At 47.5% G+C, this 288358-nt stretch overlaps 3 protein-coding genes and 1 non-coding gene across 5 annotated transcripts in view; all 4 read left to right on the forward strand.

The window, feature by feature from the left end:
- Positions 20046–190017, forward strand: VAT1L (vesicle amine transport 1 like). The gene is made up of 9 exons (XM_018061742.1): positions 20046–20406; positions 49944–50073; positions 54349–54564; positions 97877–98019; positions 107472–107575; positions 109794–109849; positions 113979–114173; positions 184713–184796; positions 187438–190017. Exons 1-9 carry the CDS (start codon positions 20174–20176, stop codon positions 187534–187536), a joined length of 1260 nt encoding a protein of 419 aa, XP_017917231.1. The 5' UTR covers positions 20046–20173; the 3' UTR covers positions 187537–190017.
- Positions 143748–143819, forward strand: TRNAW-CCA. Its single transcript has one exon. It is a non-coding gene; the product is annotated as a tRNA-Trp (tRNA).
- CLEC3A (C-type lectin domain family 3 member A) lies at positions 222767–231762 on the forward strand. The gene is made up of 3 exons (XM_005691819.3): positions 222767–223108; positions 228349–228432; positions 230825–231762. Exons 1-3 carry the CDS (start codon positions 222994–222996, stop codon positions 231217–231219), a joined length of 594 nt encoding a protein of 197 aa, XP_005691876.3. The 5' UTR covers positions 222767–222993; the 3' UTR covers positions 231220–231762.
- The window catches only part of WWOX (WW domain containing oxidoreductase), a 919972-nt gene continuing 892383 nt past the window's right edge, over positions 260770–288358 (forward strand). For both annotated transcript variants that reach the window (XM_018061743.1, XM_018061744.1), the window contains exons 1-4: positions 260770–261113; positions 267712–267776; positions 269187–269244; positions 271712–271890. In XM_018061743.1, the coding sequence (XP_017917232.1) occupies positions 261007–261113; positions 267712–267776; positions 269187–269244; positions 271712–271890 (409 nt within the window). In that variant the 5' untranslated portion in view covers positions 260770–261006. The remainder of the gene's footprint in view (positions 261114–267711; positions 267777–269186; positions 269245–271711; positions 271891–288358) is intronic.

Raw genomic sequence — 288358 nt, forward strand, 5'->3', positions numbered from 1 at the left:
AAACGGAATAGAAATTCAGATTCAGCTGGTGATTGCGATGGGGAGGGCCATTCTAAGCAGAGGGAACAGCATCTAAACAGGCTTGGAGACATGAAACAACAAAACCTATTCAAGGAGCTGCCACTGTTAGGGGAACTAGAGTCTAAGTCTGAAAGCAGTTGATGAGGATTGCATCAGGAAGGGTTTTGAGTATCTCACCAAGAAAATGGGTGTCCATCCTGTAGAGTGCAGGCAATTGTTAAAGGGTTAAAAATCGAGACTGAGAAGATCAGAGCATCATTGAGGAAATGCCATTCTGGCAACAGTGTTGAGGCTATTTTGCAAAAGCTCAAAACAATTAAATTAACTTCTCAGTTCATTGCAGGTGTTTCAATATATTTCCGCTCATCATCCCTCTTGTGCAGCTTCACACTTGAACAGCTGGAGAAAAAGGGACCCAGAAAAACAAGGTGTTTTTTTCCAATCAGATGCCACTCTGGTCTGAGCTGGGGCACAGCTGTTCAGTGATCATCAACACACCAGCTGCTGTTTCAATCCTTTGTAACCAGGGAGGGGACGCCAGGTATGAAATGGCAAAGAGAGCTCTGGGCACAGCATGCCTGGAAGGCTTGACTCCTTCAAGACAAGCCTGGTGTGTCTCAGGTTCAGAAGGTTCATGCAGATCTTAGTCATCCGCCTTTGGAATGGGCCTCTCCAGGCAGTTCTGACAGTCAGCAGGATTAAGGAGCACGGCCTTAGCCGCCTGAGCTGTCCTCTGGTACTCTGAGATCAATGGACTATTGGTTCAATGTAGATGGACAGCCCATGGACTTTCCTGGCTTCCCTGGACACGGAGGGGACAAAGAGGCAGCTGGTCACAACGATCATTTGCCCTATCTTAACTATGTCTAATCTTTACAACGGAGTTTTTGAGACTACTGAATTTCACCCACAGTAAGAAATTCATTTTATGTTGCAGTGCGTGGCCGTCCCATCACAGTACACATGAGTGTAGAGCGCCAACTCGTTTTCTGTTCCGTTCTGCTCTGCTTTATTTCATTTTTAAAATGTTGGTCATCACGCTCTAAGTCGATTTAGTGATCTGCAGTTTAAGACTAAATGGAGAGTCTTGTTGTCCCATCATTCTAGCAAAAGAATCAAGGGTGAAGTGACTTAAGCAACAAACCCAAGGCAACATGAACCCCAGTCAGCTGCAAACTCCACATCCTTCCATCGTGTCATCCTGCATCCCAAGTCACAGAGCCTCTGCCACTGGGCCAGCTGCCCGAGTGCAGCAGAGAAGTGATGGCAGCCGCAGCAATGACTTAAGAAATTATATAGCCAGCATCTTTCTTGCTTTTTAAAAGATGTTTTTCATGTGGATCACTTTTGAAGTCTTAATTGAATTTGTTATAATATTGCTTCTGCTTTATGTTTTGGTCTTTTGGCCTCGAGCCCTGCAGTCAGGATCAAACCCACACCCCCTGCACTGGAAGTCAGTCTTAACCACTACACCCCCAGGGAAGCCGCTAGCCAGCATCACTAGCCAGCATCGCTAGCCAGCATCGCTAGCCAGCATCACTAGCCAGCATCGCTAGCCAATACCTTTTAAGCCCCAAAGACATGGTCACCATTGCACCAAGTGGAAGGGTTATGTGCTTTCTAATTTAATACCTTGGCCCCTGATGCGACAAGCCAACTCACTGGAAAAGATCCTGCTGCTGGGAAAGATTGAGGGCAAGAGGAGAAGGGGGTGACAGGGGATGAGATGGTTGGATGGCATCACCGACTCAATGGGCATGAGTTTGCGCGAGCTCGCAGAGACTGTGAAGAGCAAAGAGTCAGACCCAACTTAGCGACTGAACAACAATTTAAGTGAGGGAGAAATAGCACCAGAGACAACAGGATAGAATGGGACATGTGATGACTCAAACACAGGAAGTTTTGCATTTGTTCAACCCTCATCCCCGACTCCTTCCAACCAACTCCAGCCTCAGCTCACTCAGCTGTACCCAGGGCTCAGTGACTCGCTTGATGCCAGTGAACATCTGTCCCTCCAAATAGTTACATGAAGGATCAAAAGTGCTAAGTCCCTTTGTAAACTGTGCAAATATTACTTCTTATTTCCCAGTTTTGAAAGGCCCATGCTGCAAAGAAGATGGAAAAATGCAAAGCTTATAGCTTTGTCCTTTTATCAATGAAGGCAAATAGGAAAATCAGGATGCTCCTAGCTTCAAAAAAGAGGGTCTGATACAACAGATTCTTGCCAAAAAAAGAATTTTGTTTCTTTCCAATAAAGGAAATAGAACTGTCTGGTTACCTGGCTGACCTGTGCCCTGCAAGGAGGGGCTTGTCCCTTCCAGGGTCACAGGGGATGTCCATGCTGGGCCCTGGACATCCATTCCCATCACCACTCACCAGGAAAGATAGAATGAATATTAGATACAAGGTGTTTCCTGGCTGGGAGTTTTTGGTCCCTCTATTCACGTGACTTCTACCTGCTCTTAGCTCCCCCAGTGAGCTCTGTGTCTTGCAAACTGGAGGACTGAGGGGGAGAAGACGTGTGTGGCAGGTGGCTGTGAATTGAGAAATATCACAGTCCAGTACCAGAAGGGAGATCTCTGCAGAGAAGATTCTTGTGCCCCAGATGGACACACACCAGAAAGTCTGCCAGCAGGGCCGGGTGAGAATGGCGTGCAGAGGGCGCACCAGACACGACCGTGTCCCGCGCTGTCCCCTCACCGCCAGCCTTGTCCCCTGAGACGTCCTTCCCCTGCAACGTCGGCTCCACACAACTGCCCCGCCCCACCCCTGGCCGGCCTTCAGGGCTGCCTTAGCTCCGGAGAGCTTTCTGTCTTTCTCTCTTTCTCTCTCATTCTCCCCCTTTCTCTCTCTTTTGTTCCCATAGCACTTTTCAGGTGCTTTAACTCAGTGCAACAGAAACACAGGTGCCCTCATTTTAACACCCTACATTCCTTAGGAAATGTAATTGTATAATTATAATTGTATAATTAAGAAACGAAATGTGGATTCAAATCTCACTCTGCCTCTTTACGGCTTTATGAGCAAATCCCTTTACCACCATTCCACAGGGCTCCGATGGGATACAACCTGCGGTCTGGGTTTTAATCCTGATTTGAGGAAGTCACAGCACATAGCCTGTGGCACATGTGGGCAAGACACCAACTAAGTCTCAGCCTCCAGAGCTGGGCGTGAAGGCAACACTAGCTGCCAGCCGTGCGGGTGGGGGCTTTCCCAGTACACGCATGAGGACGCCAGCGCCATTGGAGGCTTTTCCAGCATCTTAGGGCTCGGAAGATGGTGAGGGTGGAAGGAGAGGAGGTGTGGAGCCCCTAGCGCTGCCAGGTACGAGCAGTGGCTTATAGCTGCTCTCCCTGTCCGGGGCTGGGGAACAGGGAAACCCTCATTATTTCCTGTCCATTCTTGGGGGCTCAGTTTCTGCCTTACGATGCGCTTTGCGCCTAGTAGGCTCCTGGCTGGTATTTGTGCTGTGCTGCGCTTAGTCACTCAGTTGTGTCCAACTCCGTGCAACACCATGGCCTGCAGCTTGCCAGGCTCCTCTGTCCATGGGATTCTCCAGGCAAGAACGCTGGAGTGGGCTGCCATGCCCTCCTCCAGGGGATCTCTCCAACCCAGGGATTGAACCCAGGTCTCCCATATGGCAGGCAGATTCTTTACCATCTGAGCCACCAGGGAAGCCCAGGCAACCAAGATCTGGCCAGATCTAGCCTCCTAATGTAGGTTCCGGGAGGGGAGAAGACGCCACAGTTTCAGCTAAAGCTGGTTGGGGAGTGTTCAGGAGATGGGAGGACAGGGCACTGCAAACAGCTTGGCAGGTTGACACTCCCCTCTCATTTCTGTGAATCCATCCATCCATCCACTCATTCATTCATTCACTAGTGAGTGAGGTCATGCTCTCCTTCTCTAAACCCAAGGGGGAAAAACGGGTCTTCAGCGTCTCCCTCTGAAATAGCAACTTGGCCAGACTTAAAGGCCTTCACTCCAGCAATCCAAAAACCCAGAGTCATGAAGTCAGAGTGCTCTCACCAGACAGACTGCAGATGGTGAGCAGGTCAAAGCTGACGCGGCGCTTCCTCCGCATACAGCGCAGCCGGGCCGCTGGTCCTCTGGTCACACTGGGCAGGGGGCCAGGGGCCTGCCCTCTGCTCTCTGCTCTCAGATGTCCCCCCGCTTGCTCTGTGCCCATGGGTGAGCCGCTTGACGTCTCTGGGAGGCTGACGGCGTGCACCTTCCTGGTATGTGAATACGGCACTGCTGTGAACAGGGGCTCCCACACCCAGCCCAGGCCTTTGCAGTCCTGGTCTCATCTCATCTTCTCAACAACCCCGTGTTGCTGCAATTCCAGCTAGAGTTGGTCTGAGTCCAGACGCCAGGCTTTTCAGCGCTGAGTGTTTTCTCTAAAGCCAGCCAGCTTGTGTACCAGCTCTGTGTTGTTTTTTGTCCTTGCTGTGTCCCATTTGCAAACTGAAATACGCTTATCTTAAAGGGAAAATATATTTCCCTGCCATGAAAGGAATACCAATGTCACTTGCTGCCGAGAGAAGGTAAAGTCAAAGCAAGAGACAGAACAGTGGTATAAAATTCCAGCCAGAGAGCAGTGTTTACCAGGCTGAGCCCAGGGCCCATCAGAAAACAGACGACACCTTCCAATGGGGACACTGAGGAGCGTTTACTGGAGAAACTACTAACAAAGCTGTGGGCAGGGTTATGGGAAACTAACAAGGGGCTGCAAGAGTAGAGAGCAAGGACCCTCTAGGCTAGGGTTAGTATATTTAGCCAATGAAAGTACAGAATGTCCAGTAAAAACAACAAATAAGTCGATGACAAAGGTCTGTAAGGTCAAAGCTATGGTTTTTCCAGTAGTCATGTATGGACATGAGAGTTGGACTATAAAGAAAGCTGAGTGCCAAAGAATTGATGCTTTCAAATTATGGTGCTGGAGAAGACTCTTGAGAGTCCCTTGGACTGCAAGGAGATCAAACCAGTCAATCTAAAGGAAATCAACCTTGAATACTCATTGAAAGGACTACTGCTGAAGCTGAAGCTCCGATACTTTGCCCACCTGATGCAAAGAGCCGAATCATTGGAAAAGATCCTGATGCTGGGAAAGACTGAGGGCAGGAGGAGAAGGGGATGACAGAGGATAAGATGGTTGGATGGCATCACCGACTCAATGGACATGAATTTGAGCAAACTCTGGTAGATAGTGAAGGACAAGGAAGCCTGGCATGCTGCAGTCCATGGGGTCACAAAGAGTTGACACAATTTAACAACTGAACAACAGCAATTTTCAGAAAATAGCAAATAATTTTTAATATAACTCTGCCTAAGGCAATACTTGGTATCTACTTGCACTGAAATTGTTTGTTGCTGTCTGAAATTCAAATTACCTGGACATCCTGTATTTTTCTAGCAACCCTCCCATTGGGAGGGAAAGAGGAGGAGACACGGTTGCTGAAACACACAGGCAGAGTGAGGTCTGCAGAAGGAAGGCTGCCTGGATAGAGCTGTGGCTTCTGTGCGTGGTGGACGGGGCAGTGGAGGGGCTGGGGAGCAAGGACCCGGAGCGTCTCTCCTCCAGGCTTTCCATCACCTGCTGGCGTTTCCCATTATTAGAAACTAACAATCAAGTAAGCCTCTTATGTCTTCCAATGGTTTCCATGAAGATCAGCCTCCCAGGGCACAGAGCTTTGGTAGAAAGAAAAGGAGAGTGGACACGCAGGGCAGATAGAAGATACTAGCACACCTCCAGTTATTTGAGCCCAAAGTCTAATCGCTTACTGTTAAAAGATTAGCAAGTGTTAGAAAAGTATCAAATTCTTGCTGGCACCTGACCTTTCACTTTCCACTTAACTTGGTCAAAAGGTTTGGGGAAAAATGAGAAAAGGAAAAAAAAAAATCCCTTTCTCATGAAAGGTTAGTGTTATTTAATGTCATGGCAGTGGACCACCTAAAATGACAATGTGTGAGACCTACATAAACCTTGGGAAACGCTGTAGGTAAGCTACCGCTAGGGTCAAGGGAGGGAGGCACCCACCTCAGATACAAGATTTCAGGAGATGGCAAAGTAATCAAGGGAAAGAATATTCTAATACATTATCTCTAGACATCACAATGAGCACAAACTTCCATAATAACTGAAATGTTGATATCTTGGTAAAGACCAGATCCATCCCTGCCTTTGCAAAGCTCAGCCCCGCTCGCCCCACCCTAACCCAGGGCCTGCCGGTGGTGTCTGCACTTGGTGTGTGGGTTAGTCATGGTCCTTATCACGTCTAGAGGGTCCTCTTATTCCCAAGGCACGCTGGCTTGTGTAGCATTCAAAGACACACACACAGAAACACACTTTTCAAGTTTACTGGCCAAAGAAAGGATGTCAGCATTTAAATTGGTATTTAAAATTAAATGCTTCTGGCTTACCAATTGGAATAATCTTAAATAAATCACTGCCCTGTCCAGATTGTCTGTCTTGGGCCTTTTCCATGAGTAGGGATGGTCTTCTCATGTGAGCTGTGTTTATCTGAAAACGACTTTCATTTCTGAGCATATGCCTTTCCATGAAATCCCAAGTGACTGCCCAGATGCCTAAAAACACAGATGGAAAAATCTTGGATAGATTATGCAGCCCATCTGTTTCCAGTTCTCTTGTCATGGGAATAATTTTATTTTTACATAATTAGAGAAAGTTGGTAAAGTAAATTTACCCGGGACTCTAGGATGTTTTATAAAAAATAACAAAACTTCATCCCTGCTACCCTGCTGAAGCTCTAAGGTGTTAGCCGAAGTTATCCAAAGCTACTTCTCAAGGGGTCTTGAGGAGGAGATTTCCTTTGAGTTTCGTTTCCAGGGCAAAGACTGTGGAGAGCCAAGTTACCCTTGAGTGTTGCCTTCAGCATGTTCTTCCCTAGAATATTTGGGATTCTTATAAGTACTTTGGTTTCACACTCATGGATCTTTCTTCAAACCATAGCTGAGCTTCAGAATACCTTTTCTTAGTCCCTCTTCCCACATCAAGTGGGATTCTCTTCTATTCTGTCCTAGAAACTGCACTTCTCAAAGGAGAAAGAGCCAAATGGTGCCTTCTAACCCAATGCCCCAATCTACTCATGTTTAAGAGCTTAACACCTAATGCAGGCTGTTTGCTTACGCTTTTCCTTGCCGCCTCCTTTCCCTCTTTTAGCCAATGCCTGTTCTTTTGTGTGTGTGCGTGTGATTGCAGAGAAGAAAGCATTTAAATGCGAAATTAATATCAAAGATACTTTTTAAAAATCCCATGTATTTGGAAATTGAATGTCCACTTTTAAATGATGAGTGTATCTAAGGAGGCATAACAAGGAAAATGAGAAAATATTTGTAATAGAATAAAAATGAAAAGAGAATTTACCAGAAATTGTCGCATGCAGCAAATTCGTTGCATACCAGAATTTGAAGCTGCTTAACCCAATTAAATACAATGTGGAGTCTTGAGCAAGGTGTGAAAACAAATAATGGACACCAGCATAAAATTTTTTGAAATTTAAATGGAATATCTAATTTAGGTAGTAATGCTGTATCACATGTTAATTGCCTGTTTTTTTCTTTTTACAACAGAGTATTTATTTATATTCTCAGAATTGGATTAGAAGTTTCATGCCTAATTCAAAACATTTTTTTAAATCACTAAGATAATAAACTTCTTAAACTTTTAGCAGTAATAGTAGATACCAAAATACATGGAACTATATCTAGGTTTTAAGTGAATATAGCCAATGTCTATCCTTATCCACAGAGAAAAAATAAGACATAACCCTTTCCTTCTAGAATGGTATATAGTAACAGGTGCAGAGTTGAGACTATATTGCCCTGATGTACTGAGCACTTTGCATTTCTCTATTTTGGGAATGTTAAAACAGTTTTTAACAGTTTGACCACTTAGATAATCTTTTGGAATACTTTCAGTGGACTGTGACCAGCTCACCAAGCTTTTCTTCAGCCTCTCTAATAGTGACATGTTAATTTTAAGACTGACAGGTTTGATCTCCTTGCTGTCAAGTCAGTCTATCTTAAGAGAAATCAACCCTGAGTTCTCGCTGGAAGGACTGATGTTGAAGCTGAAACTCCAGTATTTTGGTCGCCTGATGCAAACAGACGACTCATTGGAAAAGTCCCTGATGCTGGGAAAGGTTGAGGGCAGAAGAAGAAGAGGGCATCAGAAGATGAGATGGCTGGATGGCATCACCAGTGCAATGAACGTGAACTTGGGCAGACTTCGGGAGATGGTGAGGGACACAGAGGCCTGGTGTGCTGCAGTCCACGAGCTGCAAAGAGTTGGACACGACTGGGCAACTCAATAACAAGTCAGAAAAGGAAGAGAAAAAACTGTAGTGCATGCTGCTCGGGGGCTCAGTCATGTCCGACTCTGTGCAACCCCATGGGCTGCAGCCCGCCAGGCTCCTCTGTCCATGGCGTTTTCCCAGCAAGAATACTGGAGTAGGTTGCCATTTCCTGTTCCAGAAGACCTTCCCCACCTAGGGATCCAAGCGGCATCTCCTGTGTCTCCCGCGTTGGCAGGCGGGTTCTTTGCCACTGAGCCCCACGCTAGTCACACTTTTTTGGCTGCCTAGCGCCTGAACTTTCTTCCTGTGTCTGGGGTATACCCCCACCTTGAACCTGGAAGTGGGCAAACCTTGAGTCCCACTCTAGAACCTGATGATGCAATATGTTTGCTTTGCCAGCTCCCTTCCCAGTGAGGGTGCACGCTCATGGTCCACGCCACCAGTCAGACTCACGCCCCACCTGGGCTCTGAAGCAAGGTAGCGGAGATTTGATTCAGGTGATGGCTGGCTGGAGCAGCGCAGCAAGGTCAAGATTTTAGTGGCAGCAGCGTGATGGAGTGTCAGTGGTGCCCAACCCCTGTTGGTGGTAATGTTTACAACAAGCAAAGGGGTCCCACATTTAGCAGAAATGGCCAGAGCAGTGCCCTCACCAGACAGATTCTGTGACATGGTGTCGGCTGGGGTCCTGGCTGCTTACCATCCTGCATGGTTCTACAGCCTCCCCAGGGACCCTGTGAGCTTCCCAACACCCTCCAAATAATCCCTTTCCTTTCTAGGTTAAATCAGTTTCAAGTTTTGACAACATAAAATAATGCACTCATGTCCTGTGGAGGCCAGATGACCTCATCGCTGCAGGGCTGACTTTTTGTAGCAACTAGAATTTAGAAAAGCTGGAGGGAATCTCTAGTCATTGCAAGACGTAACTGGAGTTTAGAGTCCCTTGGACTGCAAGGAGATCAATCCAGTCAATCCTAGAGGAAATCAGTTCTGAATATTCACTGGAAAGACTGATACTGAAGCTGAAGCTCCAATACTTTGGCCACCTGATGTGAAGAACTGGAAAAGACCCTGATGCTGGGAAAGGTGGAAGGCAGGAGGAGAAGGGGATGCCAGAGGATGAGATGGTTGGAGGGCATCACCGACTTGATGGACATGAGTCTGAGCAAGCTCCGGGAGTGGGTGATGGACAGGGAGGCCTGGCGTGCTGCAGTCCATGGGGTCGCAAAGAGTTGGACACGACTGAGCGACTGAACTGCACTGAACTGGAATTCTGGATTCAAAACAGCCCGCTGCTTTGGCAGTCAGAATCACATTTGTATTGCAAAGCTTGACTTTAGTTGACCAAACACCACCACCCATCACGCGGAGTTACTGTCGTCATTTTGATTTATATTGCTTTTTACTGCTTAAAGATATAATATGCAAGCATATTTGGCTTTTATGGAGTTGTTTATAAGAGCTGTAGGCATAAGGATATTACAGCTGGCTTGCATTCATGTAAGTGGTAGGATGATAATAATAATTTAAATCAATATGCTATAGCAGCTGCCAGCCCTGCCCACCCTCTGCCCTCGACACTTAGCTCTGCACTCCTAAAGCTGCTGGCAGTGAACACCTGCTGCTCTCTGCCCGAGGGCTTTTGCTCTGGGAGCCTGACTGGTCTGAAAGCAGAGCAGGCCAGCCGTTCTGAAAAGTCGGTGCTTCTGAAAGCGGCTCGCAAGAAATTCTTGGTGGATAGATGCCCCAGCCTCCTCAGTGCCCTTTTGGAACAATTCAAAAGCATGTTCTACACTGCTTTCTGTAGTTCCTCCTTGGGGATGAGTCCCAGGTGTCACTTGATTGAAAATGCACCCATCTTTCTGTTTGTTCTCAGTCCCTAACCCTCCCAACTCCATTGCCAGGGTTTCCTGGGTTCTTCCCCCAAACAAACTGCTTGGGTCAAATCCTAGGGTCAAGAGTCTGTGTTAGGGGAAAGCATAACCGAGACGCCTGCACAGCAGTCAGCACTGTGCCTTGACCTGCACATCAAGCGTGTTAGGGACGGGCCAGGGTTCTGTGTATTCACTCTTATGCCTGCCATACAATCAGATTGATTTCCTATAGGAAATAGGCTAAGGAGACAGGAAGTCATTGGAAGAGTGATTGACACCCAGAGAAGGGTTAGAGGGAGCACGTTTGGTGCAGTTCCTCTGCCCCCCTGAGCCCCTAACAGGGGCAGGGCTGCAGATGACACCATCCATCACAGCGAGGGGTTGGGGGGGTTGGGTCGGCCACTGCTCTTGTATCCTCAAGCTCATATCATCCTTCCAGAAGAACCTACTCTAACAATCTCCATGCATTGCTGTTAAAGAAAATGTTGCAAACACTTGGCTCTCCTGGTTTCTGAAGTTCAGCAACATCAAAGGTCACAACTTCCTCTCTCAGGATCACGGGAAACAGGGTCAGGGTCCAGGAGGCCCTAAACAATATCCCAGCCTCTACCTCTCCAGGGACGCAGAAAGCCCTTTTTCCTTAGTAATTTATCTCTTTGAGAAACCCTGCAGTGCCTTGTGGGAAGGAGGGATGATGTCACACAGTGGCTGACTCAGAGTCTGGAGATAGGGTCAGAGCAGACTTTAGCATTAATGTGCTGAGTGTATTGTTGGAGACTCCAGCCTTCATTACCTTCATTGACTCTGTCCCATCCCCCATCCGTCACTGCTTATCCTGGTCAAAACATCCAAATCCCGTGCCCAGAACCTCATCCTGCAGCCTGCCTCAATTCCACTGCAGGCTTGATTGAATTAAACCCTCAAGATAAAAACAAAAGAACCAAAAAACTTTGCTCTTGATAACCAACTGGATAAGCAGGCTCACGCAATGCCAAAACCCCAAATCAATATCCACTGGACTATCTTTATTTGGAAAGGCAGTGGTATATTAAATTAAACTGTGTCCTTTGATTTTTTTTCCTTCAATAAAATATGAGCGGTCTCTACAACAAAATTGCCCAGGATGATTTAGCAGCCTTCTAAAATCAGCTTCCAATTTACTCAAGTGTCTGGAGTGAGACCTGCAGGAAATGGGTTTCTGAACTCATCAAAAGGACAAACAGTATTCCAGGCTGGGAACAGTCCCCCAGTGTGTGTCATTTCGGGAGCTATCATTTCTGATCAATGTCGTCTCTGCAGAGAGAGCCCGTGTGCCAGGCCACTGCCAACACTGATGACTGATGCGACCTCGGTCCCCTGGGCTGGAAAGTCCCTTGAGCATCAATTAATCCAAGTATCTTCTTTTACCAACAGGAACAAGGACATTTCCAAAGTCACGCAGGCAGCAAGTCAAAACCATGGGCTGCCTCGCTCGCGGGGTCTAAGGATTCATGACTTAGAGCAAGCGTTATCAACTTTCACATGATTGACCATGGGTGGGGCTGAATAATTCTTTATTTGGGGGGCAGTTCTATGCCTTGTACGATGTTTAGCAGCATACTTACCCTCTGCTCCTTAGACAACTGTTCATGACAACCAACAACGTCTCTAGACATTGTGAAGTTGTTCCTAATGGGGCCAAAATCACCCCTGGCTAAGAACTCAGAGCTTAGAGCAAAAATTACAAATTGGTGCGGCATGGGCTAAATTTGGTCCACAGGTATGCTTTGTTCATCCTATGTAATGTTTGACAGGATTTTAAAAATTGGGGCAATTTCACATAAAAACCCGGACTTCTGGCTTCTTTTGAACATTTAGAAGACCTGCCAACATGGAGCACGTCCCCCCACAAGGCAATGCAAGACTGAAGTTGAGCTGATGGCCTTTAGAACAACCACCTGTGTCCCCCTTTGCCACAGTCCCCACCGCTCCCTATTGTTGCTCTCGGCAGACCCCCTGTATTGGTTTCGTAATCTTTCTGGACCCCGGCTGAGTGTTTCAAGTCTTCTCCCTCAAGTACGGCTCTCAGCTCATTGAGGGCAGATCCTGCTATTTTCTGCTATCCCTGAATAGACACTCAAAAATAGTTATCCATTGATTTGTCTAGAGAATCTTTTCCCAAAAGACATCTGGCAGAATGCTAGTCTGCAAGGTAAAAAGGCTGGAAGTCAAGAAATTTCGGGTGAAGCTGCATTCTGTATCTCCATTTAAAGAGAACCTAAAAGGCCCTGTATTGAAGAAAGCTGCTGAACTGCACTGGACCTAGAGTGACTCAAGACAATTTGGTCACCACAGAACTCTCCTTTACCTGGCACCAATCAGTATCCCAAGAAACTACTGTTCTATAGAATATACTTCGACAAAGCCTGTATTGGAACTTTATGAATTAAACGCAGTCATTGAAATTCGAGCCCAGTCCATGGGATCTCGAAGAGTCGGACACGATGTAGTGCGTGAATAACAGCAAATGACAAAGGCAGCTACAAAGCACTAACATATAAAGAGTTATTTTTCTAAGCACAGACATGTATTTGGATTGCTTTTTTGAGACTTCCCCTACAAATATGTAGAACAGGTGTGATTTCTACACATACCTTACAGAATAGACAATAAGGCAACAGAAAAGGAGTTAGCCGTGGTTACCCAGCTGGGAAGCGTTCACGCCAGGATTGGGGTACAGCCCATCCAGCCGCCTATTCTCCACCTACACTGTCCTGCCTCCCGGGACATCGGACCATGTTGTTTGTGCGTCTGCTTCCCTCTCAGGATAAGTACCAGGCCTCACCCGTGAAGGAAGCAGAGAGGAAATTACTATCCATTCATCAAGCGCTTCAGATAATGCCTGGAAGACTTTGACATAGAATGGCATGCAGTTCTTCACATCGTGCCTGAAAATTAGGTCTTCTGACGCTCATCCAATTTGGGCAATTCTCTCAACCTCTTGAAGCCTAGAAGCCAAATAGTTAGTGAACGGAAAACTGGGATATGAACAAGTCCTGGAAACAAGGTATGTGTTCCTTCCACTTTGCTTATTGTATAGTAAGAATATAGGAGCTGGATAGATGATGGTGGATGGATGGATGAATGGATGGGTGATTGACGGATGATGGGTAATTGATGGATAGATGGGTGGATGTATATGTGAATGATGGATGGGCGATGGAAGGCTGGCTGGGTGATGCATGGATATGATTTCTTGCCCACTTACTTTATGTAAGGCACTGTACTAAATTTTGTGGAGAGGCATACTAAAAGGAACAGGGTAGGATGCTTGCTCCTAGAGAGCTTTCCCTATTTCCTGGGGTTTGATCCTTCTAATCTCAGAAGAGAAAAGGCAAATTGTGCCCTTCTCACACTGCGTATTTCCAGTTTACATGGAGATCCTGTAGTTTCACACAGTCATTGCTCTGAGAAAGCTCCAACCAACTGGATATGGGCCAATCCAACAACAATGGAAACAAATTCTCAGGAAAATCAGCTCTTAGCCCAAACCAGAGACATTAGGGAAACGGAGACTGAGTTGGCTGGAGGGTGATTTCATACCCGATTTGCAGTATGATGCTTTCAGCTTGTAAGCAGAGAAATGGTGAGGCTGGAGCAGGGGAGGGAATACTCCCTCTTCTGCATTTCTCTTGGACTCCATCTGAGGAGTTAATGCTTTGTTTACTTCTGAATCTAAATTTTACATCTCCGTCCCATTACCATTATTCACAATGATCTATAGCAAAGTACTTCAGGGAAAACACAGCTCTCCGCAGCACTTGAAAGAAGCGGACCACATCATTTTGGTCATACAAGGAATCATAAAGTCTCACACTAGGGGGAAAGCCCTCGATAAAATTCAGGGGGAGGGGTAGATGAAACCACTCAGAAATGTTTTAGGGTGAACAAGGCTTCAGAAACATAAGCTACTTGATTGAGATTCCTTACTCATGATGGGTAGCATACTCAGCCTCGTGCAGCGTATTGTTCCCCTCACTTAGCTGACTGTGCTTGCCAAATAATACTAAACGATCGATAAGATCATGTCTCCGTGGATAGCAGCGACTTATGGATAAATGAGTAAGAGCAGGTGAAACACTTCTAATTGTATTCATACGTGATTGGGCTCATAAAGAGCTAAAATGCTCTCCGGAGCAGCATCTTTTGGTTATGGGAAGAGAATTGAGTGTTCTATTAACTTTCATTATAAAATTACAGACAAGTCCCTTTGAAGAGAAACATCCTAGAGGGTGAAAACCTCTCTAAAAGGAGTTGTTGGGAGAGCAAGATTGAGTCACACAATTGGGATCCTTGGGTAATGTTGCCCTTTCAGAAGTTATGAGGATTAACCTGTATTCTTATCATTCATTTCTTGAAGGCCCCTCAGTGGCATCTCTATACACCCCTGCTATACCTCCCAATAGAATCTCTCCTCTTCCCTATCAATGATAGAACTTTGGCTGTTACCTCCAGGGTTGTCACTTAATTAAGAAAAAAGCCTGCATCTCCCGGTTTCCTTTGCGGCAGGATATAGCCATGTGACTAGGCTCTGGTTAATAAGAGGTAAGGCTTCCCCGGTAGCTCAGCTGGTAAAGAATCCGCCTGCAATGCAGGAGACCCTGGTTCAATTCCTGGGTTGGGAAAATCCCCCGGAGAAGGGACAGGCTACCCACTCCAGTATTCTTGGGCTTCCCTGGTGGCTCAGACGGTAAGGAATCTGCCTGCAATGTGGGAGACCTGGGTTCCATCCCTGGGTTGAGAAGATCCCTTGGAGAAGGGAATGGCTACCCACTCCAGTTTTCTGGCCTGGAGAATCCCATGGACAGAGGAACCTGGCGGGCTACAGTCCATTGGGTCGCAAAGGGTTGGACACGACTGAGCGACTTTTACTTTCAGAGGTATTTTGGCTGCCTCCTCCTTTCTTTAAGAAGAAGCGTGTGGGTCTTTCTCCCTCCTCCCGCATGCCTTGCTCCCACTGCCTGGAACATGGATGTGAGGGGTGTATTTTGATGAGGATGAGGTCAGTCCCTCATCTGAGTGGGGTACAGAACTGGAAGGGACCCTGATCCTGATGGCTCTGGGGAGGCTCCATACCGTCCTTATGGGCATTCTGTCTTCTTTAAGCCACTCTTTATCTTGAGGCTTTTATTATTCATAGCTCAATATTACAGCCTTCCCTGACCTTCCAGAGAGAACATTCTATTTCTTCTTTACAGTGCTTATACTAGTAAATGATTAATTATCTGTGTGATTTTTTTGAGGGGAGTCATATCAATAGGAGAGATTGCTTTGTTCCACATATACCCTCTTAGAACTCACCACTGCCACAAACAGTGATCCAATGGGTTTAAACCAAAACACCTGCAACTCTTTCAGAATAGCTTGGTTAGCTGCCAATTCCAAAACAGTCCATGTCCAGGGCAGACCAGAAAAGGATAGATGGTTAGTGCCCCAGAGAAATAGCCCTTGGCCAAAGACTGACAGGGGTTGAGAGTCCATTTACCTTACCTCTCGATTGTGATGCCTTTGAGGTGTGTTCTCTAGTGTCACGCAGAGTTCTCCAGCACGATTTAACCTGAGTCAATGACAGAGGTAACCTGCTAGATGGCGTACCTTGTACTGACTTCTTTCCATTCCCTATATCAATTCCACAGACACCTACTTCCCAGAATCACCACTCAAATAAGCCATTTACACTCAAATATTTAAATTATAAAAGGTTTTCTTCTGGGGAACTCAACCTAGATCAATATATGTGTCCTCTGTTTGTTCCATTGGTGCTGAGAATGCGTGCATGCTAAGTAGCTTTGGGCGTGTCTGACTCTTTGCGACCGTATAGACTGTAGCCCACCTGGCTCCTCTGTCCATGGAATTCTCCAGGCAAGAGTACTGGAGTGGGTTGCCATTTCCTCCTCAAGGGGATCTTCTCGACCCAGGGATCAAACCTGGCTCTCCTGAGTCTCCTGCTTTGCAGGCGGCGTTCTTTACCACTAGCGACACCTGGGAATCCCAGTACTGAGAATATGTTTGTCTTATTCCCCATTCTATCTCCAGTACTTAGTAATAGTACAAGGTCAGCACTCAAGAAGTGATGAAGAATATCAGTTCACTTTTTCCCTCTGACATGCCTAGAGTTAACCCTCTATGACTAGTTCTATGAGATATAAACAGGAAGTTTATTCTACCTCTTTTGGGATGGGCTGCACACTTATTCAGTACTTCTCTGAAGATAATGCTGTACTTGTGGCAATCACGCTTCATCGGCTTTTAAATTACATCAATACAAACTATAAGAAATTATAGCACACATCCTTTAATATGAGCTCTTGGATATTACTAAGATCTTTCAACGGCCATCAAACCATTAACTGTTCTTCATTACTGACCTTCTAAATTTGTCTTCTTCCTCGATCTATTCTATGGCATTTTTGAAACCCATAACAGCTTATAAAATCATAAATATTATGCAGGGAAGTTAAGCATCCACACTTCAGAGTCTAATGCCTTGCACTTCAAATCCCAGCTCTGCCAGACTAAGTAGGTGACCTTGGGAAAGTTACTCAGTTTCTATTAAATTTTTTCCTGGGTAAAATGTGGATAATAGTACCTGTCTGTGGGTCGAGAAGATCCTTGAAGTAGGGAATACTGTAACCCACTCCAGTATTCTTGCCTGGAAAATTCCATGGGCAGAGGAGTCTGGCAGGCTACAGCCTATGGGGCCACAAAAAGTCAGATATGACTGAGCGGCTGAGTACACACACATATACACACTGTACCTATGGCACAGGATAATTTTTTAGATTAAACAATGTATTATAATAAATGAGTCTAATTGTATTGAGGAAAATACAATAGAAGAAATCTTATTAAAGGATACAGTTGAAGACACTGACTATTCGCCTCAGGTGACGTATCTCTCTGGAAGGTTACTGAACCTTTTCAAGTTACTTAGAAAACCATTCAGAAATCGTACTAAGATTGTTATATTATTTCCCAAAGATCTCACTTCTTTTGTGTGGCACTCCCCTAAGATGGCTTATATTGTGAGGGGTTCCTATTTAGACCCCCTACACCCCTCCCGTTCCTACCTCATATACAAGTTAATAGAGCTGAGTTGTAATACTGAATTTCACCAGCAGTGGCCGCTGTGGTGACATTGCCCTACAAAGTAAGGTATTTTGCAACTGAAGTTCTAAAGCCAATGCCCAAGGAATCAATTTTATAAATTGAAAACAGACTTATTGTGTTTATTTGGACAGATGCCTTGCCGCAGGGCTTTTGCCACATTCCACCAGAGAGGAGAAGATTTGAGAATACTTGACCATCCAGGTTAGGCACAGGACTCAGAAGGTATTCCTCCAACAACAGCAGACTGGTGTGTTTCCTCTTAGCTGTTGTTACAATCAGCTGCAAACCAATTATAATCTGGTGTTTATAAACAACCAGAAGATTCCCTTGGAGGAAGTAATTATATTCCTTTTAACATATTATAAGGCAAACACTTCTCTTAAACATGCTGTGTGCTGAGTGCAAAGTAGATTAACTTTCTGTTCTTAAAGGAAAGCCCTCAGAATCAAGGCAAGGGGTCCTAATGGGACAGAAATATTAGGAGGCCAACAAAGGGCCAGAGGACATAAAATGTCATGGAGTATTACCCATCCAAATATGCATGCATGGTGAGAAGCTAAGAGCATCCATTGGGAGCTGGTTATGTATCCCACCACAGTCCCTGTGTTCCTTTAAGCAGGATAATTCACCATGGTAAGACTCACTTTTCTCTTCTGTAAAGTGGGAACAATGATGCTTACCTAATAAGGTTTATTCTGAGAATTAAATTACAAAAGATACATAAAGGGTCTAGAATAGTGGATACCCACAAATCAAGACCACACCTTGAAGATGTTATCAGTGCCAGTCCCATAGCTCCTCTGAACTCACCATTCCCTGTCTAAGATAACGGCTTTCTATGGAGAGCATCCTGCCTGGAGCATCTCGGCACAGGTACGAGGGGCAGGCTGAAAGCACCGGGGAGTTAACACTTCCAGGACAGCCCTTAGCAGATCAGCAGAAAGCTTAGTTTAAAGCACCCATGCTCTTACTCCTTGGATGAGACGGCGCTGAGCGTGTCCCACACTGTCTCTGGACCTGGGCCCCCCGTCCCTGTGGTCACGCTCCTTGTGTTGGCTTCAATTGCTTCCCTGCTCACTTCCTGACTTCCTGACGGAAGCTTCCTGGGAACACCTCCCAAATAAAGCGCTGGCACTCCAATTCTTGTTTCAGGATACAACCCAGCCTGAACACTATCCCGCACAATGTCAACAGACTTAACAATTCAGGCAATTTGGTTTACAATCAAATGTTCAATCCAGTAGCCAAGTCTTGTCTATTCAGCCTCCTCTAATCTCCTCTCTTCTACCCTACAGTCATTGCCTCAGCTGAGGCTCTTATTTACTGACTGATTTGTCGATTGATTGATTTTTGTCTGCACTCGAGTTTCTAATGGATCTCCATGCTTCCAGTAACTCTATCGTCCAAACCATCACCCCTTTACCTCCAAACTTGTTATCCTGAAATGCAATCTGGTGATGCCAAGCACCCCTCTTTTTTTAAGATTCCAGTGGTGCCCACTGCCTTCTGTTGAGTCAGGGCTGATTATGTCTTAACTTTTATAACACAATATGTAAAAATCCTCAAAAGCTGGTTCCAACCAACTTTTCAAGCCTAGTCTCCAGCAACTGTCAAACACAGCCAGTGATTAGCTCACACAGAACAAACCAGTGTCTTCCCAATAGTCCTTTCACCTGCCACCTTGCCATGTGTTTGAAGGTGCTTGAGATCACCTATCTGAGGAACCTGGTTCAACTTCAAGGTCTGGCTCAAGGCCCCTGCTCCCTGAGGTCTTCTTCAAAGACCTCGGCTTTTTGGCTCATAACCAGAATATACACCTATCACTCCTCAATTGCATCTTTCTTTAAACTGCTGCAAGGGAATACCCCATCCTTTTTCCTTAAAAAAAAAAAAAAAAAAATCTAAGTGCTTTTATGAGCTCTTTTCAAAAGGGCTTGCTAACAGAAGACAAGAAGCCAGGTATTGCTCTGCGTGTTTGTGTGTGTGTACACGCCTGCGTTGCAGGTGTGTGTGTGTGTGTGTGTGTGTGTGTGTGTGTGTGTGTACAGTGATCTGATCTTCCGTGGAGTCAGATCAAGAACAGAACCCCTTTCTGGTACTGAACTCTATGTTGGAGCCACTTCAAAGGCCCCAAATGGGTCGGGTGGTGAGAGTTAGCCATCATGAGATGCTCCTCGCGATCCAGGGTAATCGCTGGAGGTCCCAAGTGCAAAGACCTGGATCTGGACTCCTCAGGGCAGCCAATGAGGTTTCCAGTTTCCAGTTTCCCGAACCTCTCGGTCCTTCTAACCCGGACCGGTGGTTTGGGAAACAGCCGCGTTTCCCGTCAGTTCCCCGGCCCCCGCACGTCGGTGGGAGAGGAGGCCACCTTGGGGCAGGGAGGCGTCCTCCAGGCCCAGACATTCATCTCTGTCCATTTCAAGGCGCCCAGCCCGCGCCGTATATAATGAAGTATTGCGTCCACGGCGGAGGACAAGGCGTCCTCTCTCTGTGTGTTTTATTCACGAGGTTTTTTTTTTTTTTTTTTTGGCAGATCTGGGCTCTGAGTTCTGCGATCAAGAGCTTGGTGTGAAACTGCCTGAGAAGCGGGAGCTGAGGCTTTGCTCGGGCAGGACAGAAAGGAGGGCAGCGAGGCGGGGCGCGCGGCTCTTGGGAGGATTACGGCGGAGGCCGTGGACCGCGGCGCCGCTCGCAGAGGCTGCAGCCATTGCGCCGCCGAGCATCCCGCATTCAACAGGAGGAACCTGCGAGCAAGGGTCCCCGAGCCCCCCAGCGCCGCAGCCGCCGCAGCCCGTGCGCCCCGCGCCCCCGCGCGCCATGGCCAAGGAAGGCGTGGAGAAGGCGGAGGAGACGGAGCAGATGATCGAAAAGGAGGCAGGCAAGGAGCCGGCCGAGGGCGGCGGCGGCGGCGGCTCTCACCGCCTCGGGGACGCCCAGGAGATGCGCGCCGTGGTGCTGGCCGGCTTCGGGGGGCTCAACAAGCTGCGGGTCACCCGAAAGGCCATGCCCGAGCCGCAGGACGGCGAGCTCAAGATCCGCGTCAAAGCCTGGTCCAGTATCCGCGCCTTTCTCGCTTTCTTTCTCTCTCTCTTTGCGCGCTCAGAGCTCCGGGGGAGCGGCTGGCAGAGCCTCGGCGGGCACGCTGCCCGAGGGGAAGAGCCTCCCTGGGCGGCCCCCCGCGCGCCCTCACCGGCTCTCCGAGCCTTTCCCGCCGCCCCTTGGCCCGCCGATGCTGGGAAGGAGGCTGGCAGGCAAGCCCTCGGAGCTCTCCCCAAGCCAGATCTGGGGGTGACCGGAGGAGACGGTGAGCTCCGAGAGGGGAAGGGTGGCCGGTGGCGCCCAGCGCTCAGGGTCTGGCTGATCGCGCCACGGGAGCTCTCCGTGGAGCAGGACAGCTCAGGGGCCAGGAGAGGAAGGTTTGATGGTAACATGGTTAGAAAACCATAACCGTCGGCTCACTGCGTACCTGCCGTCGGTTCTTAAAAGAGTTTTACGTGTGCGATCTTATTTAATAGTTCCTGGGACCCAGAGTTAGGCATCATCGTTGTCCGCTTGTCAGAGGTGCGGCAGCCGGGGCTCAGAGAGTGGTTTGCCCAAGATCAGCCCGCTGCCGCTAAGCGGCATGGCCAGGATTTGATATGGCATTTTTTTTCAACCTCTAGGCAGTTTTCCCTTTGGGGCTGGGGTCGGAGAGCAGGGCTGGGGAAATGCGTCCTTCCTCATGGCTGTACACTCCCTCCTTGTGGTCTCACACCAGGAAAGGAACTGGGAAGGAAGCATTTTAGGTACCCAGCATTTAAGCCTGGGGAGAGGTAAGGCCAGCACTGCTACTTAATTCCCCTCTTGCCCACCAGCGTCTTCCGTGTTTCTCTGAAGAGGAAAAGCACAAGCAAGGAAAACAGCTGAATCTTGTAACTCCTGCTTCCAACTCCTTAGTACCCTTCCTGTCCCCACCCCTCCCCGGGGACGGCAGACCCTCCCCGGGCTGGGATTCCTCCTGGAGTGTTTAAACATCGCTTGTGCTATCACTGCATGGTCGTTTCCCTGGAGTCCCAGGGAGAGGGCTCACCCCGGAGGGCTCACTGGGCCAGCGCTCTGAGTTGTGTGCGGCAGCGTGGAAAGCTTTCCCGGGGAACTTGCTGTTAGCACAGTGAGATGGGCCCATCCCTTCCCATCACCGTTCTTTAAAGCCCCCAACAGACCCAGCTCCCTAAAAGCAGCAGCCAGCTCCCTGGTTAGGCCCCCAGACTCAGCATCTGGGAACAGTCTAGAGGCAGAAAAAGTGCAGAGGAGCTTCCCCTCCGCTTTGCCACTTTGAGAGCAGGTGTGGGTTTCATTCTTCAGACTGGAAGGTGGCTGGAGAGAGGCAGGCACTGGTCTCTGGCCCACTTCTCACAGAGGGGGCTGGGCGCGTTTGACTCTAAACACAGGGGCCTCTCCCAAGGGAATTCAGGGTGGCAGAGGCGGCTTTGGCCAACTGGGGGAGCCTATACAGTTCCATCTTGTTAACTCTTGCTGAACCAAGCTGGCTGATCCAGAAGGCAGAGCGTGCCTCTGATATACTGCTCACTGATAAATTCCCAATGCCCAACACAAAGCTTGGCACCCAGTGTGTCTTGAATATGCTATTGCTGAATGACTCAGTTATTGCTGGATGGAAGGTTGGGGGAAAGGTGCCTGGAGGGAGATTGTTGAGTCATTCTTTTTCTTCACTTGCTGGTGGAAGTATGTCTACCTAGTAAAATTAAACCTGTGTATTGATTCATTCTCCTTCCTCAACCACCAATCAAAAATATTACGTGTGTGTGTGTGTGTGTGTGTGTGTGATTTATGACCCTCCATTCAAATTGAGGACTGGGTTCTAGGACTCTTTATCAGAGTGTATATACAGAGAGTAAAAATGTTGAAGCTACTTTTTTGTTAAAAGATCGTCATCTGCAGGACAAATAGACCTGGGTTCTCCAGCCTTTTGGCATTTACTGCATAAATGCCAAGAGGACCTGAAGGGTTTGGAAATAATAAATGTCAGGATGAAGGCTGGGAGATTGATTTTCAAGGCCAGACACAGAAGCCTGTTTTTCGTTGGAGCTGCACACATACACACAGACACAGACACACACACACACACACACACACACACACACACACACAGAGACACACACACTGAGTTGAATCACCGCAGATCCCCCCGCCCCAGTTGTTTAGAAAGCCAACAAGCCACGAGGGGTGGGAGATGATGCTGGATGGGGGAGGGAAGACAGTGCTGCAAAGGGCCCAGGTTGATTTTCATTTCACCCAAGCTGGAGGCAGAGTTAATCAGTTTTGCAGGGAGGGATTGGAATAGGTTTGTGAGGATTGCCCCCTGGGCCCTTCTTTCTCCACTGGGCTAGGACTGGCTGGCCGGAGATGCCCATTGATTGTAAGATTAGCCTTGGGAGCCAGGATGGCTCATTCTGTGGTTTTATGAATCAGCTGATGGCCTCTTGGATGAAGGTTCCCCTCTTATCCGTTCTCTCTCGGTTCTCTATTTTTAATGGAAACCTTTTATCATCAAATAGGATTTGCTTTTTGCTGGAAAATAAAGCATAGTCCATCTGAACTAGTATCATTCAGACTTGGAATGAGGGTCCAAGTTGATTACCATATAAATTTTGTGGAAATGGAAGAGAGAAGGCAGGGGGAGATACATATTTTATCTCATTTCCCCTCTCTCATCTGTGGTCTAACACAGTAGGTATTGTGGTAAAGCAAACTGAGGCTTGGAGATGTTGAGTAACTTGCTGAAAACACCACACAGGTAATAAAGCTAGGGTGTGAATCCTAGTTTATTTCTCCTTAAAGCGCTGCTCGTCTCCTCTTATTTTGTGTCCCTCTGTTGAAAAGCCAGAAGAGATGTAGTTTGCGCCTCTGGCCTTTGACACATAGCCTTGTTTTCTTCCCTTTCTTCGGGGAGTGTGGCTTTGATCTGTTTGCACCGGTGCTGTCGCTTCAGTTGTGTCTGACTCTTTGCAACCCCATGGACTGTAGCCCACACTGAGGCCCCTCAGTCCATGGGATTCTCCAGGCGAGAATACTGGAGCGGGTTGCCACGCCCTCCTCCAGGGGACCTTCCTGACCCAGGGATGGAGCCCGCATCTCTTATGTCTCCTGCATCGGCAGGCAGGTTCTTTATGTGCCGCCTGGGAAGCCCTTTTAATCTGTTTATGTCTGGCTTAAGGAAACGTTCTCTGGCTGTCCCCAGGGTAATCCAGCTTTCTCCCTAAAGTGAAAGCCTGATGGTTAAACACGGCTCGGAAAGAGCCACTGCGGGCTGTACAGGGTGGGAAGGGTACCCCAGTCTTCCATCTGAATTGTTACCAGAACATCATTGTTTATGGGGAACCCATTTCACCAGCCATTCAGTGAACATTTGCACCGCAAGTGATTTAACTGGCCACGTGGAAAAAGCGTGTGGCCTTTGGAGAAAGATAGATCTGTGTAACCTTGGTGAGCATCTCTCTTAACTTCTCCTGCCTCGACTGCAAAATGGAGTTAATAAGATGAACACTATAGTGTTCAGAGGTTCAGATGCAAGAAAGAGATGGCCTCAAGGTTAGCAGCAAGAACTGTGGTGTTGGAGATGACTCTTGAGAGTCCCTTGAACACCAAGGAGATCAGACCAGTCAATCCTAAAGGAAATCAACCCTGAATATTCATTGGAAGGACTGATGCTAAAGCTGAAGCTCCAGTCCTTTGGACACCTGATGCATTGAGCCAACTCATCGGTAAAGATCCTGATGCTGGGAAGTATTGAGGGCAAGGGGAGAAAGGGGGCGACAGAGGATGAGGTGGTTAAATCGCATCACTGACTCAACGGACATGAGTTTGAGCGTACTCCGGGAGATGGTGAAGGACAGGGAAGCCTGGCGTGCTGCAGTCCATGGGGTCGCAAAGAGTCCGACACGACTCAGCAACTGAACGACAACAAACAGTGGTGGTTGTTCCTGTTGTCACACTGATGCCTGATCTGCTGGCAGCTTGATGGCCTGGAGGCCATCCTTCTAATCATGCGTGTCGTAATACAGGCAGTGTTGCATCTCATCTGCTTAGTGATGCAGAGTGAGCCCTTCCTAGACGTGAGCCTAGCTCAGCCCCCTGCTAACCGGCTATCCTAGGACTGGTCCCCTGGAGGCACAGCCTGGGATAGGAATGCTGTTTGAAGAGGTTGATGGTGTGTGTGGGGGGGTGTCCTTTCAGGAGAAGGGGAGCAGGATAGGGCAGGGGAAGGAGTGAAGCCAGGGTTGGTCTCAGCTGGATCCCTCCAGGAGTTCTAGAGCACAAGTTGTACCACAGAGTCAATCTGACCTTGTAGCAGTTGGGGGAGCCCTCTGGACCCCACACCCTGTCATCGGTCGGTGATGGGCTCTGGGCTGCTTCCTGAGTGGGGGTGTGGAGCCTCTGTAACTCATGGAAGGAGGAACAGGGCTGCTCTGAGCTCCGACAGCCAGCTGGGGGACGGGTGCGCTGCCTGGTGAAAGAGATCTGCGTGAGGCGTGAACAGTGTCCTCTGCACTGGCTGACCTTGACCCTGTCGCTTACCACTCTAAACGTGGGCTTCCCAGTCTATAGAATGGAAATAATAATAGCACCACCCTTCAGAGCCAAGCCAGTCATTCCTCAAGATAAACCCTGAAGGACTTCATTGGAAGGACTGGTACTGAAGCTCCAGTACTTCGGCCACCTGATGCCAAGAGCTGACTCATTGGCAAAAACCCTGATGCTGGGAAAGACTGAAGGCAAAAGGAGAGGAGGGTGGCAAAGGATGAGACGGTTAGACAGCATCACTGAGTCAATGGACATGAATTTGAGCTAACTTGGGAGACAGTGAAGGACAGGGGAGCCTGGTGTGCTGTAGTCCACGGGGTTGCGAAGAGTCAGATGCAACTTAACAACTGAACAACAAGTGTAGGGTGTTGTAGGGGGTTTCAATGACACGGTGCATTCGGACCTTTGTGGTGATGCCTGACACAGAGCAAGAGGCCAACAAATGCTAGATGCTATTGTTCAAACTGCTTTCTTGGTTTCCACAGGTTCCCCTTATAGGTTATCATACCAGCACTCTTTGGAGAATGAAAGGGACACTGTTAATAACTGCTCTGGGACAGCAGGGACAAACTGGGACTTTTCTAGACAAACCAGGGTTTGTGGTCTCTCCTCCCCCAGTCCCCAGCAATTGCTCAGGGTCCTGTGTATGCCTTTGCTCCCAGGGGTCTTGCCACAGTGGTGCTTCTCTTGGACAGGATCTGGGAGGATTTGAGGCTGAGGGTCCCCACACTGGGCTGCAGGAAACTACTTAAGTGGCCATTAACAAGCCTGTCTGTTTTGCGGCCCAGATTGGCTTGTGGTGGAAAGGCTCTAATGGACTGGGGACGTTTATTTTCCCAGACTGATTTACAGCAAGAGGCCACGTGAAGCTGCTGGAATGAGACCAACTGGAGGAAAAATAGTTGCAGCCAGTCATGGCTCCATTGGCTGATCTGCAAATGGGCCGAGGGCGGGCTGCGCTAGAGGAAAGCCAAGAGATTGGTGGGATCCTGATACATCATGAAGGTCAGGTGCACTGGAGATGGGCTGGGAGCCCATCCATTGGCCGCTGGTGATGAGGCAGCCACTGAGTTGCCTGCTGTATACTTTGCTTTGTTTTATCCTAGTGACCACTCAACAGCATCAACAACATCAGTGTTACAGTCTCCATTTTAAAGATGGGGGACCTTGCATTCAGAGATATGTTAAGATTGCAAATTTTAGGTGGACAAGCAACATGAAAATCCAAGTCTGCCTTGCTCTGGACTCTGTGATCCGAGGGACATAGTGACAAACACACAGAGTAGAGAGAGAGAACAGACAGAGGCAGAGAAAGACCAAGAGACTCAGAGAGGCGGACAGACCCAAAGACTGGCGTTGGAAACACAGAGAAATGAGAGGCACTGGACTGACTTGAAGCATAGACGATCACACTCAGAACCGCCTGATGGGGCTTCCCTGGTGGTCCAGCGGTTGAGACTCCATGTTGCAGTGCAGGGAACACCAGTGCAGTCTCTGCTCCGGGAGGATCCTACATGCGGTGGAGCAGCTACGTCCATGCCCCGCAGTGGGGAACCTGTTTTCTGGAGCCTGTGCTCTGCAACCAGAGAAGCTACTGCAATGAGCAGCCGGGAGCCAGGACGAGAGAAGGCCCGTGAGCGGCCACAAAGCCCCAGCGGGCCAAGAATGATCAGAAGTAAACAAGTGTATATATGTATATTTTAAGCTGCATGCTGTCATCTTGCCTCCCAAAGCGGCCATCGTGGTTCTGGGCCACATCCACTTCCTCGCCATTTCTGGGGTCTGGAGTGCTTTTGGGATCCACTTAGAATCACATTACTACGGTTGACCCAGAATACCCATGCTGATTAAACGTGATCACCACTCAAGACATTTAAGTTCCTGCCTCTGCCGCATTTCCTCCACTGGTCCGTGGCTACGCCAGCAACTTGAGCGCAGGGTATGTCAAACAACACAGCATGAAAGGTCAAGCCAGTGAAATATGGCCAATATGCTCTTCCCTGTGTCTATTCGAATAAATAAGTGGAGGGTATGAGGTCAAGTTGCAAAGGGCCAACTCACTGCAAAAGACCCTGGTGCTGGGAAAGATTGAAGGCAGGAGAAGGAGGGGGGCGACAGAGGATGAGATGGTTGGATGGCATCACCCACTGAATGCAATGAGTTTGAGCAAGCTCTGGGAGATAGTGGAGGACAGGGAATCCTTGCGTGCTGCAGTCAATGGGGTCATAAAGAGTCGGACACGACTGAGCAATTGAACAGCAACAATGCTCTTTCTTCTCTGTGTTTATTGAAATAAATAAGTGGACTGTGTGAGGTTAAGCACCGCCGATGTTTGTAAAACCGAGAAATTGTTTGGAGGGCCCCAGTCCCCGAGCTGGGAGCCACTCTGTGCCAGAGACTGGAATAAAGTGCTCTGTGTTGGACCGGCCATCAGGATTTGACAGGAAAGGATGACTCTCCAGAGTCACACTGAGCCCCATTTGGGGATGAGAAGGTGGAGGCGCTGCCTGAGGGGTCTTTCTTGTCCATCCGAGTTTGCATTCTTCCGTTAACTGTGTCCTCCCCGGGGAGGGCTGGTGATGGTGACAATGTCTGCTCTGACCCGATAACAGAATGGACTTCCCGTCTCCCCAGCACTTTGAGGAAGAAAGGAAGCCCAGGATCGGAGTTTCTTCTACTTCATAGAAAGAGGAGACACAGAACATCTTATTGGCCGTCTGACATAGAGCAGGTTCCCATAAACAGCAGCCTGATCTTCATTAGATGGAAGCCAAAGGCAGGGGACTCACAGTGGGCAATGGGAGTGAGGACTCAAGTTCACCCTCCCCTCCACCGGCAGCATCTTTGCAGCAACAAAGCCTATCATCCTTGTCATTTCCCATCCGACCCTCACCCATGAGGCTGTCATCCTTAATTTCTAGGTAAGGAAAAAGGGACTCAGAGATGAAATGGGAAGAGTAAGGACCTACAACAGATCTGAGTTCAGACTCTAATCCTGCCTCACCACGGCTGGGTGATGGTGAGCAGACAATACCGACACCTTGCCTGTAGCCTCCCCTTGGTAAGAAGAACACCCTCTCTTTGGTGTTACCGTGAAGACTGGCTGAGGGTCTCTGACCGTCCTCACTGCTCCTTGCACATAGTGAGTCAGTTATTTCCCTTCCTTTGTTGCTGGACTTGACCCCCACCCTCCGGTGCCCTGTCCTGATCACCTCCCATCCAAGAGCGTGCACAGCTGGAGTAGGGTGCTGGCTTTTGAGTCCTATGCCCAGGGCTGGGAACGGGCTAGGGTGAATGTGTGCTACCCCGACACCAACTCTCTGCACACCCATCATGGGTGACAACACAGATTTCTCCGATAGCTGGGCGTGCAGAACGGCCCAGCATCCGGAGTCTGGTTTGCACCCATCCAGTGGAACCAAAATCCCATGACCTTTGGGCAGATCACTGACATTCATGCCAACAACAAAGCTCACCCAGGCATGGGGAAGAACGCCCTCACGACCCCAAGTTCCTGCCACTTCTTCTTCTTCGTCCAGGCCTTTCTTGGCATCTTGGCATTTGTCATAGAAGAAAAAGTTTAATTAGAAACAAGAAGAGGCTCTTCCTAGGAAAGGGCAGCAGGCACATAATCTCGAATTAGTCTGATTCCTCAGTATGTGATCTCACACAGAACATCAGTTGCAGCCACGGTATTAAAATGAGTAAATTTAATGTTTAATGTTTGGAGGCCCAAGAGACAAAATAGATGCTCCAGTGAGAGGAGCTGTTTCCTCTTTGAACGTGATGTTTTTCTAAATGAGAGCCTGTGGGGGGAATTCTGTTCCCCAGCTTCTTGACCCCTCAGCCTTAGCCCCTTCCTTAGCACTGTCCAGGGGGCAGAAACATGTGAGCCACTGCCTTCTCTGCAGATTACAGCACTGAGTCCTCTTAATCCTGACTTCTCCCCTCCTCCAGAGTCCCTTGTAGGATAATTCTCTTCTGCGAAAAGACTGATAATGATTCATTTCTTGGGCTGGCACTGACTAAACATCCAAACTGGATGCGAGGCAGGATGCTTTGGGGTTATAAAAGGGTTAATGTTTGGAGTGAAACAGACATGGTCAAGTCCTTGAAGTGGATCATTTGAGCAACCTCTATCACCTTGGGAAAATGACTTCCTCTTTTGAAATCTCAGTTTGCTAAGCTGTAATATGGGTATAATTATAGTCCTTATGGGGTAATTTTAGATCGCGTCTAAAGTATTTAGCAATGATGTTGGCACATTTCACATCTGTTGAATGAATGGAGTCCTTGTATAGTGTATGTTTAATATATATTAATGGTGGGAAGGAGATGAAAAAAAATAGGACATTAGAAAGTCCCTCCTTAAGTCATGAAGTTTTCTGAACGGAGTCCCTATTCAGACGCCACGTGTCTCCGCTAAAGGGTATAAGACCCTAAAATCAAAAGTAGCTGAGGGACTTCCCTGGAGGTCCAGGTGGCCAAGACTCTGAGCTTCCAACGCAGGCAGCCTGGGTTTGATCCCTGGTCGGGGAACTAGATCGCAAAGTAACTTGAGATCCACATGTCATAACTAGGAGAACCCACCGCAACTGAGACCAAATGCCGTCAGATTTTAAAAAAAAAAACATAGCCCGGATAGGCTGTGCCACCACGGCATGACATAAACACGGATATCCAGGTGCATTCCCGAGGCAACAGGAGTGTGAGCGGGGCCACAGTGTGTGGTGCTCCGGCAGCGCTGCAGGGGCCGGGCCAAGCTCAGGGACCTTCGGAAGGGAGGCCAGCCGCTTCTGCTCCGACCTCTCTGTCCTTCCTGTCAGCCACGCTGAAGGAATTTCACGCTGGTGAACTGGTCCCTGGACTCCTAGGCGCTCCGCTTCCCTTCCCCTCCCCTCTCTTGTCTTCCCTCTCCTCGTGGGTTACTGCGATCAGCTGCCTTCCCGAGACCTGGAAAGAGGGAGGCCTTTCACCCCAGCCGCCTCCTGAGAGTTTAGCAAGCCCTGATGCAAAAAGGACTTTCTTCTCCCAGTTTTCATACGTCAGGGAAGGGATCTAATTGGCCCCTCATAAATCACATACCAGCCCTTGGGTCTCTCTCTGTCTGGCACGAGGGAGTAAGGCGTAATGACTGGCCACATTGGTGTCTCACGCCCGCCTGTTCTGACCTAAAGGAAGGAAGCACTGTGATCAACAGCCGGGCCAGGAACTCATGAAGCTTGCGTGTGTGTGTGTGTGTGTGTGTGTGTGGTGAATGTGGGGTAGATGCTGTAAGTGGAATGGAGGGCAGTTGTCAGATGACGCAAGTAGGTAAGAAACACTGGACTGATCAGAATGGTAGCCATCATGGTGGATAGGAGATGCTTCTTTGTCCAGAAAAAAGTGAAGAATCAGAGGGGGCACTGGGGAAGGAAGGCAGCTCCATGCCCTCTCTTGGGACTTGACATCCCTCAGCACCGAGTCATTGAATCATATTAAATAACATATATAATGTTGTCAACTTTGAAGCCCATTGTCTTTTGAATCTCTGGTCATCGTGGACATTCCAGAAGCTTTCTCTGTTCTCCTCTAACTGATGAACACCATGCCTGGTGCTTGTGCTAACAGTAGACACGCAGTGTTTGGGGGAGTGAGTGAGTGTGTTAACCAGAGTGTTGGGTGTACATTCGGCAGCAGCGGCTGTGTTGTCACTTGTAAATGTGACTTTCCTAATACAAACAGTGGCCCGTCCGAGCCCGTGTTCCTTTGTGCTCTCCTCTGTCATCTTAGCTTTCTCTGAGTCTCCCTCCCTCCAGCATGCAGGTCTTTGAATGGGGATTTGAAAGAATACCAAAGGAGCTGTGTTTTGGGGGGAGTTTTACTTCTCCTTGACACAGTTTGTTCTCTTGAAGCCAGAAGATCGCTCATAACCACTCCGCAGAGGCGGGGAGATGTGGGTCTCTAGCTTCTCAAGGTGCTCTGTGGCTTCCTCCTCACTGTCAGGCGGCTGCACTGGCGGCTGCAGCCGGGGCTCTCTCCAAGAGCCCAGTGTGCTGCTTCTGGCGAGGGTTGCTCCAAGAGCACTAACTCAAGTGTTCCTGCGACGCTTGCACACCTGGGGACCTGAGGCTCCACCAGCCTGGCTGTTTAAACGTTTCCCTAAAGTAAACAGTGTTGTGATAATCCTTGCGTATGATATGCACACATCAAATCATTATGCTGTATACCTTAAATTAATACAGTGTGTCAAATACAGCTCAGTACAACTGGAAAATAAGTGAATAAATATTTCAAATTACTAGGGGGAAGATAACCTTTTAGAACAAGTGGTATGTCCTTGACTCTGTTCTGACCTTCCTTAGTAGGATCAGGACCCCCACCTTCAATGCCTCCCACATCGTTGCCAGGGTATCTTAGCTGCTGTGGCCTGGACTCTCAGAACACAGTTCTGGTTCCCCTTGATTGTAACCATCTCCCGTTGCCCTGCTCTGCTCCTCCCAGCACACTGAAGCCACCCAGTGTGTTTCCCATTTCTTCTCCATCCCGGGTGGAGCCTGGCCTTCTGCTGAGAATGCGGCCCCCTTTCTCCCCAGTACAGGTCCTAAAGCAGCATGTGCCACCCTCCTTATCAATGTTTCTGCTGTTTGGAGCTAATAATAATGACACTCGTCATTCATTATTTATCATCGTTATTATCACTAAGACCTTTACGGAGTGATTTCTCACAGCACCATGTTAAAGTTTTTATAGAAATTTCCCAGGTGGTGCTGGTAGTAAAGAACCCGCCTGCCAAAGCAGGAGACGCAAGAGATGTTGGTTCAATCCCCAGGTCAGGAAGATCCCTTGGAGGAGGGCATGGCAACCCACTCCAGTATTCTTGCCTGGAGAATCCCACGGACAGAGGAGCCTCCATGGGGTCGCAAAGAGTCTGACACAAGTGAAGCGACTTAGCATGCACGCGTGCACTTAGCGTGATACCAAACATTTTCTGATGAAGGGAAAGGATCAGAGAAATAAAGAACTTGCTAAAGATGACGAAACTCATGAGACAAAGAGCTGGGATTTGAGCCAGGGTTTTCTTCACTTACTTTATACCCACTCGTCACAAGCCCTTGAAGTTGAAGGGCAATCTGAGTTGTACCGAAGCCCACATTCAGAGTCAAGCTTCCCGCTTGCATTACCATAGGCTTCTTCATTTGGCTCCTATTCTCCAACTCGCATTTCCCTTAGCAAGAGTGTTTCTCTTCTTTCCCAGGCTTATCTGCTCTTCATGCAAATAGATACATAGTGGGACAACCCCAGTGGCTCCGTCTAAATTCTACAGTAAGCTCTGATGAAGCTTGCAAACTGCAAAGCCCTCTCCCCGCCCTCCCGATGCAGACACATCTTCTTAAAACAGACTATCCATCAAGAAACAGACTTAAAAAAAAAAATCCCTAAGATCAGAAAGAATTGCTTTTCATTTATCTATGCTATCCCTAGTTCAATCAGCTAATGGGGAGCTATTAAATCCATCGTTCCTACGACTGGTCTCAATGATTTCGTAATTGGATTCTCTTTATCCTCCAGCTAAACTGACTAAAATTGTTCCGACTGGGGACCTTGTAATAAGCTGTGACTCAGTGTTTCTGCAGCCAGAACCCAGGATGTGTAATACAGCTAAAAACGTGCCCCCCCCCCCCACCCTTCCCAAAACATTCTGTTCAGGTTTATCTGCTTTCAGATCCTGGAGAACCGTTCTCTCTGATCACAGAGGAGCTGGTCCATGCCTGGGACTGCTCCTTCCTAGGAAATAAATGCAGAGGCAAATTTGCCTCTCTCCAGCTTGAAGCCCGTCTCTGCCCTCAGCCTATGGCGCTTACAGGACACCTTTCCTTTTGCTCTTTTAACAGTTTTATTCTTGTTCCTATTCTGTTTTCCCTTTTGTAGCCCACATCTAGCTGGGATGATTCACTCTTGAATAGAAACCCAATTTTTCAATATAATTGAGACGCACTGTCAAATTCTATCAAGTCCTTTAGAAAATGCCAAAGCTGGAACTATTCGTGCTGCAGAGGAAACATCTAGAAAATTTCTCTTCCCATTTAGACATCCTCCGCCTCCCCCAATGCCTCCTCTCCCTCCAAACTCTCTCCCCGTGCTCTTCAAACTCTCCCAGACTCTCCAACCCTGCCCTCACTCGCTCTTGTCTTTTGCATCTATCTTTGCTCACCTTTCACTTCTCTTCTTTTATCTTCCAGGATAAATATTTGCTCTTCCCAAAGCACATCAATCAAGCAGGTCTTTGATCTTCTCAGTTTTACCCTGACTACTGACAAGGCTGCCAACCAGTAACTGCCTTTAGCAGGAGGAAGGAAAGAGCTTGAATCACTCCTCGGTATTTTCCTACTTAACACCTTCAGCGGAGGAATCTTTGTTGGCAAGGCTAGACTGTGCCCTGGGCTAAGTTGTGAACATCGAAAGATGGATTTTAAGGGAGACTCCCCCTTCGAGTTGTGTGTAGTCCACCAGGAAGACAGCAGGGTGGTGATGTTGCTACTGTCTCTTTCTTAAGCTAATTAAATTTTTTACTGAAGTTTAGTTGATTTACAATGTTATTAGTTTCTGATATACAGCAACACAGTTCAGTTTTGCATATATAAATATATATGTTCTTTTTCATATTTTTTCCATTATGGTTCTAGATGTTATTTTATTTTTGGCTGCACTGGGTCTTCGTTGCTGCGTGCAGACTTTCTCTAGTTGCAGCGAGGGGGGCTCCTCTCTGCTTGTGGAGCTCAGGCCTCTCACTGCAGAGGCTTCTCTTGCTGTGGAGCACGGGCTTTAGGTACACGGGCTTTGGGAGTTGCTGCACGTGGGCTCAGTGGCCGCAGTTCCCTGGCTCCAGAGCACAGGCTCAGGATTTGTGGCACACAGGCTGAGCTGCCCTGGAGCACATGGAATCTTCCCGGACCAGGGACTGGACCCATGTTCCCTGAATTGGCAGGTGGATTCCTAGCTACTGAACTACCAGAGAAATCCTTCCGTTTTGGTTTATTACAGAATATTGAATACAGTTCCCTTGCTCTCGAGTAGGATCGTGTCACTTATCTAGTTCGTAAACAGTCGTTTGTATCTGCTAATTCCAAACTCCGGACCTGTCCCTCCCTCACCCCCTTCCCCTTTGGCACCCAGCAGTTTGTTTTCTGTCTGTGGGTCTACTTCTGTTTCGTTAGTAAGTTTATTTGTGTCGTATTTTAGAGTCCACATATGAGTGATCTTGTGGTATCGGTCTTTCTCTGTCTGACTTAGTTCACTTGGCTGGTAATCTCTAAGCCCATTGCGTTGCTGCAAACGCCATTATTTCATTCTTTTCTGTGGCTGAGTGATATTCCATCGTATATCTGTCCCGCATCCTCTTTGTCCGTTCATCTGCTGGTGGACACTTGCATTGCTTCCAAAGCTTTGCTGTTGTGAATCTCAGGGAACACTATGGTACATGCATCTTCTTAAATTAGAATTTTCCTCTTTTCCATGTATATGCCCAGGAGTGGGATTGCTGGATCATATGGTAGTTCTATTTTTAGATTTTTAAGGAACTTCCAGACTACTTTCCATAGGGGCTGCACCAATTTACATTCCCAGCAAACAGCGTAAGAGGGTTCCCTTCTCAATCCCCTCTCCGGTGCTTGTTGCTTTTTAATGGTGGCCACTCTGACAGGCTTGACAGTTTTGATTTGCATGTCTCTAATAAAGGTTGATTAAACTTAAATACTGATTAAAATTAAAAATCCAGTTCCTCACCCACACGACCCACATTTCAAGCATTCGGTAATCACACATGGCTAGTGGCTGCCACATTGAACAGAACACACACAGAATATTTTCGCCATTGTAGAATGTTCTATTGGACTGTGTTGTTCTAGTCTTACCCTACTTGTTTTCCTACTGACATAACTGTTTCATGGAGCAAAGCTTTTATCAGCATCAGTGACAGGAGATAACCGTCACGTCGAGGCAAAAATGGAGTGTTTCTCGGGGGAGCCCTCCTTCCAGCGCCTCTGGGGCTCCAGTGAGAGGTCAGGCAGGAAGCAGTCTGCACTGGCCGGTGATGCCGTCTCGCTTCCATGGAGAGGTGGGATGGCGCTGGAGAGCTCGGGAGAACGGGAGCCGAGGGCGCAGCCACGCCTGCTGCACGGCTGCTGCGTGGTGGCCATAGCTGCCCGGCCTTGCTAGCCGTGCCCCGCGTCCCACGGCCCGCAGGGGAACTGCCATGCTGTGAAGGCACTTAATTTGTTGGTCTCCGAACTCTTGGGAAGCAGAGGTGCCACCGTCTCTGTAGTCACATTAGTCCCGAGCCAAGCCCCAAATCGTGAAAGGTCTGTTGAATTTAAATTAAATTCATTTGAATGCTCTGCACAGCCAGGCGGCCAGGCACCTGTTTGAAGTCAGTGACTCCATCAACATCTAACCCAGGCCGCAGAGATCTTAACCTTTCTGGGAATCTCCTTGGGAATAAACACCTGCTCTGTTCCCAGGACAGGCTGAGAGTAAAGAAATTCCTCCAGGTCGAGGAATCAAGGGGTCCGTCTCGGCATCAGGGAGAATTTTTCCTGGACACACTCATGCCGCGCTTTTTGGTTTCTGCGGAGAATGGCTGTTCATATTTAGATTCTCCGTGTGTCTCCTTGGCCATTTTGTTCTGTGCTTGAAATATTAAACCGACATGTGTTTCGAATACTAATGTGGACCTGTGATGGGGACATGTTTCCTGTCTCTGAGGAACAACAGACCAATACAACTACAGCTCAAGCTGCGTCAGCTCACCATCAGTCCCTGTGTTAGAGATACAGGCATCTGGGCTGGGCAAAAGCAGCATCGTTCACTTAGTAAGCGGTCGATCTCAAAACACATCAGATGTGTCTAAAAACTTCAGGTCTCACATCTAAACATAATGGTTAAACAAGGTAGGGAGGAATACATGGACCCAGACATGGAGGAGAGCGCTGTCAGTAGCTGTGGCCAGGGGATGGGAAGAAGGTAGCCTAAGGATCCATAACACACTAAAAAAAAAATCTTTATATTTATTTTCTATGCGGACAGAAAAACCATGGTGGAGTCGTAACTGAAAAGTTTTCCGGTTCTGTGGGTTTCGTTGCATTGTTGTGTTTAAGTAGAGGAGTCAGATTTTTAAGCCAGGAAGTTCATTTTAGAATTTGGACTCTTAACACTATCCCATGCTATGTTTTAGCATCAAAGATGACAGTCTGTTTAGAAAATATGATAGAATTGAATATTTTTGTAGTTGAAAATTTCCCTTCTGTCTCTTTTGCTTACATCTCACTTGAAAATATTTAGTCAATGCAAATGTCGTATCTTAGTTGTTTATTCTTGGTTGAAGGATTTGAAGAGTAGTCTGCGTGCTAACTGATGAAGATCTTAGCATAAGCAAAGCTATTTGTTTGGAGGTTACTCCCTCTTTTCTGTAATTTTTTATTTTTGCCTTCCTTTCTTATTTAGGTATAGCTGATGTACAGTATCATGTAAGTTTCAGGTATATAGCATAGGGATTCACCGTTTTAAAGTGTCCTCCATGTATAGCTACTGTAAACTATTGGCTGTATTCCATGTGTTGTACAATATGTAGTTGTAGCTCATTTATTTTATCTGCTGTGTGTGCTAAGTTAGTTCAGTCGTTCCAAACTCTTTGCGACCCTGTGGACCATAGCCTGACAGGCTCCTCTGTCCATGGGACTCTGCAGGCAAGAATATTGGAGTGGGTTGCCATGCCCTCCTCCAGGGAACCTTCCTAACCCAGGGATCGAACTCATGTCTCCTATGTTTCCTTCACTGGAAGATGGGTTCTTCCCCACTAGCACCACCTGGGAAGCCCATTTGTTTGCACATGGTAGTTTCTCCTCTTCGTTCTCTGCCCCTTTCTTGCCATTCCCCCTCTCTCCCCACTGGTCACCACTAGATTGTTATCTGCATCTGTCCTCACACACTCCTTCCAACCTCAGATGGAGCTCAGGGGGTTTCTCTCTCCTGAGGTTCACCCAGGACAGTTCTATCTGTTCTCCAGTAAACGGTGCCATTTCAGATGTGCGTGAAAGTTTTCCTTGCTTTAGACAAGAGTTTTTCCTTCCGTAGCAGATTTGTGTCAATCTCTTTCATAGTCTTGAGATCATAAAATGGGTGCTTCAGTTCAGTTGCTCAGTGGCATCCGACTCTGCAAACCCATGAACCGCAGCACACCAGGCCTCCCTGTCCATCACCGACTCTCGGAGTCCACCCAAACTCATGTCCATCGAGTCAGTGATGCCATCCAACCATATCATCCTCTATCCTCCCCTCTCCTCCTGCCCTCAATCTTTCCCAGCATCAGGGTCTTTTCCAATGAGTCAGCTCTTCGCATCAGATGGCCAAAGTATTGGAGTTTCAGCTTCAACATCAGTCCTTCCAATAAACACCCAGGACTTATCTCCTTTAGAATGGACTGGTTGGATCTCCTTGCAGTCCTAGGCACTCTCAAGAGTCTTCTCAAACACCATAGTTTAAAAGCATCAATTCTTCTGTGATCAGCTTTCTTTATAGTCCAACTCTCACATCCATACATGACCATTGGAAAAACCATAGCCTTGACTAGATGAACCATTGTTGGGAAAGTAACGTCTCTGCTTTTTAATATGCTGTCTAGGTTGGTCATAACTTTCCTTCCAAAGAGTAAGCATCTTTTAATTTCATGGCTGCAGTCACCATGTGCAGTGATTTTGTAGCCCAGAAAATTAAAGTCTGACACTGTTTCCCCATCTATTTGCCATGAAGTGATGGGACCAGATGCCATGTTCTTAGTTTTTCGAATGTTGAACTTTAAGCCAACTTTTTCACTCTCCTCTTTCACTTTCATCAAGAGGCTCTTTAGTTCCTCTTCACTTTCTGCCAGAAGAGTGGTGTCATCTGCATATCTGAGGTTATTGATATTTCTCCTGGCAATCTTGATTCCAGCTTGTGCTTCTTCCAGCCCAGTGTTTCTCATGATGTACTCTCATAGAAGTTAAGTAAGCTGGGTGACAATATACAGCCTTGACGTACTCCTTTTCCTATTTGGAACCAGTCTGTTGTTCCTTGTCCAGTTCTAAATGTTGCTTCCTGACCTGCATACAGATTTCTCAAGAGGCAGGTCAGGTGGTCTGGTATTCCCATCTCTTGAAGAATTTTCCACAGTTTATTGTGATCCACACAGTCAAAGGCTTTGGCATAGTCAGTAGAGCAGAAATAGATGTTTTTCTGGAACTGTCTTGCTTTGTCGATGATCCAGCGGATATTGGCAATTTGATCTCTGGTTCCTCTGCCTTTTCTAAATCCAGCTTGAACATCTGGAAGTTCACAGTTCATGTATTGCTGAAACCTCGCTTGGAGAATTTTGATCGTTACTTTACTAGCGTTATGAGATGAGGGCAACTGTGTGGTAGTTTGAGCATTCATTGGCATTGCCTTTCTTTGGGATTGGAATGAAAACTGACCTTTTCCAGTCCTGTGACCACTGCTGAGTTTTCCAAATTTGCTGACATATTGAGTGCAGCACTTTCATAGCATCATCTTTCAGGATTTGAAAGAGCTCATCTGGAATTCCATCACCTCCACTAGCTTTGTTTGTAGTGATGCTTCCTAAGGCCCACTTGATTTCACATTCCAGGATGTCTGGCTCTAGGTGAGTGATCATGCCATTGTGATTATCTGGGTCGTGAAGATCTTTTTTGTATAGTTCTTCTGTATTCTTGCCACCTCTTCTGAATATCTTCTGCTTCTGTTAGGTCCATATCATTTCTGTCCTTTATTGAGCCCATCTTTGCATGAAATGTTCCCTTGGTATCTCCAATTTTCTTGAAGAGATCTCAAGTCTTTCCCATTCTATTGTTTTCCTCTATTTCTTTACACTGATCACTGAGGAAGGCTTTTCTTATCTCTCCTTGCTATTCTTTGGAACTCTGCATTCAAATGGGTATATCTTTCCTTTTCTCCTTTGCTTTTCACTTCTCTTCTTTTCACAGATATTTGTAAGGCCTCTTCAGACAGCCGTTTTGCTTAAACAAAGCCAAAAAAATAGGGGTGAAAAAAGAAAAAGAAGAAGAATTGGGAGCAAGATTTTCTGCTGATTATAGTCCTAGATGTTTTTAAGCTATCAGCTGTGATTAAGAAACAAAACCAAAATCTTCAGCTCTGGGGAAACGAGGGAATGACTCAAACCTGTGTTTCTTTGGCCCCACCCCCTTGGGTTCGGAATTCAGTGCTTTGATGAACGTCGCAGCAGCCAGACAAGAGGTGAGGGAAGGGCAAAGCAGTTTGAGGTAATCACCAAATAAATAACAATTAAAAATGTTAAAAAATAAAATAAAAGCAAGGGCACAGCTTCCGGGCTGCTGTGGCTCAGCGCAAAGCCACACATTGGGAGCCTCCGCACCAGGCTGCGATGGCTGCTGGGCAGTGAGTTCACCAAGCAGAGGGAATTTCAGACTCCCCGTGTGGCGTCTGACCGTGTTCCCTCTGGTGTCTGGGTCTCTACCAGTATCCTGTGATCCCCGCCTTCCCGTAGACACAGAGAAAGCCCCGAGCTACTATTTTTCATGGATTTCCCCAAGCAGTTTAGTAACCCTGCATGTATATTTTTCATAGCTGAAAATTATGTATTAAACCCTGTAAAAGACTTTTTTTTCCTTTCCCCCAGCATTACTGAGATATGACTGATGTATAACATTGTGTAAGTTTAAAGTGTTGATTTGATACAGTTGTAAATTGTCAAATGATTACCACCGTCCCATTAGCCGCCTCCATGCTATCAGAAAGTCACCGTTTCTTTTCTATAGTGAGAACATTTAAGATCAACTCCTGCGTGTGTTTTGATAGTTCGTCCGCCTTTCCTTTTCTCTTTTTTTCTTAGTTTGTCGTGTCCTTGACACTTTGATCTCTTCACGTCCTCCCTTTCCCTTGCCTCTTTGTCTCTCATCCTTCAGATCCCAGTTTAAAGATAACATCCTTTTCTTCCTTCCCAGCGTTGGTCATAAGAACCCTAGACTTATCCTTCTCAGAAACCACCACGCAAAGGACACCTCTGTAAATTCTCACCATTGGTGACTGCTGCTCTGGGCCAGCAGAGGAATAAAAGCCTGCAAAGGAAGACCACAACACCCCTCTCACGGTGGATGCTGGGGTACACCACCCACAGCCCCCTTTTGGGGCTGAAAAGCTCCTTCCCCCAGCTACAGCGAGTGCTGGCTGCTGGGGGCTCGCAGCTTCGTCCCTGCCGAGGCGTTGTCCTCAGCAGAAGGGAATGCCCTTGCCTGAGATCAGAGCTCCTCCCAGGGACAGCTCCCATCCAATGAGCAGTTGACATGAGGTCAAAAGGTCCAGGCCCCTTGCCTGGATTCATCATGACGAGGTCCCATCCTAGCTCCAGAACTTCCGCAGATAAATTGTGTCCTTTTTTACTACCACGTCAGCGTTTCAACCTCTCCATCAACTCCGTCCAGCTTCCCTCACCGCTGGGTAGGTGCTGTTCTCCGGGGTACCTCCGATCGGCCCTCCTGCATGCAAAGCTGAGTCTCAGAGTCTGCTTCCCAGGGAGCCTGACCCATGACACCTTGTCTGTGTGCTGATGACAACGACTGCAGCTCACACTTACTGAGCACTGCGGCGTGTGAGGCTCCCTGCTTCACAAGGGCCTGTCACGCGCGATCCACACCAACCCCGAAAGCGTGAGGCTGCGACTATCGCATGTTTGAGATGAGAGAACCAAGGTTCAGGGAGGTGCAGCAACCCCCTTGTGGAGAAGCCAGAGAGCAATAGCCAAGGGTTTAAATTTAGCTCTGACTGTAGAACTTCCCTGGTAGCTCAGACGGTAAAGAATCCGCCTGCAATGCAGGAGACCGCCGTTTGATTCCTGGATTGGGAAGATCCGCTGGAGAAGGGCCAGGCTACCCACCCTAGTATTCTTGGGCTTCCTTTGTGGCTCAGATGGTAAAGAATCCACCAACAGTGTGGGAGACCTGGGGTCAATTCCTGGGTTGGGAAGATCCCCTGGAGAAGAGAAAGGCTACCCCCTCCAGTATTCTGCCCTGGAGAATTCCATGGACTATACAGTTCACGGGATCACAAAGAGCCGGACATGACTGAGCGACTTTCACTTTCTTGTGGAAGTTGCTAATTCTTGTCTGACTCTTTGTGATCCCGTGTCCGAGTCTATACAGACCATTGAATTCTCCAGGCCAGAATACTGCAGTGGGTAGCCTATCCCTTCTCCAGAGGATCTTCCCGACCCAGGAATCGAACTAGGGTCTCCTGCTTTGCAGGCGGATTCTTTACCAACTGAGCCATAAGGGGAGCCGTCACTTTCACAGAGGGTGTCACCAAAGCTAAGAGTTCTTTGAGAAAACTTTGTTGAGGGGTCCTTGTTTTGACTCCACGGTTATCTTGTCTGTGAGTCTGTCTCCTGGTGGCCAGGTGAGCTCTCTGGCTACACTTCTGTGGAACCACTCATCCCACTGTGTTCTGATCAGCTTTCACGATTCTGTCTCCCCGTGAGAAACCGAGCCCCCTGTGAACTGTAGACATCCAGTACTAAGTATCTGCTCAGGGCATAGTAAGTGCTCAGTGTGACATGTGAGTTGAGAAGTCCCCTCCCTGTAACTGGAACCACTGAGTGATGAAAGGACAGCAAAGGGCAGTAGCCTCTGGAGACATCACTTGCTTTCACCTCTTGGCTTTATAAACCTTGATGTGTCTCCGTATTGTTCTCTGTAAAATGTGGGTGATGTGTATGTCTCAGCCTTGTTATGGTTGCTCTAAAAATTAAGTATCACACCTACAGACATTTAACACCATGCCCAATACATAGTATGCACCCCATAAATGTTATCTATTACAATGACTTAGCCGCAAATAATTCCTTTTCTCCTCATCCCTATCATCTGAGGAATTAGAATGGGGGTTTCTAGAGATCTACTAGTTTCTTGGGGGCCCCTCCAACCATTGCAAAGCCCTACATGAGAACCCATCACAGAAAGGACCCATCTCTTCTTTAAAAGGTCTTCTTTGTGAGAACAGCTGATTTGAGGCTGCTTAGAGCAACTTTTCTGGAGAAGGCAATGGCACTCCACTCCAGTGTTCTTGCCTGGAAAATTGCATGGACGGAGGAGCCTGGTGGGCTGCCGTCTATGGGGTCACACAGAGTTGGACACGACTGAAGTGACTTAGCAGCAGCAGCAGCAGCAGCAGCAGCAGCAGCAGCAGAGCAATTTTCCTCAGTGCTGATCGCACATGAGAATGTGTGCCTGGGTAAAGCACTCTCAGAGTTAGGACCAGAGTGTGCGCATTTGGGGATTTGCGGGTTGGGGGGGCAGATATCTATATCTATACCTATAGTGTGGGGGGTGAGGGGGAGCTATGACGGTCGTGACATGCATCCAGAAAACTGCTGTGCCTGGCACTTGCTCAGACTGCACCCACGTGGTCAGCAACTTCTGCTGTGGGGGGAGGGGGGTTGACTGCCTTTGCTCACAAGGAGTGGGGCTCACTAACTTACACAGATCTTGTTAAACGTGAATTCAAAGCATTGTGTTGGCCAAGAAGTTCGCTCTGGAAAACCCTGGAAGAACTTTTTGGCCATGCCAGTATCCTGGAGACGTTTCAGAGAATCAAAGAGTTCATGAATTGAAGAAACTTAAAACATGTCAACTGGTTCCTCCATGACATCTCCTTGTGGTCTTCACAACTACTCTTAGTAACCAGGAACGTGACAGCCAACCAATCCAAAATTTTTATCAGCAATTTGGACAGAAAACTCAATGGCTTGATAACTGCATTCTCACAGGCCACATATCCAAAAGGAAGAGCCAATTTTTTGGATGAAAGAATTAGGATCCAGGAAAGAGCCAGACAAATCAGAATGATGAACCTAATCTAATAAGACCGCATTTAACAAGAGAAATATAATTCTTTGGACTAGGATCAAAAAATTCAGCTGCCTTAGAGGACGATGAGAGAGCTTTTCATCTTCTTATCTACTTAGTCATCATCTGTTAATTTTTACCTTGTCTCATCCCAAAGACAACTTGAGACAGCTTTAAAAGAAGTGGAACAGCAGTGGCTCTCTAAGTGTGTCTCTCAGAGCGTCGGCGGCAGCAGCGAGGGAAGCTTGTTAGAAATGCAGACTCTTGACCCTCGCCCTAGACCAGCTTAGTCAACCGTGCAGGAGTGGGACCCAGCCATCTGTGTTTTAATAAGAACTCCTCAGAATTCTGGTGTACAATCAAGTTTGAGATCCAAGACAATAGAGCCTAAGATATTTAAAAATGGAAACCCCAAAGTATTTAGAAAGTTAACATGATGGTGAGTGTTAGAACGACATAGGGGATGAATTCCAGAAAGCTCTGCTGTTTTCAGGGAGGGGTGCTACAAATTTGGCCTGGAGCTTCCCAGTAGCCAATGCAAAGAAGCAAGTATGATCAGTTTCTACACTGTACTGGGCCTGTGAGACCCATGTAAACTAAACCTCTGTGTTGAAATTTGAGGCAAAATCCCCAGTCTTCATAAAGAAGAGAACGTCTGTTGTAACAAATGATATGTTCAACAGCATCCCTCAGAAAGTAAAACTGGGGGTTTCTAAAGGTGGTTTCTGTGGCCATGTATCTCTCAACTGAACCAAAGATGGGGCAAGATTAGGGATTCCTATTGAGAGCGAGATCAAAATATATGATTGGGCTGCACTAGTAGAGAAGTGGGCTTCTGGAAGATTTTCAAGATTTTCGTCTCACTGTCCTCTGTCTAGTGATCTGTGTGTTTGGACTCCTGTGGTCAGTGCTGATGCTGATGGCCTCTGGGAAGAACAAGACGGCAGGAGGTCCAAAACCCTTTCCCATGAGCAACCTTCACCTTACCTTCACCTGGAAAATAAAAGGGGACTTTCTCCACATCTGCTTGCTCTTCTTTGCTAAATCCCTCTTTGGGCCAATTTTCTCTCAAACTGGAAAATTAGTAAACTATAGCTGGGCTGATTTTTCAGTCATCCACTTACTGGTGTCCTTTAAGAAATAACTCAGAAGCTTTTTGCACGGCAAAGGAAACCATAAACAAAATGAAAAGACAACCTACAGGCTTGGAAAAAAATATTTGCAAATGGTGCAACGGACAAGTAACAGATTTCCAAATTGTACAAACAGCTCATACAACCCAATATCAAAAACCAAGTCATCCAATCAAAACGTGGGCAGAAGGCCTAAACAGGCATTTCTCCAGAGAAGACACGCAAAGGAGCAACAGGCACACGAAAAGATGCCCAGCATTGCTAATTAGCGAGCCCACAATGAAGTATCAGAGTGGCGTCACTGAAAACCTACAAATAATAAATGCTGAGGAGGGTATGCAGAAAAGGGAGCCCTCCTACATTGTTGGTGGGAATGTAAGTGGGTACAGCCACTATGGAGAACATTAGGGAGATTCCTTAAAAATCTGAAAATAGAGTTGCCATTTGGTCCTGCAATGCCAGTCCTGGGCATAGAACCATAATTTGAGAAGATATGCACCCCTGAGTTCACTGCAGTGCTGTTTACGATAGTCAAGACGTGGGGACAACCTAAATGTCCATCGGCAGATGGATGGATAAGGAAGATGTGGCGTGTACATGGGCTTCCCGGGCGGTGCTAGTGGTAAAGAACCCGCCTGCCAGCTCAGGAGACATAGGAAACACGGGTTCAGTCCCTGGGTCGGGAAGGTGCCCTGGAGGAGGACATGGCAACCCACTCCAGTATTCTTGCCTGGAGAGTCCCAGGGACAGAGGAGCCTGGCGGGCTGCAGTCCACGGGGTTGCACAGAGTCAGACATGACTGAGCACACACACACGCCTGACGCATGCATACATATGATGGAAGACCACTCAGCCATAAAAAAGAACGAGATGAGGCCGTTTGCAACAGCATGGATGAGCTCGCAGACCATCATAGTAAGGGACGCAAGCAAGACAGAGAAAGACAAGCATCGTACAGTGTCATTCATATGTGCGCTCTGAAAAGTGACGCATTTGAGCTTATTTGAAAAACAAAAATAGACTCACAAAGAAAACAAACATATGGTTACCAAAGGGGAGGAGGGTGGAGGGGTAAATTCAGGAATTTAGGATTAGCAGATATACACTACTGTCTATCAAATAGATTGAAAAAGGGACCTACTATAGCGAAGGAGCTATGTTTAATATATTTTAATAATCTATAATGGGAAAGAATCTGAAATGACTCTTTGCGACCCCATGGACTGTAGCCCACCAGGCTCCTCCATCCACGGAATTTTCTAGGCAAGAGTACTAGAGTGGGTTGCCATTTCCTTCTCCAGGGGATCTTCTTGACCCGGGGATAGTGAACCCAGGTCTCGCGCATTGCAGGCAGACGCTTTTACCGTCTGAGCCACCAGGGAATCCCATATGTATATATACATATACAAAAAAATAAATCACTTTGCTGTTATGTCTGAGACACTGTAAATCTCAGTAATAACACTTTAAGCCTCTTATTTGACTAATCATTTAATGTGGGAGGGAAGAAGAGCCTTACTTTTATGACTATATCAGTCTTGGAGAAACACAGGATTGCGTTTTGCATCAAGCAGCTTGCAGCACTAATTCTTTTTGGAGTGCTCTCTGACATTTAAGAGAGCCACATAAAAAGCCAGCAAGAAAGACATCTGACAGGTACCCCTGGTGTGGGCCTGAATCATCAGACATACTCATTGCCCCCTCCCTCCACTCAGAATTTCCAAAAGTGAAAGTGAAGTCGCTCAGTCGTGCCCGACTCGTTGTGACCCCATGGACAGTAGCCTGCACCAAGCTCCTCCGTCCATGGGATTTTCTAGGCAAGAGTACTGGAGTGGGTTGCCATTTCCTTCTCCAGGGAATCTTCCCGACCTAGGGATCGAACCCAGGTCTCCTGCATTGTCGACAGGCACTTTACCGTCTGAGCCACCAGGGAATCTTAGAGAAAACTGGAAACTATTATAATGACGATGCGTGGCTTGATATGCCCCTGTGTTTTTTCCTGAGGGAGTGGAAAGAAAAATGTGTTTGACAGACCCAAGTTTAAGTCCATGCCTTTACCATTCACTGTCTGTGGTCTTGGGCAAGAGCTTATTATCTCTAAACAATGTTACTTGTTTTGCTTGAAAAAAAAAAAAATGAGGTCATTAATGGTTGTCCAGTGAGTGATTTATGGATATTGATTATGGTATTTGTTTTCGTTTGTATTTGGGGTTCATGAGGCAGAAACCACATACATAACCCAACGAAGAGCTCTGTTATAAACACGTATGGGAAGTATGCAAGGACCCCTTAGATGTCTGACGGCAGCGGGCACCTGGGGCTAGGTGGCACCACAGGTGGAGAGTGGACTCTTCCACCCTTGATAATCCAGCAGTGAGGTGTGTATAGCTGGCCCTGGTGGAAGCTGTTGGGCTGGCTCTGCGAGCCAGCTCGGTCCTGTCTTTTGACATCCTCTCTGGTTACCAAGGTGCTCTCTTGATGCATGTTTCCCAGTTCATAGGTTCTGAGATCCAGTTCTTGGACCAGCTCGTTTACTTTATGCTGAATGGGCTCCTGCTCAAACTAGGAATGGCGACTCCTCCAACACTGGGTCCAACCGCTGGTACAGTCAGCTGGCCAAGAGACAGGAAGTTATAAATGTGGCCCCCGGATGCAACCCCTTCATCAAGGGCAGTGGATGAAGTCCCTTAAAGAGGGAATAGGATGTCATCTGTGAGGTCCTGGGTTCTGGACTTGGCTTGGATTTGGGTCCTGACTTTGACAGTTTCCAAAGATGGGACTTTACGCAAATAACTTGTTGAGCCGAAGTTTCCTCATCTGAAAAGTGGGTATGATAGTTCATACTTTGTAGGAGTGTTGTTGAGTCTTAAATAACAAAAGGAAAATGTTTATCCCAGTTTCTGCCCCAAATGAAGCCCTCAGTAAATGCTGGCTGGGTCCATTTTAGGAGGAGGTGCATGGGCAGGCACCATGAAACAGGTCTGATGTAGCATAAAGGTGCTTCGTTACCACCTCGTCACCTCCTCTCTGTGCTGAGATAAGCAGTGCTGACCCATCCCCCCTTGCGTGGGACACCCCTCCTTCATGTTTCCATCCTGAAGGTGGTTGGCTTCCTCCACGATCCTGACTGCATGCCTCCCTGAGAAAATGGGGTGCTCTGGCTCTATAATGTCTTGGCCCTTCTCTCTGGCACTGAGTAGCTGCCTCCTCATTTACAATCACTGCACCCGCTTCGTGCTGGATGGAAACTGAAGGCTGCCCTACGGAGCAGTGCGACAGGCCTCCGGCTGAAGCCTTGTCAGGGGCTGGCGCGTTTACAGAACTGCCAAGTCATCTCTTCTGCCATTTCTCCATCAGGGTCTTGGGAAATCATAAGTTTTCACATGGAGGATATAACACGGTGAGCTGAAATATGTATGAAATGAGATGGAGTGTTTGATTTGGCACGTAGAAATTCCTTTTATTGTTATACAGTGATGCTTTATTTATTTGATTGTGTCGGAAAATGGGCTATTTCACAGAAGCGAAGCTTACGGATAGCTCAAGTTTTCCCATTTCAGCTCTGAAACGATTTTTCACTCTCATTTAATGGGAATCTTCCCAAAATATATCTCACACTTCAGCCTTCTTAATAGAAGACACAGATATTATTGTTATTGAATGCGTACTTTTTACTTGGCGCAATGCTTGACTCTCATCAGTTTTCCCAGCAACTTGGTGATATGGGTGCTCTCATAACCCCCACTTCACAGATGAGGAAACTGAGGCTTAGAGAGGTTGAATAACCGACCCAAGGTTACCCAGGGAGAAGTCGTGGAATTGAGACTTTATTCAGCCACATTATTGGAGAACATTTTGGTTAATAAGTGGCCCTGCTGCTGCTGCTGCGTCGCCTCAGTCGTGTCTGACTCTGTGCGACCCCATAGACGGCAGTCCGTCCCCTGGGATTCTCCAGGCAAGAACACTGGAGTGGGTTGCCATTTCCTTCTTCAGTGCATGAAAGTGAAAAGTGAAAACTGAAAGGGAAGTCTCTTAGTCGTGCCCGACTCTTAGTGACCCCATGGACTACAGCCTACCAGCCTCCTCGGTCCATGGGATTTTCCATGCAAGAGTACTGGAGTGGGGTGCCATCGCCTTCTCTGATAAGTGGCCCTACGGACTATTAAACATCAAAACAGGGTCTTTGGAAGTCTACACACACATTTCAGAAGGGTGTCCACGACTCTGAGCATCCCTTGGCTGTTTTCCAAAAGGCGTTAGTACTCAACCTGGCAGCACATGTGTTTGAATATTCATGAATATTCCTTCATTCAGTGTATGTTGCTTGAGTACCTACTATGTTGCTGTGGGTATGAGGCATGCCAGGAATTCTGGGAGCCAAGAAGTGTGAGGCATGCAGCTGTCTTCAGAAAGGGCACACATCAGAGATACTTCGGTGGGGGGAATATGTGAATCTTGCCTCATTTGTGGCTAGAAAACCCTTGAGAAAGGTCCACCTTTCAAGGAAGTCACCTCCTTGCCCCTATCCATTGCTTATGGGTGAGACTGACAAGCAGAGACCAGAGGTGGTAGGTGGACATCCATGTGTCCTTGGCTCCAGAGAGGCCGAGGAAGAAACGGACAAGCTGTGTTTAAGAAAGAGTTCAGGGCTTCTGCTTGGGAGAGAAGCTGTGGTCAGAGGCTAACAGGCCTTGTGCCACACCGAGGAGTTTGGTTTCTCCAACCCATGTCTTCCTTAGATGGCAGCTTGTGAAAACAGGAAGTACGTTAGAGCCACATTTGGTGCAAAAAAAATAAACGTTCATGTATTTCACACACATGCTTTCTCACTTCATTCTTTCATGGGCATTAAATGCAATTCTCAATTGTAGCTCTTAAAAAAAAATAGTTTGGAAGATTAGTAGCATCATTAGAATTAAGTATGTGGGTTTCCAAGGCAATGACTTTGATATAGTTTAATGATAACTTTCTTATTTCAAAAGTAATATGTCTATAGAGAATACCAAAAGATTTCTCTTGGCCAGAGACAACTCAGGTTTGGAAACAGACCTCTCAGGCTCCCCACACCCACTGGCCTTTGGCCTATCTCTTTCGAGCCACCGCCCTGCAGGCGCACCCAGCCTGCTCTCGTGAGGGCTCGCAGTCACCATTATGGTCACAGCGCTGGTGTAAGTCTATGAGCTGGTTGAAAGTGAAAGTTGCCCAATCATGTCTGACTCTGTGACACTGGAGTTCTCCAGGCCAGAATACTGGAGTGGGTAGCCGTTCCCTTCCCTAGGGGATCTTCCCAACCCAGGGATCAAACCCAGGTCTCCCACATTGCAGGCAGATTCTTTACCAGCTGAGCCACAAAGGAAACCCAAGAATACTGGAGTGGGTAGCCTGTCCCTTCTCCAGAGGATCTTCCCAACCCAGGAATGGAACCAGGGTCTCCTGCATTGCAGGCGGATTCTGTACCAGCTGAGCTACTTGGAACAGTCTTTTTGAGACCTTTTAAGTTAGATCTTTTTTTCTCTTTCTTTTTCATAGATTGGTGGGTGCCCATTATGTCTGGCTGCTTTCTGTGCTTCTTCTTATAAGCTCTTCCTAGTATTTTTTTACCCTCAATTAAGTGCTAGAATGGCTAGTGACCAGGCTGGTCAATACATTTTTAGAGTTAGAGTAAGGAGGCTGTGAGTGGGGACAACGAGGCTCTCTCTTGAATTAGAGCGTGAATGCTGCAGACGCCATTTGAAGGGCTGAGAAAGCATAAGTTGTCTAGAGAGATCATTGTTTTGCTTTCTTGGTGACATCTAGCTAAGTAACATTACTATTAGACACATTTTTCCAGAAAGTTAAAACAGAAAGAAGAGAGGAACTGGGGAAGGAAAGGGAGGGAGGGGATGGGAAGGAAAGAAGAGTCCAGCCAGTGCTTTCTTTCCATCTCATTGTGAATTTCTCTCTTTTCACGTTTGCTGTTTACAGTGGTTTAAACTTCATTGACTTGATGGTGCGCCAGGGGAATATCGACAACCCTCCGAAGACCCCCCTGGTGCCAGGATTTGAGTGTTCTGGGATTGTTGAAGCCCTAGGGGACAGCGTTAAAGGATTTGAGGTAATGTTTTGACTTCTGACTGGAAGGGTGATATTTATCTGGAATCTATTGAAATAATACAAGATTAAACAAAATCTTATGCAAAATGCGTTTGAAATCATCTATGTGTCTTCTTCTTTGCTTTTTAAAATTTATTCCAATTGAAGGATAATTGCCTTATAGTCGTGTGTTGATTTCTGCCATACGAGTGAGTCAGCCATAGGCACACACATGTCCCCTAACTCTTGCACCGCCCCCAGCCCCGGCCGCCCCACCCCTCGCAGAGCATGGCCTGGAGCTCCCCGTGCTGCCAGCAGCGCCCATCAGCTCTCTATTTCACACACGATGCTTATAAGTGGTAGGACTTTCCCAATGTCTCATGCCTTTCTCAGGGACCATCTTGTTGCAACTCCTGGCAACAGTCTGGTGAAGTGGCCAGGGGAAAGCTTAGCATCCCCTTTATTCACTTTATAACTATTAAAAAGATTTTGAAAAGAAAAAAAAATTTTTTAAAGATTAAAATGAATACAACTATGGATTTGGCCGTGGGTTAACCAAGCGTACACCCCTCCTCTCTCTACCTGAGGCTCCCATTTCGCCATCACATCAGGCTCAGAAGTTAATTACAAAATGCAAAGGTTGGTGAGAAATAGCCTCTGTGTTGCATAATTTGGTGCCTTTAAATATCTATTTAACCAATGCATTTAAGTGATCACTTATAAGTCATTATTTCAGACATGGAGAAAGGGGATTTTTGGATGAAAAATTTAAAGACAAAGGGTAGAGGTATCTGACAATGAGACAGAATTGGCTATGGGTTGGTGGCTTGGGGAATAAGACAATCTACAAAGGGTTATTATATAATTCTGTTTTTGTACATGTACATAACTCCCAATATCAAAATTTTTAATCACTGAAAAGATACTTTTTACCATGCAAATCAAATAGGATCTGGTCTATAAAAACTGAAAACCTATGGGGAAATCAAGTACACAAAACTGTGGTAGTTGAGAGCAAGAAATACCATTGGAAATCAGGCATAAGAGCTCTCACTCGACTTTAGTGTTTCCTCATGGAGAGACGAAGAGACCTCACACCTGAGAATCCACCATACCCGGAAACATGGGCAAGTTACTGTTTTTTCAGCCCCATCACAACCCTGCAAGGTAAAGATTATTATCCCTTCAGAGATGAAGTTCAAAAGGGTTTGGTAGTTTTCCATGAGGTCAGAATGAGAGCAAGTAGAAGGTGAACCTGAATTCAAACCACTAGAGAATTTTGACTCTTCCCACAGTCCCACAATCTTTACCCATCCTCCCCACCTGCAAATGCGGCATTGGATGGTTAATACAGGAAGAAAAATCCTGTAAAAGGCAATGCCAAAATCCCCTTGAAATCGATTTTGAGCCTGCTGCTTGGTCTCAGTGCCTCGGAGCCTCAGTATACTTTGAAAATATCAATATGCTCCAAATTCGTTATGATGAATGTCTGGATACCTCAGCCAGCCCATCTGTCTTTTTGTCAGTGGTTTCCAGATAACACGGCAGAAAAATGTTCAGAGAGAAGTAATTGCGCTTTTTCTTTTCTTCTCTATGACTTTACATTTTCTGTCCCCAGGTAGGCAATATAACCAGAGGCAGCACCGTCTCTCCCTGAAAATGCTGCGTATAAGAAATACAATCTGTTCTTCATTCCTCCACGTGGTCCCAAAGGAAAAGATCATACCATTTGCTCTATCAATCCTGAGCACTGGATAAACAACCCACCATTTTAGGGATAGGTTGACCTTGGTTTATAGGGAGGAATCACTGTGCTTGATTATATATATTTTCCCTTATGTATGATCTTTCTTTTGCTAGTTAGCCCTGGCTTGCTTATTGTCGGATTGATCCATCATATCTCCTCCACCCCTCCTCCAGTACTTTCAGCTGCACAAACGAATAAAAGAAGCCACCTACAGGTTTCCAATCAGGGCGTGACTGGGGAGAAAAACCAATACTAATATGCCCTCTATAAGTCTGACTTAAGATTTTCAATCATGTTGGAGATAGAATTCCAGCACACACAGCAACATATGAACAGCTAGCTCTCTTGGCTTGATCGATTACAAGGAAGCCTTGAAAAATTATTGCCGGGGGCACTGCAGAAAAGGAATCATTTGGGCTTTGTTGCCAAAAAATAATTTCTTTTCCCTAACAGAATCAAATAATGAGGTGAATTAGATATTTTTAAAAAAGTTTCCCACCTCTGGACTCTGAGATTAGGGTTTATCTGATGGCTGACCCCCTTTTTGACATTTTGATAATGAAATGAGAGGCCTGGGGCGGTCAACCCTGCTGGGATGGCATGACCATTACTGTCAGGGTGGTCTAGGTGGTATGACCATCACTGTCAAGGTGGTTGAGATGCTCTTTGCCCACACTCTGTTTGCACTGCAGGTCATCAGCTACTCTGTGGTGTTATGATAGAGCTTTAGGTTCGCATGGCTCTGAAACAGGAGGATGCCAGTATTAGAGCTGTGCCATCCTCTGGTCCAAGCCATGATGTTCCTGACATCATCTTTTGATTCTCAATGCTTCCAAGGGTTGGCACTCACTGCCCGTGAGACAGCCTCTCCCACCCATCAGTTTCCTCATTAGACAGCTCTTCCTCTGCTTCATGAAACTCAGTGGGTCGATAATTAGCTTTTGATCATTAAACTGTGAATTCCATGGGAGGTCACTGATTGCTCTTCGCTCAGTTTACATGCACCATGCCACGCAGGTTGCTTGCCTATTATATTATTTAATCTCATAAGGACCCGTTCCTAATATTAAACCCGTGTAAGAGCCGAGGAAACGGAAACTTAAAGACCTTAGACTAATACTCCCAGACTTGGTAGGTTTCTCGTTGCACACCCGTATATAACTCGGTGTCTTCTTTGAGCACTTAGGTGTAATGAACTAACTATTCTATCTGGAGGCAGCCTCGCTGTGTTCACATCCAGGTCCAGCTGCTCTCAGCCTCGCTATGTTCACATCCAGGTCCAGCTGCTCTCAGCCTCACTGTGTTCACATCCAGGTCCAGCTGCTCTCAGCCTCCATGACTTTTGGGTCAGATCAGTGATGTGACCTTCTCTTTGCTTCACTTTAAGTGTCTGCAAAAACCTCTCATTGTTCATCTGTAATATGGAGCTATTAAAAAAAAAAACAGTCTCACGGGAGGCTTTTGTTGTTGTTTATTGAACAGGGGTAAAAGAGAAAGGCTAAACTAGAAGAAAACAGTACAATCAATTACTTTAAAAAAAAGTAAACTAAAACACAGATATATGAAAGCCGTTAGTTTACTGAGAAATCACTATGACTGCAACAGTTTGAATATTGCACTGAAGAGTCACAGTACGAGCCTAACATCGGATAGCAGAATGGTTCCATTGGACTAGCACTTGGCAGCTCTTATAAGCTGTTCGTGATGGTTTACTGTGTATTTCCCTTAAATAATGATATGTTATGGGGGGGGTGGGGGGAAACTTGGCACACAATTATAACCACTTTAACATGAAGACCACTCTTTTCTTTTCTGCCTGGTGTCTGGCTATGTAAACCACTGATTAAAAAAAGAAAACCACAGTCTTCAGCCCTGCCTCCTCTGATTAGGAGGTAAAACACATGACAGCCTTAGGGTGATGTCTGCCGTGTAATACGTGTGCAATAAAGGTTGGTGGTCACTCCTCACACCCGCTAGCATTCTCCTCTTTCTCTCTGAGCCTGGTTGCTTTTATTCAATTCCCTGCCCTCAGATTTACATGACTTTTCTGACACACCACGTTTCACATCTAATGCCATTGGTAATCCGGTGCTAACCTTTGATGCAAATACTGCAGTGAACTGGCCTGGTAGGGAATCAGTACGGGCTGGGAGAGAACCAAAGAGAGGAGACTGACTCCAAGCCCTGCCCCTTTGACCCTCCACATCCTGAAACAGGGAGATTAGATGAGAGGTCGGATCATTAATGTGACCTTCTGACACTCACATTCCAAGGCGCGCAATGTGGTGCACGCCATGTATTTATGCTCCGGAAGAGGGATGGAGACCCTGGCTTCCATGGCCTCTGGGAAGCTTGCAGAGATTGGTTCAGAGCATCCACAAATGCCTCAAAAGGCAGGTGAGGGGAAGGTGTGCGTATTTTAGGGTTTGAGGTTTCTTTTTTTCCCCCCTGGGAAGGACTGTATAGTTTTTGCTAGATCGTTAAGTGTATCTGAGAAACCTCTCAGGAGAGACTAAGAACCTCACTAACCCCGTGCTTCCCTCTCGCCAGATCGGGGACCGTGTCATGGCATTTGTTAATTACAACGCCTGGGCAGAGGTGGTGTGCACACCTGTGGAGTTTGTCTACAAGGTCCCCGAGGACATGAGCTTCTCTGAGGCCGCTGCCTTCCCCATGAACTTCGTCACCGCCTACATGATGCTCTTCGAAGTCGCCAACCTCCGAGAAGGGATGTCTGTGCTCATACACTCGGCTGGCGGCGGCGTGGTGAGTGGGCTGCTGCGCGTTCTCCTCCCCGAGGTCAGGGTGGAGAGAGTGGAGTGACACGCGGTTGATGATGTTTCTTTGTGAGCTGTGTCCATTCATAGAGATGATCTCTGTGGTTCTCCGGAATCTCCGATGCATGGCAGAGTTCGTATAGACGAATGTGTTGGGGTTAATGGGAGCCTCAGAGATGGTTTCTCTGGAGTTTGGAAAGATCCCCTAGATGGTGTGTCTCAGTGGTGGCCTCTGTAGAGAAGCGCTCACTCTCAGTCTTGGCATCCCGGTGAACTTTCATATCAATCACTGTACGATGCTCCGTAGGTCATGTACAACTAACATTATCTGAAATACCAAAACGGTGGATGATTTACTCTTTATAAGTTGCCACAAATCCGTGATACTTCCCAAATTAATGGTGTCCTTGTTCATTTGTGTTCTGAAATATTTTCTTGAGTGGCAGGGAGGTAGACGGAGATTGTACCAGCACAGCGGGAATGACACTTTAACCTAAGTCTACCCAGGAGAGTGGTTTCTTGTAGGAATGTCATCTGTAAGGTGTGTTTTGACAAGGGAGGAAATAAAGGAAATTAAAATTGCTGCCCTGGAGCTCAGGCATGGCAGAGATTTCTTTCATGGTTTGGCTGGATCTCAGTACCAGTCACATCATATGTACTGCCTGCCTGCCCCAGGGCAGGCACTGTGTTCCCCTGGGTGTCTTGGGGTTGGAGGAGAACTCTCACCTTTGAGAATGAGAGGTGCTTGTGCGGAGTCACTAAGTCATGTCTTGACTGGGAAATTCCATCGACGGAGAGTGAGAGATGTCACTCGTTGGTTCAGCGACTGTGCATTGAATACATACTACGTCTTGGGCTCTATGGGGATAGAGATTAAAAAGAGAAGGTCTGGATATACTATCTAGTAGGGTGTGAGAGGTTCTTGGTATTGAGGATTCTGTCGTTTCATGAACTCAGAGATGAACTCTAAGGTTGTGTATAGCTTAAAGATTTTTTCATTGGTGGTTCTACTAAGGTTTTTGTTTGTTTGTTTGTTTGTTTTTAATCTTGGCTTTCTACAACTACCAAAACCTTATATACTGTAAAACTCATTTCTGGTTTTCCTTTCCAAGAAGACAAGCTCACATACAAAGATATGAAGGCAAAACTTCAGGAATACCTTTAAGAAGAGTATCTTCAATCACTTTAGCAAATTTGCCGATGTCTTTTGACCATGAGTAAAGATACAGTAAAAGTTAAATATCCCCCAGAAAAGAAATGGATCTCAGTGCCAGTGAATCTATTAACAGCAAGCAGGCCATTTAGAACGCTAGCATTTATGAGCTCGGTGTGCTCGGCATGTGAAGTGTGGGAGACCTGTTTTCCCTTTTATCAACCTCAGTACCAGGCTTTTCAGTGGAGCTGGATTCAGTTCTGCTGAGAGTCTGTGTTGAAACATCGGCATTGACATTGTTTGGCTATATGTTTTGATTTTTTGTTTTTCATTTGACTTTGTTCTTCTTGGAACCAAGAGAAATTTATCAGGGACCTGGGTCTCACAAAAGAGAAAAAAATGTCTTGGGATATAACAGAAGTTCTTACCATGCCTTATTCTGGGCTCACAGACACGAAAGGACTAAACTCTGAACTAAACTAAAGGACGGTAAGAACTAAAATGTGAAACAGGAAGGAACTGGGGAAAAGGGACAACGAGGGAAGATAGCTAATGGTGCATATAACGCAGGCTTTGGCGTCTTATAGCTTTGCTGAAGGTTCTTGGCTTCCTAATAGTAGGTTGTGCAAAGCGGGAAAAATGATCAGCCGTGTGCACTCGTGTTCATTTGATGGAAAGAAACCAGTCACTAGGGAAACCATAACCAGTACTGGGGTGTTGTTTGTTAGTTACTTTGTTTTTGGCCGGGCCCTGCAGGTTGTGGAATCTCACTTCCTCCACCAGGTATCAAACCCATGCCCCTGCAGTGAAAGCCCAGAGTCTTAGCCACCGAGCCACCAGGGAAATCCCAGTGCTGGGTTTTAAGACCAGGGAAAATTATCTGTCATTTCTCGTAAGAAATGTATGCTGACATGTGATGAACATCCACTCACAAAACAGTTACAATAAATGCAACTTCTTCTGTGATGCTGTTTCTTATGATGTGCTTGTTATGTAGTCTAATAGCACTAAGTAAAGCAAAGTTTAGTGAAAGTGAATAGCCTGGGGCCAAAAGGATGTGGTCTGGCTAAACCCAAAGACACTTGAAGGGTGGGGTTGGACTGCCCAGCTCTCAGGTGCTTGGGTCTCTAAATAGCATTTTTCCCAATCAAGATTTGATGGGTGGTATGTGGCATGGGGGCTTCCCAGGAGGCACTAGTGATAAAGAACCTGCCTCCCCATGCAGGAGACAAGAGACACGGGTTCAATCCCTAGGTTGGGAAGATGCCCTGCAGGAGGGCATGGCAACCCACTCCAGTGTTCTTGCCTGGAGAATCCCTTGGACAGAGGAGCTTGGTGGGCTATGGTCCATAGGGTCGCAAAGAGTCAAACACAACTGAAATGGCTTAGCATGCACGAATACGCATACAGCATGGAGTTCAAGGTTACCATGAGAGGAAAGTCTTTTTGCCAAGTGTACATCCACGTATGTGAACACTCAAACGTGATGGGGTGGACTTGACACAGTCTTATAAAAACCAACAGGTTCTGAAGGGAGCCTAAACCATGTCACCACCCCACGGTGGAAAGACCAGCAGGCCGCCCCCAGAGCAGACCTAGATTCCTCCTGAGAAGACAGCCAGCCACTGCTCTCAGGATGGGGAGGGCTCCCTGGGGAGTACTTTTCGTGCATGATCTGTGATGCTCTGGAGAGGTTCAGGGTGTTGCCCATCACCGTTGGATAAATTTGGCCCAGCTGCTGTGGGGAGACAAGAGACATGGGTCCAACCCCTGGGTTGGGAAGATCCCCTAGAAGAGGAAATGGCAGCCCACTCCAGTATTCTTCCCTGGAGAACCCCATGGACAGAGGAGCCTGGTGGGCTATGGTCCATAGGGTCACAAAGAGTCAGACGTGACTGAAGCAGCTTGGTGCACAGCACAGCTGTGGTAGGCAGGGTGATTCTCTCTCCATCCCTGACTCCCCCCACCCCACCCCAGACATCCACATCCTAATCCCTTATATAGCAAAAGGGATTGTACAGATGGATTAAGGAAAGGACCTTGAGATGGAGAGTCCCTTCTGGATTATCCAGGTGGGTCTGTAAAAAGAGTCAGAAGGAGATTCAGAGATGTTACACTGCTGGCCTCAAGGATGGGGGAAGAGACCATACGCCAAGGGATGTGGGCACCCCCTCGATGCTGAAAGAGACAGAGAAAGGGACTCCCCTGGAGCTTCCAGAAGGAGCACAACCCTGCTAAAACCTTGATTTTAGCCTCAGGCAACCCATTTTGGATTTCTGATCTCCAGAACTGCAATATAAAACCTCTGTATATAATGTAATACAGACTGCATTGTTATATATCCTATTACAATATAAAACTGGCAGAATAAATTGGTTTTATTTGTTTTTAGCCATGGAACTAGGTGGTAATTTTTTGTAGCAACAATAGGAAATGAGTTCCTAGAGCCACTTTCTCTGGGTTGCTTCCCTTTTCATGGTGAAAAGCCAGTAATAAGTCACAAAACTAGGACTCACACCCTCCTCTGGCTGATTCAGACACGCTTCTCTTTCCACTCAGCAACTCAGTCATTCATTCCTCCATTTATTCATTCATCCAACACGTGTTTGTCCGTCTTCTACTTTAGTGCCGGCTGCAGACATTTCTAAGAGCCAAGAAGGCTGTGGCCTGGGCATATGGTTTCCAACTTGGTGATGATCAGATGACAAAGCAGATTCACCCTAATCAGGATAAAGCCTCCTAAACTTACTTCATATAACGTGTGCAGCCCTCATGGTACCAAGACTTCTTCTGTCTGACTTTATCAGAGGCTGTGAAGCAGAATTTGCAGACAGGAAGTGAGAAATGCCAACCTAAACGCGATTTGGAAAGACACCTCAATATCGTTTAGGGACATTATTCAATCCAGAGCCAGTCACTTTCTCATCGAAATTGCCCAAGAGTCTCCCCTGCTCTGTCCGATCTCTGAAGATGCTGTTGACTTCCTCTGACAGTAGCAGAGTCAGATGGTCTGAGAAGATGGCACACCTAATCAGATCTCTGTGTGCACTCAGTCACTCAGTCATGTCCAATTCTTTGCAGCCCCTTGGACTCTAGCCCGCCGGGCCCCTCTGTCCATGGAATTTTTCAGACACGAATACTGGGTTGCCCACTTCCTACTCCAGGCGATCTTCCTGACTCAGGGACTGGACCACTGTCTCTTGCATCTCCTGCGCTGGATTCTTTACCGCAACTGCCACCTGGGAAGCCCCAATCAAGTCTTTGTTAGTCGCCCAGTCGTGTCCGACTCTTTGTGACCCCACGGACTGTAGCCCGCCAGGCTCCTCTGTCCACGGGATTTCCCAGGCAAGAATCCTGGAGTGGTTGCCATCTCCTTCTCCAGGGGATCTCCCTAATGCAGGGCTCAAACCTGTCTCTCCTGCATCGGCAGGTGTATTCTTTGCCACTGATCTGTTACTGCTACATCGTAAATGTAAACACTTGTGAACCAAAACGCTGTTGCAAGCCATTTTTTATGGCCTAGAAAACATATTTGCTGAGCTAAGGAGAGTCCCATCCTTGATTTAATCTCAGAAAAAAAACAATCACTCCTAGGGAATCTTGTAAATTTCAGCCTAGTAAGCCATATTTGGCGGTCTAGCTCATGCCGTCCCACATTTTGACTATTGTTCCGAGTTTCCTCTCTGCATCTGATGTGCATTGTTAGTTGAATGAGGGCCCCTCTTCAAGGCCCTGTGGCCGTTTCACCCTTACCCTGCTCCATCATCCCACAGTCCAGCTATGCCCAGTCTGTACTCTTCGGCACCCAACTAGAGGGCACGTGCATGAGATCTCAGAGCCAGAAGGAGACAAAGACACCCAGTTGTGTCCCACACCAGCTGTGTACCAGGGTCATTGTAAACAGAATTCATGTAGCCCTCGTAACAACCATCCCCGAGGGAGAATACGTAGCAGTGAAGACTTCTAGAGCCAGATTCCCTGGGCTTAGTCCCAGCTCCATCTTCCAACCCCTAGGAGAGTCGACTTTCTCATTTGTAAAGCAGGGTGACACTATGGCCAGCCTCAGGCGGTACCTCTGAACTTGAAGCAGTCTACTTGCACATAATAAATACCCAGTAAAAATGAACTATTGTAATTTCCCAGATCCAGAGTTTCAGAGTTGTTTCCAAGCCCACAACCGTTCTTTAGATGGAAGGATCAAATATGAACTCAGAATTCCGGGGCCAGGAACTCCCCCATCCATCGCCCTTGAGATTGCCCCACAGAGGCGGCCTCAGAACTCTCTGCACCGCCCCTGTCTTCTGTCTGCCCCCTACCCTATGCCCTGGATAAGAGGGTCTACACCATAGCCAGACCTCTGAGTCCCCAGGGGCCTGCAATACTTGGAAACGGAATCTCTGAAAATTTTAAGAGGATAAAGTGCCTCTGTCATATCCTTGAATATCCGTGTCATATCCATGAATAATAGAAGAGATAATGATTAACTGTATCTCAGCCATCAGCAGGAAGGGCTGTGGCCTGGGGTATCCCCTGGGATGCGTAAGACCCACATTCTATAACCGCTGACCCCGAGAAACAGGCCCTCAGACGTGTCGTGGCACCAGGCCCCACCTCCCTGCTTCTGAAAAACTCTGATGCTGGCTGCCACTGCCTGACTTTCACAAGTCAGCAATACACCTTAGGTTAAGAAAAACATGTCTAAAAACATTTCTTCCAAGCTAGCTCTATGTCTGGATAAGCCTCACTTCATCTTTGTTTTTAGTTGCTTTTAACTCCTTTACAGTAAGTCATGAGTGAGCCAAAGAAACTAGCTTTATTATAAACATTATAAAGGTTAAATTTGGCCTCTGAGACAGAGGCTTCATTCACTCAATATTTGCTGAACATAGATATCAGATCAGGAGGGGATAAGAGCTGAAACAGAGTTCAGTAATTTCCATACAGTGGCTGTGAGGTAGATACTGTTTCATCCCTGTTATACTGAGACACAGAGAGGTTCAGGTACCTCTTTCAGGTCACCCAGCTGTAGAGAGGAGGGGCCTGCATGCGTACTTGGGTCTTTGAATATAGAGCTCGTGTTTTTTTAAGAACTGGGAGGCCACGTGCAGAGAAACCCAGCTTCTGCTTAGAATGAAGTGGAATGGATTCCTCTCTGTGGGTTTTGCTGTTGGGCTTCCCCGCCACCCCAGGAGCTGAAGACAGCCTGGGGGGATACTCAGGAGAGTTGAGCTATCTTCAGGAGGAGGAGGGAACCATCTGTTGATACAACCAGCCTTCCAAGAGGCAGGCGGATTTAGTGCTGGAGCTTCTCCTCTTGTTAATTTCCCAGCTGGAAATAAGCTCTAGGCTGCTGTGTCCCTGAAGGCAGGGATAGTGCGAACTCCTCAACACCATATCCTGAGCACACAGCCCAGTGCCCAGTACACTGGGGTTACTTGCTGAGTATTTGTAGGGGGAATGAAGGAAGAAAGGGGCAGAAAGAATGAAGGGGGAAAGGGAGCATTTACGTCAGTTATAGAGACAGTTCAGTTCAGCTCAGTTCAGTCACTCATTCATGTTCGACTCTTTACGACCCCATGAATCACAGCACGCCAGACCTCCCTGTCCATCACCAACTCCTGGAGTTAACTCAAACTCATGTCCTTCGAGTCGGTGACGCCATCCAGCCATCTCATCCTCTGTTGTCCCCTTCTCCTCCTGCCCCCAATCCCTCCCAGCATCAGAGTCTTTTCCAATGAGTCAACTCTTCACATGAGGTGGCCAAAGTGTTGGAGTTTCAGCTTTAGCATCAGTCCTTCCAATGAATACCCAGGACTGATCTCCTTTAGAATGGACTGGTTGGATCTCCTTGCAGTCCAAGGGACTCTCAAGAGTCTTCTCCAACACCACAGTTCAAAAGCATCAATTCATTGCCTCTCAGCTTTCTTCACAGTCCAACTCTCACATCCATACATGACCACAGGAAAAACCATAGCCTTGACTAGATGGACCTTTGTTGGCAAAGTAATGTCTCTGCTTTTCAATATGCTGCCTAGGTTGGTCATAACTTTCCTTCCAAGGAGTAAGTCTCTTTTGATTTCATGGCTGCAGTCACCATCTGCCGTGATTTTGGAGCCCCAAAAAATAAAGTCTGACACTGTTTCCACTGTTTCTCCATCTATTTGCCATGAAGTGATGAGACCAGATGCCATAATCTTCGTTTTCTGAATGTTGAGCTTTAAGCCAACTTTTTCACTCTCATCAAGAAGCTTTTTAGTTCCTCTTCACTTTCCGCCATAAGGATGGTGTCATCTGCATATCTGAGGTTATTGATATTTCTCCCGGCAATCTTGATTCCAGCTTGTGCTTCTTCCAGCCCAGAGTTTCTCATGATGTGCTCTGCATAGAAGTTACATAAGCAGGGTGACAATATACAGCCTTGACGTACTCCTTTTCCTATTTGGAACCAGTCTGTTGTTCCTTGTCCAGTTCTAAATGTTGCTTCCTGGCCTGCATATAGGTTTCTCAAGAGGCAGGTCAGGTGGTCTGGTATTCCCATCTCTTGAAGAATTTTCCCCAGTTTATTGTGATCCAGACAGTCAAAGGCTTTGGCATAGTCAATAAAGCAGAAATAGATGTTTTTCTGGAACTCTCTTGCTTTTTCCATGATCCAGCGGATGTTGGCAATTTGATCTCTGGTTCCTCTGCCTTTTCTAAAACCAGCTTGAACATCTGGAAGTTCACGGTTCATGTATTGGTGAAGCCTGGCTTGGAGAATTTTGAGCATTACTTTACTAGTATGTGAGATGAGTGCAATTGTGCGGTAGTTTGAGCATTCTTTGGCATTGCCTTTCTTTGGAATTGGAATGAAAACTGACCTTTTCTAGTCCTGTGACCACTGCTGAGTTTTCCAAATTTGCTGGCATATTGAATGCAGCACTTTCATAGCATCATCTTTCAGGATTTGAAATAGCTCAACTAAAATTCCATCACCTCTACTAGCTTTGTTCGTAATGATGCTTCCTAAGGCCCACTTGACTTCACATTCCAGGATGTCTGGCTCTAGGTGAGTGATCACACCATTGTGATTATCTGGGTCATGAAGATCTTTTTTGTACAGTTCTTCCGTATATTCTTGCCACCTCTTCTTAATATCTTCTGCTTCTGTTAGGGCCATACCATTTCTGTCCTTTATTGAGCCCATCTTTGCATGAAATGTTTCCTTGGTATCCCTAATTTTCTTGAAGAAATCCCTAGTCTTTCCCATTCTGTTATTTTCCTCTATTTCTTTGCATTGATCGCTGAGAAAGGCTTTCTTATCTCTCCTTGCTATTCTTTGGAACTCTGCATTCAGATGCTTATATCTTTCCTTTTCTCCTTTGCGGTTCACTTCTCTTCTTTTCACAGCTATTTGTAAGGCCTCCCCAGACAGCTATTTTGCTTTTTTGCATTTCTTTTCCACGGGGATGGTCTTGATCCCTGTCTCCTGTACAATGTCATGAACCACTGTCCATAGTTCATCAGGCACTCTATCTATCAGATCTAGTCCCTTAAATCTATTTCTCACTTCCACTGTATAATCATAAGGGATTTGATTTAGGTCATACCTGAATGGTCTAGTGGTTTTCCCTACCTTCTTCAATTTAAGTCTGAATTTGGCAATAAGGAGTTATGATCTGAGCCACAGTCAGCTCCTGGTGTTTTTATTGCCTGTATAGAGCTTCTCCATCTTTGGCTGCAAAGAATATAATGAATCTTATTTTGTGTTGACCATCTGGTGATGTCCATGTGTAGAGTCTTCTCTTGTGTTGTTGGAAGAGGGCGTTTGCTATGACCAGTGTGTTCTCTTGGCAAAACTCTATTAGCCTTTGCCCTGCTTCATTCCACATTCCAAGGCCAAATTTGCCTGTTACTCCAGATATTTCTTGACTTCCTACTTTTGCATTCCAGTCCCCTATAATGAAAAGGACATCTTTTTTGGGTGTTAGTTCTAAAAGGTCTTGTAGGTCTTCATAGAACCATTCAACTTCAGCTTCTTCAGCGTTACTGGTTGGGGCATAGACTTGGATCACTGTGATATTGAATGGTTTGCCTTGGAGATGAACAGAGATCATTCTGTCATTTTTGAGATTGCATCCCAGTACTACATTTCAGAGTCTTTTGTTGACCATGATGGCTACTCCATTTCTTCTGAGGGATTCCTGCCCGCAGTAGTAGATATAATGTTAATCTGAGTTAAATTCACCCACTCCAGTCCATTTTAGTTCGCTGATTCCTAGAATGTCAGTGTTCACCCTTGCCATCTCTTGTTTGACCACTTCCAATTTGCCTTGATTCATGGATCTAACATTCCAGGTTCCTATGCAATATTGCTCTTTACAGCATCGGATCTTACTTCTATCACCAGTCACATCCACAACTGGGTATTGTTTTTGCTTTGGCTCCATCCCTTCATTCTTTCTGGAGTTATTTCTCCACTAATCTCCAGTAGCATATTGGGCACCAATTGACCTGGGGAGTTCCTCTTTCAGTATTCTATCATTTTCCCTTCTCATACTGTTCATGGGGTTCTCAAGGCAAGAATACTGAAGTGGTTTGCCATCCCCTTCTCCAGTGGACCACATTCTGTCAGGCCTCTCCACCATGACCCGCCTGTCTTGGGTGGCCCAACACGGCATGGCTTAGTTTCACTGAGTTAGACAGGGCTGTGGTCCATGTGATCAGATTGACTAGTTTTCTGTGATTATGGTTTCAGTGTGTCTGCCCTCTGATGCCCTCTTGCAACACCTACCATCTTACTTGGGTTTCTCTAACCTTGGATCTAACCTTGTCTCTCAGAGACAGTACAGAACTTCAAGTGCTCAGATTCCAAAGTCTGAGCTGGTTTTCATCCTAGCTTCTCTGTTTTCCATGTGAGAGACCTTGAATAAGTGCTTTAACTCCCTTGGATCTCATTTCTTCATCTGTAAAAATGGATATAATATCGATCTCAGTTTTTGTACAGCATTTTAAAAGAGGTTTATGGAGTGGGCTTTGCAAGCTAACTGACATACAGGAAACTCCAGTGTCAGCTGCTATTATTACTGTTATCATCATGTATTATTATCACTCTTTGGTTAGAAAATATTACTCAGTGCCACTGTGGCATTTAACAGCCAGAAGCAAGAGAGCAACAAATCAGTCAGCGGGTGGCTGGTTGTTGGAACCTGGAGCAAGGGGCAGGTAAAGCCGATCTCAGCATCCTTTGTTCACCCTCCCAGACAGGTGTCTGCACAATGATGTCATGAATTAGCGGGGCTGTCACACGAGCCCCTTTTCAAGTATCACTTTCCTCAAACACATAAGACATAATTAGACTTGAAGAAAAATATACCTCTGTAGTTCCAGCCCTTGGACACACGCTAAGAACTCCAAACACACAGACTAATCTTGCTGAGTTTATATAACCCCAGGGACCCATCCACTTCCCCAGCAACACACTTGAAAGGCCACACTTGCTTTTCAGAATATTATTGCCCATATTAAGATGGAAATAAAAAACAACTGTTCAGCTGGTAAAGGGTGCAGTGTACAGCAAGAAGCAGCCTCGCCTGTTCTCATGGGCAGCCACCAGGCTGTCAGCCGTGGTCCCCGCCCTCTACCCATCCCCGGCTGGCCACTGGTCCCTCTGACGGTGTCCTTCCTGCAGCTCACTCCATGAGAAACTCCAGAGAATCCCCCACGCAGCCCCTGTTCAAACCGCACTTGGGCTCCTCAACCGTGTGACTGGATAGAGAGAAGAACTCTCAGCCTCACCTTTGCTCACACAAGCCCGAGGCCCTCTCGCCCCCCGCCCCCCATGCTTCCCACCCCCCACCCCACACTTGCTTGTAATTCCTGCCCTCCCCGCCGCCAGCCCCTGTCTCTCTCATCTCTCTCTGCCTGGCTGTCTCTCTCTGCATCTGCCTCTCTCTGCATCTCCATCTCTGGCTTTTTCTTTCTCTGTATCTTTCTGTCTCTGTTCTTCCCTCTCCGTTTCTCTCCTTCCTCGCTTGCTTTATCTGTTTCTCGTTGCTTCCTTTTTTCTTCTTTCCTCTGTCTGTTTCTCTCTCCCCTTCCGTTCTCCCTTCTTTCCGTCCTTCCTTCCATCTGTCCTCCCTTCTCTCTCTTTCTCTTTTCCTCCCTCCCCCCTCTCTCTTTCTTTCTTCATCTATCTAGTACAAGCCCTGAAGATAGGTGACTGTGTCAGTCTCTGCGTGTTATAGAGTGAGCAACATAAAGCCGATGCCCCCATCCTGAAGCCTGCAGTCTCATGGATATAATACATCTTTACCAGGGACACATCAATCATCGATGGCGGTGGTGATAGGCACTAAGCGGGGAGTAAATGGTGCTGTGGCTATAGAATACGAGGTCTAAGCACCTGGTCTAGGGGATCAGAGATGACTGTACTTAGGAGCCAAGCTTAGGACTGCTATTTAAGGATGACAAGGAGCTGGGGAGGTGTAAACAGTGAAGGGAGGAGGTTAGGAGGTTACAAGAATAATCAACAGTGTGGAATCTGCATATGTTCCGGAAACCGAGCAGAGTGTGGCAAGAGAGGAGAAGAAGAGAGAAGGAGGGGACAGTGAGTGACTGGCAGGTGGGTGACCACATGGCAGCAGGATGACCGTTTTGTCCTCATCCTAAAAGCCACGGGGGTCATGGAGGGTTTTGAGCAGAAATTTAGCCTGTGGTTGACAGTTTTGTAAGATTCTGTATTGCTGAAGGGTGAATGGATTTGAGTGGGTCAGGGTGGAAGCTGGGTGGTTGAGGGATGGCCAGAGTGTCCTTCAGCTTCTCTTTAGAGCAATTAGAGCTCTGGATACCAGAGAGTCAGGCGTCCAGCACTGTATCCTTTGGTCTGACGGCATCACGGTGTATGTAGCCCCAGGTAAGCCTTTCCCATCTGGTGCCTTAGGTTCTCCTGTAAAATGAGGTGATGCAATGTTGCTTCTGTACAGTAAGGCAGACCAGATGTTTCTCCTGTAAACTGAGATAGACCCAGTGGTTTCTAAGAACCTGTCCACCTTCACTGGAGACGCCATGCTTTCTTGTGATGTGCCCAATCTTCACCTCCTAGATGAAGACCTCCCGACCTATCACTCTTACCAGCCCCAGCTCCCCTCCCTGTTCATCCACCCCCACCATGATTCCCTTCTCTAAATTCATAAGAGTCAGAGAAACAGTTAACCGTTGTTAAACGTTCAGTCTTTGGAACAGACTTCCTGGGTTTGAATCCCGGTTTCTATGACTTACCACTTAGCTGTTTGCTAGTTTCCTTGTGTATAGTAGAGTTATTATACTTATCTCATAGTGTCGAGAGGCTTGAATAAATTAATAGATGTAAAACCTGTAAACAGTGCCCAAACCTAGTAAGTACTCAAACGTTCCCTAATGAAACCGTAGGGGATGCTGTGCTGTGCCATCTCGAACACCATTTAGAACTGAGGTACACATTTTCCCAAGCTGCTGGAAGCTGTGGCTACTGATGACTCACGGCTGTGTCCCCTCCCCAGTAATAGCTGTCAGGGGGAGGGAGCTGCCTTGCTCAAGGTTTCTGTCCCTTGCTGGGGCAGCCCCTATCTAATCACTGTTGGATGCAGGGCTACAGAAACCTGGCCCCCTTGCGTCCATGGAGACAGCTCTGAAGGACCAGCGACAGCTCTGAAGGGCTCAACCATCTTTGAAACAGTTATGGGACTGGCATGATCATCTTGGCTCAGAGGTTAAAGTGTCTGCCTCCAATGTGGGAGACCTGGGTTCAATCCCTGGGTCGGGAAGATCCCCTGGAGAAGGAAATGGCAACCCACTCCAGTATTCTTGCCTGGAGAATCCCATGGACGGAGGAGCCTGGTAGGCTACAGTCCACAGGACCGCAAAGAGTCGGACACGACTGAGCGACTTCACCTTTCACCTGCCCATCTTGTGCAGGTGCGCCACAGCTCAGCTCCTCTCCCTGCCCAGTTCTGCTTCCCTCACTGCTTTGCAGATGCTGTCCCCAAGAGTACTTCCCAGTAAGCACTCTGCACGCAGGTCTGCTCTCAGAGTCCTTTTTCAGAGAACCTGGTTCTCAGCAGTTACTGTGATGACCATTATGAGTTATTGTCATCATAGCATCATACCCCTGCTTGCCTGCTTGCTTCCTTGGTTGAATTCCCAGCCATGATCATCCTTTAGACCTTGCTTCTCCGCCCTGTGCTTAGTTCTGGAAGCTTATCTTCTCTCCTTTGTGAGAACACTTCCTGTTGTCTAGAGCGCTGCTGAGTGCCCAGAAGAAGCTCATAAGTGCTGGCGGGCTGAATAAGTGTGTACACAGTGGGGCTGGTGCATACTTTCTTTCTCCTAAGCCATTTGGGCTCCACTTGATATTACTAAACCCAGGATATACACCAGACAACACATCAGAATAACTTCGCAGTATGGCCCCGAGCTGGGTAAACTGGGCCCTGGGCTTTCAGCTCTTATGGTGGGGTTTGCTTTTAGTATCAAGAAGAGAGAAATAAAGCTACTCTGGGCTCGGCTCAAAGAAGAGAAGCTCAGGCTAAAGGCATATTTCTCTTTATTTGGGCAAGCTAATTAACCCTCAGGACCTTGCTTTCTTCATCTTCACAATGAGGATGAAACTGGAGATGTGGGTAGTCAGTGAGTAAATGCATATAGAGCTGTGGTTTTCCACAGCATGGTTCCTGGACCATTGGCATCACCTGGAAGTTGTTAGAAACGCAAGTCCTTGGGTCTCACCCCAGACCAGCTATGGAGTCTGAAACTCTGGCATGGAAGCCAGCAACCTGCGTTTTAACAAGCCCACCAGGGGATTCTGATGCAAGGTCAAGTTTGAGAATCAGTGATACAGGGAACTTCTAATAGAGCCTGACACTCAGAAGAATTCACTAGGAATTAGATATCACTGTCATTTGGGTGGTAGTACATTGTAGTGTGTAATGCACATGAAATGTCAGGCATTGAAGAACGAATTAGGATTCATTTCTGTGTTAGCGTATGCTAGTTTAGGTGCCTGGAGAATCCCAGGGACGGGGGAGCCTGGTGGGCTGCCGTCTAAGGGGTCGCACAGAGTCGGACACGACTGAAGCGACTTAGCAGCAGCAGCAGCAGCAGGGCACAGAGGTTTAAACTCAGTTAACCTGTATTTGCATGCCAGCTTCGACAATTTACTGGATGATCTTAACCAAGGTACTTAATCTAAGTCTCAATTTTCCCGTGTGTAAAATTCACATCATAGCACAACCTTCCTCAGATTGTTACGCAGTTAACAAGAGAATGGAGTCCTTAATACAATGCCAACGTCAAGAGAGAGTACAGTAAATGGTGACTGTGATCCTATCCAAGTCATGCCCTACGTCAGAGAGAAGACGTAACGGCATAATTATCCTGTAACATTTCCATGTTTGCTCATAAAAGCAGATGTAGGACCCAGCTTGCTGTGTGTGCAGGAGGGAAGTCCTCATGAAATGGTAGCCATCTGTGTCACACTGGAATGAATGGTTATTTTCAAAATCTCAAGGCTGTGAGCTCTTCCACTTTCGGGCTTTTTTCAATCCCATGTTGCTGGGCCGCGTGCCCGCCTGGTGGAAGGACTGACTTCCCGATAGGGGAGGGAGTCTGTGGGCTGAGAGCAAGGGACGCACTTTAGTGCGAAATGGCAAGAGAAAGAGCCCGCAAGGAATATTTGGGCGCTAAGGATGCTTTTCATCCTCCTCGGCTTCATTGCTGTCTTTGTATCCATAACATCTGTCTGGCACTCACGTCCTGTTCCTCTGCCTGGAGCAGGCATTCATTTTCGTGAGCTGGCAGAAGAGGGGCAGACCAAACAGCGGTTCCAACCAAATACTCAGCCGCTAAGGAAAGAACATGTCTACTAACGAGGTTAGGGCTCTGTCCTTGGCACCTGGGTGGGGGTTCAGACCCCAGCCCTGCTACTTGCGGATTATGTGATGTGTGCCTTGCTGCTTGCTGATTATGTATCACCTCTTTTACAAGTCCCGTTTCTCCCATTTATAAAATGAGAAAACTCACTCAGTATTTATACAAGCAGTCAACACAGCACAAGACGCCCGCTTAGCTATTTTTAACTGTACTGTTGGAAATGATGTTAGACTGTCCAGCATGGATTTAAGGAGACACATATTCAAATTACATAAGTGTGCTTGTTTTTGTACTTTTTTTTTTTTCTGCCTTGTTATTCTCAGGCTAAATCGGGGTTACGATAACTCACTTCAAACCGGGAGTGAGCTACATGGATTCACGTTGATGTATGGCAGAAATCAACACAATACTGTAAAGCAATTATCCTTCAATTAAACATACTTTTTTTTTAAGTTAACCATCAACTCAAAGCCCTCTTGCATGATGATGACACGTTTCCCCAAGCATCTCTAATTGCTCACGTGCAGCTCTGACATCAGTTGGTGGTGGCCCCTTTATTCCCTCCTTGCTGACCATGGACCATCACCCCCACCAACAGTGGTGGTCCTGGGGGCAGTGGAGGGCCACCTAAGGGCCCCCTGTGCTCTGCTATAAACGTCGAGCCTTGGTCAGGCTGAGTCAGGGGTGTGGGGACGCCAGGCATGTCAGCGAGCTGACAGAAAGTTCCATTAGGCTGTCAGCCTGTCTCCTGAACACCCTGCCTTTCTGAGCTGTGCTTCATTGTTCTGACAAGAAGGTAGAGGCAGGGGACCTTGGTGATGGGAGGAGCCTGGAGGCTTCTTCCTTGGGAGGTGACAGTGCTGGGCTCAGCCTGGGGCTGGGATGTGGTGTCAAAGTAAGAGTCCAGCTAATGCAAGGTCAGGTCTGGACTTGGCTTTTGTGGAAAGCAGGAGTGGTACCTTGAGTCTCTTGGACTGCAAGGAGGTCAAACCAGTCCATCCTAAAGGAAATCAGTCCTGAATATCCATTGGAAGGACTGATGCTGAAGCTGAAGCTCCAATACTTTGGCCACCTGATGCGAAGAGCCGACTCAGTGGAAAAGACTCTGACGCTGGGAAAGATTGAGAGCAGGAGGAGAAGGGGATGACAGAGAATGAGATAGTTGGATGGCATCACCAACTCAGTGGACGTAAACTTGAGCAAACTCCAGGAGATAGTGGAGAATGCTGCAGTCTATGTGGTCACAAAGAGTCGGACACAACTTAGCAACTAAACAAAAACAACAGCAATAAAAAGTGACACCCAAGACTGTCCATCAGGGGATGCTATCAAGGACTTTCAAAATCAGGCTAGTCACACTATTCCAAGGAAAGAGTTCTCTCTGAATAAACCTGGGGTCCATTGAAATAGAGTGATATATACAGGTGCCCGGCCTGTGCTTGGTCCGGGAGAGGCCTCTGCAGAGACAAAGATGCATGAGGCAGTTCCTGCCTTGTGAGAACTCCCAGCTCTCAGGAGAAGATGGATAAGCAACTACATATGTGAACTAGAGTGTGGAGTCTGTACTAATGGAAGCACTTGGGAAAAAGAAGGGTTAATTCTCTATGCAGGAGGGATGCTATGTCAGCAGAATTCTTACAGAGAAAGGTGAGTTTTCCAGGCTGCCAGGAAACATGGCACAGAAGGCCAGGGAAAGCGTGGAGCTGCAAGTAGTGAGTGGGCAGTGATGAGTGAGGAAGGAGGGCTCCATCACAGGGGCCCTGAGCTGCCTGTCATGCTGGCTTCACAAGACCCTCCCCCACTCCGTACTCTCAGCACCACTATTTGAGTTTTATTCATAACTCTTTGAATAGACAAACTGATGAATAAATGAGATCCAAGATAATACCTAATAGCAGTTTTTAAATTTAATTATAAAATTTCAATTTTTCAAATTTTGTGAATTATAATGGCAACCCACTCTGGTATTCTTGCCTGGAAAATCCCATGGATAGAGGAGCCCCGCAAGCAAAGAGTCAGACACAACTGAGCAAGTTCATTTTCACACACAAATTTAACACAGGAAGGTATGTGGTGCTTAATTGTTTAAAACACATACTGCCAAATACCTCGCACTCATTATTTTATGTGTACTGACAACCACCCTATGTGGTGTTTACTGTTATCATCAACCCGTTTTGTGGTTCAGGATACTGAGGCTTGTGGAAGTGAAGTTCCTTAGCCAAAGCCACATGGTTGGCAAAGACGGAAACAGGATTCACACTCAGAAGGGTCTTTCTCAAAGCCTGTGTTTAAACCCCTAAGGCAGGTCCAAAAATGAGGAAGGAGACAGCAGGTAAGGTCTACCCATCTGCTCAGGATTTCTGCCTACCTGCTTATTTTTGGCATACTGAAGGGACCTTGCTACAAGCTGTCTCTTTTGATGGTGTATGGGGTCACACTGGCCTCTGAGAAGCCAGGTGGGCAGTAGGGGCAGGAGTGATGTCTGTTGGGGTAGAGGGGAGGGGGCGTGGTACGCACCAAGCCAGCCTGGAGGGATGGCCACTTTCCCCCCCAACTCTCCGGGGCCCCAGCAGAAGGTCAATCCCAGTAGGGTTGCCAGATTTAGCAAAATTCAGATTTGATCTGGCAATCCTTCCTTCCCAGGGGCCCCCAAGCTCTCAGACAAAAACTCCTAAACCTTCCAAGGAGCTAATTACATCAGTGAGGCTGAAATCCTGGATTTGAGGCGATTAAGGGATGCATCTAGGCAGGAATGCATTAAGGAGGGCAAATATTTTAAGCCCCAAGAGATGCAACTGAAAGGAGCCCTGTTCTCTAGAGCCCATCCCCACGATGAGAAAGTGGCTCCGTGCAGTGCCAAGACCTGGACTTCCCTTCCCAGGGCCAAGCAGAGGCTAGTCTGCCCACCCACCTACCACCCCCCACCCCAACCCCCCAAAACCCGCCACCACTCAGGGCTCTTCCCCATCCCCCCAGCCCCAGGACAATGGAGAAGACTTCCTCTTCCAGAAAGTGCAAGAGGCAGGTTGTTGACCCAATTCCTTTACCCAGCAGACTTCACTGAGCACTTGCTATGTGCCAGGCAACGTGTTGGGTGTCTAGAATGCAATGGCAAATAATGGAGATAGGCACACAGACAAAGATGAAATAAATCTATGCACACGTGGACATACGCTCTATATACACAAGCACACATGTGCATATACATATGCATATATGCATACATGCATGCATACTACATGATATACCCCTGGAAAGGATCAAGATGCTGTTATAGAATAATCACGGAGGAAGACGCTCTGCAGATTGAATCATCAAACATGACCTCACTGAGTGGGTGACATTTAAGCAGAGACAGGTTGCAATTACATGAAGAGCAAGAAAGAAGTCCATTGCAGGCTTTAGGAAACAGTGAACACCCAAGGCAGGAATTACTGATGGTATTAAGTCGCTGGAAAAAGATTATTCTTGTCTGATCATGATTGTTGGGAGAAATATCAATAACCTCAGATATGCAGATGACACCATCCTTATGGTGGAAAGTGAAGAACTAAAGAGCCCCTTGATGAAAGTGAAAGAGGAGAGTGGAAAAGTTGGCTTAAAACTCAACATTCAGAAAACTAAGATCATGGCATCTGGTCCCATCACTTCATGGCAAATAGATGGGGAAACAATGGAAACAGTGACAGACTTTATTTTCTTGGGCTCCAAAATCACTGCAGATGGTGACTGCATCCATGAAGTTAAGAGATGCTTGCTCCTTGGAAGAAAAGCTATGATCAACCTAGACAGCATATTAAAAAGCAGAGACATTACTTTGCCAACAAAGGTCCATCTAGTCAAGGCTATGGTTTTTCCAGTAGTCATGTATGGATGTGAGAGTTGGACTATAAAGAAAGCTAAGCACCAAAGATTTGATGCTTTTGAACTATGGTGTTGAAGAAGACTCTTGAGAGTCTCTTGGACTGCAAGGAGGTAAACCAGTCTATCCTAAAGGAGATCAGTCCTGAATATTCATTGGAAGGACTGATGCTGAAGTGGAAACCAATACTTTGGCCACTTGATGCGAAGAACTGATTTATTGGAAAAGACCCTGATGCTGGGAAAGATTGAAGGTGAGAGGAGAAGGGGAAGACTGAGGATTAGATGGTTGGATGGCATCACTGATGGACATGAGTGTGAGTAAGCTCTGGGAGTTGGTGATAGACAGCGAGGCTGGAGTGCTGCAGTCCATGGGGTCGCAAAGAGTCGGACACGACTGAGTGACTGAACTGAACTGAACTGAATCACAGCGTTGTCTTGCCAAGATCCAGCTTGTTACCCACTAGGCTTTGTCATAGACGCCCCACTTGCCCAGCCAACCCCTCCCAGCTCATGCCATCAGATTCCTGCAGTTCTCAGCCTGAGGTCATTTGCTGGTTTACAACTTGGCCCTGGCTTGATGCAATGTGGAAGTGCTAGGAGTTAATGCCCCAGGAGTGTCCTCAAGTGCATGATGGGAGCTGGCAGATAAATACCTGAACTGGGAGAATTACCAGGTCTGTCCTGCATGGTTTAGAAGATCCCCACTAGAAGTGTGCTCCATCACTGGGGTAAGCCGTTTTATAGGTTGATAGGTTTTCCTCTCTCCTGCCTCACTGCCATACTGCTTCATCTTACTTCCCGGATCAATTGCCAAAGAAACCATGTGCACACATATCTTCTTCCCTGGTGGCTCAGAGGTTAAAGCGTCTGCCTGCAATGTGGGAGACCCGGGTTCGATCCGTGGATCGGGAAGATCCCCTGGAGAAGGAAATGGCAACCCGCTCCAGTATTCTTGCCTGGAGAATCCCATGGACGGAGGAGCCCGGTAGGCCACAGTCCATGGGGTCACAAAGAGTCGGACACGACTGAGCGACTTCACTTAGGGGGAAACCCAAAACCTTTGAACAAGTCATGATCAGCCAAAGATGAACTCAAGCACCTCTCTCCATCATCTGCCGCCAACTTCATCCCCAGCCATGCTCACCTGCTCATCTTCCCCTTGCAACCATGCATTTTCACTCCCGACAGCCTTTCCCAGCTCCCCTTATTTCTCTGACAGATTCCTGTTCATCATTTAAAAATCACTTCCCCATGGAAGCCTTCCCTGCTCTTCCATTTCTACAGACTCAACAGTTTGAATATTCCCAACCATTCAAAATAATGATGTTAAAGAATGTTTCACAATTGTGTTACGGATAATGCCTTCATCAGACCTCATCCGTCCATTTATCCGTCCCTCCGCCCGTCAGCTGCCTCCACATATCAGGTGCTGCGATTGTTCTCCGGCCTTCTCATCTAGATCTCGAGGTTCACAGTGAGTCTTAGGCAACTCTCTGCTTCTAGCACGCAGTGCAGGGTCCAGTTGGAGCGAGTGGGTGCTTGGCCATTTTTAATTGTTTGATCTAATTAAACTGATGAACTTCACCTGTTCCAGGCAGACAGCATCTGTGCAATGATAATGAGATTCCTAATTACACGAGAAGGATACGTTTATTAAGTATGTGGAATTAACAAATGACTGTGTTGTCAAAGTGTGAACCACACGTAGACACTGTTTCATTACATAAACTAGCTTGTCAGCTATTAAGTCAGGAACCACGTTGGATTTCCCAGTCCCCAGATGTTATTATTCAAAGCAGAGACGGCCGTCGGCTTGCTCTGCTTTATCAGTCCATCGACTCTCTCTGCTTTATCAGTTTGTGGACTCCCGAGTTTGGAATTCCTGCTTTGCCTCCCACATCTCTTTAGAACTATACTAAGCTGGTGGACCTCATAATTTATACTGGTAGGGTTCCATATCAACTATAGGATGGAACCCTATCTACTGGCAATGTCTAATAAGGAAATAACCAAGGAGTTACTCAAACGAGTGGCAAGTCTATATTCAAACATTGACTGTCTACAGTCTATACAACATTGGGCTGAACACAAAGCACGCAGTGGCAGGCAAAACAGATACAGACCCTGCCATCTGAAACTTACCCTCAAAGATCTACATTCCAAGATGGTCACTGAAATACGGCAATATAATTTCCTCTAAGATATGGATTGGTTACAAGGAATTATAGTGTATCACACAATAGAATATTCCCCCACCATTCAACATAATGATGTTAAAGAATGTTTCATGACCCACGAATGTGCTCATGATGTAAGCTTAGAAAAAAATAATCAGGGTACACAGTGGTATATTCAGTGTGATTTCAATTCTGTAGACAACCAGCTACTAATCTATACATGTCAGACAACTCCCGGAACAAAAGGAGTCAATTTATGTAGCATAAAGTTTTTTTATGTAGCATATTTATTTCTGAGACTGGCATGATGGTTGGCATTTTTATTGTTTTCTGTATTTTCCCACTTTCATTCTTTATGAGGAACACAAACATGTGTGGCTTTCAAATAATATGTTTTTTAAAGAGCTTAGTAGAGATCAGCATAGATCCTGCCAAACGTGCCACTGCGTCCTCTCACCTACCTGGAGAATTGACTAATGCCATCAGTTTGTGCTGTGCTTGGGGAAATACTAGCTTCAATCTTACCCAGAGCTTTCAGAGAATGAGGAAGCACTTAGGAAACTCTGGACCTGTGAGAGCTGTGTACCTTTGTAAGCGTGTTCATTGAGTGCAGCCTATAAATGTTTGGTGGCCGAAAGCAGTAGGTGTGGGGAGGAGGGAGGGAGACAGAAACCACTCTGTCCCTGCTCCGTTGGTCCCCCAGGCTTCTCACAGGTCAACCTGCAGCCCTGGAGTGCCGCTTCGTGGCCTGGGCATAGATCTTGCTAGGGAAACAGGTTTTGAAATCCTTAGCCATCATGCTACCTGGTGCTAGGCCAGATGCCCAGCCCTCCGTGGGGTCATATGCTTCCTTCCTCACACTCACCTTAAGCAGGGCAGTTACCATCCATGTGTGAGAGGTTAGGGTTCGGAGGACTCCCAGGACTTCTCCATTTCCAGATGGCTGGTGAGTGTGGCCAGGGGCACCCCAAAGGTCAGAACCTCCCACTAAGGATTCCTAGAACCCAGCGCAGCATGCGGCACAGAGGAAATGTGTACAAACCAGCTTGATTTCTGTGCACAACATTGATTTATGTCCATAGCACATGCATTTTCACTGAATAGAACAATAAACAAGCAAAATGTATGCGACAGTGAAAAGGATGCCAGGAAAGAAACAAGGCATTTCCTTACTAAGATGTGGCAGTTCAGCTCAGTTCAGTCGCTCAGCTTTGTGACCCCATGAACTGCAGCACCCCAAGCCTCCCTGTCCATCACCAGCTCCCGGAGTTTACCCAAACTCACGTCCATCAAGTCGGTGATGCCGTCCAACCATCTCATCCTCTGTCATCCCCTTCTCTTCCTGCCCTCAATCTTTCCCAGCATCAGGGTCTTTTCCAATGAGTCAACTCTTCGCATGAGGTGGCCAAAGTACTGGAGTTTCAGCTTCAGCATCAGTCCTTCCAATGAACACCCAGGACTGATCTCCTTTAGAATGGACTGGTTGGATCTCCTTCCAGTCCTAGGGACTATCAAGAGTCTTCTCCAACACCACAGTTCAAAAGCATCAATTCTTCAGCACTCAGCTTTCTTCACAGTCCAACTCTCACATCCATACATGACTACAGGAAAAACCATAGCCTTGACTAGGCGGACCTTTGTTGGCAAAGTAATGTCTCTGCTTTTTAATATGCTGTCTAGGTTGATCATAGCTTTTCTTCCAAGGAGCAAGTGTCTTTTAATTTCATGGCTGCAGTCACCATCTGCAGTGATTTGGGAGCCCAAGAAAATAAAGTCTGCCACTGTTTCCATCTATTTGCCATGAAGTGATGGGACCAGATGCCATGATCTTCGTTTTCTGAATGTTGAGTTTTAAGCCAACTTTTCCACTCTCCTCCTTCACCTTCATCAAGAGGCCGTTTAGTTCTTCACTTTCTCCCATAAGGGTGGTGTCATATGCATATCTGAGGTTGCTGATATTTCTCCTGGCAATCTTGATTCCAGCTTGTGTTTCATCCAGCCCTGCGTTTCACATAATGTACTATGCATGTAAGTTAAATAAGCAGGGTGACAATATATAGCCTTGACATTGTCCTTTCCTGATTTGGAACCAGTCTGTTGTTCCATGTCCAGTTCTAACTGTTGCTTCTTGACCTGCTTACAGATTTCTCAGGAGGCAGATCAGGTGGTCTGGTGGCCATCTCTTTAAGAATTTTCCACAGTTTGTTGCAATCCACACAGTCAAAGGCTTTGGCATAGTCAGTAAAGCAGAAGTAGATGTTTTTCTGGAACTCTCTTGCTTTTTCGATGATCCAATGGATGTTGGCAAATTGATCTCAAGATGTGTCAGAGAAGGAAAAAATGCAAAGAGATTTTCGTTCATTCATTCAGTCCCACGTTTTATGAACGCCTTTTACGTGCCTATTGCTGTGCCGGGGGCTCCAGATAAAGAGGTGACTCAAGACATGACGTAGAAACTGGTGGTGGTAACGTTTACTCAAGGGAGATGGCTTGATAAACAATATTAAGAGTTAAGTAGCTGTACATTCATTGCATTTACGAAGGAAGTCAGTGGACTTTGAAAGTCAGCTGTTCGTATGGAACAGCAGGATGAAGCTTTGGGAAGTGAGCTGCTCTTTAAAGAGAACAGGTCATGAGAGGATGGAGAGGAAGAAAAGGTGGATCGGACAGGGCTAAACACCCCAGCAGGAATTCCTCTCTGGAGATGGCGCTTCTCTTCCCTGTGGGACTGAGCCTGAAACACACTCTCACCTGGAAGCATCCGATGCCACCTTCCAGGTGTCACAGGCTCCACACCCACACCAGTTTCGGAACCTCAGTTGAGGGATTGGCAGTCGCAGAAAGAGCTCAGACGTCTGATCCAGGACAGCTGGCGGTGGGGAGCAGGGGTTTGAGGGTCTGAGTATTTCATGCCCGGGACAGGGGCTTTCCTGTGAACTTGCCTGACTAATGAGGTGTCTTCAACAAAAGGGACACTCAGAAAAAGGCACAAAGCCAGATCACTGAGTCATGAAAACCGTCGTCCTGAGCAGGGGCTCTTACTGCCTCCCAGGCACTGCCACGAGTTGGTTTCACAAGTCCCCGGGGTTAGGGTGCAGACAGTGTAGTCGTCGGGCGGGGAAGTGAGCTGTTACTGCCTAAGCCCCCACTTTGTACTTGAACTCAGCGCTTCTCTCTGTCTATTTAGCACATGCATGTGTGCAAAGTGGCTTCAGTCGTGTTCGACTCTTTGCGACCCCGTGGACTGTAGCCCTCCAGGCTCCTCTGTCCATGGGATTCTCCAGGCAAGAACACTGGAGTGGGCTGCCATGCCCTCTTCCAGGGGATCTTCCCAACTCAGGGATCAAACCCTTGTCTCCAGCATCTCCTGCACTGGCACGTGGGTTCTTTACCACTAGTACCACCTGGGAATCCCTATTTAGCACATAGAGGTAGGTATTATCATCCCAACTCTAGAGACCAAGCTGTCAGTTGAGAATCATTGGGCCACAGCCCCCGGGTGGTAAGTGGTCAATCAAGGGTCAAAGTCCAAGTGTAAATGTATGCCTACACCTTTGCCCTTCGCTCCCGGCCACGCTGCTCCTTCCAGTCCTTGACTTGATTTTAGGGCACTCACACAATAGGTGTGTGTGTGTGTGTGTGTGTGTGTGTTTTAGTCGCTAAGTCGTGTCCAACTCTTGTGACCCCATGGACTGTAGCCTAGGAGGCTCCTCTGTCCATGGCGTTTTCCAGGTAAGAATACTAGAATGGGATCTTCCCGACCCAGGGATAGAACCCCAGTCTCCCGCATTGCAGGCAGATGCTTTCCCATCTGAGCCGCTAGGGAAGCCCAGTAATAGGTGTGGCCACCCAGTGTACCTAGGGCACTTCTACTTTCTGCCTGTTGAGTGAGCCAAGTTAGTAACAGCATCCCACTCATCCCCTGATCTCAAAGAGTATCCCATTTTGGATGATGCATTCACCCTACCTAACAAGTTTTGGGTTGAAATAGACACATTTATCAAAACCACAGCTCTGAAATGTGAGTACAAACTATAATTTGGCTAGGAACCGTGAATCCGGCATCCCACTGTGCAACAATAATCATCCAGGAAATGTATCCAGATGCACCGCGTGGAAGGCAGCCAGCCTGGAAGTGGCTCTGACCCACCACGATTTAGAGCCCTATGAAGGGGACTTTGCCATCTGGCAGCCTGGACTGGCTCCCTGGCCAGGATTCCAGCCACATGGTTCCCAGAGTCCAGTTCTCAGACAGTGTGGGCTCTGGAGTGTCCTATGGGTACCCGGTTGTCTATGGGAAAATAGTCCCAGTGAAAGATACGGATCCCCAGAAGGGCTGGTTGGCAGAGTTACCACGTGCAGTTGGGCAGGCTGTACGCTGCACAGAAACACTCAACCCCTGGGGCAACCGTGAGGAATGTTGTCTTATATTGTTTTATGAGATGGTCAGTCCGATGCAAGCCCAGGTGGAGACAGAGGAAGGCTCAGGAAAATGAAGGTTATGATTCTCTCTAGTCCTAGAGACAGGAGCACACCACATGCACAAGGAGAAGGAAAGACACCAGGGTGCTCAGGAGGCAGGAGGAAGGAGCGGGGCACACACTGGCTCTGACTTGTACTGGGATTTCTGTGGGAGAGGCCAGGCTGGGCTGGGTGGACAGTCAAGGACTGGCTATTTTGAATCATCTCAGTGGGGATTGGGCTACAGGGCCAGTCACTAATCAACCCTGAATATTCTTCAGAAGGACTAATGCTGAAGCTGAAACTCCCAGTACTTTGGCCACCTGATGCAGAGTGGACTCAATGGAAAAGACCTTGATGCTGGGAAAGATTGAGGGAAGAAGGGGGCAACAGAGGATGAGATGGTTGGATGGCATCATCAACTCAGTGGACATGAGTTTGAGGAAACTCTGGGAGATAGTGAAGGACAGGGAAGCCTGGCATGCTGCAGTCCATGGGGGCCCAAATAGTGGGACACACCTAGCTAATGAACAACAACAATTACAGCCCTCCTATCTGGCCGAATGTTGTCCACGTTCAAGGTCAGGAGGGGCGGCAGTGAGGAGATACCCCTCATCCAAGGTAAGGAGCAGCGGCTACGCTTTGCTGGAGCAGCTATGAAGAGATACCCCACGTCCAAGGAAGGGAAAGCCAAGTAGATGGTAGGTGTTGCAAGAGGGCATCAGAGGGCAGACACACTGAAACCATAATCACAGAAAACTAGTCAATCTAATCACACTAGGACCACAGCTTTGTCTAACTCAATGAAACTAAGCCATGCCCATGGGGCCACCCAAGACGGGCAGGTCATGGTGGAGAGGTCTGACAGAATGTGGTCCACTGGAGAAGAGAATGGCAAACCACTTCAGTATTCTTGCCTTGAGAACCCCATGAACGGTATGAAAAGGCAAAATGATAGGATACTGAAAGAGGAATTCCGCAGGTCAGTAGGTGCCCAATATGCTACTGGAGATCAGTGGAAAAATAACTCCAGAAAGAATGAAGGGATGGAGCCAAAGCAAAAGCAATACCCAGTTGTGGATGTGACTGGTGATAGACCCAAGATCTGATGCTGTAAAGAGCAATATTGCATAGGAACCTGGAATGTCAGGTCCATGAATCAAGGCAAATTGGAAGTGGTCAAACAAGAGATGGCAAGGGTGAACATTGACATTCTAGGAATCAGCGAACTAAAATGGACTGGAATGGGTGAATTTAACTCAGATGACCATTATATCTACTACTGCGGGCAGGAATCCCTCAGAAGAAATGGAGTAGCCATCATGGTCAACAAAAGAGTCTGAAATGCAGTACTTGGATGCAATCTCAAAAATGACAGAATGATCTCTGTTCATTTCCAAGGCAAACCATTCAATATCACAGTTATCCAAGTCTATGCCCCAACCAGTAATGCTGAAGAACCTGAAGTTGAATGGTTCTATGAAGACCTACAAGACCTTTTAGAACTAACACCCCAAAAAGATGTCCTTTTCATTATAGGGGACTGGAATGCAAAAGTAGGAAGTCAAGAAACACCTGGAGCAACAGGCAAATATGGCCTTGGAATGTGGAATGAAGCAGGGCAAAGGCAAATAGAGTTTTGCCAAGAAAATGCACTGGCCATAGTAAACACCCTCTTCCAACAACACAAGAGAAGACTCTACACATGGACATCACCAGATGGTCAACACTGAAATCAGATTGATTATATTCTTTGCAGCCAAAGATGGAGAAGCTCTATACAGTCAACAAAAACAAGACCAGGAGCTGACTGTGGCTCAGATCATGAACTCCTTATTACCAAATTCAGACTTAAATTGAAGAAAGTAGGGAAAACCGCTAGACCATTCAGGTATGACCTAAATCAAATCCCTTATGATTATACAGTGGAAGTGAGAAATAGATTTAAGGGACTAGATCTGATAGATAGAGTGCCTGATGAACTATGGACGGTGGTTCATGACATTGTACAGGAGACAGGGATCAAGACCATCCCCATGGAAAAGAAATGCAAAAAAGCAAAATGGTTGTCTGAAGAGGCCTTAGAAATAGCTGTGAAAAGAAGCGAAGCAAAAAGCAAAGGAGAAAAGGAAAGATATAAGCATCTAAATGCAGAGTTCCAAAGACTAGTAAGGAGGGATAAGAAAGCCTTCCTCAGCGATCAATGCAAAGAAATAGAGGAAAATAACAGAATGGGAAAGACTAGAGATCTCTTCAAGAAAATTAGAGATACCAAGGGAACATTTCATGCAAAGATGGGCTCGATAAAGGACAGGAATGGTATGGACCTAACAGAAGCAGAAGATATTAAGAAGAGGTGGCAAGAATACAGAAGAACTATACAAAAAAGATCTTCACGACCCAGATAATCACAATGGTGTGATCACTCACCTAGAGCCAGACATGCTGGAATGTGAAGTCAAGTGGGCCTTAGAAAGCATCACTACAAACAAAGCTAGTGGAGGTGATGGAATTCCAGTTGAGCTCTTTCAAATCCTGAAAGATGATGCTGTGAAAGTGCTGCACTCAATATGCCAGCAAATTTGGAAAACTCAGCAGTGGCCACACGACTGGAAAAGGTCAGTTTTCATTCCAATCCCAAAGAAAGGCAATGCCAAAGAATGCTCAAACTACCACACAACTGCACTCATCTCACACGCTAGTAAAGTAATGCTCAAAATTCTCCAAGCCAGGCTTCAGCAATACGTGAACCGTGAACTTCCAGATGTTCAAGCTAGTTTTAGAAAAGGCAGAGGAACCAGAGATCAAATTGCCAACATCCACTGGATCATGGAAAAAGCAAGAGAGTTCCAGAAAAACATCTATTTCTGCTTTATTGACTATGCCCAAGCCTTTGACTCTGTGGATCACAATAAACTGGAAAATTCTTCAAGAGATGGGAATACCAGACCACCTGACCTGCCTCTTGAGAAACCTATATGCAGGTCAGGAAGCAACAGTTAGAACTGGACATGAAACAACAGACTGGTTCCAAATAGGAAAAGGAGTACGTCAAGGCTGTATATTGTCACCCTGCTCATTTAGCTTCTATGCAGAGTACATCATGAGAAATGCTGGTCTGGAAGAAGCACAAGCTGGATTCAAGATTGCTGGGAGAAATATCAATAACCTCAGATATGCAGATGACGCCATCCTTATGGCAGAAAGTGAAGAGGAGCTAAAAAGCCTCTTGATAAAAGTGAAAATGGAGAGTGAAAAAGTTGGCTTAAAGCTCAACATTCAGAAAACGAAGATCATGGCATCTGGTCTCATCACTTCATGGGAAATAGATCGGGAAACAGTGTCAGACTTAATTTTGGGGGGCTCCAAAATCGCTGCAGATGGTGATTGCAGCCATGAAATTAAGAGACGCTTACTCCTTGGAAGGAAAGTTATGACCAACCTAGATAGCATATTGAAAAGCAGAGACATTATTTTGCCAACAAAGGTCCATCTAGTCAAGGCTATGGTTTTTCCAGTAGTCATGTATGGATGTGAGAGTTGGACTGTGAAGAAGGCTGAGCGCCGAAGAATTGATGCTTCTGAACTGTGGTGCTGGAGAAGACTCTTGAGAGTCCCTTGGACTGCAAGGAGATCCAACCAGTCCATTCTGAAGGAGATCAGCCCTGGGATTTCTTTGGAAGGAATGATGTTAAAGCTGAAGCTCCAGTACTTTGGCCACCTCATGCGAAGAGTTGACTCATTGGAAAAGACTCTGATGCTGGGAGGGATTGGGGGCAGGAGGAGAAGGGGATGACAGAGGATGAGATGGCTGGATGGCATCACTGACTCGATGGGCGTGAGTCTGAGTGAACTCCGGGAGTTGGTTATGGACAGGGAGGCCTGGCGTGCTGCAATTCAGGGGGTCGCACAGAGTCAGACACGACTGAACTGAACTGAACTGAAGCTATGTGGCTGAGGGATAGATAAGGCAGAAGAGAGCTGCCTTGGGGTGTATGAAGCAGCTACACACACTGAGGAAGAGAGGGTCTCTGGATTGGTTAGTTTGCATATCAAAGCGTGCCCTTGGCTCCCTTGGGAGCCTTTTTTATTGAATTGGAGAGCCCAGGAGGGGCCTGCCTCTCCCCAGCCTGTGAGGTTCTTAACATGTCAAAACATCACATGATATACAGAAAAGTTTAAACACTTACAATACAGATGCCCACACTCTGGTTGCCAAGGCCCACAGCTGTGCCTGCTGGGAGGTAGAGAAGGGGACAGTGGTGGCCCTAAACTAAACCCTTCCAACTCAGCTCCCTGCCTTGCAGTCCACGTGCGGCTTAACCGGAGACGGAAGATAACAGCATGCAGTGCGGATTGCACAAGGGCATTGAACACATACTGGGCTTCCACTCTCTGCCTGGCACTGGGCGGAGTGCTCGTCTGTGTGTGTGTGAACCTCAGACCAACATTTGGAGTCGACAGTCCTTTCTCTGTTTTATAGATGAGGCCATGGAGGTGCCAAGAAATGAAATATCTTTCCACAGTCACACAGCCCATCCGTAGAGTGAGCACATATATTTCCAGCCCATTTCCCATCATTGATGTAAAGTCAGAACTGCCCAAGGCATGTGGGGCAGATCAGCATCTAAGCAAGGGAGGAAGCAAGGAAGCCTATTGGGCAGCAGCTGGGACCATCCTTCCAAGCCTCCTCTTCTAGAAAGGGCACAGGTGTGAAGTCCCAGCCTCAGTTGCCCTCTGACATCGTGGGTCCTCTGTGACCACCCTGCTTTTTGCCACCAAACTTCCATCTCTTCTGCACTTTATCCATTCAACATGAAGCTACTGAGACCTGTGCAGTGAGACTCACTGCTGTGGATAAAGGTAAACAAGACATGGTCCTCCCCTATAGGAGCTGATAGGCTAGGGGGAGATCCAAGAGAAAGAGATTTTTCAAAAGAAAGAGACAGGAACAGGAGGGAGGAGGAGGGAAGGAGAATCACAGCAGAGTGGAAGATGGTTGAAATGTGTGTGAGTTTTAGGGCAAAGCAAGAGATTTGATGCTTTCAAACTGTGGTGCTGGAGAAGACTCTTGTGAGCTGCTTGTACAGCAAGGAGATAAACCAGTCAATCCTAAAGGAAATCAACCCTGAGTATTCATCAGAAGGACTGATGCTAAAGCTGAAGCTCCAGTACTCTAGCCACCTGATGCAAAGAGCTGAGTCATTGGAAAAGACCCAGATGCTGGGAAAGATTGAAGGCAGAAAGAGAAGAGGGTAACAGAAGATGAGATGGTTGGATGGCATCACTGTCTCAATGGACATGAATTTGAGCAAACTCCAGGAGATAGTGAAGGACAGGGAAGCCTGGCATGCTGCAGTTCATGGGGTCACAAAGAGCGGACACAACTGAGCAATGAGGAGATATTAACTCCACTAGGAATCTCCAGGATGGCTTCCTGGAAGAGGCAGCTTTGGAAGCCTGGTTATCGAGCACCTGCCCTGAGTCTTCTGTGGTGAATCACATCACACATATTGCCTCAGTTGACCCACAGTTGACCTCATTGAGTAAATGTTATCATCCCTGAATTAGAGAAGAGGAATCTAGGGGTCAAGCAGCTTATACAGTAGCTCCAGGACAGAAGTGAGTCTGGGCTCCAAGAGCTCTAGCTTGCTCTGCAGCCATGGATGGGTCTCGTTTCTATGCAATTGTTTTGGTGTCAGAACAAAGAACTTGAGCTTTAGTGACAGGAGGTTTGGGTTTAGATCCCATCACTTCCTGCCTCTAGTATTAGCCTCTCTGAGCCTCAGTTTCCAGCAACTAGCAGGATAACCTTGATCCTTCTGAGTCTGTCTTCATGCTGGGAGTATTTTGCTGGGAGGGTGAAATGAGATGTGTGTGGAAGGTCCTGGCACAGTGCTTGGCAAAGAGCACCCAGCCAGTGAGAGATGCTTCCCCTTCCTTCTCTCCTCGTAGCCCCCAGACCCCCTACTGTCCTGCAGCGCAGGGCAGAGGTTAAGTCTGTGGACGCTGGAGCCAGGCGACGTGGGTTCAGATCTAGTCTCTGTTGTTGCTGTGTGCCTTTGGGTGGTTACATCACTCCTCTGCGCCTCAGTTCTTTCTTCTGGAAGATGAGGATGAAGTGGTACCCTTCTCATGGAGGACGGGATGAGGATGGAATGAGCTGGTGTTTGCGGAGCGCAGAGAACCCTGCCCGGTACACAGGAAGCTCTGCGCAGATGACACTGGATGAACAAATCCAGACTTTTCACCACCTTGCCCCACTGCTTCTCACCTGAGAGTCTGTTCCGTGAGCTCAGTGCAGCCTGAGCAGAGAAAAAATGTAAATATTCACCTTGCCATCAGTGGGTGGGCAGAGCTGTGGGTGGCCGGGAAGTGCCTCTTACTTCCAATCAGTGAAATTGACTTGGGTGTTCAGCAGCCTCATCGAGGCCCCAGGAGCAGAGAGGCTAAACGTCTCCAGGCCTGCAGAGCCTCAGACCGTGCTGATGGAGGGGCGACCATTTTCTCTTCCTGCCTCTCTGACTTACAGAAGACTGTTAGTCACATCCTCACCTACGGGATCTCCCACGCTAAACCCATGGGCTCCAATGCCAACCTCGTCTCAGAAGGGAGGAAGTGGATTGAAGGGAAGGCTGTGCTGTGCTCAGCCATCAGTCGTGTCTGACTCTGTATGTCCCCGTGGACTGTAGCCCACCAGGCTCCTCTGTCCACAGGATTCTCCAGGCAAGGATACTGGAGTGGGTTGCCATTTCCTCCTCTGGGGGATCTTCCCGACCCAGGAATCGAACCTGGGTCTCCTGTGCCTCCTGCATTGCAGGTGGATTCTTTACACCCTGAGCCATTGGGGAGGTGCATAGTCAAGGCTGTAACTGACCAGATTAGAAGAAGGAAGCTTTATAGAGCACTGGATCTCAGCAGACTCTGCACATTAGAATTGCCCTCTGGAACTTATAAAATACAGACAAATAACTAGGCGCCATCCTGGCTTGAAATAAAACATGTGCTATTAAGGTATTCAGAGCATCCCGGGGGCCTTAGCCTCTGAATCACACCAAGTGGAATGGCGCCATGAATGATGAGTGGCATCGGGATCTCCTGGGAGGCTTGTTAGACCTCGATGCCAGGCTCCGCCCCCTGGGGACTCTGATTCTGCAGGTCTGGGGTAGGGGCCTGAGAACCTGCATTTCTAGCAAGTCTCCAGATGAAGTGATGTGCTACTAGCCCCTCACAAGGAGAGGCACTGAGCTGCATAATAGACAAAGCCGACCATCAACCGCAGGCATCATCTACCAGGTCTTCCCAGAGAAATGCATCTACTGCTTTTGGGGATTTAAAAAAAAAAAAATCCATATTTAGACCTTCAGTTCAGTTCAGTCGTTCAGTCATGTCCGACTCTTGGCGACTCCGTGGACTGCAGCACGCCAGGCCTCCCCGTCCATCACCAGCTCCCGGAACTGGATCAAACTCATGTCCATCAAGTCTGTGATGCTGTCCACCGTCTCATCCTCTGTCGTCTCTCCAGTGCCGTGAGACCTTGAGCAATTGAAAAAGGTCTGTCTCCATTGATCTTCACTTTTTTGCTCCTTCTCTGTCTTCTCCCTCAGCCACCGTCCCCTGGAACTTCTCACTGTAGAGATGCTCGGCACATACATGTTACAGGGAGTGTCGTGTGTAGTTCTCGAGTTTTGCAGTGATGAACAAGATAAAGAGGAGCTGATTCTGAAAACGTACTAGGGGAAAACATAGACTGTTCTTTGCTGCCTTTGATGGCGGGTCACATGGATCAGCCCACGCTGTGGGATGTGAATGTGCTCTTCTTACAACAAGTGAGTCAAGTGGATTGTTGAGCAGGTAAATGACAGCACTGATCTGGGGGAAAAGAAGAGTTTCTAAACCTGTGTCTGAATCCCAGTGTGGGAGTCAGTATTGTCATATGAAAAGCATAAGGAGGGCTCAGGTCTCCAATGTACTAAATTTTGTGATAACAGTCATTTATTTCTCCTGGTCCAAATGCCTTTCTGCCTTGACGAAGATGAAAAAGTAAATTGTCGGTTCTGGGAACAGAACAATCCACCCTCACTGTTTCCTCCAGGTGTCTCCTCTATATACCCCCAAGCTCATTCTTTTCCATTCTTTGACCACAAGAATGATTGGTAGTTTCCAGGAACTGTTTAAAATCAAAAACAACTCGTGGAAGAGAGAACCTTAATTCTCTTTTATAAGTGATCTCGGAAATGTCAAGTTAGCAGTAGAAAATTCCATTTTTCACTAAATGTAGGATACTGTGTAAAGTATCATTCTCTTTGGGAGGCTTTTCAAATAGATTTTTTTATAGACCAGCTAAGAACCAGTCCATGTGACCTAGAAATCATGGTGCTGGAGAGACCACAGGGATCAAGTTCAAGTTCCTGTTTTGTCTAGTCTTTCCCTCCACATGTCCGCATGCACTGGAGTGCGTGCCCCTTACTTGCCACACATTTGCAAGAGTGCAGGGTGCCCACATGGTCTTATCCCAGTGGTTCTGTGGTTGGAACTGGCATTCTCACTCCACTGTTTAAGTGTATGACTGGACTTTTAGTAGTCCAGTGACTACTTTATTTTATTATTAATTAATTTATTTTATTAATATCTGTTGCCTCTTTATTTTATTTTATTAATATCTGTTGCCTCTAGAGGAATGCAAGCTCCAAAGTGGTAGGGACCGTTTATAACTTGTTCACCTTTATATCTCCAGGAACTCCCATAGGGTTAGGGTTAGGGTCTAACCTATTAGAGGCAGTCATGAAATAGCCCTCTGATGATGGAATGAGCAACAAAGAAGTGACAAAGAGGCTGAGGTTCAAAGGGTGACTGGGAATCAGCCAAGAGAAAAGACAGGGGAGAGGCTACAGGCAGTGGGCCTGCATGTGCAAAGGTCCTGTGGCGAGAGGGTGTGGTGCTTAGGGAAGACTTGGCACCTTCCCATATGCTCAGCCTGTCCAAAGCTGGAGCTGTGGCATATGAGGAGGAGGCAGAGAACCTCTGTATCAGAGGGGCCCTTTGAAGCCACCTTTCCATCGTCTCCTGCTTACTTGAGAATCTGGTGCTGCACCCTGAATCTCAGTGCCCTGATAGGAGCGCCTATTCCATAATCAGAGTTTTCTTTTCTTTTTCTTAGTTAGAGGATATTACTTTACAATATTGTCATGGTTTTTGCCGTACATCAACATGAATTGGCCCTAGGGATACATATGTCCCCTCCCTCTTGAACCACCCCCCCATCCCACCCCTCTCAGTTGTCACAGAGCACCAGCTTTGGGTTCCCTGCGTCATACAGCAAACTCACGCTGGCTATCTATCTCACATATGGTAATGCATATGTTTCAATGCTTTTCTCTCAAATCATCCCACCCTCTCCTTCCCCTACTGTGTCCAAAAGTCTGTTAATATTTTTTAGATTTTTTTTAATTGAACTTTTAATTTTGTACTGGAATGTGACCAAGTAACAGTGTTGTGATGGTTCCAGGTGGACGGCATAGGGACTCAGCCATGTTTCCATTCTCCCCCAAGCCCGCCTCCCATCCAGGCTGCCACATAACACTGAGCAGAGTCCCCTGTGGTATACAGTAGGTCCTTGTTGGTGATCCATTTTAAATACAGCAGTCTGTACATGTCCATCCCGAACTCCCTCTCTCTCCCCTCATTCCCGCTCCTCCGCAGCAACCGTAAGCTCCTCTCTAAGTCTGTGACTCTGCTTCTGTTTTGTAAACAAGTTCATCTGTAGCATGTCTTTTTAGATTCTACACATAAGGGCATCCATTCTAAATTCTGGTTGAGTGGGTAACCAGAACTTCAGCCAAGCTCGGTCCTAATTCCAGGACAGCTGTGTTAAAAATCGTCATTTAACAAGCTGAACATGTCTCAGGCGTGTGCTAAGCCTGCTACACAGATGCGCCTGCTCCTCCGACCTTCCCAGGTGGCACAGTGGTAAGGAACCTGCCTGCCAAGCAGGAGCTGGAGGTTTGAACCGTGGGTTGGGAAGATCCCCTTGAGAAGGAAACGTCAACCCACTCCAGCCTTCTCGCCTAGAGAATCCCATGGACAGAGGAGCCTGGAGGGCTACAGTCCACGGGGCTGCAAAGAGCTGGACACAAATGAGCAACTAAAACAGCAACTGGCTCCTCAAATTGTTCATCTACTGCGCCCAAATTTTCTGGAAAAAGATCTTGCTTTGAACTGCCAGTCCATTGATAAGAGTGGAATTGCCGAACCGCCCCCTGCAAACAACTTCCTCACAATTATTGGCCCAGGATTTCCCACTGTCTGTGCTCTGCTTGAGGAGACCTCAGCAGCCCTGGGATTTCAACCAAGCTGGTTGAAATCTGTTCACCTATCTTAACCTGAGACAGAGCTATCCAGTGTGGATCAATGAAGCCTTCCAGACTGATGTCAAGGACCCATGGCTTTCTCTAAGATTTCCATGTCAGCAACTTGAGTGCTCAGTGGGATGGACAAAAAGACTGATGGCAGAGTGGTCATGGAGTCAGGGACAGCTGAGTCTGACCCCAGCCTTATCACGTACAAGCGCCATAACCCTGGACAGGTTCCTTTTCCTCTCTGAATCCCCATTTTCAGGTATAAAAGAGAAACAAAGTGTCCTACAAGTGATTTAAGGATTTAAGGCAGCTCTTTAGCCCGGTACCTGGCACAAGGTGGGAGGCAGGAACCACGCCGCTGTTACTGCTCACTGTTAGCTGCAGGGAAGGGAGGCAGAGGCTTGCTGCGAACTCTTACATCCTGCAAGGGAAGGGGAATCAATTGGAAACAAGTACATGCAAATCTCCATTCACTGCTGTTGCTGGGAGACTAGATTGTCTTGTTCACTTTATGTTCTGGGTCTGCAGGTAAATTGCAAAATCCTTTTTATTGAAAATTCACTCCGTCTTCCGCAAATGTTTATTGAGTCCATGCTGTTTGCCAGGCACGTGGGAGAAACTGAGGATAAATTAGATGCTGATCTTGCATTCACCTTGGGAGTTGGAGAAGGGAGGGTACAGATTTTCTATAAATGTGAGGGAGAGCACTTTTCTGCTTAAGTACAGAAGAGTGAGCATTATTTATTTTAGAAAATCACTGAGGATCTTGCAAGGGCCTCTCATTGCCTGAGTGAATTAATTAAGAGTTAGAAGAGGGGTGGGAGTGCTGCAAATAGAGGTGCACTGAACTTGTGTTTCCTACTCATCATTATTCATATAATAATAGAGATTGTAACATGACATATGCTACTTGTACACTGTGCTAATGATATGTGCATTTATATTATATATATGCATGCATGCATGCTCTTTGCAACCCCCGGGACTGTAGCCCACAAGGCTCCTCAGTGCATGGGATTCTCCAGGCAAGAATCCTGGAGTGGGTTGCCATGCCCTCCTCCAGGGTATGGTCCCAACCCAGGGGTCGAACTGGAATCTCTCCTGTCTCCTGCATTGTCAGGCAGATTTTTTACCACTAGCGGCATCTGGGAAGCCCATACGTATGTACATATAATACTAGTTATAGATTGTATAACATAATTATATATACAAAGTTGTCCCTTGGTATCCACAGGACCACACCCCTCCCCCAACAGAAACCAAAATCCAAGGATGCTCAAGTCTTTTATATAAAATGGGATAGTGTTTGCATATAACCTATGCACATCCTCCCCGTACTTTAAATCATCTCAAGATTACTTATAAGCCCTAATACAAGATAAATTCTATGTAAATAGTTGCCAGCATGTGGTACATTCAAGTTTTATTTTCTGGAACCTTCAGGAATTTATTTTTCCAGAATATTTTCAAATCACCAATTGTTGCCTCCACAGATGCAGAATCAGTATTACAGTTAGCGCTGACTGTAATTATATTATATAATATATTTATGTATTATATATTACATTTAGTGCTCACATATATTACATAATAATAGAAATATGTAGGTAACCCAGTTACTTCTGTCACTTCATTTTATTACCACATGTATCTTTCTCTTTAAAATGGAAATGGTAAATTTCTGCTTGGGCCAGAGACTAGAAATGCTGAATGTTAAATCTGTGCTTTATTCCTGCTCTGCAAAGCTGAAAAACAAAGAAATCTGCTAAGTGACAAGGGGCTTCCCCATTACGTCAAACCCCTGTTATTTCTTGTGCATCGATTCAACACATTTTACCAAACACCTGCTCCGTGCCAGGCTCTGCCCTGGGCCCTGGGGTGTGGAGCCCACGAGGCACCGTCTCTGACCCCTTGAGGCGCATGGACGGGGCAGCAAGCAGCCACAGAAGGCAGTGGTGGCTGCTGTCCTGGAGGACGTTCAGTGGTGGCCCTGAAGAGGGGAGAGGTTCTGCCTGGGTTGCTGGAGGACGAGCAGCCTCACAGCAAGCACTGTGAGCTGCAGGAGGGAGTGGACAGCCAGGTCGTGACAGGAGAGGGGAAGCCTTTGGGAAACCGGCACTGTTGCAAGCAGCATGTGGGGCTGCGGAGTAGTCGTAGACTGCGGATCTGCTCCCACAGCCCGTACGACCTAATAATACGCAGAAAAATGGCAATAGGCGTCTTAGAGGTAATGAGCACAAATGCTTATTGAGTGCCCCCTGTGCTAAGCCTGTGGATGCTTTCTGTCCTACAACCCCGCGGCAGCCTTAGAATTTATATAGTATGCCACATGACGCATATACTATAAAATGCAGAGGAGCGGACGGTTACTCAGGTCGCTCAGCCGGGGAGCACAGCACGTCACGTTCTGCCGCATCGTACCCTGGCGGCCTTGGCCCAGGCCCCGACCTCCGTGAACCTCAGCTCCTTCCTCAGTAAGAGAAGGTTGAAGGCTTATTCTGAGAATGCCTTGGGATGAGGGTCAGGGCCACTGTCAGTGATGGCGCAAGGGTGTGTAGCCAGGGAGTGGATATTGGCAAGGCGGAGGCCGTCTCTTAGCGAGGTGACTGGGTCAGATCCCGGGGGCTGGCCTTGGGCGGTCAGGTAAAGGGTGTGCATTTCATCCGGAAGGTGGGACAAGTGTTGGGAAGCCTTGCAGCACACGAGGAAACGTTCAGTGGTGTGCTTGAGGAAAATCGCCCTTCACAGTGCAAAGTCCACGTGGAAACAGCCAGGCCGGTGAGAAGGGTGTTGTCATAGTCCAGGGGAGGGAGTGGCAGTCCCCAGAGACGGTGAGCGGAAGCGACATCTGTGCCAGTCGGAAGAGGAGTTCAGCACGACTCCTAGATTTCTGTCTTTAGCAACGCGTGGATGCTGCAGCTCCATCCACTGAGGCAGGAAATGCAGTGGGAGGAGTGTTTGGGGTTGAATCGTGTCCCCCTGCCCTCGTCCAGTTCATAAATTAAAGTCCTAAACCCCAGCACCTCAAAATGTGCCCTTGTTTGGAGGCAGGATCTTCACAGAGGTCATCGAGTTACAATGAGGTCATGAGGGTAAGCCTTATACTCACAAGACTGCTGTCCTTACAAGAAGGGGGTCTGTGGACACAGATCGGCACAGGGAGAGACCAGTGTGAGGAGACCCAGGGAGAAGACCACCATCTGCAAGCCAGGGAGGAAGGCCGGGTCTGCTCCCTTGCTCACAGTCATGAGAAAGAGCCAACCCTGCTGACGCTGGGAGTTCAGACCTCCAGCCTCAGAACCGTGAAACAGCAAAGTCCTGTTGCTTACACCACCCAGCCTGTGGCATTTCGTGACAGCAGCCCTCGCAAGCTCATACAAGGAGTGACTCTTTTGGAGAGAGCCATGAGTTATGGTTTGGATTGCCTGAGTCGGACGTGTGGTTTCCGGAGAGCCAGGTGAAGCTGGTGAGATGTAGTTCAATACACAACCGTGGGGCTTGGTGGGCCTAGAGAGATGAAGGCGTATCAGGAGTCTGCCGCTCCAGACTCTCTTACACAGTGTGAGGAGGCAGTGTATAATAGGAATCTGAAAAGGAGTTGAGTGGATAAATGGCAGGTTTGCTTAAGGCTTCCCTGGTGGCTCAGATGGTAAAGAATCCGCCTGCAATGCAGGAGACCCGGGTTCGATCCCTGGGTTGGGAAGATCCCCTGGAGAAGGGAACGGCTACCCACCCCAGTATTCTGGCCTGGAGAATTCCGTGGACAGAGGAGCCTAGCGGGCTACGGTCCACAGGGCTACAAAGAGTCGGACACTTTCACTCACTTGCTTAAGGACAGAAGGCACCAGCTCTAAGCTCTCGCCCCAGCAGTACTAACAGTACCTGTCGAATTTTCAAGGATCGTCACATTGGTTGCTGACATTTACACTCTGGCGGGCTATAGCCTACAGGGTCACACAGTCAGACGTGACTGAAGCAACTCAGGACGCATGCACAGGAAGGATGATACCTTTTTTGTTCTCTCAAATCAGGAGATAAAGAAATGAACCAGACTTCCTTGGTAGTTCAATAATTAAGAATCCTCCTGCCAAGAAAAGAATCTGCCTGCCAATGCAGGGGACACGGCTTGGGTCCCTTGTTGGGGCAACTACGGGGAAACTAAGTGGCCCCGGGGCTACTGAGGCCGCGTGCCACGGCTACTGAGCCCGCACCCCAGAGCCTACGTGTGCAGCTACTGGGTGCTGCCCGCCCGGGAGCCCATGCTCTGCACCCAGAGAGGCCGCCTCAACGAGAAGCCCCTCGCTGCAGCTGGAGAGTAGCCCCCACTTGCCACAACTAGAAAAAGCCCAAACGCAGCCAAAAGTAAATAAATAGAATGTTTTTAAAAAGAAATTAACCAAAATACCAAAGCTATTCTTAGAGCAGAGAACTACAGCCCGTCCAGAGTCTCAGGTTCACGGCCATGTTCTGAAATGTTGACCTCCAAGCGAGCATGTCAGTAATGTGTCTATTTTAGACAGCAACTTAAAAGTCCACTTAGCGCGAAATGTCAAAATAAGTAGACAGAGTGGCATAATAGAAAATGGCAGTAGCTGGAAGTCAAGAGACTTTGCTTTGCATCTCAGGTCTGCCTCGGAAGAACTGGGTCACCTTAACCTTTCGGAGTCCCCTGTCCCTGCTCTATAAAACAATGAGGAGGAGGGGGTAACTGGATGAGCTTATAAATCTGACATTTTCTGATGCTCTCAATGTTGCCTTTCATTGCAAATGTTGGGAAGAATCATATTTCCACAAATTGACCTGCCAGCCTGATTAAGTCCACCAACATGAAAATGTAAATAAAATGAGAGGCAGAAATTCATATCACAGATGCCTTTGGTGGAATAAATTCCCTCCTTAATACTTTCTCCCTCATGAAGATGGTTGATGGAACACTGGAAAAAGATAGTATTTGGTTTTAGGATGCATCTTAATTAGCAAATTGGGTTTTACCGGAAGGTTTGTGAATGCATGTGATCACAGTATTTTGTCCACTGACTCAAACTTCTGGCCATACTGAAAAAGGACATGGCAAGACTACCCATTTCTAACTACTTTTGTGATCTCTCTTGAGCCATTTGGTATTTAAACCTCACGTACTGGCTTTTTCTTCATATGGTTGGACATCTCAGCTCTGGGTGTAATAAGCCACTGTGGAGTGCGGATGATTAGCGGTGACTGAGCCCCACGTTTTGTGCCAGGCGCTGACCTGCGTCACACGTCACCTCATTCCACAGCCCGGAGCAGAGGCTGTCAGCCACACCACACCTTCTCTGCACTCGGTGGGGTACAGTTTGCTCACTTAGGGCTCCTAACTGGCTGTGGAAGCACGTTTGGTCTCTAAGGACAAGCCAGACATGCCTAAGGGTCACTGCTGCAGAAGCAACCCTGAACCCATATCAGATGGATATTTGGTGGATAAATACTCCAGCTTCCTCACCACTTGGTTGGGCTAATCCAAGGTGTAATCTGCATTTGCTCCTGGAGTTCCTCAAGGGGACCCAGTTCCAGGTGCCACGGTGGCTGCTGACTTGCTAACACACCCTTTACTGACTGCCTCCATCTCTGTCCTGATATCCTGGGGTTTCCTGCAATCCTAGTCCAGATAAAGGCTGTTGCTTGTTGTTCAGTCTGTAAGTCATGTCAGACTCTTTGTGACCCCACGGACTGCAGCACACCCGGCTCCCCTGTCCTTCACTATCTTCCGGAGTTTGCTCAAACCCATGTCCACTGAGTCAGTGATGCCATCCAACCATCTCATCCTCTGTCGCCCCCTTCCTCCTTCCCTCAATATTTCCCAGCATCAGGGTCTTTTCCAGTGAGTCAACTCTGTGCATCAAGTGGCCGAAGTATTAAAGCTTCAGTAACAGTCCTTCCAGTGAATAGTCAGGGTTGATTTGTTTACTGACTGCCTTCTATCTCTGTCTTAATACCCTGGTATTTCCTGTGATCCTCTTTCAGATAAAGGACTTGCTCTCAAAATCCTTGCCTCAGGGTCTGCTTCTGGGGAATCCAAACTAGGACATCCTCCAAGATCCCTGGGGTGTAGGTAATATTAGTGTTGATTTATAGATGGAGAACCTGAAGTCCAGATGGTTAAATGATCATTGTTATGTCTTGGTACCAGGGTTTTGCTGGCTCTATACCAGTGGTTCTTAACGGGGGGAGATCGTGTTTCCCAGGGGACATTTTTGAAATGTCTGGAGATATTTTTTTAATTCATTTATTCTTTAACTGAAAGGTAATTGCTCCACAGTATTGGTTTCTGCCATCCATACACCAACATGAACCAGCCATAGATATACATATGTCCCCTCCCTCTGAACCTCTGCCCCACCTCCCACCCCCTCCCAACCTTCCCGGTTGTTACAGAGCCCCAGTCTGAGCTCCCCAAGTCATGCGGCAGATTCCCGCGGGCTGTCTGTTTCACATGTGGTAGTGCACACGTGTCCATGTGTCCCGCCTTCTCCTTCCTCCCTACCCCTGCGTCCATAGGTCTGTTCTCTGTGTCCACATCTCCACTGCTGTCCTGCAAATAGGTTCATCAGTGCCTCTTTCTAGATTCCATATATGTGTGTTAATATACAATATTTGCTTTTCTCTTTCTGACTTACTTTGCTTTGTATAACAGGCCCTAGGTTCTTCCACCTCATTAGAACTGACTCAAATGTGCTCCTTCTTATGGCTGAGTAATGTTTCATTGTATATATGTACCACAGCTTCTTTATCCACTCATATGCTGATAGACATTTAGGGTGCTTCCATGTCCTAGCTATTGTAAATAGTGCTGCAGTGAACACTGCGGTACCTGTATCTTTTTCAGTTTGGTTTCCTCGGGGTATATGCCCAGTAGTGGGAATTGCTGGGTCCTATGGCAAAGAGTCGGACACGACTGAGCGACTGAACTGAACTGAACTGATGGTAGTTTTATTCCTAGTATTTTTAAGGAATCTCCATAGTGGCTGTGTCAATTTACATTCCCACCAACAGTGCAAGAGGGTTCCCTTTTCTCCACACCTTCTCTAGCATTTATTATTTGTGGATTTTTTGGTGATGGGCATTCTGACCAGTGTGAGGTGGTATCTCGCTGTAGCTTTGATTTGCATCTAATAATGAGTGATGTTGACTGGAGATACTTGTGGCTGTCACAGCTGAGGGCATACTGCTGGTACCGTGTAGGTGGAGGCCAGGGATCCTGCTAGACATCTCACAATGCACCGTTCAGCCCCCTGCAACGAAGACCAATCCAGCCAAAACAAGGTCAATAGCACCAAGGCCGAGAAATCCTGCTTTTCTCCCAGCAAGACTAGGTGTCGGGCGGTAGCGCTCCTGTGTGACTTGTCTGTTACATTTCACTTCTAGGGCCAAGCTGTGGCTCAGCTGTGCTCCACTGTCCCCAACGTGACTGTCTTTGGAACAGCTTCTACTTTCAAGCACGAAGCTATCAAGGACTCCGTGACCCACCTCTTCGACAGGAATGCAGACTATGTGCAGGAAGTGAAGAGGTAAGATGCTTGTTCCAAAGAGCACCAGGATGGTCCTTGCACTTCTCTCTTACAGAGTTTCTCTCAGTCGTGTCTGACTCTTTGCGACCGCGTGGACTGTATAGGCCCAGGCCTCCCACATTGCAGGAGGATTCTTTACCAGCTGAGCCACCAGGGAACCCCAAGAATACTGGAGTTGAGTAGCTATCCCTCCTCCAGGGGATCTTCCCAACCCAGGAGTCAGACCAGGGTCTCCAGCATTGCAGGCGGATTCTTTACCAACTGAGCTATCAGGGAAGCCCCTTCTTAAAGAACAGGAGCATTCATTTAGAGGAGCACTAATAATAGTCATCAGCTCAGTGGTGAAGAATCTGCCTGCCAACGCAGGAGACCCGGGTTCCATCCCTAGGTCGGGAAGATCCTCTGGAGAAGGGAACAGCAACCTATTCCAGTATTCTTGCCTGGGAAATCCCATGGACAGAGGAGCCTGGCGGGCTCCAGTCCATGGAACTGCAGAGTCAGACACAACTTAGCAACTGAGCACGCACGCGTTCTCAGTGTCATAAGGCCATAATGGTGAACATGCATGTTACTAGCTCTGGGCTATTGCACGTGTAATTCGCTCATCTAACCCTCTCAACCACCTTATCATTATCCCCATTTTGGAGATAAACCCAAGGAACTGAGAAGTTAAGTAACTCAGCAAGCTGAATTGTGATAGCTGCTACAACACTGACCTCAACACAGAGAAGTTTATTTCTCATTCATTCACATAACAGCCCCAGGGGATGTGGACTCCAACCTGGGTGTGACTGAGAGCCACCAAAGGACCACGGTGGTGACAAATGGGATGCGGGTTTGGCACAGTCACTGGTGCTGCAGGTAGAATGAATGGGAGACGGGGGGAGTCTGAAGGCAGAGGCGTCAGTCTGCGGGCTGTTGCCGTCTCCACGGGGGAGACTTTGGTTTATGACGGGATCCGTATTCTGCCTATGATCCTGAAGCCGTTGATCACGGCCATGTGCACGCCAACACAGGGAATCAGATGGCACACTCAGCTGCTGCCACACTTGCCGATCATCTGTGGGCCTCCCCCTGCTGATTCTCAGCATTCAAGGCTGATTCCCAGGCTCTGCTCCACTCGCAGCCCCTGGGAGGATGCAGCCAGGTCCCAGAGCCACTGTTTATGTATTTTCAGTCTCCAGCACAAAACTGTAAGCTACAAAAGATTAGGTTGTCTAGCTAGCATCATAACAAAGAAACCACTTTCTCCACATCCCTGATTAAGATGAAAAATTGCAGCACTTCAAGACAGGAGATCTGGTTGCTTGAAGTGGTAGATTTGGACCAGATTAGGTGAAACCTGGTAAGTTTCTTGGAAAGGAAAGCCTTCTGATGGTCTGAATTCCCCTATCTGTTTTTAGATTTTGAATGGGGAGATCTACATGCTATTCAAGGTTGCCCCAGTATTTCCCATGAGGTGTGAAAAGAGAGCTTAAAAGCTAGATACTAGAACTTCACCATCCATTTCTCAGATGTCCAGCGATCGCAGGCATTTTATAAAAAATTTAAGTATAGATGATTATATTTTCCAGCATAGGTTATTACAGAATACTGAATAGGGTTCCCTGTGTTCTACAGTAAATCCTCGTTGCTTATTATTTTATGTATAGTACTCTGAAAGACTTTCAGAGTATGTTCTTGCCTGCTCTTATACCCCTCGGGTGGTTCTTTATCCCTTTTTTTTTTTTTCTTTGGCTTGCCGGGTCTTCGATGCTGCCGCTCGCAGGCTTTGTCTAGCTGCAGCGAGAGGGAGTTGCTCTCTCTGGTTGTGGCTCTCGGGCGTCTCGTTGTGGTGGCCTCTCTTGTGGAGCACAGGCTTTGGGTCAAAGCACAGGCTTCAGGAGTTGCAGCCCTCAGGTGCAGTGGTTGTGGCACATGGGCTTAGCTGCTCTGTGGAATCTAGGATCTTCTCGGACCAGGAATTGAACCCGAGTCTCCTGCTTCGGCAGGTAGATTCTTTACTGAGTAGCCACCATGGAAGTTCCTTCCTTTCTTTGACTTGCATCTTTCAAGCTGTGATCGGATCCCTTCCGTCCTCTTTTCTTTCATCCTCTGAAGTGATGTTTTTGCAAGCATCCTTTTCTCTGTTCCTGCCCTGACCAACTTGACTTAGTAAGTACCAAGTATCTGTGGTGGGCCAGGTACTCGGCTAGGGCAGCAGATCCAGCAGAAACCACCCTGAGAACTGCTGTCTTCAAGGGGCTTAGAGTCTCAGTGGGGAAGACAGGACAAAAGGTATTGAGAGGTTCACTGCTTCACACTTCTGGTGTGCACTCTGGCGGAGAAGTGCACGGTGCTAGTGAAATAAGCGCAGGCACAGGGGGAAATCCGAGGCGTCATCCACCAAAGGGTGAGATGTGGGCTGAGAGCTGAGGGATGCAGGTCAGGCCAAAGCAAGAGCATCTGTGACCAAGGGGAGTGGCGTGTGCTAAGGCCCAGGGTCAGGAAAGACGTGGTCAGTTCCAGGATCTGCAAGGAGACCAGTGTGGCTGGAGAATGTGGTCAGGGGATTTGGGAGGTAGGAGCAGAGGAGAAGCAGGGGATGGCAGCTCTTCTGAAGAGGTGACAGTCCATACCAGGGAGCCTCTGTGGCCCCCACACCCCAGGAGCTGCACCATCCCCTCATCCCCTCCCTGCACGTGACCTGCTCCCATTAGCCCCAAATTGACGATTTCTGCTGATGTCAGAAAAGGGGAAGATAACAGCATCTGAGAGTATCTCCTCCGACCACCATCCTGCAAACATGACCTCCAACACGTCCTTGAGTTTTTAAATAGAGATCCTAGGATTAGCCTAAAAATGACTTGAGAAGTCACAGGTACATTTAAACTCTCTGTCCCACGAATCCTACCCTCAGGAAATAATCCTGAAGAAGATCAAAGCCACAGGTCCATATCGCCTGTTGCAGAGCCAAGCGCTGCTTCTGCCTCGCTGTAGGCGCCCAGGATGGACCGCCAGGGTGACTTACAGCATCGTCTGTAATAGTGAAAATTCAGAACCAGCCCCCATCAACAACAGAAGGGAAATGGCTCGGTAGATTACACTACACCCACACACTTGAGTATTATGCAGCCCCTAAAAAAAAAATGCTAGTTATGAAGACTCTGTCAGAAAATGAAAAAAATATCCCTAGTAGCATATTGAGTGAAAAAAGCAGTATGCCAAATTCCAGCTACACTGTGATCACAGCTTTGTATAAATCCTTGGCGTGTAAGGACATAAAATGAAAGGGGAAAGAAATCCACCCACTAAGATGCGACAGGAGTGGAATGCAGAGTGACTTTGCCTTCTTTTCTGATCCATGGATATTGTTTTTTATACAATGTTGTGTATAGTCAACTAGAAAAAATAATAGCGTAAAATTTCTTGGGACGGAAGTTCTTTTATCAACCAGTCCGTCAGTCTGCTTCTTTTGAACATGTCTACAGCCTAGAACCAGACATTTTAAAGGGAATAGAGGGAAAATACTTATAACACAGACCTAGCCTTTATGTCTCTCCTCCTTCTCTTATCAGGAGAGAGATGAGTATGCTCTTTGTTTCAGGAGATGAAACAAAGTGGAAGAGTTCGAAGCTTTGAATTATGTGCATCTGACTGTAAGGGCTTTAAAAATAAAGAGGAGAGAAAAAAAGACCAGAGGGAGCACAGAGGTGGACAGCCCCCACGTGGGAGCTCGAAGACTGGGAAGTCTCTTAGTCCGTAGAGAGAGGTGGGGAGTGAGTCCCACACCAGGTCTGCATCAGTCCTCTCGCTCTTTTGAGCATCTTAGTGAGACCACTTGATGTGTATCCAGCAAGACGGAAATTCCACATCTTACAGATAAAGAAACTGAGGCCAAGTGGAAATTAACAAAAGCCTAGCCAGCAGGAAAGAGCAGAGAGAAAACAATAGAGAAAGGATTCCTTCCTAGACGTGGTTTTGCTAAGTGCAGGTGGGAGGCATCGGCAGTGAACTTTTACTAAGCAGCCTACTGTGTGCCAGGCACGCTGAAATCGCCTCACGCCTGTGTCATGAGTTCAGAGGTGATGGTTAAAGCCGTGGCACGGATGAGTTCTCAGAGAAAAGGGGATTCTGAACGAGAAGATGTGCAGGAGAGCCAAGGACCCAGCTGGAAATGGAAGTTACGATGATAAAGGGGAATTGATCTCTTGATTGACAAAGTCGAAGGGCCGCTTACCAGTAATGACTCAATGGCAAAGGCCACCATTCAGGAGAAATCCCCCACTGATCCGAGTGGGCAAGAAGCAAAGAGGCGTCACTTTCAGGAAAGGAGCAAGGGACTGCGGACCAAGGACAGACAGACAGGAAAATCTCGGATCAGCAATCCCAAAATATCTTGCTGCTGAATTTGGCACAGAGAATCTCTGAGCTGGGGCTATTTCTGTTTGCTTCTTAAGTCTGCAGAGACTTATGACAGCAGGAGAAAGCAGAGGAGGAAGTGCTGCCTTTAACTCTCTGCCCTCTCTGTGTTTATGTAATTATGCAGGCAGGGTGGACATTCCCAGAAACTGGGGCCCTGGGGGCGGCTCAGAAATGAGGGTGGTCTCTGTGCCTCTGACGGGCTGCGTAGCTCTGCTTCTGATATTCATGATTGTTCCATTTAAAGATGCTGCTAAGGTGCTTGTCAATGGAAGGATGAGCAAGGGAGGACCTGACTTAAGCCTCCCTGTGGAAAGAAAGTTGTTCAGTGTTAGTTGCTCAGTCATATCCAACGCTTTGTGACCCCCGTGGACTGCAGGCTGCCAGGCTCCTCTGTCCGAGGGATTCTCCAGGCAAGAATGCTGGAGTGGGTTGCCATTCCCTTCTCCAGGGGATCTTCCCAACCCAGGAGGCGAACCTGGGTCTCCTGCATTGCAGGCAGATTCTTTACCGTTTGAGCCACCAGGCAAGTCCCTACTTGCAGGGCCTGAGCGTTTTAACTAGCCCCAGTGTTCAGTCTGATCCACTGACTGGGCTTCTCATGGCTAAACAAGGGGAGGGAGCGCTTTTCCATTTTGCAGCTCTCACCTGAAGGAACACTGCTGGCCCTTAAAGGAGCAATGTCTGCTTGCAGGTTTGACTTCTATAACCAAACTGGGTCAGGGCCCCCAGGAATGACACCAGCCTGTACCCAGCTTCTCATCCGCAGAATCCATCTCCTCCCTTCCCTTCACCCCGCTGCACCACTGACCTTCGAAAGGATGTGATGACAGCAATGTGCAGCTAATTTGTGGCTTATTTCAACCTCTGTGCATTGCCCGACTCTCTGCTCAGCCTCCACTGGGAACTAGAAGGGGCAGTGGTAGTCACCCCGGGCTGGCCACAACCACCTGACGAAACCTACTCCATCTCTGAGGCTCTCACTTGGCGTCCGGTTCAAACCAGGCCCTCCTATTTCCCACACAGTCAACTGACTCCACTGGGCCTCAGTTTCCTCATCCATCAAATGGGTATAACAGTGGCCCTGAGTCTCAGGATTGACACGAGGCCTCATGAGATGAGACTTAGTGCTGTGCCTGGCACACAGTAGGTGCTCTTGAATGTGGGGCTTCAGGAATAGCTAGAAAGTCAGGGTGTCTAGGGTGGCGAGTCGGAGGTGAGGATGGGGAAGTGGGCAGAGCATATGGTCACGTGTTTCTGTGGGTGTTCCCTGCACTTCTGCAGAACCGCAGTCCAGAGGCTAGAGCTGCAGGCCGAGGCCAGGCAGCCAGTGCAAGGAGCTGGGATGGGCAGAGGGGAGGCTGTGGGCCCACGAGCAGAACGTGGATGTGAGGAGCCCGGACAGGGAGTGGGGAGCAGAGGACAGGCAGGGCCCGCGGGGATGCCCCGGAAGGTGTGAACAGCCTTGTGTCGGGGAGGCCTCTCCTGCACCTGGGTGGCACCCTGCAGGCCGAGGGAAGGGTCTTAGGGAAGTGAAGCTCACGGGGAGGACTTGGTCCAGGAGGGCGGGCTAGGAGAGGCAGGGCAGGCTCTCACTTCCACGGGAGGGAGCAAAACTGGCCGGTGGACGTGGGAAAGGGAGGTGCGCAGCTCCCCAGCAGGCGGCTCCGCCCGGCCTCGGCAGCGTCTGTGCCGCCTCCCCGGCCTCTCCAGCCCCGCTGTGCAGCAGGCCCCCTCCCCTTTTTTTATTTTTTAACATTCTAAACAGCCTTATTTCAATTAGTGTACAAACCAGAAGAAAAGAACATTTACCAAGGAAAGTTTGTAACCACTTTTTTCTATTATTACACACCATGAAAAATTCATCTTATAGTGGTTCAGACTTTGTACTTTTTTACATACACATTTGTTTCATGCACATATGCTTCTGCATGTTTATGTAAACTCACACACCCTCACTCACATATTTTAAAAATATGTAAATGGAAATAAAAGTTTGATGAAATGAAATGCCCTTACTACAACTTGTTATTTTTTTTCATCCCAGTCTCCTCTTTTATTCCTCCCCACCCTTTCCCCTTTGATGGCCGTAGTTTGTTTAATAAGTCAGTGAGTTTGTTTCTGTTTGTAAATAAATCCATTTGCACCATTTTTTAAAATTCCACATGTAAGTGATATCATATGATACTTGTCTTTCTCTTTCTGGCTTACTTCAGCTGGTATGATGATTCCTAGGTCCGTCCATGTTGCTGCAAATGGTGTTATTTCATTCTTTTTCATGACTGAGCAACATTGCCTTGTGTCTGTTTGTGTATACAACATCCTCTTTATCCGTTCCTCTGTCAGTGGACATTTAGGTGGCTTCCATGTCTTGGCTATTGTAAATAGCACTGCGATGAACATTGGGATGCATGTATCTTTTTGAATTGTGTTTTTTCCAGACACATGCTCAGGAGTGGAATTGCTGATCCTATGGTAGTTCTATTTTTAGTTTTTTAAGAAACCTCCATATTGTTTTGCCACAGTGGCTGCCTAATGTTCAATGCCACCAAAAGTATAGGAAGGCTCCCTTTTTTCCACACCCTCTGCGGAGTTTATTGTTTGTAGACTTTTTGATGATGACCATCCTGACTGCTCTGAGGTGATACCTCATTGTAGTTTTGATTTGCATTTCTCTAATAATTAGCAACATTGAGCATTTTTTTTCACATGAAGCAATCAGTTTTGATCATTATGGAGAGTTAATTTTTTTTAAGATTTTAAAAAATGAATCTATTTATTTTAATTGGAGGCTAAATACTCTACAATATTGTGGTGGTTTTTGCCATACATTGACATGAATCAGCCATGGGTGCACGTGTGTCCCTCATCCTGAACGCCCCTTCCACCCCCCTCCCCCTCCCATCCTCAGGGTCATCCCAGGGCACCGTCCCTGCACGCCCTGTCTCATGCTGTTCCCTCTGCCTGGGACCCTGTTACCGCCTCTCTTCACCCACATATCCGCTCCACTTGCCACTTGTCACTTCCCCAGGGACGTCTTCTCTGGCAGGCAGACCCTCAGTGTAGACGGTCTCATGGCACCTTTGCGGCACTGGACCCCATTCGATTTCAATTTAATTTTTATTTGTATAGTTATTGATTCATATCTGCCTAAAGTAAGCTCCAAAAAAGGGGGAGAAATCGAATCTGTTCGGGTTCACCACGACATCCCCCATGCCTAGGGCAGTACCAGTGCTCAGTATTCAATGAACAAATTAATTACTAATTAAACAGTAAACCAGGGGCTTCCACAGTGTGGAACTGAAATCAGCAGCAGCAGCTGGGAACTTCTTAGAAATGCAAATACTTGGGCCCCACCTCAGACCAAGTGAATCCTAGAGCTGGGGCGGTGGGAGAGGAGGGGGATCGCAATCTGTGTCTTAAAGAGCCCCCAGGGAGATTCTGACACACAGGTTTGAGATCCACTGGCCTAATTTTCTCGATTCAGTTCAGTAGTTCAGTTGTGTCTGACTCTTTGCAACGCCATGGACTGCAGCACGCCAGGCCTCCCTGTCCATTGCCAACTCCTGGAGTTTGCTCAAACTCATGTCCGAGTCAGTGATGACATCCAACCATCTCATCCTCTGTCGTCCCGTTCTCCTCCCACCTTCAATCTTTCCCAGCATGAGTCAGCTCTTCGCATCAGGTGGCTAAAGTATTGGAGTTTCAGCTTCAACATCAGTCCTTCCAGTGAACACTCAGGACTGATCTCCTTTAGGATGGACTGGTTGGATCTCCTTGCAGTCCAAGGGACTCTCAAGAGTCTTCTCCAACACCACAGTTCAAAAGCATCAATGGCTAATTTACAGATGGAACTTGAACGGACACACCCATGAGATCAGCCCTCTACTGTGTAGAAAGCAAAGCTGATCACCTTGGAAGGGCCTCTAATGGGCTGGGGTTTGGACAAGGCCTGAGGGCTTTTAAAGGGTGCACTCTTGTTAAGACTCAGCTCTTGCGGGCATAAGGTCACCTTCGCGTCTGAACCCTGAAGGTGCCTGTGTAATTTCCTAGTTGGTGACCCTGTGGACATAGCTGGTGACATCAGCTAGTGGGGGTGGGGGTAGAAAAACTGAGTGACGTGCTAAGACAAGATAGCCCCTGCAAACTCACAAACCTGAGGAGATGCCTTTCCTGCCATGACTGGTAACTCCTTGGGCAAGAATATTTTCCCTACACATCTCCAGAGAGTTCCAGTCCTACAGCCCCTCCTGCATAACCTCTTTTCACCCAGGAAGCCCAGTGTTTATTAAGCGCACGAGGAAGTGAATTGCTAAATGTTAAATAAATAAACAGATGAAGGAATCTTCCTAATAGAGGACAGATGTGGATTCCCTCTATGCTGGAACCCTCCATCACTGTAGGAAGATCCCCTCTATTTCACTCTCTTCCTCTGAGAGTGTATTTATACGTTGAACCTGGAGATTGGACAAGCAGAAGTTTGCAAGTTAAATTAGTGTGCCTTTATAGATTCACTGAAGAGGGAGGCGCAGAAGGAAAAAGGCAAACCCTGCTAGACTGGGAAGCCCATGAGGACAGGGGACTTGCTGGTTGTACCACTCTGTCTTCAGCACCTTGGACAGAGTCGGGCACGCGACCCAAGCTCCACAAATATGAGTTGTTGATTGACTTCCAGAGTGACTGTTGTGGCTGGCAATGGGCCAAGCATCACGTTTGCCATCTCACTTCATTCCTAGCACAGAAAGACATGCTAGGTCCACTTTCCAAAGGAGAAAGCTGAGGCTCAGAGACGTTGAGTGAGGTGGCTAGACAGACTGTGACCTTCCACGCTGGCACCACCAGCTGGGTTCTTAGCATCCTCCAGCTTGGTGAAATTCTTCGAGATGGACTCAGGAGGACACCTCTGCCTCCAAGGCTTCTGCTGTACGTTCTGATGCCCACAGAGCTCTCTGTGTTCCTGAGAGTCAACAGTATGACATGGGAGGGGAGAGGGACTGACAGTTTGTTCCCTGACAGGTTACAATATTTTACTTTGTCGTCTCGCAACTTAGAATCTCTGCGGAAGGAGTGGACATTGTTTTGGATTGCCTCTGTGGGGACAACACCGGGAAAGGCCTCAGCCTTCTCAAGCCACTGGGGACCTACATTTTATACGGTGAGTGCTCAACAGAAGCGGGGGGCAGGGAGTGCTTGCAAAAGCTCTGAAAGATGAGATGTGCTGATCTGTTGGCAGAATAAGACGGGGGTGCTCTCAACTTTTTCATGTTTTCTGTAATATTGCTATCGCCGTTCACTGTTTTCTATTATAAAAGTGCCCACTGCACTATTATCCTATGAACATGTCTCATTCTAGAAAAATAAAGCAAGGCCAAGCCAAGGTAGTGACGAGATGGAACCTGACCACAGTAGGTGGCACAGGAGGGAGATACTAATAGCGTCAAAGAAATTTCCAAAAATGAAGCAATAAGGGACCCACAGGAGGATGGAGAGGAGTGGATAGGATGCAGGTGGGGGTGGGGATAAATGGGAAGATCTTCATTACTGACAATGAAGTTGCAAAGTACAGAATTCCCTCCTCTAAACTACTCCTGTACATGCCAATCAAGACAGAAGCTCCGAAGTGATGAAGTCCACGTCTGCCTCTGCATTCACGTATATGCTCTTGGGTCTGGGGGGATTTATGAAGGACATCTGGGAGAGGTTTCCTCCAGCAGAATGAGACCCCAGAGCCTCCTCGTTCTCTTTTCTCCCTCTTCTTCCTCGCCTCCTTGTCTTCCTCCTCCAACACCACCTCCTCTTTCTCCTCCTTCCCCTTCCCCTTCTTCTCTTTGTTATAGGCATAGAAAACAATTTAAATATTAGTCTCCACAAAGGAAAAAAAAACAACATATCTGAAGCCAGATGTCACATTCCAAAGCCAGATGATCTTAGGGTTCTCCAGTGTGTGAGATTTTTGGCACTCTGTCCCATGGGAATAGAGTAGAAAATTGAGCCTTAGTTCTGTATAACTCAGGAAAAAAATACTGAATTCTGTACTATTTGCTGAGAAGTTTATAAAAGAGATCTGTGAGAGGCATAAGTGGTCAAGCATCACTTTGTCATCATCAGATCATTGTGACAGAAAGAGAAGGAAGAAGCCTTCATTGCTGGGGTATTCTGGCATTATTAGTAGTGGCCATGCATTAAGAGCTGAAAGTTTTCGGAGGCGGATGCGTAACTTTTAAATTATTGCTACTGATAAGAGAAGCTAAGAATGTCAACATACACTCTATGGATACTGGCTATGACTGACGTGTGAGTCAAATGCAGATGAACGCTTTATCCATCCTTGCTCACGTCCTAGTTCTGTTTTCTCGCCTTAGTTTCACGATGTCATTCTGGTGAAATACAGCTTGATCGTATCACAAGTATCTAATTCGTTATATCAGTTACTTGACTACTAAGTAATCAAAGCCTGGTTCTGTGATGTTTGTATCCCATCAAAGCCCTGCCATAAAAGTAGAAGCAAATTCACCAATGCCAAAGAAGTGAGTTTAAGGTAGACATTGTTTTTTTTCATTTACCGGTCCTCTGAGAAGATCTTAGTCCCAAATCTATGGGGACAAAGCAGAGGAGTTGTTGAAAAGGCACCAATATTGTACAGTATCCTCACCCTCCACCCAACCCAGAACCCAGGAGGGGCTCTTTTCTTTCTGCGCGAGCATCTTAGGGAAGCTTCCCTAACTCAGCTTCCTGTCTTCCCTCTGAATATCACTTGTTCTCACTAGCAAAGCTCGGTTACCTACACCTTTGGTCTCAAATGGTTTTCTCCTTTCTGCCCAGACCTCTTTGGAGGTAACATATGAGTCACACCATTTCCTTGGCTTCTGAGCCTGTTTCACCCTCACCTGTTGCTCTGTACCCTATATTTCCATCCATCTAAATTCTACTAGCCTGCCTCTCCCCACCACTTACATGCCCAGTCAATGTCATCTCCCCAAGCCTCTCACTCACCAAGGAATCAAATTAAAACCATAAAGGAAGCTCACAAATGAGTTCATTTTTCAGTCTCCAAGAACAGAGCCAGCAAGACATTTTGGCGGCCCATCACTTTATTAGCATGTTGGCTTAAATCACATTTTTGCCACATGACCAATTTTCCCAAGTGATGAAACGGTCTCCTTGAGAAATGTTACTTCCTCTTTGATCCAGTGATACTTAGCTAAAATTGTCAACTTGATACCACCCACCCCCTCCATTTCCCTCACTTTTCCAAGGCTGAATTAAATTTCTTTTCAAGCTCTTGACAGTTCAGGGCCAAACAACTGCCATTCTTCCATGTGAACCAAGAGATTGATTTTCATGAGCTTGACTTAGGAGTCTTCCCTCTGCAGGTTCATCCAACATGGTGACTGGAGAGACCAAGAGCTTCTTCAGCTTCGCAAAATCAGTAAGTATCCGTGCGTCTAACGTACGAGGGTGGTGCGGTGCTTGGCATGCTGTACGCTCTTCTAAGGACATGGACCTGATAGCTAGCTCTTGTTCATCTTTCGTCTGCATCATTCATTTGCAAGACAGCCTGTGTTCCCACCCTGCTCGTTACACACGGTCAGGACTGACTTGGGGCGCTTTTGTTCAAATGAAGCAGAGAGGTGAGAGAGTCAGAGAAACTCCAGAAAGCTTTGTTTTTTATTTCAACATAGATTGTTGGTGTTCTTAATCACTGGTCAAGAATAAACCTAGCATTAGTGAAGTTTGTTTTGGTCCATGGAGACACCAGCCTTTCAGTTTGGCTTCTTTCTAATTGGGTCTCCAGGACTGCCTGACATCTCTCCATATCCTTATTCTACTGGCCTGGATATACAGTGGGACCTCAAATTTTCGCAAGCTCCTGGGGCAGTATTTTAATAGGGGCAAGTGCTTGAACCACTAGCTTAGATGCTCATGTTCTGAATACAGTGGATACTGTGTCTGCAATTGAGAAGCCACGTTCCGGGCACATTCACTGCTTCTCGAACCTGCTCAGGTCTGCATTCCCACCTAGGGCTACAGTTGCTAGAATTAAACTAACTTGGACTTGAACCTGCATTTTTACCCCCACACCCACAACAAGGAGTCACAGCGCCTCATCAGAGCTTGCCTTCATCCTCTCTCCTCTGCCCTCCCCAGCAGCCAGTGAGGTGCTGATGGACTCACTCACTTTGTGAGCATCTTCTGAGCACCTACTGTTTGTGGCACTGTGCCACGCACTGGGTACCGCAGTGAATTAGGCTGGTGCACTTGATGTCCTTGGGAGGGAGGGAGACAAGCTGAAATAAGTAACACATATTAATAAGATGCTTGTCAGAACATCTCTGAAAGGGGTGAAGATAGGGTGTTGCAACAGAAAAGAGCAGGATGGGGTGGAGGCATTATGAATAGGGCAGTCAGACAAAGCCGGAGCAAGGGGTTTAGAATTTACTCTCAGCACGACACTGTGGAGGTATCCAGATGCCCTCAAAGTGCCAACTCTGATTGCCAAAAGCTTTATCCACAAATGCCCCCTGATTCTGGAGTGATCAATACTTCCTGCCCGGAGGGTGGAATGAAAGGGCCTCTGCTTGCATTTGAACTTCAAAGTTCAGGTCAAGGATTACGCAGCCACGGGATAAACAGGGGAGCAAGAATGGAGCCTAATGAAGGATGCTGTCTGGATCATGTCCCCTGAAGACAGGCTTTGTGTCCCTGGCAGCTGTTTCATTGCTGTGGCTGTAATTAATGTGATGCTGACGGCCTGCTGTGGGGAACCAAATTGCTCGGAAATTACATACGATTGTAAGAAGTGTTTTCCCTTTCTCCCCTACATGCACAATCACAACACACAGTTTTAATGAAATAATTGCAGTGTGCCAGGTTCAGTGAAGGCGCTTGTAAAAACAGCCAGGATGGAGGGTAAGATTCTCCTGCCCAGAACAAGGCTTCTGATTACCAGAAGACTTTATAGTTGGAGGCCAAGAACAAAGTTTGTTCCCTTTCAGAGGCCGGGTTCAATATTAGTTGGTCGGTTAGAAGCAAATTGAAGGTAGGGCATGCTGAGGCAGTGAAATGATGGCTTTGTTCTAGAAGGTTCTAGAAAGGCATTTTCTTTTGTACATTGGAGAAAAGCTTAGAAATTGAAAGCATAGTTGGACTCATACAGGAATTTCTCACGCAGCTATCCTACTGATGTTCCCACTTAAAACTCTTACAGAGTTTGTGTTCACATGCCATTTGTCTTTCAGTCATAAGGGTATTGATAATAACAACTGAAGTCAACATTTCAAGAGCAGTCTGACTCCAGATCCAAAACTCTTACTCACTCAGTCCAAAATATCTCTCCAACTTCTGATGATAAAAAGATTTCATACTTATAGACCACATCCTACGTGCCAGATGCTGAGCTAAGTCGTTTGTGTGTATTAACACACTTATTCCATGACAACCCTGTGAGGTGTGGTAGGGACACTGAACAGAGACAGGTTGAGCAATTTGCTTACAGTTGCACACCTAGTAAGTGACAGAACTGGGATTCAAAACCAGGCGTTCGACTCTGGAACTCATTTAACCACGACTGGGCAGCAATTATAGGTTCAGTGAGCTTTCATTTCACAAACACTGCTGGAAGCACTAAGTGTACACCATGAATCAAGTTATTAATCATTTCTCTGCCTCCGCCTCTGTGGCAAGCAGCCCAGGCCAAATACACGACTCTTCTAGAGCCGGCCCTGGGGCCCCTGGGGACTGGATTTTGGTGAAAATGTTGGGCATGAACCTTACCCCTGTTGACAACTTTCTTAGACTTATTTTCCAACCATCTCATGTCCCCACTTTTAAAAGCCAAGGTATTATACTTTTTTGAGCTTCCTCAATCCTGGAAGGAGGCAGGATGTAAAGGAAACAAACCATAACATAAATGTTAAATTATAAATGTTCCTAAGTGTCCATCACATGACTCTTTGCCTTCTGTATTAAACTAGTAACCATTGTAATCTCGAATCCTCTGGAAACTGGAACTTCAAATTTCTAAAGTCTAACAAGAACCAAAAGGGACATAATCAAGACAGAGAAAAGCAATTGGATAAATATTTCTGTGGTTTGTTAAGGGGTTATCTACTTATTTTTCCTACTTATGGCTTCCCTGATAGCTCAGCTGGTAAAGAATCCACGTGCAATGCGAGAGACCCTGGTTAGATCCCTGGGTCGGGAAGAGCTGCTGGGGAAGGGACAGGCCACCCACTCCAGTATTCTTGGGGTTCCCTTGGGGCTCAGCTGGTAAAGAATCCGCCTGCAATGCGGGAGACCTGGGTTCAACCCCTGGGTTGGGAAGATCCCCTGGAGAAGGGAAAGGCTACCCACTCCAGTACTCTGGCCTGGAGAATTCCCTGGACTGTATAGTTCACGGGTTTGCAAAGAGTCAGACACGACTGAGTAACTTTCACTCACTCACTTATTTTTCATGTCTACAGTGGAAGACGGGAGACAGGAAATAAGGCAGCCGTGCTTGTCAGGTGTGGGTTTCCCACTTAGGACCTTAGTGCTAGTGACATTTGCGGATGGATAGTTTTGTCTCAAGGGCCTGTGCTGTGTGTTGCAGGATTTTAGCAACATCCCTGGCTTTCTCCCAATTCCCAGGTGGTGCAACGGGAAAGAGTCCACCTGCCAATGCAGGAGATGCAAGAGATGGGTTTTACCGCTGGGTTAGGAAGATCCCTGGACTAGGAAGTACTCCAGTAATCCACTCCAGAATTCTTGCCTAGAAACTTCCATGGACAGAGGAGGCTGGCAGGCTATAGTCCAAGGAGTAGTAAAGCGTTGGACCCGAGTGAGCACACACACACTGGCTTCTTCCCAGTAGATGCCAGTTCATTCCCTGCCTTGAGTCATCACAACAAAAAACATCCCCAGACATTTACCAAATGTCCTTTGGAGGGGGGAGAGGGAAGCTGCCCTTAGCTGAGAACCACCAATTTAGTCCCAGCACTCTGGCTTCATCGCTCCAGCATGCTGTTCCTTCTTCCTCGGTTACGCTTCTCCTCTCTTCTTTATCTGGTGTTTTCCACACCCACCCCCAGCCTTGCTGCTGTCCTCGCAAGGAAAGCTGCTTCTACAGGCACCCCACCGCACCCCCACCTCGCTTGGACTTCTCTGCCACCCTGCTCCCTTCAACACCACCACCACCACCATCCACTAAGCCAAGTGCTTTAGGCTAAATTCTCCCAGGAAACCTCAGAGGCAGTATCCTGCCACGGTCCGTCACTGAGAAAAATGAAGCCTGGAGAGTAACTGGGAGCAGATTGTCAGACAGGATCCAGCTCCAGGTCACGATTCCAACCGCGTGACTCAGCATTCTGGTCACGTGTGGCCTAGGAGCTATCTTCGTAAAGGGCTCTCCCCCGCCTAGACCCTGAGCATCTTAGAAGCATCGTTGTGCACTCATGGCAGTGCCCAGCCTAGGAGACACTTACGAAAATACACCAGCCAGGGGTACCTCCTGGCCAGCTGGAATCCCCCCGGCCTGCCCAGCACTGACTCCTTGTCACCCACACCTTCTCTCTTTCCAGTGGTGGCAAGTCGAGAAGGTGAACCCCATCAAGCTATATGAAGAGAACAAAGTCATCGCTGGGTTTTCCCTTCTAAACCTGCTCTTCAAACAGGGCCGTGCTGGCCTCATTCGGGGTGTGGTGGACAAGCTCATTGCACTCTACAACCAGAAGAAGATCAAGCCCGTGGTGGACTCTCTGTGGGCCCTGGAGGAGGTAAGGGTGATGTTTCCCAGCAGGTAGTCCCTTCCTTTTGATTCTGGCAGATTTGGGTAGCCAGACCCAGTCTTTTATTAAGGGATTCTTGCCCCCACCCCCAGGTTCGTTTGTTTTAAATGAGGATTCTAAACGTCATTGTCCTCGAGTATGGAGTGTTATGGATGTGAGATATACTTTAAGTTTTCGTAGTGGTTCTTAATGTGTCAGTATGCCTCTTGTGCCATGAACCTTTCCCAGCAGGTCAAATTTTGATGGGTATGTACCATTCGTCTTGACTCCAAGAGAGCGTGTACAATGTTGCAACATCAATTACATCCTCACTTGCGGGTTTATGAGACAGAGGTCAGAGCAGACAATGACTCAGAGCTGGAATAATTTGTGTGCCAAGCCCAGGTGCTTGGATCCCCTTCCAGACGCTGTTAGCTTCACCCTGGGCACTGTAATTATTCATGAATTGCTAGATCTAGTGTTCGAGTCTTCTTATTAACTGATCTGCCAAAGTTCTAGTATTTGAAAGCATTCCTTGATCACGCAAAACAAGAACTCCTCAAATACTGAAGTGTGAACTGGCTGCAGTGGTTCAGGAGAGATGGGCTAGGAGGAGGGAGTATCTAGAAAATTCTTCAGGACAGGAGTGGTTTTGGATATTTGGGAAATCAGTCATGGGAGCTACCCATGAGGAAGAAATGGAGAAATGTGGTCTAGGCTTCAAGAGACATTTCATTAAGAAATCTTCCTTGGTCCGGATGTCATGAGCTTGGCTTCAGGCAGCCAAGAAGCCCTTGGGAAATACTGTGAAAGATATGGGCTTGTGTTCTTTTGTTTGTTTGGTTGGTTTTTGCATATAGCACGAACGAATGTCTTGTATTTTGGGGAGTCATGGACACTTATGAAAAATCTAACAAATGTAAAATATTCTGTGGGACAAATAGTAGCTGTCATCCTGGCAAGAAACTTGGTGCTGTTTGCCTAATGGACTAGGTTGGACAAAATCCAATGGCTTTCCTGAGCACAGAAACCCCTCCCACCCAAAATATTTTTGTGGGAATCACCATGTAATCAAATAGGGCCAGTCCTGGATCCGTGGATCAAGCCTATATATGCCTACTTGACACAGCACTATCATAAACGGTGCTTTAGAAACCCAGCCACCAAAACCCCTTCTCTTTTATGGTAGAAGAAATGCGTGCTTAGTATAAGAAACACCTAAATCATCCAAAAACATAGGAAAAAATAAACTGAAAATCCACATTCCAGAGATGGGTAACACTGTTAATATTTTGGTTTACTTCCTTCCGGTCTTTTCCCTTCTGCCCATGTTCATTGTAATTTCATTGATTGCTAAGTCAAATCAGATAATCATACATTTCCTCTGCTGTAAAATTTCCAAGATGGTTAGCCTATGGTTATATTTTTCTTGAAAATGTTTTAATTTAATGGGTCAGACATCTGTATGGTATTCACTGTGGTCTCTCATTAGAGGATAAAAGGGTTAGACTGTAGAATGACTGGTCTCAGAGGTCGGGGAGAAGAGTAAACTTGGGCTAGTTGAGACCAGGTAAAAGAGATTAACTTGACCGTGGAGCAAAGAAGGGGACTTCAGCTTAGTTTCCAAATGGGATTCAACAGATCTGGTAGCCTTGAAGTGAGGCTTAAAATTGAAGAGGGGTCTGGTTGATCCAGTGGGTCCTTGGTACAATGCTCTTGAATCACCAAATGTGAACTGAATACCAACCGTATGCCCAACACTGCATTGTTGGGGGTCACAGTGGCAAGCAGATGGCCAAGGGCCCTCAGTTTCAAGCTCACTTTCAGAGGGGAGGGGCAGGAAAAACTCAAGTGACACCTTTAGACATGACGTGTTTGCAGCTTGTTTTACGTCCCTGGATGTTTATAGTCCTAGTTTATAGTCTATGGGAACTTGAATAGAATTTGTATCCTGCTGTTGTGTGAAAATTGTATCAATCTGAATTATGTTGAATTGGTTCACAGTGCTTTTCAGGTCTACTCTATCCTTCCACTTTTCTATATATTCATTCTATTAATTTTTGAGAGTTTGATATTGAAACACCAACTAAAAATATTAATTTATCTACTTAAAAATAATTGTAATGTATAGTAGAACTATATGTAGCCTTGCTCCATATTTGCCAAGTCTCCTGTGAATGTGTTATCACACTTTCATAATTTAAAAAATAACCACCACCACCCCCCCCCAAAAAAAAAAAACAAAAAACTCAAGTGAACAAAAGTAAGTAGGGTATTCTCCAACTGCAAGTTCTGGAAGGAATAAATTAGGGTATATGTTGGCAAGTAAGTGAAGGTGGGGGAGAAGTGTCTACAAAGCAGTCTTTTCAACCTTTTAAAATTATTGTCCCATACGGAGTTTTTTTAAAAAATACTTTTTTCTTAATTAACCTCCTCTGTGAAACTTTCAGTTCAGTTCAGTCGGTCAGTCATGTCCGACTCTTTGCGACCCCATGAATCGCAGCACGCCAGGCCTCCCTGTCCATCACCAACTCCTGGAGTTCACTCAAACTCACATCCATCGAGTCAGTGATGCCATCCAGCCATCTCATCCTTGGTCGTCCCCTTCTCCTCCTGCCCCCAATCCCTCCCAGCATCAGAGTCTTTTCCAGTGAGTCAACTCTTCGCATGAGGTGGCCAAAGTACTGGAGTTTCAGCTTTAGCATCAGTCCTTCCAAAGAAATCCCAGGGCTGATCTCCTTCTGAATGGACTGGTTGGATCTCCTTGCAGTCCAAGGGACTCTCAAGAGTCTTCTCCAGCACCACAGTTCAGAAGCATCAGTTCCTCGTGAAACTTTAGCCCCACAGACACACCATCTTCCCACCTACCCACCCATCATCTATCTGTCTCCTGTATGTTTGTTTGTGTTTTACACACATTACAAGTGTGTGACTTAAAAAAAAATCCTCCAAGAACCAATTTTCCCCCCTTTGGGGATAGTTTTGCTCCCACTAAACCAATAGGACCCCGCCCCCACTGCCAACTATGACAATGAAAACTGCTCCCAGCCATCGTCAAATGTTCCCCAAGAGGGATGCAGAGAAGGCAAACCCTTCCCTATTGAGGACCTCCACTTTATATGAAGCTGTATTGAGGCTTCCCTGGCGGCTCAGTGGTAAAGAAGTCACCTGTCCGTGCAGGAAACTCAGGTTCGAACCCTGCTCAAAGATCCCATATGCCTCAGAGCAAACAGGCCATTGCGCCACAGCTACTGAGCCTGTGCTCTAGAGTCCAGGAGCTGCAGCCAGTGAAGGCTGTGTGCCCTGAAGTCTGTGCTCCACAACAAGGGAAGCCACTGTGATGAGAAGCCGAGGACCACAGCTAGAGAAAAGCCCACGCAACAGTGAAGAGCCAGCATAGCCAAAAATAACTAATTAATTTGATTTGATTTAAAAAAATCAAAGACGTCATGTTGGTTAAGACAGTCACCAGGAAAACAAAGAAATTATCGTCCCTGTAGCAGGCGAGTCATTCACAGAGTGGAAAGAGATGGCTGCTGCCTGTTTGCTAACAAAAGCACCCACAGTCACTCATCAGCAACACCCACCAACTTTTATGGCACTGTCTCTTCAGCAGTATTTACAGACAGCATTTTAGAAGCTGCACTTGGGCCAAGCTTGGCTATTTATCAAGCCCACACAGCTCTTCTGGGCTTGAAGAGAACAGAGCATGCTTATTACTTGCAAACCTCTGAAGGATGACTACAATGAGTCTCCCCATCCCCTTTGGTAAATGAGTTCACAAAATTACTTCTCAGGCCAGCTCTATAACTTCATCTATGGAATAGAAAGCCCACAGAGATTAAAAGAAAATTTTCTTGGGCTCTCTGAGAACTCAAACTAGAGGATTTAATAATATCAGAGATGATTAGGGTTCCTTTTTAGCCATCTATCTTCAACTTTGTGCTGCAGCCTCAGGTTTGGCTCTAGATCCTAAATGTGCAGTTGTACATAAAACTGGAAAAACAGTTCAGAGATGGGAAAGGGAGAAAAAAATACATCTGTCAATCAAGCAGCAGAGACATTATTGGGCACCTACTATGTGCTCACACTGTATTAAGATGTCACATCTACGAAGGGATAGGTCACTTGTTCCCTGACCCTTACATTTATGATTTCATTCCTGAGGCAATCCCTAAGACCCCAAACAGAACTGCATTTTCAATTCTGGGATGTCAGTTTCAAGAGTGACTGGATTTGTAAACAGAGGAGAATGGTGTTAAGGAAGAATGAATGTTCAGAGATAGTTTTGAGAATGAGTTAGGTCTTGGTTGAGATTAGCAGAATATAGATTCTTAGGATGATGTTGGGGTTAATAAAAACAAAATATTGCCAGCAGGAGGGACCGTGTGAAGAAAATCAGAGAAGTGGGAATGAGTATGGGGTACCTGGGGTAGAGAAGTCTGAACAAAGCAGAGGAACAGGAAAAAGGATGAGAGGAAATAAGGCTGATCTGCTCAATGGAGTTCAAATCTTGCATTTGAACCGGCCTTGCCTTTGCTGCCAGGCTCAGACGGTAAAGCGTCTGCCTACAATGAGGGAGATCCGGGTTCAATCCCTGGGTCGGGAAGATCTCCTGGAGAAGGAAATGGCAACCCACTCCAGTATTCTTGCCTGGAAAATCCCATGGATGGAGGAGCCTGGTTGGCTACAGTCCAGGGGGTCACAAAGAGTTGGACACGACTGAGACACTTCACTTTAAAAGAGAATGAGTTGACATTCTGGATGAGAAGATTGCTATTTAGAGACTGTGGCCTAAGGAATATGACATCATTTCATCTCTCAATTCCCGGAAGCACATCTTGGCCCCAAGTGTGGCACTAGAAAGATACACACCTGGAGTATACAGCTATGGCTTCTGATCACGAATGCCTTTACCTGTCTGCTATTTAATAGCACACAGAGGCAACTGTTATGAGCTGAATTGTGTACTCCCTGAAATTCACATGTTAAAGCCCCCAATCCCGGTACCACAGACTATGACTGTATTTAGAGATAGGCCTTTAAAGAGATAATTAAAATAAGACCTTTGAGTAACCCTAATACAATCCAACTGGTATCCTTATCAGAAGAGAGATTAGGTTGAAGAGAGACATGGGGGATGTTTGCATAAAGACTAAGTGAGGACGTGGTCTCATGAAAAGATGGCCAACTGCAAGCCCAGGAAAGAGGCCCAGAATGCATCCAACCCCACCGACACCTTGATCTTGGACTTCCAGCCTCCAGGATTTGAGAAAATACATTTCTGTGATTTAATACCACCTCCAAGTCTGCAATATTTTGTTATGGCAGCCCTAGCAAACAGATACAGGGTTGCAGGAGGGTCTTGACAATTTTATAATATTCCATTAAAGATATTTTATAACATTATTTACATATAAGTCTGCGATTGCACTCTAATTATGGTACCATTAGCCCCAGGTAGCTATCCAAATTTAATTTAATTAAGTCAAATGAAAAATTCAGTTCCTTGGCCGCATTTCAAGTGGTCAGTAATTGCATGTGGCTAGTGGCTACCTTATTGGACCATGCAGAGATGGAAGGACGTTCCCATCCATCACTGCAGAAATTCTCCTGGAGCTGGTCTGTGAGATGATGTCATCCTCCTGTTTGAAGGTAGGAAAGGAATTTGTTTCCCTAGCAGTCTGGTATGATTACCCTTAGTAAATTATGTTAATTATGCCCTTCCTTGTATCTCTCTCTTTGCCTTGGCTATAGTGAAGTTCACAGCCCAAATGCAGTCATTGATTTGATCTAAGTGCTCCAATCTCTCATTGTGGGTCCCCGGCATTTTTCCCTTCATGTTATTAACTGTGGCTTAATTATACATGTGTCTTTCATTCTGTGACATCATGAAACCTACAAAGATAGAGGTCTGCCTAAAAGAATAAATGAAGGGAAAATAATGTGATGCTGAGTTTGACTAGGGACGCTTGTCTGACACAGAGCAAGAGGTTGACATGATAAAAGGGAGATTACTGTTGAACCAGTGAGAGGGAGGGTGGAATGGCTCAAGAGACAAGGATGGGTGCGGGTGTGGTTGAACTCCCAGACTTCAACTCCAATACCAGACTGGGAAGGTAAAAAAGGATGAAGCCAGTTATCTGAAACAGATGCCCAAGTCAAAACCAAGAGGCAAAGGCTGCAGAAGAAACCACGAAAAGTCCCAGTTAATTATGGCAGATGGCAGTTGGCTGGTGCAGACCTCTTTTAAAGATTTGTAAGCTCCTGGGACTTCCTGGTTGTCCAGTAGTTAAGAATCCGCCTGTCGATGCAGGGGACATGGGTTCGATCTCTGGTCTTGGAAGTCCCACGTGTGTAAGGCAACTGAGCCCGGGCACCACAACTGCTGAGCCCGTGCGCCCAAACTCCTAAAGCCCGAGCGCCCTAGAGCCTGTGCCCCGAAACGAGAGAAGCCCTCGCTCCACTCCAGAGTAGGCCCCACTCGCTGCAACTAGAGAAAGCCTGCGTGCAGCAGCGAAGACTGCGCGCAGCCAAAAATAAGTGAATAAAAAGATTTAGGAGCTCCTTCAGAGGCCCAGCTGGGTGTAGGGAGAGTGCTTAGAAGCGGCCTCTTGAAGCATAATGTATGCATGTATGCCATGTACACATTTGTTTGGAGGATGGACTGGGGCAGGCAGGAGGTAACTGCAGATTTTTACGCCTGGGTGGACAAGCCGCAGACAGAAGTGGAAGCTGTGGAATGGGAGAGGATGAGCGAATCTGGGTCACTGGGAAGGATGGAGAGCCGATATAAAGGACAAAGGGGCAGCAAATGACCGATGGCCCGTCAGTCTGGGAAGCCAGGGCTGAGCTTGCTAGCAGTGTGATTCGAGTTAGTAGTGATGGAAGCTGCCATGAGAAAATTAACGCGCTCAGATGTGGGTTCGGTTTAAAGTGATGGTAGAACAGCAAGTGAGGTCCACGGGCAAATGAAACGCACCTGAACTCGAGAGAAGGCTGGATAATTACAACTACCACTACTGCTGACATTTCTGGAGGATTTACTACATTCCAGGCATTGCTCTGGGGCTTCCTTGGCGGCTCAGCTGGTAAAGAATCCGCCTGCAATGCAGGAGACTTGAGTTCAATCCCTGGGTTGGGAAGATCCCCTGGAGAAGGGATAGGCTAATGCCAGTATTCTGGCCTGGGGAATTCCATGGACTGTATACTCCTTGGGGGTTTGGCATGGATTAATTTATTTAAATTCTCCAAAATCCCTAAGGCTTCCCAGGTGGCACAGTGGTAACGAATCCTCCTACCAATGCATGAGACATGTCCCTGGATCCCTGGATAGGGAATATCCCCTGGAGAAAGAAATGGCAACTCACGCCACTATGCTTGCCTGGAAAACTCTCACAGAGGAGCCTGGTGAGCTACAGTCCGTGGGGTTGCAGAAGAGTCAGACACCGCTAAGCCAGACAGCGAGCATGCAGCAAGCCTAAGACCCAGCTACTATGATCCTCAGCCTACAGGCTGCAACAGTGAGGCTTTGGGGGAGTTATCCATGCCCAAAGTCCTTGCTTACAATTGAATGTAATGGAAATTTGAACCCCAGGGAAGTCCAATGCATAGAAGTTATTGCAAAAAAAAAATATGACTATGAATAAACTCATTGAATAAAAGGAGCAAAATAATATTAGCAAACACTTATCCTAGCATGTTTGTATGTGCCCAGTGGCCTGGGAAATCCCGTGGACAGCCAGGAGCCCAGTGGGCTATAGTCCAGGGGGTCGGTCACAAAGAGTCGGACACGACTGAGCGACTGAACAGGAACGAATGTCCCCAGGAGTTCTCCAAGCAAGCACTTTCCATGAATTAACCCACTTAATCCTCACGACAACCCCAAGGGGTAGGTACTGTTACTCTTCCTGAAACACCAATAAAGAAAGAGGGCTGAGATGAAGCCAGCTGCCCAGGCTCACATGGCTGGTGTGCGGTGAAGCTGGCATTCAGATCACAGGCATTAGCTTCTACTGAAAAGGAAGAGGGTAAGGCCAGAACCCCATCCCCACCCTTCACACTGCCCATAAAAGACGAGGCGTCCCGGGCAGGGGAGGGCGTGGGGGCCAGTAAAGGGACCTCCATGGCCATTGGCAGGTCCTTAGTGTCCAGACTGCTGGCCAGTCAGGAGGTGCAGAGGAAAAGCCTTTGAATCTGGCCCGGGGGTCACTGTCGACCTTTCGGAAAGCCTTTCAGTAGAATGATGTGGGCAGAAGTCTGAAGGCAGAGGGTCAGGAAGTGAACGCGTGGGTAGGACAGGCTGACAGCCAGCATTTAAGCCTCCCATTTGGCAGCGAGCAGAGTAAAGGACTGGCAGAAGCCAGGAAGAGCAGGGCCCACAGAAGGGCTGCTTAGAAAGTAGGTCATGGGTTCCATGCGCTGGGGGGCATTTCTGTTTAGCGAGATAAACATGTTCTAAAGTTAATGACAGTTGTACAACCCTGTGAAGATACTAAAAACCATTGCTCTGCACCCTCTGAATGAATCATGTGGTATGTAAAGTGTATCTCCATACAGACGCACACAGGAGGACGGAGAGAGAGCAGGGCTATTTAAGGATGGGGTAAGAGGGCAGGAGAGAAGGGAAGGAGCTATGGTTTGGGCAGTCAGATCCCTGGCCTTACTAACATCCTAGCTGCATGGGCTGACGGAACCAGACATTCAGCCTAGCCCATCCTCCCAGTTTTCAGACAAGGAAACCAAGGCCACAGAAGTAACCAGTCGGTTTGCTTTACGCCCCTTACTTTTTTTTTTTTTTTTTTTTTGCAGCATGTCCCCCTTTCTTGCAAGTGAAACCCTAGACTGTTCAGTTTAACATAATCAGTCCCCCATGCACAGCTTTCCAGTTTCCACACGCATTCTCTCGGCATGTCCTGCTCACAGGTGTGAAAGTGAAAGTGAAGTCTCTCAGTCATGTCCGACTCTTTGCAATACCATGGATGGAGGAGCCTACTTCCATCCATGGGATTTTCCAGGCAAGAACACTGGAGGGGGTTGCCATTTCCTTCTCCAGGAGATCTTCCCGACCCAGGGCTTGAACCCGGGTCTCCCGCATTGTAGGCAGACGCTTTACCCTCTGAGCACCAGGGAAGTCCTACCTCACAGGTTTTCTGCACCTCAAACATGTCAGCACCATCATGCCCCCCAGCGCTGCCATGCACCTGCTCTCACCCCACTATAGTTGGAGTGAGATCAAGCCCCCTGAGTTAGCATCCTCATCCGTGGCAAGATGAATAACAGCCCCTTCAAGATGTCCACCTCCTAATCCCTGAAGTCTTTGAGTATGCTCCCTTATGTAGCAAAGGGACCCTACTCAGGTGATGAAATTAAGGGTTTTGCAATGAGGAGACTTCCCTGGACTGTTTGGGAGAGACTGATCCCATCCCGAGTCCTCATGAGGAGTCAGGGGGGTTGGAGGAGACGTGAGCAAGGAAGCGGGGCAGGGAAAGGCCATGTGATGTGGGGACCCAAGCCAGGGAGGGCAGGTGGTCTCCGGAAACCGGAAAGGACAGGGAAGCCCTGGCCTCCAGAAGAAAGCAGTCCCGCGGACGCCTTGGTCTCTGTGCATTTGGCCGATTTCAAGCTTCTGACCCGCAGAACTATAGAAGAGTACGTTTGCATTGTGTAAACTGTGAGTCTGTGGCGATGTGCCATAGCAACAACTGGAAATCAGCACGCCATCCGTTCAACAGATACTTAACAGAGGCCAGGCTCTGAAAGCTGAGAGGAGCAGTCAGATAATTATACGAGTGGGAAGTGAGCCCTCGAGGGGTAGAGCTGGATGGGAGTGTGACCAGGTGCGCACCTTGGCCCAGAGAAGGCCCTGGAAGCTAGAGAGAGATGGAGGTGGGAGCATCCAAGCCTTGAAAAGCATGCATTGGGCGGAACGCAGAGATGGGGAGGCCAGGAAGGCCGGCCTCGGGAGAAGGCGGGGTAGGGAGAAATCCCCACCAACCGCCCAGCTCCCCCATCACTCCAGCCTCCGGGACCATGGTGCTTCTTCAGAGACCCAAGTCTCTGTTGCCTCCTTGCTTTTATCCCTCCTCTTCTCTCCACCTGCCATGCCCTCCCCTCTTCTTTGTCCTGCAAAACTCCTGCTCACCTGTCGAGACTCAGGGGCACTGTTGACTCCTCTGCAAAAACACCCCCAACATCCCATAACGTTGCCCTGACCCCAGCCCCCATTTAGCAATCCCTGCTTTCAGGTCCCAGGGGTTAGCCGCCCTCACTGACATGCTCACAGACAGTCACCTGTGATGATAACGGTACCTTCCGTCCCAAAAAGGCGCTGCACCCAAATCTGGATGGAGAGTAAGAGCTGGGAAGCTGTTATTACAGCACCGTCACAAATGTGTTCCCCGTGGGGTCGCGGTCTTTGCAGTCAGGGGCTCTCAGACAAGGTATCAAGCAAGGATGGAGTGCAGAAGGTGCCTGGGGGCTCAGGGCAGGTTGGCATCCACCAGTGGGGCAACCCCTGCCACTCAGGCCCTAGCCGCACAAGCTTATCTCCGCCAGAGTCCCCGCTGTGTTGCAGGATTAGGTTTATTTGCAGTCCAGGGCTCCCTGTTAAGAGGTCTGGGAGCCCAGCTCCGAAGACACGTCTGTTATGAAGAAAATGATTGTTCTCACCTTCACGCCCGTTGTCTAGCTGAAAACAAGTCACAAAACTGGATTTCCTCACGAGCCGGGGATGGAGTCAGTGTAGGCTGCTCTTTGCTGTGTTCTTCCAAGACCTGGGTGAGATTCTGCTGCTTTCAGAGGCTGGACAGGAACACGTCCGTTTGCTTCTGCTTGTCTTCCTAGGAGGTGGGGGAATCGGGGTACATGTCTTACTTGCAAGGGGGCATCAAAGGACTGTTTTCAAATATTTTTCAAGGTGTCTGTCCTGATGTGTTCAGCACAGATTCTGGCCTATTCGCTAGACCAGAGAAGAGGGATAAATGGCTGTTCTTCAGACCAGGATCGTGTGAGCAGAACAGACATTTAAATCAGGGAATGCGGGAATGAAGGCCACACCGCAGCAGGGGAACGTACTGTGGATGTTGATTTCAGTCTCACCTTCTGAAATCCATCCTCCTCCCTAAGCACCCTTTTCCTCCACTGGAAGTGGAGCTGCTACCACGTTCCCTGTAATTGCAAAGGATTCTGTGGTTCTTGTGCCATCGACAGATATATGTTGAATCCTGGCAAACTGTAAAGCTCTCTGCCAATATGTTGCTCAGCCACTCAGTCATGTCCCACTCTTTGCGATCCCATGGACTGACTGCAGCACACCAGGCTTCCCTGTCCCTCACCATCTCCCAGAGCTTGCTCAAACTCATGTCCATGGAGTCAGTGATGGATGGACTCATCCAACCATCTCATCCTCTGTCGTCCCCTTCTCCTCCTGCCTTCAATCTTTCCCAGCATCAGTGTCTTTTCTTATGAGTCAGTTCTTCACGTCAGGTTCCCAAAGTATTGGAGCTTCAGCTTCACCATCAGTCCTTCCAAAGAATATTCAGGACTGATTTCCTTTAGGATTGACTGGTTTGATCTCCTTGCAGTCCAAGGGACTCTCAAGAGTCTTCTCCAACACCACGGTTCAAAAGCATCAATTCTTTCACGCTCAGCTTTCTTTATAGTCCAACTCTCACAGCCATACATGACTACTGGAAAAACCATAGCTTTGACTAGATGGACCTTCGTCAGCAAAGTAATGTCTCTGCTTTTTAATACTAGGTTTGTCTAGGTTGGTCATAGCTTTGCTTCCAAGGAGCAAGCGCCTTTTAATTTCGTATTGTAATATGCAAGAGCAGCACCAATCAGATGCAATAAGCTTTGGGACAGTAAACAAACGCATTGGGTTTCCTGACCCTTGCACTCTGGCTGTTTGGCCTCTAACACTTCTTTTCTCTGAGTCTCCTTTTCCTCACCTATAAAATAGGAACAACTGGGGGCTTCCCTGGTGGTCCAGTGGTTAAGACGCCCTGCTTTCACTGCATGGAGTACAGGCTTGGATACCTGGCCAAGGAACTAAGATCCTTCATGCTGCAGGGTATAGCCAAAATATTTTAAATAAAAAAAGTTTTTAATAAAATAAAATAGGAACTACTGACCCTATTTCTCAGAAGAGTTTTATATTTGTTTCCTAGAGCTGGCATAACAAAGTATCCCAAACTGAATAACAACAGACATTTACTGTCTCCCAGGTCTGGGGGCCAAAAGTTGGAAATCCATGTGTCAACAGAATTAGTTTCCCCTGAGGGTTGTTAGGGAGGCTGTTCCGGGCCTCTCACCCCATGTCTGGTGGTTTGCTAGCCGTCTTTGGTATTTCTTAGCTCGTAGAAGCATCCTCGTCCCTCTCCGCCTTCCTTTTCACATGGGGTTCTGTGTGTGTGTGTGTGGGTGTGGGTGTGGGTGTGGGTGGGTCCACGTTTCCCCTTCTTCTAAGGACATCGGTCGTATTGGATGCAGGCCCACCCTGCTCCAGGGTGAACCCTACTGATTTCATTTTCAGCGACCCTGTTTTCAAGCAAGGTCACATTGCGAGGTCCTAGGGGGTTAGGACTTTGAGGCTTCCCAGTTGGCGTTGATGGTAAAGAACCCATTTGCTAATTGCAGGAATGTACAAGATGCGGGTTTGATCCCTGGGCCAGGCAGATCCAGTGCAGGAGGTCTTCACTCCAGTGTTCTTGCCTGAGGACCCTGTGGACAGAGGAGCCTGCTGGGCTACAAGTCCACGGGTTGCCAAGAGTCGGACACGACTAAAGCGACTTAGCACGCATGTGAACTTGCAGGGGGTGGGAGAGGATGGGGCACAATTCAATCCATAACAAATGGTGAGTCAGATAAGATCAAACAGAAAAATATTTTGTGAACTATGAAGGGCTGAAGATGCAAAATTCCGCATTCGGTTTAAAAGGGCAGGCTCCTGAACCATTCAGGTCCTCCAGTGATAACTGTGAGTTCTCGAGAAAGGTATTTCACTTCCTGAGGCCTCGCTTTCTCCATCTGTGAGATGGGGTTAATAGCAGTGCCTCCTCTGTGGGGTCATTGTCAGGGCAACGCGGGGGGGCAGTACCCAGCCCTGAGTCAGCCTCTGTCACCATATCCAAGGGCTGGGATGGGGGGCTCCCATCTTTCTGTCCCTCAGCAGGTGAGCCCGCGGGCTGATTCCCCCTCCGTTTGCCACGACATGACACAGACTGGCTAACTGGGGCCCTAGCCTCACGCTTTCCCTTCATTCCCACGGGCGCCGCTTCGTGGCACAGAAGATCAGAGCAGCACAAACGATAAACACATGCTGCTGTTCGGATCCTCGGCGCCTCCGCCCGTCTCCTCTCGGGTTTCTAACTGTCAGCTTGCTAGGGTAGGTTCTGCCAGGGAAGTGCCGTGCTCTGGTTAGTCATTCAATAAAATCTAAACGTGCAGCTGCAAGTCCTGGACAAGGGACAAAGTAGCGGCGGTGGCTGCAGGGGGCTGTCTGCACTGAGCTCTTCACTCGCCTAGACTCCCGACTGTCCTGGAAGGAGATGTGATGTCGCCGGTTTTACAGATGGGGAGACCGAGGCTCGGAGAGAGGGCTACATGGCCCAGATGAGGTCACACGGCGGAGAAGCAGTGGAGCCGAACCTCGCTGCCCAGGCTGGCTCTGTCCTTTGTCTGATCTCACAGCCAAGGCTCAGCCCCTCCTGGAAGGGGGTGGCTACCGCAGCCCTACGTCCTGCTTGCCCCGACTCCCCAATTGGATGCTTCCCGAGTCAGGGGTGAGACTGGCTTTCAAAGCCCTTGTGCATCCATGCCGAGCTTCTGTGAGTGCAGACAGTTGACTCTGGACTGCAAGCCTTGGTTTCCTTCCTCTGTAAGATGGGGCCGACGGCCCTCACGCTTCCTGCCCATGTGAAGTCTGGGGCGGCCACGCAGCAGCGGTGAACGAGGTGCCGTGTACAGATGCCTCGGGTGGGGGCTTCCTCTAACTTCTCCTTCACTGCTTCCTGTCCCTGTCTCTTCCCAAACGTGTCATTTACATCACCTCACACGCATTGGCAAACAGCTCTTGGGTGAGGATGGGGTGGTGGTGAACCGGCTTCAGGCACCTGATGCCCTCCTTGGCCTTCTGGGGTGGGTGTTGCTCTGCCCACGTCTCAGATGAGAAGACTCAGGGGAGGGGCGCTGACCCTCCTCCGAGACGTGAGGCTTGAGTGATGGCACAAACTCCCGTGACTCCCAGGCCAGTGCCTGGGTCTCACCAGCTTGGGTCTCTCTGCCTTGCCCCAGTGGCCGTGAATTATGAGCTAGTCGGGCTGATCACTGCACTTCTATTCTTGGCAAGTGGACATGTTCCAAATGACCCTCTTTACCATCCCAGTCACTGTGTCCAAGGGTGTGGTGGGAAGTAAAGGTGGCGATTCACAGAGGCTTACCCACCATACCCCTTCTATCTACACAGCATTTTACTTGCCTTGTGGGCACTGAGCCCCACAGTTATCCCACAGAGATAGGAAGGTCAGGAGTTGTGCCCATTATACAGATTTTTATAAAGAGGGACTGAGGAAGATAAATGGTACAAAGTAGCAGAACCAGGAATCCAAGCAAGGTTTCTTACTTTGGAGTTCATGTGTCTTTGTGTGTTCATGAGTATGTGTTTGTTTATACGTGTGTCTGTGTGTGATGTGTGTGTCTTTGTGTGTTTGTATGTGTATGTGTGTGTGTTTGTGAATATGTGTGTCCTTGTGTGTCAGGTGTATGTTTGTGTATTTGTATGTGTGCTGTGATTATTTGTGTTTTGCCTACTTTGCCAGCATAATTTTTTCTTGCAATCAAAAGATTAAATGATATAAATATCATATGACCACAACACCCATTTAGGAAACAGAAGAAAGAGAAAGGTCACCCATAATTGTGCTACCTAAGGCTTCCCTGGTGGCTCAGCGGTAAGGAATCCACCTGCCCAGGCAGGAGATGCAGGTTTGATCTCTGGGTTGGGAAGATCCCCTGGAGAAGGTAATGGCACCCCACTCCAGTATTTTTACCTGGGAAATCCCATGGACAGAAGAGCCTGGCAGGCGAAAGCCCATGGGGTCACAAAAGAGCTGGGCACGACTGAGCAACTAAGCAACAACCAACAGAACCGTTGCTGTTGTCCCAACGTGCTCCCTTCTCGGCTTTATCCCTATACATCTCCTCCCCTCCACCCTGACAGCTGTAAGCGGTCCAGGTGCCCTCCTGAGCCTGTGTGAGCACGTTAGGAGAATAGCATGATGCTTGTCTGAGGGACGTGAAACCACAACAAAATGGAGGAGGTCTTTGCTTTGGGCCATTGAAGGGTTAGGGCGTCAACACAGGAATTTTGCAGGGACACAAGCATTCAGTTCATAACACTCCCTGATTTCCCCAAAGAGGCTTAGTTTAATCCTTCTTTTCTTTCTAATATAAAAATGGGGTAAAAAATGTGCCTCCAATACTGTTTATGTGCCTTTGGATTCCTTCCTTGACTTGTTTTTCATTAAAGGTGTTTTTTTTTTCAATATCCATATAGTTGCACATGATAGTTTTTCAAACCAGCTTGCATTTACTGAGCACTTGCTATTTACCAAAGCCCAGAGTTAGGCCCTGAGGAGACAGAAAAGCAAGGTACCCTTAAGGAGCAAACACCAGCTGGTGGTAGATACGTAAATAGACAATTACAATGTTTCACTGCAAGCTCACCGGTGAGAACATTCATGAGAAATACTGGTGGCAGACGGCAGGAATTCAGCTCTGCTTGAGTGGTCTGGTGGTGGTGAGACCCTTTATAAACCACACCCTCCCTGACAGGATTGCAGGCTTTATTTATCCACCCCTTGTTGGCAACTTGTTAGGCAGCTGAAGGTTTAGGTGCCCTCAATCTTGAAATAATTTTCCAGTGTTTTAAAAGAAGAAAAAGGTGCATTCAGTATGTTGGTAGATCATCATTGTCTTTAAAGAAGAAGAAGAAATTACGCCATCTCTCTTTTTTTTTTTTTTTTTTGGTCAAGGTGCTTATTTTTTGGTTTAAAAATGTGACGAGAAGATTTCTTCAGCTCCTCCTTGGAGGATGCTTCTAAGGGCAAGCACTGAGTAGCCTCTGCTACCCCTGCTGCGATGGTTTTCCTGTTTGGACCCATTTTAAGTTGTTTTCCTGCCCCTGGCTTCCACATGGCTGCCATTTTTTCAGTGTCCTCTGCTGCCTTATTGTTTACCCATCAGTTGACTCTCTTTCTTCTCGTTCCTAGGCTGGCAGGCTTCCCCACATCATTACTCTCTGTTTATATCATTAGCTGCAGTTTAGGTTTGGGGTGTGATGGGAATCATCCTCAAAGCTCTGCAAATAGGACTCCCTCGCTGTAGCTTTCATCACCTATGTTTGTACTTCCCCCCCCCCCAGAGTGATTATAATTTATCACACACCTGCAGTGTTGAGAAACATGCCTTTAAAAAGAGAGCGATCGGTCTCCCCTGGTGGCTCAGCGGTAAAGAATCCCCCTGCCAGTGGAGGAGGCACAGGTTCAGCCCCTGGTCCGGGAAGATCCCACCTGCCTTAGAGGAACTAAGTTCCTGTGCCACAGCCACTGAGGCTGCGCCCCGGAGCCCAGGGACCGCAAGAGAAGCCAGTGCAATGAGAAGCGCACGCACCACAGAGAGAGAGGAGCCCCCGGTCTCTGCAACCAAGACGAGCCCGCACAGCAGTGAAGACCCAAGGCAGCGATACACGTAAAAAAATACTTATGCAAACTAGGCGATGGCTGCTTCTCCCGCTGACATTCCACGCGTTTTATTGGCTCTAGGACGTGCTGGCTGAGTATTTTCTTGTTTGCTGCAGGTTTAATTTTGTACCTTTCCTTGCTGGTAGTTTGAGTTTCTGCTCACCATCGCTCTGTGGTGTTTGGATGGCCTTGGCTCACACCAGGAATGCCCTTCCCCACTTTCTACCAACAATGAGTGTCAAATGAATGACTTTCCCTAGTTGTGCTCAACAGTAAACATTTTTTTTTTTTTTTGGTTGGGGGGGATGCTCTCTGCATTCATTCTTCAAAAAGTTTATTTATTTTTAAACATTTATTTGGCAGAGCGAGGTCTTCGCTGCGGCACGTGAAATCTTCCCCTTCGTTGCAGCATGCAGGATTTCTGTTGTGTCACCCAAACTCTCAGTTGCAGCTTGTGGGATCTAGTTCCCCGACGGGGGACTGAACCCAAGCGCCGAGTTTTACCCCCTGGACCACCAGGGACATCCCCCAAACGTTTATTGATACCTACTCTGTGCTAGGGGATGTTGTAAGATGAAAATAATGGAAAATGTTTCATTTTCCAGAGTCTCTAGGGAGAGAGGTCTGATGTGTAAATTGATCCATTCCAGTGCAGTGTGGTTCCCATGGGAACAGAGTGTGACCAGGTCTTGGGGGGAAGCAGGTAAGACTTCCCTCAAAGAGGAGGTCGGTCATCTTGACCTGGTTCTCCATCACCAGGCCACTTCCTGCTTATAACTGCTGTCACAAGGGGAGAGTCCCGTGAGTGACGGACAGGTGTCAACAGACTCAGATGACGTCTTAGGCTGAGATCCCTTCAATGCAGAGCCTGGGGTACAGGCTTGGGTGCAAGAATTTATGTGAGAAACGATGGCAAGGAGGAAAAGTGAAAGCGATGCAGAGCGTTCAGGACATGAAGGAAAGCCTGTTATCAGAGGCAGCTATTGCTATAGTGGTTTCCAACCGCATAATTCCTAGAGCCTGGGGTGTTCCCCTAGGAGCCACTCTCAGGAGGGAGAAAGGGAGGGTGAGCTGGCAAGACTGACTTGACAGGCAGAGGCAATGTGCAGGTGTGGAGAGACACACTGTCCCCGGGAAGCGGGTTCAAATCCCACCTCCTCCACCACCGAGATGGTGATCTTAGACAAGTCCCTGACTCTCTGAGCCTTCATCTCCTTACCTGCCTTAGTCAGACTGGCTGCGATGGGTGGATGGCATGAGAAGACGCAGGAAGACGGCCGGGTTCTTGGGGAGACTTAGGAAGTGCATCTCAGAACCGTCTCCCTGGGAAACCACAGGGTGCACGTTGACTGTCACTCCCCCTCAGTCGGGTGGCCCCACAGGCACCACGCCCCCAGCACTGTGCGTGTCTGAGGGTGGCTTCCCCTGCTCGCACGTCGGGGACACTGCGGGTGAAGGCCAGGTACGGGCAGGGCCCAGAGCACTGTCAGCTGCGCCTGCGTAAAGCTGGTCAGCATCGCGTGGGACGGGTCCCAGCAGCAGTAGCTGGAGAATGAAGGGGACCCGGAAGATTTCAAGTGCTGTGCGAAAGGGGTCCAATCCAACGGATGGACAGTTTCTTTAGCAGAATAAGATCTGGAGACCTGGAAAGCAGTAGCCTTGCTAGAGGCAGCACTCGAGGGCAAGGTGCTCAGAGTGGTGCACTGGAAGCTGTTTAACAGCTAGCCTTGGAAAAGAACTCCCTGACGGGGAGAATTTGCCAGTTTCCCTGTTGCAAATGCTCCCTATCAGGACCGGGATCGAGTTACCATCAAGAGTGCACAGCTGGGGAGAAATGCACACACCATCAGCAGTCAGAGCTGACTCCCCCGAGACACGTCTCCAGGTACCAAGGTCCGCGGGTTGGCCAATGATAGGACAGCGCTTGGAGGGTGGGGTCCCTCAAGCACTGTCAGGCAGAGACCTCGCTTCTGCTGGTCTTCTGTGTGGAGGAACCCTGGCTCCACGCCGGCTCACCCACCTCATGCAGTGCAACTAGGGAAATCATCTCAGAACATTCCAGAATGTTTACTAGAAGCCTGTATAAAAAAATTGACATTCGACCAACAAGAACCTGCTGGATAGAGCAGGGACGTATACTCGATATTTTGTCATACCCTGCAAGGGGGAGGAACTTGAAAAAGGAGATATGTGTTGCTGTTGTTCAGTTGTTAAGTCGTGCACGCGACCCCGTGGACTGTAGCCTGCCAGGCTCCTCTGCCCATGGGATTTCCCAGGCAAGAGTACTGGAGCGAGGTAAAGAGTCCGCCTGCGATGTGGGAGACCTGGGTTCCGCCCCTGGGTTGGGAAGATCCCCTGGAGAAGGGAGCAACTACCCCTCCAGTATTCTGGCCTGGAGGATTCCATGGGCTGGATAGTCCGTGGGGTCGCAGAGAGTCAGACTCGACTGGGCGACTTTCACTTCACGTGCGCTTCGTACATGTGTTTAGTGTAACTGAATCTCTGTGCTGTATACCTGAAACCAACAAATACTGGAAATCAAATGAATATTTTAGAAATCAATATCCAGGCAGAAGCTCCCTCCCTCAGCAGTGCCAGGCCTCAGGTCCGTTTCTGACTTCTTCTTCGGGCCTCTGTTAAGCTCTCCTTACGCCGACTCCCACCTCCAGCTCCTGTACACACCCTGTGCTTCCAGATACACTGTCTTCTTATCTTCCGGTTTCCCCACCAAACCCTAAGCTTCCTAAAGACAGGGGCAGACACTGTGTTGAATAGATGTTCCGGCATTGGATTTACTGGCACAGGGCCTCAAACGTCCTTAATCTTTGCTTAGTTCAGTTCAGTTCAGTCGCTGAGTCACAGCAGGCTTCTCTCTCCATCACCAACTCCCAGAGCTTACTCAAACTCTTGTCCGTTGAGTCAGTGACGCCATCCAACCACCTCATCCTCTGTCGTCCCCTTCTCCTCCTGCCCTCAATCTTTCCCAGCACCAGGGGCTTTTCCAATGAGTCAGTTTGTCGCATCAGGTGGCCAAAATATTGGAGTTTCAGCTTTAGCATCAGTCCTTCCAATGATTATTCAGGACTGGTCTCCTTTAGGATGGACTGGTTTGATTTCCTTGCAGTCCAAGGGACTCTCAAGAGTCTTCTCCAACACCACACTTCAAAAGCATCAATTCTTCAGTGCTCAGCTTTCTTTATAGTCCAACTCTCACATCCATACATGACCACTGGAAAAACCATAGCCTTGACTAGACGGACCTTTGTTGGCAAAGTGATGTCTCTGCTTTTCAATATGCTGTCTAGGTTGGTCATAGCTTTCCTTCCAAGGAGCAAGTGTCTTTTAATTTCACGGCTGCAGTCACCATCTTCAATGATTTTGAAGCCCAAGAAAATAAAGTCTCTCACTGTTTCCATTGTTTCCCCATCTTTTTGCCATGAAGTGATGGGACCAGATGCCATGATCTTCATTTTCTGAATGTTGAGTTTTAAGTACACTTTTTCACTCTAGTCTTTCGTCAAGAGGCTCATTAGTCCTTCTTTGTTTTCCGCCATAAGGGTGGTGTCATCTGCATATCTGAGGTTATTGATATTTCTGCCGGCAATCTTGATTCCAGCTTGTGCTTCTTCCAGCCCAGCATTTCTCATGATATACTCTGCATATAAGTGAAATAAGCAGGGTGACAATATACAGCCTTGACGTACTCCTTTCCTGATTTGGAACCTGTCTGTCTCTTTCCTCTCCTCTCGTCTCCCTCGAGGAAAAGTGCTGAGGAGAGTACGTGCTCTTTGCCCCTGAGCTGGGCAGTTTAGGTCTGTGGAAAGCTGTTTCTCACCATTGATGATTAAAGACAGGGCCTGGACTCATTGCTTAGTGCTTGTGTAGAGAGAATGGTAATAAAAGCACAGAGTTGCAATGAATGACTGGGATGACAGCTCAGACAACAACAGAGGAGCCATCAGAAGGCTCTCTGTGATTAATTGCCAAGTGAAAGCCCAGATAACAGGAGCTGTCAGAGCTTGGAGAAAGTCAAGAACGCTTGCGGAACCTGCAGGAGGATGGGTGTTCATCTTCTGACAGTGATGCTCTGTTAATGGCTTAACCGATGAAAAGGAAAGTAGAGCTGAGGGAGAAGAAAGGGCAGACAAGAGGAGCCGGGCAAAGGATGCTGATGATAGTCATAGTGATGATGACGGTGGAGAACACACTGTGAGCATTTGCTGGAAACTGGGCACCATCCTAACCCCTTTGTGTGCTCCGTACCTCATTTCATCCTACCAATAACCACAGGAAGTAGATGGTATTATCTATCGATATTCAACCAGATAGAAAATGAGACTCAGAGGAGGTCAGTAACTTGCCCACGGTCACACAATAAGACATGAAAGGTAAGACAAATCACTTCTTTTTAGAGAGGTTTTTTTTTTAAATTAGGTGGTGACAGTTCTTTATGAAATTGCCTGTTTCCTCCAATCCGCGCCTCCTTCTGCATGCCTTTTCAAAAAGTATCCATGTATTTGTTTTTGGCTGCACTGGGCCTCGGTTAGTACACACGGGCTCTTCTAGTTGTGGTGAGCGGGGGCTACTCTTCGTTGCAGAACGCAGGCTCCAGGGCATGCGAGTTCAGTAGCTGTGGAGCTTGGGCTTAGCTGTCCTGCGGCAGGTAGAATCCTCCCTGAGTGGGGACTGAACCCGTGACCCCTGCACTGGCAGGTGAATTCTTAACCACTAGACCACCAGGGACATCCCCTTCTGCACTTCTTTTCCTTACTTCTCTGCGGTAAGACTTGTGAAGCCTTGTGAGCTACCAAGTGTTGAGCACTCTACCTGTATTTTCTTGTGCAGTCTGCTCACAACCAGTCCGGCTGTGGCAGTTCAGGAGATGAGGGCTTAGAAAGAGTCAGCCTCTGGAGTAAGACTACCCATCTGCTTGGCGGAGGAGGTAGGTGTGAACCCAACCATAGGACTCTGAGTCCATGCATGCATGCTACTTCTGACTGTCAGCCCAACCTCCAGAGCTCACTCTCCCCTCCTTCATCCTGAGTGCCGTCCTACGGGAACGTCTCAGGCTTCTGGAAGAAAACAAATGGAAGCCACATCAAGATTATGTCAACAACCCAGCTGCTAGAGAGGGCAGTCTTAAGAGATTCCTCTTCTGATGTCTTTTGGAAGCCAAGAAGGACCAACAAGGTGAAATTCAGTCTGAGTTGGAAGAGTCTTTGCAGACATGTGAATTCTTTCAATAGGAAAAATGAGGGTCCCTATAACTCTACTTGACTCTCTGCATCTGAGGTGTAGGGATCGACAAGAATTCTGCCTCGAGGGAGAGAAAATGAAAAGCTGGGGAACAGCAGCCCCGCTTTTCTCCTGAAGGGAAATTTCAACAAATGCTAAAAACGGACATCTCAGGGAGTGTTTCAGAAATGCCAGCCAATATTAGTGGTTTGGGAAGCGGAGCCTGCAGTATTGCTTCTTGGTATGACAGTAGGCATTCTGAGAGCTTACAGACTCTTTGGAGTCCTATATTAAAGAAAGCTCATTAATAGTAGTTGAACTACCATTTTCCAAAACTGTTAGGATACGACTATAGTACTGTTATTTTCATCATTTTACATCATTTGAGCTCATACCATCGGCACGGCACTGTGCAAAGAGCTCTAATGTGCAATTTCATGTTGAATCTTTCCAAGAGTATAAGGTGCAGTGACTACCCCACGTTATACATGATGAGGCAGAGCCTCAGAGAAAGTGAATAACTTTCCTGGGGGCACACGGCTAGCCACTGGCATCTGAACGCAAGCAGTCTGCCTCTGAAGCCTTGCTGGTAGCAGTTATCTGCGCACATTTGCTGTCATGCAATAGGACAGAACCCCCGAGCTAGTTTGCAATGGCCAGCCAGTGCCTAACTCAGGCTGCGCCACCCAATAAGACCAGTGTCCAAACCAGAATGCCAGTGTGTTAACTGACCGTGAGAAACATAACCTCGGTCTCAGACACACAGTAGCTCTGGTTGGCCCGTGTCTCTGCTGAGGAGAAAACAGGGGAATCCAGCTGCTAATCAGCCAAGATCCTTGGTTATATACAACAAGGAGGGAACCAAGAGGCGACGGGCAGCTTCCATGACTTGACTCATGTCTCCACTATTAGCCCAGGGACCATCCCTTCCCCTCATCCGGCTTGGTGCCTGGAGCAGTTCAGTGAGAAAATGTCTGATGGTGGCCTTATTTTCTCAAGCCCTTTGGTCACCGGCCCTTTTGAAAGCTAAAAAGCCACTCACACAGCAAGCACTGAGAACTCTGACGGCTGCCCAGACCAAGCTCAGCACTCGAAATTACAACACCAATGGCGTGGTGTGCCAAGGCTGGCTTCTACCTGCTCACAAGAGCCTATTGTCAGATGTTCAGGAACTTTGTGAGCCGGTCAATCAACACAACTGTTATATGAAATACTGAAGTGTATAAACTTACAATTAAAAATTCTATTGCAGACAAAGGTCACAAAAACTTAGAACTCATCACTTCTTCATTATTGTACTATGTTTGACTCTGTATGTGCTTGGGGTTCCTTCATGTGTGTTTCATCTGTGCGGGGAACGTATTGCACAGTGGCCGGCTGTGTGTGTTGCTCCCTACTTGCCTGCAGTGACATCACTTGGGAAAGCTTGTAACACAGCCTGGTTGGGAGAATTTACATCACAGAAATCGGGGCTTGATTTATCATTTATCATTTTGTTGACTGTCCAAACTTGGGAAAGGAATGGAGAAAATGTGAATAGTGCAGGTTAAAGTTTGAAAGTGTGTCACGTCTAGGGCGGACTAGGAAAGAGGGTACAGGGGATTGAGTACAGATTTATAGGCAGGTAAGAAATAGTTCAGCAGCAGATCAGAGATCAATCACATATCAGGATCAACAACAACAAATCTATCGGGTAGTGAGTAATTGGATTATGGTAGGGCAAAAATCAGTTTGTCAAATCATGATTGAATTGCGGCCGCAGGTTGGTTACAGATGGGCCACCATGGGTGGGCAAAAATCAATGAGAGCATTCTATGGGGTTCAATTCATTCTATAGATTTCATAAAGAGTACATTACATATTTTATGATCACTTAAAATTGGGGACTATACATATTTCATGTCAGTAATGTTTCTAGTAAGCATATGTATGTAAATATAGGAGGTTTCCCAGGCTGCACTAGGGATAAAGAACTTGCCTGTCAATGCAAGAGACATAAGGAATGCGGGCTCAGTCCCTGGGTCTGGAAGATGCCCTAGAGGAGGGCATGGCAACCCACCCCAATATTCTTGCCTAGAGAATCCCATGGACAGAGGAGCCTGGCAGGCTATACTCCATGGACTCGCAAAGAGTTGGATACAACTGAAGCGACTCCGTACTCATGCATGTATACTTGCGGCTGTGGCAGAAACCAACACAACATTGCAAAGCAATTATCCTCCAATTACATTTTTTAAAAATGATTTAAAAATACTGCAAGAGTTTCCTCTAAATAATATTTTTGTCGTTTGGGCCCCAAATGTCCATGAATAAGGTGATTTAAATAAGTGAAAAGAACTCATGTGAGGGGAGATTTATAAACTGGCATTTTGATAGTTATCACTTGTCAAAATTTCAAAGAAGAAAGAATGAGGTGTGCAAAAGACTCTATAGCAGAGGTTTTCCTTTTTTAAAACCTATGCCTAAGAGGATCCTTCTTAGGACATATTGAATTTTGTTCCTTTTTTTCTTTCTTTTAAGGCAGGCATATGTTCAAACTGACCCCACCCTTCCCTCCACTTTGTTGTGGGCATCCTGTGCGGAGAGTGACCTCTGATTCATGATGATGGCACTCTGGTGACATTAATCATTCTCACTGTTACAGCCAGGCGAGCAGTGGCTCTAACAGATGCTGCTTTGATTAAACTAAAAAAAAAGTCTCTGTGTATTACTCCAGTGAATCACAGTTTATTATTCACCCACCAGCAGTTGAAGGATTTAGACAAGAGATACTCAGGAGTGACCATCTCCTTGGCCTAACGAAGCCTCTGAAAAATAACCTGATTCTCAGAGTCATCTTGGAAGACTCACTTCATTAATTGAGGGCCAATTTGGAAAGAGGATGAGAGGAAAATAAAGGAGGAGATTGGAGGAAATCTAGGCTCATCTGCTAAGAAGTATTAAGATGGGAGGTAGAATCAGAAGGGGAGGAGAGTCAAATAAGATGAAAAAGGGAGGGGTGATCTATCTTGAGCGCTAAGATACAGCTATTACAGGGGAAAGACATATCTGTGCTTTATAATTTCAGTGATATTACCTTTTATTAAAGTACTTCCTTTAACTGTATCACCTTTAATATTGGGTAATAAAAATTGCTAAAGGGACTCGGCTGGATCCCATTCCAGATTTAACAGAGATAATGAAATTCATCCCAAAGCAATCCCAAAGACCCGCCCTGTTCAACTTCAAATCATTGCATTAAAGAAGGCAATTTTCAGTGCAGCTCAGAGACTTAACCACATTTTCTTTATGTTTTGTTTGTAGTTTCTATTAATAGGCAGTTTACAAGGCTGGATTGGACAAAACTGAGGCTCTAAAAGACTGAGATGGCGTGCAGGGGGATTCAGGTCCTTTCTGTCTAATCTGCAGGTCTTTCTACTCTGCTGCCTTGCTTTTTGGTTCCAGTGAATTTCTTGGAATGGGCTTCCCAGGTGGCACAATGGTTAAGAATCTGCTTGGCAGTATTGGAGACGCAAGGGATGAGGGTTTGAACCCTGGGTCAGGAAGATCCTATGGAGGAGGAAACAGCAACCCACTCCAGTATTCTTGCCTGGGAAATCCCACGGACAGAGGAGCCTGGCGGGCTGCAGTCCATGGAGTTGCACAGTCAGACACGATTGAGCACACATGAGACATTATTATTCTAGAAGTACACTAAGGAGTGACGAGGAAGGCGTGTGACTTGCTCTGCCTTGCAGCGGGAGACTTGCGGGCTGCAAGGACTCTGAATTTCCAGTCTCCCCATCTTCATACATAAGGGAGCCTTGGGAATGGAGAAATCGGCTGATTTGACCCTCTAGAACCTAGGCAGACCCCTGCCATCATCCTAGGAAATGATCAGTTGTTTGTCCCCCAATGAGGCAGGGAAATAAAGGGCAGAGACAGAAGCCCAAATCTTTTCTATCCAAAGACGCACTCTGCAGAATTTCACGGCCCAATAAGCATGTGAACAGGGAAGTTATGGGAATGCAAAGTGGAAGCATTGAGGAATTTGCTAATTGGCTGAAGAAGCTGGAAGGTTCTCTCGCTGACCCCACAGCAGCTGGCCCAGCAAGCTGTTTTATTCTGTGTCATCTCAGAGTTCAGGAAAAGGTGATGCAGTGAGTCCCAGAAGCTTGGAAATGTTTTTCCCATTACATCCCTCTTAATGGTACTACCGTCCACACAAGCGGCCATGGGAGAAATGTCTCTGCCACCGCACACACCTATGCAAACACTGTTTGGTCCATTCCTCCCTCTACATTTCTCTTGAATCCAGTACTTTCTCTTCACTCCTACAGCCACGGCTATCATCCCCCCTGTCATTTTCCCTTCGTCAGATGCTTTCACTGGCCGTCTCTCTCCCTGCCTCTGCTCCTGGACCCCCCGTCTGCCCTGGCCAACCTGAGAACATCAGGGCCAGATGCATGCTGGGAGTCTAGGTGCTACCCATGGTGCACTTGGGCAACCAGAGCTGTGGGGAGGATGGGAAGCCTCCTCGTCCGATTATTCCTCAACATCCAGCTCCATCCCTGAAAATACAGGCTTAAAAGGGGAAGGAAGTGTATCTGTGCTCTATCCTCCCCCTTACCCCCAAGCTGACCATGAGCGTGCCTCCCGCAGGACAGCAAACAAGGCGCCTTGAGTTAGCAGTCCATAAATGGTCTAGTCAAAGCTATGGTTTTTCCAGTAGTCATGTATGGATGTGAGAGTCAGACCATAAGGAAGGCTGAGTGCTGAAGAATTGATGCTCTTGAACTGTGGTGCTGGAGAAGACTCTTGAGAGTCCCCCGGACTGCAAGGAGATCCAACCAGTCCATCCTAAAGGAGATCAGTCCTGAATATTCATTGAAAGAACTGATGCTGAAGCTGAAGCTCCAGTACTTTGGCCACCTCATGAAAAGAACTGACTCACTGGAAAAGACCCTGATGCTGGGAAAGATTGAGGGCAGGAGGAGAAGGGGACGACAGAGGATGAGATGGTTGGATGGTATCACTGACTTGATGGACATGAGTTTGAGCAAGCTCCAGGAGTTAGTGATGGACAGGGAAGCCTGGCGTGCTGCAGTCCATGGGATCACAAAGAGTTGGACAACATGACTGAGTGACTGAACTGAGATGGTCTAGTAGGTATGAGCTCCAGGGCTTCCTCATCTTCTGTCCACCCCACCGTCCCCTGGGTCATTCTCCTCCCCTGACACCCTGCAGGGCCCTGGCTCCATCCTGGAGTAGCACTGCTGTGTATCACTCCAGTCTTCAGCCTGCTGTGTAACCAGAGAGGCATGTTGCCTTGCGTGCACTACAAAATAGCACCCACATTTGCCCTTACTGACGTTGGTGCCTGCTATAGAATACAACTTCAGTATGTCACTGTTCTACTAAGGCGCCTGTTGCTTGCTAGTCTCTTACCCAGAGGCTAGCCCCTCACACCACACACACACACACACACACACACACACACACACACACACACACACACACCATGGATGAGAAGGGTAGGGAGGAAGGGCACAAGGAGAGAAAGAAAATCTTGTTTTACCAGGAATTCTTTCAGACTCAAACATCACCTCCTCCAGGGAGCCTTCCTTGTTTACTCCCCAAGAGTCAACCATTCTTCCACCATGTTTCTGGGACCCCTGATTTACTTTGTCGTACCTCTTACCACAGTCGACATAGTTCCTACTTTGCCTTCAATGTTGAGCTCCTTGGAGGGGGAAGCTTCCTTTAATCATTTCTGGGTTCAGAATGCATAACAGAATATTTGGCCAGGACAGGGTCCGAGTAAATGTTTGGAATATGTGTGTTTCTCTCTCTATATATATATATTCTTGTTTATTTAAGAGAGCCTTGGCTACCTAAGCGATGCTCAGGCATCTGTATCTTCTTTCACAGTAGAGGCTGTGCCAATGGGGAAGGAAAGGAGCATTGAAACCAACCAGCCACCAGTGAAGAGCCCTCTCAGAGCTCTAGATGAGCATGTGTGTGTGTGCCTGTGTGTGTCCAGACGCTTTGCTGACAACCTGGGTACCCAGAGAGAAACACAAAGCTGCTTGTGCTTCCTGATGGTAAACCCAATGAGGCCCCTCGGTGATGGGTGTTGGACCCAGACCAGAATTCTGTTTTGATTGGAAAGGATGCTGGGCTGATAAGTGGAAACAAAACACTCTCTAATTAACAGAAATAAGAGTCTGGAGCTGGGATGGGAACAGCAACAGTGTTGCCAGGCAAAGGGTTTAAAATGAATTTGAGATGCAAATATGTGGCCCCCAGAACACCCCATCCCCTGCTTCTCAGGGCTGGGATTTGGGAAACAGGCTGTGGGGCTATGTGAGGGTTCCTGGGGGAGTCTGAGCCGCCTTCTGAGATCCCATTTCTTCAAGTGATGGCTCTTAGGTAGCATGAGCTAAAGCGAATCTCTCTGCAGGAAAGAGGAAAGGCCCCTGTGACAGGGAAAGGGAGAAGCATTATAAGATATCCCTTACTAGCTAAATCTCCTTGGCTCTTGGGTGTGCAGAGCAGACATTCAGAAAGAAGAAATACCTGGAACTATTAAGACAGGCTCAATATATGTCATTTATCTAAAAAGTAAACTGTATCTGAATAATGCAGCCAGAAGTCCAGGTGGGATGGCAAAGTGACTGCTGTTGGGACCACAGAGAGGGGCCAAAAGCATCCGCCTAGTCAGGCGAGGCCTAGCTCAGCTCCTGGGGACGTGTACTTTTCACCCAGTTCTCACTGCTGCACATCTGGGTCTGTTATGCTATCTGAAGTTTCAGAAGGTAGAGGAAACTGATGGAGTCAGGTCCAGAGAGATAGCCAGCAGCCCAGCAACAGGGGAGGGAAGAGCAGAGTAGACCTCCAAAAAGCTGCCCAAAGCCCTCCCCCAAACACAGCCGCTGTTTATAGGGAGAGCAAAGTAACTCCATAGAGCTTCCCTGGGGGCTCAGACGGTGAAGCATCTGCCTGCAATGCAGGAGACCTGGGTTCGATCCCTGGGTCAGGGAGATCCCCTGGAGAAGGAAATGGCTTCTCACTCCAGTATTCTTGCCTGAAGAATCTCATGGATAGAGGAGCCTGGCAAGCTATAGTCCATGGAGTCGCAAAGAGTCGGACACGACTGAGTGATTTACACTAATTCCATGTACCTAATTAGTGCTCGGAAAATCCCCACTAACTTATTAGAGTTGAAGACATTACCTGACAATCAATGATGACCTTGTGTTGTATCTTCTCAGAAGACTGAATGCTGTATCCAAATGTATCCAGATTCGCTTCTCAGAAGACTGAGTGTCTAACTATATGTGTGTATATCTAATATGTCTGGCTAGGTATTGTTGTTGTCCTTTAGCTACTAAGTTGTGTCCAACTCTTTTGCAACTCTTTTTGCAAGCCCACCAGGCTCCTCTGTCCATGGGATTTTCCAGGCAAGAATGCTGGACTGGGTTGCCATTTCCTTCTCCAGGGGATCTTCCCAGCCCAGGGATCAAACTTGAATCTCCTACTTGGTAGGCAGATTCTTTCCCACTGAGCCACCTGGAAAGCCTGTTTATGTATTATACATATATAATATGTGTATATATGGGCTTCCCTGGTAGCTCAGAGGTTAAAGCGTCTGCCTCCAATGCAGGAAACCCAGGTTCGATCCCTGGGTCGGGAAGATCCTCTGGAGAAGGAAATGGCAACCCACTCCAGGATGGATGTACATAAATATAATGTGTGTACACACACACACGAAGTGAATCTATCAGAAGGTAACACAAATATCCATCCTTCTAGACCAGCAGTAACCAATAAATTTTATCTCATATACCAATGTCAGTAGGTTGCCAGTAGCTACCTGAAAATCTGCTAGGAAGGATTCTGAGGCCAAAACTTACCTTAGAAGAAAAAAAGGCTCCTTCTTAGAGGTGATAACGTGTGTCACGGGACCTGGGAGGGAAGCAAGTGGTGACAGTCTTTCTACTCTTTTCTGGTGAGCACGTCAGAGCCCAAGAACACTGTTATAAATCAAAACCCTATTGCTCCAAGCCCTCGTGGAGCTGCTTTTACTCAGCTGTGCTGACATTTTTCCCGTTTTGTAGCCAGAGGTATAGCAATAAGAAGAAATTCCGTTGTGTATCTCCTAGGGATGTTAAGGACTTATCCATTCTAGAGATTCCCAGTTATGAGGACATATGGGAGAAAACCATTCAGCGGGAGATGGAACTGTGTTTCTCTTAAGAGGCTGGTTGGCGCCGGTCATCGGGGGATCCCCGAGTCCTGTGATGAACTGTGTCCCCCTCTCACAGTGCTGGTGAGACCTGGATGTAGGCTGCCCTGTAAGCCTGCACAGGGCCTGTTCTGTGGTTTTACCTGCCCATCCGACCCCGGACTTAATTTTATCTCTCTATTAATATCGCTCCTTTGTCCTAATGTGATCACTTTGAGACTTTTGAGCATATGCATTTTTCTCAGCCCGCGCCAAATCCTAATGAAATCAAAAACAATTAGGGAATTGTGGACACTTTAGAGAAACTGTTTTCAGGTTAGCATCTATTGAGACAAGTTGTGACTACCTGGAAAATTCAAGCATGTGGAACATTGCATTTGCTAAAAAGAATAACTGTGTGTGTGTGTGTGTGTGTGTGTGTGTGTGTGTGTGTAAAATTCAAGCATGTGGAACATTGCATTTGCTAAAAATAACAACTCTGTATGTGTGTGTGTGTGAAATATATGTGGCTCTTAAAATGTCTAGGGATTAAAAGGCATCGTCTTCAAGCTCAGATACTCAGAGCCACAGAATTACAGTAATTACCAAGGCCAGTTCCTTCAAGGCAGCTGAGCTAAGACAGGTTTCAACTGAATAAAGAGAGCCTGGACCATTGTTAGGAACGCACTGCCTACTGATGGCTGCAAGTGAACGTTCTTCCGCCTTGGCCTCAGAAGGGGAAGCAATTCTTTCCTTAGGATGAAAAGACAGGCGGCTGCTGGCGGCTCATCACGGCTGGGACGCCATGGAAAGAGCAGTGATGTGGCCTTTGCTGGCAGGGAAGGGTCATAGGTGGGAGAAGCAGGAAAGGATTCAGCTCTCAAATAGGGGCCAAAAAAGAGAAGGGTCTGTGTGTTTCCAAGTTCCTCCCTACTGTGTGCCAGGCCCTATTGGGCACTTTTCCTAAAGTCTCATTCAACTTCCTAACACACTTCCCGTGTGATGAGAGAGGAAGCTTAAGCGCAATCAGCAGCCTTTTATTCTATGCTTTGTAGTAGAAATTCTGTTAATGAATTTTGGACTTCCAGTTGGATCATAAAGGTGGAGGAGAAGGAGAGGAACAGGAAGAGGAGGGAGAGAGGAGGAAAAAGAGGAGGAAGACGCAGCAGCAGCCGCAGGAGATGCTTCACTGAGCACAGAGGGGGACCAGCCCCTTCCCCACAGCCACGCAGCCACGCAGCTCCCAGCCCATCCAGCTTGCCCTGTACCAGTGCCCTTCCAGGTGTGGCCTGTGAATCGCTCAAGGGGGAATTTCCAGGAGCTTTGTAATGCAGATTCAGGGGCCCCGCCCAGACCTGTTCAACTCAGAATCTTGGGCAGTCTCTACACGCACTCCACCTTGAGAACCCCGCACCAGCCCTGGTGGCCTCTCAGGGGCAGCACTGTCCTGCCACAGAGGGAGGCTTTGGAAAGTTCCCCGAGCTCATCATGCCCTCCGCCATGGCAGGGCCTGAAGACCCCCAGGTCTTCAGCTTCCAGAGGGCAGCTCCATGGCCAGGGGGCTGTAGGGGCGGTTCTCAGGCAGCAGTATGGAGCAACAGTTGGGGACCTGCAGGGCAGCCAAGAGCACCCACCCAAAGGAGCACCCACCCAAAGGAGCACTCCCCCAAAGGAGTACCCACCCAAAGGAGCACCCACTGAAAGGAGCACTCCCCCAAAGGAGCACTCACCCAAAGGAGCACTCCCCCAAAGGAGGACCCACCCAAAGGAGCACTCCCCCAAAGGAGCACCCCCCCAAAGGAATGACTCCAGGGGCCTGGAATCAGGTCTTCAAATCCCTGTCCCTGGGGGGTTAATTTTATCAGGTTAAACAGACTTCCTCACTCGCTGGGCTTTTTCTTCTCTGTTCTGTAGAATCCCTTTGGAACTTTTCAGAAGCCAGCCTCCCACCTGGGCACAGGGCTTCCTGCTCTGGGCCTCGATTTCTCGATATGTAAAACAAAGCAGATGGGCCAGGGCACCCTTTTGGCCCGAAGATTCTACCCAAGTTGGGGTCGCAGCTTCTGAAAACACACGGTCTTCACTTACAAAAAAAAGTGACCATGGAGAAAGCTGTCCATGGGGCAGCTGCTGTGGGCTTCCCAAGCACACGCTGGCCCACGCTGGGCTTGTGTGTCAGGCTGGCCTCTTGCTGCCAGCCCTGCCGTCCCCCTCCAGGTTTGGGGCCCAGCCCCGCTTGCCCTTTGCCCATCGTGGGTGATGATGCCCATCTCTGCAGCTGTGAAACGGGCACGCCCGAGACTGCAGCCCACCTCCGACTTGCTCTGGGGTATCAAGCACTTGACTCAGCCTCTCTGAACCTCGCTGTCTGCATCTCTACGTAATTCAGATGTCTGTCAAGGGCGCCCACTTCCCCTCAAAGAGCTGTATTGACTCAGCCTGAAATTCTTCCTCCACATTTGCTATTGCCTGGGGCTTAGGATCTGGTGGTCTTCCCTGTGTCTATGGGCAGGGTCTCTGTTTCACCTGGGATCACACAGGCACCAACACAGCACCTTCGCTGAGGCCTGCCACCCCGCCCCCACTGCACACATACACACACATTTTGAACCTTAGTAAATGTGCTGGCAATTCAGGAGCATTTGACAATGGGGGTAGGGGTCACATCAAGGGGCAAGAACCCCCAGTCTTTGAGCTGCCACCCAATCCCTCTTCTGTCTCCTCTCAGCCTGCCTCCCAGACTATCACATTCATTTCCCTCTGGCTGGCAGAGTAATTTCTTTTTTTCCCTTTGGACTTGGTCTTAGCAAATACCCAAGCTCTGGACCAAGGAGAAGGCCAGCTCATTCTCTGTCCTGTTTCTTTTAATTAAAGGATTTCTTTACAAATATACGGCCATCTTGCTGGAAGAGGCATTCTGGTGCATACAATTGCTTCTACCTAAGCATGCTTCCCAGGTGGCTCAGACGGTAAAGAATCCACCTACAATGCAGGAGACCCGGGTTCAACCCCTGGTTCAGGAAGATTCCCCTGGAGAAGGGAACGGCTACCCATTCCAGGATTCTTGCCTGGAGAATCCCATGGACGGAGGAGCCTGGTGGGCTACAGTCCACGGGGTCACACAGAGTCAGATGCAACTGAGCGACTAACTTGCACTTTTTCACAAGCAGGTGTACATTGCAGGTAAGGTGTGTAAGAGAGTGGGCGGTCCTTTGTGTGCATAAAGCCCCCAGCAATGTGCTGCTCACAGGAGGCTCATTTGCCCTCCCCGCCCCCCACCATCAATCAGTGCTGACAGCTGGGTGGATGCGTGAGCAGGGTGGATGGATGGACTGGGTTGGTGCTGTGAAGCACACTGGGAGCAAAAGTTAAGGAGATGCTTACTTTCTCCTGGGTTCAGGTACAGCCTTGAGCCTCTGAGAGCCTCCTTACATCTTGCCTCATCCTGGTTCTAGCCCTGGTTACAGCACTCTCTGTCCCTTATGTTGATTTGAGTCTGATCTCAGCTTAACCAAATAGTTATTATTTGAACTCGATCAAGTTGCTTGAACTCTTTAGAGAATCAGGCTCAGACCCCCTTAAGGTAAAGGCTTGTTGAGGGGATGAAAGGGGTCCATAAATGCAGAATTCTACATTCAGTAAATGCTGCTCGTCTCTGCCCAGAACTAATCTAAGAAAAAGGGACCATTTCAGCTTCCCAGGCTCTGGTATTTTTTCTGCTTCGTTTAATAAAATGAACTCAGCAGGAGATGAGACTAACCCATACCATTTTTCACAGTTTCCCTTCCTGAAATCAATTTTGCTTTTTCCCCAGCATTGCAAATGATGTAAAGTCTAGAGGGGAGACTAAAGGAAATTGAAAGAATAAAACAGATCGTGGACTTAGGGAGTCATTGCTAGAGCACAAGATGGGTGCCCTTTGAGAAATCTTTCAAACAACACTAAACGCCGGAAGCATCATCTTTCTTTAATTCCCTCCCCCACCTCTTGCTTTGAAAGTCCTTGACCATGAAATTGACTAGATGCTTTATTTGGTCCTTTGATGATCAATGGTACGTGTTCATTTGATCCTTTCCTGCCAATGATTCATCATTAAAAAATAATGGGAAAAAAAAATAGAACCCTCAGAGATGCGGTGGTTGATTAAGTGCATGGAAATGCGGCCAGATTTTTTCTTATGTATCTCAGAATAGAAATAAAGTTAGCTCCACAGCTCTCCCCAGCCCCTCCTCCTCCCACGCCCTGTGGCTTTTCTGACTGAGCAATTTCCCAACCTACAGCTCTGACTGAGCCTTTGCTTTCGGCCCAGAGACTCGACCCTGTCTCATTCTTCCTGCGTCTCTCGTGCAGGGGTACCCCTCCCACTACATGTAACCTGGAAAGGGACTCTGTCTCCGTAGGTCACTCCACCCTGGCTGCCCCTGAAGTTAGAGATCAAGCAGCCGCTTCCTCTGGAGCTTTAAAGCCCTCTACACGTCTACGTGTTTCAGCTGCCTGCCTAGCTCACGAGTATTCAGTTGCTAAGTCGTGTCTGAGTTTTTTGCAACTCCGTGGACTGTAGCCTGCCAGGCTCCTCTGTTCATGAAAGTTCCCAGGCAAGAACACTGGAGTGGGTTGCCATTTCCTTCTCCAGGGGATCTTCCCAACTTTACCACAGAGCCACCAGGGAAACCCTGTGTGCTTAGTTAGGAATGTCTTATTTATTTATTGAGAGCAGAACTTAGTACCCATTACATGGTTTAGTGGGCTTTGCATATAGTGAGTTTTGCTATTTGCCTGTTTTACAGCTAGAGAAACTGAGGCTCAGCAAGTTTCAGTAATACGATGGAGGTTGAACAGCTAGTAAGAGGTAGAACCAGGATCAAAACCAGTGAGTCCATCTCCAGAGGCTGCACTCTTAGCCACAAACCTGTGCTGTCTCCCTCTGGTTGCCCATTAATTGGCATCAGGCCAGCTGTCCTGATCTGCAGTTTAGAAAATAAAATTGCCATAGCCATCAAGTTTTCAAAATTCTTTTCAAATTCTTGGCATTTCTGACCCCTGGTTCTGATCCTTTTTGTTCATGAAAATCAAGTCCTTTGACCTCCAGTTCAATCCTTCCCTTTACAATGAGATGCCTCCTCTTTACACTGTCAGAATAATAGAGCAAAATTTCATATCTTTGGTGTCTGTTTGGCTCAAGCAGAACATTGTCACAGCAGGACTTACTGGCAAAGCCATTTTAATGTTGAGCCCAATCAAAGACCCCAGAGTTGGTTTCCCTCTGTGAAGGCGTGAGGACAGGGAGACCTGACTGTGGACCATTTGTTACCTTTAAGATGCCAGGGAAATCATCATTTGTGTGATCACCAGCCTCCTTTCTGACAAATGAGCGTCAGATAATTTCCAGTGAGAAAAGCTACATAACCACCTAGCACAGTGCCGCGCGCTTATGAAAACTCATTCATTGCTCACTCATTCCACTCTTGCTACTGCTAGTATTTCTCTTTTACTATTATTTGAACTCATTGGAAAAGACCCTGATGCTGGGGAAAATGGAGGGCAAAAGGAGAAGGGGGCGACAGAGGATGAGATGGTTGCATGGCGTCACTAGCTCAATGGACATGAATTTGAGCAAACTCCAGGAGATAGTGAAGGACAGAGGAGGCTGCATGCTGCAGTCCACGGGGTCACAAAGAGACACAATTTTGTGACCGAACAACAACAGTTATTCCAACGTGGATGGGGCAGGACTCAGAAATGGAGGGAGGTTGTCCCTCGGCTTCTAAAAGTTCATCCATCAAGTGTTGAGCCTCTCTATAACACCACGTTATATATGAAACAAAAGTCATGTACAAATGTTCCGTCGCTGACATCTCGGAAACCTGGAAAATCTTGGGTTTTACATCCGACCTTTTCCCCTTAAATCATCTGTCCCTTACTCTCTCCACATAAAAAAAAAAAAGAAACCAGTTATGGTCAAGGAAATAAGATGTGAAAGCAAGTGCTCCTTGAATGACTTGTTTGATATTACTCACCAAAACCAGTTATAAAACCAGTTGCACAAAACATCTTATCTTCATTAAGAGGAGTTGATTAATAGTGGAGTCAGAAGTGTAAGTTTGTTTTTCTTTTAAAATGAGTGACTGCAACGTCCCGGTTGTTGTGCCAGGATACCCTTGTTACTTTTAAGCTTCACGGTACTGACATACTCTGCTCCTTATTTGAGCTCTGACTTCTCTGGATGGATGGAATATGACATCCTTCTGTTTCCAGAAATCCTCCTCCCTCTCCATCAATAATCATTTGCTAGATTCAGGGCCACCTCAGCAGTGGGGCGTTGTCTTCCAGATGGGGGTCATTAGTGAGGGAAGGATCAGCAACATTTTTTTCTGCTTTGATAGAAACCGGAGTTATACAATCGCTCCATGCGTGTGTTTTTAAGGCCATCTATTTGTATTATTCCCTAAGGAGTTTCAAGGCATGCTGAATTTCTTTCAGTGTTTAATACTTCATAAATAAAGCCTTGGCAGCAATTCTCAGCTCTAGCAGATCGTGGATGTGTTCCAGAGAATATTTAAAATATAAAAGTAAATTTCAAATGGAAGAGAAGAGCCCCATTTTCCCAAGCAGTCGGCGTTATCTCAAACCACTGACGTCTGCAGAGCAGGGAGGGTGGCAGATAGGGGATCAGAAGAGAACTGTTTGGTGGGATGGAGACCCCTAACAGAATGACGCCAAGGCCACCCTCATCCCTCCCAAACGCTTTAGTCCTCATAAGATGACGTAGTGTAGGGGACTGTAATTACCACAGTATAGTTGAGGACATACTTAGAGGTTATGCAAATTATCTGTGAAGGCTCAGCTGGTAAGTGATAGGATTGGGACTTGAAGCCATCAGAATGAATCCAAAACCTGCCCTCCAAGCCGCTGTCCCACCCAGCACAATGCACTCTGCTTCCTGCATGTCCTTCCAGAAAAAAAGCCCCATATTTCCAAATGAACCTCCAAGCCACATCCAGAGCCCAAGCTCTTTACCCTTTCCGGAATGCACCACCAACCCAGCCCCTCCTCCAACCCACACCCCTTATCCTTCTTGGCAGGGGCCACCGACACCTCCCCCCACAAGCCCAATTTCTGATCGTGCTTGGCGTGGATCACCAGTACCCCTGGCCTGTATTCCTCATACTTCCTGGGGTGAATCACTCAGCCACCCCCATGCACATACTCATCATTCTTGGGATGAACCCCCAAATTCGACCCCTAGCCTATATTCTTTCTGTTTCCTGTTCAGTGCCAGCCACTAGATATCCCCCACTATTACCACTACTGGCGTTCTTAGGGTTGTTGGGGTCAGCACTTCCCTGCACAAGGGCCTCCTCCTCTTGTCTCATCACAGCGAGGAGGACCAGCAGGACTTGCGTCTGACCTTGTCCTTTGAATGACTCTCTGCCATGGCCCATGAGACAGATTCGGGGTTGGGGGCGTCATACGGATGACACCTTGATGAATCATGTCCAGTTGTTGTTCAGCCGCTAAGTTGTGTCCAACTCCTTGCGACCCCATGGACTCTACCCACCAGGCTCCTCTGTCCATGGAAGTTCCCAGGCAAGAATACTGGAGTGGGTTGCCATTTCCTTCTCCAGGGGATCCTCTCGAGCCAGGGATCGAACCAGCATCTCCTGCGTTGGCAGGCGGGTTCTTTACCACTGAGCCACCAGGGAGGCCTCCATTCAGCAGCTTAGCTGCCTACAAAATGACACTGTTGCACGCCGATGAGAGCATGCTGGAAGATTCTGGGCTTTAACTATTTCAGTAGCTTCCTTTTTTACAGAGAAGCTAACTGAGGCCCAGAGGTAGGAAGTAATTCTGCCAAAGTCACACATTTTCTGTCTGTGAAACAGCTGACAACAGTTTACATAGAGTTAACTTTTACATCAGATTTTCTGAGGTGCGTTCCATGCAAGAGTACGGCCTGGGAAATGTTAGAAAGTAACTCAGTGGAGGGAAAGAAAAGGGTTCTGGGGTCAAATACTACATTTGCTGTTGTGCAAAATTCACCAGTTAGTTCTATGAGACCTATGAAATACCATTTTCATACTGTTCATGGGGTTCTCAAGGCAAGAATACCGAAGCGGTTTGCCATTCCCTTCTCCAGTGGACCATGTTTTGTCAGAACTCTCCACCACTCTGGGGTGGCCCATGGTTTCATTGAGTTAGACAAGGCTGTGGTCCATGTGGTCAGTTTGATTAGTTTTCTGTGGCTGTGATTTTCATTCTGTCTACCCTCTGATGGAGAAGGATAAGGGGCTTATGGAAGCTTCCTGATGGGAGAGACTGACTGAATGGAAAATTGTGTCTTGGGCAGGGCCATGCTCAGTAAATGTTTAACCCAGTTTTCTGTTGATGGGCGGGACTGTGTTTCCTCCCTGTGGTTTAACCTGAGACCAAACTATGGTGGAGGTAATGAAGATCACGGTGACCTCCTTCAGAAGGTCCTGTGCACACATTGCCACACTCAGTGCCCCCAGCCCTGCAGCAGACCACCACCGACCCACGCCTCCGCCTGAGACTCCAAAGTCAAAGCTATGGTTTTTCCAACAGTCACATGTGGATGTGAGAGTTGGACCATAAAGAAAGCTGAGCACCGAAGAATTGATGCTTTTGAACTGTGGTGTTGGAGAAGGCTCTTGAGAGTCCCTTGGACTGCAAGGAGATCCAACCAGTCCATCCTAAAGGAAATCAGTCCTGAATATTCTTTGGAAGGACTGATAATGAAGCTAAAGTTTCGATACTTTGGCCACCTGATGGGAAGAGCCAGCTCATTGGAAAAGACCCTGATGCTGGGAAAGATTGAGGGAAGGAGGAGAAGGGGACGACTGAGGATGAGATGGTTGGATGGCATCACCGAATCAACGGACAGGAGTTTGAACAAGCTCTGGGAGTTGGTGATGGACAGGGAGGCCTGGTCTGGTGTCCACAGGGATGCAAAGAGTCAGACACATCTGAGCAACTGAATTGCTATGCAGTGCCATAAATTTTGTGCAAAATCACAGTTTTAACTATACTTTTTAGAAAGTGACTTCACAGAGGGATAACAATTATACATGCAAAAAAACTCTACATTCCACTATTTGCAGACTGTAATCCTAGTTGGAAATTGCAAAGTCTAGCTATGTAGTTACACCTTACAAAGCCCTGAGGGGCATGGAAATCACAACTATGTGAATGCTGGCACCTGGCAGGCTTAGTAGTCATACGTTTAAATTTAAAATATAGGGAGAAAACCCAGCTTCTACACTTAAGGAGCTATGTTGATTTTAACTTGGTATTTTTGATAAGAAAATTTCTGATTGAATGTGGTGGCGGGGGGATAGGGTGCAGAATGTATCGTGACTTTCATGTTTTAGGCTGCCTGTTTCACCACTAATGGAGTTACCAATATATTATTTTGCCTTGGGTTCTCATTATTCATCCATACCTGAACATAGAGTGCAAGGCAATTTTGGGATTCTTTTTCTTTTGTTGCAAGGTAGTGAACTCCGGGAGTTGGTGATGGACAGGGAGGCCCGGCGTGCTGCGATTCATGGGGTCACAAAGAGTCGGACACCACTGAGCGACTGAATTGAACTGAACTGAAGGGAGGAGAAATCAGGGAATGTATCCTGTGAGTTTGAAACAGTTTGAGAAAGTTTAAGAAATGCTAGGTGAAAGAAAGTTCAACAGATTTCTTTCCTGCAGGACTCCTTGATCAGAGAATGTACTGCACTGTCCTTGTTTGACTGTGGAAGCCTTTTTCTTTGTAGCTCACTTAATGCAATTTCCAGGTGTTCCCTGGAACACAGCTTGGAAAACTAATTTCTTTACAAGCAGATAGGTATCTCTGCCACCAGACTGTCAGATCCTAGCGATGCAATGATTCCAACGAGGGGAAGAACACGACGGTGCTTCATCGTTTGGGACCCACAGTAGAAACAGAGAGTGTCAGGGAGGAGGACATAGCCTCCTATCAGTGAAGCAACGGCTGAGACGTCATGGCTCACGGCTTGTGAACCCCCAGGCTCATCTCTTTGCTCTGCCCACAAACCTGCATTCTTATTTGCCTCCATGAATTCGCAGAAATCCAAAGGGGAAAGACAAAGGGGGCCTTTCTTAACCAGGAATGCTGAGCTGGCACACAGGAGAAGGAATGTTAGGGTGGTGCATGCTAAGTCTCCACGTGGCTGATGAGGCAGTGAGGCTCCGAGGACTTGCGGCATTCCTCCCATGCAGATCCCATTGGCTAAACCTGGCCATGTGGTCCCCCTCACTGCAAGGAGGCTGGGAAATGTAGTTTTCCTGGGCATCCAGGAAGGAGAGGGGAACCAGATGTGGGCAGCACAAGCGTCCCCACCTCAAGCCCCTAAATTCTTGCCAGTTTCAGTAGGCAGAGGAAGAAATGGAAATTCACTTGATAGCTTACTTCAGGTATCACCGCCTGTGGTTTCACGACTCTGTCTCACCTGAAGCTGTAACAAACCTGCAATATATCTTGGTTCCTCTTTTAGTGGGGAAACTGTAGCTCAGGGGCCGAACCCGCATCTTCTGCGTCTCCTGTATCCCAGGTGGAGTCTTTACCACTGAGCCCCGTAGGTAGAATAATGCCCCCAAATATGCCCACGTCCTAACCCCTGGAACTCGTGAGTATGTTATGTGACAAGAGGGAGTTTATAGAGGTGACTCAGGTATAAGTCTTCAGACGGGGAGATTTTCCTGGATTGTCCAGGGCGGTCTGTTGTAACCACAAGGGTACTTGGAAGACGGAGCATGAGGGTCAGAGAGGCTTGAAGATGCTGCTGGCTTTGAAGATACAGGAAGGGGCTGCAAGCCAAGGGATGCAGGCGGAATCCAAAGAAACAGACCGTCCTAGACCATCCGGAAGGAACACAGCCCTGCCGACACCGTGATTTCACCCCAGTGAAAGCCGTTATGGACTTCCGATCTCCAGAACCGTAAGATATTCTGAACTGACTTCGGCCACTAAGTTTGTGGTGATTGGTTACAGCAGCAGAAGGAACTGCGGATGGTATAGAACAGTCTTTTGAAAAACACTGAACAATAAGCACCATGAAAACTAAGAATGACATTAGAGACAGGCTGGTTTATGGCTCAACTGTGAGATTAACAGTCCTCAGTTGGGTGCCATCTTAGAGCTTCAAAGTCAAGCAGGAGGTGCCAATTATGGCACGTCCTGCATAAGGCGATGGAAGTGTAAGGAAGCAGGGCCAGGTCTCATGGAGAAACACAGGCTGGGGAACAATTTCATGGAAGCTTAATGGACCTGCCTCTCACACTACCAGCAAAAGGGACTCTGATCTAGTCCTCATTTCGGAGTGAGAGAGAAATGCATCAAGATGCTCTGTTTCCTTGTGGTCCCAAAGAACATTTCTTCAGGCAATTTTTGTTTTCTCTCTTACTTTTGCCTCACCAAAAGTAGTTTATTTCACTTGGTTCTTCCTTGTAATTGAAACCAGCCGACTGATTCTAGAGTGTAGGGCATCTCTGAAAAAAAGAATCAAAGTTTCATTTGAAGAGTGAAATTTCTTTCTGGTTGTGGGAGATGTCGCTTCATCTAATCTGATGTAATTCTAAAGTGGTAATTGAGATTTTTGTGGAATGCAATTAAGAAATGTCATTACTGCTTATTACAGATAATGAAATGAATTGGCAGTGCAGGTAACAGAACTGATATTCTACAGAATTACAACTCTTTGGGAAATCAGGGGAAAGCTACCTCTTCAGGGCATCAAGACTGTTTTAACCCTTCCCAATCAGAAGAGACCTCGTCCCCTGTCCTTCTTCACTGACCTTTCAGTAATGTTTAAGAGAAAACCTTCACCTTACCCCAAATTTCAGAGAGAGAATGAGAAGGGGTGGGGGGGAGAATGAAGATCAGAAAGGGAAGTGGGAAATCATACAAATGAACTTATTTACAAAACAGAAATAGACCCACAGACATAGAAAACACGCTCCTGGTTACCAAAGAGGGCTGGGGGAGGGGTAAATTAGAAGTGTGAGATTAACATATATACTTTACAGTATGTAAACTAAACAGCAAGGACCTACTATGTAGCACAAGAGAACTATACCCAACTATGCTCAGTAATAACCTGTAAGGGAAAAGAATCTGAAAAACACAATATGTGTGTGTGTGTGCACCACTGTGCTGCCCACCTGAAACTAACTCAACACTGTAAACCAACTACACTTCAATTTAAAAGTTAATAAACAAAATGAAATTAGTAAATAATATGAAAAAGAAAAGGGCTTCCCTGGTGGCTCGGTGGTAAAGAGTTTCCCTTCCAATGCAGAAGACGTGGGTTCGATGCCTGGTCTGGGAGGATCCCACATGCCCCAGGGCTACTAAACCATGTGCCACAGCTGCTGAGCCTGCACTCTACAGCTCGGGAGCCGCAGCTGTGGAATCCTGAGTGCCCTCGAGAAGCCCCTGCAATGAGAAGCCCATGCACCGTGACCAGAGAGGAGCCCCCCACTCGCCGCAACGAGAGAAGAGCCCAAGCAGGAGCAACGGGGACCCAGCACAGCCAAGAGAAAGAAAGCAATACAATTATTTAAAAGAAAAGTGGGAAGCGTGAGAAAGAGGTTTAGACTTCCTGGGTTGTGTCTCCAGCCATTATGGCCAGAGACGGACTTGCTCAGTAAAATCCATACTTGGGTGTAAAGTTAAGCTGAGCAGAATTTGAAGCCCACCTCTGGCATAAACTACCTGGGGGACCCTGGATAAGATGTCCACTCCCTCTGAGCTTCAGCGCTTCCATCCATGAGTGAAGTGATAACATCTGTTTGCAGGGCTGTTAGACTTGTGGTGTGATGTGTATCTAGAGGGCTCTGCACTGTCTAAAGCGTACTAGTCACTTAATGAATAATCATTTCATTCTCCAGAGCATCCTGCCTCCCTCCCTTATTGACACCTCGCGACTTCCTCCTCCAAATGTCAGTGACATATGTCTGACGGGTGGGGAGAGGCAGGTAGGAAGAAGGTGGGAGGCAAGATAAGGTTGTAAAGAGATCATAGCACCAGTGACTTATCTTACAAATTCCCTAGACTGATGGGGGAAAGACCTCATGGTACAGTAGGTGCTTCCAAACTCTGGATCCTCCTGGTTATTGTAATATCCTGAGACTTAAGGTTAAAGAACACTTGTACTTCTGTAACCAAATTCCCTCCGTACCTCTGAAGCAATATACTGCCCATGTTCAAGCTGAAGAAACAGAGGCTCAGAGTGGCTTCTTGATATGCCCAGGATTACAAAGTCCGGTGAGAGGAGCCTGAATCTTCCCAAATCACCACACAAGCAGCTCTTTATGCCACGTCACACCTGCCCCCTCGCTCCACCTTGCCACCTTTGGGTACAAGCCAACAGCAAAAGGAAGGGCCAAGTTCTGACACCAGGAGAAAGCCTCTCGGACCAGGAGAGGTGGGTCTCTGGATGCACACAAATTGAGAGACAAGCCGATGCCGCTACCAGGTGAAAATTCAAAAGAGGCTATTAAGCCCATGGTATAGCGTCGACAGTCACCTGAGAAAATGTGCCCAGAGATGTGAGACAGAAGGACAGTCTTATGAAGGAAGATGCTAAGTCACTGAAAGCTTAGGGACTGGGGAAACATGCAGTTCCAGACATCAGCAGGAATTGCAGGTGGGCTGGGTGCTGATTTCATCACCAAGCCTACTGGATGCTGAAGCCAGGCACTGGAAAAACGCCGATACTGAAGTGGGTCTGAAACCACCCAGAGAGACCACACATCTCGGCTCCTTCCCCTCTGCCCAGGCACCTACTGGTGCACCCACCTGGCTTGGAGCCACCGCCTGGGAAGGGTGACTCTGAAATGACGGCCAGAAGCCTTTCTCCTATAAGCAACGGCCACAGTTGCTCCCTTGGACAGGCAGGGTTTTTCAAGGTGTGCACTCCTTGGGCCGATTTCTGAGCCCTGCCTCCAACCCAGTGAGTTAGAGGAGACTAGAGATAGGTCTGGGGTCTTCCATTTTATTATGCTTCCCAGTGAGCCTAAAGCCCACTGCAAGTTGGGAAGCTGCTCTAAGCTCTGTCTTATGTCTTGGCCTACTGGATATTAATTTGACAGATATTTATTGAAATGCCATTTATTTGTCAGGCTGTTTGAGGCACTTTGGCTACATGTAAACAAAATGGACCCCCACACCCCTGCAAAAAACCTTCAGTGCTCACATTCTACTGCGTGTGGGGGAGCTGGGAGGTGAGTGAGTGAGTGGAGAGAAAAATAATGAACAATAAACCCTGGACAGTGGAGTAATCTCTCCGTTGCTGGCTGGCATTTGCCATCACCTTTCCAAGCTTATAAATGGCGAACTACCCTTTGTGAAAATGAAGGAAAACTCATTTTAAATGGAGTCAGAAAGCCCTGAAGGGGACTTTCCCACGTGAGTGCCACTCAGCCAGCCTCACCAGCAGGCAAAGGGAAAATTGGAATTCTTTTGACAAGGAAGGACATTTCTTACCTGTGGAATTTTATCCCCTGCTTGTAAGAAAAAGGAAGTTCCCTCCCTGCCCCCAGCAGCAACGCTCTAATAACCACTTGGAGCCAATGAGAAACTGCCACAGCCTCCAACCCTTCTTCTCCAGTGAACGTTTCCTTCAAAACTCTCCCCAGTTTCCTCCTAAAGCCAGAGAAAAGCCGACCTTCTCTCTGTCTCTCCCAGCTTGCCTGCAAATTTCACTGTAGCTCACCTGTCCCTGCTATTCCCAAATAAACACATTCTGCTGATGAAGCAACTGGCTGGCTTATTTCCGAGGTCAACGTCGTCCACAGCTCTCTGCAGGAAAGAGCACCTACCTACCAGGTCTCCGAAATGTTGGAAGGACTGGAGATTTCTCGGAGCTGCTCTCAGCAGCGGTGAGTGCTGAAGCCTGTGTGCGCCAGCTCCTGAAGGCTTCCAGCTCTGCCCCCGTGATGGTACCTAGTAGATTCAAATCAGCTGTGTTGGGAGCAGTTCCACCAGAAATCAGCAGGGCACCCACTCCCCACCTGTGAGATCCATAACAAAAGCATGGCTGCACATTCACCATCAGTAATACTACAAAGGGGATAGAGTCACATAGAAGCTAAATGCCAGAGCCCAACCACTTCTCCCAACACCAAGTGACCAGGGTGTGTCTCCCTTTTGCTTCCTGGGTAAATAAAGATCAGGGCTTCCCAGGTGGCACAGTGGTAAAGAACCCGCCTGCCAATGCGGACTCAAGAGACTCAAGAGATCTCTAGATCTCAAGGACTCGAGAGATCCCCAGGTCAGGAAGATCCTCCGGAGTAGGAAATGGCAACCCAGTCCAGTATCGTTGCCTGGGAAATCCCATGGTAAGAGGAAGCTGGCGGGCTTCAGTCCACAGCGTTGCAAAGAATCAGACATGGCTGAGCACACACACACACGCACACATACACACAAGTAAAGACCAGAGGAGCCGAGGTTCTGGGCCGAAACATACGCAGAAAGGCTTGGAATGAAACCCACTGTGGTGACAGGAGCGATTACCAAGGGTGAAAGCTTTCTGCACTCAGTTTATCGTCTTGTATCTTACATGTTTGTTGTTGGAGTTTTCCCCTAATAGTCAGTCATTGATTGCACCCTTAGAAATTGATGAGTTTCCAGGGCATTATAAATTCCAAGCATTTAGCAGAACCAGCACTAAAACAGCTCATTAAAGAGTGTGGGTTGGAAAGGAGGATTGTCAGTGTACTTTACATACGATAATCAATTATGGCAATTTCTGAGCAGTGGTTTCCATCACTCTTCTTTAAGATGCTATAATGGAAATGAGCTCATCAGACTTTACGGATGTTTGTTACTCTGTGTATCTCAAGTTGTTGCACACAAAGTCTGAGGTAAGAGAAGAAATGGATGTTCCTGGCTGTCTAAGGCCATAGCCTAAAGGGGTGTGTGTGTGTGTGTGTGTGTGTCCCTGTGTTAGTCACTCAGTTGTGCCCGCCTCTTTGAGACCCTATGGACATGGCCCGCCAGGCTTGTCTGTCCACGGGATTCTCCAGGCAAGAACACTGCAGTGGGTTAGTGGGTTGCCATGCCCTCCTCCAGGGGGATCTTCCCAACCCAGGGATTGAGCCCATGTCTCCTGCATTGTAGACGGTCTTCTGCATTGCAGGCAGATTCTTTACTGTCTGAGCCACAGGGAAGCCTTAAAGAGGTTTAAACAAGTTCAAAATAGCATGGAAAGCATTAGCGAGTAGCACACTTGTGAATGTTTTCATAATCAGATCTTGGGGTTGTGGGAAGCTCTGATTTGTAGTGTTTGTTAATTTCCGTCATGTTAAAGCTCCCCCCTGGCCAATTTCAAGCAACGGATGCGCTGTCAACTGATTAAAGCCCTGAAAATTTAACCGCTGAGCCCCACAAGCCAGTAGAAGCTGGCTTCAACGTGCCACTGATGTTAGCTTTAAAGTTAATATGAATTTTGCATTTGGCTCAATGATGCTTCATTTTTTAAAAATGATCATTTTTTTTCTGTCTTCTAATCTTCTAGCATCATCTAACACCGTGTTTCCCCAAGAAAGCTCTCCTTTCACCAGTGGAGTAGGGCTTTGATGTAGACTAGCCTCACATTCTCCAGTACTCTTGCCTGGAAAATCCTATGAACGAAGAAGCCTGGTGGGCTGCAGTCCATGGGGTTGCTAAGAGTCGGATACGACTAAGCGACTTCCCTTTCACTTTTCACTTTCATGCATTGGAGAAGGAAATGGCAACCCACTCCAGTGTTCTTGCCTGGAGAATCCTAGGGACAGGAGGCTGGTGGGCTGCCGTCTATGGGGTCGCACAGAGTCGGACACGACTGAAGTGACTTAGCAGCAGCAGCAGCAGCAGCAGCAGCCTCACACTGAATCTTGTAATGAGAAGACGACAACCTTTCCTCTCTCAATCCTCTGATTACATCAGGAGAACAGTCAGCAGGGAGCCTGTGTGCTTCCACAACTCTAGGACACGTGTCCTTTCCTCTTTGAACCAAGAGAGAACAGAGCCTGGGTTCTCGTCTTCAGGGAGGCAAGGGCATCAAGCTAGAGCGTGACAAACATGTTTCCTTTTGTCTTTCTCGTAATATTTGGCTTTCCTGAGGGTGTGCATGTGTGCTCAGCCACTCAGTTGTGTCCGAGTTTTGGGGGACCCCATGGACTGCAGACCGCCAACCAGGCTCCTCTGTCCATGGAATTCTCCAGGCATGGAACACTGGAGCGGGTGGCCATTTTCTTCTCCAGGGGCTCTTCCCAACCCAGGCATCGAACCTGCGTCTCTTGTGTCTCCTGCATTGGCAGGTGGCTTCCTTAACGCTTTCCATGCTATTTCGAGCTTGTTTAAACCTCTTTAGGGATTCACTGGTGGCTCAGACAGTAAAGAATCTGTGCCACCTGTTTGGCTTTTAATGGCAAACAATGCCGATCTTCCCCGCCCCCCACCCCCGCATTTATGGAAGTAGCACGGAGTTTTCTTTTCAATGTGTTATTAAATATGCTCCCTGTACTTAGGAGGAGGTACCTGGATGAAGCAAAAGTCACTGGCTGTTGAGCACCTTGAAATGAGACCCGGCCTTTCACGGGGTCGGCTTGCTGGGCCCTCTGGAGGCAGAATGGGCCAGAGGCAGCTTGGGTGCCTCAGCAGTACTCTCTCTGTGGGAGCGCCGGCCCCGCTTCGTCTAAATCACACACACTGAGGCTCAAGCCGTGTGCGCTATCACGTTGATTTGTCGCTGTTTGCCTGTTTCTCTGGTGTAAATATTCCCACCGTGGCTGATTTCAAGCCACCGACATCACTTCCCTGAACTGAGATTGGGGAAGAAATGTGCGCAGTCGACTTCCCTGGACCAGTAAGAGTGCCTCCAGCGCACGCTGGATGTGGCCACCACTTACGGTCGCTATGGGATTATGTGGAAGGCACCAGGCAAGATGGCCTTCCTGCTGGCTCAGACAGTAAAGAAGACTCCGCCTGCACTGTGGGAGACCTGGGTTCAGTGCCTGGCTTGGGAAGATCCCCTGGAGGAGGGCATGGTAACCCACTCCAGTATTCTGGCCTGGAGAATTCCCCGGACAGAGCAGCCTGGTGGGCTACAGTCCCTGGGGTCGCAAAGATGCTTTCCAGGCAAGATGCCTTCTCATGCCAGCTCATGCTGGCCCCCAGGGCTATAGTTGCTGGTAACTGTTATTATCACTGTTCTGCAGATAAGCAGCTTTGGGGCAGAGAGATTACAGAACACACCCAAAGTTATAAAGCTGGTGAGTGATGGAGCTGGGATTTAGACCCAGGTCTCAGTCAGCACTCGGATTGCAGCCATGAAATTAAAAGGCGCTTGCTCCTTGGAAGGACAACTATGACCAGCCTCGTGTGGGTGTGCCTGTGCACGCAGTTGCTTCGGATGTGTCCAGCTCTTTGCAGCCCCTTGGACTGTAGCCCTCCAGGCTCTTCAGTCCATGGGATTCTCCAAGCAGGATTACTGCAGTGGGTTGCCATGCCCTCCTCCAGGGGATCTTCCCGATCCAGGGATCGAATGAGAGTCTCTTGCGTCTCCTGAATTACACGCCGGTTCTTTACCATGAGCCACCGGGGAAGCACTGACCAGCCTAGACAGCATATTAAAAAGCAGAGACATTCCTTTGCCGACAAAGGTCCGTCTAGTCAAAGCTATGGTTTTTCCAGTGGTCAGGTATGAATGTGAGAGTTGAACCATAAAGAAAGCTGAGCACCGAAGAACTGATGCTTTTGAACTGTCGTGTTGGAGAAGACTCTTGAGAGTCCCTTGGACTGCAAGGAGATCCAACCAGTCCATCCTAAAGGAAATCAACCCTGAATATTCTTTGGAAGGACTGATGTTGAAGCTGAAACTCCAATACTTTGGCCACCCGATGCGAAGAGCTGACTCATTGGAAAAGACCCTGATGCTGGGAAAGATTGAGGGCAGGAGGAGAAGGGGGTGACAGACGATGAGGTGGTCGGATGGCATCACCGACTCCACTGACATGAGTTTGAATAAGCTCCAGAAGATAGTGGAGGACAGGGAAGCCTGGAGGGCTGCAGTCCATGGTGTCGCAAAGAGCCGGTCACGACTGAGCGTCTGAAGTGAACTGAGCTGAACTGAACAGCGCCAGGTTTGCGGCAGACAGTGAAGGACATCGGCGCCCTCTAGAGGTCAGAGTGGCAATGACAGCGGTGACCTATGAAATCTGTGTGTGCTTAGTCAGTCACTTCGATCGTGTCCAACTCTTTGTGACCCCATGGACTGTCGGCCACCAGGCTCCTCTGTCCATGAGATTCTCCAGGCAAGAATATTGGAGTTGGTTGCCATTTCCTTCTCCAGAGGATCTTCCCAACCGAGGAACTGAACCCTTGCCTTCTGAATCACCTACGTGGGCAGGTGGATTCTTTACCACTGAGCCATCTGGGAGCTTGAAACCTTTGAAGGAGAGATAATTCCTTGGGGGAAGAGAAGCCTTGCATCCACAGCCCTCTCCCTCCCCTTCTCCACCTAGTGACCTCCTGGCTTAGAAGAATCAAGTTAAAGGGGGGAGGGGGCCAGGATGACTGAAAGGCTCCCCTCCAGCTTCTAGTTTCTAACGCCTACTTGCAAGGCAGCGGTTCCCATCTGGGAGAGATTCTGTCCTCCAGGGACTACTGGCAGGGTCTGGAGGCACTCTGGGTCCTCATGCCTGGGAGGACACTGCTGGTGTCTGGTGAGCAGAGGGCAGGAACGGTGCTAAACACCTGCAATAGGCAGGACAGCCCCACATGCAACAGAGTCATGCAGCCCCGAATGTCACCAGTGTCGAGGTTGAAAACCCCCCTGTAAGGAGTTAGGGAGCTGGGCCGCTCAGGAGGCTGAATTTAGTCTACTGTCATCCTAGAGACGTCCCTTCAGCTTCCATCCTGAGAAGGAATGCCCAGCACAGCCTCCGGGCGTTGGAAATAAATCTCAGGCTCCCTCGGGAGGGTTGGGGACCATCTACTTGGGATCGCAAGGGGGCTTCCTTCATCTCTCCACTGTATCTCCCGCCTCACTTTCTCCTACCTGGTGACTGCTTCCTATCTGATATTCAGACACCTCCCAGCAAGGCAACCCCATGGAGCAGAGCACCCAGTTTGTGGAAGAGCAAAACCGATCACTCAGGGGGCGACATATTTCTTTAGATCTCTGCAGTCAGGTGCGGAAGGACACTCCCTCAATAGTGATCCCAAGATGCGTGGTTGCCAGTTGATTGTGTGGTTTGAGATGGATCGAGGCGCCTTGCCTGGCTTTCAGTGTCTCGACACTTACCTGTCCGTTATTCATCCTTTCCACAAATCTTTCTAAGCATCTGCTCTGCACTACGTCTGATGGTAAGTGTTAGAAGTGAAATATTGGCCTGACCTTCCTTGTCATGCTAGGTGCCAGGGCCACAATGCAGTCGCAGTGGGGAGGGAAGCCGTCTGCGGAGGCACTGGCTGGGCGCGAATCCCAGCTGCGCCGCCTTCTAGCTGTGCGATGCTGGGAAAGCTGCTCACCCTCTCTTAGCTTCGGATTTCTCACCCTTTAAAACGGCAGTGCTGCATCACGTCCAGACTTGCTAGAAGCTAGATGACGGAATGGTCACGACGGAACAGGTTGTAAGTCCTCTAGTTCCCATCTTTATATCCTGGCTCTTCTTTTTTTTTTTTTTTAGCTGTGTCACCCTAAGCATATTAAGTTCTAGGGTTCTCAGTTTTGTCCTCTGTAAAGTAGAAATAATGCCCCGCCATGTACAGAGTCGATGAAGAGATTAAGGGAGATGATGCCTGCAAGCCAGTTAGCGTGTTACTGCTGGCATGTTGTAAGCACTCAATAGACATAACCATTATAATCATGACTATCTTTTACTATTATATTGCCTGCAATAATCAGAGTTGAAGTAGCTATTTTCATCCACATTATTTTAGGTCTGTTTCAGTGTTTTAAACAGCCGCGGGTGGCTGAGAGGCGCGTGTGCCTACCTCTTCTTTGTGCCAAGGCTGTACCCTGATGAGTAGCAGGAGGGGAAAGCAACCCAGGCTGATGGGTCCTCCACAGGGCAGGTTGCTCAGTCCCACCTGCACACACGCAGTCATGAGCTGAACCCTCTCCCAAGCTCTCTTCCTCCATGCGATGATTTCCTTAACACCTGTGACGAATCCCAAGCAATGAAAACCGACAAGCCTGATTATATAGACTCCACGTTGGACACAGGCCTGTCTGCCCTGGTTTGTACAGGTGATCTGGGTTGAGTGAGGGTCTGTTCAGAGTGCTCAATTCCAGAGCATCAGGAAGTGACTAGACCTACTCTGTCAAGTCCATGGGGGCCAAAATACTGTATCGTTTGGTTTTGCAGCAATGCCTAGGATTGTGCTGACAATAGAAGCGTCTAAAAAATAGTGTAATAAGTGGCTTCTGGGATCTGTACTCGGTGAGACTATATTCACTTGGAAGCATGACCAATTCCAGACTGCAGAACTTTTTTAAAAAGTTATTTTCTTCCACATACAGATGGCCAATGGGCACATGAAAAGATGCTTTACATCACTAATTATTAGAGAAGTGCAAATCAAAGCTACAAAGACCACACATCAGTCAGAATGGCCATTACTAAAAAGCCTACAAAAGTAACAAATGTCGCTGAGGGTGTGGAGAAAAGTGAACCCTCCTACTCTGTTGGTTGGGATGTAAATTGCTACAGCTGCTATGGGGAACAGTGTGGATGTTCCTTAAAAACTCTAAGAAGTGAAGTGAAGTCGCTCAGTCGTGTCCGACTCTGTGCGACCCCATGGACAGCAGCCTACCAGGCTCCTCCATCCATGGGATTTTCCAGGCAAGAGTACTAGAGTGGGGTGCCATTTCCTTCTCCAGGGGATCTTCCCAACCCAGGGATCAAACCTGGGTCTCCTGCATTGTAGGCAGACGCTTTACCATCTGAGCCACCAGGGAAGTCTTTTAAAAAAAACCAAAAAGCTAAAAGCTCCAGCAATCCCCTCCCCCAGGAATATATCTAGACAAAACTGAAGAAATGCATGCACCCCAAAGTTCTCAGCAGCACTATTTACCGCAGCCAAGTCACGGGGACAACCCAAGAGCTCACTGACAGCGGAGTGGATGGAAGGCACGCCACCTATGCACAACAGGCTACTGCTCAGCCAGAGAGCGGCACGGTGCCATCTGCAGCCACACGGGTGCACCCAGAGGCGCTCCTACTAAGTGAGGTACGCCAGAAAGAGAAAGGCAAGTCCCACATATCACTTAAGCATGGAGTCCGACATAAATGAACTTATCTATGAAACAGAAACAGACTGACAGGCTTAGAGGACAGACTGTGGCTGTGAGGGGAGAGGAGGGAGGAATAACTCAGGAGTTTGGGATTCACAGCCATATGCTGTAATATATAGAAGAGAGAAACAGTAGGGACCCACGGAGAGCACAGGGCATGCTGATACCCTGCAATGAACTCTCTCTCTCTCTACCTGAATCACATTGCTCTACACCAGAAACCAACACAACATGGCAAATCACCTATACTTCAGCAAAAAATAAGGTAAAAAAGAAAAGCGCTAAAGCCGCTGAAGAACTGTTTTCCCCCAGTAGGAAAAATGTCATACTCAATGGAGACATTTAAAAATATACCCCTTCAAAGAAAAGAAAAGAAAAGCTGACAAAACTAATTCCCATCATCCAAAATAACCTTTTTTTTTCTTCTAATATTTTTCTTTTGTGCATTTGGAGGTTTGTTTTGATTTTCTTTTGTTCAGGGGGGTTGACATTTTTTTAGAAATGATAATCACACTGTAAAAGTTTTTACAGACTGCTTTTTTCCCGCCCTAATAGACCCTTTCAGCATTTTTAACCTTTATTGTTGTTCAGTTGCTAAATCATGTCTGGCTCTTTGCAACCTTATAAAGTTTTTTTTTTTTTTCTCTTCTTGTTATTCCAAATGTAGGACTCCTTCCTTAAGACATATCCTCAAAGTGGAATTGTTAGGTCACAGAATTTTAAATACTTTACAAGGTGCTTTGAAGACTGTGTAAAGACTCTGCAAGCATTCTCTACGCTGCTTGGTGTGGGTATGACTTCAGTTTTGTATAAATGTGGGTGAACTGGCACCCAGCTGCCCAGCCTCTACCCAGCTCCCAGCTGTGGGCACCTCCCAGATCCACCCTCATCCCATGACTCCCGAGGGTCTGACTGCTGCCCTAAAGCTGTCCCCTGGGTTTCAGTCCCTGTGACCACCTGTGAATTCAGAGTGGCCTGGTCACCCCGGCCCAAGGCATGGCTCTGTCAGCTGAGACAGTGGGCCCCTGAGCGGGAAAGGACCATGTCTGGAAGACAGAACCTCCCTCATCCCTTGACTCCCCACCCCACCCCCACCCCCGTGTTGCCATAACAACACAACCTCAGGCTAATAGGTACTCCTTGGTGCTTAGAGGAAAAAAACTCAGCTGACAGACAAGCCAGAACAATGCAGGAGAGAACAGGTTAGCCCCAGATGCCCCTCCACGCCTTGGCGAAGCAGCAGAGATAATTAAAAATTCGACTTTAGGGTCACACAGACTCCAACAGAAGGAAGGTTCCAGGCCTTAGCAGAGTCATCTGTTTCCAATGCTGATTAAAATGGACAAAGATAAATCACAGATGACCTCAGCTCTCCTCTCTGCTTTGATGGAGAACCTTTCCAAGCATAAGTCTTTATAGAGGCTCTTTCTTCCCTTTGGGGAATTAGATGACTTCCAAAGAGCCTGAAATGATCACACAAGTTCAGTGGGATGGACAGCTATCCACCTCACAGCCGCCCTGACTCCCAGGTCCCACTGGTCTCCCCCTCTCTCCTCGTCCCCTGCCTCACCTGCGGGCATCCCTCCCGGGCCGTCTTCTCAAGACTCACCGCCAGTCAGGTCCAAGCCCCCCAGCCCTGACCGAAGACAGCCCTGCCGACACAGCTCGTCACTGACTCTCGGGTCCCTGCACGAGCCGTCTTCCCCTTTCAGGACTCTGTGCATGAATTTTCTCTTCCAGGAAAAATGCCTCCCACCCTTACAAGCCCCGGGAAAATGCCACTTGTGTCTAAGTGGCATCATTTCCCACCCTCTGGGCTCTTCATTCAGGCCCAGAATGTAGCTCTCCCCACGCTGTCCTGGATGGACTGTGTAGGTGGAGTCCCCACCGTGGCAGCCGGTGGGCGGGGGGCGTTGTCTAGGGAAGGGGTTGCCTGTGTGTGTTCATCTCGCTGAGTGCTGCCTGGCGCGAAGTAGGTATCCAATACTGTAATCTGTTACCCTCACAAAGCTGGGTTATTTGCTGCAAAGAATAACATTATTCTCTCTGGGGAAATGGGCGAAGACCTCCACCTTCTCCAGCCCAAACCCCTCACTCATAACATCAGCATCCAACGCACACAGTTGAGCGTTTGGGTGCCAAATCTGTTGATAGAGTTGTTGTTTGGGGAAAAGAACTCAAGTTCATATTTTAGAAGCTTTCTTGGAAAATTTCAAACAAGTAGCAAATCCTGACCCACTTCCACCCCACCAGCCAGGTACCCATGGAGGCAGCTCCAAGTGAGGAATACCTGGTCAGCTTGTCTCCTTTGCTGCCTCCCCTCCCCCACAGCTTTTCTGGAGTATATCCCAGACATGATGTCATTTCATCTAACAATATTTCATCAGCCGTCTAGGTGAAAATCCTACCCCTTCTGCCTACGCTGCCTGTGACCTTGGGCAGATTAATTAACCTCCCTGATCCTCCTGTTCTGTGTCATGAGAATAATCACGGCACGTCCATCATAGGGTTACAATGAGGAGCAAATGGACAATTCTGCAAAACACACTCGATGCTTGTGGCATTTGCCCAGCTAGTGTGCTAAGTGGTTGGTGTTAGCCATTAAAATCACCATCATACCATCATTACCATCATCTTTACTGATGTTAGCCATTAAAATCACCATCATTACCATTATCCTTACTGAATCTACGGCCCGAGTCCCAAGCATTTGAGACACAAGAGACATAAAATGTATCCACCGCTAATCGTAGCGCTGGCAGTTGAAGGAGAACAGACTGGAACGTGGAGACACTGGAGCCCCAGAGACCAAAGAGGAGGCTGGAAAAGTCATCCCTGAGGGAGGTGATGGGGCCTTGACCTAGACAGCGACGGAGGTGGAGAGAACACACAGGGAGAGGAGAGCAGAGACCTCCGGGCGGCGCTTGCTGCAACTAAGGTCGAGTTTAGGTATCGGCTAAGGGAGGGGAGAAGGGGTGAGACAGTGAAGTTTCCTCTGAGAGCTTTTGTCTTTGCTGCACTGGTTGATGGGCATCCTGGAAAAGGCGCGCAGCATGTGAGGCTGCTGTGTATGGCAGCACATGGCTTTCCTTGTGCAGCTGGTGGTTCGTTTCACTTTGGAGCCACTTTCACATCTCTGTGAAAGGCTCCAGACTCCCATGAGCTTCCTTCCCCCTCCCCTCTGCAACCTCCCTTCACCTGATAATCAAAGTGGAGGTGGTGCTTTACCCACCATCACTTTTAAAACTTATTCTCCATGAATACATGCTCACCGTGGACCCTTTAAAAAAGACAGACACAAAAATATGATCTCGCTTGTATGTGGAATCTAAACTGGCAAAATCACAGAAGCAGAGAGCAGAAGGGTGTGTACCAGGGGTTTGGGTGCGGGGGAGAAGGAGAGGTGGTCGTCAAAGGGAACAAAGTTTTATGCAGGATATGTAAGTTTTGGAGATCTGCTAATGTGGCATAGTGCCCGTAGCTAACAATACTATATAATGTACTTAACATCTGCTACGAGGGTAGAGCTTATATTAATTGTTCTTGTGTCTGCGTGCTCAGTTGCCCAGGCGTGTCTGACTCCTTGTGATCCCGTTGACTGCAGTCCACCAGGCTCCTCTGTCCATGGGATTTCCCAGGCAAGAATCCTGGACTGGGTTGCCATTTCCTTCTCCAAGGGATCGTCGCAACTCAGGGATCGAACCCGCATCCTCGGCATCTCCTAATTGTTCTTACCCCCAAATAATACCTGTGATTAAAAAGGGTGAGAGAAAACGGTGAGGGGTGATGGATATGTTTATGGCTATGAGGGTGGTGATGGTTTCACAGGTGTACACTTATCCTCAAGTTCATTGAGTTGTAACCGTTAACTATGTATAGCTTTTTATATGGCACTTATACTTTAATAGCGTGGCTTAAAAAATAAAGATAAACAGACAGACCGAGATGTGCTCTGGGCCCCAGCACTCGGATCTGCATGATCTTTGAGAGACCCGCTTCTTGGGGTCCAGAGGGGAAGAGGCGTTTAAGATTCCTGCTTTTGCAAACCGGGAGGAGTGCACAGAGCCATGGACAGCAGCCATGCTCCAAACCACCTGGCCTCAGGAGCCAGTGGCCTCTGAGAACGTGGCTGTGTGTTTCACTCAGAACCAGTGGGCCAGTCTGGACTCTGCACGGAGGGCCTTGTGCAGGAAGGTGACGCGGGAGAATTATACAGATGTGGCTTCCCTGGTGTCTCCATCCCCCAGACCGGATCTGGTCTCCCAGCTGGAGAGAGGGGAAGCTCCAGGGGACCCCAATCCCTGGGAAGCAGAGGTTTTGAGAGGCATCTGCCCAGGTGGCAAGTCCCGCGTCAAGACAGAGGAGCTGGCGGTAGGACCCTACGAATGTAAGGAGCCTGGCGAAGGTCTGCGTTCCACCACCCTGACCCAGCATCAGACGATCGGCATGGGGGAGAAGCCCTGTGCGTGTAAGGGGTGTGGCAGGCTTTCCGTCGGAGCGCCACCTGCCTGCAGCACCGAGGCTACGCACGGGGGAGAAACTAAATGGGAGGAGTGCTGGAAAGCTTTCGGGGGGTAGGTCTCTTTTTTATTGTCCAGCGGCGCATCCACGCCCGGGAGAACCCCCGGGAATTTTTCTTGCGTATGATACAGTCGTGAAAGTGAAGTGAAGTCGCTCAGTCGTGTCTGACTCTTTCCGATCCCGTGGACTGTAGCCCACCAGGCTCCTCTGTCCATGGGGATTCTCCAGGCAAGGGTACTGCAGTGGGGTGCCATTTCCTCCTCCAGGGGCTCTTCCCAACCTGGGGACTGAACCCGGGTCTCCTGCATTGAAGGCAGGTTCTTTACCGTCTGAGCCACCAGGGAAGGCCGATACAGGCGTAGCTGGACTCGAAAGCTTTGCCGAGCTCCCTACACTTGAAGGGCTTCTCCCGTGTGGCTCCTCCGGTGCCGAAAGAGCTTTGAGTTACATCGGAGGATCTTCCCACATTCTTTCCATTTGTGGAACTTCATGCCGCCTAGAAATAGCAGATGGGGATTCAGACTGGAAGCCTGACACACGGCCTTACTTTCAAAGCCGCAGTGCCGAGGCGGGTCTGAGGGACGCCCTCCGCAGGCCTGCCGCCGCCTCTGTGCCCTCGGAGGCTTGCTGCTCTGCTGCCTGCTGCATGGACGTACGGTGCGTGGGCAAGCCTGCAAGTGCCGCGGCAGCCTGTCCGGCGTCAGCAAGCGCAGCCAGGCTCCTGCGGCCCCGCCGCGTCCCCGGGGCCCCTGCACCCGCAGCTCGCGGCGTCTCTAGGCCCCGGCGCTGCTCCGGCGGGGCGGGGCCGCGCCTCACACCGGCTTCATTGCTAGTTCCCCGGCCGTGTTCACGCTGCTGCCTCTGGGGTTCTTTCTTCCCTCGTCCCAGTAGTACGTGTCTTCCGGAGTCTTCCTCCCGCTGCGAAGCCTTCCCCAGCTACTCTGACCCCTTCTCTTCACCACTGCCCCCCTCACCGAGGCCTCTCTCTTAGCATTTCTCTGGTGGTTACAGCAAATCTCTAACCTACCTTCAGCTTGATCTGTAGCCTTAACACTGCATCTGCGTTCTTACTATTTCAGCATAAACTCCATTGTAATTGAAAAAAAAAAAAGATATAAAACAGGAAAAGTATAATGGAGGAAATAAAAACTAGCCATAATCCTACTACAGATATGCCCAGGGTAGTTGGGTTGATATAAGCTCTCATTTATTCTTTATATTAATATGTATTCGATGAAGGTATGACCACATTGAATATATAATTACTCTTTCTCCTCAGCATGTCAATAAGAAATGGGATGAGGTGACCTTTCAGGGTTATCCTGTAATTCCCTTAACCATCCTGATAGACATTGATAGACATGTTTTGCTTCCAATTTTTTCCTTTTAAATATAAAAAAAAATTTATTAATATTCAGTTAGTGAATGCTAAAGCTGAAACTCCAGTACTTTGGCCACCTCATGCAAAGAGTCGACTCACTGGAAAAGACTCTGATGCTGGGAGGGAATGGGGGCAGGAGGAGAAGGGGACGACAGAGGATGAGATGGCTGGATGGCGTCACCGACTCGATGGACGTGAGTCTGAGTGAACTCCGAGAGTTGGTGATGGACAGGGAGGCCTGGCGTGCTGTGGTTCACAGGGTCGCAAAGAGTCAGACACGACTGAGCAACTGGACTGAGTGGATGTTTTATGCATAAAGCTTTACTCAAGTTCCTTAATTTTGCTTCTTTGAAAAGGCTGCTGCTCCCAGTAAACCCAAGGGAAGAATCAAGTATTTATCCTCCCACTCCTATAGGAGCTGTTCCCCAGTCATAATCAGCTAATAGATGAAGGGGCATGGCTCCTTATAAAATGAAGGCAGGTGATAAGTGACCACAGAGTCTTGGAATCAGAATTTCATAGCCCCCACTAAATTAACGGGTCTGGGCACTGAACATCAGGAAGAGGGGGCCAACCAGCCACGTGCGTCTCCCAGAGGACACAACGGCGCCCACGGTCCCAGTCTGATCAGACCTCCTACCAACCTGAAGGAAATACAGAGCACAGAGGGCCCCGCTGGACAGTCCTGGTTGCCTGCAGTCCACAGAGTCCAGACCGTGGGAAGGAAACCACCGCCAAGCAACCCAGACTTTTCGACTTGCAAGGAACAACAGCAGCAGAAACGAAACAGGAGAGCCGGCAGATGTAAAGGACCTGAAGGTATATGTTTCTTCAAATGGCGCAAAACAAACCGCTGGTGCCTAGGGATGCACAGTTAGGTGAAAACCGAAAGAAATATGAGGAAGCGATGGCTCTAAAAGTCGGGATGCAGCGGTGACATCTGGAGAACGGAGGGAGTTGGGGCTGTGACGGAGCAGGCGAGACTGGGCTCTGTGACGGAGAGGCTTTGGGGACGCCCAGCAAAGTTCTGTTTCTTCACCTGCGTGCTTACAAACTGTACATGTGTGGTTGTCTGTGCATGTGTTTTATTTTATAATTTTTTAAAAAAGTGTAAAAAGAAAAACAGGGGTGTTACTACCTGTCTCAGCTTGGGTAGGTGTGTCCTCCAATTCATGTCCTTCCCTGAACCTTAGAACATGAGTGTGGAGCTAGGCTCACTGCAGATGTATTTCAACACAGCTGAGCTGCAGAGGGTTGAGTTCAGATGAGGTCATCCTGGAATAGGGCAAGCCCTTAATCTAATATGAGCTGTCCTTATAAGAAGAGGAGAGACACAGAAACACAGAAAGGAAGGGCACGTGATGACGGAGGCAGAGATTGGAATGCTGTGGCTGCAAGCCAAGGACAGCAAGCATTGTCAGCAACCCCCAGAAGCTAGGAGAGAAGCTGGAAAAAGATTCTTCCTCGGAGCCTTTGCTAGGAAGCCACCTTCTGACACCTTGATTTCAGGCCTTTAGCTTTCCTGAAGCTTTCTTCACACGCTGAGCAGAAAGCAAGTTGTTTGATGTCCACACAGGTGTGCAGAATCAAAGCTGAGATACTTCATTCTCAGTTGCCCTAGAATGAAAAGGGCTGTAACTGTGACTCTCTGCTACTTTTCTACATTCAAGCCAAGTGCCAAACAGGTCCTATCCAGATGTTAAAGCATGGTACACCAGACCCCACCCCTCACAGAGAGATCTTAGCCCTCCTGGGGAGGGTCTGGTCTTTCTTATTTCTCGCTGTCAGTCAAGCCCAGAGCCTCAGCTGTGGTGGGCAGTGGATATTTGTTACATGAAGCACCATTTAGGTCAAGGGTCTAAAACATCAGAGCCCCAGGATCGCCCAGAGTGGCGTGCCTCTGCGTTCTCAACAAACAAGTCTAAGCTGAAGCCAACACGCTTTTCTAAAAATGTATTTAACTGGAGGATAATTGCTTTACAATAGCGTGTTGGTTTCTGCCATGCATCAACATGAGTCAGCCACAGGTATACACATGTCCCCTCCTCCCTCTGGAACCTCCCTCGCACCTCCCTCCCCACCCCACCCCTCTAGGTTGTCACAGAGCACACAGTTTGTGTCATAACAGCAAATTCCCACTGGCTCTCTTTTCTGCACGTGGTAAAGTGCGTGTTTCCATGCTACTCCTCCAGTCCGGCCCCCGCTGCTGCCCCCGCTGTGTCCACAAGCCTGTTCTCTGTGTCTGCCTCTCCTTTGCTGCCCTGCAAATAGGCTCAGCAGTGGTGACCCCACTGATACAGGTTGTCTTCCGTCCACATTTTACGAACACCTGACCTAACCAATGAGTCTTCTGAGGTCAGAGACGACGCAGCACCCGCCGTGTGCCACATTCTCTTCCTGGTCCTGAGGATGGAGCAGAAACCAGTCTCTGGCGGCAAGTCCCTGGCCACGGTGTCCTGTGCGTACTGTGCAGAGGCAGGCGTCTGCCCTTGAATGGGAGGCGTGGAGAGTGGACTGAGACCTCACACCGGCTCAGCTAGAGCTGATTCTTTCCCTCCAGGGGACATTTGGCAAGTGCCTGGGGACATTGTCCTTTGTCACACTGGGCATGCTACCGGCATCTAGTGAGTAGAGCTCAGAGACACTGCTAAATGTTCTGTGATGCACAGGACAGCCCCCGCAACCAAGAATTCTCTGACTCCAAAAGTCGGTGCTTCCTAGGCTGAAAAACTCTTCAAGAGAGAATGGAATTAAGTGTTACAACCCAGGGGCAATAGGGTGCATGTGGAGGTGCAGAGGAAATACCACACCCTACAGGGGGCCCCATGGCCCCTCCTCTCCACCTCCTGCCTCTTCCCAGCTCCACACACTCGGCAACAGTGCACCAAGCCCTGGGGGTTCACAGGGCTCGGTCTGAAGCTGACATCGTCACAACCTACAGCTTGGCTTGGGACAAGCCTCGTCACCTTGCCAAACCTGTGTGATCTCAGCTCTCCTCCGCAAGCAACAGGGGCTCCAGGAGAAAAGAGAGGCTATTTGTACATACCCTTGATTGACAGTCTGACAAGCTCCCGCTCACCTCGCAGAGATCAGGCGTAGAAAGTGCTCTGCTTGGTGAAGCGCCTGCTGAGCGTTTGTCACGTGCCTGCTGCTGTGATGAGAGCGAGCATCCTCCCCCACAGCCCCAGGGGGATGCACCGCCACTGCCTTGCTGTTGACAGTTACCTGAGTTTTAGATTTGGCTCTTGCCCTGAGACTTTCACCTTCTCCTAGGGCAACTTGAGGGCAGGTTATATTACTGCAGTCCAGAGCCTGAAACCTTCTCTGCCTTCCTCTTACTGGAGGATCCACAAGATCCCCTTCAAAGTAGTGGAGGATCAGCTTTCCACTGGAGTGCTTTGCTTGCAAATGCCTCTTATACAAACACAATTACTGTTTTTTTTCTACTCCTTGAATCCTACAGTGCCCAGACAAGTTGTCCCAGGCATATCTGCCCCTGTTGGCCACCGCTCATTTTGCACCCTGGACATCCTAACCCTTATCTAAATGACAGCCATGTCTAGATGACACAGTCAATGTTATCTCAGTTCCCTTAGGTACAAAAATGCTCCCCAAACAGCCTGCAAACAAGCCCTTTCTCTGGAAGTCTAAGGAAAGGTCACCTCTGCCTTCTAAACTGTAGTTTCCTAAATGTCAGCAGCTCTGGCCGTCATCCCTTTGGAAAGATGAGAACTTTCAAGATTTTGAAGGGTCTTTGGCCTCTTTTTAGTTCTAACCCTTTTCCATAACTTCCACGTTACACTGTTCCAGGGGAAATCCTTCAGGTGTCGTGGAACGGAAAACCTTCAGGTGTCATTATCCATCAGGGAATGAATAAAACTAGTATCATCTGGAGGCAAGGGGATGACATTATTAGTGAGGAACTAGAGTCCTCCACGGAGAAGGCAATGGCACCCCACTCCAGCACTCTTGCCTGGAAAATCCCATGGACGGAGGAGCCTGGTGGGCCGCAGTCCATGGGGTCGCTAAGAATTGGACATGACTGAGCGATTTCACTTTCACTTTTCACTTTCATGCATTGGAGAAGGGAATGGCAACCCACTCCAGTGTTCTTGCCTGGAGAATCCCAGGGACGGGGGAGCCTGGTGGGCTGCCGTCTCTGGGGTCTCACAGAGTCAGACATGACTGAAGCAACTTAGCAGCAGCAGCATCAGAGTCCTCCAGGCAGGAATAAGAGTTTCTCTCCCTGGCTGGAGGATTTTGCTAAAGGATTTGAAGCACGAATCCGTTGACACGATATTCTATAAGTTCTACCACTGTTGTGTGGGATTTCAGGAGTGGCGGGAGCTCAAGCGATGATGTAACCCATTTGCAGCAGACTTGAGAATCTTAATTCAAGAGGATTTTCAAAGCATCATCACCAGCATCGCCCTCAGAGTTCTGGTGGCTGTCAATGACTCATCCTCGGAGTAGAACAATATTTCCTTACACTCTTAATATTTCTATGTCCTTCTCCTTGGCTGAGTGACAAACTTCTACCTGACCTTCAAGTCTCAGTCTGTAAGTTCATTCCTGCCAAGAGTTTCCCCCTGATTCTTCTCCTTCTCCTAACCCCAATTGCTTCCTCTTCTGTGCCTGTCACACTTCAAACATCTCTCTTACAGATTGTACAGCAGATATTTTTTTCTGCAGGGAACAAGAATCATTTTACGTGTTTTTTTTTTAATCCTCCCCCCAGACCTCACTTATATGTTGGAATAAGCATCCTTGAAGTGTCCAGCTTAATTCTGCTCCACCATCCAAATTTGACACTGGGGAGCATTGTTAAAGAAAATCAAAGAAACGTTGGAGGCAATTCACTAGATTTTTTTTTTTTTTCATCTTTTGCTTTAGTTCAAAATACAACAGGACTAGAATATACAGTGCGGCTTGATTGTGGGTTGTAGATTTCTGCAGACCAGTTCTGGCTTTCAGCTCAATGTTTACTTCATTTGAACTCCTCATGACCGCAATGCATACTTGATCGTCAGTGTCAATGTCATCTAGGTTCCCCAGGAAAAAAGGACCAGTTGCTTCATCTGATTCTACTGTCTTGCTGTTTTTTCTTCCTTCTTCCTCACTCTCCAAATATCCTGTCCCTCTTCTAAGCTGGTGCTCCTACCAATGGCCCTTTAAAAATCTTCTTGGACCAGCCACACTATTTTGTGGCCAAGCAGACACTTCTTTTAAAATGACAACTTGCTGTCTCCTTCTTTTAACAGTATTTGGCTTCCGTGCAGTGCCAGAACTAGAATGGGGCAAGGTAGGTGACCAGGGTGCAAAATTTAAGGAAGCACTCACTCTTGGGTGCTAAACCACCACTCAAATGACCTTGGGAGTGAGCACACCCTTAAATGCCCCGCCCTAACCCACGCCTTGCATCATTGCACAGATCCATTTGCATCTAATCCCAACATGAACTGTGTTTTTTTCTCAGCCTTCCCAGTGGGTCAGTCCATGATTCTGGACATTGTACTTTTTCAGTCACTCTTCCACATAGGTCAAAACCTCAGGGCTCACTCACTTCAGATCCTCACAGCTTCTCGACAGAACATAAGCCCCAGATTTCAAGTCTACCTGCAATGAATGTGTTGCTTTTCCACACCCACTTTGGATTTTAAGCAATCATCCATTCCCCCCAAAGATGAATGTCATTAATAGGAGTCATCTTCCAAATACGAATTAGGTAGATGTGCTTCTTAATTAGGGTATTACTCATTTCTTCTTTTTCAAAGCTTTTAATTTATCATTGAATAGACACAGTGATCCATGGAATAATCCATCTTAATTTTTTTCCTCTTTTAGATGGCTAGGCTTATTACTATTCATAGCACAAGCCAAATGCTTTGGTTATTAAGTGGTATCATTTGTACTCTAATGAATTTGTGCCTTTCACAACATTGAAAAGGAAATGAAATATTGTGAAACATTAAATGAGACCCCAAACAAAGATGGAGCATCATTAACCCTCATTGCTCAAGCATGAAGGAACTGACCGCTCTGAAAATGACCGGAGGGTGCAGGTCTGTCTGAGCTGCACTGGGCGACTGCACCCGGGCAGGTTCTGGAGCGGGGTGCCAACACCCCCAGCCAGCTTCCCCAGCATCTTGCCCCATGTTCACTTGTGTTCTCTGTCCTCATGTCCCTGGCCTCTTTGCAGTCTCTCCTTTCATACTTGGCCCCCTCTTCTTGCAATGGTCCTCTCTCCCTCCTTTTCCTAGTCATGTTCTCCTCATCCTTTAAAACCCAGCTCAACTGTCCCTTCTTCTTCAGAGTTTTCCATGATCTTCCTAACCAGGTCAGTTCCCCTATCCACGTTCTCTTAACACCATCTCAGAATTACCCAGTGGCAAGCCTACACTTATTTGATTCATTTTGGTTAAGTCTGTGTCTCTGTAAGACCACGAGCTTCATGCTGGGATCTTGTGGGTTTGCTCATCATCATTTCCCACAACTTCCAGAAAACCACTTCTCCGAGATCCGTTGCAGGAGGAAATAAGAGTGACCAGAGCTAATCTTCCTCTGTGAACAGAGTCTGAGCCAATCACATGTCCCCCGGGGGTCATGCGTGAACACCAGCTTGAAGGCTGCAGGACTTGGTTGAAAGGCAAACTGGGGGCACGCGATCAACTCTGACGGGTTGTCACCCAGTGGGGTGAAATAAACGATTTTTAGATCATGAAACTCTTCTTATGACGATTAGCCTGCTTAGTAAGTGACACTGTGATTCCTTCTGGACAGAGAGAGTGCGTCTGTTTCGACCACTGCTCTGCACACAGCTCCCGGAAAAGGGCTTTGGTGCTGTTGCGTGAGTGACAGACCGAATGGACAGGTGGACGGAATAACACATCAAGAGTACGGGGAGCAAAGAGGTGCTGGAATGATGCTGCTCAGCCAAAGCGGAGCCTGGGAGTGGGGATATCACCCCTGCCTCCTGCCACCATCCACGTGGGCTGGAGAATCCAGCTGCTGAGACCAGCTCTGGCCAGCCCCACAGCTGGGATCCTGGCTGCAGTCAGTCCATCTCTCCCACAGCTGGCAGGGGTGTGTCAGACTGGGCGCGGGGACCACGCCCTGACTGTGAGCAGACTGCACTGGGCCACCCCGGCAGCCACCAAGCAGGCCACCTGGGCCGGGGGCTCTGGGATGTGGCACGGACCAGACAGGAACCTCCGGGCCGGCTCAGCCACGCGATGTCTTACTCTCCCCACAAGTCGACTCCCTTGCTCGTTCACTCATTCGCTCTGGAAGCTGTCATATGCCAGATGCTCCTTGGCACTGGGATCCCTGAGGTCGGTGCCGCTATCCTGCCATCCAGGCGCACTCTTCAATACAGCAGATGTGAGCAACTGGAGCGTAGCTGGTCTGAACTGAGACATGCTCCAAGAGTAAAATACTCCCTGGATTCCAAACACTTAATATTTCATCCATAGCTTTTATTATATTAGCATACATTGAAATGATAATATTTCAGATAGATAATAGATAATAAGGTTATAGATATAAGGTATATAATATAATAGATAATAATCTGGTTACAGAAAATATATTATTAAAATGAATCTCAGCAGCTTCTTTTTACACTTCTAACTGGGTCTAACCGGGGCTTCCTAGGTGGTGCTAGTGGTAAACAACCCAACAAAACCCAAAAAAACCTCCTGCCAGAGAAAAGCAGGAGACATGAGATGTGGGCTCAATCCCTGGGTCAGGAAGATCCCCTGGAGGGCACAGCAGTCCACTCCAGTATTCCTACCTGGAGAATCCCACGGACAGAGGAGCCTGGCAGGCTACAGTCCATAGGGTCACAAAGAGTTAGACACGACTGAGCAACTAACATTTTCACTTTCACAGGCAGAAACGTAGAAATAGGTGAAATTAATGTTAATCATGTTTTCCTTTACCCAAGATATTTAAAAGGCTATTGTTTCGATATTTTTAAATTAAGGATTTTAATTGGAGGCTCATTGCTTTACAATATTGTGGTGGTTTTTGCCATACGTCGACACGAATCAGCCATGGCCACACATGTGTCCCCCATCCTGAGCCCCCCACCGCCCTCCCCACCCATCCCTCTGTGCTGTCCCAGAGCACTGGCTTCCGTGCCCTGCTCCATGCACTGAACGGGCCCGGCCGTCTCCTGACATGAAGCAGAGCCTGCACCCCTTTTCATTACGATGGAATCACTGAAGTGCGCTATGCGTGTCACAGCCCAGCACATCACAGCTGGGACGGCTATGGTTCAGGTGCTCAGTGTCGCGGGCAGCTAGTGGTCACTGTGACAGGCTGTGCCGCACCGGCTGGCTGTTCCTCCCGAATGCAGTGGAGAGAGGTCCAAGCAGAGGCGTGCTTTAGAAAAAGCTCCCTGGCAGCCACAGGGAGATCAGCAGCTTTCTGAATGTTGCCACTTCCATCTTCTGGGCACTGTCACCCATGCAGGTGCTTCAGTTCATAAACTGGCAACTTGGGAGCAACATCGCTCTTTGCAGATTTTATCTTTTGATGATGTCTTTGGAGGAAAGTTTTGAGGTGCACACAGCAGAGACCCATGTGCTCTGGTTTTCCCAGAGTCCTAGAAAGGGCAAGCTGCACTCTCAATTCCCATGTGGTTCCCACACCATTCAGATGATGACTTGCCACAGACCCCTTCGATTTTTCATCTTTGGGTTTCTCCTCTGTTGAAACTCTGATGCCTGCCTATGGTCACCTAAGAGGCTTGAGGTGCAGATAAAATGAAGCAACATGTGTAAAATGCCTCAGGCTGTGCTTCATAAAGAATTGATCAAAAAACAGTATTGAGTTTCTTTCCCTCTGAGAGCTGTCATAAAAGATTCTTCCCACCCCCAAGAGCAGCCCAGGAGGACTGTAAACTCAAACAGCATGACTGGGGATCAGATTCCTAATCCTTTCTCCATCCCCCATGTACGGAACTTCAAGGCATCAGTTCATTTCAGAAAGAAACGTACAAACAATATGCAGATTAGAGCCAGCCCGGCAGGGAGCTCTTTTCCTAGCACCACCTGACTTCAGGAGGAGCTTTTCTGCCTCCCTGGGCTCCACCTTATTGGAGAAGCAGTTTAAAACCCGTTCCTAATCTCCAAGGAGTTTCCAGGTGTTTAATAACTTGCCTGGGTAATAAACAGCTGAATTCTGGGAAACCATTATGTGAGCATCAAAGGAAGCAGCATGTTCTGGGCAGAACTGGGAAAAGCATTGGTTTTTGAAGTCTGACAAATCTGAGTTGGAAACACGATTCTGTCACCCATAGCCATGTAACCTTTGGACAGATTGCTTATGTCTTTGAGCACCAAGGTAGTGATCTGTAGAATGGGATAATATGTGTCTTGCAAGGGAATAATTACACATTCGAGGTAACAATGTATTAATTATCTGTGGCTGCATGACAAATTATCCCTAAGACTTGCTGCTGCTGCTGCTAAGTCGCTTCAGTCGTGTCCGACTCTGTGCGACCCCATAGACGGCAGCCCACCAGGCTCCCTCGTCCCTGGGATTCTCCAAGCAAGAACACTGGAGTGGGCTGCCATTTCCTTCTCCAATGTATGAAAGTGAAAAGTGAAAGTGAAGTCGCTCAGTCGTGTCCAACTCTTGGCGACCCCATGGACTGCAGCCTACCAGGCTCCTCCGTCCATGGGATTTTCCAGGCAAGAGTACTGGAGTGGGGTGCCATTGCCTTCTCCAATCCCTAAGACTTACTGACTTAAAATAACTTCATGATCTCCGCTCCTGTGGGTGAGGACTCTGGGCAGGGCTTAGCTGGGTCCTCCAGCTGCAGTCAAGTTGTCAGCCAAGGCTGTGGCCTCATTTCAAGGCTGGACTGAGGGAGGACCTGCTTCCAAGCCCTCTCATTGGCTGTCGGCAGGATCCAGAGCCTGGGGGCTTTTGGATGGAGCGTATCAGCTTCTCATTGGCTGTTGGCTGGAGTTCTCCCTCCGTTCCTTGCCACGGTGAGGGGCAGGGGCGGGGGTCGGGGGGTCCTCTCCATAGAGCAGCTCACATGACAGTTTGTATCATCAGAACAAGAAAACGAGAAGAGTCAGAGAAAGAGACAGACTGCAAGACAGAAGTCAGTCTTTTATAACCTAATCAGGAAGGGACATCCCATCACTTTTGCTATATTCAGTTTGTTAGAAGCTGGTTGCTGGGTCCAGCTCACATTTAATGGTGAGGGTGAAGGGGTTGTGGGGATACACACGAAGGTGAGTCCCAGGCGGGGGCTGGGAGCAGTTTTAGAAGCTGCCTGCCACTATACTTAAAGATTCTTAGTAAACAGTAGCTGTCAGCACCAAAATATGAAAGCACTTGGAAAGCAATGTTCATCACAGAAATAGGAGAAACCTCCTGGATTATGTATCAGGGACAGGAAACTCAACAGTCACATGATGCTATCAGTCTGCAAAAGAGGATGCTTCTAACCAGCGCTTCCTTGTCCAAAGAACGCAGTTAAAGATACATTGAATTTATAATGAACACTGGTTTGACAACAGGTTACCAGATAACAGGGTTTGGACATTAGAAATGAAAGGCGCCTATTTCCCCTACATAATGTTTTATATTTAAATCTCTTTCTAATTATTGTAGGGTGCCCATATTTTTATGGAGATGTAAAGTCATGCACCTGGATTTTCTCATTTAACCGTATTATAAAGGCATTTAATCCTACTGCACAATCTTTATAACTAGCACTTTAACAGCCACAAACATTTCCAATCAGTAGATGTATGTCAGAGCTTCGATTTACTTGACCACTCCCTTATTCTGTGACATATAAGTTGCTCCAATGTTTTGCCATTGAAAGCAATTGAGTATCTTTTCTGTGGTAATTTTTTCCCCATAATTTGAATTGTGTCTTTAGGGCAAAAGTCTCAGAAAAGCAATTAGAATATGCACCTTTTAATGGCTCTGTCAAGTTTTCATTCAAACGGGAAGCTGGCTTTGGTTTTTCTATAAGCAAACACTGCTCCATAAACCCCAGATTGAGTTGCTCAAAGGCAGAGAGACACCCTAATTTATTTTTTAAAAAATTAAGATATGGCACCTAGCCTATAAGACACAATTAGTGAATATTTGTGGATTGAATGAATGCATAAACAAATTTGTTTAAAACTGAAACTTCAGGAAAAATATTTTAACTAGATCTGTTTCTTTAAAAAAAAAAAAAAAGTCAAGAGATGTTGCATTCCCAGTTAGATTTTACTAAGAGATGTGGAGGATTTATCCACACCAAGCTTGGCGTTGTTGCAATTTCCTTCTTTTATCTCATCCTCACAGCACCCCCGAGTATTCATTTTCCATACAGCAACAATGAAATGCGGGAAGCCTCCATCACACTCCGTCCACACCTGCCTTTGCAAAGGGGGCCCCCGGAGGCGTCTGTGTGCTTGTCTGACAAGCCCTCATCATTTGAGGAGAAACAGGAAGCCCCCTCACTGGGGAAAATGCTAGTTCTGGAGAAGTCTCCCCTTGGGTGGGAAAAATGTTCCTGAATGTAGTTCAACCTGGGTCATGGGCCATTTTAGCCAAACTGCGAATCAGATTATGTAACATTTGAGTAAGCTGGGGACAAATGACCCTAGAAAAATAATCTTACAATTTTATCGGTCAAAATTTGCTCTGGCTAATGGGCCCTGACACTTTCTGCAGCATGTAACTCTTGTTAATGGGCCCTGACACTTTCTGCAGCATGTAACTCCACACGCCTTTCCTCCGCAAGTTCTTTTTTTTTTTTTTTTAAAGAAATGTTCCTCTTTTCATTTCTGGAGCTAGCACTCTCATTTTTTAAGACCGAGGAAACCAAACTGCTTGCATAACAGCGAAGAGTGTGAGTGACAAGCGGAATTTAGGTTGGGAACCATCACCGGTTGAGCTGCTAAGCCTGGCCTGCAGCTCCCCCTGGTGGACAGCGAGTGGTTTGGCTTGTCCAGGCCCTCTTGTCACCTGGATGGCGTCGCCAACTCGATGGGCATGAGTCTGAGTAAACCCCGGGAGTTGGTGATGGACAGGGAGGCCTGGCGTGCTGCAGTCCACGGGGTCGCAGAGTCGGACACGTCACGTCTCACCTCACCAGCGCTTTGTCTCCCTGTCTCCCAGGTAAAGGAGGCTATGCAGCGGATCCACGACCGAGGCAACATCGGCAAGTTAATTCTGGACGTAGAAAAGACCCCGACTCCGCTGGTGAGTCAAAGGAGAGGCGTCTGTTCGCCGCGGCAGGAGAGGGCTTTCAGAGGCAGGCACACGTGGGGTGGGGGAGAGCTCTCTGCTCTCAGCTTTCAGCGCGCTCAGCTCTCTGCTGGGGCTGGTGGGGGAGACCCCAGGTAACCGAGTGAGGGGTTAGTCACAGATGGGATGAACGCCAATAAGGAAAGGAAAAGGCTTCGGCGAGAACATTTCCAGAGCCATCCGAGGGCAGACGGGAGAGGACAGAAACCACAGCCCGTGCCTGTTACCCGAGCTCATTCTTGGCTACAGGTGGGAGGAATTCCTGGTAAAGGTTCATAAACTCACATTCAGACCCCCAACAGAGTGATGCCACCTGCCTCCGAGCAGCCTCCTGCTGGCCCCAGGGCTTTTGTTTTCTCTTACCAGGACCACACCCTTACATGTGGGGACCCCACACACAAACCCTGTCCCTCAGGAGTGAAGCATGTCACACACACATCCCAGACCCTCATGCAAGGGTCCCTTGAGGGGCTCTGCAGTGTGGCGGTCAACACACAAACTGCCCCCAGGCTGCATGGACCCTGAGCCCTGCTCTGAACCCCTGCATGACCTGGGCGGTCGTTGTCACCCTGGCTTCAGCTCCACTGTCTGTAAACTGGATCTGAATATGCCCTCATAAGTCAGTTACGATGACATGCATAAAACTTTGTCTCATGCAAACTAAATTCTAGGGAAGACTTAACCAAGAACATACTTGGGAAGGTTTTTGGTTTGTTTTCTCACATGTTTAGCTTTGGAGCTGCATCAGTGGTTGATAAAAGAAGAAGTAAAATCCTGGCATGTTTAGTCCAATGTGTATGCTTTAAAAACGATGTCCTTGCTTTTGTAACCAGAATGTGGTTTGGGTATGATGGCCATTTCACACAATGAAGGACAGTTTTGTGAGAGGATATTTTACAACATGGAAGTGACTGATAACAACCTGGATATAACTTTTAAAATGCTTTCTAGGTCCCAGGACTGGGCCAGCAAGTGTTTGGAGGCAGATAAGGGGTCACGGTTAGGCTAGAATCGCAGGTCTTCTGTGCACCTGTGTTGTTTTTTAAACCCGTGACCCAGTCTATCTCAGTCCCATCAGAGGAGGGCGTCTAGCGCCTGGCTGGACCGCTTATTGCTCTCAAGCGCCGGGGTTGTTCCTGGCTTCCTGCCTGTCCATTATACCTGAGGTCCTGCTGGGTGGTGGGGCTGGGAGGAAAGCCTGCTTGACCACAGGCAGATTCTCAACAGGACAGGAGCTGCAAAGCCACCTTTCCGAGCGAAAGCCCAGGCTGGCGGTGGCAGGTGTCGCTGTCCTCCTTGCTGGAGCTCAGGGGGGCTTTCACCCCTGGGGCCTGAGCTGATGGCAGATGGGCACCTCAGACCTGCGGCCCGGGGAGCATCTCTTGGCGGGAGGGGCCTGTCCCTCCTGGATGGAGAGGAGGCTTGAAGGAGAGGCAGCCAGCGGTGAGGGTATTTCTAGGGAGAGCAAACGGCACAGGGTCTGGGCTCTGTGGGGCCGCATCACCGCCCCACAGTGTGTGTGTGTGTGTGTGTGTGTGTGTGTGTGTGTGTGTGTGTGTGTGTGTGTTGGGGGGTGGGTGCAGTGAAGGGCTCCCAGGGGTACGCTCTCCTGGTGGAACGGCCACCGTCAGAGCTCAGGGGGCGTCAAGGGCCCTGAGTCTGCCCCACTGAACCCACTGCAGGGCGCACACCCGCCACTCAAAACCATCTGGGCTACAAGGCGTGGGGGCAGCAGGCGGGCCGAAGGTGTGGAAGCGGACGTGCCTGCAAGCACCGGGAGCATCTGTTCTGTGGGGGCCTTCTGATGTGGACGGGCAAGCACTGCGGGGCTCCATCTCAGCAGCCTAGACGGAGCTGCTGCCCGCACACCCCGCGGCATCAGACGGCGCCCCCGTCCCGGGCCTGGCGTCTGCCCCGGCCCTAGAGAGGGCTGGCGACCTTCTCTGCAGCCTGCTGACCTCCGCTGCCTCACGCTTCCCGCTTACACATCACCTGAGTCTCCCTTTGGACCGCTGCAAAACCGCCAGCAGTGGCTATTGCTACGGCTACTGCTCCATGGCTGTTGAGAAGAGAGAAGGCGGGGTGATGGACGTGAGGCACCTGGCACTGGTGAATGTGGAGCACGTGCTAATAAGGGAGAACTCTCACCACTGTGTGCTTGCTGCTCTGAAATGTGCACTGCCTTCCTGCGTGTGCCAGGCTCTGTGCTAGCTGCAGAAGAGAAAACAGAAGAAAGCAGGAGCCTGGGTCATCGGCCCTGTCGCCTGCAGTCCCCACAGCGGGGCAGGGTGTCATCTGTCCACAAGCCAGGTGTATGAATGGGACACGGTAGCCGTGGATCCGGGCCACAGAGGAGCCGTCCCTACAGGGGGACGGTTCCCATTCGAGAAGTCTGGGGAGGCTTCCTTGAGGAGGCGGGCTGCGTGCTAAAGGAGAAGCGGGCATTGCGCGGGCAGGAGAGTGGAGTGGTGGAGCTCAGGGAGAAGGCCCTGCATTTGTCAGTGGCCGAGAGGGAAAGTCCAGCTCCAGGTTAGACCATGAGGGAGGGGGTGGTGCTGAGAGTCAGAGGCCGATCCCTGTTTCTGTTGGATTACAGATGGCCAACGACAGCACAGAGACCAGCGAGGCGGGCGAAGAGGAGGAGGACCACGAGGGAGATGGCGAGAACAAGGAGAGGATGCCCTTCATCCAGTAGCCCGCGGCCCAGGCAGGAGGATGGAGGGGTGCTTTGGGAGAAGAGGATCCAGCTGAGAACACCCTCCTGTGCCCCAGTGAACCAGTGCTGTAGTCCAGCGCGTGTTGTGTTTGTCTGCTGTCAGCCGAGCTAAACAAAAAGCTGTTGATCACTGTTGTTTTTGAAATTAAGTGCCAAGCCCATATCACACAGTATTATGTCCCTCCCCCATCTGTGTATTTTACACTCTGCCCTCTTCTCTGTTTCAAAACCATCCATCTTTGGGTCCTTCTCGACAGTTCTAGAACAGCCTTGCAAATCGATACGAGCCCACAGGTCCGTCGCTTAGGAGGCCAGACGTGGGCAAAGACGAGTTTGGGTTGAAAGGTGTTATCACAGAGCACCGTCCAGATCCGAGAATTCTTCGGGCCAGTGATCCTTTTTGCTGCCAGCCGCCCATGCTTCCAAGAGGAGCACTTGCCAGTTTGGCCGGCAGAAAGAGGGTAGGCCGGGAGATGTTTTCACGAGCCCATTAACTGTAGGATCTCCCCAAGTCGTACTCTCCTTCCTCCCACTGAAGAGGCAACCTCTTCACCTTCATTCAGGTGTTTCATGGTCAAAAGGTTGGAAGACCCTCCTCCTACCCTCTGATGCTCGATCCCTTCACCTGTTCTTAACCACAAACACGGGGAAAGAGATGTGCATTTTTCAGGACAGAAGATAGGTCAACAGCAATGTGTGAGGATCAGCCACAGGGATTCCTCCTCCGAAACCCCATCACGAGAGCAAGACCCTCTCCCTGCTGTCTAGATTCCATCTGAAGAAAGTGCCCCAGGCGCAGGACTGTTTCAGGGGCACTCCTGAGACCTGCCTCTCTTTGCACACTTGCCATGGCGTTACCCTTCTTGTTATTTTCATTTCCAGGGACTGGATAACCACCGTTACCGTAGATTTCCCTTCTTCCCCAGGGAAGACCCCCTTCTTGAGTCCTATTTGGAGGGAAAAATCAATGGGTATCTTTTTTTCTTGCCAAAGCATGTTCCTACATGTAACAAACTCTAGTGATACAAAAGGTTGATGTTTATTATCTGATGCCAAATGTGCGTTCCTCTCCTCTGAAATAAAAAATCATGGTGCAGACTCTTTGCAAGACCCTGCTTTTCAGAAATCAGGGGCCAAACTACTTGATCGCACAGCCTTGATGAACCTTCCAGCTCCCAAATTCCTAAGGAGCCCACCCCTAGCCCCACCCCACTTGACATGGCTTGAGGTGAACAATTCCTCTGGAGGAAGAGAAAGAGAATCAGTGAATCCACGGAGATGGGGGGTGGGGTGGGGGGTCCTCATCACCTTCTTGCAGTCCTGTGGCCCTAAGGGGTAGATTCCATCACTAGCAAACCAAGCTGAGGACACAGGAGCCCACACGGTTAGCACCCCAACTCACCTGCATTCTGCAAGACACCAGAGGGCTCCCACATGGCCCAATCTCTCCACCACTGAGCCTTAGGGTAGAACCCACTCTTTCCTCAAGTGATGGCATTGAATGCATCTCAGCAATTACCTGTTTTATTCTCTAAGTCCCTTTGTAACAAATGTCACCTCCCTGAACATGTGCTTTTTTCCCCCTATCTTAAGCTTCTGATGATGACTTATTTATGCCAAATATTTATCTGAAAGAAGTGTCTCATTGTATGTACATATAAGCTATGAAGATGAGAAAGGGTGATGCCACCTGATGAGCAAAGGGACACGTGTCTCTCAAAAGAAGACGCCAACATCAGCTTCTCTCCCTACCCCAGGACACGCCAGTAGTCCAGGTCTTGGCCACTTCAGAAAGATAACATAGAGGTTGTATTCCCCCCTCTCCCAACACTTCTGCTAAATGCTGTGCTCCTGGTCATGTTTCTGCCACAGCCAAGTGTTCCATGAGGTCTTAAGAAGAGCAGCTACCCAAGTGACATTCCTGGCGAGCTAGACAGAATCTTTCCCCAGGCAGCTCTTCTCTGGCTGGGGAAACAGAACTGTCCCTTCAGAAGCCAAATGCCCTTTGTTATGTCCAGCAGATTAGCATGAAAAGACCTTCTTCCCCAAGTCTGTGTTTTCAACTTTAATCACAAATTGTGCTGGTGAGTTAAAGAAAACCCTTTTGTCTCCGTGAAATACAGAAGGAGAAGAGGAAACTAGTGTTTGACCAATAAGATCAACTATGCCGTGAAGACTGGGGCGGGGTGGGGGGCGGAAATTCAAGTATCAAAATTAACTGTTTAACACTCTTGTTAGAAGCATCTTTGCCGCCACGTGGTGGTTTTCCTGAAGGAAGTGTACAGAATGTCTCAGGTTGCCTTAAAGGAACTGTGCAGGCTTCTCCGTAATGTCAGCTTGATACGAGGGAACTGAAGCATTGTCTAACGTATCTGTGGCTTTAGAGCTTTCGTTATATTGTGCCTACAAAGCAAATCATGTTTACATTAAGAAACACAAATAAAAGTATTCAGCATAGCATAACCTTGCCTGGCATCGGTTATTCTACATACATAGTTGTTGCAAAAACAGTCCTGCTATTAAAACACAAGGCACCAGTGGCTAAAAGAGAAAATACATATATATAAAAAAAAAATGTCCGAGAAGACTCCTCTGATGAGGGAACTAAAGGCTACATAGAAAAAATAGGAGTTGCGATGAGACAAGCCTTTAAAGGGGCTTCTCTGGTGGCTCAGATGGTAGAGAATCCGCCTGCAATGCAGGAGACTGGGGTTCAAACCCTGGGTCAGAAAGACCCCCTGGGGAAGGGAATGGCAACCCACTCCAGTATTCTTTCCTGGAGAATCCAGTCCACGGAGTTGCAAAAAGTCAGACACGACTGAGCAACTGAGCGACTAAGCACAAGCTTTGAAAAAAGGCATTTAGCTTCCCTCATGCTGAGTATATATACACGCACACACACGCACGCGCACACACACAACTTGTATATATATATGTATATATAAATACACTCTCTTGCCCTCCCAACAACCTAAGAAGTGCAGTCCATCGCTATACCCATTTTACAGGTGAAAAAACTGAAGACAAGTTTTGTACCAAGATCACACAGCTAGGAAGTGGTGGAGCCAGGATTTAAAGCCACAGTAGAATGCTTGACCTTACCTGCCCCATATGCTTCCTGGCTTAAATAAGCAGTAACATACAATGCCAGAGAAGGCGATGGCACCCCACTCCAGTACTCTTGCCTGGAAAATCCCATGGGCAGAGGAGGGTCCATGGGGTCGCTAAGAGTCGGACATGACTGAGCAACTTCGCTTTCACTTTTCACTTTCATGCATTGGAGAAGGAAATGGCAACCCACTCCAGTGTTCTTGTCTGGAGAATCCCAGGGACGGGGGAGCCTGGTGGGCTGTCATCTCTGGGGTCGCACAGAGTCGGACACGACTGAAGCGACTTAGCAGCAGCAGCAGCAGCAACATACAATGCACTTCAAGTTACCGTCCCTTCTCACTAGAAACTCTTCAGGGATTCCCTTTCCTCTGACTTCAAGGATACATTTGGCAATTTGTTTTGTTTTGCAGCAAATAATCTGCACATCGAGAAGCATTTTTTTGGTCCAGCCTATGATCCAAGTGTACAGTGAAGTGCTATTTTAAACCTCACACATCTCAACCAGTTTCATTTTCATGATCAAATCAATATCCTCAAGGTTATCAAAGAGATGCACAGAAGTGAATCTCCAAGGGCAAAAGTTTGTGAAGGAAGAATTCATGATTAGGGAGGCTTCTTCCTTTCTTCTTGGTAGGAAGCCCAAAATATTGGAGCTAGGTCGCATGTTAATAAAATGCCACATACATAAACTTGAGTTAACAAGGCAGAAAAGTTAGTCACATTGTGCATGGAAATCTTACAAGATCAGTGTGCAAAGGACTTTCTCATTCTGTTCTCACTTAACGCACCTGTACTCCGTGTAAGGCTCATGGCCTCGCATAGCCAGCGTTGGTGTGCCGTCACAGGGAAACCCAGTTCAGCAAAAAACTGCAACATAAATGAGAACCGAGTCTTCACTTGCAAGTCTGAGAGTGGGGAGCAGGACCTGCAGCTGGGAACAAAACTCTTTTCAGCCACGTGGATGAAGGTAGACCAGAAGCGGAGGCAAAACTTTCACATGCCATGTGGGGCAGAGGAAACATCGGTGCAAAAGCAAGGAGGTGGGATCACTGCAGGGCATTTTGGCAGGACGGGGAATGGAACCCTGCAGCTGAAATACACGCTTCCCTGTGTGGGGCTGGAGTGTGGCTGGAGAAAGGCATGAGGCAAAGTCCAAACAGGGCACGGAGGTCTTTGAATGCCAGATGAATAATCCTGGATTTCCAGGGGAGGGAACAAGGGTGTGCAGTGGGGTGACATGAAATCCTGGGGGTGTGGGTAAAAGCAAAAAGTAAAAAGTTGCTCAGTCGTGTCCAACCCTTCACGACCCCGTGGACTATAGCCTACCAGGCTCCTCCATCCTTGGGATTCTCCAGGCAAGGATACTGGAGTGGGGTGCCATTTCCTTCTCCAGGAGAGAAGCTACTAGCAGTCTGTTAATGAAAGAGAGGAATGTTTCAAAAATCAGAGAATGGCACCAGGCCGCTCACCCACAAGATGTGTTTTGAGACAATCTTTGCACCAGGCGAGTCATCCTGGGCCCTAAAACGATTGATTTGAATCTTATAGAAAGGCAGGTTCAGTTCAGTTCAGTCATTCAGTCGTGTCCAATTCTTTGCAACCCCATGAACCGCAACACACCAGGCCTCCCTGTCCATCACCAACTCCCGGAGTTTACACAAACTCACGTCCATCAAGTCAGTGATGCTATCCAACCATCTCATCCCCTGTCATCCCCTTCTCCTCCTGCCCTCAATCTTCCCCAGCATCAGGGTCTTTTCCAAGGAGTCAGTTCTTCACATCAGGTGGCCAAAGTATTGGAGTTTCAGCTTCCACATCTGTCCTTCCAATGACACCCAGGACTGATTTCCTTTACAATGGACTGGTGGGACCTCCTTGCAGTCCAAGGGACTCTCAAGAGTCTTCTCCAACACCACAGTTCAAAAGCATCAATTCTTCGGTGCTCAGCTTTCTTTATAGTCCAACTCTCACATCCATGCATGACTACCCAAGCTGTTCCCTCTGAGCTGCCCACCTCAGCAGGACTCTCCGCCGTGCCCCAAGCACATGACCGTGGCCTTTCTGAAGACACACAAGACTGTGGGCACGATGGTGCAGAACATCCTGTTCCGTTTCGCCGAGCGCCACAACCTGACGGTGGCCCTGCCACACCCCAGCTGCGAGCATCAGTTCTGCTACCCGCGTAACTTCTCGGCGCACTTTGTGCACCCGGCCACGGGGGTGTGGGAGGTGATTACAAAGGGCAAACGTGGGGCTCAGTGGGAGGAGGGATAGGAGATGAGCCTAAAGGTAATCCAGAGGTGGATAGCAAGCCCCTTGATTTCTTTGCCCTGGTTTGGGTCCTCCAGAATCAGACGCTGAAACAAGGATTTGAAAGTCAGCAGACGTTCTGGGAAGTGACCCCAAGAAGCACAGATGGGGGGAAGGGATATAAGACTGGAAGAGGAGAAGCCACTTCGGGTGCATCTGTGAGCAAGTGACTACTGGAGGAGACCTACAGCTAACTCACCTGGGGAAGAGGATGTATTTCTCCATTAACTTCCAAGTATCACTGGATGAGAGCAGCTCCTAACAAGTGTGTTGATTCCCTGATGCTCTTCCATCTTGGACAACAGGTCTAGAGGAAGGGCAGAAATGGACACCAAGGGATTTCCCTGGCAACCCGGTGCCTAAGACTCCATCCTCCCAATGCAGAGGACCTGCATTCAACCCTTGGTCAGGGAACCAGATCCCACAGCCGGCAACTGAAGATCCCACGTGCCACGACTAAGACCCAGTGCAACCAAGTAAATAATATTTAAAAATAAAAAGAAATGCAATGTTTTTTAGAAAAGAAATGTTACACCAAGATATGTAACACAGATTTAAAGAGGCAATGTCAGGGGGCAGAGGGTGGGGCAAAGCAGAGGGTCCGACTCTGATGGAAGACAATGCTGAGGAAAGTGCACATGGGGGAGGTGATGGCTGAGTGCAGTCTCTCTCTCTTTTTCTGACAGTACCAGGGAGCATGAGGTCTCAGTTCCTTGATCTGGGATCAGACCCATGCCCTCTGCGTTGACAGTATAAAGTCTTAACCACTGGACCGCCAGGGAAGCCCTAGTGCAGTATTTTAAGCTGACTTAGTGTGGTTCATGAGTATAAAAGTACACGGCATAGACCTTGGTACCTTAGGTTCAGCTCAGTTCAGTCGCTCAGTCATGTCCAACTCTTCGCGACCCCACGAACCATAGCGCACTAGGCCTCCCTGTCCATCACCAACTCCTGGAGTCCACCCAAACTCATGTCCATGATGTCAGTGATGCCATCCAACCATCTCATCTTCTGTTGTCCCCTTCTCCTCCCATCTTCAATCTTTCCCAGCATCAGGGTCTTTTTAAATGAATCAGATCTTCGCATGAGGTGGCCAAAGTACTGGAGTTTCAGCTTCAGCATCAGTCCTTCCAATGAACACTTAGGACTGATCTCCTTTAGGATGGACTGGTTGGATCGCCTTGCAGTGCAAGGGACTCTCAAGAGTCTTCTCCAACACCACAGTTCAAAAGCATCAATTCTTCGGCACTCAGCTTTCTTTATAGTCCAACTCTCACATCCATACATGGCTACTGGAAAAACCATATCCTTGACTAAACAGACCTTTGTTGGCAAATTAATGTCTCTGCTTTTTAATATGCTGTCTAGTTTGGTCACGACTTTCCTTCCAAGGAGTAAGCGTACCTAGTGAGCATGACAAGGGCTGGGAAAATGGGGTGATTAGGAAATATTCAGTAGCTTCCTTTTCTTAAACAACAGATAATACATAGATCTCACTATTTCACTTCCAGATTTGCTTGTGGGAATAGAAAGAAGTTGTTATAGGCTCAGTATGTCCCTCCAAAATTCACAGTTTGAAATCCTTCCCTTTCCCCATGTGATAGTATTAGGAGGTGGGCTTTGGGGCGGTAATCAGGATTAGGTGAGGTCTTGAGGGTGGACCTCATGAATGGGATTAGTGTCCTTATAAGGGTCATGAGGGGTTTCCCTGGTGGCTCAGACAGTGAAGAATCTGCCTGCAATGCAGGAGAGAAGGATTCAGTCCCTGGGTTGGGAAGATCCCCTGGAGAAGAGAATAGCTACTCACTCCAGTATTCTTTGCTGGAGAATTCCATGGACAGAGGAGCCTGGCAGGCCCCAGTCCATGGGGTTGCAAAGAAGCAGACAAGACTGAAAACTAACACAGATAAAAGAGTCATGAGAAAACTGGTTCCCCAGCTCCCTCAGTTACTGGCAGTGCTCAACCCAGAAGGGCACTCACTCTCAAAAACTTGACCATGCTGGCACCCTGAAAAATACAGTTTTGTTGTTTAGCGGCTACCAGTCTATGGTATTTTGCTATAGCAGCTTGAATTCTCTAAAGCGTAAATGTTTTACCTTCTCTGTCTTGAGCAGAATGAGCAAAGCTCTTATTATGAGCCAATCAAATATGCCGGGAAATGTGTCCTATGAGTTATTCAAATTGGCTCCCAAACACCCAAACAAAGGAGCGACTCAGATGGGAGCAAGAGAAACCCAAACACACCACACGCATATGCTCCCACATGTGCGGTGGCCAAGAGCATGCGCCCCGGCATCTTGCAAACCAAGAATCAAATTTGGGTAAAATGCTTGGTTTCTGAGCTTTCCCCTACTGAAATGAAGACAATCACATGGTCTGTGTCCTGGAATTGTTATGAAGGTGAAATGTAAAGTGTTTGTATAACCAGATTGAAACTATGACCCACATGTTCCAATCTGGAAATCAGATGGCAGATGCTTTCAAAACAAGTTTTTTTTTTTTTTTTCATTCATTCATTCAACAAACATGTTCTCAGCACAGTATTTTTAGTATTTTAGCAGGAAACATAAGAAGTACACAGTCTCTTCCAGCCCTTCAGGAGTTTACAGTTGAATGATGTAACAACAAATAAGTTTTCTCACTAGTGCAAACAGCCATCTATTTGTAGAGCCTGGCTTGGTACAGGGAGGCGGCGTGGTCTGAGCAGTCAACAGTGCTATATTTGAGGAACCATGTCCATCAGGAACAGGGGAAGAGAGTGGTCCAGGAGAAGGAACTATCTTTAGGCACATTAGTGGGAAAGTGCAGGCCAAGTTCATGGAATGGTCCATTCAGCTACTGCATGCGTCAGAAGAGACAAATGATTAATATGGCTGAATTATAGAAATACATTAATATCCTTTCCAAGACTCTGGATTTTGTACTAAACAAAGGGATTAACCCAGGCGTTAATGGAGAATGGTCTCAAGTAAGAGGAGATCCTGAGAAATCTCCCCCAGAAGAACACCATTATTTATATGGTCCAGGTGGTTCGAGTGGTAAAGAATCCACCTGCCAATGCAGGAGATGCAAGGGACACGGGTTCAATCCCTGGGTGGGGAAGATCCCCTGAAGGAATGGCAACCCACTCCAGTATTCTTGCCTGGAGAATTCCATGGACAGAGGAGCCTAGTGAGCTGCAGTCCACGGGTCACAAAGAGTCGGACACGACAGCATGCATGCACAGAGCTTCTTCTAGCTTTGGGAGGCAGATCAGCTTGCAGGGGTCCTATCAGAACCACGATTCTTTGGCAAGTCCCCCCCCCCCACCCAGAGTCCATCCATAACACATTTGGTCACGAATTTCAGCAGCACTAAACTGACATGAACGTGGGGGGAAAAAAAACCCCAAACACCTCTTCCTTTCAGGAGTGAAACAAAGAGGGGCTGGTGATGTAAGCTTTTCCTTAAGAGGGGCGCCACTTGTTCAGAGGTGCCCCCTCAAATGTAAATCACTACTGGAGCTGGGAGTCAAAACCAACATAGGACAATGACCCAGGTGGCATACTTACAAATGCTCATGGGCATAAAGCTTGGGATCATTTTCAAAATACTATCCCATCTTAGAGTTTGGAGATTTTCATAGAGTGAAATCAAATCAAGGCAAGCATGAAAATGAAACACATTTACTGAGCTCTTTGCCAGGCATTTTACACATGTTTTCACTGAATCAAAACATCACTGCAAAAAATAGATATCCTTCCTGCTTACAGATCAAGGACATTAAATTCCAGAGAGGTAGCTTGCTCACGCTCACTCTGTCACAAAGTTCTGTCTATAGCGTCCAGGACTCCATATAACAGAAAGGTTTCTTCCCAGAAGCTAGGGAAGATGGGGACTAGCAGTTCCAACCTCACAGCCTCCTGGGGAGGTGGTCCTTCGTCCCCTGCAATTCTCCTCCACACTCCCTTCACCACCTGCTCCTAAGCCCAGCTTCCTCTCCATTAGCTCTGGCGTGAGCCAAAGCACTCTCAGGAAGGTTCTGATTGGCCAGCTTGGGTCACATGCCCATCCATCAACCAATCAGTGAAGCAGAGGGATGGCTATTCTGATTGCTCAGTCTGGGTCATGTGACCACCCCTGTACCTGGTCATGATAGGTGCAGACAACCCGATTGACAGTCCTACCAGAACCACCTCAAGTCACGGAGAGTTAGATCCTCAGGGGATAGGAGGCTGGGCAGTTAAAACTGGGTCTACTGTGGCTCCAGTCTATTGAACATTGATTGTATACCTGACACTGGGTTGTTTGTTTGTTTGTGTTGGAATTTTACTAGTTTTATTTTCTGGACTCTTTTTTAAGCCCCTGTGGGAACCACCACTGACACCTCCCCCACTGTATTGTCTTGGTTCACTTGACACCAGTCCACTACCCTGTGGACAGTTCCTAGCAGGCGGATCACGTCTTTCTCCCACTGTATGCTTTCTTTCCACTCCAGTGCCACAGGGCACAAGTGCGCCAAGGGAAGCCAGAATTACTGTGGTGGCGACTGGGGGCAGGCGAGTCCCACCCCCAGGGGCAGCCTCGGCCATGCAGAATGGCAGCCAGCAGATCAGTGCTCAGATTCCCTTTCCATGTTCCACACGGTCCCCTCGCGGACCCCCTCGTGGGGGTCAGCCCCCAGTTGTCACAATTGTGACTTCCTCATTAGCAAGTGCACTGGCTTTTCTCCTTCCTTACCTCTTACTCCCTACACCCCCAACTCTTGCTTCTTGAGATCACCAAATAAACTGCACCCAAGTCCTCACCTGGGGGACTATTTTTGTTGTTCAGCCGCTCAGTCGTGCCCAGCTCTCTGCGACCCCATGAACGGCAGCATGCCAGGCTCCCCTGTCCTTCGCCATCTCCCAGAGCTTGCTAAAACTCATGTCCATTGAGTTGGTGATGCCATCCAACCATCTCATCCTCTGTTTTCCCTTTCTTCTTCTGCCTTCAGTCTTTCCCAGCATCAGGGTCTTTTCCAATGAGTCAGTTCTTCACATCAGGTGGCCAAAGTATTGGAACTTCAGCATCAGCATCAGTCCTTCTAATGAATATTCAGGACTGATTTCCTTTAGGATTGACTGGTTGGATCTCCTTGCAGTCCAAGGAACTCTCAAGAGTCATCTCCAACACCACAGCTCGAAAGCATTAATTCAGTGTTCAGCCTTCTTTATGTTCCAACTCTCAGATCCATATATGACTACTGGAAAAACCATAGCTTTGATGATACATAGGACCTTTGTCAGCAAAGCAATATCTTTGCTTTTTAATATGCTGTCTAGGTTTGTCATAGCTTTTCTTCCAATAAGCAAGTGTCTTTTAATTTTGTGACTGCAGTTGCCATCTGCAGTGATTTTAGAGTCCAAGAAAATAAAGTCTGTCACTGTTTCCATTGTTTCCCCATCTATTTGTCGTGAAGTGATGGAACCAGATGCCATGATCTTCATTTTTTGAATGTTGAGTTTTAAGCCAACTTTTTCACTCTCCTCTTTCACTTTCATCAAGAGGCTTTTTAGTTCCTCTTCACTTTCTGCCGTAAGGGTGGTGTCATCTGCATATCTGAGGTTATTGATATTTCTCCCTGCAATCTTGATTCTAGCTTGTACTTCATCCAGTCTGGCATTCCACATGATGTACTCTGCATATAAGTTAAATAAGCAGGGTGACAATATATAGCCTTGAAGTACTTCTTTCCCAATTTGGAGCCAGCTCATTGTTCCATGTATGGTTCTAACTGTTGCTTTTTGACCTGCATACAGATTTCTCAGGAGGCAGGTAAGGTAGTCTGGTATTCCCATCTCTTTAAGATTTTCCCACAGTTTGTTGTGATCCACACAGCCAATGGCACCCCACTCCAGTACTCTTGGCCTGGAAAATCCCATGGATGGAGGAGCCTGGTAGGCTGCAGTCCGTGGGGTCTCTAAGAGTCGGACATGACTGAGCGACTTCACTTTCACTTTTCACTTTCATGCACTGGAGAAGGAAATGGCAACCCACTCCAGTGTTCTTGCCTGGAGAATCCCAGGGACGGGGGAGCCTAGTGGGCTGCTGTCTATGGCGTCGCACAGAGTTGGACATGACTGAAGCAACTTAGCAGTAGCAGCACACAGCCAAAGGCTTTAACGTAGTCAATGAAGCAAAAGTAGACATTTTTCTGGAACTCTCTTGCTTTTTCTATGATCCAACGGATGTTGGCAATTTGATCTCTGGTTCCTCTGCCTTTTCTAAATCCAGCTTGAACATATGGAAGTTCTTGATTCACATACTGTTGAAGCCTGGCTTGGAGGATTTTGAGCATTATGTTGCTAGCAACGTGAAATGAGTGCAATTGTGCAGTAGTTTGAGCATTCTTTGGCATTGCCTTTCTTTGGGATTGGAATGAAAACTGATCTTTTCCAGTCCTGTGGCCACTGCTGAGTTTTTCATATTTGCAGGCATATTGAGTGTAGCACTTTCATAACATCATCTTTTAGGATTTGAGATAGCTCAACTGGAATTCCATCACCTCGACTAGCCTTGTTTGTAGTGGTGCTTCCTAAGGCCCACTTGACTTCACACTCCAGGATGTCTGGCTCTAGGTGAGTGGTCATCTAGATAACCATCATGGTTATCTGGGTCATTAAGACCTTTGTTGTATAATTCTCCTGTGTATTCTTGTCATATCTTCTTAATATCTTCTGCTTCTGTTAGTTCCATACAATTTCTGTCCTTTATTGTGCCCATCTTTGCATAAACGTTTCCCTTGGTATCTCTAATTTTCTTGGCAAGATCTCTAGTCTTTCCCATTCTATTGTTTTCCTCTATTTCTCTGCATTGTTCACTTAGGAAGGCTTTCTTATCTCTCCTTGCTATTCTTTGGACCAAAGGGCTACTTTGGGGGAACGCAAATAAAAGTAGCATTTTGCATGTATTAACTTGGCCAAATACTCATAACAACCCTAGGTCAGTGACACTATCCCCACCTTACTGATGAGAAAATGAAGCCAGGAAATTCCCTGGTGGCCCAGTGATTAGGAATAGGCATTGTCACTGCCGAGGGCTGAGATTCAATCCCTCGTCAGAGAACTAAGATCCCATAAGCTGCCTGGCATCGCAAAATAAATAAATAAATAAATAAATAAACACACGCAGGCAGATATGAAGCCAGAGAAGTTAAATACAGTGCCCCAAACTACATAGAGCAACTGAGTTTCCAGAATTTGGGCCAGAAATCAAGCTAAGCTCTCTCTAACGTTCAAGTCATTGAAAATGCCTAACAAGTTGGAGACAAGCATTCCAAAGCACAGCTAGTGACAATTAGAGAGACTCTGGGGGCCGGCCTTCCTTAGCTTTTCAAAAGCCTGCCCAGGGAGTAAGAAGGGATTAGTGCTGTCTCCCTGACTCTGGGGCATTCTATCCACGGTCGGCAGGATAGTGCCCAGCCACCCTGATGAGTTAAAGGGCTGTGTTGTGAAGCGGGGGAAAGACCATCCCACAATGGCAGTCAAGCTGATCTCTTCATCCTTCACAAAAACAAGCACGAACACTATTTTCTGAGCCAAGGCTCAGGCTCAGGTTGACTACGGATGTTAAGAGCTGGTTTGTCTATTGTTTAAGGGGCAGAAGTCAGAAAATTCCAAAGATTCTCTTAGATTAGTCAGCTAGCAAGGCAGGAAGCCAGTGCACCATCCAATCAACACCGAGTTTCTAATTATTAACTAGCTTTGTACAACAGTGTGAGTGTACTTCACCACTAGTGCCACAGGAGATATAAGAGACCCAGGTTTGACCCCTGGGTCGGGAAGATCCCCTGGAGGAGGGCAGAGCAACCCCCTCCAGTATTCTTGCCTAGAGAATCCCAGGGACAGAGGAGCCTGACAGGCTACAGTCCATGGGGTCGCAAAGAGTTGGACACAACCGAAGTGACTTAGCACACACACACGCGCATGAATGCACTTAGTACCACTGAACCGTACAATTAAATATGGTTAAAACAGTACGTTTTATGTGACTTTTGCAACAATAAAAAAAATTTTTTTTAAGGAGTACATCAGAACGCCCATTCTTACTTAGGATCTCTATCGCTGTCTATCTATCTATCAAACTAACTCTGCTAAGGTAAAAATTACTAAGGTGACTCAATTAAATTCTACAAATATTTACCAAGCTTTGCCTACGTGCATGGCCCTGTTCTTTGTGTTCTGAAGGATTCAGAGGTAAATACAGCCTGGCCACTGCCAGGCGAAGAGCTCGCGGAGTGAGAGAGGAACAGCAATGACCAAGAAAGGCTAGCAGCCCGGAGGGTGGGATGCAGGGGACTGCACGGTGCGGAGCAGAGAAAGGGGGCATCTGTCCCGGGGGTAAGACAGCCTCCATGCAGTGAGGGTAAAGGGACGCGCTAGGCTTTGCCTGTCAAGAACTGGCTCCACCCTGCTTGTATCTTGATGGCCAAAGGCGGGGACTCTGAAGACAGACGCCCTGAGTCAGGATCCTGACTCTCACAGTTGCATGACCTCGAACAGGTGACCATCTCTAGGCCTCTGTTGCCCCTTCTGTAAAAGGCAAATGATAAGATGAACCTGGGGATAAACAATACGGGACAGAGTGTATATGTCAAAATGTAGCCACTTGGGAAATGCCACAAGCTCTTAATTGGGACACAATGATCAAATACTTAAAGTACAAAATTTTAAAAAATAGAGCCAACATACCTCCTAATACAAGAACGGTATCTTCCAAATTTCAGCTATTTACATACCAACCACTTGATGATTTAAAATATGTATTTTAAAATTCCCTTCCTACCATAAATGGAAAATCAATACTGCTTGCCAAGAACAGAAAAGAGAGAGCAATCATAAGCATTAATACATGGAGCCAGATTACGAACTCCCACTGCCCAAACATCAAGTAATTTGCACCTCAAAATAAATAATGATAGTAATTCAATTTAAGCCATGAATGAAATTAAAATCTGTGAGTCCATCAATAAACAATGTGCTGACTGCAATAAAATGCCAACAGATGAATGCAAGGAAATGATAGAGTTAGAAAATTGGCCACTTGGTGAAAATTTGATGAGAAACAGTTTATTTACCTAATCTCAAAATATTTTCCCCCCAAATGAGGGGAAAAGTGATAACCTTATAGTTGAGAAACCTGGCAGGCGATAACCTTAACCAAGTGATCAAAGGCATTTTCATCCAAAGGGACCAATTGACAACAGCTGCTTCCTAATAGGATGGACTGAGAAGGACACAGGATCACTTCTAAGGAATTCCTGCCAACATGTGCAGACTGAATTTACTCAGGAGGAGATAGCAGACAACCCCAAACTGAAGAATGTTCTAAGAAAAGAAAGAAGTGTCCTGCATTCTTCAATAACGGCCAGAGAGTCAAAGAAAGGCTGAAGAACTATTCCAAACTGAGAGCCTAAGGGGATAACAGAACAGCTGCGGCTGGTGTGTGACCCTGCACTGGACTCTGCACTGGGTATAGAGGGGATGCTACGATGAAACTGCCGTGAACTGCAGGTTACACAATATCAGTGCACCAACAACACACTGCCTGCTTTTGACAGTTGTATTATGTCCATGTTAGTGTCCTGGGCTTAGGAAACACACACTTAAAGACTTAGGTGTAAAAGGAAATGATGTCTCTAAAATTCCAAAACAATATCCTGAGAAATAAAAAAAATTACAAAGCCAGTGGGGCAAAATGTAGCCAGTATGTGAAACTGGATCATAGGTAGCAAGGAGTTCCTTACACTATTTTTGCAACTTTTCTCTAAGTTGGAAATTATATCAAAATAAAAATTGACCCAAAGAATAATACAAGATTAATATAATAATACATACTGGTAGAGTCTGGTTAAAAACTATTGCCCATGTGGGACTTCCCCGGCGGTTCAGTGTTGAAGACTCTGTGCTTCCACTGCAGGGGACACAGGTTTGATCCCTGGTCAGGGAACTAAGATTCCACATGCCTTGTGGTCAAGAAAGAAAGAAAGAAACTATAGTCCATCTAAGTCTCTGAACTTGAGGCCAGTGCCTAGTTAATAAAAAAAAGATTAGCAAGTCTTAGGAGAATTATAAGCCAGACTGGCATGAGATTTAGACTGTCTGCTGGACACTATCATCAAGAGGGAAAGGGAGCTGGCTGGCAAGGGGAATGGCCGTCTCACTGTCATCCGACGTTCTTTAACGCATGCGCCCCAGCGCTCTGCACACCAAACTGCACGGAAGCCTGCTGTCTGCAAACAAGGTCTGTAGCAGCTTTGGTCTGCCCAGCAGCTGGAGGCCTTGGAGGCAGGGCGCTGGGGCGGTCTGGCTTTCCTGCAAGCACTTGACTGAGAAGACGGGCCAGTGCGTGTAACTGAACACCTGGTGTCGCCAGTGGGAAATCCACTTTGCTCACAACAGTTTTAAACCAGATCTCACTTCTGGGTGGTGACAATATTTTCTACAGCCAGCTGTTCCTACTTAAATGCTGGCTACGGCCGGCTTCAGCAGTGACTCATCAACAGAAGTTTTGTTTCCTCCACGCCAGAACACTCAGATGGAAAGAGAGACCATCTGTCAGCCACCCCGACAGCCCCTTCCTAGCACCTGCAGACCCAAGATGGAGATAGAAGCCTTCAAATGGCCCCCCAAATAGCCCCAGGGCCCTGAAGGGGCTGAAGTTCAGTGTCACCAAATAGTGCTCCTCCTGCAAAGGAAGGGAGCTCTGAGGCTGGAGCGTCCAGTGTCATCGTACCCCCGGGAAGCCCTGTCCACACCTGACTCTGCAGGTCAGGGGCACAGGATCTCTCAAGTGCGGTGGTCTGGGGAGAGTGTAGGAAGAGAGAAAGGAAAGCTGGCCACTCCTGTTTTTGAGACCATCCATTCATTTTAAGAATGTAAGAAAGGCTATATCTACAACAATACACAGATCTGACGTTGCTGTTGTTCAGTCACTAGGTTGTGTCTGACTCTTTGCAACCCCATGGACTGCAGCACGCCAGGCTTCCCTGTCCTTCCCCATCTCCCAGAGTTTGCTCAAACTCATGTCATATCCATCGAGTCAATGATGCCATCCAACCATCTCATCCTCTGTCACCCCTTTGTCCTCCTGCCCTGAACTTTCCCCAGCATCAGGGTCTTTTTCAATGAGTCAGTTCTTCACATCAGGTGGCCAGAGTATGGGAGTTTCAGCTTCAGCATGAGTCCTCCTAATGAATACTCAGGGTTGATTTCCTTTAGGAATGACTGGTTTGATCTCCTTGCTGTCCAAGGGACTCTCAAGAGTCTTCTCCAGATCTGTAGTTGCAGGATTTTCCCCCCCAATCCTATCTATGAATTTCTATGACAGTGGAAATACGTGCATTTGAAGATAAGGCGAAAAGTCTAAGTGCAAGGCCTTTTGTGAAAGAGGCCTCCTCCATTTCTCCCCACACACTACTCCATAACAAGCTTTAGCCTGGAAGGACATGCAAGGCTGGTCAAGGAACAGCCCCCAAGCCCCGCCCAAGCCCCGCCTCCTGCCCCGCCCCTCCCCCAGCAGCGGGCACTCGGCTTGGACTTGCCCTTGGTGCTCCTGCCACCTAGTGGTCCTCAGAGACATGCGCACACTCTATCTCACCCTCCCCTCGGCTCTGATACACTGGTCCAGCATCATGGTCAGGCTCCTACGGAGATTCTAAGGTTTTGCTGGGCTGTCTTGTAGAGCTGGAAGGAACCTTAGCAATCCTTTTCTTAGGTCATTCCCAGTGATGGAACTGAGGCCCCAGAAGCAGGGGAGTGACTTACACAAGATCCCATGCCAGCTCCTCTTATAGTGCATCTCCAGCATTCCTTACTCCATATGATACAGGGTATATATACATCAGAAACACTTACGGGGCCTTTTGACATTACACCTGTCCAGTGAAAGTGAAAGTCACTCAGTCGTGTCCGACTCTTTGTGACCCCATGGACTGTTGCCTGCCAGACTCCTCTGTCCATGAAATTCTCCAGGCCAGCAAACTGGAGTGGGTAGCCATTCCCTTCTTCAAAGGATCTTCCCAACCCAGGGATGGAACCCAGGTCTCCTGTATCGCAGGGGGATTCTTTACCGTCTGAGCCACTAGGGAAGCCCTCACCTGCCCAAGGAGGGGCTCAATCCTGGAGTTTCCGATTCTAAAAGCCTGGGATGGGCTCCCTCATTGTGAATATATTTTTTTAAGCTCCACAGATATTTATTTCTTATGTACACACATACACACACCAAGTTGGAAACATTTTAGATCACTAGGCTCTTACCCAATTTTCCGTGCGATTATGATCATTGTTTACGTGGCTCTTTACCGTTTACAAACTCCCTTCAAATCCATTCTTGCCTTTGATCATCACACAACATGGTACAAGCATAATCTCCATCTTGCAGATGAGGGAACTGGACTCAACAGGTTAATCCTCCAGGGTCACATAGCTCAGCAGTGGCAAGGCGTGACCCCCAATCCAGGTTCTGACCGATTCCAGATTCCATTGCTTTCTGCTGTATTAAGCTGCCCCTGGACCACTGTTTGGACAAGAAGATGCGGGAGGCCAAGATTAGAGGACTGATCCTGTTTAGCCAGCTGCTAACTAGCATATTTAAAATTTTTATTTAGTAACTGTGAGCATTTAACTGAGAAAACATAATAATTCTCAAAATAGCTGGCATCAGGAAACATTGGAATTAAGTTCTACATGGGCAGAGGTTTTGTCTCTGAGTTTACTCTTGTATCCTTGTACCTAGAACCCGTCCTGGAAAGATTCAACTGATACTTAACAAGTGGACAAATCTGAAAGAGGTATGCAGAGTGGCACCATATTCCAGCCAAAACCAATCAGTGGTCCCAGCAAACTAGGTGTGACACATGTCACCTGCCCTAGCTTTCCTCCCTGACTTGGCAAGCCTTAGGGGAAATGGTATTATCATTCCAGAGGAAGCAGTAAGGAGCATGAATCCTAAGTTATGAAGATGAGCCTCAATTATAGCACTAAACTCTGGCCCTGTTTCCAGGAGAGTTAATTAATATTTAATCGAGCCCTGTCAGTTAAATAAAAGAAAGGAGAAGCACAATCCCCCTGTCGTGGGATTTGTCATTCATAGCAGGACATTCCACTTGCTAAATATCCAACATCTTGGTTCATTAAGCGGTTATGCCCAACAAGTCAATTGAACATCCCTGGGACAGATTTACAAATAAGAGACAGTGGAAAACCGAAAAATAACCTGTGTACAGTGATTTCTATTGATCAGAAACAGCAAAAAAAGAAAGAAACAAGAGAGACTGCGGAGGCATGAGAATGTGCTGGGGTCCAGCCCCAGTGGATTCAGGGAATTCGAAGGTGGGGACGGAGTCGGCGTCCTTGGAGAAATACATTTAATTACAGATATATACAGAGATTAGAAACGGATAGTGTAGTAGGAAAATTAGTGGAGAAAAAGAGGCTGAATAACCTGGTTTACGTGGAATACAATCCATGCTCCAGATGGGAATTCAGCCAGAGAAATGGGGAGCAAGAAAGAAGCGACCATGGGGGTATCAGTCTTTCAGGAAACTGATCCGATTTCTTTATTTTTGGGTTTGCTTATATACCTTTTGTTACACATAGGGATGAATACAGAGTCACGCGGGGGTCAGCAGTCCTGACCTTTATCAAAATCAGGTGCTTCACATAAAAAGGTCTTAGAGATTTTACATCATCTTCTGGCCATGAGTGAGACCTGCTGACATTTTATGATCCTTTCTTTCTGATAACCAAAAAACGTATTTCTTCCAAGGATGTTTTTTCTTAAACCAGGCACCACCCTCCAAATAAAGTTACATTCCTACAGGGTGATGGTGTAGTGAGTTACAATCAAGAAAGGAATTTATTTAACCCAAGGTTAACATGATTAATCTTAAAGGTTAATACTTATTTCTCTTATATGTTAGTTATATTCGTTATAAGGGCAGGGAACATGGAGATTTAGCAGCAAACATCAGCCCAACAAATGAAAATCCTTTCACCAATGTTCCCCTTAAGATCTATTTAGTCTTAAGATAGTAATAAAGTTACATTTTGACATAGCAAGGACACAGTGATTTATAACAAAGTATAATGATCTATTACAAAAGAGAAAATTCATTAACTCAAAAAGTCTAGTATTGCTAACATCAAAAACTACTATATTTCCTTTTCTATATTCCAAATACATTGATTAATATATTCCCAGGTGCCTAAGGATATGGAGGCCTGGCAGCAATCATTGACTCAACAATGAGAAAAGCCCTATGCTAATTAAGACTTTCAAAATACTCCAAAACTCTCTGTGCTGTTTATGGTTGAGAGGTAGTAAACAATCATGTATGGATAATCCTGTCACACAAGCTAGTCTGTCAGCAGAGAGATTTGACCTAAGACACCCTTGTCACACCCAGGGCAGGGAATTAGCAGCAATTATTGGCACAACAAATGAAAAACCCTTCACCAATATAATTCCTAACCAACCCACTATACTAATAATTTCTAACTCCCCAAAAGAATTTGCCTTTAGTAAGTCTAAAACATCTCATGCCTCTCAGATTGGGAGGCTGTAAACAATCACATGTGGCCAGACGAACCTATACAGGCAGGCTAGATAACCTTCAGAGGAGTCCGTAAGCTGAAACACTCTTGTCACGCCCAGGAATTTTTATTGCCTTGGAGCTGCACGTTTACTCCTTCTCCGAGAGAAACGGTTATGGGGGAGAGCCCCCCGTAAAGTCAGAGGTGTAGGTGAGAGCATAAAACAGACTCTGGTTTTGGGGTAGATGCTCGGGAACAGGGGGTTTCCTGAGGCTTGATCACGCCTTTGCGTATGCCAAGCCTCCTTCCTCATGACCTTTGCCATGGGCGGAGTTCCTCACGCTGGCCCCCGGCAAGAATGGGCTTCTGGAGTCACTTATTCCAGAACCTGCATCCATGAGTACGAACCAGGAGATGTGCAATCTAACAAGATATACACGTGTTGTTAAACAACAAACCACCCAAATTACAGCGCCTGTAAGTTCTGTTTTATAATTGCCTTTTCCCTTTCAGAAATATACTATAGGAATTTTCCATGTTGATCAATATTTTTTACAGCAGAATTTTAATGATGGTTTAAAAGTCCAATAGACTAATTGCCCTCTGAGTAATCCCCTTTCACTTTGGGGCATTAGAAAAGATTGTTTTGTTTGCTCCTTCTAAACTACTGCCAATAGACGCACGCCAGAGACTGTTTGCTCCTTTATTTTCAATAAGGGATACTCAAGGCAAGTACTGGGTTTTTCAACAACAATTTCAGCTATCTGTTATATGTTTTGGAGGATGGCCTGGTCGCTTTGGGCAGAAATAAGTTACAGAAGGAAGCAGGCGTGGTGAATGTGGGTCTTTCAAAACCATCAGACTGTGCCCTGGACTTGCTGTCTCCACACCCAAGCGGCCAGGCTCTGGGAACATTTCCTGTCTGGTTTCCACTGGAAGGAACCCCTCAGCAAGGAACGGCACCCAATGCAAACTGGATGTCCCGAGATGAAAACTAGACGCTCATAAAACACTGACTCCTTCATGTTTACCAGACGCTCAGAATGGATGTGCAAGTGGTTTCCTGAAAGGAAAGAAAAGCTGGTTCATATTCTAAAGCCCCAAATCTCTGACTCTGAAAATAAGATCAGTATTTTCTGGACGCCAGCACCACTCCCCATTATGCCCAGCCATCCTGCTCCCTAACTTGAAGGACCTCTCCACACCACTAAGAAAAAATATAAAATGGAAACCCACCTCTTACAGTTTTTTTCCTAGTGGGAAAATGGACACAGCCTTTTAAAACAGAGCTAAAGATGATGGCTCTGGGGCACTATGAGATGATATTATGGTCAGAGAGCATAGAAATACCTGCATCCTGCCTTGACCCACCCATCCCTCCTCCCCCATGCATGAGGGACAGTGGGGAATGGATACAAGAATTAACTCGGTTAGAACAGAGCTTGAGGCTCAGACTACTACAGAGCACCCCAGTGTCCTGGGCTCTGAAACCTACCCCAAATGTAAGAGCCTCTGTGTCTCCCTTTGGCTAGATCCATATCTCAGGACTTTAGTACCATGAGAAGGAAGCTCATAGGAAGAGGCAAAAAGAAAGAGCTAGCCATTTCTATGTGGGACCCTTCCAAGAACTAACAACCCTGAGGGCTGATCCAAGCGGCCTGATCTGTCCTGAAGCTGACGGGATCCAATCACTGTCCCCGCCTCCTGGGAAGGAGAAAAGCTAAGACCTACTCCTCTTTCCCAAGGGATATAATTAGCAATATGTATTAAGAATCTTAGAGTAGTCATTCCCTTTAGTCCAGCAATATTGCTAGACATCGTTCTAAGTAGGGGCTTTAAAAGTACTCCCTTATTTAAGCTCCACAATAAACTTGCATTTTAAGCACTACTATTGTCCTTTTTAGCTCGAATGGTAAAGGATCCGCCTGAGATACAGGAGACCAGGGTTCGATCCCTCAGCTGGAAAGGTCCTCTGGAGAAGGGAATGGCAATCCATTCCAGTATTCTTGCCTGGAGAATTCCACTGACAGAGAGGCCTGGGCGGCTACAGTTCGTGGGGCACAAAGAATCGGACACGACTGAGTGACTCACACACACATTGTCCTTTTTAAAGATGGGAGACAAAGACATGGAGCAGCTCAGAACACTGCTCATGACCTGAGAGCTGGTGGCAGAGCCAGCTGTGAGCCCAGGCAGTCAGGCTCTGGTCCGTGTTGTTAAGCATCACAGTCTACTGTCTTTCAGTAAATCCACTTACAGAATCGTGTGTCCTAAGACAAGTACTGGATGGAGGAAAAAAAAAAAAGGTTACAACACAAAGATGTTCATCTGATCGCTATTTACAATAAAGGAAAAATAGGAAATTAAAATAAGTGAAGACGTTTTAGTAAAGTTGGGCACATGAAACACTCAGTTCAGTTCAGTTGCTCAGTTGTGTCTGACTCTTTGCGACCCCATGGACTGCAGCACGCCAGGCCTCCCTGCCCATCACCAACTCCCGGAGTCCACCCAAACCCATGTCCATTGACTCAGTGATGCCATCCAGCCATCTCATCCTCTGTCGTCCCCTTCTCCTCCTGCCCTCAGTCTTTCCCAGCATCAGGGTCTTTTCAAATGAGTCAGCTCTTCGCATGAGGTGGCCAAAGTATTGGCATTTCAGCTTCAGCATCAGTCCTTCCAATGAACACTCAGGACTGATTTCTTTTAGAATGGACTGGGTGGATCTCTTTGCAGTGCAAGGGACTCTCAAGAGTCTTCTCCAACACCACAGTTCAAAAGCATCAATTCTTCAGCCCTCAACTTTCTTTATAGTCCAACTCTCACATCCATACATGACTACTGGAAAAACCACAGCCTTGACTAGACAGACATTTGGTGGCAAAGTAATATCTCTGCTTTTTAATATGCTGTCTAGGTTGGTCATAACTCTCCTTTCACGGAGTAAGCATCTTTTAATTTTGTCACCATCTGCAGTGATTTTAGAGCCCAGAAAAATAAAGTCAGCCACTGTTTCCACTATTTCCCCATCTATTTCCCATGAAGTCATGGGACCAGATGCCATGATCTTCGTTTTCTGAATGTTGAGCTTTAAGCCAACTTTTTCACTCTCCTCTTTCACTTTCATCAAGAGGCTTTTTAGTTCCTCTTCACTTTCTGCCATAAGGGTGGTGTCATCTGCATATCTGAGGTTATTGATATTTCTCCCTGCAATCTTAATTCCAGCTTGTGCTTCATCCAGCCCAGAGTTTCTCATGATGTACTCTGTATATAAGTTAAATAAGCAGGGTGACAATATACAGCCTTGACGTATACCTTTTCTTATTTGGAACCAGTCTGTTGTTCCATGTCCAGTTCTTCCTGACTTGCATACAGATTTCTCAGGAGGCAGGTCAGGTGGTCTGGTATTCCCATCTCTTTCAGAATTTTCCACAATTTATTGTGATCCACAGAATCAAAGACTTTGGCATAGTCAATAAAGCAGAAATAGATGTTTTTCTGGAACTTTCTTGCTTTTCTGATGATCCAGTGGATGTTGGCAATTTAATCTCTGGTTCCTCTGCCGTTTCTAAATCCAGCTTGAACATATGGAAGTTCATGGTTCACGTATTGCTGAAGCCTGGCTTGGAGAATTTTGAGCATTACTTTACTAGCGTGTGAGATGAGTGCAGTTGTGTGGTAGTTTGAGCATTCTTTGGCATTGCCTTTCTTTGGTATTGGAATGAAAACTGACCTTTTCCAGTCCTGTAGCCACTGCTGAGTTTTCCAAATTTGCTGGCATATTGAGTGCAGCACTTTCACAGCATCATCTTTCAGGATTTGAAAGAGCTCAACTGGAATTCCATCACCTCCACTAGCTTTGTTCGTAGTGATGCTTCCTAAGGCCCACTTGACTTCACATTCCAGGATGTCTGGCTCTAGGTGAGTGATAACACCATGTGATTATCTGGGTCATGATCTTTTTTGTACAGTTCTTTAGTGTATTCTTGTCATCTCTTCTTAATATCTTCTGGTTCTGTTAGGTCCATACCATTTCTGTCCTTTATTGAGCCCATCTTTGCATGAAGTATTCCCTTGGTATCTCTAATTTTCTTGAAGAGATCTCTAGCCTTTCCCATTCTATTGCTTTACTCTATTTTTTTGCACTGATCACTGAGGAAGGCTTTCTTATCTCTCCTTGCTATTCTTTGGAACTCTGCATTCAAATGGGTATATTGTTCCTTTTCTCCTTTATTTTTTGCTTCTCTTCTTTTCACAGCTATTTGTAAGGCCTCCTCAGACAGCTATTTTGCTTTTTTGCATTTCTTTTTCTTGGGGATGGTCTTGATCCCTATCTCCTGTACAGTGTCACGAACCTCCGTCCATAGTTCATCAGGCACTCTATCTATCAGATCTAGGCCCTTAAATCTATTTCTCACTTCCACTGTATAATCATAAGGGATTTGATTTAGGTCATACCTGAATGGTCTAGTGGTTTTCCCTACTTTCTTCAAGTCTGAATTTGGTAATAAGGAGTTCATGATCTGAGCCACAGTCAGCTCCTGGTCTTGTTTTTGCTGACTGTATAGAGCTTCTCCATCTTTGGCTGCAAAGAATAGAATCAGTCTGATTTCGGTGTTGACTATCCGGTGATGTCCATGTGTAGAGTCTTCTCTTGTGTTGTTGGAAGAGGGTGTTTGCTATGACCAGTACAGTCTCTTGGCAAAACTCTGTTAGCCTTTGCCCTGCTTCATTCTATACTCCAAGGCCAAATTTGCCTGTTACTCCAGGTGTTTCTTGACTTCCTGCCTTTGCATTTTAATGTATCCATTAAAACAGTGTGTAATAACTTGGGTCATTGGGTTGTTGCAGACCCACCTGCAAATCTGCTTCTCAGGGTTTCTCTGAGCTATCAGCCGCCTCCTTCTTTTTTTTTTTTTTAATTTTATTTTTACTTTATTTTACTTTACAATACTGTATTGGTTTTGCCATACATTGACATGAATCCACCACAGGTGTATACGAGCTCCCAATCCTGAATCCCCCCTCCCACCTCCCACCCCAAGCCAGCCTCCTTCTGCCCTTATAACATTAGGGGAGAATCTAGAGGCCAAGTTCCCGCAGAGGGTCTGAGAAAACTCACTAAATGGAGAATCTGCCTCACTCTGAGACAAAAACTTCAGCCCAGGGCTAGAATCACTCAACATTCCCACCTACTTAATAAGCATTGTTAGCACTTGCCATTGGGCAGGCACTATTCTAAGTATTTTCTGTGTTGTGACAAATTCAGTCTCCACCTAAGAGGCAGGTACTGTTGTTCCACCTTCTCTTGCATCAATGACACACAAGTGAAAAGTCAAAGCTGGGACTCAATCCAAGGTTGCTTGGTTCCCGAGTCTGTGCCCTTACCCAGCCCCTCCCAGCACAGAGCCTGCAGGGGGGCCGCCCCCTGGTCAGCAGCCTGTGGGCATGGACGTGTGTGGCCGTGGCCAGCGCATTCCGGCACCAGGAGTGAGGTCTGTGCAGGACTGTGAGGCTGGATCTGGGTGGCGCAGGGGACGAGGGAGAAGCCGGGCCCGGGTGGGAGCCTGTGGACGGGGGCCAGATCCCCCTGTCCTCTTGCACACCGACACGTCCTCCCCATCTGACCCAGCACACAAGCAGGGACCGACGCAGGGTGCAGAAAATCTCTGTACCTTTCAGTCAAGTTTGCTGTGAACCTAAAACTCCTCTTTCATAAAAACTCTATTTAAAAAATTAACTTTTTAATCCCTACTTAGCTGCAGCCTGGCTTCCATGTCTAATGCATTACAGAAACTGCTTCAAGCCATTCTCACACTCCCAAGACCAGTGTTCATTTTAGTCTTTTTCCTATTTTGCTTCTTTGGCCTATTTGCCAGCTCTTTCTCTCTCCTCCCTAGGAAACTTCATCTGAGATTTTTAAAACACGGTCTGTTGACTCAGTAGAGGGAAATACAGGTCTGGCTTTTCTGGCCGCTGAAGCCCTTTCCTGCCTCTTCCCACCCCTTCAACATCTGGGACCCAGTGGATTTGCCTCCGATTCTACTCTTCTCACCATCTGAGTATCCTTGCTTCATCCCCATCATCAATTTCCCACTATTAACATGTCATTGATTCTCTATTAACAAATGATTGATGCGTTCATGGAACTCTTGTTTTTCTACCTCATTTAAGTGTCCAACCATTATTTCCAATCATCAGTGAGACAGATGCAGCTGAGTGTCCCATGAAAACCTTAAGACTGACTCGTCCAACATCAAACTGATTTTCACCCCCCTCCATCTGCTTCCCTGGTGGCTCAGCTGGTAAAGAATCCGCCTGCAATGTGGGAGAGCCCAGTTCTATCCCTGGGTTGGGAAGATCCCCTGGAGAACAGAAAGGCTACCCACTCCAGTATTCTGGCCTGGAGAGTTCCATGGACTGTATAGTCCATGGGGTCGCAAAGAGTCGGACACGGCTGACTTTCATGCCTTCCCCATCTGCTGCTTCTCTTCCTCACAATTACTCAGAGTCAAAAGAAGGATAAGTAACGCCTTGCACCTATAACCCACCCGGCATTTTCTCCTTTCCCTATTCTTTCTGAGAATCAGGTCCCATGGACCTAGTTTCCTCTGGTTACCCACTTAGGGTTTCAGTCTCAGGAAGCATGTGCTGGAAAAGTGACCCCAATACCACCCTCTTTATGTCACCTCAACCAACAGGAATAGCTTGACTGTTTACTCAAGCCCACTGAAGGGGAACACGAGGCGACTGGACTTCTGTCGCTGTTTCCGCCAGTAAGCTGTCATGGATCTAAAGTTGGAAACTGAGCTAATTTTCCAGAGAGGCGGGCCTTCCCAGCGGGTCACTGCAGCCTGCTGTCGCCTTGCTTAGAGCACAGGCCCCTGAACGCCGAGGGAGAACAAGGGCCTCACTGTTGCCCCCCGAAGGCTGAGCACGATGTCCATGGAGCCCCCCGGGAGACCCACAGAGAGGAGCAGTGGAGGCTTTCCCACTGTGGACCCACCTTGTTCTCGGTGGACAGGAGGTGAAGACTGACTTATTTGTGTTCTCAAACTACCTTGGCAGCAGGGCCAAGCACAGCTCACAATAAATCTGGACCATCGGTACGCCTAAGAAAAACAGACCGACAGACCAGTGTTTGCCTTCCATGAAAAGTGCACTGTTTCCTACAGTGGGTACTTGGAGGATGGGACAGCGGGGGTGGCCAGGGCAGGGGGCAGGGCGGGCGACTTCAGGGTGAAGTCGTTAAAAGCTGGGACAGTGTAATAATGACGAATAATTTATTAATAGCAAGCCCACATATGAAATCTCTCTTCTGTATCAGCCACTCTGTTGATTGCTTCTAGGGCATTTTTTTAATCTTCCCAACCACGTTGGCATATAGTCATTATGGTCCCCAAATTACAGGAGCGTGAGGATCAGAGAGGTTAATGAGCTCGCCCAAATCACAGAGCTAGCAAATGAGCGAGCCGCCACGACTCACCCCCAGGTCGGGATGACGTCGTCTGCACGCTTTCCACGACTGCACACCGGTGTGGGAAGCAAGGACACAGTGAGGTGTCTGTTTGGGGCCAGGGATACGGTGGCCTCAGCCACCATCTGAGAGGCTCCACACGGAGGCAGGGTGGATAGGGCCAGAACACTCAGTCCTGCGAGAGGGGAGGGAGCTGGTTGAAAATGAGATCACACAGCACACTCTGGCCCAGAGGAGTGACTCCCACAGGCCCGGGGCAGAGCAGAGGGACTCGGCCTCGGGAGGGGCCAGGCAACCGATGTCAGGGAGAACCCGAGGAGCTTGGGGCAATGGTGGAATAGTGGGAAATGGGCAGGAGAGACAGAGCAACCTCAGGGGCCTTCATGAACTAAACTGGGGCTGGCATCCAAGAAAGCAAGCTGGGGGAAGGTGCAGAGGGTGGAATGGCAGGACTTTCTCGCGGAAGAACTGGCTGCCCTGCTGGGTAGCGAGCCCTCCATCATGAGAAGCATTCAAAGTCGATTGGGCGGGGACTCACGCCTCAAGGTCAAATATATGACTACAAGTGTCTCCTAAACTTGAGATTCCACTACCCCAACGTTACCAGGAATTTTCACACTGATCTCCTAGGTAAGCCCATGAAGCCCCCAATCCTCCTTCACCGCCAGATGGGCCTCACCTCCCTGCTAATTCCTGAGGGGGAGACCCCCGTGTGATGGACACTTGGAAAGTGAGGATTCTAAGGAAAACCGTTGCACTCTCTAAGGCTAGGTCTCACCTTGCACAAGACAAGGATAGCAACGCTTCCTTCCTGCATGCTTGCACATGTGCTAAGTCGCTTCGGTCGTGTCCGACCCTTTGTGACCCCCCGGACTGTAGCCCGGCAGGCTCCTCTGTCCACGGGATTCTCCAGGCAAGAATCTTGGAGCGGGTTGCCGTGCCCTCCTCCAGGGGATCTTCCCGACCCGGGGATGGAACCTGTATCTCTTACGTCTCCTGCGATGGCGGGCAGGTTCGTTACCACTAGCGCCACCTGAAAAGGCCCTTTCTCACTGTATTTAGGTTAAAAACACAACCTTAGCCCAGCAGTTCAGACAAGACTGTGTGTTGCATGCTCAGTTGTGTCTGACTCTGCTGCAACCCCATGGGCTGCCAGGCTCCTCTGTCCATGGGGTTCTCAAGGCAGGAATACTGGAGTGGGTAGCCACTCCCTTCTCCGGGGGACCTTCCTGACCCAGGGATTAGATAGGATTGAAGGAATATAAATTACTCATCTCTTTACTCCAAACCCTCTTGGTTGGATCATTTCATGCAACACACGTTTATAAGTGTCCACCAAGCATCAGCCAGTTTTGAAGCTCCAAAATTGTGCTATCCAACCTGGCAGCTACTAGGTGCAAGTGGCCGCTGAACACTTGTATCGGACAGCGCTGGTCTAGGAAATTGGAAGGGAATAGGACAGGATCCTTGTCCGAGATAACACGTGTCGGGGAGACAAATACAAGGTAAGTATAAAGTACAGTGTAGAAGCCCTTAGATAGAAGTATGTTCTGTGCAAGAACCAATGGGGCCAAATCTGTAGGGCTGGGGGTGGGACGGGGCTGGTGCCTCAAGCATCTGTATGAGGTGAGTGAGGGAAGCCCTTTCATCCATCACCTGTTGTGATAAGTTGTGGCTTGTATGTTTTATACACATGCTCTGGTTTTCTCAACCATTCCACAAGAAAGAAACCAAGGTTCAGAGAGTTGACAAAGTCTGACCATTGTCATATAACTAATAACTTAAACGAATTTTTTTTTTTTTTTTTGGTCGCGCCAGGCGGCCTGTGGGATCTTGGCTCCCTGACCAGGAATCAAACTTGTGTCCCTACAGCGGATGCACAGAGTCTTATCTGCTGGGCCCCCAGGGAAGTCCCAGATCTTAAGGTTTGACCCCAAAACTATTAGCGCCCTTGCTCTATATCTCTGTTCAATGCTGGAGCCTTTACTGTCTCCAGAGCTGTCCCTAGCCTTCTCTTCAAATTCCAGGCCCAGGGGTCACAGCTGCAGCTAGGAGCCCTGCACGGGAAGAAGGCAGCTTGCACATCTACCGTCACGAGTCTTCCCTCCAAACAGCTCAGCCTTGCTCCTGCGATTTCCACGTTCATTCCATCACTTCCCCCTGAATGTTGCCCCAGGTTCTGAATGCAGCCCTCACATGTGTTCCCCCTTGAGGATGAACAGCAAACAGCAACGGGGCCAGACAGACATTTGCTAGAATCTAATCCTCGGAAAAACAGCCTGAAGTGACTTTAAAATAGCAACACACCAGTGACACTGGGTGACCAGGGGACCTATTGTAAACAGCAACTTAATAAAGAAAATAAAACCCTGGTGACAGTTTTAAAATCCTCACCAAACATTTTGGGACTAAAGGCAATATTTTTATAGCTCCTATTCCCCGGCTGTAAATGTCGGCTTTTTCTTAAATAGCCCTTTCAGAGGCCCAGGTGCAGCCCAGAGGACAAGCTGATGACAACATGCTGCTCCATAAAAGAGCGATTGTTCGGCCTCCAGGAAAACCCAGCGAGGCCCGTCTTTCCCAAGCGCCGAGTCGGGGAGGGCCAGATGCCCCGTCCGCCCCGCCCACCCGGTTACTTTGATGTGTGTGTGGCTCACGACGGGCTTCTTTCCAGATCACTGTCATTTCTCTTCCTGCTTTTCCTTTGGCAGTCTTGGGGGGTGGGGGATCACCTCAAGGGGTGGGCCACGTCTGATGCGAATCACACTGGGGACAGGGACAGAAATCCTTACCTTGAGAATATCCTCAGATCCGACTCTCCCCCTACCTCTACCCTCCCCCTCTTCCAGCCGATTGTGCAGACGTTGAGTTTCCACTGTTTTTCCCTGGACCAGGCGTCTCTTCAGGAGGAAAGGAAAGTTCCCATCCCTGTCTGGTCTCAGGGCCAAGCACCTGCAACGTCCCCAGTGCTGAGACGGGTGGTTTCCTAGCGTGACTCCAGGTGTTATTCCTCCAAATAAGAGCCTCGGGCTCTTTGCTCTTCCATGAGTTGAGATGCTGTTTCCTGGGTCAAGTGGCTTGCTATTGGAGCCTCAGAGGAGAGGTGGGAAGGCAGGGAAGCAAAGCAAAACTGTCCTGCCCCACATGAGTAAATGTTTTATTGAGAAAATACTACGTGTCAAATACTACACCACGTGCAAAGTCGAGTTAATTCGACCCAGCCCCAGCCCTCTGGGAGCTTACAGCCTAGCTGGTGAGACTGACATCCTGCAGGAGATCAACGAAGTAAAAACATTTAGAAATAAGCCCCAAATTGTGATAAGGGCTATAAAGGAAGCAGAGTCCTTTGGTGGAGTAAACAGGGCAGGACCTTCCTAGACTGTGCAGTTAGAGAAGACGTGTCTGGGAGTTCAGACCTGAAAATAGGAAGCCATACACTAAACGTTACCGATCTGGGCACATGTCAAGTTTGGGAAGGGATGGTATACACGTGTTCGTGTATGCTCAGTGGCTTCATTCATGTCCAATTCTTTGCGACCCTGTGGACTATAGCCCGCCAGGCTCATCTGTCCATGGGAATCTCCAGGCCAGAATACTGGCATGGGTTGCCATGCCCTTCTCCAGGGGGTCTTCCCAACCCTGGGATTGAACCCCCATCTCTGCCTTGGCAGGTGGGTTCTTTACCCACTGAGCCACCTGGGAAGCCCTAGGGATGAGACAGGGTGGCAGGAAAAAAACATGTGGAAAGGAATGGTGGGGAGGATGGAGGAATTGAAAATGAGTCAAGGCTGAAAAAAGGTCTCGATGCCTGGAGAAAGTCAGTAGGAAGAACCAGGTAAGTTCTTGCCAGGTAAGAGGGCCTTGGAAACCACAGCGAGAAGTCTAAGCTTCCGTAGAAAGATGCGGAGCGTTTTCAGAAGGAGAGTGGCGATCATATCGGTGACCTGTGGCTAGCTCCTGTGAGTTGAGTGGGAGCCCAGCTCCATCTCAGGGATGATAGGCTAGCGTGGGGGCTCTCAGTGACTCGGGGCGGGATGATGGCAGGAGAGATGACAAAGGCATCCGGAGGCGGGAACCACAGCGGCATGTGCTGATGACCAGGTTGTGGAGAGGGGTGGGGAGGGCAATGGTGAGTGCCAATGGCTCCCAGATGGCACCCAGGTTTTGGAACTGGCGCACGATGGAACGTTAACTCTGATACGGGGGGCTCAGAAAGAATGGGACCTTTTAAAATTCATGGGGGAATCCCCTGGTGGTCCAGGGGTTAAGAGACTTGGCAGTTTTATAGTGGTGGCCTGGGTTCAATCTCTGATCTGAGAACTGAGATCCTGCAAGCCGTGAGGTGCAGCACACACAGAAAAACGAATAAATGAAAGTAGATTTTCATTTACAAAACCACGGGACATGAGCAGGGGAAATGCAGAACTGCATTTAAAGCATCATGAGTTTAAGGTGTCTTCTGAGATCCAGCTGGAAGCATCGCATGAGCAGTAGAGCTGAGAGGCTGAAGGAGGAGTTCCCGGTGGAGAGGTCAGAGTCGAGAGTCCCAGACGGAGTCTGAAGCCTGGAGAAGGAACTCGGCCATCTCAGGAGAGTGTGCAGGAGATCAGGGCAGACAGGAGGGAGTCCTAAGCAGTCTCAGGCAACAGCAGTGAGGGTGAGGTGAATACCCGAACATTTAATCAGAACAAAAACTGTGCGCTTTCACGAAGCTGTCCTCCATGCTACTGCAATGGCGGCTGCAACATTGTACATTATTTGCCCAAACCCACAGGACTCTTCAAGTGGGAAAGTGAACCCTAATATAACTACAGACTTCAGTCAATAACATGAGCTTCCCAGTTGGCTCTAGCATAAAGAACCTACCTGCCACACCAAGAGATATCATGAGACATGGGTTCGATCCCTGGTTTGGGAAGATCCCCTAAGGGAGGGCATGGCAACCCACTCCAGTATTCTTGCCTGGAGAATCCCATGGGCAGAGGAACCATACCACACACACACACGCAAGGCAGTAATAATAAGAGAAACTGGGGTTGTGGGGCAGGGTGGGAAGAGGAGATCTATGGGAATTCTCAATACTCTCTGCTCAATTTTTCTGTAAATTGAAAACTGCTCCAGATATAATGAACAAAACAGAAAGAGACTCACAGACATAGAAAACAAACTTAGGGTTATCAAAGGGAAAAGGAGATAAATTAGGACTTTGGGATTAATATACACATACTATGCTATATAAAATAGATAACTACTATTACTACTGTATAGCAAGGGAAACTATACTCAAAACCTCGTAATAACCTATAATGGAAAAGAATCTGAAAAAGAATATATGCACATTTACTGAGGGCTTCTCTGGGGACTCAGATGGTAAAGAATGTGCTTGCAGTGCTAGAGACCTGGGTTCGATCCCTGGGTTGGGAAGATCCCCTGGAGACAGGAATGGCAACCCATTCCAGTATCCTTGCCTGGAGAATTCCATGACAAGAGAAGCCTGGTGGGCTACAATTCATGGGGATCACAAAGAGTCAGACACGACTGAGTGACTAACGCTAACTAGCATGCATAACTGAACCACTCGCTGTACACTTGAAACTAACACAGAATTGTAAATTAACTATATTTCAATTAAAAAGACGGATGATAAAAAATAAACCTGATTTATGAAAAAAAAAACTGCTCTAAAAATAGCTTGCTAATTTTAGAAGCAAGCAGGGGCTTTCAGAGGCTTTCCTAGAAAGGGAAAACAGCTTAAAACAATACAGATTTTTTTTTTTTTAAAGATAAGCCTAGCTTTAGCACAGGACAGACCAAAGATCTAAGAGGGCTCATTAGCTATCCACCACTGTCTGTAACTTGAAATCTCTTCTCAGAGTAAAGGATGTGAGAAGCTGGCAGAAAGCTTTTGCATCAATCACAAGATAGTTGTAAAACATTGATCCTCTTTCCCTTTTCAAATCAAAACACATGTTTCCCAGGTCAAAAGAAGTATCTTCTGGGTCAATCAGACCTAGATTTCAAATCAAGTCCCACTCTTGGGACCTGGGTGACGCTGACCAAACCCACTTCAACTTTCTGAGGCTCAGTTTCAGTCATTTGTAAAATGCAGAGAATGTTTATACCATGGGCTTGCTGTGAAGACTACAAACACCTGGCACTGCTGTACTCTTATAAATTATGTTAAGGAGATTGCAGGTATTATTACTATTATCATCACTGCTATTATTATTAAGCCCTGGACTTCACACTGAATGCTTACTGTCATAACTTTGTTGCTCTTTCCAACAACCCTGTAAAGTTAGCATCCCTAGCTAACCCATTATTAAGATGAGAAAAGATTCAGAGAGGTTCAGTAACTTGCCTAAGAGCACACAGCTGCTAAACAGTTGAGAGTAAAATATGAACCCAGCTCGTTTGTGTCCAAGATGCTCTCAATGGCCTAGATATAGATTGCCCACATCAGTACGAGTTTACATTATAAGTAAAATCTTTATTTTTAAACTCACATTATTTTTTATTTCATACGTTACATTACGTTAGACTTTCCTACGTCACTGGTCTGACTTCGACGCCAATATTGTAGGCAGTCTACAGGGTGGCTTTAGCAGGAGGGAAATCAAGATGGATTAGACTGGCTTTGCTCACTAAGATTCAGAAGAAATTAATCACCCCTTGATTCTTCCTGTATTGTCTCCAAAAGAAAAAAAAAAGATGCAATGAGCTTGGTCCTTGGGACCTTCCAAAATCTACAAACCCTGCTCTCCATCCGGACCTGGTCATCCAGATAGTGATGTCAGTTGGTCAGGATGGAGGTCCTTCCCCAGGGTCTACCTTGGACACACTCCTGGAAGTTCCTTATTTTGTCATAAGAGTCGGCCTGGTTCTCAGTTGTTGCTACTGTTGTTTAGTCACTAAGTCGTGTCTGACTCTCTGCGACCTCATGGACTGTAGCCTGCCAGGCTCCTCTGTCCGTGGGATTTCCCAGGCAAGAATACTGGAGTGGGTTGCCATTTCCTCCTCCAGGGGATCTTCCCAACCCAGGGATTGAATCCATGTCTACTGCTTGGCAGGAGGATTCTTTACCACCTGGGAAGTCCCTGGTTCTCAGTACTTTTCCTAAAGCCCATTTATTGTCCAGGTAAGAATAATTACAGCAAGTCTTTCACTATATTTCTCTGTTATTTCTGTATTTCCTTTGAAAGTGTTTTTTAAGTGTTTGAGATAATTTCAAAGGAATACAGTGTTAGCTGGTGAAGACCTGTGAGATAGTGATGGTTGATATTTTACATTAATTTTTATGGAAAAAATTCACTGTCTTCTTTCTAAGGTGTGTTTCCCCAAGAATTTAACTCTTGCTAAACCCACAAAATCCTAACAGGAGGCCCTTTGACCATCTCCATGACTCCGTGTGAATAAACCCTTCCCAAGCTCCATATGAGCTGTGCAGACACACGAGTGCGTGCAGACACACGAGTGTGTGCAGACGCACAGGTGGTGCTCTGGCATAACATGCACACACTCCCACACACTAACTTTCCTAGACGTGTATGTCATTGAATGCACTTCTCAGAATATTAAGTGAACTTCAGAGCTCCAAACCAAAGACTTCATCAGAGTATTCACAGAGAGACCCCAAGCTTCCTGGACTTTAGATTGAAAAAAAAGGAAAGAAAAGAAAGACAACACTTTTCATTCCCTTTATAAACCCTGCTATGCTCTGAAAAGGCAAGTCAAGTAGGAAAATTTTTCTTCGCAGGAAATTTTTTCTTTAATGCCTAAATGAGACGTGAGAACAGGGGCCACCTTATGCTGCAGCCAGCAGAGGCACTCAAACATTCCGTCAGCAGGATCCCAGCCAAGCTGCACAGCGCGCTTTTATAAAGCTGGCCCCAGGCATCTCAGGGCAAGATGTGGCTGTGAAGTCTACTCTGCCCTTAGTACTCCAGAGGCGCTGGCACGGTGGCTGTCAGACTCGCCCCACAGCCATGGCAAAGAATGGACTTGTAATTTACGTCCTGGTTATCATCTTGCTCCTGGACCAGACCAGCTGCCACGCGTCCAAGTTCAAAGCCAGGAAGCACAGCAAACGCCGAGTGAAAGGTAACAGGGTGCCTCCATCCAGCAGAACTCTAGGCTTGCTCAGGGTGGGGAGGAGCTGGACGACATCCATTTCCAGACTCCCCCAGGAGACCATCTCTGGCGGCAGTTACCACGGCTCCATGCGGATATGGCATTTTCAGGGGACTGAGTGACCCCTTAATTCTCTGGGCCTGTTTGACATTTAAAGGAACCATATGGTAGGATTCTGGTTTCGTAGGATAAAAAAGTCTCTTGCAAAAAGACCTTCTGTATTGTATATCCTTCATCAGGTGAGCTTAGGCAAAAGAATGCTCATTAGAGTGTGACAACCTGGATACAACGTCTGCTATTTGGAATGAGGGATCAAGGAGAACAAATCAATTAACAGAGTATACTGTTTCACTCATAGATATTATACAGCTGTTCAAACTGATCTGTAAGGTAACTATAATCTTATCCAATGTGTAGTAGAGGACAGAGCTATTGGTAATGTGGCTTCCGTCAATAGCTATATTTTCATATCCCTGGGAATATAAGGACAGTCTATATCATATGTTTAAGCTTCTTCATGTCATAGAGAAGTATTATGTCTTTCACTTAAAAATATTTCAACACACAAGTCATACAGCATTTGGAAATATGTTAATGCAAAACAATCTCCAAGCAATCCCAATGTGGGGTGGCTTGAACTGGGTTGAAACAGTGAAAGTGTCAGTCGCTCAGTTGTGTCCAACTCTTTATGACCGCATGGACTGTAGCCCACCAGGCTCCTCTGTCCTTGGGAGTCTCCAGGCCAGAATACTGGAGTGGCTTGCCATTCCCTTCTCCAGGGGATCTTCCTGTCTCAGGGATCGAACCAGGGTCTCCTGCTTTGCAGGCAGATTCTTTACCACTGAGCCACTAGGGAAGCCCTGAATTGGTCTAAGAGAGAGAAAAAAAATCTTGCAAGGAACAGAGATAATGGCAATGTACACACAACACACTGAAACTAAATCAAAACTAACTCATCGAGAAAGGCGTGGTGTGAGGTATTTTCATATAGGATATTTCAAGGTAAATATTGACACTATTTCCTCATCAATTTCAGTTCATTATTAGCAACACACAAACAATAATACCAGCAAAGCTGGAGTCTTGATTTAACACAACAGGAATGGCTGGCTGGTGAGAAGGAGCTTCTCTTGCTGTGTCATGTTTTTGAGATTATGAAGTGCCCTACTTCATAATAAGGTTTCTTTTTTTTTTTTATTTTTGATAATTGCTTTATAACTGTGCTGGCCTCTGCCACACATCACCATGAACCAGCCAGGTAGACATATGTCCCCTCCCTTCTGAACTCCCCTCCCATGGCCCACCCCAGCCCATCCCTCTTAAATAGAATTTTTTTTTTCCCTAATGAAATACTACACTTCTCCATTACCTCCTTTAAAGAGAGATGAAAGTATCCCTCATGAGCGATGAAGTATCTTGTGGAAGACGAAGGCAGGGAAAGGAAGGGGAGGGAGGTGGCATTTCTGCTGGGTGATGAGGCGTGTTTTGCCGCCAGCATTTTGCCACGAAGGAGTGGTCAGCTGGTGACCACCCAGCAGGGCTGTGGGGAGGGGTGTGAGTATGTGAATGCGCGTGGGGGTTCTCTGTGGGTGTTTCTGAAATAACTGCAGTCCAGGGCATTATGTTCTATCCTCCAAGGCACACATACACAAGTGCACACACATGCTTTTGTTTGCTTTTTAACCGACTGGGTCCAATCCTAGATATCATCCTTCCAAAGCAGTTTTGCTCATTTTTTGCTGTGAGATCCAAGAAAGTAGATTCTACAATATGTGAAGCCATTAGCCTAAACCTGTTAAACAGTTCTTTTAAACTGCCTGGAAATAATACCAAATCTTATGAAATCAAAAGCAAGAGTCATTTTTTTCTCTCTCAATTCTTTCCATAGAATTAACCATGATTAACTGCTAAGAGATAATATTTCCAGTTTTCTTTAATGCTCAATTAAAAATTGATTTGTTGTTGTTCAGTTGTAGCCCCACCAGGCTCCTCTGTCCATGGGATTTTCCAAGCAAGAATACTGGAGTGGGTTGCCATTTCCTTTTCCAGGGGATCTTCTCAACCTAGAAATCAAACCTGAGTCTCCCACTTGGCAGGTGGATTCTTTACTACTCTGCCACCCAGGAAGCCCTACTTTTAACAAAATAATTGTTGGCTGTCTAAAGTACTTGGCAGACAAATTAATTGATTTTATCTGTTAACTCTTGGATAACCTCACATATAAGGCCTTTCTCAGCCCTTTTAAAAGCTGCATAACATTCCATGTGTGGATGGGTTATGGCTTATCTAATTTGTTCTTTCTTGGTGAACTTTTATGTTCATCAAATCTAACTCTTTTTGATCCAATGCCTCAGTGACTTGCTTTGTACACAGATATTGATCCCCATGCTAGAATATCGTGATGATACTTCTCTAGAACTAAAATTGTAAGTTAGTTACACCACCTGTCTTTTAAAACGGTAGCATGAACTCGTGTTCTCAACTTCAGTATACGAGAGCACCCACTCTTGAGTTTCTCTTGTGGCTTAAAAGTTAAAGAATCGTCCTGCAATGAGGAGACCCAGGTTCAATCCCTGGGTCAGAAAGATCCTCTGGAGAAGGAAATGGCAACTCATTCCAGTATTCCTGCCTGGAAAATCCCATGGACAGAGGAGCCTGGTGGGCTATAGCCCAGGGAGTCTCAGAGTCAGACACGACTGAGTGACTAACACGAACACACACCTTGACAACCTGACCTATCACCAGTTTAAGCTGTGCCAGCTTAACAAAACCCCAAAAGACTTTTAATTTGCATCTCTTTGCTTATTAATGAGGTTGAGATATTTTTTCGTGTATTTACTGGTCATTTCTTCCAGCAATTATTTTTGCATTCTTATCTGGTACCTATTTTTGGAGAACAACAATAATAAAATGAAAGGGAGCCTTTAAAAAAACTCAAAATGGTAATTGAGTGATTTAGCTCCAAAACCAAGTTTCCCCTGCCAGTCACTTCACAGGCCTCAACAGATTAGGTTGAGCAATGCAAGTTATGTTGTAGTAATGAATTAAATATAGTCTCTATTTAGTGAAATAGTTGTTCCCTGTATTCATTTTGACAAAACACAACCACATTTCTCACAAAGGACAGAAGCAGACTCCAAGCCACCTGGATAACGATCTCCATAATGGTCTCCCGGGAGCCTAATATTAATTCATGTGTCTTCACGTTAATTACAATGTTTGCAGCTCCCCTGTGGAGGCCATTTACTTAAATAGTGTGGAGCAGGAAGCTGAGAGGAACTGGGGTGACATCTGTATGGCTCACAACTTGTAACCTGGAGGAAAACTTGGCAGTCTTTGCAAGTCTGGCCCCCAACAGCCACTGGCTTTGCATACTGAATGTACCCCTATATTTATTCTGGGTCGAATGGTCCTGTTGAGGAAACCCTTGCTATTGTGCTTCTCAGTTGAGCTATTGGATGCCTTGAGAATGGATGTCCGCACCTGGATACCCCAGAAGGCATTTCCTAACCCGAATGTGGAAACACCTGACTTGTAAAGCACATGTTTAAGGGGAAACTGAGTCAGCCATGTTTGGATACTGGCCTGTCCTGAAAACAGCCAAGACAGAACACAGATTCTCCATGTGGCATCCCCGCAAAGAGGCAGTCGGGAACAGCCGTATCAAGCTTTAAGCATCTTAGCTGCTTGAGGCTACGTGCTAGGGACCAAGCAGGTAAAGGCGATCACTGTCCAGAAACAGATGGGAGGGGTGGAAAGGGAACAGATTTGAAGACAGCAAGATTCGACTCCCAACTCCGCACCTTACAGCTGGGTGGTCTTCGACAGGTTCATTCAGTTTCCTGTGCCGCTCTTTTTTCTGAAATGGTATTGTCTATTTCATAGTAACACTGAAAGAATCAAGCTCCTGGCACACAGCGTATGGTGCCTTTAATATTTTTAAATGTGTATTAAGATTTATTATAATTCATGCTTTTGAAGAGCTCACAAGTTGTCCGTTTCTAAGACACTGCCCATCAGGTCTGGATTTTTGATTAGTCAAAGTTACTAACTTCCTAACTTCCTTACTTATACCCAAGGAGAGCCATGAAGATTAGCCTAATCAGGGGACATCCAAGACTAAGTAAATTGCTAGTCCTTAATACAGAACTATTTTTATAGGGCTCTTTATCACTGCCTTTCCATATTTCTCCATGAAAATCACTTAGCCCTGCTAACAGCCTTTACACCCGGAGCATCAGTTGAGTAGGGGTATTGAGGCCAGGGGACTTGGAGACCCAATTAAGTCTGAGTATGAGTTCTACGGCTTACCTGCCAATTTAGCTTACTGAGTTCATTCTCACTCTTCAGTGGGAATCTTGTTTTCCTCCATTCCTAACTATCTTTGAAGAGTAAGTGAAAATAACATGGAAGTATTTTGTATGCCATCATCTAGTCACTCAGTAAACATTATGAGATTGATGATGTGCCGAGCACCATGTGAAACGCCAGGAATACCATGGACAACCAGAGAGATGAGATTAAGTAAAGAAACATGATCGCAGGCTGGAGAAAGAGTGTGGAAGGAAAACAAAGGTTCAAGGAAAGAGACCAGCCAGAGAGATGTAGAGAGGATGCCCAGAAAGTCTTCTCAGAAGAGGAGATGTTTAAGCTTGATAAGATGATGGATAAGGGAGTTCCCTGGCAGTCCCGTGGTTAAGACTCCATGCTTCCAATGGAGAGCGTGGGAGTTTGATCCTTGGTTGGGGAACTAAGATTCCCACATTCTGTGGGGCCAAAATAAAAATAAAACTGAAGTCTTAAGAAAAAGAAAAAGGACAAAACCTGGGCCAAGAGTGTTCCAGGCGGAAAGAACACACTCGAACGGTCCTGAGATGAGGCAGCTTGTTCTAGAATGCATCGAAAATCAACCAGTCTAAAGTCTAGTGATGGACAGTGAGTCCCACAGGACAGGGCTGGAGAGACAGACAGGCGTCCCAGCTCACAGAAGCAGCTCTCAGTATCATTACCCCCACCCAACCCTTACAAATCTTCCTGAACAACTTGCTTCCATGCATTGTTTTTCATGTACTCCGGGCTCAGTTTCATCAAAATCACCTTGGGCTTACGTTCTGTATTTCGAAACGATCTTATTTTGTTTTCTTTGCACTTTATTTTAATCATATGTTGTTTTATCCATCCTACCCCACCCCACTCTAAAAAATCCTCAGAGAAGGATGCAGACCTGAAGACTCAAGTGGAAAAGCTCTGGCGAGAAGTCAACGCCCTGAAGGAAATGCAAGCCCTGCAGACAGGTGAGACCCATCTTACCTCCACAAGATAGGAAGAGAGATTGTGACTAGCCAGGAATTCAAGCCACATCGAGAGTGCATGTCATTCTAGGTGACACTTAAAAAGAGAGAGAGAGAGACATTGACAAGGCAGAGATGTGTCCAGGACAAAGGATTCAAAAGCTGGGAGGATGAATGTTTTGGGAAATCAGCTTGATTTTCCACCTCCTTCGCCTCTCAATGAGTGGAATAAAAATCAAACCAGGCATTTCAATAATACATTTTAGAAGTCCATCCTTAATTTTTTTTTTTTTTTGCTGTGCTGTGCGACATGAGAGATGCCTGATTTTAGTTTCCTGACCTAGGATGGAACTCTTTCCCCCTGCTTTGGGAGCACAGAGTCTTAACCACTGGGCCACCAGGGAAGTCCTCATAATTCTTTATTAGGCAGTGGAACAAAATTGAAGCAAGTATTAACTACATAAAATAACCAGCATTCCTTAGCTGTTTACTAAGATGTTTAGGTCCCCAGGCAGCTCAGTAGTAAAGAATCCGCCTGCCGAGGCAGGAGACCCGAGTTTGATCCCTGGGTCAGGAAGACCGCCTGCAGGAGGAAATGGCAACCACTCCAGTATTCTTGCCTGGGAGATCCCATGGACAGAGAAGCCTGGCGGGCTGCAGTCCGTGGGGCCACAAGAGTCAGACGTGACTTAGCAACTAAACGGCAACAAAGTAACCCACTGAGAGCTCAGCCAAGGTGGAACTAAACCCAGGGTCGCAGGACTCGGCTCCGGCCACACTGAGTGGGGTCAGACCCTCTGGAGAAGAGCTTGCCAGCAGAGGGCAGCAGTGAGTGTTCCTTAATCAGAGAGCAGAGCTCCCAGCAGCCCATGAAGCTCCCAGGGCGAGGAAATGAGAGCCACGCTGGGCAGACTCAGCAACACCCCTGGCTTGCAAGGTTCACATCCTCAGGGAGGAATACTGTCATAGCAACTCCAAAGGCAGAGCTTCAGGGGTCCCAGAAGAGAGCTGCCCAATTACAAGAGTTAATGCCTTCAAGGAAGACCAAAGTGAGGGCTTTTTCATCAGCTACTTACGGCCCCCAGGGCTGGGGGCTCAGTGGTAAAGAATCCACCTACAGTGCAGGAGACATGGAAGATATGGGTTCGGTCCCTAGGTCAGGAAGATCCCCTGGACAAGGAAATAGCAACTCATTCTTGCCTAGGAAATCCCATGGACAGAGGATCCTGGAGGGCTGCAGTCCATGGGGTCACAAAACAGTCAGACACACCTGAGCGATGGAGCACAGCACACTGATAGCTCCCAGCCCAGCTCTATGTTACCGGTCTTGAGCCATTTTCACCATAAGCAATGTTGCCTAGTTACACTGCTGGCAAGTCCCTTTATCAAGTTTCCTGGGGAACAGAATTAGAAAGTTAAAAGAAGGTCAAATGAGTTTGCAGAAGGGGAAAGAGCTTGGTTAACCCTTCAGCCATAGTTGGGGGCTATAATAATACTTTATAAACATCAACACAGTTCAGTTGCTCAGTCGTGTCCGACTCTTTGTGACCCCATGGACTGCACCACGCCAGGTTTCCCTGTCCATCACCAACTCCCGGAGCTTGCTCAGACTCATATCCATCATCAACACATTAATCCTTCAATAATTTATGAGACAGATGCTGCTATAATTCTTCTCAGTTTACAGATGAGGAAATTAAGGCTAACACAGATAATAAATATCAGAACTGACACCTAAGCTGAGGCAGTACAGCCCTGAAGCCTGATTCTCCAATGCTATGCCTTAAAACTGTCTTTATATTTGGGTTATATCCTGGATAAGATAAACAATATTTAGCTTATTGTTATCTGCTGTGGGCTCAGTTACCTGCTGTAATCTTCCATGCAACGCAAGTCACCTGTTTATATGCTAACAACTCTTTAAAGCTTCATTTTATGTGTGCTTAGTTGCTCCAGCCGTGTCTGACTCTGTGACCCCATGGACTGTAGCCCACCAGGCTCCTCTGGCCATTGGATTCTCCAGGCAAGAATACTGGAGTGGGTAGCTATTTCCTCCTTCAGGGCATCTTCGGGACCCAGGAATCGAACGCGTGTGGCAGGCAGATTCTTTAGCACTGAGCCACAGGGAAGCCCCAAGCGTCACTATCCTGATATGTAAGGACAGGTGTCATAAGCATCCCACATCATGGGACAGTTGTGATTACGATACGGGTTCATTTATGTCAAAAGCTTGGTGCAGTGTCTGACTCTGTGCACAGAGTCCTCATTACACAGTGACTCAGCATTACCTCTATGCATCGTCCTTGCCACAGCTACCTACCACTGTCGGCCAGGGCCAGTTCTAGACTATTACACTGCCACAGAATGTTAACCTGTCGAATCTCACATCTTACAGTCTGTCTCCGAGGCACAAAATTTCACAAGAAGTGCTACCTTGCCGCGGAAGGCTCGAAGCACTTCCACGAAGCCAATGAAGACTGCATTTCCAAGGGCGGGACCCTGGTTGTCCCCAGAAGCTCCGATGAAATCAACGCCCTCCGAGACTATGGTAAAAGGAGCCTGCCGGGGGTCAATGACCTTTGGCTGGGCATCAACGACATGGTCGCAGAAGGCAAGTTTGTCGACGTCAATGGGCTTGCCATCTCCTTCCTCAATTGGGACCAGGCACAGCCGAACGGTGGCAAGCGGGAAAACTGTGCCTTCTTCTCCCAGTCAGCTCAGGGCAAGTGGAGTGATGAGGCCTGTAGTAGCAGCAAGAGGTACATATGTGAGTTCACCATCCCTCAGTAGTCCCTTCTCAGGTACATCTTCCCAGAAAGACCAGACATGATTTACAGGCTGATGGTTCTCAAGAATGGTTCAAAATTGTCATAGAGGAGGCTATGTCCCTAGGAATATGAGAGACAGCCAAGTTTGCTACCACATTGTATTGTGATTTTTGCCCTCCACAGGGGTTGGGGGATCGGAAAATAATCATTCCATCATGTACACACTGCTCAAGTAGCTTCTGCAAAAATGGGCTATTAGACCCTTCTCATTCCTGGTCCCTCTTCCTTGTATAGACCAGGTATGTATTAAAAAGATGATGGCCAGAAAGGCAAGCTGTAGGCTACCTGGAAGATTTTCTGTTAAAGGTTTCGTACGTATCTGAGTGGTGAGGTAGGTGCTACATAATCCAAAACCTTTTCAGTCTGATGTTGGGTCTGCTCCCTCCTAGTGATAGCGTCTTATTAGCCGTCACCCTTCCCTTGAGTCACAGCATCCCCTGGTGGGACATGTAACTGCTCTGCCACATGAATACATAGAAGTCTCAGATAAGCTCTGGTTTAACTGTTTTTCTCAAACCCACCCCACTCCTGCCCCTGCCCCCAGTGATATACACATTGTTTTGTTTTGTTTTGTTTTGAAGTTCCCAGTAAAGATCTGAAAGGAGATGTTAAGGCAGCGTATTTGGTCAGCTTCCACCCCGGTATGGCATTCCAGTTTCCAACCTGACTAGGTAAACCTAAGGCAGAGCAGAGTAGCAGACTGCACAGAGAAAGAGGAACTTTTTAAAGTCTCCTTTTCCCCTGCTTTAGTTTTATGAAATCAACAGCAGATATTATACACCTTAGTTTCCTTTTATAAAAAATATATTTTACACACTTATATGTTTTAACAATCATATATTTAAATCCATTAGGAGAAAAATCTATATTTAGGTTGGAAGTTGGATTTAAAAAATATTTTTTGAGTTACATGTACATCTATACTATTTTTTTATTCTGCCAAGTGCTGCCCCCACTAAACTGTTTAGATTGTGTAATGTAATGCCATTGTTTCGTCTGAAATTATGAAGTTAAAGCTTGGTAGAAATGGGTTTTTTAGAAGCAAACAATTCTATGTATATTCTGTTCTTCCAATCAACATCTTTTTCTCCCTTTAAATGTTGAATATGTTTTGGGAACAAAATCCTTCTTTATAAACTTAATTATGTATGCTTGGAATTAAGGTTCAGTTCTTCACACTGCACAACCATAATAAAGCCTGAATTCTGATCAATGTGGGGCTATATGGGTATTGTCTGCAGTTATTGAAACTATGTTGGTTTATATCAGACTTGAAGAAATTGGGGGAGAATTGCACTAGATTTGATCAAACTGGTGATTTAGATGCGCTGTAAGGACAGCTTCACTTGAGCATGAAGAAGCAGAGTGGAGACGAGGAAGAAGACTTTTCAAAAGTTGAACCTGCCATTGTTTTTGGTTGACCCCGATCAGTTTCTTCCTCCGATGCAACCGCAGTCTCTGCATGGGAATCTTATCAAACTGCAGATCCCACAGGCAGCGCTGAGGCCCCAGATTCTTCACTTCTAAAAGCACCTCGTGGAAGCCAACAGGGCTGGACCACACACCACTGTCTGAGAGCGAGGGTCTGAACCTGCAACTACTCGCCCAGAGACAGTCTCTGCTGACTCTAGCAGGTCTGTTCCCCTTTAACTCAAGTCAAGGGTAGGACCTGCAGTTAATCTGTGTGAAGAACAATACTGAGAGCAATTTTTCTACCCATCACAGATGCTTCCAGCCATGTCATTATATGATCTACAAAACAAAAATCAATTAGTTAAAGGAAACAGTAACTGAGACTCAACTTAGTGATCTGAAGGAAAACGTATCTCAAGGCTCAAAGGCTTAAGTTGAATAGAAGTTCTTACACTAAAAATAAAGATATGAAGTCTTTCCTGCTCTCTGATTACAGAGAACTTTCGTATTCTCACCAAATGAAGTACATCTAACAGATAGAGAATCCCACTAATTTTAGCTATTTAAGTTATTAATTTAATCTGATGCCAGAGATTCAAAGGACACCTGCTAACTATAAAGCACCACGTCACATAATACATAAGTAAGGGAAGAAAGGAAGTAAGTGATGGTATCTATACTAGCTCACAGGAGGAGAGCAGGACTTGCCACTGGAGTCCAGGAAAAAAATATTAGCTCTAATTACATATGAAAATTGTGAATTTACAGATATTGCTATCTAGTTTAACCTAAAAAGAAACCCACAAAATGGGCACTGATGTAAACAGATTCTCACAAAGAAACACCACACTGAAATACACTAATAGCAAGGGAAAATGCGCCCATGTTCAGCAAGCAGAGCTAACACGTCTCCTGGTTCAGAGAGGCATGTATATTCCAGGGAAACCCATTCCGAATCTTTCCCAGTGATTGCCAGTGCCACTGGGAGTCCTAAAACGCTTTTTGCTATTTTATTTTTGCTAGAAACATTAAACAGGATCAAACAGAATCTAGGGTTCTGACAGAATTCTTCCCTTCCAGTTGGATGCAAGGTGCAGCATGAAGCCCAACATAGATAAGGAGTGATGAGAAATGACAGGGAGGAGAGAGGAAACAGGGAAGGGAAGAGACAGAGAGAGAGGAAACGTGCGTGTGTTTTCACAAAATGCTGAGTTTATCATTCTTAAAGCCCTGGTTTTCACTTCTGCCCATTTTCTGAGCTACTCTACAATCCCTTTCCTTTTGCATTTGAGCTAGCTGGAGTTGGCATACCGACCCGGAGAGCCTCGGTTATGACTCTGCAGAGCTCACGTCTAGAGAGGCAAACAAACCGTAAACAAGCAAAGAAAACAACAAGATCATTTCAGAAAATATGACGAGATGTCCAAGGACTGACACAAATGACACAGTTAAGATGACACAGGCAGGAAATCAGACAAGGAGATGAAAGAGGGAGTGACGAGAGGAAGTATTGCCAGACAGAACAGGCAGCTCTGGCAACACACTCCCCCGCCCGCTGAAAGAGGATGGAAAAGAAAGCGATCCATCAATCTTCAGGGCAAAAGTCCAAGAGAGACCCCAAGAGAAGTGACTAACCTCAAATCACCCAGCAAGCTGGGGACAGAGCAGGGCCTGGAATTCAATTTCCTGTCTCCCAGTGCCAGCCCAGGTCAAGGTCTGTTAAGGTCAAGGGACTTGCAGTCAGAAGACCTAGACTCCACACTCACTACATGTGTGATTTCAGGTAAGAATAGACGTTTGGGTCCTCACTTCCTCATCTTTCAACGGAAATGATAGATCATCCACAGAAATCTGAAAATATAATTGCTGAGCAAGCAAGCACTCTGGATATCGCATCTTTAAGAAAATGAAGAGCTTTGTCCCATTAAATAACCAGAACATCTCATGACAGGAAAATCTGAAGAGTAGGGGGAAAAAAATGAGAAATTATCATTTATCTTGGTCGTTTTCATTCATTTATCTAGTTAATAGTTATTGAGCATGTGTATCCAGCAGTATCTTTTTACGGCCTTCCATGCAAGGTACAGGTTACATCACTAGGCAATGTTATAGCCTGCTTTATTTTACTTAAAACCATTTTCCTAGCTTTTCCATAATGTACTTTCTGTGGTTCCATAACATTCCAATGTGCTATTAATTAAGCACATAAATGAATGAATGAAGGCTCAGTCGCTAAGTCCTGTTTGACCCTTATCAACCTCATGGACTGTAGCCCGCCAGCCTCCTCTGTCCATGGGATTCTCCAGGCAAGAAGACTCAAGTGGGTTGCCATTTCCTCCTCCAGGAGTCAAACCCACATCTCTGGCATCTCCTGCAGTGGCAGGCGGATTCTTTACCATTTCGCCATTTATGAGTGGAATTTCACTTAAACTTCTAAATATAAATGTTTAGTCTTTGGGTAAATGAATGGAAATTTTGCTTTTCATTTTTATTCTGTAAATAATGCTAGTGAATGTTTTTTGGCGATTTTTTTTCTCTTTGACTGTAGATTTTTCTCCCTTGTTAAGATAGGTTTCCAGGCAGTCCAGTGGTTAAGACTCCACTTTTCCACTCCAGCGGCAAGGGTTCGATCCTTGTTGGGGAACTAAAATCTCCACATGCAGTGCTGAGCAGCCAAAAACGAAATAAAAATAAACCTAAGCAAAGACAGATAGATTTCCAGAAGTGGAATTGTTTAATCAAAGGATAGGAATAATTTTAGCCACTTTGGGTCATGGTGTGAAACTGCTTTCCGAAAGGATCCTGCAAACTGAAGAGGCAGCATGCCCTGGAACACCACTAAATTTGGAGTCAGCTGGTCCTGGATTTGAATACTAGCATGCATGCTCTGTGACCTGGAACAAATCATTTTACCTGGCTGAATACATTCCTAATTTATCAATAAACAATAAAAGTAAAACAACGTGAAGGGAGTCTTAATATTTACCTTAGAAAATTGTTAGGATTAAAAATAAACACAGAGTTAATAGTTCGTAATAGTTGATTTCAGATATATTAATTATTCAGTTAAGAGTGGGATGGTGGAAGTGAGAGAAGTACTTGGAAGAAGCCTCACAGGTACCAGGTAATATTATTATATTTGTTATATTCACTTGGCTTCCCTGTGGCTCAGCTGGTAAAGAATCTGCCTGCAATGTGGAAGACCTGGGTTCAATCCCTGGGTTGGGAAGATCCCCTGGAGAAGGGAAAGGCTAGCCACTCCAGTATCCTGGCCTGGAGAATTCCATGGACTATACAGTCCATGGGGTAGCAAGCAGTTGGACTCGACTGAGTAACTTTCACTTTCACTTTATATTCATTTGAGTTACACAAATTCAGGCTGAGCTAAAAACTGGGAGTGGAGACCAGCATGAAATAAAAAGTTACCAGAAATACATATAATTACAAACCAGGATAAATGCATTTTAAAACAAAACAGAGTTTTAGAAAATCTCCAGAAGCAAGACAGACTTCAACGGGGACTAGAGCCCTTTAGGCCGTGAAGGGGTATACTTATCAGCACCCGCCTGGGGAAGTTTTTACATGTTCTGGCTCCCTCCCCACGGACGTGCCTAGAAGCCCTGAGAGAGGCGACAGGGGGCCCACATAGGGAGCCCTGCCTTGGGGAGCAGCTGCAGCTCTGGACACGCGCACACAGCCCCTGGCAGGCCTGGGCAAGGAGGCACAGGGCGATGTGCAAGGCGATCGCGTGGCCCGACAGCACCGAGGTGCTGGCGCTGGACCTGGCGCTGGGCACGCTGCTGGCGATGGTCAGAGGCGAGGCGCGCGCAGTGGGGTGGGCTGCTGCGCTCGTCGCTGTCCACCTGGGCCGGGTGCTGAAGCCGATCGTTCAGAACGCCCGCGCAGCGCGCATCTCTCGGCGGCATCTCCAGCCACTGGGAGTGAACTTCAACGACAGAGAGGGCTGCTGGTCCAACAGCCAGGCCACTTTTTCATCCAGGTCGAAGTCTTCCAGGAGCACCTGCTTCCTGGGGAGGAAGGAGCAGCGGCCTGGCTTCTGCCTTCTTCTGGGCACCAAGGTGAGGGAGGAGGGGTCTGGGAAAATCCACTGCTCCTTGTCTTACCCTTTCGACTGCCAACACCAGCTGACCACAGGGGTCCAGTGACAGGTGATGGACATGACTGTCTTCTCCCCTTGCCTTGTAATGGCAAAGCTGATTATCAAGCCACCTTTTTGACAGGGAGGAAGCAACCCACAAGCTGACTCGGTTTTCTCATCTGTAAAATGCAGATAACATTTGAGGACATCTAGAAAATGAAATTAACATTCCCACTCAATTGAAGTTTTGTGATGATTTCATGAGATAGTGCAGACAGAAGGACACTGCTCAGGTTCGTTGCTCATAGGAGATGCTCAGAAGATGAAAAGCATCACCATCAGCTGCAAACCGAGCTCTGAGACCTGGGGATGGGTGGGCCCTCATCTATTTAGAGGTAAGTACTCAAAACTCAAGTACCAGGTGGCTCTGAGAACATAAATTTCCTGAATATTCAGAGAACAATGAGAAGAAGATTAAAATGACAGAATTTTTTTCCCAAGGTGTAGATTTAGCCAGAATAAGCAACCAAAATCAGTCCTAGAGATTCCTTTTTAACAGTGAACACTCACTTTTAACATGTGCTGTCTTTTAGCATGATATCAAAAACAATCTCAAATAATACTGTAATTTTTGAGTTAGATTTCTTCTTATAAAATCTACTTATATTCTTAGGTCCAAACTATAAATTAACTGGGCTGATTATGGAATCAACTGATATTAGTAAATTAATATATGTGGGAATAAAGTCTTCAGTTCACAGTCTGGAGTGAGGTTGGTGGACTTCCAATGTTACCCTTCAGCACTGACTATCTTCGTGGCCTGGGATGAGAGAGAACAGCCTTCCAGTAGATACAGCGGTGCACCCAGACTCCCTTCTGGGATGCAGGCTGCTGGGAGTGTTGGCTCCCAGCTGCTCACAGATGAAGCCCTCCTGAGCAGTTGCCCTCCACTAAAGGGAGCTGCTGCACTCAGGTTTACACCGTGTCCTGGGGCAGCTCATAATGATGAGGAGAGACAGACACCTGGCCCCTTGCTTCAATTCTGGGCCTTGCTGAAGGGACATCCCAGCTTTAGCTCTTTGCACAGGGTCAGCTGAGGCCTCTGTTGTAACTGCATTCCATTTCAACTTCTTCCTCTCCCCTCTTGGTGCTGGTCCTGGAGACACCCCCCTCACCTGCCCCCAACAAAACTGCAGCATGAAAAATCTCAATTCTGAATTGATTTATTGAGAAACATGATTTCTGATACTCTAAAACCTCATTGCCCTCATCTGTAAAATGCACATGGTAATCACTACATCATAGGGCTCTTGAAGAATGCAATGAAATAACGCCAGTAGAGTGCCTAGCTTGGAGTCTGACATAGACTGAGTTCCCCCTACCCCGAATCCCCAAATCGATCTAGAGAATCAGCGCAATCAGGATCAAAATCCACGTTGGCATCTTGGCAGAAGCAAAAAGACATATAGAAATTGACAAGCTGGTTCTAAGATGCATATGGCAATGCTCACAACCAGAACATACAAAACAATCTGGAAAAAGAACAAAATGGAGAACTTACATACCTTGACCTCAAAAGTTACTACAAAGCTGGAGTAATCCAGACAGTGTGATATTGGTATAAGCATGGACATATATCAGTGCAATATAATTCAGCAATAAACTTGTATACTTATGGGCAAGTGATTTTTGACTAGAGTGCTAAGATCATTCAATGGGGGAAAATAATCTTTTCAATAAACAATGCCAGGACAACTGGATAGTCAACATGCGTCAGAATCAATTTGAAACATTTCTTTCCACTGTATAGTAGATTAACTAAAAAGAGATCCAAGACCTCAATGGAAAAGCTAAAACAATAAAAAATCTTAGAAAAGACATAGGTGCAAATCTTTGTGCCTTGGAGTAGACAACAGTTCAAGCAACAATGAAAACAACAGATAAGTTGACCTTCATCAAAATGAAAACTTTTAATTAAAAAAAAATTTAAAACTTCTGATTTTTCACAGGACACTATGAAAAAAAATGAAAAGACAACCAACAGAGTGGGATAAAATATTTGTAAGTCATGCATCTGATAACAGGTTTGTATCTAGACTACACAGAGATCTATTTACGAGTCAACAATAGACATATCATCCAACTAAAATGGGCAGAAGATTACATTCTACTTCAGCAATCATTTCTGGACACGCATCATCTAGCTTTCCAGGTCTGAGGGCAAACCTTGTGTTTTATTGCTTTCTGCAGCGCCAGCCCCTACCAAAGGAGACGCAAAAGCACTGCCTTCAGGAGGAGACCTATGCTTCCATTACGGCTCTGACACTTAGCTAGTCCTTTGACACTGAACAAGTCACTTCACTCCTTCAATCCTCATCTTTCTCATCTGTAAAATGGGCCTAGTAATAATACCTACTTCACGGAACTTTGGAGACTGAATGCAAGAATGCACATCAACCTTTTAGCACAATGCCTAGGATAATAACTAGCATTGTTGTAAGTTGTACCTATAATCCTAAGAGTTAATACAATTACTGTGACAAATAAAATTATGTTTCTTTAAATTAATTTTTAAATTTTCTAAAACTGTCTCTGTTGTGGTGCTTGGGCTTTCTTCAGTTGCAGCTTGTGGGCTCAGTATTTGCGGGACCCAGGCTTAGTTGTCCCACCGCGTGATCTTAGTTTCCAGATGACTTTATGAGAATGGTGATAGTACCAGCCTGACCCCAAATCTTTCTGGTGGTTGATGGCTCCCTTGGGGAGACCGGCTATGTGCTGGGGCTCAGTAGAGACTGTGTGGTGGCCTTCTGCAAGGCTTGTGGGGCTAATGCTGCCATCACAAGACTGGACCAGAGATGGGTAAGCCTGGGACGGTCTTTTACAGTTTGTTTTCCCCACTCATTTCAAGCCAAACCAGTAAAAGTGAAAGTGTTAGTTGCTAAGTCATGTCTGACTGTGACCCCATGGAAGCCTGCCAGACTCCTCTGTCCATGGAATTTTCCAGCCAAGAATACTAGAGTGGGTAGCTATTCCCTTCTCCAGGGGATCTTCTCGACACAGAGATCGAACCTAGGTCTCCAGACTGCAGGTGGATTCTTTACCATTTGAACCACCAGGGAAGCTCTCACTCTAAAACAGGATGTTGATTATTAGCTCATTTATTGTCTACAGACTAGTCTGTTTTGCCTCTGGAAACTTGTTTACAAAGAATACTTGTGGATGGCTTCCAGGACACATTGTCCAAGCGATCGTCCTACTGGGCTGCATAATGGCAACTCTGTGGCTGAGTAATCAGCATCGGGAGTGTTAGGGACTGTGACTTCTCTAATCAATTTGTGCTAATGATGCAATGAACATGACCTGACACAGACCCAGAATGCTTGAGGTATCATTTCATTCCAATCGCAATGGCCATCATCAAAAAGTCTACAAATAATAAATGCAGAAAAGAACGCAGAGAAAGCGGAGCGACCATCCACCTCCTACACTGTTAACGGGAAGGTAAATTGGTGTAGCCATTATGGAGAACAGTGTGGAGCTTTCTTAAAGAAATCTAAAATTAGGCTTACTATATGATGCCGCAGTCCCACTCCAAGGCATATATCTGGGGAGAAAACTATAATTCAAAATGATACATGCACCCCAGGATACTATGCATGTATCATTGTTGTGCAATTCACAACAGCCAAGGCCTAGATCAACCTAAATGTTGATTGACAGGTGAATGGATAAAGATGTGCTACATACCTACAATGAAATCTTACTCAGCCATACAAATAATAAAGCAATGCCATTTTCTGCAACATGGATGGCCTAGAGAGTACCATACTACGTGAAGTAAGCTGGACCGAGAAAGATGATGATCATGTGATATGGCTTATATGTGGAATCTTAAAAAAAATCAAATGAACTTACATATGAAACAGAAATGGACTCACAGACGTAAAGACAAACTTATGGTTACCAAAGGGGAAGGGGGGTAGGGAGGAATAAACTAGGAGTTTGGGATTAATACATATACAATACTATATATAAAATAGATAATGAACAAGGACCTACTGTATAACACAGAAAACTATACTTAATATTTGTAATAACCTATAAAGGAAAAGAATCCGAAAAGATTGTATATACATTGTATACATATATGTAGATATATCTGAATCACTTTGCTGTATACCTGAAACTAATACACGGTAAATGAACTATACTTCAATTAAATAAAGATAGTTAAGCATCTAATTAAAAAAAAACAAGAACAATCAGTCTTTGGGCAAAACACTGATTATCTCAAATAATATTGGTCAGGGAATTCATGACCCTCTCTTGTAGGAACGGACTGATCCTCTTATGCACATTAGGCAGTAACCAGAGTGGTCTAATCTGAGACAGAGTGCACACAGCCAATCATGACCCAAAGAAAGCCAACGTTTCAAGCCAAGCGCGAGTAACCTAAGCTTACCTGCCTTATCTGACAGTCTCCCTCTTGAAACCTCCCTTTTATAGCCTTACGAGTTTCTAGGAATCGCAGGAGTTCACACCACCCGAGGGAGATGGGGTGGGGATGTGTCAGTCTAACCTCTGTGCTTGTCTTAATAGCAGTCCTGGGGTGTCTCAGTCACCCCCAACAAAAGCACCTGAGCAGCAAGACTTCCTTCAGTCTCTGTAACAATAAAATACCGAGGAACCAGCCCACTTTCAGCCTCTTCTCCAGGGGATCTTCCCGACCCAGAGAATGAACTCGGGTCTCTTGCCTTGCAGGCAGATTCTTTACCGTCTGAGCCACCAGGGAAGCCCCATGACAAGTACACAGTTGTTTTTAATTCTTCAAAGAACTGCCTTGCAACCTGAATGATACCATATCATGATGCTGACCCAGCCATTCAAAGACATTATCCTCTCTTTTTCTTATCAGGAAGTAGACCTTCCACCAAGTGAAAGTGAAAGTGAAGTCGATCAGTCATGTCTGACTCTTTGTGACCCCATGGACTGTAGCCTACCAGCCTCCTCCAGCCATGGGATTTTTCCAGGCAAGAATACTGGAGTGGGTTGCCATTTCCTGCTTCAGGGGATCTTTCCAACCCAGGGATTGAGCCCCAGTCTCCCACACTGCAGGCAGACACAGTCTGAGCCACCAGGAAAGCCCAGACCTTCTACCAAGATGGACATCAAAAAATTCCTATATTCTAGACCTTAGAGCTGTGTGTCTTTAGAATCCTTTTGTAAGTACTTCCCCGAAGGCTTTGGGATATTTTTCTTTTTCTCTGGGTCTTAGTTTCACTTTAGTCTAAGAGAGAAGACCTAAAAAACAGTTTCTGAGTCTCTGAATATGAGCTTCCAATTTGGGCAACTTCTGACTAAGGGGAGGAGAAGATGCTATCCCAGTATGTGCCACTTTGGCATGGGTGTTATTTCGAGCTAAAACAATTAGATCCAGCAGATCTAAGAATAATTTTTTCCCTCCCTCAGTTCAGTCCAGTCACTCAGTTGTGTCCAGCTCTGTGACCCCATGGACTGCAGCACACCAGGCTTCCCTGTCCATCAGCAACCCCCGGAATTCACTCAAACTCATGTCCATCGAGTTGGTGATGCCATCCAACCATCTCATCCTCTGTTGTCCCCTTCTCCTCCTGCCTTCAATCTTTCCCAGCATCAGGTCTTTTTCCAATGAATCAGTTCTTCACATTAGGTGGCCAAAGTATTGGAGTTTCAGCTTCAACATCAGTCCTTCCAATGAATACTCAGGACTGATTTCCTTTAGGGTGGACTGGCTGGATCTCCTTGCAGTCCAAGGGACGCTCAAGAGTCTTTCCAACACCACACACAGTTCAAAAGCATCAATTCTTTGGCGCTCAACTTTCTTTATAGTCCAACTCTCACATCCATACATGACTACTAGAAAAACCATAGCTTTGACTAGATGGACCTTTGTTGACAATGTCTCTGCTTTTTAATGTGCTGTCTAAGTTGATCATAGCTTTTCTTCCAAGGAGCAAGCATCTTTTAATTTAATGGCTGCAGTCATCATCTGCAGTGATTTTGGAGCCCAAGAAAATAAAATTTCTCAGTGTTTCCACTGTTTCCCCATCTATTTCCCATGAAGTGATGGGACTGGATGCCATGATCTAGTTTTCTGAATGTTGAGTTTTAAGTCAACTTTTTCACTCTCCTCTTTCACTTTCATCAAGAGGCTCTTTAGTTCTTCACTTTCTGCCATAAGGGTGATGTCATCTCTATATCTGAGGTTATTGATATTTCTCCCAGCAATCTTGATTCCAGCTTGTGCTTCATCTAGCCCCACATTTCTCATGATGTACTCTGCATAGAAGTTAAATAAGCAGGGTGACAACGTACAGCCTTGACATACCCCTTTCCCGATTTGGAATCAGTCTGTTGTTCCATGTCCAGTTCTAACTCTTGCTTCTTGACCTGCATACAGATTTCTCAGGAATAGTCAGGTGCGCTGGTATTCCAAGATAAGAATTTTCCATAGTTTGTTGTGATCCACACAGTCAAAATCTTTGGCCTTCTCCCCTCCCTCTCAACTGCCTTAAAAAGAGTTTAGATAGGGGGCTGGTCTCAGGAAGAACTATCACCAGAGATAACTTTTTACACAGTGTCAACCACAACTTGGCACTTGCCATTTACCTCTACAAGGATTAAATCACATGCTTCCATAGCTGCTGATTTTCAACATCTCCAAAAGGAATTCAGAGTAGAGAGCAGAAATGAGGCGCTCTGTGCTCCAGGGAAAAATTGGCTGGACAGGTTCTTATAGTTAGGTATTTTCAGGAGCTGATTTTATGAGCCCAATTCTTACATCTCCTCGTAATTAGAAAAGCACTAAATTCCTTCATGGTGATGACTGGTCCTCATGACTAGCAGAAATATTCTGCAAAAAAATATGAGCTTGATTGCTCGTATCCCCCTCTTCACCAAAATCACATGGATACTGACCTCCGTGCCGCCCTGCACCACCTTACTTCCTGCCTCTTTGGAGCAGTTTCTCAGCGCTATCTGCAGTCCTCATCTTGTCCCAAACAAGACTTAACTCACACCTCTGAAACCGTGCACTTTTTAAAGTCAACATCAGAAAGTGCTACCAGCATGGCAAGGCAAACATTTGTTTACCAAACATTTATTCTTCTCATCTTCTCGTGAACCATCCTGCACCCCTTTGAAGCTCCTGGCCCTTACCCCTTTCTGCTTAGCTAGGTATGTAGGCTTCAGCTACCTGACTGCCAGAGAACCTCACATTTCTGTGGGGCTTCCTGATGGACGGCGTTTGTTTTTCTTCCGTTCATCTGTCTCATGTCATTTTAATTATCAGATTAGTCAAAGAAATTAGAAGGGAAGAAAAGAAGTTTTCCACTCCTGTATGACCACAGAGTTACTTAAAAATACAAATCTTTTCAAATATGTTGTCAGGTTTCAGCTGAGAGAGCAGTAAATATGGCTGGTAGTACTGAACAACTGCTTGAATACAAGAGATGTCCTCAAAGAGAGGGCAAAAGCTACTGCCCTCTGCAGATCCAGAGTCACTCCCAAAGACAGCCAAAAGGAAGAAGGACTTAGACAATTCCCCCGAGAGGTGGCAACAGTCAGCAGGACCCCAGCCACTAATGAGGTGCAATGCAGACCATATTTTGGCCATATGTTGGGGGTCCCAACCTGATGGTTGTCAAGCCAAGTTCTCAGGACACAAAATGAGACAAGAAGGCAGTAGCTCTCCTGGGAAAGAAAGGATGATAACCAATGTTTGTCCTGCCAACTGAATTTGGATCAACCAGACACCACGGGAGCTGACTTTGGTAACAATTCTTACCCTTTGTCGGCTTCTGCCAGCTTTCCCAGGCTGCTGTCTGTGGGCTCTGGACTGAGTAGGGTGTCCCTGAGGCTTCCATGCTGGTCACCAGAAATTGTAGAGAAGGTAAAGTTCCTATCCTCCGGTTGTTACAAAGAGTGCCTGGCTGAGAACCCCTTCTCTAGGCATCTCATAGATGGATAAGCTTACCTAAGATGGTTACGTGACCCCACCGAGGGCACTGCAATTCTTGATTATCTTTAGCAACTTTAACCTATTAGCTCAGCCTGAAAAATTTTACTCACCAGCGACATCACCTTCACTCCATTCCAGTGTAAGTCAGACCCAGTCTGACTCCAGATCCGATCCAGTTTCTGGACCCAAGTAGCCTCCAGCAGGTTTCTGGACCCAGGCCAGAAAAACACACGCTCAGCTGGTCTGGAAGCTCATGAGGTGGAAGCTGGGGACCCAGGACCGGGAGGACTTGCCCAGCACCTCCAAGGACTCAGCTCCTGCGTGCTGGGGCTCCTGGCAGCCATCTGAGGTCTCTTTCGGTTCCCTTCCTGATACCAATTTTAGTTAATATGCACTAAATCGGGCATACTAAAAACATTAAAAGCTGATGAGCAGGACCTCAGCCAGATGACCAAGGTCAGCCTCGATGCTGATAAGTCACGGGGATGTCAGACACCCTTAATCTGATGTGATAAGAGGCGCACTGTGTCTCTGTGGTCTTTTCCCCAAACACCCACAACCCCAGATGAATCATGAGAAAAACAGCAGAGAAATCCCAGCCGAGAGACATCCTGCAAAACACCTGATCAGCACTCCTCAAAACCCTCAAGGTCATTAAAACAAAAAAGTCACAATCTAAAGGACCTAAGGAGACATGAAGACTAAACTGTCCTTGGTGGAATCACAGGAGAGAGAAAGGACATTGGGGCACACTGAGGGAATAAACTCTGGACTTTCAGTGATAATATCATATCCACATTGATTTGTTAATCATAAAATAAATGTACCATATTAATGTAAGATGTTAACAGGGGAAATGTTAATACAAAATATTAATTGGGTGCCAGATGTATGCAAATTTTTTGTAATTTTTCTGTAAATCTAAAACGATCCTACAATTAAAAGTTTACTTATAAATATCTAGAGTAGGATGCTTTTTTGGAAAACGGCAGTGGCTTTCTAAAGCAGTGGCCCGCAAACTTTAAACTTCAGGCAAATCACCTGGCATCCTGCTAAAATTCAGATTCTGACTGGGATGGGGTCTGAGAAGTTTTATTTCTAATTATCTCCCCCGACCATACTGAATGGGCTTCCCTGTGGCTCAGATGGTAAAGAATCTGCCTGCAGATTCAAGAGGCCCAGGTTTGATCCCTGGGACCATACTGAATGAAGGCAATAAGCACCCTTCATAAAAGAAACACATTGTCAGAGGAATCATTTCCAATAAGATTCCTTCCCCTCATCTTTTATTAGTGGAAGTTACGAGGGAGTTGGCTGGTTTTCTGGAGTGGTCTTAGGATGTGCCCTTCTCTCTTTGTGAAATAAAATTTGCATTTTATGGCAAAATAAGAAAAATTTAAACAATTTAAAAATTCTCTTTCAGTTTCTTCTCTCCTCCAACTATGCAGATATCCACACCATGCACTGGACAAAACCTCCCCCATCAGCAGGATCATCTGCTGCTCAACCATAAACAGCAACATTCTCCTAGCATCAACAAGACAGCTCATTTTGGGAGTTCCTGGTAGTTAAGACTCTGCACTTTCACTGCCGAGAGCCCGGGTTCAATCCCTGGTAGGGGGACTAAGACAGATCCTGCAAGCTGTGTGGCTCAGCGGCCCCATCTCCAAAAAAAAAAAAAAAAAATTAATGTACAGCCTTCTGTTTAAAACAAAAACAAAACTTATGTAAACCGTGTCTTGACTTCTAATGGGTGAAACAGTTCTCAGAGATTTCTGAGATACTCTTCCCAGGTTATTATAATCCTCAAATTTGGTTCGAATAAAATATACCAATTCTTTCTTAGATTGACTGGTTAATTTTTTGCCAATACCAGATAACTGCTGCCAGATAACTTTGTACTGCTCAGAATTTAGGTGTAGCTGGTACATCTTTTAAGTTTGGGCAGTTTTAAAACTTCAGAAGCCAGGAATTCCCTGGCAGACCAGTGGTTAGAACTCAGTGCTCTCACTACCAGGGCCCCAGGTTCAATCCCTGATCAGGGAACTAAGATCCTGCATGTTGCGCAAATGGCCAAAAAAAGAAAAGTAACAGCTGTTGATGGAGGGAGGGAGAAAAATTCAAATATGCCCAGTAACAACCAACTAAAGAACAAGTCCAAAGAGCAAAGAAAATACCATGTCTCTCTTATTCCCCTAGACTCTCCCTGTCCTCATTTAACCTGCTGTAAACTAATATTTACCTTCTGCGGCAGAGCTTCCTCAGAGCTGTTTGTAAACAGGGAGTTCATAATTTCACACTATTCTAGTCATCCCCTCCTACCCTCAACTTCGATTTCCAAGGTTCCAGCTACCCATGGTCAAACTTAGCCAGAAAACATTACATTGGAAAATTCCAGAAGAAAACAAGTCTTGAGTGTTAAATTGGGTGCCGTTTTGAGGAGTGTGATGAAAACCCCCACTGCCTCCCTCCGTCCCAGGTGGTGACTCACCCCTTTGTTCAGCGTACGTGAAACCAGAGGGGAAGGACAGACCCTGGAGACCTTAAACACCGGTTTGAACCAGGCTTGGCCCGAGACGGCGGAGGATCCGGCTTCCAGAAGCCTGCGCCTTATTATGCGCACGTGGTAATACGCTGGAGGACACGCCCGCCAGCACCAAGGCCAGTTGGAGACCAAGCCTAAAAGCCCGCAAGGTGGGCAGAGCCTGACTCCTGAAAATCCCCACCCCTTCTCCAAGACAATTGCAATAATCCTCCCACTCATTAGCCTAGATTACCTAGCCCATAAAATTACCCAGCCCATGAAACCGAACCACCCCATATTTCCAGGCCTCTTGCCTTCCAAGATGTCCAATGCTCTGTTTGTTGGAGGATGTGTCTCCCAGGGTCGAGCTCACCTTTTGCGATGGACCACATCCTCTCTATGGAGTATCTCTAAATAAATCCACTTCTTATGTTTCACTTTGTCTCTCACTGAATTCTTTCTGTGGTTAGACATAAAGAATATGAGCTTCCTTAAGTCCTGAAGCCAGATGGGTGCTTTCAATTAAAAGACAGTGGGTTTGGGACTTCCCTGGGGGTCCAGTGGTTAAGAATCCACCTTCCAATGCAGGGGAGGCAGGTTTGATTCCTGATTGGGGAATTAAGATTGTACATGCTGCGGGGGCTACGGAGCCTGTGTGCTCTACAGTTCAGGCCCTGAAGCAAGAGACGCCTGAGCACCACAATGGAGACTCAGCGCAGCCAAAAAAAAAAAGTGGGTTAAGTCTCAGTCTAGGTTTTGTCTGGGTTTGAGTCCCAGCCTGTGGGTTCAAGTCCGGATCTAAGTTGTGCCATTTCTTATCCATGCTATACCCACCCACCAGTGTAGAAAAAAAAAACAGCGTATGCAGTAGTAGGTCCTTTATATCTGTGAAGCCTGCATCCTTGGATTCAGCCAACTTCAGATCCAAAATACTCTGGAAAAGAAATTCCAGAGAATTCCAAAGAAACAAAACTTGAATTTGCCACCCACCAGCAACTATTTACATAGTATTTACATTGTATTTGGGCTTCCCTCCTGGCTCAGATGATAAAGAATCCACCTGCAATGCAGGAGACCCAGGTTCCACCCCTGGGTCGGGAAGAGCCCCTGGAGAAGGGCATGGCAACCCACTCCAGTATTCTTGCCTGGAGAATTCTATGGACAGAGGAGCCTGGGGCTATAGTCCATGGGGTCGCAAAGAGTTGGAGTGAGTGACTAACAGTTTTTGCCACAATGTATTTGCTATTATTTACATAGCATTTACATTGTATTACGTGTTAGAAGTAATCTAGGGGTGATGTAAAGTATACAGGGTCATATCATGTGAAAGCAACTTCTACATCATTTTATATGAAGGAGTTAAGCATTGGCAGATTTCGGGATTGGTGGGTGGGAGTCCTTGGCCAATTCCTCATGAATACCAAGGAAGACTGTATGGGACTTGGTACTATATGCAGTTCCAGACATCCACTGGAGATCTTGGAATTCATTCCCCTCGGATGAGGGGTGGGAGGGCTAGCATATTTCCTTGGCAGTATTCAAAATTCAGGTGTCCTCTCTCAGATTTCAGGAATAACCTGGAGTTATCTCTTCTGTAGTACATCCCAATAAGTACTCGCTCCAACCCCGCACCCCCTTTCTGTTTAGGCTTGTATTGAACAATTGCTTTTAAATTACCTCACAGTACCCTAGGCCTGAGGGCAGGGAGCTCACCTTTTCCCAGAGTGCAATTAAGTTCCTCTCAGGGGAAGAGCCCTTTTTTAACCTCTCAGACATACCTCGGAGATTCTGATCCCTTCCAAGTGGAGCGGGAGCCTGGAGTCTGTACACCCTCCCCCAGCATTGTGATCCTTATGCCCTAGCAATTTGGGACCCATTTACTTCCTTTAAGGAAGGGTTCCCCTGTGGCTCAGCTGGTAAAGAATCTGCCTGCAGTGGGGATGACCTGGGTTTGATCTCTGGGTTGGGACGATCCCCTGGAGAAGGGAAAGGCTACCCACCCCAGTATTCTGGCCTGGAGAATTCCATGGACTGTTCAGTCCATGGGGTCGCAAAGAGTCGGACATGACTGAGTGACTTTCATGTAGTTTCTGTAAAGGATCAGATTGACTCCTGAAAAAGAGTAACAGCAACAGCTCAGTGTAGCCTCCAGGTAAATGGACTGGCGTAATCTATGCATCACACATCACACACACTACCCACTTTCCGTCTCGGGTTCCCAGGGCTGCCTTTGGTCAGTAGGTGGAGTTCCAGGGAAGTCTGCGGCCAGAGATGGGATCCCAGCTCTGATAATTACCATCCTTGTTACTCAGGTATCTGCTTCCTAGCCTCTCTGTGCCTCTTGTCTGCTGCAAAACGGCCCTAAGCTGTCCTACAGTAGAAATGAGCTGAGCTGACCCCAGTGAGAATGAGCAGAGTAACTGACTCAGAGCTTGCTACTCAGGGGAATCAGGACCACCACTTGGATTAACTTTCTAGTAAGAAAAGAGAGTCAGCTGTGGTCTGATTGCAGGGTATTGACTGGGAAAGTAGAGGGAGTGTGGCAAATTAGAATCAGGGCATACTTTGCTGTGGGTTTTCAGCCATATTGGGCTTTCTCTGTTTGGTCCTGAGTTGGAAGTAGAAACAAAATATAGGACACTTGGCTGTTATTCATCAAATCCTGGCCAGTCTGGCTCAATTCTTGCAGACATTGTGGTTTGGCTTCCGGACTGGCTGCTGCAGAGGTTGTGGGTCAGAGTTCTACCATCACAGATGGTCCGGCCATTGTCTGTTTGTGTATTCAACATCTCACTACCTATTTTATGACTGTTCTAGCAAGAATTAAATGAGCCAAAGTCATTGCTTATAAAGGGCGAGACAGAGCTGGGCATGTGGCAAATATGCAAAAATGTTAGCTGTTGTTTTCCCTGTTTAAAAATTTTTTTTCTAGGTTTTAAAAAAATATTTATTTTTGGCTATGCTGCTTCTTCGTTGCTGTGCAAGGGTTTTCTCTAGTTCCAGCGGTTTCCCAGGACTGCCAGGGAAGTGTCCTGAACAATCATTCTTGATTCATACTAATTACTCAATATTGTTTACCTTACTCCACTGCTTCTCAATTTCCTCACCGTAACTCTCACTGATATTAGTACCTGTGTCAAAAGATAGGTTGGATAATATGTGTGAAAGACTTGGCCAGTGCAGCAGTACCTATTGAATATTTGATAAATATTATTAAAACCTCATCTCTGCAGCCCTGGGTGGAAATATATATAGTTGCCCCTCTTATTCATGGAGGATACATTCCAAGGCCCCCAACAGATGTCTGAAACCAGGGCTGGTACAGGCCTATGTATATATACACTTTTTTTCCTGTATATACGTCCCTATGATAAAACTTAACTTATACATTTGACACTGTCAGAGAATAACAACAATTACCAATAACAAAAGACAAATTATAACCATATACTGTGATAAACGTTATGAGAATGCAGTCTCTCTCTCTAAAAATACCTTATTGTACAAAAGCACTGACTTTTCCATTTTAAGTAACCATCTAACACACACTGTGGCCGTGACTTTTGCAGCCTGAGGGGCGACAGCAAAACTGGTACAAATTTCTTTCTTCTTCACAATTTCATGGATAGAAGATTTGCTCTTACCCTGGAACTTAGTAACCTCAGCATAGCATTGGTTTCTTCCCTCATGAGGTCGAGAACTTCCGCCTCTTCTCTTTAAGGAAACGCTTCACGGCTTCTCCTGAGCATATTAGAACATCCAGCATCACTCCTCGTGCACTTTGGGGCCATTTCTCAAGTAAAATGAGGATTATCTGAACAGGAGCACCGGGATATCCGGGACCGTGGATCCGGATGTGCTGGGCAAATGGGATTCTCGTCCCGGGACGAAGCAGGATATCACGAGATTTCGCCTCGCTATTCGGAATGGTGCCGCAGTTTAAAACTCAGGCGTTGTCTCTTTCTGGAATTTTCCATTTAATATTTTCAGAAGACACAATTGACTGCAGGTAAGCGCACCTGGGAAAACGGAACCGTGATCTAGGCGGGAGTTAGTGTATTAGCAACTGAATCCCAAAGTCTAAGGATAGAAGGAAATGCTGCGGAGCCGGGGCCCCAGCACCCCGCCGCTGACTGGTTCCTGAGGCGTCGGCGGTCCGGTCGGCGGGCGAGCCAGCCTGGGGTCCTCCGCCGCTCCCACGCTCCCGAGCTCGCCTCGCCACCTGAAGCACCCCCAGCGCCCCCAGCGCCCCCGCTCCCCTCCTCTCTGTGGTAAAATTGCCTTCCACGAAACCGGTATTTGGTGCCAAAAAGGTTAGGGACCATCGCTGTAAGAGCAGTGTTGTTTTTTTCTTTTCAGTTCAGTTCAGTCGCTCAGTCGTGTCCGACTCTGTGCGACCCCAGGAATCACAGCACGCCAGGCCTCCCTGTCCATCACCAACTCCCGGAGTTCACTCAGGCTCACGTCCATCGAGTCCGTGATGCCATCCAGCCATCTCATCCTCGGTGTCCCCTTCTCCTCTTGCCCCCAATCTCTCCCAGCATCAGAGTCTTTTCCAATGAGTCAACTCTTCGCATGAGGTGGCCAAAGTACTGGAGTTTCAGCTTTAGCATCATTCCTTCCAAAGAAATCCCAGGGCTGATCTCCTTGCAGTCCAAGGGACTCTCAAGAGTCTTCTCCAACACCACAGTTCAAAAGCATCAATTCTTCGGCGCTCAGCTTTCTATTTGGTCAGGCAGCATGTGGGATCTTAGTTCCCCAACCAGGGATCGAACCCATGTCCCCTGCTGTGGAAACATGGAGTTCTGACCACCCGACCGCCAGGAAGTCCTTGTTGAACATCTAATTAATTACTCAAGTTGAGGCCGTGCTGGGTCATCATGAGTGCCCACAGGCTTGTTCTCTAGTTTCAGCAAGTGGCAGCTGCATTTTGGTGCGCAGGCTTCTCAGCACGGTGGCATCTCCTGTTTCAGGGTGCAGGCTCTGGAGCTCTGGCTCAGTAGGTGCAGCTTATTTGCCCCGGGGCAGGTGGGATCTTCCTGGACCAGGGATTGAATCAGTTTCCCCTGCATCGCCAGGCTGATTCTTAACCATCAGGTAAGTATCCTTGGAAGAAAAGTTATGACCAACCTAGATAGCATATTGGAAAGCAGAGACATTACTTTGCTGACCAAGGTCCGTCTAGTCAAGGCTATGGCTTTTCCAGTAGTCATGTGTGGATGTGAGAGTTGGTCTGTGAAGAAGGCTGAGCACCAAAGAATTGATGCTTTTGAACTGTGGTGTTGGAGAAGACTCTTGGGAGTCCCTTGGACTGCAAGGAGATCAGCCCTGAGATTTCTTTGGAAGGAATGATGCTAAAGCTGAAGCTCCAGTACTTTGGCCACCTCATGCGAAGAGTTGACTCATTGGAAAAGACTCTGATGCTGGGAGGGATTGGGGGCAGGAGAAGGGGACAACAGAGGATGGGATGGCTGGATGGCATCACGGACTCGATGGACGTGAGCCTGAGTGAACTCCGGGAGTTGGTGATGGACAGGGAGGCCTGGTGTGCTGCAATTCATGGGGTCGCAAAGAGTTGGACACAACTGAGTGACTGAACTGAACTGAAGTCCAGAACATTCTAAAAAAAGAGAGACTTAGAGGTTTAGAGAGGAATAATAAATGGTCCTCATACTCTGAGCTGAAGAACTGGAGGGTGCTAGGATCCAGCCTCAGCAGGATCCAGGGATACCCTCAGGATGGATGGCCTTGGAGAGAGAGAGAGAGAGAGAGAGAGAGAGAGAGAGAGAAACTGAGGTAGCCTCTCAGTCTTTCTTTGGACTGCCTGTTTATTTCAAGCATATGATTCTCTTTTATACTTTTACAAAAGCATTAGGTCAGAGGTTTGATATTTTTAGTTCCCATTGACCCAGATTTATTTTTTTCCAAAAATCATTGTTGCCCCTCAAAAGGAGTTCCTTAGCAATTCTCTTATCTGCTTCTTCTCCTGTGTCCTTGTGAGTACACTGTAACTCACGCTAATGTCTGGGCTGCATACCGCATTCCTCAGTTTATTTCTTATCTTTCTAAGTCCTGTTTGCCTCTAGTATCCTAAGTTCACTATTTTTAAAAAGGGCTTCTAGCTAATAATATCTCTAAAGTCCCTAATTTTTATAAGCTATAGTAGAATATTGTAACATTACAGAAATCCTTAAATCTTTAGCTTCTAACTATTTTAATTATTCCTAAGCCCTAAATTCAGCAAATTTCTTTGCCATAAACACTTTTCTCACAAATGGGCCTCAGACAGGAATCCCTCCCATGGTCTCAAGCTGCGGCCTCTGTGCTCACCCTGGAACACTCTCTTGTAAAAGTCCTTGAACAAATGTCAGTGATTAACTTTATGAATTATTCTTTGAGCACAGCTGTGGAAGGCTTTATGCCGTATCTTGCTCCTCTCAAAAACAATAAGCACCTTAATATTCTCTTCAGTCAACTCAGCCAAGGGAAGGAAAACACAAGTCAGAATCACAAAGCCTAACTCCTTCATTCCGGGTCCGTGCCTACGGAACAAAGGGCGGGGGTTTAGGGCCGTGCCTCTATTTTGTCAGTAATGCCTAACGTGGCTCCCGACAGGAGGGCCAAGTCAAGGTTCTTTCCCAAGCACCCAGTGGACACAGGAGGCGAAATGAAAGTTCAAGTGCTGTTTGTTCCGTCAGACTCTATCAATCCACGGCATCTTCACGGCGCCGTCACCTCCTCCTTCACACGCATGTGCACAGACTCACACAGCAGTGAGGAGCAGACCTAACCTCGCATGCCTCTCTTTCTCTGAACTTCATCGTAAGAATTGGATTGTAGTTTCAAGAACCTAGCCCAAGAGGAAATGAGATGGCAGGGGAGTGACTTTTTTTTTGGCGTACGATACGTTTTCTGTCTGCTAGGTCAACAAAACATGCTTTGTTGCCTAGAGGAGCTAAATCAGGCTGTTTAAATCCCCTGTCACTACAAATATTCTCTTGATTTATGAAAAAATGTTCAATAAATGTGAGATTTAGATTAGCACAGCTACAAAATACATACAGGGCATAGCATTTGTTTTTCAATCGGCATTTTAGTGGGACCTTTAGAAAAAGCATTTCAAATAACAGCAATTGTAACAGTGATGATGAGAGAGACACAGTGATTCCTGTTGTTTATTGAGTGTCTGCCCTGTACTCGGCACTAGACTAGGAACTTTCTGTTCACTATGCTGTTTGATTGTCTGAAAAACATGCGGGCAGACTTCTGAATAAAGATGGTAGACCGGACACCTATATATAGCCACATTCTCCCCAAAGCTCAAAATGTCAAAAAGCAGTACTTTTTATTTCATTTGGTAAATAACTACTTAAGAACAAGGAAAACAGGAGAAAAGTTTATAGAAGGGGCATTTTGAAATCTGGAAAGTAAAAAGATATAAAGGAAAGTAAAAAGTAAAAAAGGCATCACCTTTGGGATTAGGTTCAACTCAAGTGGCAGTACAGCCAACTCAACAATGGTTTAAACACATGAGGTCTCTTTCTTGCACGTAGGTATGGGATTTGGGGAGTAAATATGAGAATTCTATAAAGCTGCCAGGGACCTAGCAACTTTGTAGCACCCCCGCCTTCCCCAATCTCTGGGTGTGACTCTTATCTCATGGTCCAACGTGGCTGCGTGAGCTCCGTGCATTACATCATTTTTTCCAGATGGCAGTAAGGAGGAAAGTTGGGTGGAAGAGGTATGCACATCACTTTAAAGACACTTCGTTCAGGTTTTTCTTAACACACGTCTTTCACCTGCAGTAGCAATCTCTATTAGAGATAGATGTTGTCTAGGTTTACTAAGCTATTTTAATATCTATCTCTATGATTAACCAAGCCTAATGAACTGACAGTGACTGAACCACCATCGCCGTCACAATGAACTGACATTTACTAAACAAATGCTGTATCTGAGTACAACTTTGGAGTCTGAAACACAGTGTGCTAAGCACTTTTTAGGAGTGAGGACTTCAGAATGAGGCTATGGGGGGCAGAACCATAGCCATGCGATTTTATTTCCCTAGTCTTGGGCACTTGTTTTATGCTCCTTAGTTAGCATAATAGAGCAGAAAGACCCTTCTCTAATCAGTGGCTCCCAGCTGTCAATTTCCTGTCATTCCTTCACCCTCTGAGGGGGTTCCTGGGAGTATAGCACGTTGGCCAAGGGCAGAAAGGGGTCTGTTTGAAACAGTCCTTTACAATTGCCAAGTTCATAACCACACTCTCTTTTGGACCCTGCGATGTATACAATGCCATAGCCAAGAGTCATAGAAAACTAGGTTCTACGGCAACACCACTGCTTCTCTGATTTGGAAGCAGGTTTTACCTCCCTAAGCCCCAATTTCCTCTGTAAGGTGGTTAATAATTGCACCTACCTTACAGTGTGAGGTAGAGTTACATAATTCCTGGTAAGTGCTTAGCACAGTGCTTTAACATAGTAAATGCTGAGTGAATGTTAGCTCTTATTATACAGTGGGGACTATCAGACCCATTAGATGAAGGTCAGACCTAAAATCAGAGTTGTGCTTGGTGGTTGGATTTTAAAGCTCTCATGGTCCAGTTTTAATTACCAGTAACAACGATAGTAGCAAACATTAATGCTATAACATTTGATAACAAGAGCTAGCTTTGCCCTTGGCGCTGCGCTTAGTGCTTTGGAGTCATCACTTCTGTTGTTTCTTTTTCTTTATGCCTCTCCCCTCCAACTCTGCCCCTGGTATGCCTGTGTATATATAGCCCACCAGGCTCCTCTGTCCATGGGATTCTCCAGGCAAGAATATGGAGTGAGCCGGAAAAGGCAATGGCACCCCACTCCAATACTCTTGCCTGGAAAATCCCATGGATGGAGGAGCCTGGTGGGCTGCAGTCCATGGGGTTGCTAAGAGTTGGACACGACTGAGCGACTTCACTTTCACTTTTCACTTGCATGCATTGGAGAAGGAAATGGCAACCCACTCCAGTGTTCTTGCCTGGAGAATCCCAGGGACGGGGGAGCCTGGCGGGCTGCCATCTATGGGTCGCACAGAGTCGGACACGACTGAAGCGACTTAGCAGCAGCAGCAACTTTTCCCTTCTCCAGGGGATCTTCCCAGCCCAGGGATCGAACCTGGGTCTCCTGTATTGCAGGCGGACTCTTTACCATCTGAGCCACCAGGGAAGTATGTATATATATATATGTATATATATATGTATATATATATATGTATATATACATATGTATATATATGTATGTATATATACGCCACCAGGGAAGTATGTATATATATGTATGTATATATATATATACAATAATTTTATTTTCTGTTTTTATTTTCCCCTGGCATATCTACGTGCACAGTCTGGCAGGATATGGGGTGAATCTTGGGCTCCAGGACATGAAGTCTTTGGAAGAATTATTTGCAAGTTCATGACAGCTGTGGATCAGAGCCACATCTAGGAAGCTCTGGCTGTCAAAATAAGACACTCTGAACAGATGGTGGAAGATTTTAAACAGAATGCATTTCTTATGGCAACATGACTGCCTCTAGAGGGGGCCCTTCTCTCTACAGGACAGAAAGGAGCCAGGGAAGAAATTAGGCTGAAATAGAATTTTGTGAATATTGGCAAGTTAGCAATTACAGCCACACTGACACCTGGGGCCTATACACGTGAATTAGATGAGTTATGTTTCCAAATGTAAGGGTCTAATTTCTGGAAGTCACTGCAGTGGTTGTGATGAGGTCTCCAGGAGAGAGTGCCTACTTGTGGCCCAGGAGATTTTTCTTAGTCCATTCGTACTTATTCCGGAGAACTTCCAAAACAATGCAAAATCACTCTCTCCTAAAGTTACAGGCACTCAAGTTCCCTCTGATTAAAACAAATACGGCAGAAGGTTAAGTGTGACTACACCTATGTGTGTGTGTCAGGGGTGGGGTAGTATGGGTATTCATTGTGCTCATCTCTCAACATTTCTGGATGTCTGAAAAATGTCATTATAGAACATGTTGGAAAAAAGGAAAGAATAGATTACCAAAAAAATAAAAGAACAGACGTAATCTCATAGAAAGAAAAACCCAGTACTTTAACTGGAACGTATTTACCTTTAAGAAGAATTCACTTCTTTTATACACTTTTCTCACTTTCCCATGGAGGATCAAAACCCCCTGGGCATCCACCTGAGAACCAGCACTGGGGATCCCTGTTCTGGAAAGGCAGCTCGTGGGGTGGTGGGTTGAGAGGATGGGTTTGGAGTAGGTGACCTTGTTTGTGCTCCATTCCAGACCTTGCTGGCTTTTGCTCACCCAGTGACCATGCACATGCTGCTGCGATTCTTTGTGCCCCATTTGCCTCCTCTGTAGAAACTGGGCTGATAATCACGGAATCATGTAAGTGGCTTGGCCACTGTACCACACAGCTTGCAAGTGACAGTAACTGAGTTTGGTTTCCAAAATAAATGATAGGAAAGCCTGTCACCAAAACTCTCCCCCATCTCCGCATACCTCTAGGTCTTGGTTGGAACTGCCCTCAGAACCCTCATCATTCTTTGTCTGTCGGTTTTATTCTAACCAACTGATTTCTGGATGCAAGGGGTATTTCATTTTTCTTGACTTTTCTAAGAGATCTAATACAATTTTTTGTTACCTGTGTGTTTGAATGAATAGTCAAAATACAAAAACACTTTCTAACTAAGTCCACATTAACAAGGAGAGTTTTCCCTGAGAATCCTGTTCAATATTCTTGCTTATTAATTATAGCAGGTTTGCAGAATTGTTGGGCCATTTGTGTGTCTGAAGGGAAAGGAAGGGACCATCATCCTGGTAATAACAATGAACTAAAGAAATGTGGCTCTCAGGAATGTTACACTGAAACTTGTGCCCACCGCATGAGTAATGCCAAATTTCTTTCGGCAGAAAATGTACCAGTCTTCTGTTCGTACATTGTGTTATCGCGGAAGTCAGAAAGAAAACTTCAAATGTAGAAAACCATGTCTCAAATTGGGCTTTAGCCCTAAAATTGTGGGTAATAGCACCATCTGGTGTGCAGTTATATAACTACATGGTGAAATTTTTTTATTTTAAATCAATGTAATAATCAGTTGATTCAGCTGGCTTTACAATAAGACACCATTCTTTAGGCTTTTGTAAGCACATGCTGAGGATCTTGGCTCATTCCCAAGCTTATGACTCTGAAAACCCATAATAATCTTACCAGCCAAACAGGGTTCACCCTCTGACAGATCCCAAGTCAAGATCACATCCAAGTTGAAGTCCAAAGGGAGCAGAAACTATGAATAAAGGAAGCTAGTAAGGAAACAGGGGGAAAAAAAAGCTTGCCCATGAACACAGAGCAGGAGCAAGAGACCGTGAAACCCATGAGAGAGAAAATCAGGCTTGTCCTTGGGCTCCTGCAGGTCATGACAATGTTCTAATTTAGCTCATTTACATCCTGATCATAAACTTTTGAGTGAGTCTCTGCTGCTTGCAATCTAATAAGCGTAACTAAAACATTAGTTTCAGTGAGGTCCAAAAACTTAAATAGTCCAAAGACTTTAGTCCAAATACTAAATCTGACTTGCTTAATTGCACAATTCCCCAAAGGCCTGAATGTCTTTCTTCATTGACCTCTGATCAAGGCCAACAGTTAGAGGCAGGAAGAGAGGAATAATATGAGGTCATCATAACCATTTGGGACCATGATGGGAAGCCTGGGCCACCCAGTCAGACTTGTCAGCTCCTGTCTCTCACCTGAGGATGGGCCAGGAATTAGAGAGGCAGATGCCCTCAGATGATGCTAGAGAACTCAGCAATCAGAACCGGTAGGATCTAGGTACCACCTCGTGAATCTCTGGCCAGAAATGGGCTCTTCAATGCCGTCAGTAAATCTCATCAAATCATCAAATTAGCATTTGATTCACAGGCTAGTAACTTCCAGCTTTACCGTCAGTGCAGATCAGCAGTTCTTAACTCCAGGAACAGCTGGCAATGCCCGGGGACATTTTCGGTTGTTGCAGCAGCAGGAAAGGCGATGCTCCTGGGTCCAGTTGGTAGAGGACAGAGCCGCTGCTAAACACCCCACAGTGCACAGGAGAACCCCGCAACTAAGAATTACAGGGTCCCCAAATGTCAGCAGTGTTGAGGTTGAGGAACCCTGGTGTCCGTGGCAGAGAAGCCTACAGGCCGTTTTAAAGTGGTAGGAAGGGCAGAGGTTCGAACGAGAAGTTGAGAATCCTGCCAAGGGGAGTACTACCCAGCTTGGGGAAGACACCATACTATATCACCATCTGTGGAAGATGCCAAGTCATGGGCAACAGGTGCCAGTGGAGGGTCTGATGAAGGTAACCTGAGATAAGTCTAAGCAGCAGGTTCTTGAGAAGCTGAGCAGAGGCTATAGATGATGATTGGAGAAACTGAGGCTAAGGAGATTGACTCTATTCATCTCCTTCCTCACCACTAAGGGATTTTGGGATCTAATTTCCTATTCACATCAAAGGAATAAGTTGGCTTGGGTGACAGGGGCAAGGGGTTAAATTGGGATGAGCAGAAGCTGGCAGATTAATAGTCACTTAAATGTACATGGATTTGGAAAGAGTGATGTGATGGATCTGTGATGGGATAGTGGGTCTGTCAAAACTGCAACATGCATACCTTAGGTGAGCTTTCGATCGGGTAACTTCCCAGGAAAGCAAGTCTCTCCTCTAAAGAGCAGGCAGAGCAGAAATTCCAAAGCAACATCAATCCCAGGACTTGAAGATAAAAGTCCTGATAAAAGGACTTGAAGATAAAAGATAAAATTCCCTTCTTCCCATTTTCCTCACTTTAAAACACGTGGAGTCTTGCATTCTTCTGTAAACTAGGGCCAGAGAAGTTACAGATTTCCCTGTAAGGCTCAGAAGAAAGTTCTAAGTAGGGAATGTTCTGGAAAAGTCTATAAACGGCAGGCAATTGTAACCAATAGAACCATGCTGGGACTGGAAGAAACTTCTCCATGAAAAAACACCTCCATCAGCAGGTGCGTGGGAATTTGCTTTTTTATAGCGTGGGAATTTGCTTTTTTATAGCGTGGTACAGCGTTGACTTTACACGCATAACAAAATCTGTGACTCAGCCTGGGAAAACTCTGGAAGGCTTCTGAGCAAGACCCTTCACTTCCTGCCGTAAACACCGGACAGGCTGTGTAGCCTTAGAAAGCCAACATCACTTGCCTCTTCCCTTTCCGCGTGGTGCGCTAGTCCGGCCAGGCCCGGGACTACATTTCCCAGGATGCCCAGTGGCGGGAGCTCCTGCGAGATAGGCCAGAGCCACGCGGAAGTGATTACGGGTCGCCCAGCAACGGGGACGGAGCCCTAGCCCAGGATTGGATGCTCACGCCCCCGGCCTGGGGCGGGGCGGGGTTAGGAGCTCGGCCCCGCCTCCGGAGCCCTGGGGCGCTCTCCGGCTTTTACTTCCAGCCGAGCGGCCGTGTGTGTCGCTCCGCGCTTTCCCCTGCGTTCTCCCGAGGCCCCGCCCTCCTTTGCTCCGGCAGATGCGAAAGTGCGGGCCTCGGATTCGGCGGCCCGGGCGCTGAGGGGCCCCGGGCGGCGCGGTGCGCAGGCGCGAGCGTGCGGGGCGCGCGGCGCGCGGTTGAAGCCGGAGTGAGTTCCTGGGCGCGGAGACCCGGCGGCCGGCGGGCGAGCGACCGCTTCCCCCGCAGCCATGGCAGCCCTGCGCTACGCGGGCCTGGACGACACCGACAGCGAGGACGAGCTGCCCCCCGGCTGGGAGCAGAGGACCACCAAGGACGGCTGGGTTTACTATGCCAAGTAAGGGGGCGTCCGGGGCGCGCGGAGGACCCTGACCGCTCCGCGCCCCGGGACGCGTGCTGCCTCCGGACCCCTGCCCGCGCGGGGAAGGCCTGCGCAGTGAAGGCTGCCGGCCTCCTGAGGACGGGCCGCATCCCGCTTTCTGGCTCTGCTGTCCAGCGCGGGGTCACCTGGCGGCGCCCAGACACGCCCTCTGCTGCCCAGGAGGCGGCAGTGCCCGGCGGTGCGGGCATGCACACGCTTGCATCCCCTTTCCCCAACAACAGAAAAAACGAGCACGCCCTGCTCCTTTCTCGGGGGCCTAGAAGGGCCGCCTGGGAGTGTGTATTTGTAACAGACGTCCTAATAGAGCTGTGTGTGTATATATGTATGTATGCATGTATATGCCTGTATATAAAATGTAGCTAATACAGCTTTACTGTAGTTCTCGGGAAAGTTTTGAAAGCCCCAGGAGGCCCTCTCTCCCGCCTCTTTCAGTGTGCGCTTGGGCTGGGGGGGGATAACTCTCAGGGGTTACTCATCTGTTAAGAGGGTTGGTTGGAGAGTTTTAGTTGAGGCGCTGTAGTAAAGGCTTAGTTGAGGCCTGAACAAACTGTGCTGGGTCCCACTCTCGGCACCGTCTCAGCCTGACACTAGAATCATCTGAGGACCATCATAACTGGATTTGGGGTCTCAGCAGACACCCCACATAGGGACTCTATTTTTTAAGCTTCCAAACTAAGGCAGGTTATGGCTTTGAGAAACACGGAAGTAAATCAGTGGTTTTCTACTCTTGGGAAACTGACCAGGCTCTGCTCCCGGCTTCCACCAGCAGGTTATTCTTCTCTCTTCATTTGCTTGCTGTGCCTCCCGCCCCTATTGCTAGTTTGTGAAATCTCTCCCAGGTGATTCTGATCTGCCCTAGGTTGTGAGCCACGGCTGGCTGCCTTTGGTGGCTTTCTAGAAAGAAAGGCAGGAGGAAAAGTCCTTGCTGCATTCTTTGAAGACACATTGGGAAGGTATCCTGTGCCAGGCCCTTTGCTGAGCGCTGGTTTTACTGAGACCATCTTGGTGGGACTTCCACGTGGTGGTCCAGTGGTTGCTACTAAGATCCTGCAAGATGCCTGTTGTGGCCAAAAAATAAAAGAGGTGGTCCTCACACAGTCTGTGTGATGAGCGGCAGCGTGCCCAGCATGCGCTGTGTGGGCAGGTGGTGAGGTGCCTGGGGTGGTTGGCCCCTGAGCCCTGCCTTAGGGCACAGGTAGGAGTGGGCGGGTCCAGGGGCAGCTCAGGTAGAAGAGACAGAGGCCCTGCCTGTGCTGTGGTGGTGCAGGAAGCTGAACACCTGTGAGGAGGAAGGGCCCTGCTGTGCCTCAGAGGAGCTGGGGTCCACTGAAGCCTTGGGGCCAGGCAGTGAGCTCGGCTCTGTGTCTTTACTTATTTATTTGTTGACAATGGCAAGATTTTATTCTTTTTTATGGTTGAGTAATATTCCATTGTAGGTAGATAAGTAGATATAGAGTAAGCAAGATGAGTAGATATATAGTAGATAAGTAGATACAAATTTTTGAATCATTGTATTTCATTTTAAAACTCAGCATTCAAAAAACTTAGATCATGGCATCCAGTCCCATCTATTCATGTCAGCTGCGCGTCTTTAGAAGGATGATTTCTGCTCTGGAGGAGTAGAGGGAGCCAGGGGCTCCGGGTGGCTTCTGAATGGGCGTTGGTTGTGGCCGAGGCCTCTGCCTGAAGGGCTCTTTGATCCCTGGGAGCTGAGCTTCAGTGTCTCTGCCCAAGAGGGCGTCCCCGTGCACGGGCCCTGCCGTCTCCTCCCAGCACCTTGCGCTCCCCCGTCCGTAGTTCTCTACATGCCACTCGGCCTTGCCTGCTGTCTGTCCCTCCCCAGATTGTCAGCGTCGTGAGCACAGGGACCGTTCCTCATTCCCCTCCATCCCCCATGCTTAGCATCACGGAGCTGTAAGATCAGTCCATGGGGAGTAAGGAAGTTAGCTCATCAAGCGAAGGTCTCCTGGGCCTCCCTGGCTGGGTGGCCTTCTGGGCCCTGGGGATGTGAAGACGCGCAGAGCCTGCTTCCTGGCTTCCAGGGCCGCCTCTGCTGTGGGTAGGGCCTGTCCCTGTTCTGGCTGCTGTCCCCAGAGCTCTCTGGCTCCGTTTCAGGTTTGACCTGTGGCCTCATGCTCGTCTGGAGGCTCCTGTGGCTGTGGTCACTCTGCTGTCCCCCAGAAGGTTGTTGCTGAGCCGTGAAGGACACCAGGATTCTTGGCCTCCAGAGATGAGGCTTGATTGCTCAGAGCTTTTGTGGGATAAAGTTTTACTAAAGTATAAAAGAGATGGAGAAAGCTTCTGACATAGGCATCAGAAGGGGGCAGAAAGAGTGTCCCCTGCTAGTCTTCAGCCAGATGTTTTATGTCTGTTCAGTTCAGTTCAGTCGCTCAGTCGAGTCCGACTCTGTGCGACCCCATGAATCGCAGCCCGCCAGGCCTCCCTGTCCATCACCAACTTCCGGAGTTCACTCAGACTCACATCCGTCGAGCCTGTGATGCCATCCAGCCATCTCATCCTCTGTCATCCCCTTCTCCTCCTGCCCCCAATCCCTCCCAGCATCAGAGTCTTTTCCAATGAGTCAACTCTTCGCATGAGGTGGCCAAAGTACTAGAGTTTCAGCTTTAGCATCATTCCTTCCAAAGAATTGCCAGGGCTGATCTCCTTCAGAATGGACTGGTTGGATCTCCTTGGAGTCCAAGGGACTCTCAAGAGTCTTCTCCAACACCACAGTTCAAAAGCATCAATTCTTATGTCTGTTAGAAAGCTATTAATCAGATATATAGGTCAGTCAGTAAATCATCTGCCTACAGCGCAGGAGACCTGGGTTTGGTTCCTGGGCTGGGAAGATCCCCTGGAGGAGGGCATGGCAACCCACTTGAGTATTCTTGCCTGGAGAATCTCATGGACCGAGGAGCCTGGTGGGCTCCAGTTCATGGGGTTGCCAGAGTCGGACACGACTTAGCAACTGAGCTGTGACGACTCAGATAAGAGAGACACTTCAGGGCTGAGGGACTTTCACCGGCCCCTCTCCCACAGTGCATTTTTGAGATAGGATGGCATGAGGTGTGTCATCCCCCAGCCATAAAACAATTGGTATGAATACTGATTTGTTGAGCTATTATCAGCCCAAGGTTTGAGAAAAGAAAGTCTATGTGGAACCATTTTGGAGAAAGGCACATTCTACAGCAAATACATAGTTTCATTAACATAGCTTAAGAAAAATGCATTTGGTGACCTCAAGGTTTGAGAAAAATTAAGCTCAGTTGGAACCAGGTGTCGTCGTGGCAACACAGAATTTTAAGAGAAAAAGCATCTGACGCTTGTAGTTTGTTTCTTCCTGCCATTTAAGGGAGAGAGAAAAAATGTCTGCCCCTTGCAGCCTCTTCCCTCCATTTGGGGCCCCCTGCCCACCTGCCTGCCCGCCTCTCACCCCCTGCGCCTCGCCTTCTGCTGGGCGACCCTTCCCTCCGCTCCCTTCCTGGAAGGTGCGCTAGGTAAGGCCTGCGGGCTCCCGCCGGCTCCACTGAGGGCTTCCGGGAGCCCGCGGCTGGGGGACTCCGTGGTGCCTGTGTGGTCCCTGGAAAACACCCCAGGGCCCCCCAGTGGTGTTTGGCCCTATTGACTCTGACTGTGGTGATAGAGCTTGGCAGGCTCCCAGCTGGGGTGGTGGGTGCCTCTCCCCAGACGCTCTCCTCTCCTCCCAGCCCTTGGTCTTTGCTTGAGGTGAAGGATGCCCAGAATGGCCCTGGCCCTGCGTTCCCAGCAGTCCCCCTGAGCTCTGCCGACCTGCAAGCATCCCGGGCCTTTGTTCACTCCCAGTTCTGGAAGGTCACTCGTCCGTCGTGGTTTGGGGAACCTGACCGATCTCTCAGAAGGTTGCCCTTGGAGTCCTTCCTTCCTTCCAAGGCCTTCCTCCCACTGCTGTGGGGTGCCCCCCACCCCGGCCAAGGACTGAGGCTGCAGCTCCTAGCTGGCTCCTGGGGTCTCGTGGGAACCCCCCTCGGAGCCTCGCTCCTCCTCTCCCATGTGGGTTCTGTCAGCCCCTCAGCCTCCCCACAAGCAACCTCAAAGGGGCACATGGCTCAGTGCCCCCAGGCTGGGCCCCCAGGGAGGCCCAGTATTGTGGCGGAGGGTGGTCACGCTGGTGACCCTTTCTCGCTGCCCTGACACCACCCAGGGCAGTCCCTTTGCCTTAACCGGCGGGGTGGAGGGGCGGGTACTGAGGGGCGAGGGCTCGGTGCTGGGGGCCGTGGTGCAGTCCTGGGGGTCTTCAGGGCACCAGCCACTGCCCCCCTGTGCTCCTGAAGCCCATGGGCCTGAAGGGGGATGGCTGGCCTGCCCAGTGGGAGGCGGGTCCCTGTCTGCAGGAGGCTCTGGATCTCCCTGTTGAGCTTCAAAAAAAGCCCCCAAACCTTAGAAGAGCATACTTGAAAGCAATAGCCATGTAATGTGGTGTGAATTTAATTTTGATCCCTTTGTTTTACATTAAGATCACTGTTAATTATCTCTTTAAATGACAAAAAGAAAAAGAGAAAGCTTGCTGAAAGAAAAGAAAAATAAAAGACTTCTTTTTGAAGGAGAATAAGATAACAGCGGGGACGTGTTGTAATTTTCTGTTCATTAAAAAGTCATTTTAGGTTACAGTGGAAAGGGAACAGCTTTTAATTAACTTTTATACGAAATTTATTTCAAATAATCCTTTTCTGTCAAAGGCACAGTTCTTAGTTCTTCACACATGTGGACCGACTGAGGCTTCTTCTCTGACCCCAGGAAGTGGGCCCGTTATTACTCCCTTTGTACTGATGGGAAAACTGAGGCTCAGGGACGTTTAGTAACTTCTCCAAGGGCACAAGGCTGGTGAGCGGGAGGACCAGGAACTGTGGGCCTCAGGCCCGGGACCCCGAGTCTGCGGGAGACGGGGCAGTGTCTGCAGAGCCTTGCCGTTGCCACAGCTGTGTTGGCGCCTGGTGGGTAGAGAGCAGGGATGCTGTTCATCACCCTGCAGTGCCCAGGATGGTCCCCGCTGCAGAGAGTGACCCCCGGCACTTTACCCTTCCCAGGGCGCCGGGGCTTCCTTTCTCCTTGCAGGGCTGCCCGTGTCCTCTGTCTGTGCGGGATTGCATCCATCACGGGTCCTGTCCCGGATCCCGTCTGTTACTTCCCTATGCTGCCGGGGAGACCGGCTCCCTGGATGCGGGCAGTGCGGGAGCTCAGGTGTGTGGCCTTCTGAGTCCACAGTCCACGGTGTCTCTGCGTTGGCCGCTGGGAGTTTGCAAAACACCAGAAGCCGGCAGTTCCTAAAAAGACCCTGCCTTTGACGTGCAGCGTCTTACAGGAGCATTTGCTTGCTCTCTGTATTTATTCTCTTTAAAATAATGGCTCCGGAAGAGCTGTTCTGTCGTCCGTTTGTCAGTGATTTCGTGTTATTTTCTACTTTGGCCTGAGCATGTGGACTTTGAATGCTTCTTGCAACATGCAGCTTTTTCTGGCATTAAGTAATTTTATGTTTTTCTTGACAATAGGTCGCCTGTTGACAGGTGTCTCTAGTCTGTTACTGGCTCGTGGTTTGAATTTGAATGATAACTGTATATGCTCTCCTGAGATGAAAGTCTAGTTTGGCATGGAAGTCAGACCAGCTTGTATATTTGATTTGTTCAAAATAGTAGACCTTTTGAGGGCTTTTTATATGTCAGATACCGTGTCCAACCTTTTATGTACAGTATCCTCATAACATTCTCCTGAGATCAGTACTAAGATTATTTCCATTTTGCCAATGAGGAAGTTAAGGCTCCGAAGCTAAGTAACTTAAGCTATGGGGCTGTCTTACCACTTCTTAATTTCCTCTTGGATGAAATTAGGAATCAGCACTTAAAAAACACTTTGAAGTTAAATTTGTGAAAAGAATAAAACATTTGAGAAGATTTGCAACCCCATAGACTGTAGCCCACCAGGCTCCTTTGTCCATGAAATTCTCCAGGCAAGAATACTGGAGTGGGTAGCCTTTCCCTTCTCCAGGGGATCTTCCCGACCCAGGGACTGACCTGGGTCTCCTGTATTGTAGGCAGATTCTTTACTGCCTGAGCCACCAGGGAAACCACTAAGATTAAGGTTGTATCTAAATTATATCTACATGTCGGCATTATAAATTAGACTGAGAATTTTCAGTCTGTCCTGGAGTAAAACTGAAGCAGGTACAAAGCAGAACTCCTCTCTAGATATTTTGAGAAATTCGGCGAGATTTCTAGAGTTGACCCACAGCTGGGGTCCCGTCTTCTTCCTCTGGCTTCACCATCGGTTCATAAATGCGGGCTTTTACCAGACTGCTGCTGCTTGCAACCTAGAGAGTTTGACCTGTTGCAAACAGCCATCTTATGTTCTGAATATTTCTTTGTGAATGTCTGACTTGACTAGTCTTGAGGGAGAATTATGTTGGGGAGAGAAAAATCTGATGCCATGGATTAATTTTAGAAGTGTATTTTAGAATTTTAGAAGTGTAACTTTTCTTATTGTTCTCTGGATTTTTTCTTCTTCTTTTTTTTTTTTTACACAGTCACACGGAGGAGAAGACCCAGTGGGAACATCCAAAGACTGGGAAAAGAAAGCGAATCGCAGGAGGTTTGTATGCCGGGTCATAAAGCGGTGAACCTTGTATGTTGGGCATGGTTCAGATGGGAAGACGGTCACAGGCAGAGGGTCTGCTGAGGAACTGGACCTTCCCTCTCGGGAGCTTGTAGGATTCAGTAGAAGATGACGAGATTTTTGAGTGAAATGCTGATTTCTCACTGGCCTTAAAAATAAAGTATTAAAATAATAGGGCTCTTGAACTCACAGTTCACTAGGCTTTCCCGGTTGCACTGTTTGTGAAAATGTCATCGGTTCCTATCCTGGAATTAAGTATACCAGTGTTAGAATTCCATGACGCTTGTGGTGACTTGTAGGTGTTTCTGAGCACGTGTGTCATCCATGGCGTAGAAACGTAAGAAGGTCCGTGCCTTCAAGAGGTTGAGGGTCTGTTTGAAAAGACAGTGTGTACCCATGGAAGAACAAGTGAGACTGCTCTGTGATGGGAGTCATCACAAGTCGGCATACAAATGGCACCAGCTGCCTGCTGCAGTGCAGATGCGTTCTGGGAGTTCATTCCAGGGAGAATTCATGTTGATTGGAGCAGCCGGGAAGGGTTTTGTGAAAAGCAGGAGCTGAAGGGAGTGTTGAAGAATTATCAAGAATGAAATAGTTTTAAAAATAGAGTTGCCATATGACCTCGTGGTCCCACTCCTGAGCATATACCCATATAATACTCTGTTTTGGAAAGATACATGCAGCCCTGGGTTCACTGCGGCACCAGTCACGATAGCCAAAATATGGAAACGACTTAAATGATCACCAGCAGGTGAGTGGACACAGGTGTGTGTATACAGTAGAGTGCTCTTCAGCCATAAACAGAATGCAGGGTCATTTGCAACAGTACGGGTGGGCCTGGAGAGAGCCGTGCTAAGGAAAGGAAGTCAGAGAGAGACAAACCCCACATGATGTCACCGACATGCGGAATCTAAAGTGCGGCGCGTGAACGTGTCTGTGAAACAGACAGGCTCACAGACAGAAGAGGCTTGCGACTGCCACGGGGAAGTGTGAGACTAACAAATACACATTACTGTGTGTAAGGTAGATAAAGAAGAAGGTCCTACTGCCTAGCATAGGGGATTCTATTCCATATCCTGTGATTAAACCGTGATGGAAGAGAATAGGAAAAATATATATATGTCAAACTTGAGTCACTCTGCTGTACAGCAGAAATTAACACGATATTGTCACTCAACTATTCTTCAGTAAATCTAAAAAGAATGAAATAGTCTTACTTCCCAAGCAAGAGACAGAAGTGTGGAGTCTGGTTGGGGTAATAGGCCTTTCCCACCTGCCGCGGTTGGAGCCTGCGCTCTGCTGGTCGGGTGGGAGGCTGGGACTGTGGCCAAAAGGGTGGGGCTTCGGCTCACCCCTCCTCCAGGTGGCTGTCTTGCTGTTTTTCAGATTTGCCCTACGGATGGGAACAAGAAACCGATGAGAATGGACAGGTGTTTTTTGTCGAGTAAGTTGTCTACAGACTATTCTCGGGCTTCTTGCTTTTGTGATAAGTGTATACATTATAGAAAAATATTATGTAGTGTGTAATCCTACCAGCAGGAGTAACTGCTGTTAACGATTTTTGTATTTTTTTCTCCTGTATTTATACTCTCTGTACATACACTTAAAAAGAGAGACTGTATTGGGTGATCTGTTCGGCTAACTGTTTTTGGCACATAATTCGTGTGAGGTTTTTCTCATATCCTTAGAAAGTTTTCCAGAAGATGAAGTTTAACAGCTAAGTGGAATCATTTTGTGTAGATACACTAGAACTCATCAAATTTCCTGCTGGGCGTTGATGCTGTTACATTTCTGTGATGCGGCGTCCATACAAGCAGGTCTCGTCATACTGCACTTCACAGGCACTTTTTTTTTTTAAATTGAAGGCTTGTGGCAACCCTACCCTGAGTGCCTTCTGGCGCCATTTTCCCGATAACATTTGCTCAGCTTGTGTCTGTCACATTTTGGTGATTTTTGCGATATTTCAGACCCTCCACTGGCATGAGGCTTCTCTGTGGCTCAGAGGGTAAAGCGTCTGCCTGCAGTGCGGGAGACCCGGGTTCGATTCCTGGGTCAGGAAGATCCCCTGGAGAAGGAAATGGCAACCCACTCCAGTATTCTTGCCTGGAGAATCCCCTGGACAGAGGAGCCTGGCGGGCTATAGTCCACGGGGTCGCAGAGAGTCGGACACGACTGAGCAACTTCACGCACACACACAGCACTGGCATAGAGGTTACGACTCACTGAAGACACAGATGATGGTTAGTGTTTTTTAGCTGTAAAGTGTTTGTTAACTAAGGAATGCGTGTGTTTTTTAGACGCGATGTCATCGCACGTTTAGCAGACTGTCGTGTAAACGTAACTTTCACATGCACTGGGAGCCACAGAATTTGTGTGACTCAGTTTATTGTGTGCGACATTCGTTTTGTTCCTCTGGTCTGGAACTGACCCCACAATGCAGTATCTCCAAGGTGTGCCCGTGATTATAATGTTTTGAGCATCCTTGTCTGGAGCACTGTCTTTGGAATAAACTACAATAGCAAACAGCAATAGTGACCATGTGTCTAGCACCTAGCATGAGCCAGGTGTGCTTCTAACCACCTTATGCCTGTGGGGTTAACTCTCAGTCCCCAGAGTGCTCTAAGGGAGGCCAGTGCTCAGCCGCCTGGCCAGTCACGGCCCGCTCTGATCCTGCTGGAGTGCTGGTGAGCTTAGCAGCAGTGCCCTGGGGGAAGAGCCCGGGTGTGTTGCCGTGGTGTAAGGACTTCCGCCAGAGGTTATTTCTGGTTACCATGGTGGAGCCACTGAGGGGCTGGGGGAGAGATGCCCGTCTGTGAGCCAGAGTGACCGTGTCTCCAGGGAGCTCTTGTCGGTGTGACTGGGGTCAGAATGCTTACCTGGCAACTGTGGTTAGAAGTCAAATGAAAGTCGGGTTATTCTTGGGTCTTAGTGTTTATGGGGTGACGAGTATAGATTTTTAATCTGTATCTAGTTTTATACACAGATACACATTACAGATACATTTTTTTAACCTATATATATATATATGTATATATATATATATATTTTTTTTCTTCGCTGTACCGCAAGGCTTTGGGGATCTTAGTTTCCGGACCAGGGATCAAAACCCAGGCCAGGGCAGTGAAAGCCCCGAGTCCTAGCTGCTGGGCCTCCAGGGAACTTCCACAAATACATTTTCAACCATGAAATCTTTCTTTCTGGAGAGTTCTTCATAGCTTTCAAGATACGTTGAGGCGTACCTCGAATCCCAAGGTTACATTTAAAATGTGAAAAGCAGATCCTATTCAGTGGGAGCAACTGGTCTTTCTGTATGAATAGGATGTACCAGTGTGTTTTAATACATTGTTTACAGTATCAGTATATTTTATTATTGTTTCTGCAAGATTTAGATCAGCTCCAAGTCACAATTAGAGTGTGAGTATAGTCTTAAAATGAAGATGTTTAGAAGTTTTAGTAGTTGACCGCGTTCATATTTATTGTTGCAACTTTTATCACTTTGAGTTTCCTCCTCAGAATCTTCTTAGGCCCTTGCACGTAAGAAATTTAACTGAAATCTGCCGACAAGAGTGACTGGCAAATCTTACAGCAATGTTTGCATGACTTAATTAAAAAGCCCTAAGCCTGCTGCGTTTTTGAGACCTGAGGATACAGAGCAGTGCTTACTGTATGTTACAACCTCTTTTACAGGCAGTTCTGAAGAAAAAGCTTGGATGCCCATTTTCCTAGGCAGGATGGTAATCCTTCTGGAGCCCAGAGCATAGATCAAACAGACGCCAGGTCTTTCCAGGGTTAAGAAAGAGGCTTTCTAGGCCCTGGAAAGTGGAGTTTGCCTAGCCTGCAGCGGAAGATTGTCTTTGGTCATGAACGCCTCCATCCACTGCTGTGGGCTCACTGCTTTCTCTTCTCTGCAGCCACATAAACAAAAGAACCACCTACTTGGACCCAAGACTGGCGTTTACTGTGGACGACAATCCCACGAAGCCGACTACCAGACAGAGATACGACGGCAGCACCACGGCCATGGAGATCCTCCAGGGCCGAGACCTCAGCGGCAAAGTGGTTGTGGTGACCGGGGCGAACTCAGGGATCGGTGGGTTGTCAGCCAGCAGTCGTGGTTGTCGCTGCTGCTCGTGGCGTGCGTGATGAGATCCACTCTAGCCGGGGGAGGTTTTGTTCAGTGATTCTCTGATTAAAAGATGCTTGTAGGCTCTTCAGCCTTCGGGTCATTAAAGTCCCGGGCGCTTTTTCGGTCCCCGCGTTTCCGTGGAAGGAAGGCCACGGAGGGGCTGACCCTGAATCCTCCGAATGCTGCAGTCACAGGGGACAGTGGTTATTTTGGTTCTTAAGGAAGAGAGCTGGCAGGCTCCGATTGGGATTTCTGAGCTGGTCTGCATGCTGTGCAGACATAGTTCGGGCGCCTGGCCCCTTGAGCCCAGCGTTGGTTGGTAGTGGGCTCTCGGACGCAGCAGTGTGTGGTGATTATAGGACAGAGGGCACAGCGGCTGTCCGCTGGTCGCCGAGAATGTCACTTTCCCTGGAGAGCAGGATCTGGTTTCTCTGCAGGGTGGCAGAATCGGTCCTTGTCTTGACCTCTCGGTGGCCCGTGTTTCCTGTGGTGACCGTCACGAGGCTGGGGGCTCCAGGGGTGCCACAGGCTGGAAGAGAAACCGTGGCCAAGCAGATGGCGCCGTGGCCGCTCCACATGGTTCCATTCTCGTCTCGCTTGGTTCTGGTGACGTGAGCATCTGAGTCTAGGAACCAGCTGCTTGGAGTGAGGATGCGCGTCCTCAGGTCTGCTTATAGGAATAAGACATGGAGTCATGTTCGGCTGTATTCTGGCAAGCTCTCTGTCCCTCCGCAGCACCAGCCGCCCCTCTGCCCAGCTTTGGGTCCTCAGCCTTTTGTGCCCCTCCAGGCCTTCTTTCTCCAGCTTCGTTAATTTTTGGTGACTCCTTCTTGAACTCACAGAGACATTTCCTGGTATCAGCAGGCCAAGTCCAGGTGGTGACATTTTCTTAGAGCATCAGTTGTTTCAGAGTGCAGTGTCAAAAATCTAGCAAGCTCCAGTCCCAGAGCAGAACTTGTCTTTTTTTCTTTTTAAGACTAGACATCCTTTTTTATCTGTGGTTTTATGTATTTGTTCAGTCGCTGTTTGGGTGCCCTGGGTCTTTGTTGCTGCGTGCGTGTGGGCTGTCTCTGGTTGTGGTGAGTGGGGACTGCTTCCTCGCGTTGCACAGGCCTCTCGCTGCTGCGCTTCTTGTTGTGGGGCACCAGGTCTGTGGCGTGAGGGCATTAGTGGTTTCGGCACACAGGCTCAGTTACTCCGTGGCAGGTGGGGTCTTCCCGGACCAAGGGTCAAATCAGTGTCCCCTGCTTTACAAGGCCAGCTCTTAACCAGGGAAGCCCCAGAGCAGAACTTTTGACTTTTTTTTTTTTTTTTTTTTAATTGAAAGGGATTTATTTAAAAATCAACTCTCAGACCTCATCCTGGACTGAGAATATGTTCAGTCCAATTTTCTGAATCACATTGGCATCAATTCTATGTATTTGTCATCGATAGAAAACACTGATGATGCTGTGTTAAAAATAGTTGCTAGATCCTCAGTCATCTAGGAAACAATGTCGTGCTGATGTGTTGACCACTCTCTGTGAGGGTATGGACTAAGCGTAGAATAATTAAGGAAAAAAATAAGGACTTAAGTCGGGTCTCTCTGTTTAACACTCAGTTACCCAGAGAAGTAACCAAAAGATGTCATTCCCTTAATCTTGTGGCCGGACAGTCTTTCCCTTTGGTTGGTAAGACATGTGACTTCTGACAGTCTGCGTAAGTGGTCAGGCTTGGCTCTGTCTGACACATGGCACGCCTTCGCCTGGGGGAAGCTCTGCTGACGTTTGACACAGGAGGCTTACAGCGTGGTGGTTACTTAGTTGCTAGGTCGTTTCCAGCTCTTTTGAGACCCCATGGACTGTAGCCTGCTAGGGTCCTCTGTCCAGAGGATTTCCCGGGCAAGAATACTGGAGTGGATCCTTCCCCTGAAGTTTCCTCCTTCAGGGCGTCTTCCCAACCCAGGGATCGAACCCACGTCTCCTGCTTGGCAGGCAGATTCTTTACCGTTGAGTCACCTGGGAAGCTGTAATACGGGACCAAAGGGGTTGGTCCAGAATATGCAGAGATCTCCGTGCGGTGGGGTATGGAGTCGCCGTTGGAAGAGGGGAGGAGGTCCTGGAGTGTTGAGGAGAAACGTGCTGTGGTCAGAGTGGGCCTCGGGCCTCTCGCAGGGGACTCTGGCTCGTCACAGCCCTGACTTCTTCCCCCGTCACTGTGCTTGAGCTGTCTCGTGGACCCTGCCAGGCGTGCCTGTGGTCCAGTGGCACGTGGTGGCGCATAGTTGCGCTCAGGCTGGGAGGGAGGTGGGAGGGTCTCAGGGCGCCACGCTGGCCCCCTGTCCCCGGCTCTGACCTCAGCTGCCTTCAGCTCTGCCTCCTCACCCTGGGGCCCCTCTGCCCTTGAAAAGCCCAAGTCTGGGGGAGCTCCTGAGATTTGTTTCCTTAATTTTGTGAAATAATATTGGACCGAACATTCCAGGTAATCAAATCCTTGCAAATAACTGTCACACTGCAGCCCCGCCAGCAGGCTTAAAGAGAAGAGCTGAAGGCAGGCCTGTGGCTTTCTGGTCGTCTCTAAGGCGGCTTTGACATCTTGTGCCGCGGCCTTACAGTGTCCCTGCCCCAGGAGGTTGTGGCTTCCAGGTGAAGTCCTCCCTTTTTCTGAACTGTGACACACGCCGGATTAGACATTGCTATCATCGCTCTGTTTCTGCCGCTTCACACGGAACCACTGGGAGCAGAGCGATCCAGGCGTCTTTGTTTCCAGCTCTCCCGGGCACTCAGGACTCGCCTTCTGGGGGAGCTTGGACGCGCTGGCCTGCCCTTGCCCCTCAGGGGGCCTGTGACCCACGTGGGATCTGCCGTCTTCAGCCTCCTGGACGTCTGTGCTCTTGGGAGCAGAGGCGGCCATCACAAAACATACCAGCCTTTATGTTGAGAGTGGTGACTCCACAGCTGGAAACACAGGTAACCTGATTGGCTCTACAAAGGTTGGTTTACAAGCCCGGTGCTTTCCCGTGATGGTTTGGTTGAATTCCTGGCGCGGCACTGCTCTGTGCGACTTGCTCTTCGGGGACCCAGGCCCCCGGCCGCAGGAGGGTGCTGACGGCATGCCGCGTGTCTGCTGGGAACGGCCCGCCAGCGCCCTCTCCCCCGGCTCCAGGGGGCTGCAGGCCTTGGGACGCCACCTCCTCTAAAACTCGCCTTCTTCTCCCTCGACCTCTGTCTGAGCACGTCCTGAACCCGGAGGACCTTGCAGATGGAGTGCTGTAGCTTTTGGACCTCTCTCTGGAGCTCAGCATTGCAGTGTCCGGGCCAGTCTCCCCTGTGCACCAGAGCCGCTGCTCACAGGCTGAGTGGCCCGGAACCTGGTCCTGACCGCCGACCCGCAGAGACGAGGCGGGAGGCCAGTTCTGTTTGTGCTCGCTGTAGCACTGCCCAGGAAGGGGCAGGTGTCCGTAGCTCCCTGGAGTTTGTGGTGCGACGGAAATGATCTGGTAAAAGAAATGAATGGAAGTGGCTTCAGCACAGTGACTGTTAAACACAGTGTCTCCTGCCAAGTCCCAGGAGAGGGGTTTCGGAGACTGGGGATCTCCCATCGTGGAAGATCCCATAGCCGCTTCTCTGGACTCTGGCCTTTTGGCTGAGCTGGTTGTTGACCTCTGCCTGTCAATAGCTCAGTGCAAACTGCTGCCCTGTCGTACCTGAGGGCTGACCGTGCTCCTCAAAGGCCAGACCCTTTCAGCGCGGGGCTGTCTGAATGCCTCAGCGTAGCGCGGGGCTGTCTGAATGCCTCAGCGTAGCGCGGGGCTGTGGAATGCCTCAGCGTAGCGCGGGGCTGTGGAATGCCTCAGCGTAGCGCGGGGCTGTGGAATGCCTCAGCGTAGCGCGGGGCTGTCTGAATGCCTCAGCGTAGCGCGGGGCTGTCTGAATGCCTCAGCGTAGCGCGGGGCTGTCTGAATGCCTCAGCGTAGCGCGGGGCTGTCTGAATGCCTCAGCGTAGCGCGGGGCTGTGGAATGCCTCAGCGTAGCGCGGGGCTGTCTGAATGCCTCAGCGTAGCGCGGGGCTGTGGAATGCCTCAGCGTAGCGCGGGGCTGTCTGAATGCCTCAGCGTAGCGCGGGGCTGTGGAATGCCTCAGCGTAGCGCGGGGCTGTGGAATGCCTCAGCGTAGCGCGGGGCTGTGGAATGCCTCAGCGTAGCGCGGGGCTGTGGAATGCCTCAGCGTAGCGTGGGGCTGTGGAATGCCTCAGCGTAGCGCAGGGCTGTCTGAATGCCTCAGCGTAGCGCGGGGCTGTGGAATGCCTCAGGCCTCAGCGTAGCGCGGGGCTGTCTGAATGCCTCAGCGTAGCGCGGGGCTGTCTGAATGCCTCAGCGTAGCGCGGGGCTGCTGAATGCCTCAGCGTAGCGCGGGGCTGTGGAATGCCTCAGCGTAGCGCGGGGCTGCGCGGGGCTGTCTGAATGCCTCAGCGTAGCGCGGGGCTGTCTGAATGCCTCAGCGTAGCGCGGGGCTGTGGAATGCCTCAGCGTAGCGCGGGGCTGTCTGAATGCCTCAGCGTAGCGCGGGGCTGTCTGAATGCCTCAGCGTAGCGCGGGGCTGTGGAATGCCTCAGCGTAGCGCGGGGCTGTCTGAATGCCTCAGCGTAGCGCGGGGCTGTCTGAATGCCTCAGCGTAGCGCGGGGCTGTCTGAATGCCTCAGCGTAGCGCGGGGCTGTCTGAATGCCTCAGCGTAGCGCGGGGCTGTCTGAATGCCTCAGCGTAGCGCGGGGCTGTGGAATGCCTCAGCGTAGCGCGGGGCTGTGGAATGCCTCAGGCCTCAGCGTAGCGCGGGGCTGTGGAATGCCTCAGCGTAGCGCGGGGCTGTGGAATGCCTCAGCGTAGCGCGGGGCTGTGGAATGCCTCAGCGTAGCGCGGGGCCGTGCCTGCCCTGTGCGCTGTCTGCTGTGAGCAGGCACGTCGGTTGGGAATCCTGCAGATGTTGCAGGGAGCAAAGTTACCATCACGGCGCCTAAGGAGGGAGGTCCAGCTCCTGTCAGACATCCGCTGAAGAGCCGTTAACAAGGATGTGCGCGCAACGCCGCTGTTCTCAGCCTGCTGTTGACTGGCGATGGTGATGAAACGCTCTTCCCAACTCCAGCTTCTGGAAGATCCGTTTCCTCTTGGCTCTACTGGTCCTTGATTGCTGGGTGGGCTTTTCTCTAGCTGCGTGCGCGGCTCCTCATTGCGGTGGCTTCTCTTGCCGCAGAGCATGGCTCTAGGCCCCTGGGCTCAGCCGTTGGGGCTCTGGGGCTCTGGAGCACAGGCTGAGAGCTGTGGCCCACAGGCTTCGTTGCTCCACGGCGTGCGGGGTCTTCCCGGGTCGGGAACCGAGCCTGTGCCTTCTACACTGGCAGGAGGATTCTTTACTCCTGAGTCACCAGGGAGAGTCCCCAGTGTCCAGTCTTAAAACCAACCGTGGCTAAAATTTGGTTTTTAAATCCCTTTTGGAGTGTAGTCAGGATGAAACATTTCTTTGACCTTCTGAGCCTTGATAACGCTGGGCTGTCTCAAAAGTTGTGACTTGAGGTCTGGAATAGCCTGGCTTGCGTTTGATTTTTGAGTCAGATGACCCATTAACAAGAACAAAACTGTTTTTTCCCCCTGAACAAATACAAGCTGATCACCTCAGAATGTACCAGTAAAATATATTTTAGGACCAACACTTCAATTTTCTGTTGATATTTATGTTATATATGATAAATCTCCTTAAGGTTCATTACAAGAATTCTAATAATGTGTGTACATGTGTGCACATACTTATCTACCAAAATTTATATGCTTTGAGATAAAAAGAAAGTGTATGTTCACACTATCAAAGTCAACCCCAAATTTGTTCTTGAAACAAAATGGAGGTATCAGATTTCCACCCCGGAATCCCAGAATGTTGGAGTTGAATGTTGAAACTGGTTGTTTTGGTTAGAGAGCCCGTGTTTTAGAGCTTGGGGTCTTGTTCCAAAATCATGTGTTGAAAGTCCAGTGTGAAGTGTACTCGCTGTATTCTTTTATCCTGCAAATCATCGGCACGATGAATTCATCTCTGGCGTAAATGCTACCAGTTGTGCGTCGATCCTAGAAGAGTGCTTTTCTTCACGTGGAAAAGTGTGTCCATCCTTCAGGTTTAAACCCACCAGAGCCTCTTTCTCTCCACCGTCAGGTCTTCGGTTTTCTTTTCCACACCTAGTGTAACTAAATTTTGCCTTCTGGCCTAAATCGCGCCATTGACTCCCCCCGTCCCAGTTATTCCAAAAGATCCCATATGTTCAAGGACAAGAGGGTGCCTTGGAGTCAGTTTCTTGTTTAAAGCTCCCTCATGTGGGAACATTACACTTGAGATCTTGAAATGCCTGATTACAGTCTCCTTCCTGGTTGTCAACAAGATTTAAACTAGTGGGATCGTGACGTTTATCTCCTTTTTAAGAACCTGGTGCTTGTTAAGCGGAGGGGAATTTTTTGAAGTAATCTAAATGATCTTTTGGGAATTCAGACCCCCATTTTAAATGAAAAACATTTGTGACTATTTTATGATCAAGTACACCCATGTAAGTGAAATGATTTTGCAGTTATTCCAAGAAACTATTGAGATTTTGGACAGTATTGGAAGAAGTCCTTGAATAATATGACATAAAAATTGAGAATTAGTACTTACAAATTAAAGAACCTTTTTTACATTTAAATATTCTTAGACATTGAATAGATGTGGGAATCACACGGTCAGAATGTTTGAGAAGCCGTATGTCTAAAGGAAGAGGTCAGCTGAAATATTCTAATGAGCCTCATCTCATAATTGGGTAATCCCATTTAAAACATTTAAAAATGTATGCAGTAGGTAATATGTAAATGATATATGTGCCTCAGATGTCAACTAAAGCTTTCTTGTCAGCTGAGGTCAGTTGAATTTCATACTTGCATGTATGTTGAGATTTTAATTTACTTGTTATAAATAAGCATAACAAATGAGATTCATACAAGCTGCTCTTCATTGCCAAAGTGGTTTAAAATCATCACTTAAAAAGAAGTGTTTTAAAAATAGTTCCACCCTAATTAAAATTACAAATGTTTTATCAGGTTTGAAAACTTGACGGTTATTTTACTTAACCCCGAATATAAGATATTTGATTTTTGCTTTTGCATAGTACAGTGACATAGCAGTTGTGAGGAAAGAAAGGGTTCTGTGTATTTTGTGTGAATTACCTAAGAGAAAAGTCTGCCTGTAGGTTTATATTTTCTCTCCACTAGAGGGCGCTGTTGCCCTTTGAGACAATTAAACAAAAGCGGTAGCATCTCAGTAGTTTTCTTCCTCTCAGTGGGGTCTTGCTTTCATTTTTGTTAAATAATGCCTTTTACTTTCCTAACATATCTTTCAGGTTTTGTATGTTCTGGTGAAAGAGTTCACACTGAAGACTGTTGCTTTTCTTGCTTTCTCACCGCTTCCTCTTGCCTCCTCCTTTTTTCCCCGGTAAGAAATTCCAAGGATGAAGAGATCCATTTAGAAAAAGGCCCATTGTGTTCAGGGAGCAGCCCCTTCTGCCAGATTACACAAGGGCATGTGTTCTTGTGACGTTATTGGTTTTGAGTGTGCTGGCCTATCAATAATGTGGTTTTTTAATTTCTAAGTGGAAATTGTAATATTTAAATACTACTACCTCTGTTTAAGGTTCATTTAGAAGGCCTTGGTGATCTTACAGTTTTTTCTAAGAATATAGAATTTCTCTGCCTCCCTCCCCCAGGCTACTCAGTGTTATATAATTTATTGTAATTAGATTGCTTAGTAATGTTATGTTTTTGCAATAGAAAGAAAATGTGTCCTTTTGGGCTTAGTATATGTTTCTTAACTAAGAGAGGCCATGTTAAACCAAATACTTAATATGAAGCAGACGGCCTGTATCTTCACGTACAAGATCTTAAGGAGGGTAGTTTTTATTTTGGCTCTGTAACCTGAAGTTGGAGGCAACCCATTAATTGTATGCTTCAAACAGAAATTTGACCCAGAAGAGAAAATCCTTTTGGCTTTATGAAACTACTTATTTTCAGATTTTAAATGGGGGCAAAATGAATACACCATATTACATGCTTTTATTTCTGTTCTTTCTCTCAGCAACCTTTTTCTCGCTCCAAAATGAAAAGAGCCAGCAAGAATTGCAAGTATACTTGTAATGGTGGGAAACTCCTTCACCAGTCTTAAAATGTTCTGCTCATCACTTTACAGATGTTTTCATTGTCTGTCCCGTAAAAAAGGTTAAAACTCTGTGGCAGTTGTGGGAATCATTCCAGACTTGACGATGAAAGGCCTGCTGGCTGTCGGAAGCCCCTTGACCGTCGCTTGTTTAGGATGACACAGGATGGTGCGGCCACAGTCTTTTTTCATTCTCTGCAGGGTTACACACACGCACGCACGCACGCACACACACACCCCCCCCTGCCTGGATCCGAGTCCTCTGCTGTTTCTAGAGTAATTTCTCAGGGTGGGGCGTGGTCAGTAGAAGAAGGGCCTTCATGCAAAGATCTCTTAAGTTAAGTCCATAGATTGATGAAAGAGCAAATTCCAGAAACTTAAGTGGTTCTTGCCTGAATTCTGATTCTCCCTTCAGCTTAGTAAGTAAGCAGCACTGCGCTTCCTGAAGGGCCAGTGTTTGTCTGCACGGCGCCCCATAGGTGAACTGAACGGGGAGTGTCCTCCTGATTATGTAACGAGTTGCGTGACAGGGATGGGCTCTAAAGTGTTACGTGTTTACCAGGCTGTCCTGCTTGGCTTTTGGGATCCTTCTTGTTAGAAGCCTCACTGAGACAGTGTTGTCACTGAAAGCAAAGCAGGTTCTCCTCACTGAGACGGTGTTGTCACTGAAAGCAAAGCAGGTTCTCCTCGCTAGACCCCGAGAGGATGACTGAGACGGCGTGCTCCAGCGAGGCGCAGAGGTGTGGGCTGGGTGGGGCTGCTGACGTGTGTGTGATGGGGGAGGCAGTCTCCCCAGTGTCTGTGATATTCCTCCCTCGGTAGGCTGGGAGCACCAACCGGTGGGTGGACCCAGGCCTTCCACAGGAACAGATGACCTCCTGAAAGAGGGACGCAGTTCAGAATCGGAAGTTTCTGGTGTAGTTGTATGGAAACGGAAGTGAAAACAAACGATATTTTTCATTTTCACCCTTACCTCTGAAATGTACTTCATTATTCCAGGTTAGTATTGATTGATCACTGTCATTTTGTCTTATATTAACAGCTCTTTAGAATTTGCGGATGTTCTGTACTGCTTGTCTTATTTACAAGACAAGCGGTGAAATTCTCGCCGCAGTGCTTACAAGCTCTCCTGAACTTGTGTCTGGCTGAAAGCCCAGGGAGGTGAGGTGACCTGCCCAAGGTCACACAGCTCCTGAGCCATGGGTGCCTGCAAAAGCAGAGCAGAGAACGTCCGAGTCCGTGCCTGGGCCCTCTTCAAAGCTGCTCCCTTCCTGCGAGGAACAGTGCTCAGTCCTGACCACGCTCTTCCCCAGCAGCTTATCCAGTCTATCTGAAGTCAACAAATTTACTGTCCTTAAAAAAAAAAAAAAAATTTACCGTCCTTAAACATCTACCAGAGCCCGCTGTGTGCCAGGTGTGTGCTGAGTGTGGGGTCTGAAGGGAAGGTGGAGACCTGAGACCTCGGGCCTGCTGGACGATCGTGGTACTCAGACACTTTCCCTGTCGGAAGAACTCCCCTTTGCTGTCACTGTAGGGTTAGTTTGGGGAAAGCACTGCAGGGGACAGGAGCTGGCATTTATCAGACTCAAGCACGCGCCAGGCGCTGGCCTCGAATTATTTGTTATTGTTGAAAAATGTGTTCCTTATGGGAAACTTAGAAAATGCAGATAAGTAAAAGGAAAAATAAATACAGATTAAAAAAAAATCACCTCAGATCCTTACCAACCGAGAATCACTGTCAATATGTAGTCTATATGACTCCCAGCATTTTTCCCTTCGCTTCTTTTCTTCTGTGGTTTTTCCGTTTAAACTGGTCGTGAGCACCTTTCCCTGACATAGAATATTCTACAGCATCATAAGGGGTCTGCATAGCCATTATATGGTTCTAACCGTTTCCCCTCTATGGCACATTTGGGTGCATTTCAGCGTTTGGATAGCTGTGGAATGGAGATGAACATTTTGTAATTAAATGTTTCTGCCCATCAGTGACTATTCTAATAGGTTTATTCTCTGGAAGTGGAATTGCTGAGTCAGGGGAGGTGTTTCTTAACCTTAAAATCTTGGTCTGTTCTGTCAGGCCACACCCCCGGAAGCTTGGAGCAGTCTAGACGCCCATTTGCTCTGCATCCTTGTCAGTTTGGGCGTTTAGCGTTTTGTAGCAATGTCACTTAAAGTTGTACATCTCTGGTTAATCAGCTCTCCCTGTGTTTGGCCGTTCGTGTTTATTTTTTATGACTTCTGTTTTTTAGCTGTCTTGGCTGTGCTGGATCTTGCTGTCTGCACGCTTTTCCCTGGTCGTGGTGAGCGGGGACGGCTCCTGGGTTGCGGCGTGCAGGCTTTGTTGCAATGGCTGCTCCTGTGGGGCGTGGGCCTCTCATTGCGGAGGCTGCTCCTGTGGGGCATGGCCTCTCATTGCAGTGGCTCCTCCTGTGGGGCATGGGCCTCTCATTGCGGAGGCTCCTCCTGTGGGGCATGGCCTCTCATTGCGGAGGCTGCTCGTGTGGGGCATGGCCTCTCATTGCGGAGGCTGCTCGTGTGGGGGATGGCCTCTCATTGCGGAGGCTGCTCGTGTGGGGGATGGCCTCTCATTGCGGAGGCTGCTCGTGTGGGGGATGGCCTCTCATTGCGGAGGCTGCTCGTGTGGGGGATGGCCTCTCATTGCGGAGGCTGCTCCTGTGGGGCATGGCCTCTCATTGCAGTGGCTCCTCCTGTGGGGCATGGGCCTCTCATTGCGGAGGCTCCTCCTGTGGGGCATGGCCTCTCATTGCGGAGGCTCCTCCTGTGGGGCATGGCCTCTCATTGCGGAGGCTGCTCGTGTGGGGGATGGCCTCTCATTGCGGAGGCTGTGCCCGTGGGGCATGGGCTCTCATCGCGGACGCTGCGCCCGTGGGGCATGGGCTCTCAAGGGCTCTGGGTGCATGGGCTTTGGTAGTTGCTGCACCGGGGGCTCAGGAGTTGTGGTGCATGGGCTTGGTTGCCCCGAGGCACGCGAGATCTTAGTTCCCAGACCAGGGGTGCAACCCTTGTCCCCTGCATTTGAAGGCAGGTTCTTAACCACTGGACCACCAGGGATGTCCCTGTACGCACTCTTTTATGAACTGCCTTTACAGGCGTAACTGTTGGATATGTATTGATTGCTAATTGATTGCTTGATTCATGTGGCATAATTTAATTTTCAAAATGTCCCTTCGTCTCAGAAGTTAATTTATCTCAAAGCGCCTGTTGTTTCAGTCCACATTCAGTGTTGGGATCCAGAGGTAATTCATGAGGAGGAAGTTGGCCTCACCCCCCAGCTGGCTTCACTAATAACTTGTAAGCCTGTGTCTTATCCCTCACACCAGCTACAGCTCCCATCACAGGCACCCCTGCTTTGCACCTGTGTTTGTGGATAGAGGCACCCAGAAAATTCAAGGTTGCCCAGCCTGCAGTGGACCTTGAATCCCACGATGATGCACAGGTCACATCTGGTCCTCTGGGTTTTGCAGATCTCCCCCCAAAGCATCTCTTCATGGCCGGAGTCCCTTTTCAGAGCCTTACTGTGAGTCTTCTCGTTTGATGAGCCTGGCTCCCGTGTGGTGACCCGTGTGGTGAAATCACAGCACTGCTGAGAATAGTTGTGCTGACCGTCGGGGAAGCCGGATAGGTGGCGGGTTTCTGTCTGGAGAGGCAGCGGGGTGCCAGGGGAGAGCGAGGGACGCGGGAAGCAGGCGTGATGACCCGGTTTCCAAGCCCAGCCTAGGCCGCGTCCTGTCTGACTGACGTGGGCCCAGGTCCTCTCCTTCTCTGAGCTCTGGTTCTGCATCTGGGAGACATGGGCACGTTTTCTGCTTAGCAGAGTTGTTAAAGATGGGAACTCCAGAACGCCCAGGGAATTGTCCACCCCACACTGCAGGGGCTTAATGAACTGCAGTCATTTCAGTAATGGGAGGCAGGGCGACCAAGTTACTGAGATTAGTTTGGTATTTTCCTGGCTTCCTGGTTTTTGGATACTCCAAAGGCTGCTGTCATATCTGTGAGTTTGTCCTAAAACGACCTTTTTCAATAAACTGTTTTAGGCATCTACTTGTCTTTGGTATGAAGGGAAACATTTGAGTTATTTTTTATTTGTTTGTTTGGAGGTCAGATGGTAGATGCATCCAGAAAAAAAGAGTCAAGGGAAGGATGAGGTTATTTTTCTGGCAGGCATGGAAGAAAAAAAAAATCAATTAAATTTGGGAGGAAAAAGGACAGAAAACTATTAAACTTTAAATGGATGCGTTGTAGTAACATCTTTATTCTAAAAGCCTAGTATCAGAGCTCTGCTTCATTTTAGTTTGTGATGGTTTACAGGGCTGCCTGGAATATCAAGTATAAACACCCAGCTTAGCTGTCCCATTCACTTGAAACTATGGAAGAACCCATCAGCTTGGATCCTTTTTTGTTAGGACCTGTCGAGAGGTGTCGGCAAGCATCTTCTCCGGGTTCAGAAAGGTAACCAGACGTCAAGTACCTTTGCTGAGCCTTGGACCCTCGATTTGGTGATGATGACTAGGAAACTTCGAGGGGGGCTGTGCCACCCAGGGTGGACAGGCTGTGTGATGCTAGCTGGATACTCGAGCAGAGGCCTGGGGTAAGAAGGGCGCTTCTGAGGAGGCTGTCGCCATGCCGAGTTTCCGTGGGTGAAAGCGTTGCTGGTCCTTGGACGGCATGTTTTCTGGTTGCTGTAGGCTGCAGCCTCCCGGCCCTTCTGCACCTCTCCTCGCGGTGCTGAGCAAAGACAGAGGCTCGGGGGAGAGAGGATGGGGTGCTCTTGGCCTGTGTAACATCGGCGAATTCGCCAGCAGCACCTCCATCGAGGAAGCTGTTTTCCCGGTGATCACACGAAGCCAGAGGATGAAAATAGTCCACCTCTTTCACACGGGCAAATTCTGCCGTGTCAGCCACCGGTGGCCGGAAGGATGGGCCTCAAAACTCTCTGCATCTTGCCGCTTCAGGTCTGTTCACTGCGTTCCGCTTTTCTGCTTGGTGTATCATACGGGGGGGCGGCTGTGGCGTCTCCTCTCCGCAGCTGGGTTTGAGAAGCTTCTTTCTGTCAGCTGAAACACGATCACTGTGTCCCAAGTGGCAGTACTACAGAGGTTAAAAGAAGAAAGAAGGGATGCTGTTACAGCTTTCTCAGGACAGGAAGTTTCCATTCCAGGTGCTCGTACCAGCTTGAGTGTGTGACGAGGAGGAGAGGTAACAGATGCATCCAGGGGACGTCTCCGTCAGGGAGCGGAGTCAGGTTTTTGGCAGAGGATACCCTGCTTTCAGCCTAAAAAGCTGTCTTGGGCGCCGCGGGTCTCTGTGCCTGAGGGCCTTTCTGTACCGAGCCTGGCCCCGGCCGATGGCTGGTGTTTCTCTCTCATGCTCCCGTTGGCCTGACCAGTGGAAGCCTGTGGTGTCTGCGCGTCATCCTGGGGCCCTGTCACTCACCCCAGGGCACACGCGCATCTGTCGCCATGTTCTTACAAGTTAACAGCACCATCTTGCTCGGCTGCAGCCCTGGAGGTCAGAAGTCTGAAATCAGTCTTGCTGGCTGAAGTCAGGTGGTCTGGCAGGGCCTACATCCCTCTGGAGGCTCTTCAGGAGACCCTCTTTCCTCACCTTTTAATTTTTTTCTATTTTTTTGCCACACCATGTGGCATGCCGGGGGATCTTCGTTCCCTAACCAGGGGCCGAACCCTCGCCCCCTGCAGTGGAAGCATGGCGTCTCAACACTGGACTACCTCTGGACGTTCCCTCCTCACCTTTTAATTTTTTTAATTGTTTAGTTGATTGGCGGCCGCGCCGGGTCTTTGTGTTGTGCAGGAGCTTTCTCTGGTTGCGGCGAGCGGGGACTACTTTCTGGTTGAGGTGCGCGGGTTTCTCATCGCGGTGGCTTCTCCAGAGCACGGGCCCTGCAGGACACAGGCCCCGTTCTCGTGGCTCACGGGCCTGGTGGCTCCGTGGCACGTGAAATCTTCCCGGGTTGGCAGGTGGATTCTTAACCACTAGGCCACCAGGGAAGTCCCCTCCTCGCTTGTTGAGCGGCTTGGCCGGTGGATGTTTCCTCGACCTTGAACGCGTGTCACTCCCCGTCACTTCCCCTTCTCCTCTTGTAGACAGATCTCCCTCTTACAGCAACACCGTCCGTCACCTGGGATCCCCCTGGGCCAGCAGCAGGACTTCCCATCTCTAGACTGTCATCGTCCTCACGTGCAGAGTCCCTTCTGCCGTAGGTTGACTCAGGGTCCGGGGCTCGGATGTGGGCATCTTTGGGGGCCGCTGCTCAGGTGCCGCAGCAGAAGGCGGGCTGTCTGTAGGGCCTCCTCTCCTGCAGCACCGACGTCTTCTGCCCCGCGCCTCTTCCCCTCCTGCCAGCTCCTCTGTGCCAGGTGGCTGTCTTTCCTAGGCTGCATCCGGCCCAGGGCCCGGCTGTTCTGAGTTTGGGAGCAGCCCTGTGATCCCCCTTGTCCTCTGGTCGGAGTTTGTCCAGGACAGGGTGGTGTCTAAATGTTGCTGATGCACTGTAGTGCTGCTGAGTGACTTCTGGCCCAGCGTGACCGGGACTGAGGAGGGGGACCCTCTCCCACGTGCTCGTTTGGTCACGAGTAGAGCCTCCTAGCTGGGACACAGGGGTAGCAGGGGTCTGTGGCCTGGATCTGGCCCTCAGGTGGTTGGTTTGGTCTGCATAGAAAAGACCTGTGGTGTTTGCTGGTTTTGTTTCAAATGAATTGCCAACACGTTAAAATCAGGAGAATTGGCTTAATAGTAGCCTTGAGTTGGGGCTTCCCTGGTGGCGCAGTGGTAAGTAATCCTCCTGTCAATGCAGGAGATGTGGGTTTGATCCCTGGGCCAGGACGATCCCCTGGAGGAGGAATTGGCAACCCACTCCAGTATTCTTGCCTGGGGAATCCTATGGACAGAGGAGCCCGCTGCGCTAGAGTCCACGGGGTGGCAGTCGGGCGCGACTTAGTGACTCAACAACAAATCTTTGAGTTCTGACTCTCAGAAGGATCACAAGAGCAGGCCCCAGTGGGCCGTGTGCCCTGCAAGCAGAATCGCACCCAGGCTGTCTCCTGGGAGCATGTGCTGCTGCCCGCCTGGTCTGTATGGATTCTCGAGGCTGGAACCCTGGTGTGGGGTCTGCCATGAGGGCTGTGTAGAGAGACAGGGCTGGCTGGCTGGCAGCAACAGATGCATCCTCAGTTCCCTCACACGTGCCGTCAGCAGACTGCTGAGAACTGGGTGCCAAGTCTTCAGCACAGATCCAGACGAGCCACCATGCCTCTTTAGAGCTGGAGGCTGCCCAGAATCTCGGCCACTTGGCCTTTCTGTTTCTAGAGGACGTTTGCATCGGTTTGCTTTAGGGTAAAATTTTTTTTTTTAAACCTCACATTTCCCTGTACACATGTACACATGTAGTTTCTAATTACTTCTGTAATTCTTGGTTTGTATTTAAAAGCACAGGATACTAAAGCCTTTTTTGTTTAATTCTTGATATGTCTGCAAGTGAATCACCAGTTAGGTTCTTATAAATGAAAGATAAGGTTTGCTGGCTTTACTGATGCTCTTTAAGTCTTTCTGGCAGTCTCTGATTCCTCTTAAGCTTCATCTCCACTTTGGCCTCTTCTGGGTAACTGTGAAGGGAAGGAAAACCTGTGAATAAGTGCAGGGTGAGTGAAGTCACCGTTAACTTGAACAAAGTGTGGATCTGTGGTCGTTGCCATGCCTTTTACCTGTCACTTGTATTGACCCACACTTTCTTTTCTTGCCTTGTGCTAATAAGTGTACAGCTGTATTAGGATTGTTTTTTTTAATAGACGTCTCTCTGCCTTTTGATGTTTGTATTTATAGTCTGAGCAGCTCGGCATACTGCTCAGATAGCGTGTGCTAAAAATTCGAGGTTGGTCTGAATGGCAGGCTTCCTCGTTCCGCCTGTGGGCGGATTGCCCTCCCGGTCCTGGCTGGCTCTCCTGTCTCTGTGATCTGTGCTTCCCTCCACGTTTGGACTCGGCCCTGGAGCTCTCAGCCCTCCCTTCCTTGCGCTGCTGACCGAATAGCGGAGCTCGGCTGATGCTGTTGTTAATCTGACAACGTGTATACCAGTGGGATGTTATAATTGCCGCGATTCTTCTCTGCTCCTTTCAGTTTCTCAGCTCCTCAAATGGTATGGCAGCTGCAAAGCATGGTATTTGACCACGAAGTGGAGAATCGTTTCCCAGACTTTGAATTTTAC

This window comes from Capra hircus, chromosome 18, assembly GCF_001704415.2.
Source record: "Capra hircus breed San Clemente chromosome 18, ASM170441v1, whole genome shotgun sequence".
Lineage (NCBI taxonomy): Eukaryota > Metazoa > Chordata > Mammalia > Artiodactyla > Bovidae > Capra > Capra hircus.

Bases quoted from the DNA above. Each gene is read 5' to 3' on its own strand.
- VAT1L (XM_018061742.1), top strand. From the start codon at position 20,174: ATGGCCAAGGAAGGCGTGGAGAAGGCGGAGGAGACGGAGCAGATGATC. The intron at 54,565-97,876 runs GTGAGTGGGCTG...TTTCACTTCTAG, and splicing joins ACTCGGCTGGCGGCGGCGTG to GGCCAAGCTGTGGCTCAGCT. The intron at 184,797-187,437 runs GTGAGTCAAAGG...GTTGGATTACAG, and splicing joins AAAAGACCCCGACTCCGCTG to ATGGCCAACGACAGCACAGA.
- CLEC3A (XM_005691819.3), top strand. From the start codon at position 222,994: ATGGCAAAGAATGGACTTGTAATTTACGTCCTGGTTATCATCTTGCTC. The intron at 223,109-228,348 runs GTAACAGGGTGC...AAAAATCCTCAG, and splicing joins CAGCAAACGCCGAGTGAAAG to AGAAGGATGCAGACCTGAAG. The intron at 228,433-230,824 runs GTGAGACCCATC...CACATCTTACAG, and splicing joins AATGCAAGCCCTGCAGACAG to TCTGTCTCCGAGGCACAAAA.